The sequence below is a fragment of the Sabethes cyaneus genome, chromosome 1, assembly GCF_943734655.1.
Source record: "Sabethes cyaneus chromosome 1, idSabCyanKW18_F2, whole genome shotgun sequence".
NCBI lineage: Eukaryota > Metazoa > Arthropoda > Insecta > Diptera > Culicidae > Sabethes > Sabethes cyaneus.
The window spans coordinates 168,080,583-168,351,822 of record NC_071353.1 but is presented as its reverse complement, the minus strand read 5'-3'; the positions used below and the strand labels follow the sequence as shown (position 1 = coordinate 168,351,822).

At 39.8% G+C, this 271,240-nt stretch overlaps 2 protein-coding genes across 2 annotated transcripts; both read left to right on the top strand.

Moving 5' to 3' along the window:
- Positions 1–51,932: 51,932 nt before the first annotated feature.
- Positions 51,933–213,196, top strand: LOC128732418 (glutamate receptor ionotropic, kainate 2; the record flags this gene model as incomplete). The annotated part of the gene is made up of 19 exons (XM_053825665.1): positions 51,933–51,941; positions 53,852–53,885; positions 55,097–55,252; positions 55,389–55,483; positions 128,408–128,497; positions 129,895–130,052; positions 141,623–141,764; positions 141,890–142,048; positions 142,776–142,796; positions 159,460–159,612; positions 160,619–161,007; positions 161,073–161,333; positions 187,801–187,938; positions 211,134–211,332; positions 211,398–211,629; positions 211,685–211,800; positions 211,867–212,022; positions 212,897–212,899; positions 212,987–213,196. Coding segments are annotated over 19 exons (2,721 nt in total), but the record flags the coding sequence as incomplete, so codon positions are not given.
- An 11,962-nt stretch (positions 213,197–225,158) lies between these two features.
- Positions 225,159–267,149, top strand: LOC128732825 (glutamate receptor ionotropic, kainate 2-like). The gene is made up of 9 exons (XM_053826230.1): positions 225,159–225,270; positions 236,381–236,553; positions 255,028–256,053; positions 256,118–256,409; positions 256,472–256,748; positions 256,810–257,231; positions 257,294–257,409; positions 266,411–266,560; positions 266,919–267,149. The coding sequence occupies exons 1-9, from the start codon at positions 225,159–225,161 to the stop codon at positions 267,147–267,149; spliced, it is 2,799 nt and encodes a 932-aa protein (XP_053682205.1).
- Positions 267,150–271,240: the final 4,091 nt, after the last annotated feature.

Here is a 271,240-nt window from a genome sequence, read left to right as displayed (position 1 = left end):
AGCATATTCAAGCTTTAAATTTCCATAGCTTCACGAGCCCATGCGGTAAAATGGGGCAAGTGGATTTATGAAATCAGTGCTTCATCTTAAAGCTTAAGTCGAGTACTATAAACTTGTAAGGGTTCCGCTTGTCCCCAACCACCCAAATGAGAGTACGGCAAGCGTAGGTTTTATGTGTTTCGTAAATTCGTAAATAGACACATGGTTTTTTTCGGCAAAGTTATGGAAAATATGAAGACAAACAACTTTGCTAAAGAAATGACATTCGTATCTCTATAGAGTGCAGAGCTATAGAGCATTTTTCTTGAGAATTCTTTAAAAAATAGTTTTTCATACTTAGCTTATATTGGTTGCATTTTACAAGAATATATGGTTCTAGGCGATTAGTGTAGGACTCAAAACACACGTTTTTGCAGAAGATTGCAAAACTCTAGGACCTTTCCTTATAAAGTTATCGCTTTTGGCTCGTGAAGTTAAGGAAAAATAAAGCTTAAATAAGCGATAACTTTGTAAGGAAAGGTCTGAAAGATTTGCAACCTTCTGCAAAAAGATGTATTTTGAGTCCTTCAATAATCGCCTAGAACCTCATATTCTTGTAAAATGCAACCAACATACGATAAATATGAAAAACGTACGAACAAAAGTGTTGAGACCGTCAATAAAATGCTAAAATAAAAACAAAAAACATTAGGAAAAAGGTTCCACTTTTCACCCTTCTGGACTACTGTGGACCCAATTCGTGTCAAAATTTTTCGTCGAGTGTGCGGACGAAATCCATTTTTATAGGTATAGATTGTTGAAAAGTTGTGATGAATTTAATTTATTTCGCTGACCAACGTCCAATTATTTATTAACGCAGCTACAGTTTATCATGGCGAAGGCAGGTAATCAAAATAAGCTTGGCCTAGAATCTGGCCGAACCTCTGTCAAAAGGGATTTTAAACCCTGCTCGCATTTATGCGATATTTCTTAAGGAACTTTGAGAGCACATGAGAAAATCAATAGAATAGAATCAACATAGAAATCAACATAAAGCACGTTCTGATTTTCGAGTCCAGTCTTCACCGGCAAAATTATCAAAATTTTAGCTATTTAAACCTCACAGTAAAGGCACAAATGGAGCTCTAGATAATAATTACCAATTATTATTCAGCGGTATTAACATAAAATGCTAGCCAGCAAACATTACGAAGGCAGCTCAAATCGTTCCAGTAATCGTCCCAAACCAAAACGCTTTCCGAATCTCTCGCAGTCAAAATATTTCCAATAAATAATTTCCCACACCCACCCCTGGCGGGTGGCGGGTGTGTGATGATTTGTTTTGAACCTACTTTGGAATTTGAAGTTCGGAATTTACTAGTAGGTACCTTAAATACCTTTTCCTCGGACCTCCCGTTCTCTCCCAGGTCTATTTATACACACACACACACGCACATATTTTTCCCTGTCCTGCCCTAACGGCTGTTGTTGTCACCATCAAATTATGCAAATGTGACCAAAGTGGAATGAAATTCCCCAAAACGGTCACCAATTTCGACTTTGGTTCTACACAGTCCGTCAATAGATAGCAGGCAGGAGGCTTCCTGCCACCAATTCGATAACGGCAGGATTTTCAATTCCGGTATGAAGCAAAAATAATTCGTTCCAAATTTGCTAATATTTACTAACGGGCTAGTTAAAGACATTTGTGTGTTGGTTTTGGTGAGAGAAACGTCAGACGAACACTGAAAGCACAGCCTATTTTGATGAAAAGTTATTACTGTTACTGCCTAGCATCCTGTCTATTATGTGAGAAAGGTAAATCGCCAAATGTTTGCCCAAATCAACATCATTCGAAATGGTTGAACAAAAATTGGTAATAAAAGGAAAAGTTCAAAGCTTGGGGTGGTGGTGGTTGGTGGCAAAGTTTTTCCTCTTAATTCAATTACTCACTCCGAAGTTCGAACATGTCCGGCTCCGGTTTCGGCTCCATTCGGCTGACCCCTACTGGAACAGATTTCGGATGAACGAAACCGTACGTATGTACGTACGAATAAACCTAGAAATCGCTACTGGGGCCGTGGATTATAAGATTGCGAATTGAGCGCTTTGTGGAATTCGCAGCTTGAAGAAGCAGCCGCTGCTCTGGCACAGTCCGATGCCGGATGGATTGTTGGCGCGTCGCCGGACTTTCATAGTATTGGCAGCTGTGGTGCCGGCCGCCGCCGGTGTCCGAAGAATGTCTAAAGCGTAATAAAGCCGGTTCGATTGAACATTTCCTTAACGGTTATAAAGTTGCTGTGCAAAAAGTCGGTACAATGTGCAGATTTGCAATTTTCATTTTCTTAAATTATTTCTTGCACATTTTAAAACTACAATATAACAATTTGGAAGAAGTTTTTCCATAATAATTGCACAGCCAAGTGGCATTACGTGAAGCTAAAAGAAGCGAATTCAGCACAGAGCTACATAAATGGGACTAATGAAACTTCACGTTTCGTGATTATCGGCTGAAGCTTCGTAAAACATTCCATGTAGGTCGTACGTGCTGAAATTTTTCCTGTCAGTGATGTGTAAAATACTTCGGCATAAACTGGCGGCAAAGTGATGGAACTTTTTTTTTACGAAAAATAAAGTTTGTTTTATCAAATGAGAAATATTTCACATTCAGCTCAACTAACACGATTTGGTATGAATCACACGATTTTGCGAACTTTGGCTAATGGTCCATCCGGATCTCATTCCGTTAGTGCTATCGATGTCAAGCTCAACCTGCCGGGTGGTGTTTTTCATATCCACTCTCACTAGCGTGCCCAGACCTTGGTAGAATAGGTGGGGCATTTTTGTAGTACTACAGGGCACAGTACAGTGGAGTATAAAATTAATTTAGATTTGAATCAAATGTATTCCTAAGTGTTTTTTGACTGTGTTTTTTGACTGTGTTTTCTAAACCGTCAATTGGTGGTATTTTTGTATCATTTTTATATCTTTTTTAATTCATTTTTTATTTTTTTGCTGTCATCTCACATTTTTTATTTTTTGTTGTTTGTTTTGTTTTCCTGCTGTTTATGTGCCTGTTGGCATTTTTCCCGTTTCCGTTATTTTAATTATATTTTTGTTATTTGATTTGCATTTTTGATTTTTTTTTGTTATTTTCGTTCATTTTTTCGCTCCTTTTAGTGTCTATATCTGGGTTTGGTTTATCATGGCGTTATTTTAGTATTGTTTTTGTATCATTTTGGCCCTTTTTTGTTTGTTTTAGGTAATATTTTTTAATCATTTTTCACTTTTTGCACCATTTAGTATTTCTATGTCAGTTTTCAGTTTCTTGAAGAGCTTTCGTATGTTTTAATGTCATTTCGGATCACACAAAAGTGTGTCAATTTTATTGCTTTTTTGTGCCTTTTTGTGCTGTGTTCTTGATTATTGTTATTTATTTGTTGTTATTGTTATATTTCTCGTCCAATTTTGTGTCAATTCTGTATAGTTTGTGAACAGCAAAATACGCTGAAAAGTTGAGGAAAAAGCGACAAAAAGATGCCCTAATAGAAACAAAAGAACAAAAAGTCGATAAAAACTGCAAAAAAAAATCGTTTGAAAACGTCAAAAAAGTAACAAAACATGCAACAAGGACGAAAATAATAACGAAACAACGACAAGAAAATGACAAAATAGACGCCAAAACAACAGCAAAAGAGAAAAAAAAGTTTTGTATCATTATTCTCTTATTTTTGTAAGCTTCCAAGCCATTGTAATATCATTTTTTTTATGTGTAAATCATGCTTTATTTTGTTATGTCTTTTAGTGTTTATTTATTTGTTTATTTTTTTTATTAGAGTGGTTCTAACCCAGAGGATCATTCACCATTTAGTGTTTATATAATAATAATATATTACTGTTTTATTTTTGTATTATTTCTTATGATTACCATATTTGAACATTTTTCTGTTATATTTGTATCAATTTAAGGTCAAAAATAAGAACAAAAATGTGGTGAAAGATTGAAAAACGATAAATAAAATGAGCAAAATGAGAATAATTTAGAAAGGTTGATGCAGAACGGAGAAAAGGAGAGAAAAAACGGAGCAAAAAAAAGGGGGGGGATGCAAAGAAGGGAAAAACAGGAAAATCGAGAAACTAGAACAGAAAACGAGAAAAATGAAGAGTAAATTAGATAAACCTATGGGAAATAAGTTACACGGAATGTGATAAAAATAATAACAAAAGACAAACGGAATAAAACGAAAAACGGAACGTGGCTTAAAAGGAAGCAAAGTAGGACATAATAAAAGAAAGGGCGGACAAACAAAAAAATAGAAAAGGATTTAACGGGACAAAAAAACCAACAGAAAAACGAGCCTAAAAATTGAAGAAAAATACGAAAAACGGAACAGAATAGAGAAAAATAAAGCTAAAATCAGGACTGAAAAGGCCGAAGAACGGAACAAGAAGACGAAGAGGAAACAGACAGACAGACAGACAGACAGACAGACAGACAGACAGACAGACAGACAGACAGACAGACAGACAGACAGACAGACAGACAGACAGACAGACAGACAGACAGACAGACAGACAGACAGACAGACAGACAGACAGACAGACAGACAGACAGACAGACAGACAGACAGACAGACAGACAGACAGACAGACAGACAGACAGACAGACAGACAGACAGACAGACAGACAGACAGACAGACAGACAGACAGACAGACAGACAGACAGACAGACAGACAGACAGACAGACAGACAGACAGACAGACAGACAGACAGACAGACAGACAGACAGACAGACAGACAGACAGACAGACAGACAGACAGACAGACAGACAGACAGACAGACAGACAGACAGACAGACAGACAGACAGACAGACAGACAGACAGACAGACAGACAGACAGACAGACAGACAGACAGACAGACAGACAGACAGACAGACAGACAGACAGACAGACAGACAGACAGACAGACAGACAGACAGACAGACAGACAGACAGACAGACAGACAGACAGACAGACAGACAGACAGACAGACAGACAGACAGACAGACAGACAGACAGACAGACAGACAGACAGACAGACAGACAGACAGACAGACAGACAGACAGACAGACAGACAGACAGACAGACAGACAGACAGACAGACAGACAGACAGACAGACAGACAGACAGACAGACAGACAGACAGACAGACAGACAGACAGACAGACAGACAGACAGACAGACAGACAGACAGACAGACAGACAGACAGACAGACAGACAGACAGACAGACAGACAGACAGACAGACAGACAGACAGACAGACAGACAGACAGACAGACAGACAGACAGACAGACAGACAGACAGACAGACAGACAGACAGACAGACAGACAGACAGACAGACAGACAGACAGACAGACAGACAGACAGACAGACAGACAGACAGACAGACAGACAGACAGACAGACAGACAGACAGACAGACAGACAGACAGACAGACAGACAGACAGACAGACAGACAGACAGACAGACAGACAGACAGACAGACAGACAGACAGACAGACAGACAGACAGACAGACAGACAGACAGACAGACAGACAGACAGACAGACAGACAGACAGACAGACAGACAGACAGACAGACAGACAGACAGACAGACAGACAGACAGACAGACAGACAGACAGACAGACAGACAGACAGACAGACAGACAGACAGACAGACAGACAGACAGACAGACAGACAGACAGACAGACAGACAGACAGACAGACAGACAGACAGACAGACAGACAGACAGACAGACAGACAGACAGACAGACAGACAGACAGACAGACAGACAGACAGACAGACAGACAGACAGACAGACAGACAGACAGACAGACAGACAGACAGACAGACAGACAGACAGACAGACAGACAGACAGACAGACAGACAGACAGACAGACAGACAGACAGACAGACAGACAGACAGACAGACAGACAGACAGACAGACAGACAGACAGACAGACAGACAGACAGACAGACAGACAGACAGACAGACAGACAGACAGACAGACAGACAGACAGACAGACAGACAGACAGACAGACAGACAGACAGACAGACAGACAGACAGACAGACAGACAGACAGACAGACAGACAGACAGACAGACAGACAGACAGACAGACAGACAGACAGACAGACAGACAGACAGACAGACAGACAGACAGACAGACAGACAGACAGACAGACAGACAGACAGACAGACAGACAGACAGACAGACAGACAGACAGACAGACAGACAGACAGACAGACAGACAGACAGACAGACAGACAGACAGACAGACAGACAGACAGACAGACAGACAGACAGACAGACAGACAGACAGACAGACAGACAGACAGACAGACAGACAGACAGACAGACAGACAGACAGACAGACAGACAGACAGACAGACAGACAGACAGACAGACAGACAGACAGACAGACAGACAGACAGACAGACAGACAGACAGACAGACAGACAGACAGACAGACAGACAGACAGACAGACAGACAGACAGACAGACAGACAGACAGACAGACAGACAGACAGACAGACAGACAGACAGACAGACAGACAGACAGACAGACAGACAGACAGACAGACAGACAGACAGACAGACAGACAGACAGACAGACAGACAGACAGACAGACAGACAGACAGACAGACAGACAGACAGACAGACAGACAGACAGACAGACAGACAGACAGACAGACAGACAGACAGACAGACAGACAGACAGACAGACAGACAGACAGACAGACAGACAGACAGACAGACAGACAGACAGACAGACAGACAGACAGACAGACAGACAGACAGACAGACAGACAGACAGACAGACAGACAGACAGACAGACAGACAGACAGACAGACAGACAGACAGACAGACAGACAGACAGACAGACAGACAGACAGACAGACAGACAGACAGACAGACAGACAGACAGACAGACAGACAGACAGACAGACAGACAGACAGACAGACAGACAGACAGACAGACAGACAGACAGACAGACAGACAGACAGACAGACAGACAGACAGACAGACAGACAGACAGACAGACAGACAGACAGACAGACAGACAGACAGACAGACAGACAGACAGACAGACAGACAGACAGACAGACAGACAGACAGACAGACAGACAGACAGACAGACAGACAGACAGACAGACAGACAGACAGACAGACAGACAGACAGACAGACAGACAGACAGACAGACAGACAGACAGACAGACAGACAGACAGACAGACAGACAGACAGACAGACAGACAGACAGACAGACAGACAGACAGACAGACAGACAGACAGACAGACAGACAGACAGACAGACAGACAGACAGACAGACAGACAGACAGACAGACAGACAGACAGACAGACAGACAGACAGACAGACAGACAGACAGACAGACAGACAGACAGACAGACAGACAGACAGACAGACAGACAGACAGACAGACAGACAGACAGACAGACAGACAGACAGACAGACAGACAGACAGACAGACAGACAGACAGACAGACAGACAGACAGACAGACAGACAGACAGACAGACAGACAGACAGACAGACAGACAGACAGACAGACAGACAGACAGACAGACAGACAGACAGACAGACAGACAGACAGACAGACAGACAGACAGACAGACAGACAGACAGACAGACAGACAGACAGACAGACAGACAGACAGACAGACAGACAGACAGACAGACAGACAGACAGACAGACAGACAGACAGACAGACAGACAGACAGACAGACAGACAGACAGACAGACAGACAGACAGACAGACAGACAGACAGACAGACAGACAGACAGACAGACAGACAGACAGACAGACAGACAGACAGACAGACAGACAGACAGACAGACAGACAGACAGACAGACAGACAGACAGACAGACAGACAGACAGACAGACAGACAGACAGACAGACAGACAGACAGACAGACAGACAGACAGACAGACAGACAGACAGACAGACAGACAGACAGACAGACAGACAGACAGACAGACAGACAGACAGACAGACAGACAGACAGACAGACAGACAGACAGACAGACAGACAGACAGACAGACAGACAGACAGACAGACAGACAGACAGACAGACAGACAGACAGACAGACAGACAGACAGACAGACAGACAGACAGACAGACAGACAGACAGACAGACAGACAGACAGACAGACAGACAGACAGACAGACAGACAGACAGACAGACAGACAGACAGACAGACAGACAGACAGACAGACAGACAGACAGACAGACAGACAGACAGACAGACAGACAGACAGACAGACAGACAGACAGACAGACAGACAGACAGACAGACAGACAGACAGACAGACAGACAGACAGACAGACAGACAGACAGACAGACAGACAGACAGACAGACAGACAGACAGACAGACAGACAGACAGACAGACAGACAGACAGACAGACAGACAGACAGACAGACAGACAGACAGACAGACAGACAGACAGACAGACAGACAGACAGACAGACAGACAGACAGACAGACAGACAGACAGACAGACAGACAGACAGACAGACAGACAGACAGACAGACAGACAGACAGACAGACAGACAGACAGACAGACAGACAGACAGACAGACAGACAGACAGACAGACAGACAGACAGACAGACAGACAGACAGACAGACAGACAGACAGACAGACAGACAGACAGACAGACAGACAGACAGACAGACAGACAGACAGACAGACAGACAGACAGACAGACAGACAGACAGACAGACAGACAGACAGACAGACAGACAGACAGACAGACAGACAGACAGACAGACAGACAGACAGACAGACAGACAGACAGACAGACAGACAGACAGACAGACAGACAGACAGACAGACAGACAGACAGACAGACAGACAGACAGACAGACAGACAGACAGACAGACAGACAGACAGACAGACAGACAGACAGACAGACAGACAGACAGACAGACAGACAGACAGACAGACAGACAGACAGACAGACAGACAGACAGACAGACAGACAGACAGACAGACAGACAGACAGACAGACAGACAGACAGACAGACAGACAGACAGACAGACAGACAGACAGACAGACAGACAGACAGACAGACAGACAGACAGACAGACAGACAGACAGACAGACAGACAGACAGACAGACAGACAGACAGACAGACAGACAGACAGACAGACAGACAGACAGACAGACAGACAGACAGACAGACAGACAGACAGACAGACAGACAGACAGACAGACAGACAGACAGACAGACAGACAGACAGACAGACAGACAGACAGACAGACAGACAGACAGACAGACAGACAGACAGACAGACAGACAGACAGACAGACAGACAGACAGACAGACAGACAGACAGACAGACAGACAGACAGACAGACAGACAGACAGACAGACAGACAGACAGACAGACAGACAGACAGACAGACAGACAGACAGACAGACAGACAGACAGACAGACAGACAGACAGACAGACAGACAGACAGACAGACAGACAGACAGACAGACAGACAGACAGACAGACAGACAGACAGACAGACAGACAGACATTAAAGAACAGAAGGATAAAGATGGGACTAAATGGGAATGTGGGTGAAAATGATACTCAAATGACAGACAAAAGAAAGGTAAACTGCATTGAAAAAGACGAAAAACGGGAGATGAAAAAGGAAAACCGGAGAGCAAATGGAAAAAAGGGAGCCAAAAACAGAATAATTGTGATAGAAAGAAGAAATGACGGAGCATCTAAAAAGAAAAACCGAAATGGACGAAGACGAAAAAGGGAAGGAGACAAGTTACTAAAAGACTAAAAGTAGAAACGAAAAAAGGGAAAAGAAAAGACGGAAAATACGAAAGAAAATTAATTGCAAAAATGAGGGAAAAACAAGAGGAGAAGCAGGATAAGAAAAAATGGGAGCGAAGAAAAACAAAACAAAGAAACAGAAAACACGGAAACACGGACAGGAAATGAGAAAAACGAGTGAAAAAGAGGGAAAACGGAAGGAAAAAGAAGAAGAGTGGTAGCAAAAATTGAAATTCAAATTTAAAGTCTAGCTTCAAGTTCCATTTCTAGTAAAATCCAATTTTAGGTTTAATTTCAAACGTAATTCCAAGTCTAAATTCAAATTCAATTTATGTCAGATTTACAATTTAGTTTCAAGTCCAATTCCAACTTCAATTTTCAATTGAAAGTCCTATTTCAACTCTAATTCCAAGTAAAACTACCAGTTCAAATTATTCCATATTTGTGTTAAATTTAAAATCCAATTTCTAGTTTTATTTGAAATAAATGTGATAAAATTCTCAGATCTTTCGATCCAAACTGTTCTCTAATATTTAAAAATAGTCTCCAGTTCATAGGCTTTAGAAAAAGCCAGTCACCAGACATGAATAGACGACAGCCCACGTGCCCCAGCCTAGGCACGCCACAGTGTCCACACTAACAATATAGAATCAACCCAATTTGTGGCTCACCAAGCCATTATATAGCAAATGAAATATGAGAGAGAGAGAGAGAGAAAACACAGAAAACATACAATTTTATACCACTCGGCAACATAAATTATGGTGCCAATTAGTTTAAAGCACCGTAAATTCATCCAATTAAAATCCATTCACTAGACCCTGCCACGGGATATCCGTCCATGGAATTGAGCTTCTAGCAAATCAAGCGAAAAGGGCATGGCTACGGCCGGTCTTCGTAATTGTATGTAAAATCGCAACCCCTAATTAAAATAACTTTGCAGCAATGAGAAAAAAAATCATCGCAACTTTATTCAACATCATCAACTTTAATTAAAGTTTGCTAGATCCGATTATTTAATTAGTATCATGTAACTGTAATGTGCAGCTAACTTTTCACCCAACCGGCACTGCAGTTAGCTAGTTTCCAACACGCAGTCGGAACGGGAAAAAGCGGCAAAAACTCCCAACCAACTTCACTCACCTCCGGCGGGTAGTATTTTCTCAATCGAAAACCCATTCCATTCCATTCCATTCCAAAGGGGCGCGCGGGTGAAATTTCAATTGACGAGAACACGGTGACGACCACGTAGTCAACCTTTGCCGCACGTTCCCGAGAACTCCGAGAACACAGAACATTAAATTAATGTTTTCTCTTTCTCTCTCTCTCGGTCTGCACTCTGGACGATGGTCCAGAACGGGAACGGGAAAGTTTTCCCATGCACAAACATTTTTGCGGAAAATTCAACTCCAACAAACGTTGAGCAGTGATGCGTGACTTGTGGGTAGTTTAGTTTTTTTTTGCTGTTCTAATTTTTGGTTCCTGCTGTCCTGTGCGAGAACTCCGGGTTCGGGTTCAATTAGAACCGAACTGTGCTATGCACCTATAATGAAGTCATATACAGACAGGCCCCGCTTGGGATCCGGCAGGGATAAATGATGCTTGGCTAAACCATAAATGAATTCCCAGTTCCGTCACGTACCGAGCACAAGTTATGGAAATGATCGGTAATAAAATGCCATGGACTAGGGACCGGCAGCAGCAGCAGCAGGGAACCTAGATGATACCATCACAGGCAGAGGTGCAGTCCAGCAGTGTTATGCCATGCATGGAAAGCCGTTTAATTGGTTTAAATTATATTTGAAACAATGCAATGGAGTGTCGCAATTCATTGTGAAATAGACGACGACGATGGTTTCCCGTTCCTGAGGGTGCTGCCCAAGTAACTAGCGGGCAGCAACAAGCATAAAGTTAACGCTACATTTGAAGCTTCCACTAACCATAAAATTAGAATTTGGATGAATAAGATGCAACCGAAATGGAAAACTATTTCGAATTCGAATTAAAGCAACTGAAAAAACTACATTTTATCTCCTAGCAAAATCGCTTGTGAACAGCAAAAATTGTGAATTGCATCATTATTTGATAACTTTTCGTTTCACAAAGCGAAATCACGAATTTACATTTCAGTTTCAATCGTGACTGCTCCTTTGTTGCTAACAACTTAGGTAATGCTTATCCCCTGATGCGAGTTCCAAAAGTTTCTCACAGTAACTGCATTGTTAGCTTTTGAAATCGTGCTAAACAGAACCAATGACCAGCAGCCATAAAGTTCATCAAGTAGTATTCCTTGCTACCCCAAGTAGCAATCCAATAGTAAATTGGTTTTATTCATTTCTTATATTAGTTTTATCGGAGCATTACAAAGTCTTGGACATGATGTCCTGCCAGGGGTCTGGTTTAGGTTACAGAGAGAATAAGGCGCTTATATTTTGAATCATATGCGGGACTAGATTTCAAACAGCATTTTTATTTAGGTTTTGGATCAAATTATAAACTGGATTTTGGAACACATTTTTGATCAGATTATGGAAAACATTTTTAATCAGATTTTAAAACTGTAGCGACCAGATGTCGGATCGTATTTAGGAATAGATATGAACTAGATTGTGGACCATGTTTTGGGCCACTTTTTTAACAGATTTTGGACCCAACCCTTGTTTCTTAAATCAGTGTTCCTTTGAGGTTTATCATTTTTTACAATTAGACTGTCGTACGATTCCATTCATTTACGAATCTATAGTGTTGTATCGGAATCTTCATCAGTCTGAAGCCGTTCACTAATTTTTTACCACCAACACATTCTCGCAAAAAAATGATACAGAATTAAACCATAAATGGCCACCAAATTACAAGCCTAATTTGGCCAGGCCAGAAAATGACTAAATGCACCTTCTAAAGGCTTCTTCAAAGCTATCTCAGCGCACCTTAGCGGCTATTTCAGAGCAACTTTAGGGCTATCTCAGTGCCAGAGTTCTTCAGAGTTATTTCAGAGACACTTAAGGGATGTTTCAGAGCCATTTCAGAACCATTTCTGGATCATTGACGGGCCACTTCAGGACCATTCTCTAGCCGTTTCAGGTTTGTTTCAGAAACACTTTAGGGCTATTTCAACGCTATTTCAGGGTTATTTCAGTACCACTTCATGTTTACTTCAGAGTCACTTCAGGGCCATTTCAGGTTCATTTCAGGGCCACTTCGGAGTTTTTTCAGAGCTACTGCCGGACTATTTCAGTGCTACTTCAGAGCTATTTCAGAAGCACTTCTGGGCTATTTTAGTTCTACTTCAGGGTTATTTGAGTGCAACTTCAGGGTCACTTCAGGACAATTTCAGGGCCATTTTACGACCGTTTCAAAGCCACTTCAAGGCTGTTTCAGAGCGACTTCAGGGCCACTTCAGAGCTACCTCCAAACTGTTTCGGAACTACTTCTGGACTATTTCAGTGCCACTGCAGGGCCACTTTAGGGTCATTTTAGGGTCACTCTAGGGCCACTTCAGATCTATTCCAGGACCACTTCAGGGCTATTTTGGGGTTATTTCAGAGCTACTCCAGGGACATTGCATGACCACTTCAGGACCATTTCAAAACCACTTTAATACTATTTTAGTGCTACTTCAGGGCTATTTCAGAGCCACTTCAGGATTATTTCCAAATCACTTCAAGACTATTTCCGAACCACTTCAGGACCTGTTCCACGCCGCTTCAGGACCATTTCCAAGCCACTTGTGGACAATTTTTCAACCACTTTAGGACCATTCCCGATTCACTTCAGCACTACTGTAGGACCATTCCTGAATCGTTTCAGAGCTATTTTAGACACGCTTAGCGGTTGTTCAGGGTTATTTCAGTGTCACTTCATGTTTATTTTCAGGGCCATTTCAGCGTCACTTCAACCCACTTACTCACTTCAAAGTTATTTCAGAGCTACTATAGGACTATTTCAGGGCTACTTCAGGGCTGTTTAGAGATACTTCAGGGCAATTTCACGGCTACTTCAAAGCCATTTCCGAGCCACTTCAGGACCATTTGAGAACCACTTCAAGGCTATTCTAGTACTACTTCGGGGCTGTTTCAGAGCCACTTCATGATCACTTAAAGACTATTTCCGAATCTTTAAGACCACTTCCCAGCCACTTCAGAGCCGTTTCTGCGGGCCACTTCAGGGCCATTTCAGAATCTCCTCAGGGCTGTTTTAGTGCCACTTCAAAGCTATTCCGGAGCCCCTTCAGAGCTGTTTCAGAGCCACTTCATGACTATTTTCGAGCCACTTGAGGGTTATTCCAGAGCCACTTCAGGATCCTTTCCGAGCCATTCCAGGGCCATTTCCAAGCCATATCAGAACGATTTTCGTGCCATTCTAGAGTCACTTTAGTGCTATTTCTTTGCCACTTCAAGGCCACTAAAAATCAGAGGGGTTGTACACAAGACACGACCGCAAAGGTGACGTAGGACCACGTAAGTCTCTTTGTAGCGATAGTAGGATGTATCCATGTATGTAATAATACGATTCTTCATGTATACAACCTAGATACGTAACGTTTATCAAAGTAGTAACATTGTATAGGTTCAATCCTCAACCGATTTTGGAGTTATATCCATGAATTGATTGAATCTATTTTATTAAAACGAAACCAAGTCAGTAACTAAACCAAAAAGTAAATAAATTTTTATGATCTGTTTCTACGTTGAATAGTGCTTTTCCTCAGTTAATCGGTAAACGGTACACGAGTTTTCAAAAAGTTGAAAGTTTTGCGCAACTTTTCTGCGGCTTACAAAAGAACACTGATAATAAAGCATTAACAAGCTGCAAACGTGAAAAATTGAAGATAGAATTAACAAAAAGGCAAATGTCGCAAGCGTAAACAAACGGAGTGAGGGTTGATTTTCCTATACTGGTCCAGCAAAAAATAACTCTCACTCGTTTTGTTTACATTCGCGACATTCGCCCTTTTGTTAATTCTATCTAGAATTCAACTTTTCCCTCGTTGACTGTGTTAATTATGGTATTAACTGGGCAAGAAAATATAATAAACTCTTCAATCGTTGTGTGGCCCTTAAAAGGACTGATTCTTTGATTATCCTCCTGCTTGCAATAAACTTACACTAATGCACTTAACGTAATTCTCTGTTCGGTAAATTGGACTACCGATAACCGCTAACCAGGCACGGCTTATTACAACGGACCAACCGGAAAGCCTCAGCAGCTATGTGATCAACGAAGCCGTTCGTGCGTGGTCTTGAATCACGATGAAATACCACTCCAAGTGGTCAGCTGCAAGTGACGTGGGATGCTTCTGGTCGTTTCGTTATCGCGAGCAGCATATTTCCTGCCAATTCCGGAACTTCAGCAGCCAGATATTCCATCACGGCAGCGAAATGAGTGCTCCAGCTCTAACACACCCTCAACATCTGCTCAACAATTTTCGATCGGTTTCTATAGGGCGTAAATTAAATACAATCAATTGCAGAAAAATTATTCAAAAAACTGAAAACTAACGTAGAAATGCAAAACGGCGAAAGAAGTGAAAACAAAAGATACCTGAAAGAATCAAAACCGGCACAAATAACGCTATACTAATCCAGAGTCTGATACAGACACTAACAGAACCGCTAAATAAAACTGCACATTGCAGAAGTTTACCCAAGCAATAATGAGAGTTTTATTGTACTCTTATGGCGGTTTTCATTACCAATTTTGGTCTTAAATGCCATCATAAGAGTGTAATAAAACCCAAATTGTTACTTGGGTAGTGCTCCACCTATTCTATCAAGGTCTGGGCACGCTAGTGAGTGTGGATATGAAAAATACCACAACCCGGGAGGTTGAGCTGCACATCGATAGCACTATCGGAATGAGAACCGCCAGTCGCCAAAGTTCGCCAAATCGTGTTAGATGAGTTGAATGTAAAATATTTCTCGTTTGATGAAACGAACTTCATTCTCCGTAAAGGTGATTTCGTCACGTCAGTTTTATGCAGAATTATTTTGCACATCACCGACAGGAAACATTTCAGCACGTACTGCCTACATGGAATGTTTTACGCAGCTTCAGCCGGTAATCACGAAACGTGAAGTTTCATTAGTCCCATTTATGTAGCTCCGTGCTGAATTAACTTCTTTTAGCCTCACGCAATGCCACTTTGCTGTGCAATTATTATGGACAAACTCTTTTCAACTGGTTTTATTGTGATCCTAAAATATGCAAGAAATAATTCAGGGAAATGAAAATTGCGAATCTGCAACTTGCACTGACTTTTTGCACAAATTTGTGACAGCAACTTTATAACCGTTAAGGTTATGGGAATGTTCAATCGAACCGGCTTTATTTCGCTTGAGACATTCTTCGGACACCGCTCGGTGGCCGGCACCACAGCTGCCAATACTGTGAAAATCCGGCGACGCGCCAATAATCGGGTCTGTGCCAGAGCACCGTCTGGTTCTACAGGCTGCAAATTCCGCATAATCCACGGCCCCAGTAGCGCTTTCTTGATTTTTCCGTACGTACGTACGGTTTCGTTCTTCCTTCATCCGAAATCTGTTCCAGTAGGGGTCAGCCGAATGGAGCCGAATCCGGAGCCGGAGCCGGAGCGGTTCGAACTTCGGAGTGAGTAATTGAATTAAGAGGAAAAACTTTGCCGCGTACCACCACCACCACCACCACCACCACCCAAAGCTTTGAACTTTTCCTTTTATTCCCAATTTTTTCGCAACCACTTCGGATGATTTTCGGATGATTTGGGCAAAAATTTGGCGATTTACCTTTCGTACATAATAGACAGGATGCTAGCACAAACTATACAGACAACACGCGAACGATTTTTCCAGGTACCAGAAGGGACGTGAGAAAGTCACTCACGGTCCCTTCACAAGCGCTCATTTTTCTCACTATTTAATTGAGAGTTAGTTCATCGATATAGCAACACCAAACAAACATTTTTGGTAACCATGCAAAATAAAAATATTTGGCCTTACCAACCAATCAATAGTAATGGAAATGCTAAGAGATGCTTCTCTTGCATTTCTCTTTCCGTTTTTATATTTTGTAAAAATCGAAGTTGGATTTAATGCTCATCATTGCCGAACTCCTTCAAAAAGCAGAGGAACGATTGCATCCATTGATGAAGATATGATCAAGTGATAAAGGTTCTAGGCAAGATACGCAGCACACAAGGACGCCATTTGAACGCACATCAACAGGAGGAGTGCTCGAATGTTGTGCAAGATCGAAAATGACATATTACGTGGCTCGTTTTGGAGAATTTCGTCTGGTTGATGCTGCTACGGAATATCGCTGTGCGATCTAATAATTAATCGTTTGTTCAACGAATTAAGCATCATGTCACTGAAAACTAATAAACTAATCTTCAATCATGAAATAGAAATCCTTCGTTTGCACCAAGGTCCGTACCTAATTAAGCCAATCTGGACCTGACAAAACGAAAACGTGAATCGCGAGCAGTTGGCAGATATTTTTAAATGATTGTCTTTCGTCACACGTTATCAAACTTATGTCGCTTTGAATACATTGCTGTTTTTAAACTACTTTCTCATTACGAAAAATAAAACATATTTAAAACGTTCCAATGTTCTAATTTTAACTCGTGATTTTTGGCCTAATCTTGGTAATAAAGGGAGACGTCCTGATTTACCAGGACATGTCCTGTTTTCGCCTGAGTTGTTCTGGTGCCCTGATTTACAGTGAAAAATCCTGCTTTTCAAAATGAAATCCTGCTTTACTAAAGAAATTGAAACAGAAATGATTTTAAAGTATGTTTTTGTACGATATTGTCAGTCCCTCGGGTTATCTTGCCCTGATAGATATCTCGATGCTCGATTTTACATATTCAGTTTCGTAATTGTAGCATGCTTCTGTCTGTCTGACGGAGGTAGACCTGATGACGAGAAAGAAACCTTCTACGTGCAGCTGGAGGTGACAAGTTATTCGCCACGGGACATCAGGATTGTCATGGGAGATATAAACGTCCAGGTCGGTAGGGAACATTGGCGTAGCTAGACGGGGTACCCAGAGCCGACAAGTGCACACACGGCTAGAATAACCGCAGCAATGGGAACATTTCTCTGGCGGGGAATTCCAGCCCGCGTTCCGATACAACAACTAGCACGAAACAAAGAACAAGACGGACTCACCATAACAATTCTGTACTATATAAAATCGAACGAAAAGCATAAAAAAGAACCTAGATAGAGAGCTTCTATTTTCAATTTTCCGTGTTAAATCTATTACTCCTTTTTGTGATTTCGATCAAATTGGACCGAGGTTCAGCTACTGCTGTTGTTGCTTGTTGGACAATGCGAAATTTGCGTGTGTCGTCATAATCCATACTATTCGTTAGGCCATTTTGCATGTCCTGGTATCTTTCTATCACTGATGGATATCCTGATCCAGTCCGATCAAGCTTTGTCAATTGCCGAACCATGTCATAAAACGAAAAAAATTAGCAGTCCAAATGTTTATGCTGCTAATAGAAATTTATCGCTAAGGATTCACTGCTGCGATATTTTACATTGCTTGAAGCACTACGCCGTGTTTCTCTAGCTAAAAAGTAGCGAGAAAAACGTTTATCTTCAAAAACTTATTATTAATTATTTACCTTTTCATTTCTTAAATAATTTAATCAGCTTTGCAGACATTAACTGAAGAAAATCATATACAATATTATCAGGTTGCTTAGTTTTATCGTGAGTAAATTTGTAAATTTCTAGCAGAGTAAAAGAGAAAGATAGTCTTGAGTGCCACACGATACGTGAGCTATGCAAGGGACGAGATTCACTCACTTCAAATGAATTTATGGTACCTTAGATTTTGAGCTTTTTGTTCTACGCGTGGTGTCTGTATAGTTTGTGATGCTAGGGTCATTTCCACCAATTTTCATCAAAATAGGCTGTGCTTTCGGTGTTTGTCTGACGTTTCTCTCTCACCAAAAACCAAAAACAAATGTCTTCAACTAGGCCGTTAAAAACATTAGCAAATTAGGAACGAAATATTTTTGCTTCACACCGGAATTGAAAATCTAATCCCGTTATCGAATTGGCAGGAAGTCTCCTGCCTGCCTGCTATCTACCGACCGACCGTGCAGGACCAAACTCGAAATCGGTGACCGTTTTGGGGAATTTAATTCCACTTCGGTCACATTTGCATAATTTGATGGAGACAACAACAGCAGTTGTGGCAGCGGCGTTGATGTAGAACCGATACCGGGAGAGGGGGAAATATGTGTGTGTATGTGTATATGTAAATAGACCCAGGAGAGACCCGGCGGAGAGGTATTTAAGGTACCTACCTAGTAGATTCCGAACTTCAAATTCCGGAGTAGGCTCAAAACAAATCGTCACACACCCACCACCACCTCGGGGGTGGGCGTGGGAAATTATTTATTGGAAATATTTTAACTGTGGGACATTCGGAAAATGTTTTGGTTTGGGACGATTTGTGCCGGCTTCGTATCGTTTGCTGACTCGGGTTTTGTGTTAATACCTACTGAATAGTAATTGGAAATTATTATTTAGAGCTCCATTTATCTATGCTTTTACTGGGAGGTTTGAACAGCTAAAATGTTGATAATTTCACTCGTGAATACTAGACGGGAAATTTGGATGTACTTTATGTTGATTTCTATTTGTTTCCTGGAATACATTTCCTCTCATTAGTCTCAAAGTTCCATAAGAAATTCTTTTGACATAGAATCTCTTTTAATGATGGTACGGTCAACTGTACTGGTTAATTGTAACAGATGATCGATTAATCAAGAAGTAATCGAACGGGCCTAGAAAGGATTTTATAGGGTAAACCACACGCAACGGTAAAGAGTAAACCGTAAACCGGAGCATTTTATATTTTTTGTTACCGATAACTATGCCCATTAGGAATAATTTGATTTAATTTTCATCCTCGATAAGTACCATTGAAAACGATCACGCTACTTGCCCGCCCATTGTTAATTAATTCCAAATGAGTGCAGCAAAAACGGTCCTCGGGGAACACCACCGTAACACCACACCTAGGAGGCCTGGAACCTGATCCGGCAAAAATTCAATTACACGTAAAATTTAATCCCTCAATAATAGTCCAACCTGTGCGGCGCTGCCTGCGTAGGTCTTTTTTTGCCGCGGTGTTTGCTGCCGTGCGAACAATGCAATGCGAAGGGTTTTTCCCCAACGGCACAAAAACCCTTTTTGCGAAGCTCGCTCCCCCGAGCAGAACAGAGCAGTGTAGAGCAGTACGATGGAACAAAACAGGAATCAAATTTTGAAACTAATTAGACAATGCCTGATGGCGCGGTATGTATTCGTTTTCACCGAGGCTTACATATCTACCTCTGCCAGTTGGAGTCGTAGTCCCGATTCGTCCCGGCCGGCGCGGGATGAGCTTCAACATGAGGACGTTCATTTGCGCCCAACAAGTTTGCCATTTCTCGTTCGCTATTGTCCTAATGAATGGTTCGGGCGACCGTTCGGTTCGGTTGCACGCAGGGAAAAATTAATTGGTGAGCTTGCTCACCGACAGTTTCCCGTTAGGAACGGGAAAAGCTCAACCTCTAAACAAATTGGATGTGATGGATTGGCTATCGTTACTATTATTAGTTTTAATTATGCTTCTTTGATTTTTCGTTTTGGTTTTTACAATCCAAATTTATTTAAAATAATCAACAACATGGAATGAAACATGGAAAGACATTCAGCAGAAAAACTCTGTTCGCATTTGTTGTTCAGGATACTGAACAAACGCGAACGTTTCGAACCGAAATAAGTGGCACTTTACATTAGAAATGAGAGAGTCATTTCCTGTGAGATTTTTATTTTTCTTCCGCTCGCCGCTGTAAGGGGAAAGAGTGTGTTATCCAGACTGGGGAACACTAAGGCATGTGCCCACCGTTTTCTGTAAAATGTAATGTAAATCAAATTAATTTCTGTAACCCAGAAGTGCGCAGTTTTTAATTTAAGCAGCCACAATCTTTGCGATGAGCAAATTTTATAGTGCGTCAAAATAGTTCACAAAAATAGTCCATTTATAATTTGAATTTCTAGTTTGCTTCCAAGCCTAATTTAAGGTCGATTTCAAGATCAAATTCAATACCTATATGACCATTTTCAACACCGATTTCAAGTTCAATTTTAAGTATAGTTTCAACTCTAATTCCAAATACAGTTTGAAGTGCAATTTAAATCCAATTTTTGTCCAATTCGTCAAACAAACATTTGTTTTCATACTATAAAACATGCTTTGTTCTTAGTGTAACCGGTCTCCTCGCCAGAAAAAGAAGAAAAATAGAAAAAATGAGACAGAAGGAGAAAAAACGGAAAAGAGCACGAAGAAAATCGTGACAGAAACTGAACAAACGGAATACAAAAGGGAGAAAAAATAAGAAAGAGAGAAAGAAAGAAATCTGGTATAAAAAAGTAAAATGAAAGAAAAAATGTGACGGAATGGGCGGAAAATCGGGATATAAAAAGAACAAAGAAGAACAGGGAAAAATTAGGCAAAAAAGAGAAAACTTCACAGCGAAAGATAAGGAACATTAAAGGGACATAAAGACATAAAATAAAAAAGGGGGAAAAAGGAAACGGAAGAGGTAAAAGGAAAAACGGGGCGAAACTCGACGACACTTTAAAAAAATTAAAGCAAAAGATAAAGAACCGAAAAAGAAGAAAAAATGAGAGAAAAGAACCGGAAAACCGTAAAGAAAACGAGGAACGCGAAAGAAAATGAGGAAGAATGAAGAGAAAAAACGGGAAAGAAAAGGAAAAAAGGAAAATGGAGAAACGAGAACAGAAAAAAAAACATGACCGAAAAATAAATGAAAATGCAAAAAAAAGAAAACGGAAGATATAAAGGATTAAACGGAAAAGCAGAACAGAACGCAACAAAATGAAATAAAAGGCAAAAAAACGAAAAACGGAACAGGAAAAATGAAATGAAACAGACAGAAATAATGGAAAACGGAAGAAAAAAGACAAAACATGCAACAGGAATGGGACATGAAATTAAACAAAAATATAAAAAAGAAACAAGAAAGAAATACGGAAAAGAAAACAAGAAAAACCAAAAGGGAATAGAAGAATGGCGAGTGAGAAAAAATAGAACCGATAGATGAAACGGGAAAAGAGTTCAAACAGGATATAAAAGGAGAAAGATAAAACGGAAAAATGGAACTGGAAAAACTAAGGACTAAAGAAAAAGATGAATCTTAAGAGTAAAGAAGGAAAAACGAATGGAAATATGAAGGTGAGAAGTGGAAAGAAAAGAAAAATGGGATAGAAAAAGAGGAAAATAAAAGGATAAAAATCGGGAGCAAGATAATGGAGAAACAAGAACCAAAAATAAGTAATGGAGAGAAAAAATGAAAGCGCAAGACAAAATGGATAAAATAGAAAAGAAAACCAGAACGTGACAGAAAAGAATGCAAAGGACATAATAAGAGAAGAAACGGAATAGACGAAAATGAAAAGTGGGATAGAAAAGGAGTTTAAACGCGACAAGAGACAAAGAACGGGACCGATAAAAGTGAAACGGGACTTACAACACTTACGGGAACTTACAACACTTACGGGAACGGGACTTACGAGACAGGTAAAGAGAAAATACTGTCTGAAAACGAGGTTAAACGGGAACGACGAAAACGACAAACAGAAGGAAATCACAATACACCAAAAAGACGAAAAAACGGGATAGGAAAAGAAGAAGAAATGAATAAAGAAAGAGAAAACAATAGAGAACTAGGAAGAAAACGAGACAAGAAAGCGAATACGGAACAGAAAACTACAGAAAGCAAAGAGAAAAACGAAAACCGATTAAGGAAACGAGCGGTCAAACACGATATAAAAGGAGAAACATGGGGCAAACAAACAGGAAAAGGAAAAAGGAAAAGGAAGGAAGGAAAAAGTTAAAACGAAAATGAAACAACCGAAAAGTCGGAAAATAAAAAGGGAAAACCGAACCAACGTGACGTGAAGACAAAATGAGGTCGATGAGCATCAAAAAGAGGGAAAACGGAACAGACGAAGACGAAAAACGAGAATGAAATGAAGTAAAAGGAATTAGAAAAAGGTCAAAACTGGAAACAGAATAGGGCAAAAAAGAACAAAAATGTCGAAATACGAGAAAGACTGAAAATAAGAAAAAACTGGGCAGGAAATGAAGAAAAACTAGAGAAAAGAGGATAAAACGATAGCTAAACTAGAAAGAAAATGAGGACAACTTGAACAGAATAGGAGAAAATACGTGACAAAAAAGGATAATGGAGTAACGAGAACCGAGAATCGAGAACCGAAAAAGACAAAAAGGACAAAACGAAAAGAAACACAATACGTGACAGAGAAGGTTGAAAAGCAGGACATAATAAGAGGTAGAACGGAAAAGATGAAAACGAGAAACGGGATGGAAAAGTAGTTTAAAAGTAAAAGAAAACAGTCAGATAGGGACAGGAAATGACTAAAAACAAGACAGGCAAAGAGAAAAAACAGCCTGCTTGAAAACGAGGCAAAACGGAAGAAAAAAAATTAAAAAAATTAGGACACAGGAAAAGGGCGAAAAAACGGGAACAAGTAGTGAAGAAAAAGATATAGAGACAGTGGAACCAGCGGAAAAAGGAAAAATAAGAGAAAAAAAGGAAAATCAAACAAAAAAGGCAATACTGAACAGATAACAAGAGAAACCAGAAAGTAAATGAAAGAGAAAACGAGGAAATGGGTTATACGAGGTATAAAACGAAAACGATGGGACAAAAAACGGGAAAATGGGACGCAAAAAGAAATGAAGAAACAGGAAAAACAAAAAACAAATGTAAAATGGAAGAGACGAAGACGAAACCCAGGAAATAAAGGCAGCCAAAAATAGAATCAGCGTGACGTGAAGGTTAAACGAGGCATCAAAAAGAAGCAAAACGGGACTGGCGAAGACAAACAGCGAGAAGGAAACGTGATAAATGAGCTAGAAAAAGTCAAAAACTAGAAACGAAAAAAAGGGAGAAAGAAAATAAGAATGTCGGAATACGCGAAAGAAAACAGCAAAAACAGAGTATAAAGCATGAGGAAAAATAGGACTGAAAATAAGAAAAAATGAGACAGAAATGAAGAAACAGAATGAATGAAACAGGAAACACGGGAAGACAAAAAAAAAAAGAAAAACGAAACGAGAGTGAGAGTGAGAGCAAAAACCAAGCAAACGTTATCAAAAGGAGGTTAATCTCATGTTTTTAGTTGTGACCTTGAAATGCGGTCATACATATATATTAATTAAAGAACTAGACTCAGACATCATAATCACTCCATCATTTACCGAATTTGAACATGTATGGGCGAAAGCACGAATAGCTGGTGAGACACATGTCTTTGCGTCCGTCTATTTTCCTCCAAACAATGCACGTAAAGAAAACTATGAAAAGTTTTTTGAAGTCGCGGAAAATGTCTTATCTGAGCTCTCTCCTGAAATAAAGCTTCACATATACGGAGATTTCAACCAACGCAATCTTGACTTCATTACAGACATTGACAACGAGAGCATTCTTCTCCCAGTCGTTGGTGAAAACGAAACCTTGCAATTAATATTTGACAAATCTGCCAACTTGGGCCTTTATCAGATTAATAACATAAAGAATAGGCAAGATTGCTACTTAGCCTTATTGTTTACTAACATAGGCGAAGACTTCTGCGTAACTGAATCGCAAACTCCATTATGGAAAAACGAGGTATTTCACACCGCCATCGAATATTCGTTATTTATACATGAAAATCTGCGACCCTACGAGTGCGAATATGAAAAAGTATCGGACTTTCAGTCCGCAAATTATGGGAACATAAAACAAAGGCTTCACAATATTAATTGGCAACAGGTATTTCGAAATGAAAACAATGTAGAAATGGCTGTCGAAGCCTTCTATAAGCTCATATTTGAAATATTAAAAGACGAAGTGCCTATGAAACAAAGAAGACGTCAGGCTCATTCAAAGCATCCTATATGGTACAACAGTCAAATAAAAAATATAAAAAATCGCAAGCAAAAGGCATACAAAGCATACAAAAACTATAACAATGACAATAACTCTGCAAATTATCTTGATCTCTGTGATCAACTAAACCAAGCAATAAATGTTGCCTTTGAAGAGTATATACAAAAAACCGAACGTGAGTTAAAATCAAAACCAAAAAACTTTTTCAACTATGTATCAAAATTAAAATCAGAAAACTTTCCATCTAGAATGCATTTGGACGAAAAAACCACAGATAACATAGAAGAAATTTGCGACCTTTTTGCCACTTTCTTCCGAGATATCTATGCTACATTCACAGAAGAGGATCGCAAATTGTTAAATTTAAAGGAAAAACATCTAATCCCATTCAAGTCACTTCTGGAGTCCCTCAAGGGTCTCATTTAGGACCGCTATTGTTTATTTTATTCGTTAATGATATCTCATTCGTTCTCAAGAATATAAAAGTCCTTATTTACGCCGACGATATGAAATTATACTTAGAAATAAAAAATGAGACAGATGTCAACACATTTTGTAACGAAATTCAATTTTTTTATAATTGGTGTAAGAAGAGCTTACTTCAACTAAACGTGAACAAATGTAAATTAATTAAATTCAGTAGGAAACGAAATACACCTATAACCATCATCTCCCTTGGAGATCAAATGATAGAAAATTGTGAACGAATTAGAGATTTGGGAGTTATTCTAGACTCAAAATTAACGTTTATAGATCACTTTAATACAATTACTTGTAAAGCAAGCAACATGCTCTCTTTCATAAAACGCTTTAGCTTTAATTTTCGAGACCCATACACATTAAAAACACTTTACATTTACTACGTTCGTTCAATTCTTGAGTACTGTAGCGTGGTATGGTCTCCGTTTGCCAATGCACACATAAATAGAATAGAATCAATACAAAAACAATTCTTGTTGTACGCACTCCGTAATTTAAATTGGACGAGCCTTCCTCTTCCGTCATATGACGACCGCTGCAAGCTTATAAATATCGAAACATTAAAGGTGCGTCATGAATTTGCAATGGTCTCATTTGTTAATGACATAGTCTCACAACGTATTGACTCTGCCGAACTCTTATCTAAATTAAATTTTTACGCACCTACTAGAAATTTACGTGTTCGTACACTATTTGCCACGGATCATTATCGAACTAATTATGCTAAATTCGGGCCCATAAATCAAATGATGGTGCTATACAACCAACATTGTAATTTTATTGACTTCACAATTAAAAAAACCAAATTGAAGCAATATTTTAGGACAATAAGTAATTCAAACCAGTAACACCAGAAAACTAGCAGAAACGAGCAAAAATCGATTGATAACATTATGTTAAGCTTGTATCACGGTCTACACACGATTGACTGGAAATAAATAAATAATATTTTTTGAAGCGGTGGTTCTACAATTGATGAAGGAACGGTAGGGAAAGAAATGAAAAATTTATAGGAACGGGGCCTTTCCCCGAAAACCCGCGCTCAGAATCGCGGCTAACACGCTGACAGACGAACAACGCCACGTCTAGTACAGTACCTTGCAAGTCGTAAGGGTCTGCATAGTTTCGTCGTCCTGCCAGTAAAAACAAGTTAGATTTAAAACTTCTCGGTCGGTGGTTATCTACAGTAGACGGAGGAAGAAGCACAATTTGTGTCTAAAACTCAACCAGACGCGTCGCTATCGTAATAAGTGGGTTTTGCAGTCTCCTTTTGTCCAGCGCCTCTATGGTTCAAAGGTAGAAGTACCAGAGAGCCACATGCCCTGGTGGGTGTTGTGGGTTCGAATCCGGTTATAATCTCAGATTATAGCTTGGTTCGACCCTTGCACCTTCCAGCATTGGACAAAAGGTAGGAGTCAAAACGAAAACTGCGGAGTATAAAGCGGGGTACGCTGCTGAAAAGAAAACAGCTCAAGAAAAAATCTTGCTATTTACCGAATAAATTTTGACAACACCATTGCAAGCATCCACCTGTCATTTTTTCTTGTGGTAATAATTGTGCCGGATATTATTCCGTTAGGAAAAGTGACGTTTTAATTCACTTGCGTGTAAAACTGCGCCATCTGGACGTGAAATAATATTACTTCTGAGGTGCGTACTGCTTAAGAAATGATAAAAGAAATCGATTTCTTGATCATTTCTTGTCCTATCTTTTTATCCATCACTTTTCAGCAGCGTACCCCGCTTAAGATGGAAAATGTCAAGCAAAACTTCGTGTCTAATTTTCAAGATTAACTTAGTTCAAATTCAAGTCTAATTTAATGTCTTATTTTAAGTCCGATTTCAAGTGTTTTCCGGTGTTAAGTGTTAAGTACACTAGAATCTCTTTTTACGACCGATCTTTTTTACATCACCCCAACAGTGGACGTAAAACAAGATTTGAGTGTAATAATAGATTCGCCATCCTACGTTTATTCAGTTTTGCCAGGCTAAAACATTCTTGCGAAAGGTCGCGTGCTCCAGCTTTCGTTTATGTCTGGGGACGGTAGTGTCCATAGCAACAAAATAAAACTTAAAAACCAGGTTGCCAGCGGGAAGAGAAAAAACAAAACAAGTTAACGATTACGATTGGTGGTTGGTAGGTAATTGTTTTTTCACGGGCATCAACGTCAGATTTGCCGTGAAACGGTCCATTTCGGTTTTCACCGTTTTGCCGCTCCGATTTGGCAGTCAGTCAGTGTCTTTGCGAGCCTGGCGAAGATCTTTCGAGCGAATACTTACCTAATATTTACGTATAAGGAATGTACTTTTCGAGCCACACGTTCTCGTAGCAGTTTGCAATGAACGTAATTGGAGTTTTAGTGACGGGCAAAGAACAGCGCCAACAGCTGTGTACCGTTCCGATTACCGACCAACCGACCGACGACGATGCCATGGAGCCCCTCTGCCATTCCCCCGGTTTTCCGACCGAGCAGATTCTCCGGAGGAGTGCAAAGCAGCAATAAAAACGGCCCCATAGAAACGAGCAGTCAAGTGTACTTCTCGACATGTTGGCATGTTCGGTTCGGTGTGCACTCACTGACGGTGAACGCTGGCTGGCTGGCTGGCTGGCTGCTGCTTACCATAAACCGAGTGCCGGCACGCGTGTGTTCGGAAGACTGCCATGTAGGGGCGGGCAAATTTTACGTTAATCGTAAAATGCGATTCAAATAGCGTATAAAAGTTTTCAAAAGAGGTCCTTTCGCTTTTGCAAGTCGTTCTTGTTGAATCCGTTCAATCCAGGGACACAGCACGAGTCAGGCCATCATTTTCTAAACGCATTTCACAGATGCCGTGAAACCGTCCCACTTAGGAGAACCGTTAAGCCGTTTCGGTTGGTTGGTCCGAATTGTGGTTTTTTAAAGCCACTTTCCGGCTTGTGATTTGGAATAAATTCCTACTGCCAACAACCGTTGAAGAAGGAACTGTTTTTCCAACGTGATAACTTATCATTGATGCACGGGTTATGAATTATTTAAGATTACACACATTTGTGCTGGCTTTCCAAACTGCCCGAAGGTGTTAGGAGGAATTGAGAACAAATTATTTTAAACTGCTGCTGGCCCTCAGCATCCGGTAAGCGAAAACCCAGTCGACGCTTTCAGCATTCTGCTGAAAGTATTTATGCAAACAGTCTTACCTTTTACTGTTTACAGTGGAAATAATTATCGAAACATGAACGAAGTTCGTTCCTTACTGCGCTGCTGGCTGCTGGTCCTGCATGCAGCTGCTCCTCCTCGACATGCTTCGTAATTTCACTTCGAGCGAAACGTGGCTGTGATGGAAAAAGTTGGCTCTTTTGTTCGCTAAGATGGTCTGCAAATTGTTACGATTATTATCGCATTTTAAAGTATGCTCTTACTTAAACTTCCTGTTAGAGTGTGCTCACGGCACTACTGCTACTCTACGGGGTGCACCTGCTTTCGCCTGTGGATAATAGTTTTAATTTTCTTTTTGGACGGATTTCAATCAAAATTAAACACAACCTTCGTGTAACTTTTATAATTTTGCTAGCTTATCCGCTTTCCGGGACCAAAACGAGCAAACAGTTGGGAGAACCTGGACTGAATCCGTAAAATTAAATGTTCAACAGCAGGAAGAGAAATTGCTTGGGACAGTGGGAGAGTCCCAGTCCCAGTCCCAGTCCCAGTCCCAGTCCCAGTCCCAGTCCCAGTCCCAGTCCCAGTCCCAGTCCCAGTCCCAGTCCCAGTCCCAGTCCCAGTCCCAGTCCCAGTCCCAGTCCCAGTCCCAGTCCCAGTCCCAGTCCCAGTCCCAGTCCCAGTCCCAGTCCCAGTCCCAGTCCCAGTCCCAGTTCCAGTCCCAGTCCCAGTCCCAGTCCCAGTCCCAGTCCCAGTCCCAGTCCCAGTCCCAGTCCCAGTCCCAGTCCCAGTCCCAGTTCCCATTCTCATTGACTTTCGACATTTCAAGTCACTAAAATGCGCCTCGTTCGGCGAGATCCCGCACAAGAAGTGGTTCGGGCTAAGTGCTATTCTGCTAACTCCTGCGGAACGTAGACTAATGGCCTTTATCTTATGATATCCTCAGCACCAGTCACCGACGAGTGCAGAATTTCACCAGTGAACCGCTTTCCATCGTTAAGTGTGTTCAACGCCTTCTTAACCGATCTGTCTAACCGCTCCCAAACCTCACCTATATGGGGGTTAGCCGGTAGGTAAAAAGTCTCCCTCATACGAACGATCGCTGTTGATGTCCTTAACACGTTTTGTCAGTTTAGTGACGACCTAAAATAGAAAATACTACTTGCCATAAAATCTTCGATACGACACGCATAATGGACTTTTCATAACTCAATCGTAATATGCTTTGACCATGGACTTTCCGTCTCATTGGCATTTTCCCGGCTCACCTTTTAGGGGTTATAACGTATGCATTAAAAGAATGGACTTTTTTCAGATGGTGATAAATAAAACTAAGGCAGCTAATTGAGTTTAATAAATTTCCCATGGAAGGTTCATTATATTAGCTTACTTGCAAAAAATTCTTCGCTGTTGCGAGCGGCCTTCCTGCAATTGAGTTCTTTTTTCGTTTTATTTATCGATTCCTCTTCAGTTTTCGCGACAAAATTGTTGGAGTAGGTCTTACGCTCGATGGGATGCAGCTGGGGGACGTTGGGCGGGTTCGTCGACTTCGATATTCAGCCGCTCCATCTCCTCCTACGATCGCTTCGAGTAGACGCCTTGACCATCTTATTCACCCGCTACCGCTGCGTCAGTGGCTGCAGCTCCGAGACCAGTGGATGAGACTGCCGCTTCCTGACATGTATGTCCATGTTCCAGGTCTAGGTATTTGTTCACTTTTTGACCGGTTGCACCGACCTCCCGACCAAACGCAAGCAGCGATGTAGCCACTTTTCCCTCGGTCTTCCTCCTCGCAGTATCCTTTGGAGCTTCTTGTCGCTCAGGGTCGTCGACCGTCCCGAACCGGCACGATGTCTGTTTTCGACGCGCCGGGGTACCGTTCTTTGAACGCGCACACTTCTGAACGGAGTGGTTTCACTGTTTTCGCCATCACGGTTAGAGTTCGACTGATAGAGCTGTAAAATTTTTTCTGCAGGTTCATGGATTACTATGAGTGATGCTGCATGGGTAGTTTCGTCAGTGCGTGTGAAGGTAAACCCATGAAAAATCAGCAATTTTAGTCCATTTTTCTTTTTTAAGCAACCGTTACAGTTACAGTATTTTAACATATTTTGTGTTTGGAAAAGGTTATTGAAATAGCTGCTAGAGTTAATCTCCTAGAACTCTTCTGAAATAAGGCGTCTTGCAGTGAACAATATATCTATGGACTGAATCACAAGAAAACAAAAATCCAAAAAAGAATCGGTAATAAAATACATTTTCTATAGATTGATCGATGTAATTAGCAAAATAATCATTTTTGACAAAACGGCGGCTTCTTAAACATGAAAAATAGTTTTTCGGCAAGAATTTTACTTATAAATTGTCCATGAAATGAGAAATATTAATTGGCTAGGGAAAACCTTCGTTTAATCTCTAGAATATACCATTAGAATACTTATGTCAAAGTTTGGAGTGATTCGGTTCAGCCATTTCCGAGAAATCTTGCTTTGCCGACTTTGAAAACACGGTTTCGAGAAACACGCGTTCAAAGTTTCGCGTTCCTTCTTAAATCGCTCTGGCACGTCGTTCCAAAAATGCGTATAACTTCGTTAATATTTGACGGATTGGCATGAAATCTTCAGTGAGCATACTCAAATATATCGATTTTTTGAGAATTCTGACTGTATATAACCCTTTATTATGCGTTGGGGATGGCCTTTGGGGATGGCGAAAAATGGAACTTTTTTCTTTGTGTCTTTTGCGTATTTTATTTCATCATTTATTATTTTATGGTCTTCAGCACTTTTGTTCGTGTGAATATTCCCCTTGATCTAAACGCATCAAAAGTTAGTCATCGCTTACTATAATAAAAATGAAAAAATAACTTTCTTGTGTTAGGAAATATAAACATAGTTACTTCGGCAAAGTTGTAAATAATGTAAAACCAAGCAACTTTGCTGTTGAAATGAAATTTATATCCCTATCGGGTGATGAACTATATAGCATTTTCTTTGGAATTTCTTTAAAAATTAGTTTTTCATACTTAGCTTATGTTGATTGCATTTTACAAGAATACATGGTTCTATGCGATTATTGAAAAACTCAAAACACATATTTTTGCAGAAGGGTACAAATCTCTAGGACCTTTCCTTACAGAGTTATCGTTTATTTAAGCTTTATTTTTCCTTAACTTCACGAGCCAAGTGCGATAACTTTGTAAGATTGTGTGTTTTGAGTCTTTCAATAATCGCTTAGAACCATGTAATCTTGTAAAATACAACCAACATAATAAGCTAAGCACGCAAAACTAGTTTTTAAAGAATTTCCAAAGAAAATGCTCTATAGCTCTGCACTCGATAGAGAGAGAAATGTAATTTCTTTAGCAAAGTTGTTTGCCTTTATATTTTCTATAATGTTGCTGAAGAAACCATGTGTCTATCTACTAACACAAAAAAGTGGACGTATATCGAGCCCATCAGCGAACACGAAAAACACAAAACGTATGCTTGCCGTACTATCATTTGGATGGTTGGGGACAAGCGGCACATATTCAAGTTTATAGTACTCGACCGACCCACAGGATCGCGAAGTTATAGAAATTTAATGCTTGAACATGCGATAACTTAGCAAGTAAAGGTCCAAGAGATTTGCGGTCTTCTCCAAAAACGCGTGTTTTGAGTGCTTCAATAATTGTCTAATGTATGCTTGTAAGATGCAACTAACATAGGCTAAGAATGAAAAACTAATTTTTGAAGAAGTTTAAAAAAATATGCTCTATAGTTCATCACTCGATAAATATAGAAATTTTATTTCTTCAGCAAAGTTGCTTGTTTTTAAATTATTTACAACTTTGCCGAAGAAACTATGTCTATATTTCCTAACGCAAAAAAGTTATTTTTGAATTTTTATTATAGTAAGCGATGACTAACTTTTGACGCTTTTAGATTAAAGGGGATATTCATGCGAATAAAAGTGTTAAATACCATATATAATAAAATAAAAGCAAAAGACACTGAGAAAAAAGTTCCACTTTTCGCCCTTTCGGACCACTGTGCGCTGGCCATGGCCCTCTCGCAGGCTCAACTTTAACCTGAATTGGTCATCGGCTTTTCCCGGCTCTATCTTTATATACATTCAAATCTACCTAACGGTAATTTCCACTACAACCCAATAGAAATTTTGACAGGTATTGTTATACGCACCTACCGACGAAATAGAGCTAAATAAAATAAACTCATAGTGCGAACAACTTCGCTACACAAACGTCAGCCCAAGCATTCGGAATGTCCCATGAATAGCCAATATTGCGTTGCAAAATATATTCCATTTTTCTAATCTCATATTTTACCTCTAAAGTCACACCAAACGGTTCAATTTGGCCAAAAGATCGCCAATGTGATATCCTGTGGTTCACCACACGAAACAAACTAACTACTCATCCCATTTACGCAGGAAGCTGTCAACCGTCTGTGACACTTTCTCTCTATGCCAGTTACACGTTTCCGGCATCTACCTTAACAATGTGTAATACCAGGGTGCCGTATCCTCCCCCAGCTATAAAATAAACGATGTATTGAATATGCTATTATTTCAGTTTCCTTACATTGTTGGTGCAGTTTTCAAATTATTCTTCCTTGTTATATTGATATATGTTAACCATAATCATACTTTTGTAATGCGACGACTACGTTTTTATGACGTTTTACGTGAAAAAAAAGCTTGCAAGACATATATTTTGTCATGCGTCACGCGTACAAACGAGAGGTCAGTGAGTGACGCGCCGGTAACTATTTCCTTCACTTGCACGATGTTAATGACCGGTGGTGTGGTGAGAATAATCTCACCGTTGAGCCATTCTATAATATTCAGAAAAGCCATTCTTTAATAATTTATAATCTGGACATTGTCCAAATCAAGACCACTGCACTATGGGCCAGAAATTAAAATTTCGGCACAAAAATATTTGCGGTTAAACGGCATGTCTCAGCTTAATGTGGTCTTCGGAAACTTTTTGAATAAAAAATTCCGTTACTTAAGCGTTACTTGAACAACAATTCAAGTAATAACTTTTTGAGTAAACTTTTTTTGCCTTTATGGTTTCTAAATATTAAAGATAAACCAATTTCAAGTAATTTTTCTGAAGATATCAAACTTCTACCTTTTACCCATTTTCAGCAATAGACCTTTGTTTATAAACGACCCCTCAAATCACATGTCTTCTTGTAACATGTTTATTTCAACAGACAGCTCAATGTGGTGTTCTAGAAAATATTTTGCACATAAAAGAGGAATATTTGTGCTGAAGGCTGTTTTGCTTTATATGCATTAATTAATCAGACATAACTGATTTTAGGTTAAAAACCGTCTGATGAAAAATCGGAATATCTTAGCCATCTACTTCTGCAATTAGTTTGCATACCAATTTGTAGGCAATTGTTAAAGCTATCTGCCCAAATGTGTATTTCAGAGAATACCTGGGAATAGTGCGGATTTTTTTTCATACATTAAATAACTTAATAAATATGCGTCCTAGCGTCAAACCGTCTTCACAGAAAATATGTATTTCAACATACTGAATAACTTTGTAGAGCATTTCAAAGCAATAAAATAATTGTGTGCAAATTTATTGAATGTAATTGATTTTAGGTGCTCTTTTTTAACAAATCATTATATTTCGCAACCGGTAAGAGATAGATAGTTACTTTATTCAGCAAAATTGTTTATTTTAATATGTTCTGCAACTTTTGGACAAAATCTTTTTTTTGAAATTTTTTAATAAAATAAAAGTTTTTATCACCCTAATAGGTGAATTCATGGTCACCCTAATAGTGCAGGAAGATGCACTATATTTTATTGTTTCGAAGAAGTACGAAGACACCACCCTTGAAAAAATACACATTTTTCATCAGACGGTTTTTAACCTAAAATCAGTTATATCTTATTAATTAATGCAGAAAAAGCAAAACAGTCTTCAGCAAAAATATTCCTCTTTTATGTAAAAAATACTGTCTGGAATATCACTTTGAGCTGTCTGTTGAAATAAACATGTTACAAGAAGAAATGTGATTTGAGGGGTCGTTTATAAACAAAGGTCTATTGCTGAAAATGGGTTAAAGGTAGAAGTTTGATATCTTCAGAAAAAATACTTGACATTAGTTTATCTTTAATATTTAGAAACCGAAAAGGTGAAAAAAAGTTTACCCAAAAAGTTATTACTTAAATTGTTGTTTAAGTAACGTTTAAATATTGGACGACCCCTTCAAAATATGCATTAATTTTTTATTCAAAAAGTTGCCGCAGACCACGTTGAGCTGAGACATGCCGTTTAACTGCAAATTTATTTGTCCCGAAATTTTAATTTCGGACCCGTAGTGCACTGGATAAGTCCATGTAAACAAGCTTCCTGAACTATCAAATGTCGTCATCTTCCAAAAAACTATAAAAAATAGCCTACACTGCTGTTACAAATTAACGAGTGTCCCGACAGTCGACTATCCAAGGGAAAAGACATGATTGCCCCGAGTGTTCGAGTATAGAAACTGTTCCACGAAACCTGAATAACCACACCCTTATCAACAAATGACAAAGAAAAAAGAACTTTAACAAAAAAAAAACTAAAAAACAATGCTTGAAACTTTCCATCGCTTTGCCTTTTTCTGTCCCAAAAGTGTATGGAAGAGGAAAATTAATGCCTATTTTCTCGCAGAACAATTGCCACTTTCTTTTCTGCTTTTGTTTTCCCCAGAGTACAGTGTCACCTCACTAATGTGAACTTGGAGCTTTTATTTTCACCACGGGTTGGTTATGTTTTTAGAGCACCGCCAGGGGGATGGTTTCAATACAGTTTATAATTATAAACATTCTGGCTTACCAGCCAGCTGTTCGCAAGTTGCGGTTTCGTTTTGATTTCCGCAGGCAGAAACTGACAGAAATCTTTGTTCGCTCGCATGAAAAGGCGTACTTTGTTCACACAAAGCATAACCTCACGGGAACCTACACGTGCACGCTCCATGCCGGGTGTAGGCTTCGGAAAATTTGATGAAGTGAATTGTAAGACCACATCGAGGGTTTCGTTCGGTAGAAACTCCTTAACAAGTTCTATTTTGTTGCTTTACAGTCAGTGCTTGGTTGATACGTTTATTCATGCCCAGTTGAGCAGGCCGAAAGTGGAAACCAACTTTCGAAAAGAACGGGGGGTGCGAAGCAATCAGTCTAAATTTTCCAATTTGTCGGTGGGCTGCTTGCGAAAAAGCGTCACGTAGAATCGTTCCGCATTTCAACGCCTGCTTGTGGCGTCTCGCTCTTTTTTTTATGGCAAAAAGTTCGTGATAATCAGCCACCGAATAAATCCAATTATCCAAAATTCGTAATTTATTCCAGTAAAAAACACGGATTATCCGATTCATAATTTGAGAATGTGTTCGCGGAAAAAAATTATTTCAACCAACCGAAAAAAAAAACGAAACGGGATGGATAAATTTTGAATTCCACCAGAAAAAAAAAATCATATACACTTACTAAGCCCTAATGGGTTCAACAAAGACCGACACCAGCGCAGCGCAACGGCCGGTGGCCGTGTCGACTGGTTCTCCAAAATACGAAAAAAAGCACGAACCTTTTTTTTCAGCACTCCCAAAATTAAATATGAAAATTACTGCCGGCTACACGGGACGGGGAGGTCGCACCAACGACATCAGCAGCCCCTTTCGTTCCTTCCGTGCGCTGTGAAAAATATGTTTTTCAACGTTTTCATTTTTAACAGCCTTCGTCGAGTCCGGAGGAATTAGTTCGCGTAGACGACCGGTAGAGTGTGTTTAGATGAAAAAGCCTTTTTTCACAGCCATCACCGAGCGTGCACGGCAGCAGAAAGAAGTAAGAAAAAGCACTCACAGCACAGTAGGCTTTGCAAGAGAGCAGCAGAATGAGTGCCGGTGGTGGACTTTGTTGAAGTTCCGTTTCTACCGCGTGCAACCGCGTGTCAAAGTGAACTTGGTTTGCACACATTTACCACCGCCACCGAGTGCTGCCCGAGCGTTTATTAGCGAGACGTGTGTTATCATGCAAATTAAACGATGAAAGTGATGATGTTTAACGTGACACTCGGCACACTGACTGGCGTGAACTGTTTGCCTCCTGCGGAGTCAGTTTCCGGTTGTGCTCCACCCAGCGGGTTTCAGCACCCGTGCCGGGGGGGGGGGGGGAGGATGTAGAAGCCTCCGGTGCCTAATATGGTGCGAACGAGTTTAGCGTTTCTTGACTGACGACGATGATGACGTCGACGACGTAGCAAGAGAAGCTGAAAATATTCTGCATTTCGGATGAGGGCCTCGCGGAGAGCCATAAAAGCGGTTTTGGGAATGGAGGCTTTTTGAGGGATTTTTTTTCCACGCGGAAAGCGTGCAAAAAAACCGTTGACGGTTTTGATGTTATGGAACGAGAGCATCTAAACCATTAAGCTTGAAGAATCCATTTTCCATCCAAGCGAAAATGTGAATGAAATGTTACTGAATACTGAATGTTAATGATGATGGAAATATGTATTATTAATCTGTTTATTCAGGTTGAAACTCGTCTTAACTTGGTTGGAAACAGATCCAAACTTGCTACAAAGCAAGAACTTTAGCGTTCAACTCTTCATCAATAGCAACAGCAAATAGAAACAAAACATTTTATGTCTTCGCGACTGGCTGCTCAACAAAGCACCGAACAGCTTTTGTTTCTCTAGCATTTTCTTTTTCTGAGCGAAAGCAAAGACTCCCGTCCGACACACCATCCCCCTACCGGGGAAAACTTGCACCCAATGAACGAAATGACACCTCCGTCGGTTCGGTGTGAAAAGCTGCGGAAAATTGCAACCACTCTCTCTCTCTCCCCGGTCTTTTTCCGAACCTCAAAAGAAAAGCGGCACCCGCCTTTGATAGGTACCGTGGTCGATAGTTGGTTGGATGAAAAGATTCCTCCAATGAAGAAGAGCAAACCCAAACAATTTTCACTACCACCCGTCCACCCGGTTGAAAGTGGATAATAATACCTTTTATGAGTTGGGTAGCTTCCCAACTCATCCTCGTCCTTGTTTTGTCTGCTGGTCTGCCTCTGTTCCGAGCACAGCGGTTATCACCGGCGGACTAAGCACGAACAAATTAGAAGGACAACAAGAAGGTGCAAAATGGTTCGCTGCTCGTTTGGAAGGCCGACGACTTAAGTCAACGAATAATTGCAAAGCTTTTGTTTTAATTTTCTCTTGATTGGAAAGATTTATGTTTTTTTCTGTCCAAAGAATATTCGTGTCTTACTTGTCCAAAAAAGAGTTGCTTTTCGCAAGCACAAAATGTAAAATGTGTTTTTTGTAAATTCAATTCGAATTGCATCGATCTGGTGTTGACCGGCCAAAATGAAGGACAGGATAGGAGACGAAAAACGGAGAAACTTAATTTGTTCAACTGTTAATTCAATTCGATTGCTCCGTGTTTGCGGTTTACGAGTATGTAGGTTGTACCTGGATAGTCTGACCGGAGAAGGCAATAGGAGGACGAGGAGCCGGTTGACAGCAAAACATACCCACTTGCCAGAGTAATGCCTGCACCGGATGGAGATTTATTGTCCTGCTAGCCATGTTAGTAGTAGTGGTTTCCTCTTTCCGTTTCTCTGAAGAAGATTCGATTGTAAACCAATTGCCGGTACCATGTACCATGGTACTATGTACTAACATGTCTTTTTTTAGAATTCTTCAAGTAAAGTTACTTAGTACTGCACTGCTTTTGTTGTACTAAAGTCGGATTTCTGAAGCAAGCGTTCATTCGCAGGTGGAACAAATTATATGAGCGTCTCCATATTGTAACAGAGATTTCGTACAGAGAAAACCTTGTTCTGTCAGGTAATTTAACATTCGAGACTAACACCGTCATCAATGTCATAAGCATTTACTACCAGAACGTCAGAGGGCTCTGTTTGAAGATTGACGAGTTGTTCGTTTCTACGTCGGACGTAGACCTCGACGTTTTGGTTTTAATCGAATTAACCGAAAGCTGCCTGGATGTTCAGCTCGATTCATCAGAGTTGTTTAATAATGAATTCAGCTTTTGCCAAAATGTTCGCTTCTCAGCTGTATCCATTCATTTGAGTTCCTCCACATCTTCGGTAAATGTTGATGGCAGAATTCAATTGTTTTTAATCAGTATTGACAGCGGTTCATGAACTGTGTCTATCGATGTTGTCTATGTTTCTCCTGGCGTTTCTACGCCGTTATTATCACCTCCTGAAGAATCGGGCCACAAGCTCAAGTAATCTTATTACGCTCTACTAAAAGCAGCAATGAAACCATTGTCAGCTACCACCATAATTTAATGATACTTTTCGCTTTTAGTTAAAATATCCAATGGAATAAATAATACGTTTTGAGCAGCTTCCGTAGTTGTACAGCATATGCGCATTAAATTTTATCGTGCATGTTGGTATGATAGGTACCGTTTTGGTACAAATTTCGTATTATTTTTAGAGTACTTTTAGAGAACTTCTTTCAGATCTTTTTCAGACTTCTTTAAAATTTAATTTAGACTAGCTGACCCGACAAACTTCGTATTGCCACAAATTGAACTGTGTTGTACATAAATCGTAAATCTCGGATGACCTTTGTCACAATCTTGAGTTTTGCAAGTTTCTGGGGAGTTTCTGGGGTGTTTTAATATACAATTTTTCCTCACAGTAAAGTAGTAAATAACTCCCCCCATTGCTTAGCCTGATGAAATAAAGCGGATATCATTTAAATGTTCGCCATCATTACAAACCATTTCGCCGAATACCCTTTTGCGGAACACCAATTCTCGGTTGACCATAACGCGGAATAAAGTGTTTCGCAGAATACCATTTCGCGAAAAACCTTACGCGGGATATACCATTTCACGGAAAATCACCCACATGCCAAATATGGATCCATTTGATTAATTAATTCTCGAGTTATGAGGAAATTTGTATTTCATTTGTATAGGAGCCCCCCCCTCCTAAAGTAGGGAGAGGTTTCAATTCACCATAGAAAAAATTCTTGTTTCCAAAAACACCAACATGTCAAATTTTGTTCCGACAGACAGACAGACAGACAGACAGACAGACAGACAGACAGACAGACAGACAGACAGACAGACAGACAGACAGACAGACAGACAGACAGACAGACAGACAGACAGACAGACAGACAGACAGACAGACAGACAGACAGACAGACAGACAGACAGACAGACAGACAGACAGACAGACAGACAGACAGACAGACAGACAGACAGACAGACAGACAGACAGACAGACAGACAGACAGACAGACAGACAGACAGACAGACAGACAGACAGACAGACAGACAGACAGACAGACAGACAGACAGACAGACAGACAGACAGACAGACAGACAGACAGACAGACAGACAGACAGACAGACAGACAGACAGACAGACAGACAGACAGACAGACAGACAGACAGACAGACAGACAGACAGACAGACAGACAGACAGACAGACAGACAGACAGACAGACAGACAGACAGACAGACAGACAGACAGACAGACAGACAGACAGACAGACAGACAGACAGACAGACAGACAGACAGACAGACAGACAGACAGACAGACAGACAGACAGACAGACAGACAGACAGACAGACAGACAGACAGACAGACAGACAGACAGACAGACAGACAGACAGACAGACAGACAGACAGACAGACAGACAGACAGACAGACAGACAGACAGACAGACAGACAGACAGACAGACAGACAGACAGACAGACAGACAGACAGACAGACAGACAGACAGACAGACAGACAGACAGACAGACAGACAGACAGACAGACAGACAGACAGACAGACAGACAGACAGACAGACAGACAGACAGACAGACAGACAGACAGACAGACAGACAGACAGACAGACAGACAGACAGACAGACAGACAGACAGACAGACAGACAGACAGACAGACAGACAGACAGACAGACAGACAGACAGACAGACAGACAGACAGACAGACAGACAGACAGACAGACAGACAGACAGACAGACAGACAGACAGACAGACAGACAGACAGACAGACAGACAGACAGACAGACAGACAGACAGACAGACAGACAGACAGACAGACAGACAGACAGACAGACAGACAGACAGACAGACAGACAGACAGACAGACAGACAGACAGACAGACAGACAGACAGACAGACAGACAGACAGACAGACAGACAGACAGACAGACAGACAGACAGACAGACAGACAGACAGACAGACAGACAGACAGACAGACAGACAGACAGACAGACAGACAGACAGACAGACAGACAGACAGACAGACAGACAGACAGACAGACAGACAGACAGACAGACAGACAGACAGACAGACAGACAGACAGACAGACAGACAGACAGACAGACAGACAGACAGACAGACAGACAGACAGACAGACAGACAGACAGACAGACAGACAGACAGAACTTATTTAACCTTCCGTTAGATTTCTGCCAGACTTGTCTATGGCGCTCTTTTACGAGGTGTTTGAGACTTATTTTAGAATTATTTTAGTCTATTTTAAATCTCTGACCATTTTTAGAGTTCATTAAGATTTAGAAATTCCTTTAGACTTTTTTCTGATTTTTTCAAACTTGTTTTAGATTTCTTTCAGATGTTTTTCAGACTTGTTTTATATTTATTTTAGATTTTATTTAGAACTCTTTTAGATTTAATGGAAACTTTTTTGGCTTCGCAGTCGCAGCGACTGCGACTGCGAAGCCGAAAAAGTTTCCATTAAGTGAATCACCAGTCGGTAAAAGATTGTACTTTTAGATTTATATCAAACTTTTTAAAGCTTTTTAAAAAGTTCTTTTAGAGGCCTTCTAGACTTCTTTTGGAATTCATTTAGACTTTGTTTAGGTTTTTTCAGGCTTTTTTGGACTTTGTTTTACGCTTCTTTTGGAATTTATTCAGACTTCTTTTAGACTTCATTTAACACTCTTTCAGATTTCTGCCATATTTCTTTGAGACTATTGTCAGAATTCTTTTAGCCTTCTTTTAGTGTAGCGCCCGGTTTTGCAATAAACTTTGATGTGGGAAGTTTAACGAGGGAGTTCAATGTAAAAATGTAAAAATACAGGGTTTTATAATGAAGTATATCTGGAATGAAGCAACTAAGAACGAACAATGTACAATGTAAATATTATCAGTAAAGAAAAGGAATATTGCCGCGGGGGTTCGCTATGAGTTCTGTAAGAAGGGGGCGATGTAGCGCCCCTATTTCGCGCTTAACATAGATTTATCGCACCGTAGCATTGACATCATTTTTTGTCGCTGTTTCGAGTTAACAGCACATGGTCCGCGCGTTTCCAGAATGCTATGCCGAATGTAAGAAAAGATGCCTTTTCTTTCGTCTGTTGATTGCCCGAATTTTAATTATTAAGACCGTAGGCTTAATAATGTACCGAGCCCCGCGCAACCCTACATTAGGATTCTTATAAATTTTTTACACTACTTTTAAACTTAATTTAGACTTTATTCAGAACTCTTTGAGATTCCTGCCAGACTGATTTAAGACTATTTTATGTGCCTTTAGATAATCTTCCGGACTTCCTTATTTCTAGTTTTAGAGTTTTTTTTAGTCTTTTCAAGAGTTCAAGACTTCTACTGAATACCTGTTATACTTCTTTCAGACTTTTGTGGTCCACCAGCGCAAAACCAATCTCGGCGGATACAAATCGCTGGTGCGGTAGTCACAAAGCACACGCTAGGAACTAATTCCCAAAATTGGTTCTCTCTGTGCCATCTGTCAGCAGTGGGATCGGACTTCGTTCTTTCCTCTCGGTGCAAGTGATTGGTTGCTCCTAAATGGATTTATGTGATTGCCATGCTAATTCGCTTCTATCGAATTGTATTTCGTTCTACTAGGAAACGAAAATGTTTGGTTTGAGGGCGAAAAGCCATGATTCAATTGTGACTGATTGATGCGAAGTGATATGCATTGCCAGATAGGAAGAGCTTTTGTTAAACAGATATTATGACAAACTAAGCTTTCCAATCGTTTTCAGACGTCTGTCAATTTGGCTTTCATTCATCAAAGCAACCGGTTTTCTCCGCCCAGTTATCCTCTAACCTGAATGATGGTAGCTTTCGGAGTTTGCATCAAATTTTAGGTTAGATCACATAATACGAACGGAATGCACTGAACTATTTGGGTAAGAATTCACAACCGCCTGGCAAAAAAGCACTTAATCTTCTCGAAAGGTTACTTTTTTCTCTGTACTACAGGTTAACACGGACCAAACAATGCTGATGCTATAACAAGATAAACATTAACTTATTCCATCAGCAGTCATGCATAAAAGAAAACTAACCCAGCAATTCAGCAAAGTGGAGTCGATCCCGACAGTCAGTAGGTGGGAGGAACATCGTTGCTCCACCGACCGAAAGAAAAGAGAAATCGAAAGTGATGGCAGTACGACACCCACCAGAATTTCACGAACGTGAACCGGCTCTTGAATGAATCACTTCTCCAAAAAAAACGAAAAAAAACTTCGGTTCATCCTCCCCTACGGGGAGTCGATTGCGGCAGGGGCCAAAACAATTCACATAAAAAATCAATTTAAATAAAATTTTGCCAGTTGCCAGTGCTAAAGAACCTGCGTCAATGGGAAGAATATTAGATTTTCGTTATTGCTCCTCCATTCCTGCTCCGCCAGCAATCGTTTGCCAGACGGTTTTGTCGACGATTCACGACAAAAAAAAACATTAAAGCTGATCCAGGCAAACGCACCGTGCTCACGGTGCCAGGCTCAGGAGTGTTTCGCAAGTGGAATTTACACACGCACTGAGCTGAGCTTTTATCCGATTTATTTGCTATACGTTCGAATAAAACAACGTACCTACAGAGCCGGTCGGGCGGGCTTGGTAACGTGCCTTCCTTCGGCCACGATCATCGGCACCAGAGGTGCCGTTTGTCAAGCTGACGGTAAATACAAATTGGACTGACTGAATGACTGACCGGTTGACCGTCCGGGCCCGTCGGCTTCTGGGGACCACTTTTGTGCGAGAAAAATTTATGTTTCCCAGCGGGGCGGATCGACACGATGCCGATGGTAGGAGGTATGGTAGGGGGCTTTTGTCTTTGTCCTGTAGTAAGCTGGTACTGTTGCTCCTGAATACCGAAACTTGCCACGGTTCTCCGCCATTGTGCGAACGCGTGAATCATTCGCGATACAACGGTCATGCATAAATTAATTGGGAAAAAAATTACACAAATGGGACTGATATAATATAATTGTTGACGCTCAATTTATCACTGTTGTATACAAATGGAGTTGCAAATGAAAGCATACAAAATATATCAAAAAGGAACCGTTTTTTCACCTTTTCTGTAGCTTTTTGTTGGTTTTTGTTCACATTTTTCTTCCATTTTTCACTTTTCCTCTCGTTCATCGTTTTTCTACGCTTCCTGTCCATATTTTCCCTTATTTACAGTCCCGTTTTTCCTCACTTGTTTTGTTATTTTATTTTCAGTCTTTTCTCTTTTTTATCCCCCTTCTTTCTGCGCCAGTTTTTACCTTTTTCTAACTATTTTCATCTCCTTTCGTTCTCGTTTTTCGTCTTCATCTGATCTGTTTTTCCTCTCTTTGATGTCCCGTTTTTCCGTCTTTTCTGTCACTTTTATTTTGTCTTTGGCTCTTTTTTTCCCTTTTTTCTTCGATTTTCTTTTTACAACTCTTAATCCCGTTTTTCTTTTCTTCTTTTTCTGATCAAATTTCGAGTTTTTTGAACTATCATTCTCCTTTCAAATCCGGTTCGACCCCCTTTTGCCATTTTTCTCGTTTCCTGTATTAATTTTCGTTTCCCTCTCTGGTGTTCTTCTTTTCCCTTTTGATTTCTCTTGTTTTCTGTTCCATATTCCCTTTCTTGTTCCGTTTTCCCTCTTTTTCCACTCTGGTTTTTTGCCCGTTGTTTCCTCTTTCTCTAGTCCTTTTCTTGTTCCGTTTTTTGCCTTTTTCCTGAGTCTAGATTTTCCTGTGTTCGGTTTTTTTCGCTCCGTTTTCCGACGTTTTTTGTCATTTTCAATCCGTTTTTCCTTTTCGTCTGTTCCGTTCTTCCTCTTTTAATGGCTTGCTTTTCCTCCTTTTCTGTCACGTTCATTTTTTCCGTCTTATTACTTGTGTCTTCCTATTTCAAATTTTTTCTCCCTATTTGTTCTCGTTGCTACTTTTTTCTGCTCTCGAATATTTTCCTTTTGTTTTCCTCGGTTTCTATCCCGTTTTTTCCATCTTTTTACTTCGTTTTTTCCTCTTCTCCTGATTTTCTTTCTCGTTCTCTTCGGTTTCTTATAGGGTTTCCTTCTCTTCTCGCATTTTTCTTCATTTCTCTGCCGTTCTTCATTTTTGTTCTGTCTAATCTCCTCAGGTTTTGCCTAGCTTATCCCCTTCCCTCGTGTTTCCTCTTCCATTCTGTCGCGTTTTTTCTTTCCTTTTGTTTTGTCAGTAGTCGAAATTATACTTGAAGTTGAACCTAAAATCGACGGAGTTAAAAAGCGCAAAAGGACGAAAAGTGAGACCGAAAATGTCGAAATACGACAGAAAAAGGTCGAAATGGGACAGACAGAAAACTAACAGGCTGCTGTCGACGATGACGACAGGAATTAAAAAGAAAAGGGATAAAGAAAGGAGGAGGAGCGGATAAAGAAAAAAAAGGGAAAACAAAAAAGGGAATACGGAACAGAAAACAAGAGAAAAAATGAAAACTGGCCAGGAAATGTAGAAAAAGGGAGGAGATCAAACCTGCATACAAGAAAGGACAAACAGGATAGAAATGGGAGAAAAAAAAAACAAAAGAAAAAAAGGTAAAACAATAAAGAAAATGGAAAATACAAGAATGAAAAGAATTGGAAAGAAAAAGAGAAAAACGGGACAGAAAAGGAGGGAAAGATGGTGAGAAAATGCGGTGAGAAAATAAGTGGGATAATGGGCAAAACGAGATTAGAAAAAGAAAAAACTGAAAAAAATGAAAATGAAAGCAGAAGACAAAAGAGATAAGAGCATAAAAGGAACAGACGAAAACGAATACCGTGATAGAAAAAAAGCAAAAAAAGAAAAACGGGGCAGAAAATTATAATAAAAGAGACAAGAAAAGAGAAATAACAAGGTAAAAACGAGGTAGGAAAGAGATAAAAACGGAACAGAGGAAATCCGACCGCAGGAACCGGAAGAAAAACAATGGAGAACCGGAAACAACGGAAAAAGGCATAAGGAGAGAAAGAAAGGAGAAAAACGGGAGAAAAAGTCTTAATGGGACAGAAAAAGGTCGAAACGGGACAGACAGAAAATAAGTAGGCTGCTGATGAGCGAAAAATAGAGAAAACAGGAAAGGGAATACCGAAATAGAAAACAAGAAAAAAACAAAAGAGAAAAGAAGATAAAGGAAACGGAAAAAACAGAAAAAGACGTTAAACAGGATATAAACGAAAAAAAATGTGACAAGAAACGGAAAAATGGGACAGAAAAAAAGAAAATAGTGGAAAGAATTTTGCTTTTTTCTTTAAGAACATTAGAAAAAAACACGAACAACGGAAACTAAGAAGAAAGGCAACAAAACGAGGCAAAACGGAACAGACGAAGGAGCGAAAAAGACAAAAACTTTTCGAAACGTTCGTTTCCGTGGAAATTGGGAATTGGAAATGTCATATTACGAGAAAGAAAATAACGAAAAAGTGAAAAACATGAAGAAATACGGACTTAAAGAAGAAATATGGGACAGGAAATGACAAAAAATGGAACAATGAAACAGGAAACACGGAACAGACAGCAGAAAACTTTTCTGTTTTTGAATGGAAAATGGAAGAAGAAGAGCGAGAACAAAGACCAAGAAAACTATAAAGGAATGAGAAAAGGAGAAAAAATTTGAAAAACGGCCTAAAGAGAGAAGAGTAAAACAGAAAATACAGAACAAGAAACAAAAGAAACCAAAAGGAAAAAAACAGAAGAAGATAAAATGACAAAAGAAAAAAATGAGACAGAAAAGGTGGAAAAGCAGGACATAGCAAGAGGAGCAACAAAAAGAAGTTCAAAAGCAAAAGAAAATAGTCAGACAGGAACAGAAAATGACAAAACACGAGATAGGCAAAGAGGAAAAACGGCCTGCCTGACGATGTAAAACGTAAGAAAAACGAAACAGGAACACAGGAAAAAGGCGAAAAAAATAACGGGAATGAGTAATAAAGAGAAAAGGAATAGAGGGGTCAGGAAAAAAGGGAATAAAAATCGGGTGAAACGAATGAGGAAAAACAGGACTGGATATAAAAAAAATTGGACAGCAAAGGAAGAAACGGAACAATGAAACAGGAAATACGGGACAAACAACAAAATACAAGAAAAACGGAAGAAGAGTGAGATCAAAAACCAAGAAACGGTACAGGAAAGGAGGAACAACGGAACAAAAAGTAGAAAACGGACAAACGGAAAACGGACAGAACAGCGTGAGAGAAAAAAAACAAAAATATCAATTCTAATTTCAAGTAACACTTCGTGAAATTAGACTTGAAATTAAACTTAAAGCAGGAATTGAAATTTGATATAAATTGCACTTAAAATTGTATCTGCAATTGGGCTTAAAATCGATGTTAAAATCGGGCATGAAATTAGAGTTGAATTTGTACTTGAAACTGAGCATAAATTAGGCTTGAAACTAAACTTGAAATTTAATTTATAACTTGAAACTACAACTAATTTTAAGCAATTAATTTACGTGTCGCAAAAATAGTGGCCGATTAAATTAAAACCTGCGGACTTCCGGATTACAGAAATTATTTTGTTTTTCATGTTGCTGTTTTAAACGTTTACTTCAACCGTGCTTCAAACTTGTTAAAGAAGCTATAGTTCTTATCTGTCAAATGGTATTTGTGGATTTTATTGTTTTTCACAGTGAGCGGCGAAAGTTTTAAAAGGAGATAATTAACACTCGACAAACAGTATTATAGCGGCCCCTTCCATTATTGCTTGTAAAAGCAGAACATTGGAGATCACGATAAACGAAAACGTAACGACGAGTCATCTTTTCCACTGCCTACTATGTTGTTCAGTTGCTTGATACCTTGATTCGTAGGAAATTAATTACCCCTTAACACCAGGAGTAGAGTTCGGAAGATGTAATTTCTTTTAAGCGTGCCTGAAATATTGTCAGATTTATGGCATCGAAACAAAAGCAATTTGTTCGCTTAAGATTGGGTTATTATTCACTGTCATCGGAGAACGGAGCGCATGCAGATGCGACGTAGACATTCTTAGAATTTGTTAGGGTTATTTAGGAGGCTCCACAATCCATCCTACATTGTTTTGATAACAGTAAAAATCAAGTGAAAAATTGCAAGCAAAATTTACTACTAACCAGTTCAGCTCCTTTCATTTTGAGCTGAATTGTTCTGTTTGTCTGAACGTCAATTCTCAAAATTTTCAAACAAAGTCCTATAAAAAATAATTTTACTAGTGTTTTTCATATAGAATAGAAGATTACAAAAATTGCACACAAAAACATTGGAAGCCTAAGGATAGCATTACGATGATGATTACTGAGTTGTGTGCTTATTATCAGACCATTATTTCAATCTTACTCTTTATTGCGCTGTACCTGTTTTTTCTTCAGTTGTTTGGCAGCCAAATTTGGAATTCGATTGAACTACTTCCCACCGCTGGCAATCCTGCTTTTCTTCATCGGTTCACGTGGAGGTATTCGTCGGACTAAAGTGACGCTATTGTCGTTGTACCAATGTTTAGGCGAATTTTAAAAATGGTAATTTGCCAAGTTGAGCGTGAATTGAGGCCTTCAACCTGTTCTAAAGGCACAAAAAGCAAAGCAAAGCCTAGGTGCTACATTTTGTTATTGAAAGTTGATCTTCTGTTTTTATACGACAGACTTCGCAGCCAGTACAGAACATTTGCGGGGCTAGCGCTATGATCCTATTGATTCTAACAGATTCTCCCAGCCGAGATTCGAGCATTCAACGATTGGCTTGTTAAACCAGCGTCATAATTCGAGGCCAACTGGGAGGCAAAGGGACACTTTTTGAAAAAAAAACTGATTAATGGTTCCGTAAGCGCTGCTACAGATTGCTAGTCAAACGAGAAACATTTTTGAGGAATTCCACCTCGATTTTATTTTTTAGCCTTTCAAAACCTGAAATTTGTCTAAGGACGACCTTGCCGTATATTTCACCATCCATAACGATGCAATCGTATTTCGTCAACAAATTCTCGTAGAACTCCTGGATCGTTTGCATCGCGTTGCCGTCCGCTACAACTTGTGTCTCGAAATTTCCCGAATCCAAATGGCTTTCTGGGAAGAGGACCACGGAGACTTCTACCATTTTTTAGCCACATCGGTCGATTACAACTTTGGAAGATTCCCTTTGGAAAGAAACATCACTTCGAATGAGTTGTCTAGGATCTACTGCCTTTGCTTTTGTGCCACTTCTGTGTTTTCTATCGACAGTCAGTCCATAATGGATTTGTGCTAATTCAATTCATTCATTTGTGACAGTTCACCCATTTTCCGTGGCGTTTTTTCTCCGGCACGCCATGATGTAAACAAATAACGACAAATGCCTACTGTGATTCTATACACTCTCAATTTATGCGACTGGTAGGCCACATAATTACCTATCTTCAAAAAAAAATTTCAATTTCTGAGATTGCCTATTTTAGATAATCAAATTTTTGGAGTGCTTTTTTTCAGTGCAGAAATTAATTTTAATTTTTTTTTCAGTATTTTTTAGGAAAATTCAGAATAGTTTCTAAAAGTCACCCATCGATCATTTTTTTGTAAGTCCTATAGTATTCGAGATATTTTTTTTATACAAAAAAGATAACACATTGAGCTCTTTCCAGAAGTTAGCCTAGACCAATTTTGCAAAAACTTCGCATACTTATTCGCTTATTTACATGAACTCTTCACAAACGCACACAAAGTTTCATTGAAGTCTAAGAAGATCATGCCAACCTCTGGTCGGGTTGGCGTGATATCCGTCTTAATGAAGTCTGAAAGAAGTTTGAATCTAAAAAAATCCAAACGAATTCGAAAAGAAGCCTAAATGATCTCTAATACCATTCTGAAAATAAATCTTAAATAAATCTGGAATCTGGAATCTAAACGAATTCTAGATGAAGTCTAACAGAAGTTTAAAACAAATCTAATATAAGTCCTAGAGCGGTCCAAAAAAATCTGAAACTAAAAACTGAATCTGAACTCTAAAAATAATGTTTAAGAAGCCTGGTAGGAATTTAAAGGCATGCCAAATGAGTTCTAAATGAAGTATAACAGAAGTTCAATAGAAGTCTAAAAAACTACAAGGTATACAGCCCTAAGGGTTGTACGAAAGGGTGACGTAGGACTATATCAGATCATAAGATCAAAGACTAATGTAAACTGCATTTCTGGCACATGTATGTTTATAAGAATCTGTGAGTGCCATTGTTTAAGTGAATGTTTAAAAAAGAAGAACGAAATATTCAGATTCAATTCTTCATTGAATGCAATGGGACTTGTTTTGACTTGTTTTAATAATCTTACTTTTACTCGCTTGTGGCCTTTAAAGGGCCATTGGATTGGTTACAAATAACATTAAAGCCAAAGCACGTTCATCGCAAATATGACGTGCCATTCCATTGTCCTTCTCTTTTGATATGAATGGCAACAGGCACCAAAGTTAGCGGCGTCGATTCACAATCTTTTGCTCCGAGAAGGTTTTACTAGTTTACTTTCACAGCTTACCGCTTGTTACATAGCAAAAAATATGGCACATACGAAAAAATTTCTGCTTTATTTGGTGGAGAGTTTCTATCCTTCTACCACAGGGGTGAGGGGTCTCAAACCATCATAAAAAATGCATGCCGCCAAAAAACCCCATATGCCAAATTTGGTTCCTTTTGCTTGATCAATTCTAGAGTTATGAGGAAATCAGTATTTCATTTGTGGAATCCCCCCTTTTTAAAGAAGGTTAAGGTCCGAATTCACCTTAGCAAAAAATCCTGCTTCCAAAAACTTCCACATGCCAAAATTGGTTCCTTTTGCTTGATTAGTTCTCGAGTTATGAGGAAATTTGGTAGGTATGGTAGACTCCCCCCCCCCCCCCCTCGCAAAGAGGGGAGGGGTCTTAATTCTTCATAGAAAAAATTCTTGCCATGGGGGTTTCACATGCCAAATTTGGTTCCATTTGCTTGATTAGTTCCTGAGTTTTGGGGAAATTTGTGTTTCATTTGTATGGGAGCCCCCCCCCCCTCTTACGCCCTCCAGAAAATTGGTCTCTTGCCCCCTCTATAAAATTGCTGGTCATTTTATCTATCCAACGACAAATAAATTGTTCAATTTCGTTCAGTAGTTTAGTAGTTATTAGCATTTGAAATCTTTCATTTAAACGTTACACTTCCATTTTCGCTTTCACAAAGTGATACCCTGTCCCAGTATAGTAAACAAAGACGTAGTCCTACGTCAAAAAAGTCTAAAAAGGCCTACAAAAGTCTGAAAGAAATCTGAAAGAACGCGAGTTAAAAGAAGTCAAAAAGGCCAAAAATACATCTAAAAGAATTCTAAAGGAAAAAAGAATCTAAAGTCTAAAAGAATTCTAAAAGAAATTCAAAAGTATTTCAAAAGAAGTCTAAAAGGAGTCTGAAAAACAATCTGAAGGAAGTGCAAAAGAACTCCGGAAGTAGTCTTCAAGAAGTCTGGCAGGAATTAAACGGAGTTCTAAATGAAGTCATGAACAACGCTAAAAGAAGTCTACAAGAAACCCAAAAAAAAATCTAAAACAAATCTACAGGAACTCTAATAATTATCTTGAGATGTCTGGTAGGAATCTAAAAGAGTTCCAAATGAAGTCTAGAAGAATTTTGAAAGAAGCCTAAAAATAAAATTCAAAAAAAAGTCTTAAATGAATATTGAAAAACTATAAATAGAGTCTTAAAGAAGGGTGACAGGAGTCTAAATTAAGTCTAGAAGAAGCGTAAAAGAATTCTAAACGATGTGCAATAGAGTTATAAAAGAACTCTAAAAAGAGTCTTAAAGAAGTCTTGCCGGAGTCTGAGGCAAGGTTTAAATAGTAGAACTAATAGTAGCAGTAGAATAGTAGAATGAAGTTTAAACAAAGTTTAAAAGAAATTCAAAAAAAGTCTAAAAATAGTTTAAAAGGAGTCTCAAAATTGTCTAATAGAAGTCTGAAAAAGATCTGAGAGAAGTCTAAAAGAAGTCTAAAAATAGTCTAGCAGGCATCTAAAAGGGTTCTAAATGAAGTCTAAAAGAAGCCAAAAAGAAGTTAAAAAGAAGTTATGCAAAGCTACAAGAAGCCTAAAAAAGCCTAAATATATCTAAAAGAAGTTTAAAAGAAATCTGCGCTAGTTCCGTAATTATTATGTACTCCTAAAGCCAGCTGCGAAGTCTGTCGATAAAGAAAGGTCAAGTCTTAGAAAGAGGTTTAAGCCCAAGTAACAATTTGGGTTTTACAATACTCTTATAATGGCATTTAAGACCAAAATTGGTCTTGAAGACCACCACAAGACTACAAAGAAACTCACATTGTTGCTGGGGAGCCCAAGGCTTTGCTAAAAGTAATATAAAAGAACTCTGAAACTAATCTAAAAGGTGTCTAGTAGAAATCTAAAGGTGTTCTAAATGAAGTCTAAAAGAAGCCTAAAAATCCAAAAGAAGCGTAAAAGAATTCTAGCGGAAGTCCAAAACAATTTTGAAAGGGCTGTAAATGGGGTCTTAGAGAAGTCTGAAAGAAATCTAAATTAAGCCTAAAAGAATTCTAAACGAAGTGCAATAGAATTCTAAAAGAGCTCTAAAATAAGTCTTAAAGAAGCCTGGCAGGAATTTAAAAGAGATCCGAATGAAGCCTAAAACAAGGCCAAAATAAGTCTAAGAGGAAGCTCAAAAAAATCTGAAAGAAATCTAAAAGAATTCTAAACGAAGTCTAAAAGATCTCTATAAGAAATCTTAAAGAACTCTAAAAGGAGTGTTAAAGGCGTCTGGTCAAAATACTAATGATAGGCGAGAGGAGTTCTAAATGAAATCTAAAAGAGTTCTAAATGAAGTATAAAAGAAGTTCACAAGAAGTCTCAAAAAGTCTGAAAAAGCCTAAAAGGAGTCTAAAAGAAATCTAAAGATACTCTAAACGTAGTTTAAATGAAGTCTATCAGGAACCTAAAAGATTTCTACATGAAACAAAACAAATCTAAAAGTCTCAGAATGGCAAGAATTTAATTGAAGGTTAGAAGAGTTCTGAATGAAGTCCAAAATAACTCTAAAAATAGAGTTCAAGACGTCTGGAAGGAGTTTAAAAGACTCTTAAATGAAGTCCTAAACAATGCTAAAAAAATCTAAAAGAAAACTAAAAAAATCGTAATGGAGTCTAAGAGACAACTGAAAAAAATTGAAAGTTATCTAAACGAATTCTAAAAGAAGTCTGAAAATAGACTTAAAACAGTCTGGTAGAAATCTAAAGGTAGGCTTGAAGAGTATTGAATGGAGTCTATTAGAGTTCTAAAAGAAGTTTAAATGAAATCTAAAAGAAGTGTGCAAAAATCGAAAATAAGTCCTGTTGAAATCTTAAAAGAAGTATAAAAAAACTCTAAAAATAGTCTTGAAGAAGTCTTGAAGAAGTAAGCTGAAAGAGTTTTAAATAAACTTTAAAAAAATTCTAACAAATCCTAAAAGAAATCTGAAAAAAGCCCAAAAGAAACCTGGACGAGGTCTGCGTTAATTTTAAAGGAAGTCTAAAATTAATTATAAAGAACTATAAAGGGTTTTGAAAAAGTCTGACTGAAATCTAAAGCAAAAGCTAAAAGATTGCTTAACGAAGTCTAAAAAAAGTCCACAAGAGGTCTATAAGAAAGCGAAAAGAGGTCTAAAAGAAGTCAAATATAAGTCTGAAAGAGACTTAAAAAAGTCAAAAACAGACCCAAAAATAATATTAAAAAAGTCTAAAAGAAGACTTAAAATAATTTAAAAGAAATTTAAAAGAAATTTCAAGAAGTTTAAAAGACGTATAAAATTAGTCTTGAATGGATTTGTTAAAAGCCTAAAGGAAATATAAAAGTCTAAACAAAACAAAAGGCAGCCTAGAAGCGGCTCAAAACAAGTCTAAATGAAATCTGAAAGCGATTTAAATGCAGTCCAAAAGAAATTGAAAAGAAGTTAGCGTTACTTGTGTGTTATTTTATTATGACAGATTGAAAAGAAAAGCTCGTAAGAAAAATTTAAATCATTTCAAATTTCAAATTTTGAGTTTTTTGAATATTTTCGGCGGTTTTTGAAAATGTTTCAGTGTTTTTGAATATTTTTTTTGCATCAGTTTTGTGTTCTCCGAATCATTTTTAAATCATAATTTGTACAATGTGTGTGTTTATTTTTGTCTCAGTTTGGGTTTTGAATTAGTATCTCAGTTAGCTCATTCTTGTATCGTTTCTTTTTTCCATTTTTTGTGCCATTTTGTTGCTATACATCAGTTTAGTGCCATTTCTGCTTCATTTTTGTCATGAAATTATGATAATTTGAATAAATTTTTAAGTTGTTGTTTTTGTATTATTCCTTAGACTGTATTTTTGGAGTCCTTTTTGTTTTTTTTATTGCATTATTTTTGTATTATTTCATGTGTCATTTTGTGTCACTTTTGAACTATTTTGCTCTTGCTTTTCTATCTTTTTGGCCAGTTTTTGTATCATTTTCCTGTGTCAGTTATTTTGGTCGGAATTTTACCATGTTTTTATCTTATTGTTTTACTGTTTATTATTTCTTGCAACATTATGTATTATTTTCTTATTAATTTTCTATCATTTTTCTACTGTTTTTTATAATTTTGGTGCTATTTTTGATTCTGTTTTGATTTCTGTGTTAGTTTTTGGTGCCGTTTTGTGGTTATGTTGTGTTCTTCTTTTGTTTTATGATTGCGTTATTTTTGTATTGCTTCTTGTACCATTGTTGAACCATTTTCATGCTGTTTTTATATTTTTTGTTGCATTATTGTGTCAAACCTACGCCACTTATTTGTGTCAATTTCATTGTTTTGTATGTATTTTTGCATGAGTTCTAGGCTAGTTTGGTGTTAAGTTTGTAACATCACTAGATCACTAGATATGTATTTCAATTAAAAAAGCGCTATGATTGCTATGAACAGAGAACTGTGAACGACATTAAACTTAAATCAGAAGGTGGGACCCGTACCCCGTAGGCCACAGCCTAGCCACGCCAGTAAAAATGAAACTTACAGTAAGAACCAATTGGAATTTGTCTCCGCCGTCAATAATGTCGTCGTCATCGACATCATTATCGTCGTTACCGTCATCGTAGCACAATGATAATGGGATCCATTCTCAAGCGACATCAACTCCATTATTTACGCCGAATCCCTCGTTCGACAGGTTGACAAATAATGCCCCTCCTGCGCCCGAGTGCCAGCAAAGTTAATCGTCTGTCTGTCGAGAGAAAATTACCCAGAATCTATTACCAACTCACGTCATTTCGTTCAATCGAAGGAGGCGTTGATCTTTTCTGTCACTCGCTCCAGTAAAACTCAGTAAAAGTAATCGATTTTAATAAAGACGCACGACAACTTCTTCTAGCAGGGCCTACTTTTGTTTTGAAATTTTAATTTTCTAATTCTCCCCCGTTTCTCGTTTCCCTCCCGTTCGATAGGCGGTCTCTTTCATCCGGACGACGACCACCAGGAGATTGCGTTCCGGTATGCGGTGGATAAAATCAATTCCGATCGCACCATCCTGCCGCGGTCCAAGCTGCTGGCTCAGATCGAGCGCATCTCGCCGCAGGACAGTTTTCTGGCATCGAAGCGAGGTACGTTAGCCAGGGACAGAGATTAAAATTTCAATTAAATTGTAATCCTTCTTGTTTATCTTTTTTTTTTTGTTATGTTCTTCCACCGTTAATGCTCGACTGCTGCTCGACGGTGAACTTCGATTGCGGTTGACAGTTTGTCACTTGCTTCGAGTTGGGGTGGCGGCCATTTTCGGACCACAGTCATCCCATACTGCCAGCCACGTGCAGAGCATCTGCGACACGATGGAGGTAAGTGTTAGATTGCTCAGCTCACGGGAAAACATACACACTTTAACTTATTTTATTGGGAAGTAATCCTATCATGAACATCCTTCTGTGCAATCCAATGAAACTTATCAGATTAGTCGAGTTTTCATCGGAGAGAAAAAAAACCGATACACCGAGCAACAGGAGCCACAATAAAACCAATCAAAATGTACAAAGAATCGTGAAACAAACAGTGAAATCACATAAGACCGGTGTAGGAACTGTTTCCGGTTTGGTTCTTTCGAACCAAACCAATGATGTTCGGGAAGCAAATCCTGTCAGTTGTCGCGCGAAAAAAAAACAATCGAATCAGGATGGGGAAAAGCAGTAAACCAATAATAGCATTACTTGGAGAAAACCTTCTTCAAACACACCTTTTCATTCGTCGCTCCGTCGAGGCGACGAGCACCAGCAGCTGCCGTGTGCGGTCGTAAAAGAGCATCTGTGTCTTTGGCCGTCCGATGGAGCACTTCCATCGGTTCGAAATGTAAATTTAATTATCACTGTTTATGAAGCCATATTGCTGCTACGATAACAACTCTATTATTTTGTTCAACAACAAAAATTACCCATTTTCCGGTCAGCTGTTTGTGTGGGTTGGTAGGAACGGACGGCGAGAATTCCTGACTTGCCCCGGCCAGATCCAAACAGCCCTGGCAAAGAAAAATCCTTGTTGTGGCGGCATCCTCCTTCGCAGCTCGCTCAAAAAGGGACACGGGCGACAAGTTATGCTGCCCTTTGACATTCCAATGCGGCTCAGTGAGCGAGCGAGCGAGCACAACACGAGCACGTTCAACGCGATGATGATGATGCAGATATGCCAAGCTAAAGCCAAGCAGCCTGACTGCATCAGGAAATAGTTATGTCCTTTTGTGCTGCTGCTGCTGCTGCTGGTTTCCCCCTATTGCAGTTCTGGAAACGCTTAGTGCCTGAGTGCCACAATCGGTTGTATCGCACATACTCTCAGTGTAGCGTTTGTAGCGATTCGATTCTGGAACAAGAATTGAGATTTAAAGTACCTACGTGAAGTTGATTCTGGTTTTATGTTTAGATTGTGATCTTTTTGCTAGTTGAATTAGCGTGGTACAGCGAGGTTTTTGATCAATTTCTATTATGTGAGGAAAATGCAACGGACTGATTGCGAATGTTAAAAACCTGAATGCAATTGTAAAACATAAAATATATGAAAAATTTTAAACACGGCACTCGCCGATCAGCTGGGGTGTCTCCCGCAATTCTGACATATGATTTTGGTTTGCGCCGTACGCATCAGTGTAACTAGTTTCGTTGGAAAGTCCTGTCCTACCATTATCTGCAACAGCCCACTTCGGTGGACTGAATCGTACGCCGCCTTAATGTCCACAAACCGACGACGATGAGCCTGCAAGTGTACTCTCGGAATTTGTCGTGTTACTGACGCAGGGCAAAACATCCGTCGTGGAATGACCCTCACGAAAACCAGCTTGGTACTCGCCGACGATGGACTCCACTAACGGTCCCAGTTTAAAGAACAGGATACGGGAGAGTACCTTACAGGCAGAATTGAGCGATGTTATTTCTCGGTATTTCTTACACTCCAGTTGACGTTCTTTTTTTTAAAAAAATAGGGCAAATAAGGCCGACCAACCACTACTCTGGGATTTGCTTTTCCGCTCAGATCCTATCAATTATCCAAAGGATTGCTTCGTATCGCGCGTTAAGATATCTTGTTTAGCATATAAATTACGTCGGTTTAAATCAAATTATTTTAACTTGAAATGTGGTCTGACAAGTCTTGCTCATAGTTTTTAAATAAACGTCCAATTTGAAAGCAAATCAATAGTGATCTATGAGATTTGTTTAGTATATAAAATAGTGCGGGCGAAGAACCGAATTGATTTCTCACTACATGTAAATCTCTTTTGATCGATTAAGACGAGCAGTGATAACGGCAAAGAGTGCCGCAGCTTTTTTGTAGGCAAATTCGATCAGCATGATCAGTTTGTACAGTTATCTCTCGCACACCGATCGTGCCACATCGGAATAAAATACAGTCCACTTTATTGCACCTACATTGTGCTTGTTATACTTGCCCACTAATAACGAATTAGTGTTAAAATTACCATGTCTTTTCTTTTAGTGTTAAATTTCCATGTCCTTTCTTTAATTCGCCGACCAGTTTCCGTAATAAGTAGAAACAAGATTATTATCGAACCTAACTATCAAACAAGTAACTAAACATGGCTAATAGCGCATAAACCAGTTCGATCGTTTCTGAGAAACGTTCGAATAATTGACACCTAGTAAAAACGCTCTTTTAAGTATAACTTTTGAAGTGCTTGTTTCCAACAAAACTGCCTTAAAAATTTTGTGGCAATAAAACCTTTCCTTTGGTACTTGTTGACGATTATCGGAACGCTGGTAAATTACTACTAGGACAATATAATATAATCTAATATAGTTATAGCACCAATCATGGCAATACGTGAAGTTACCATCTTGCCGTATCAAGAATTGCTCTCCATTGTACTGGTTCCTGGGCTGCTCATCGCCAATTCGTTGCGCGTCTCGACACACGCAAGCCAGCTTCAACCTGGTCGAGCCATCTAGCACGTTGGGCCCCTCGTTTCCTGGTGCGGGTGGGGTTCTTGATGAGAACGGATTTCACTACACAATTGCGACGTGGCCGGCCCACCGCACCGTAGTCTCCCAAATTTCGCCAGGTATACGACGGGAATCTCTCCAAGTAGTGCCTACAGCTCGTGGTCCGTACACCTACGCCGCTCTCCGTTTGTACTCCGCCAAACATAGTCCGCAACACCTTTCGTTCAAATACAGCAAGTTCACGTATGTCTTTCGTAAGCAAAGTTATTGTCTCAAGTCCGTAGAAGACTACCGGCGTAGTGCGGCGGCGTGTTGTTCCGTCTTGTGGAGGGAAAAGTATGCTCGATTTCCAGTTTGAATGCGAATATACGAGCTCATCAACCACTGCCAGTTCATCGCCGTCAATATCCACTGTCTGTGAGAGGCAAACGCTGCTTTCTCTGGAGCCTTTTTCCGTCTCAAGGTTTCTAGTAATGATGTCGAGATCGTCTGCGAAGGCTAGTTGGCTACCCTTGCTGAAGATTTTTCCTCTCGTTTCAATGCCCGCTCGTCGGATCACACCTTCAATAGCGATGTTAAGTAACGCACGGGACTCGAAAGGACTCAAAAATGCCCCGGAACGCGCACGTAGCACATCACTTACTCCAGGGTAGCTTTGATCAGTCGCGTCAGTTTGTCCGGAAAATCGTACTCCTGCATTATCTGCCATAGCTGTTCGCAGTATCAACAGTATCGTACGCTGCCTTGAAATCCACAAAACTGTGTTGCATAGACACGTATTCCCGACATTTCTGGAGGAATTATCGGAGAGTAAGAGTTTGATCCGTGATACCACAGGCCCCACAAAGCCCGCCCGGTAGAGACTCTACGAATACTTTTGCTATTGGAGATAGCCGACGTTATCGAATTATCGTTTGTAGGCATTTCCTTCGTTCTATATATCCCTCTAAACCTGCTTCCACCTGTCGACTACCTCGCGCTCGTTTGTGATTAGATTGCATCCCTCGTTCCTACACATATCTGGTTCCGGTGTGCAGTCCTTAGCTGCAGTCCATTAGCCCGGAATAGTTGTTTTTGTTCTTCACGATCTCTGTCCTCCTTCTGGCGCTTTTTCCTCGTCAAGATCGTGACCAGCAAACGCTGTCGTACGGGATCGCCACTTCCGGCCTATATGCACCTCGAAATTGGCAACCAGCGGCCCTTGCCGCTTCTACTGCGTCGGATGAAGGGCCACTCGACCTTTGCCGATCCGCCAAAAGGTTTTTGGCTCCACGAAGGATAGCCCACGAACTCTGTCATCTGCGTGGCCCTCAATTGCATCCGTGTTAGGCTGCGTACATAAGCTAATTACTAGCTTTTTATTGGATGGTATTGGCTGGAACACAGAGAAAAACCATCTGCTATAATCAAACATTTCCTATTTTTCATACAAAAAGCAAAGTCGTGGGCTTAAACCATCATTAGACATTACCCTTCTTTATCGATAAACATCGCAGCCGGCTGTTTGTGTACAGGAAAATTACGGGGCCAGGATCCTACTAACTCTATCAAGCAAGCACCGCCTATCCGAGACTCGAACACTGGACGACTGGCTTGTTAGACTAGCATCGTACCTCGAAGCTAACTGGACGATTTTTCATACAATACGTAACATTTGAACGAATTGAAACAGGAAATCTCAAGAACCTTCTTAGCGGAGACTACAACGCTTACACTACTCTCAACGCATTTCTTCTAATAGGCCAGGATCGGCTGACATCGTAGCCGGCAAGGTTCCAGCAGTTTGCAGTCGCGGTCTCTGCCGATATAAAAGCCTTTCTCAAATGAAAATCCGAAAAACGCTTCGCCGGAAGTGTACGCAATGGACGTGACCGCCGTCGGGCCACCTGTTCGTCAGAATCGGCGCAGTATGTTGAAAATAAGAACGTCGTAGACTTTGTCGGAGAAAGCCAAGATCTGTCGAACGGATTACAGACAACCGTAATATTTAACGATTGGTGACTGCATAGGTGTTGTAAATTGGCATCCAAAATTGTATTCAAATTCTTCGTGTCGGTAATTAGCTGTAAATTAGCATTGTCAGCACTATAAGAAGGTTATCAGTAAAGTAGCTGTATATTTTGCCAAAATAGCATTTAAGTAGCATTTAAGACGACTTAAATGCTTACTGGCCTACATTTGAATAGCATTGGTGATGCTTATTGGTTACCTGGGATGCTTTCATAGTTACGTAACTGCCAAAATGAATCATCTAAGGTTGAACTCCTCAGAAACTTGCAAAACTCGAGATTGTGACAAAGATCATCCGAGATTCATGATTTATGTACAACACAGGTTAATTTGTGGCAATGCGAAGCTTGTCGGGTCAGCTAGTCTTTTAATAAAAACACAACGACTGAACTTTTTGGAGCGTCTTAGTAGAATACAAAACCTGGAAATTAAATAAAAAGAAAACTTATCCAATTTAATTCTATTATGTATATTTTATTCTTGACAGATACGTCTTTCGCCTACGACTTGCAGGCTTCGTCAGTGTTTTGTTTAATTTCCAGGAAAAATACAACGGTCTATTGTAATTATGGGAAAATAAGAGAAACTAAAAGGGAAAAGAAAAATAGCGTGCGAGAAGTGAGAGAGAGAGAGAGAGAGAGAGAGAGAGAGAGAGAGAGAGAGAGAGAGAGAGAGAGAGAGCTAGAAAGCAAGAGAAAATGGAGGAACTAAGGAAAATGGGACAGAAAAAGAAGAAAATAAAAACAAAAACGAAACGGAAACGGAAACGGAAAGAAAACGGTAGAGAAAAGTAAGTGAAATGATAACAAAAACCTAAAAAATAGGAGAAAAAGGAGGAAAGCAAAGGTAGAACATTTGGGAGCAGAAAATGCAAATGCAAGCCAAAAAGGAGCAAATGTAAGAGAGAAACAGACCGTGACAGAATAAGATGAAAAGTAGAGGTGTGCACCGGTCAGATTACACTAGTTAACAAAATAAAACAAAAAGCGTGAACTCAGTAAGCTGAAGGTGACTTTTTATGTAAAATTAGCCGCTGAATCCGAAAATGTAGTCAGAAAAATTTGAAGTAGGATACTTTTTGAGATATGCATTAGAGTTGAAATTTTGCTTAAAGAAAGAAAGTACATGCACATAAACACAAATTTCTCCGGCTTCGGTGCACCAATTACAAATCTCTTTTTTCCATATTAAAGAGGAGAAAATTTGCTATCGATTAGTTGAACTTCATTTTTTTGTAAGAATAATAGTACTGTAGATATTTGAGAATTTGTTCACAACAAAACAAAAAAGAACGCATTTTTTTGGAATAATTTCAGCTTTATCAATGGTTTTATACAAGATTAACGCATTTCAAAAATTTTATTTCATGTGGGTCTTAAAGGCCGATAAAAAACAAAGAAATCATAGGGTTGATGATAACAATCGGTTGAAAATTGTAGAAGTTATGACCGTTTTACTAAAATAGTAATATTTGCGCATGATATTCAAGCTCATGATCATGCCTGAAGAGTGATTAAATTCTTTATAGTAAGAATTGTAAAAAAAGTAAGAACAGTAAGAAAAATGAGCGTAACAAAGTATGAGTTTAAATGTGAAAATAATCCACAGAAACTCTGTTACGCCTGTGAAAACTATATTTCTACAACCCCACTGTTTATTTCACTGCTTCATTGCAAACTGCGTTTCCATTTGCGTGTCCATTTATTTAAATCATGACAGGCAATTCGATGAATGTTATGCAAATTAAGATAATGCTTGTTAGGGTACCGCCAGAGTGTAAGCGACATGCGACGCGACGCTACATTTCTTGCTGTAGTTATACGCGCAGCCTTTTTCGCCCGAAGCAGGACTGTGCATTTAAGAACATGAGAGCGAAGTCGTGTCGCGCCGCTGTCGCGTTTACTCTGTACGGGGCCTTAGTGTTTGGGTATAAAGGGGCTATTCGAAGTTACTGTTTGGATGTAAAGGGGCTATTGTTGAACCCGATGACCCAGCTGAATAGCGTTTGTTCATAGACAGCATTAAGCAGAGTTTGAAAACTGTATAGGATACTGTTTCTTTTGTGTTTACCGTTAAAGGCGGTATAACCTTTGACATTTGAACCAACAAATAGTTGGTAACTATTGTTTTTGTTTATCGTGTCCATGTCACGAAATTTAATTTCTTTGAATTGAAATGTCGCAAAAATATTCAGCTCCCGGCTCTCGCATGGTATCAAAATCATCTTCCCGGGCTCACGGAACAATGATAGCAAGATACAATGGAGAGGTATGGAAAAAGTTTTTTTGTTATTAAAGTTAGGCAGAAGTTATGAAAATTAAATAATATTAGATTAGGTATTGTTTAGGCAGGTAAACATAGATAACCGACAAATTTTGAGAAAACCGTCATCTCTTGAAAAGCAACGGTTCATCTGGTATCCTATTACTACATCATGGATACAAATAATCCTCGATTCCCGTAGTCCATGCTACATGTATGTGAATAAATAAATACTAAAAATACTAAGCATGAGTCAAATGGCTCTACATATAATAAAATACAGTTAAACATAATTGGAAAATTTGCTCCGACCTTAATATAGATAGACAGATAGATAGCTAGATAGAGAGAGAGAGAGAGAGAGAGAGATGTATATTTGTGGCATGTAGACAAGTAAGAGGGTAAAAGCTTAAAGTAAGGGGGTGTTTGCAAGAGCATGATATTTAAAATGCGCAAACATTACTGTTTCAGTAAAATGGTCATAACTTCTACAATTTTCAACCGATTGTTTTCATTAGTTTAAGCAAAATCTTTTTAAAAAACGAACTAAAGTTGACAAGTAACACAAATCTTAATAATGCTTATTTTGTGAATGATTTATAATTAAACAGTTTTCTGCCTATATATTTTTTAAATTTTAGGATATTACATGCATTGCGTATACTTAATAGACGGCGCCTAAAACTTGGCGGGTGAAATCGGCAATATTGGAAATCGAGCGAGAAGTAAAGTATGCCCAGACTCATGCGAGCGTGTATAAGCAGCATCCAGCGCTTACGATAAGCAACCGCCGATGCTGCGTGCATACATTCTGTTACCTACTTACTAGCGAGCGCACAGCCTTGAAGTGTCTTTCTGCACAGCCCGCTCACAAAGCCAACAACTTGTGAGTCACCAACAGCCCGTGTGGGCTAGCAGTATGGATACTTATTTTGCACTTTGACGTAGGGCTACGTCTTACTGTAATAGGGTGGCATGCTACGAAAGCAAAGATAATCATAACACGAAAAAGTGATAGATTTTGAACGCTTATAGCTCAGCCAATTCTGAATATATTTTTATGGTTCGCATACCATTCGAACCACAACAAATGTGCCTTTTGTATAGATTTCATCAAAAGATTGAATATAGCAAGTAAATCCTGGAATTTCTACTTAAAGTTGAACATTTTTTATAAATTCACTACAGTCTTCAGCACATCATTTCATTGTAAGTTTTCGTTGCTAAGTTGCTACAAGCAACACTCTCTAGCCGCCTCGTTGATAAAACGGAAGAAATTAGAAAAAAGGAAGGAATTTGAAAATTTGTTTGAATGAAGCCAAGACTACTACTAGCAACTCTTGATCACATCATCTGTTTCCATGCAGCATGTTGTACGTAAATTGCACCATCGCATTGTTTAAATGACACCAACAGGTTAATGACAAATTGACCAAAAAGGGTAAGGCAAATGAATAAGTCACGCCATAAGGATCCAAGTAACACACTTGGTTTTAAATAAGAATTGACAACAGATTTAAAATAAATCGAATTGCTGACCTTTCGTTTACCCTTACTTAGTTACGACCCGATTAAGACTGAAACAGTGCAAGAAACGAGCTAAAATGTAACATGTTTGTGAAACATTTCAAAGTGACGCCTATGCGTTGCATGGTTTTCGTACTACCAACAGAAAAGGTAAGCTGGTTGTCTCTGAAGCTACCAAGATTGTTACCAAGTACACTCATTCTAATTTAATGTTTTAGAATAAGCTCTATGAATCATCAGTCAGCCTTTTCAAGGGCAATACGGGACTTCAAATTATTTCATTTCTTCGTTTAGCAAAATAGTTTTTTAACCAGGATCCTTCCTTATTAAATTAACCAAAAACCCTTTCCCACAAATAAAGCAAAAGGTGATGCTAGCTACCGACTGCGGTTTCTTAGGAGTCCAAAACCTATCGGGTTTATTTTTTTGTAAGGCGCCAGTATTTATTATAACCTAGGCAATTATCAAAAATCTGCTAATTGGCCTGAAGATTATTGAGGGATCACAACGGGTGAACGGTGCCGCAGGCTTTTTGTGATCTGCCTGCACCAGCATTTTATTGCATCAACCTTTACGTAATCCTACGTCAAACAGGCGGTTGAGTCTTGAAAACAACCTTCCACTTTTTTTTCTTTTTTGTTCACCTTACGTCCTCACTTACACACGCGGATAAGGGAACCAAAAACAGAATCAACGTGAGGTGAAGGAAAAACGGAACAAACGAAGACGAAAAGCGAGAATGGAAGGAGATAAAAGAAGTTAGAAATAGACGAAAACTGGAAACGACAAAAAGGGAGAGAATAAAATGCTGGAATGTGGGAAAGAAAATAACACAAACCAGTGAAACACTTGAGGAGAATAGGACTGAAAATAATAAAATGGTACAGGAAACGTAGGAAAACGGATCAATGAAACGGGAAACACGAGATAGAAAAAAGAAACGAAAGAGAGAGGAAAAACCGAAGGAAAGTGAGAGGAAAAACCTAGAGAACTGTTCAGAAAAGAGAAAAAACAGAACAAAAAGCAGAAAAGAGAAAATGCCGAACACAAAAGCGGTAAAACGTATGAGAGACTAAAACGAAAAATATTTTCCACCTAATCGGCCAATATTTTTGTGATACGTGATGATAGATTTGCCATCCTACGATTACTCCGTTTTGCCATGCCAAAACATTCTTCTGAAAAGTTGGTTGCCCCACCTTTTGCTTATGTCTGGGTACGCTAGAGAGTAGGGCAGCGAATCAGCTGTTTTAATCTGGAACCACTCAGAGTGGCAGAGCTAGCAAAACAGGAAACAGTAAAATCTTCTAATCGCATTGCGGCAAAAAACAGCAACCAGTCACAAACCCATAAAGCAAAGTAGAAGGTAATAATCCTTTCCACATTGAACAAAAATCACCGATTCTCACAATACCTAATCTGTTCGCCACAGTCACCGTCACCGAACCGAAGTGGTGACAGCAACAACGACAAAAACTCATCCCGCACAGACATGCACCGACCGAGCCGCCAAGCCACCGTACCGTCGTCGTCGGCTCCATCTCCACCGGTTGCCATCAGTCCCGAAGCTGCTGTTCGACCAAAAAAAGTTCCCCATGCACTTGAAAACTCACCACCGTTGAGGCGCATTCCGGTCCTGGCGTAACACCGAACCAGAACCAGACGCTTGTGTATAGAGCGCGGTATCTCTAAAACAAACACGAAACACACCCGCCGAGCGCCGTCAAAACCGGTCTCGCTGCGTCTCCAGCTGCTGCTGTTATGCTGGGTTGGTTCCGCGGCGGAGTAGAAAATGATATAGAAATGTCAACACACGGAACAGCAGCGACAGCGACGATTATGCTCCTAGCATATTCATAGTCGTCATAGTAGGCTTAGGATTCGTTTTTTTTGTTTCGCTCTCGTTCAACGCGTTGTTCGAAAGCGCAAAAGATTGTTTCTCAAGTGTCTTTTAGAACACTAACTAGCGACCAAAAGCTAGGTACCGATGTACCTACCTACATACAGATAGTCGTCGCTACATACATACCTACCTGAACTGAAAGGGTGGGTCGAAATGTCGTAATGAAACGGGAACCGGCAGCAGAGAAAGCAGAGCAGATAAAAAAAACTTTAGTTACGGATGGTGAATTTTTCTGGTTTGTTTATGGACTCTAGGAAACTGGCAGAATGCCAGTCAGTGTCGGGAATAAAACAATGGAGAATTTTCCTGCGATGTTGGTCCTTTTGAAGGTGGCGCATGGTGTTTTATGCTTCACATAAATAATATAATGTAAAATGAAATTTTTCTAAGTCACAAATCTTACTTACTATTCTAACATAAGAGACATATTAAGCCCGAAATGTAAATCAACGATTTACCGCAACTCATGGTTATATATCAAAGTTCAACGATTTGCGTCAGCGAAATTTAAATAAAGTTCCCAACTTCTTCGGTGGCAGCAAAAGTTCAATTGCCACTGACTGGCTTCCTGTGCCTTTCTGAGCTACGCTACGACCTAAGCTGCGAGGAGGCTGACTCTGCTCTCGACAGACAGCAATAAAAACACATCCTAAGCGTATCGTTTGAGGACTGTCTTTCTGTGCTGTACGTACCTACTGCACTCGAACTCGATGACACTTTGTTCCGTGTGTTTTCTAGCTAGGAGGAAATTGCCCTTTTTGAAGTGAAACGCGGTGGAAAATATTACAAAAATCGCACTCAGACTGGATTGCGAAAACCGAAAAGGTATACCTACCTCCCAAATTCTCCACTCCGTGGGGCACGTACTTCAACTGCCAAACTCAAACAGTCAAGTAGTTGTGAATACACGCTTGAAATAAATCGTTTTTCGCAACGACCAAATGAAACAAATGAAGTGGCGTCTATGAAGTTTTGCACGGGCAAACCTAACCTCACTACTTTGACGTCGATCGGTGGTTTGTTTACATGGACTTAGGATGTAAGGTAAATCATAAAAGTGCATATCGTTAACGACAGGCCGAAAAAGTATAAAACCATCCGTTTCCCGTTGTTTGCATGGGAACACTGCTGGACAATACTCTCTTGAGTCATTTCACTCGAATTTATCTAAATCGCGTTCGCAAAATTCTACTAACTGGTAGTGGATGGATGAATGGATGTCAAACGTCCCAGATTAATGCGATTTTAAGATCCTTCTTCTTCTTCAGCAGCATAGAGCCGGGGTGGCTCGTGCTGTTTCAAGCACTCATCTCCATTTAACTCGGTCTTGGGCTACTCGTCGCCAATTTCCTAGTCGTCTCAGAAGTCGCAAATCGCTTTCGACCTGGTCGACCTGTTCCTGGTGCCGGTGGGGTTGTTGAAGAGCACTATTTTCGACGCACTGTCGTTCGGCATCCTTACGACGTGTCCGGCCCACGGTAGCTTGTTAACTTTTGCTAGATATACGATGGGAGTTTCCCCAAGCAGTGCCTGTAACTCGCGATTCATACGCCTCCGCCACTCTCCGCTTTCAGTTTGTACTTCGCCAAATATCGTTCGCAGCACTTTCCGCTCGAACACGGCAAGGGCGCGTATGTCCTCCGTAAGCAACGTCACGGCTTCAAGTCCATAAAGAACTACCGGTCTAATAATGGTTTTGTACATTGTTAGCTTCGTGCGGCGGCGTATGCTTCCTGATCGTAGCGTTTTACGAAGGGCAAAATAAGCCCGATTTCCCGCTTGGATGCGCCGCTGGATCTCCTTACTAGTGTTGTTCTCCGCGGTCACCAGCGATTCCAAATACACGAACACCTCTACCACTTCTAGTTCGTCGCCGTCAACGGTTACCGTCCGTGGGAGGCGCGCATTTGTTTCCTTTGAGCCTCTTCCTTTCATGTATTTGGTCTTCGACGCATTTATTTTTAGTCCAATTCTCCTAGACTCCGCTTTCAGTCTGGCGTAGATTGCCTCCGCCGTCGCAAAGTTCCTGGCAATGATATCGAAGTCATCTGCAAAGCCTAGAAGTTGGCTACCCTTGGTAAGTTGGTACCCTTGGTTGGCTACCTTGGTCTTTCGATTCTATGCCCGCTCATCGGATCACCCCCTCAAGAGCGATCTTGAACAGCATGCAAGATAAACCGTCACCTTGTCTCAGGCCTCGCCGCGTCTCGAAGGGACTCGAGAGTGTCCCAGAGATGCGTACGAAACACATTACTCGATCCAACGTAGCTCTGATCAGTCGCGTCAGTTTGTCCGGAAAACCGTATTCGTGCATTATCTGCCATAGCTTGTCTCGATCAACTGTATCGTATGCTGCTTTGAAATCAATAAAGATGTGATGCGTGGGCACGTAGTACTCCCGACATTTCTGCAAGATCTGTCGGATAGGAAAAATTTGGTCCGTAGTTGCGCGGGCCCCCATGAAACCCGCCTGATAATTCCCTACGAAACCTTGTGCTATCGGTGACAGCCGGCGTAACAGGATCTGGGAGAGTACCTTGTAGGCGGCGTTTACCAGCGTAATACCGCGATAGTTGCAGCAGTCTAGCCGATCACCCTTTTTGTAGATGAGACAAACCACTCCTTCCATCCATTCCTCCGGTAGCTTTTCCTCCTCCCAAATGCTCGAAATAACCCAGTGTAGAGCCTTTGCTAACGTTTCTCCGCCATGTTTATAAAGCTCTGCCGGTAGGCGGTCCTTCCCAGCGGTTTTATTGGTCTTCAGCAGCCTGATTTCTCGTTTGACTTCTTGGAGATCAGTTGCTAAGACATTAATATCTTCCATGGGCGCTCCTAGCTTAATTTCCGTTCCGCCTCCTTCTGTGACTTCGCCATTGAGGTGTTCATCGAAGAACTGCTTTCACTTGTCGACCACCTCGCGCTCGTTTGTGATTAGATTCCCTGCCTCGTCAACTGGTTCCTAGCTGGTCGGTATTTGGCCAGGTTCTCTCTAGTGGCAATACTTATGTCGAATTTGTTTATTCAATCCGGTTTGAAGAACCTAACTCCTCGAAAGAAGAACTTCTCGGCAGTGCCTCGTTCAGTTATGAATCCCACTGTTCGCAAATAGTGGCTAGGAGATCTATTTATTTTATCAATATATTACTCGAAATACTTGAAAAATATTCCAAATTCTTTCCTGGTAGCTCCTTTGATGCCAAGAATACTCAAAAAGCGCGAAGATCTCCATATTCTAATCAGGCCTGGCATCGTCGATACAAATAAATGAAGCTGACTTTCTCGTAGCTTCGCTTCATCCATGGAGCGACTTGTTTCATTTCTTGAATAGAACGTTTCAAGCAAACTTCAGTTGACTGTTTCAAATGACGACGATTGGCAAGCAGTCACGATTTGTCGATGTAGAGTAGGTTAATTATGTTAAATTGTACTAAATATTACTCAAATTCAATTCAACTGCCTTCAAAGTTGTCGGCCTTCTAGTGAATATTTGATATAAGAATACAAATGAAACTTTAAAACTGAAGCTTCATTACTTCATTGTTGAGTGACGATTTACTGTGGTAAGCGACGATGCCGGGCCGTGATCTTGTTTCCCAAATTTGTAATTTGAGCGCTTCGAATAATTTGGTGGATTTTAAATATCAAGTTGTTCGAAAATAAACTGAAACGTGACGTCTGGCTTATACAATGAAACATTTGCATGAAACTTACAGCAAGAGCTATAATTATTTCATTTTCTATGAGATTTACAATCTTCTATCAAACTTAGTTCTTCTTCGAATAAGGAAACTAAAAAAAACTACGATATTAAAAAATACAGGAAATACCGATTTTTTGGCTTTCCAAACCCGGTAATTCGGTATCCAAAAATTGGACGATAGTACCAGTTCCGAAACTACCGGCCCAAGTAGCACACTTTTCGCATTTTTGGGTGCAGAAACTTATTTATGACTGAAATTAGTCGTAAATCGGTTACCACAACTGGTTTGTAACAACCGTGCTAGTAGGGGGTACTACCGGTTAGACAGCCCTACTGTATACAGAAGAAGGGTGACAAGCGCAAAGTTAAAAACAATCGTCGAGGACCAGCTCTAAAGTGTTCGAGAAAATCGTCAACGACGCTTTGTTCATTAGCTTCTTAAGGTCTGCATGGCTGCACATATACCAATCGATAGGGTTCGACAAACTGAGCAATGTCTGTGTGTGTGCAGCTCATTTTCTATCGCCTGTTTCTCGGATATGGCTGAACCGATTTATGCGCTAATTAGTCTCATTTGAAAGGTAATATAGCCGAATAGATCACTATTGAATTGTTTTTTGATTGGTCTTTTAGTTTGAAAGTTATGAGCAATTGAAGTTACACGTTTAAATTTACAATACTTTATAGCGATTTTAACCAAGATAATCTATCTAGTTTCAATTGTTTTAGTATTAAACGAGAGGTCTTAACACTACAAATGTCTCTACCAAATTTCATAAGGATTGGTTCTACTGGTCAAAAGATATTTAAAAATAATTGATGAAATTTATTCAAGAAATCTTTAATGACAAAACCTTTAATGGGACCAAAACTCAAAAACAGAATAATAGAGTAAAAATGTGTAATTTTTCAACGGGTGTTTCTTTGGAGTAGTTAATTAATAAAATATAGCACATTTAATTACACTTTTAGGGTGACCGTTAACCCGCCTAATAGGGTGACACAAATTATTGTTTTTTAAACGCGTCCAAAAAATAGCGTCTTCACACAAATTGTAGAACACACTAAAATGAGCAACTTTGCTGCATATAGTAACTATATATCTCTTACTGGTTGCAAAATTTAATGATTTGTTTAGAGAAACCGCTTTAAAATCAAGCAAAGCAAAGCCATGGCACAGCCCAAGTAACAATGTGAGTTTTATTGTACTCTTATGGCGGTTTTCATGACCAATTTTGGTCTTAAATGCCATCATAAGAGTGTAATAAAACCCAAATTGTTACTTGGGAGTGGTCCAATCAGCAAAATACGTGATCGCATGATATTGCGCCAAAACGTGAAGTTTTTCGCGTATAGTGTCTTTAGGTACATTTCTTGGTATGATAAGCCCCTTCTTGTGAGAGAAGTTTTTGGGTGATTAATTCCCTTAAAACTGAGATAAGAAATTTATTTTCTCGTACACTCGAGATACAGGTTTGGTACTTTCGGCAAAGTTGTAGTAAATATCAATGCAAACAACTTTGTCAAAGACACCATATTTGTATCTCTTCATGGAAATTATCTGTGAAGCGTTATTCGTGGCCAAACCCTTTAAAACAGTTTTTTAACCCTGACTTATTCTGGTCAACTTTTACGTGTTCATAATGTTCTAGAAAGTTGCTCATCTTGCTAAAATCAACGTTTTTGTGGAACATTATTATAAGTAATTTTCTGCAGTTTCGGAGATTTTGAGCATTTTTGATGAAGAATAGTACTACTTTGAGCTTAAATATTTCCCAAGGTGGCAAATGGTGGCAAATCAAACAACTCGTACTAAAAAGTACAACAAAAAGATGTGTTGCATATTTTTGTTTGTTTGAGTAAAGTTAATTGTTAACTGCTTGTCGATTCGTGTTTTCTAATTAAATAGATATTTAGTCATTCCGAGAAAATTCGGTCTTCTGTGACTGTTGTTGAAATTCGGCCATTTGGATTTCAGCCATTCGTGATTCGACCATTTGTGTTTCGGCCATCTGGTACCAGCCCATTATGAGTGCGATCTTTTCAAGTACTATTTTTCATCAAACAAGCTCACTATCTCCGAAACTTCAGAAAATCACGTATAATAATGTTCCACAAAAACGTTCATTTTAGAAAGATAAACAACTTTCTAGAACACTAAGAACACGTAAAAGTTGACCAGAATAACTCAGGGTTTAAAAACTGTTTTGAAGGGTTTGTCCATAGACAATTTCCATGAAGAGATACAAGTATGGGGTCTTTGACAAAGTTGTTTGTATTGATATTTACTACAACTTTGCCGTAAGTACTAAACCTGTATCCCGAATATACGAGAAAATAAATTTTGTATCTCACTTTTAAGGGAATTAATCACCCAAAGATTTCTCTCACAAGAAGGAGCTTGTTATACCAAGAAATGTTTCTGAAGACACTATATGCGAAAAACTTCACGTTTCGGCGCTATATCAAACGATCACGTATTTCGCTGTTTGGACCACTGTGCATGGGTGTAAACGTATTTGAGAACTTGACCCTTCTTTATTGACAGACATCGCAGCCGGTTATTAGAGTACAGGAAAATTATGGGGCTAGGGCTCTGTAGCGGCACCGATCAGTCGAGATTCGAACATACGACGACTGGCTTGTTAGGCTAGCATTGTACCCCGAAGCTAACTGCCACTTTAAAATCAGTTCTGCTCAAAAATTCTGTACACGATGTTTTCATTGCTTTTCTATGTTCTATAAAGTTATTTAGTAGGTTAAAATACACTCTGAAGATTGTCTATCGCTAGGATGCATATGGATGCTAACTAGTACAGCGTTAACAAACAGTTGAATTAAGTTCCGAAGACGTGTCGATTTCTGTATGATCATTTCCAGCTCAAAACGCTTAAAAAAGTCATTTTTTACTCGACTATTTTCGAAAAACGGTTACTGGTGTTATTGGAAAGTTTATCCTTTGCGGTAATTGGTTTAAAATGTATTTATGCCGAATTTAAGATTTTTGCTTTCTGACCTAAAACGAACAATCTGACAAAATTTGGTTCAAATCCGTGAAGGTCGATTACTCGATTATCAGACACTTTGCGTGTGTTGACTCTAATAGATAATTTTTAGATTTCACATCTGAATAACTTGAGAACGGCTAGACCTAAGAAACAGTTTATATAAGAATTTAGTTCAAAGTTTTAGTTTTATGAAAACTACAAATTCAAATACAAATCAAAAATAATATTTTAGCTGGAAATGCCCATATCAAATGGTATATAAGATGGTAAAACAAAGGTTCCTTTCACCAATAGGTGGATTAATTCGGGGTTTTCCCCCCTCAAAACGCTCAATCCTTACGACTCTCGTTGTTTTCGTCTCGTTCTGCCTGCATTGCATGGTAAGGAGAAGGACGTGCAACCAGATGCAGTGTAACCTAAACCAGCGGAAAGCTGAAAGCAGCGTTTGATCGTGTGAATCACGGTATCCTCCATGCAACGTGAGAGAAGCTAACAGTTTTCGCACCGTTCTGCAAGTGGTTGCACTCTAAGCTAATGCTCCGTAGGCCGTAGGCTGAGTGCGAAGATCGGACCGGAGTTCTCCGATTCGTTCTGGAACATCTCTGGCCCACCACAGGAGAGCAACCTTGGATAATTACTCTTTCCTCTTCCGGTAAATTACCAGTTAGCTCTCCTGCCACCTGGCTGTCGGCCTTTTTGTATTATTTTTCATTTATGAGTCAGTTTTTGTTATTTTTGTGTCATTTTGGAGTTCGTTTTTTGTAGTATTTTTTGTATCATTAAATATCAGTCGTGTATCATTTGTGTATTATTTTTGAATTATTTTTCTCTTCTTTTAATGTCATTTTGGTGGCATTCCTGTGTTATTTTTGTACTGTTTATTTTATTATTTGTCTATATTCTTGATTTGCAAAGCAGTAGTACAAACAAAAATTCGTATAAAGTATTTCCTGCATTCCTGGTGACATCCCCAGAAAAACAGAGCAATATTCTTCAACTTCTTCGAATCATATTCTTGATTCGGTTTCGGTGCCAGTGCAAAGCATATCGATTGAGTCGAATCCATCACGCGTGGTAAAGATTTAATCAAAATATTTACTCGTACAAAGCTCCCTGCTATTTTTTTCTTCTTTGCTCCCCTTTCGGCACCAGTACTTTCTAGCAGCATCTGGATGGATTCAGGTAAAGTTCATAAATATGCATATGGTATTACCCGGTGCAGGAGCAGCAGCAGCAGCTGCTGCTGCTGCTGATGAACAAAACCAACGTGAAGGTCGACGGAAGCGGACAAAACCGGTTCTCTGCTTCGTCAGCTTGCCACATTCCTGGGAACAGTAGATCCCAGGTTGGCTGGAATGGAAGGAGAGCGAACGCGCAGCAAACGAAAGCACTTGACACGGGAGCTTCTTCCTTCAGGTGATGCCACATTTTCACCCATAATGTGAGTGTCTCTATCTGAGGAAATTTCTAAGCAAGCAGCCAGGCCAGCAGCTGTTGAGTTCGATCAAAACAGAAACAGATGTGCGGTACATAAACTGATTGAAGGATCTGCTCTGCTCTGCTCTGCCCTGGTTATGCTATAGGTAGAGTACAATCAGTCGGTCGAGCAAACTGGGTGAATGTCAAACATTAGCATTCACCGGAAGAAGGGCAAAGGCTGTAGGCGTTTTCATGTTTATGTGAACGCATTTCTTCTTAAATATGCTGGTCTATGTATCTGGGAATTCTATTCATTTCAACGCAGTAAACCATGCATGCTGGTTTCTACATCAATAAGAGTTTTGCACGCTGACGTCACGAATGAACGCGATTCACCCGTTTGACATCAAACAAGCAAGGTTAAGTTCAAGGCCTGTGCAACACTCTATAACAACAGAATTTTTCTAAAAAAAGTAACACTGTCAGTAAGGTAAAATATGACAAATCACGCTAGGGAAGGTATGTCTAGAGAAAAATATTTTTTATGCCAGTTGTTCCAGTATCATTTTCGACCATATTTAATACCACACGGGTCGAGTCGGTCGGGACCAATGAGGCCTGGAGGAGCTTCCGGATAGCGGTTATTCTAACTTCGAGTCGCTTCGAGTCGAAGGCCCAACAAGCACACAAAAAAAAAACAGAAACGTTTCTCTCTGGTGTGTGAGAAACATTTCTATGCCTGTTTCCAGCTCAACTTCCCGGACTGGGTTCGGCTTCGGCTGAGATTGCGACGAAATTTGCATATCAATGAATTTCATTTGCTATTCCTGGCCTGGCCTGCTGCGCACAGCGCAGCATGGCGGCCGTGCGGATGTGCGTTCTTCCCGAGAAAAGGCTCAACCAACCCTGATGGTTGGGGCTTTTGTTTGATATATTTGCTTCGCTTGCTTAAGGAATGGGTTTCATTCCGTTATATTTATAGAGGAATTTTCCGGCCGAATAGAAACGAAGACGATTCATCCGGCCTTATTTACGGTGAGTCAAGATGTTAGAGAGTTGGGTAATTTGTTTTGCCTCCTTTGATCAGTGGAGGTGAAAAGCTTGAACTCTGAGTGGGTTATTAATTTAATCTGTGAAAGATAACTCAAATGGTAAATTTTAGTAATCTTGGTTTAAAATTGCTTACATGTAACAATTCAACATATTAGTTAGTAAAATTAGTTTGTTTATCTGAATAGAGGGAAACCAACTTAGATTTGCACGAAAAACGATCTGTTTCATAATAGATGAACCACACTACAGGTCCAAAATGACAAAGTAGCATTTGCACAATCCAAAACTAAAAACAAAGGATGAGCCAGCTTTATGGTTTCAAAGTTTACCTAGCAACCTCATTTGATGATGGGACTGTGACTGGAAAGTAGACTCACTGATGGTTGTTGTTCAGTCAATACTTTTATCTTACCTCGTAAACAATGCATGAGCAAGTCAATCGCACAAATGTCTCTTTCAAGCTTTGTTCTCATTCACAAGATGGTGCCTTTCGATTGAGTTTTACGTAAGTCAGCAGAAGCGAAAAGCGTGTTACTTTGATCAATTTGCAAAGTGTTTGTTGTGTTTGGCCGGTGATCTTTGTTTGTATTTCTCAAGTCTATTTTTTAATAATCTACTCAGTTGATGTCATCTTTTGTATCAGCAACACAATTTGTGATAGTTTAAGCCTTTACCAAACAACGTTATCAATTACTTTACGGAGTCAGGTAACTCAAAGTGCTGAACACTTGAAAAATTTCGCTTGAAAAATGAATCAGAAAAGCAACTCGTGTTCGTGTTTACTTTTAACGATAGCTGTGAAGTGCTGTACAAATAAATGATAAGTTATGTAAATAGTATTGTATTGACTTTTGTTTTCTTTTCCTCAAAGCTGCTAAGCATATCGATCAACTCTATCATTGACTGAGAAGAAAAACATTCTTAAAGCCCCCATACACGTACGCACATGTTGGCCGAAAATGTTGGTGAATTCATGCTCGTCCAACACGCTCGCCGGTGTGTGAGTGCCACGAACCAAGCTGACAGAAGAAAATGTTCGGCTCGCCGCTCGACCGGAATGAACCTCCAACATTTTGTTCATTTCCAACCCAACATATGCGTACGTGTATGGGGGCCTTTACTTGACTTGCAATGTGAGTTCATTCTACACAAAACAAACGTACGTGAACCGGATTACTTCGATGCACGGCTGACAAGTGAGATGGTCACCGAGTTAACAATATTGAATTCATTTTTTACATTGATTCACGTAGTGGTGTTCACGTTCAAGTTTGTTCAAAAAGCAGAAAATATAAATTCACTGGTGATAAACACGTTGTGTTACGTTATCACATTTGTTTTCTAATTGTAACAATGTAATATTCCATAATCCTTTATGTGAATCCATTGCTATCATCTAGTCTAGAGAGAGGACAATAACTTTAGAGCATTAAACATTGTAGTACCACTTGTCGCCAGTCCGTACCAGCTTCCATCCGCCAACGCCAACAGGCTTAGACGGCTTACCACCAGGAACTATCAATTGCCGGCCTGGCTCGGACGGCAGCCATGAACTGACCTGTGTTCAATAGCTTTATAATACGGATGCCTAGCTAGAATGACGACAACGAAACGACCACCACGGCGAATGAGGATGATGAAGTTCAATGGGAGTCGAGCTCTAGAATGCACATTGGGTGCACTTTCCCAGAAACAAGTGGTCGCCGGTAGAAACCGGCCCAGCCGAGCCGGGCCCTTGATTATGTCGGTCAGACGGTTAACCTGATGCTCGGTTTAGTTCAGCTCCCAAGGACGGGGAAGGCTCACAAAGATTATAACGTTTCAATTGTCCGTCCGTCCGTCCTTCCGTCGTTGCCGTCGGGTGGAGGGGACAGAGGTCATAAATCATCAGAGTGCGGTAGCTGTATACCGTCGCCGTCGATCGGATTTGCATGCTAAGCTCGAACGGGAAGCGATCCCTGTTAATCAATGAAATTTGATACATAGTAAGAGAAAATTGCTGTCCGTTCCTTGCGGAAGGTAATTTCCAGAATTGAACGGTGTATTCAGAGCCTGATTGGGTCCATTAATGAGTTTATAAATCAAGCCAACTGCCGAACATCTTCGAACAATGGAGAATAATCTCATATATTGCCGCCGATTTCAGAGGATGAAAATGTCAGGTTAATACGAACTATTCGACTTAAATGATTAGCGGTTTTGTCTCTAGACATTGGCGTTGGTTTGAGTGATAATTAATATACACTTTATCGATATTAATTATGTGTACCGTGTCAGGACAGATTTTCAATTTTTTCTTACTGAGAATAGATACTATCAATCGTGGGCCGAAGCCATCGTAATTTCTGGTCCGTTGAGTTTATGAATACAAGACTGTGTTCGAATTTACAAAATCAATTAATGAGGCAGTATTTTGTGACTTCAGCAGGAAAACTTCATCTGTTTGTGTAGTGAAGCTCTTCCCGTAACCCTTAACCCTTCTATTCTGGGTCGCTGGAGAATTAAAGTGTGGCAAGTGTTCACTATTTAATCGAACCTGAGCTACCACATTTGCACAGTGAATTAGTAATGATCATTCAATTCGCCCTTAGTTTCGATGGCAAATTTGCCAAAAATTTATAAGGCGATAGGTAAGCGATCTTTTTTGTTCGTTTTCTTAAGGCCAAGTACGAAGATCGAAATTGTTTAAAGTCTTCATAACGGATTGTACTAGGCGCTCCCAACAGCCTCCAAAATGTGGAGCAAACGAAGTCATTGAATGTTCACTTTGTACTAGTTAGTTGTCAACCTGTTTCAACCTGGCTTCGCGCAACTCACGGAAGGCCCCGACGAGGCACGTTTCTCGGTCGCTCACAATCTCCAACAGCTACAGTGTTTTATTTTACCATGTAAGGAAGCCAGCCTCGTTGGCGACCAGACTATCTTAACAGTAAACATACCGACTGAACTCCACGAATATTTTCTGCTAACAGACCGAAATTGCCGCGGTTGTCGATAGATTTTTCTTTTTTTTCCCTGATCCATTTTTTTAATTTTCAGTCCGGTTATCCCAGTTGATTTTCACTGATTGTTGTTGTGAATTTCTTTCCCGTTTTTCGTCTCTTCTCTTGCCTTTTTCCGTTATTCGTTTTCTGTTTTAATCTCGGGTTTCGTCTTCCCTTGCTCCAATTTGCCTCTTTGCGATGTTTTCTTCTTTTCTGTCATGTTCGTTTCACGTTCTGTTTTTGGCTCGCTTTGCTCTCTGGTTTGTCTAGATTCCCGTTTTTCGTATTTCCAGTTTACCTGCTTCTTCGGACGCCTTTCCCCCGGTTTTCTTTTCTTTTTAGCTCTCCCACTTTCAGTCCCATCTCATTCTCATTTCCCTCTGTTCCATATTTCTGCTTTGTATTCCGTGCTCGTTTTGCTCGTCTCCTCTTTTTCTCTTGCGTTTTTTTCTCTTGCTACTCTACTTTTTCCATTAAGTTTCTCTTGTTTTCTGTTCCATTTTTCTTTCCTGACTCGTTTTACCTCGGTTTCTCTCTCGTTTTCCCACCTTTTCTGTCACGTTTCTTACTTTTTCTATCCCATTTTACAGCTATTTGTCTCGTTTTCTCCCATTTTTCTCTCACGTATTTCGTTTTTTTTGCCATTGTTTACTCTTTCTCTCCTTATCCCGTCCCGTTTTTACCCCTTTCAGCGCTGCTCTCCTTTTATCTCGTTTATCTCTTTTCTGTTTCTCTAGTTTTCGGGCCCGTGATTTCTCTTTTCTAACCGCGTTTGCTGTTTTCAGCTCCATTCACTTCTTTTCTATTTTTTGTTGTTGTCGTCAATACCGTTCTTCTTTTTATGTCCTGCTTATTATCGTTTTCTGTCACGTTCTGTTTGCCAATTTTATACCGTTTGTCTTACGTGTTCATTTTTTTCTGTTTCTTCTTTTCTTTTCGTTTTTTTCTGCTTTTCTGTCCAATTTGTCGTCATTTTCTTTTCCGTTTTCCTTGTTTCCTTTCTCGTTTTTTCATCTCATATTTCATTTTCTTCTGTTTTTTTCCATTCTTCCACTTTTTCTGTCCAGTCTCATCTTTTTTGCAGGTTTTCTTTTCTTCCCGCATTTTTGTTATCCATTTTTTTTCTCTTTTTATGTCAGTGTTTGTTAATGCCAGTTTAATTTCTTTTTCTCTTTTGCTTTTTTACTCTTTTTATATCCTGTTGGTCCAGGTTTTATTATGTTTTCTTCTAACTCGTTCGCTCCCCTATTTTCTGTCCCAACCTATTGCCATTTCCTTCTTTAACTCGTTTTCCTCTATCGGTATTCTATCGTTCCTTTCGTTCCTTCCTCTTCTCTTGTTTTCTTTCCCGTTTTCCCACCTTTTCTGTCACGTTTATTTTTCTTCTTCTGTCCCGTCTTCTCTCTATTTGTCTCGTTTTCCACCATTTTCTCTCTCGTTTTTATTCCTGTTCGTTTTTTACTCTTTCTCTTCTTATCCCGTTTTTCACCTGATTTTCCTCTTATTTTTCGTCGTTTTTCTTTAATATTTTTTTGAAATATTTATTTCTGTTTTTAAAAAAACCTCGAGGTTGATGTCTTTTTTCTATCTTTTCTCATTCTCAGGGCCGTTTTCCTTTTTTCGGACTCGTTCGTTAACTTCGTTTTGTTTTTTATTTTCGTTTATTCTGTTCTCCTCTTATTATGTCCGGCTTATCCTCCTTTTCTGTCTCATATTGTTTTTTGTTTTATTCCACTTATCTTCCGTTTTCATTTTTTCGCCATTTTCTAACCCGTCGTTTTTTTTGCTGTTCCATTTTTCCCTCCTGTTTTGTCCTGTTTGTCCTCATTTTCTTTCCCGTTTTTCTTCTTTAGTCTCGTTTTTCTTCTTTTTCTACCGTTCTCCCTCTTTCACTCTTTTCCAGACTCCTCTTTTTTGTATCATTTTCTCTTTTTTCCTGTTTTCTTCTTTTCAAGTTTCTTCCGCTTTTTGTATCCAATTTTTTAAAAGTTACTTGTTCTTCTTTTTCTCTCTTGCTGTTTTGTTTTTTTCGTCCCGTTTGTCCAGTTTTTGCTACGTTTTGAGCCGTGCTCTTTTCCGCTTCCGTTCTCCTGGAGCGGTTTGAAGCGGACTACCGCTAGGTTCATACCCAAGTAACAATTCTAAAGCCGCTTGGTTTTATTTGAATTTTATTAACGGTTTTATTGCGGTATGAATCATTATCTCTAGTTTTATCATGGTGTTGCGCAATACTAAGATAATATAAGTCGAATGTAACTTGTAGCTAGTTATAAAACCATAATAAAGCTGTTAATAAAGCAAATTTATTATGGTTGCTTATACAGAGTGTTAGGTAGCTCAGTGCAGATATTTCAGGGGATGATAGAAGACCACATTTCACGAAAAAAAATCCTTCTACGCATCGTCGCATGCGGTGATCTAGTGTGCTATGCGTGATGTATGAGTTCGAGTAGTTTTCAGAAACCAATTCAACACCCAAAACCATACGTTTAAAACGAAATTAAAAGAGATAGGCGTCTTACGTCAAAGAACCAAATTGTTAAACGATACCTGAGCTTCAAATTGATGAAAAAAAGCAATCAGTTTTATCACGCGTTTTATCCTAAAACGGAGAAATTCGATAAAAACGCTTAGAGAAACACTTATTTTAAAGTTTGTTGCTTTGAAAAGGTTGGTAAGTTTCATGTAGTAGACGGTTTAAGAGCAACTTTCAATCTAAACTTTTCTCAGCTTTCGAATAAATGCAACAGAATGGAGCTAGCTAGCATAGTTTTTGTACCAGAGCTAATTAGAGGCACACAGAACCGAAAACCAAACATGATTTTTTTCGCAAATGTGGACCTCTATCACCCCCTGAAATATCTGCACTAAGCTAGGTAACACCCTGTATTACTGCGACAAAGCTGGTTGACTGCGACATATCTGTTATAAACTTACTATAAGTAAGGCAAATGATAGTAAGTGGTTGCTTGTTAAACAGCAATAAAACTGTTAGTTTTATGGTAACAACTTCAGAAAACAGATTTATTGTTACTACTACTAAAGAAATATTAGAGTTCAACACCGAAATCATTTTTTATGGGAGCCCTTATTGCCATTTTTAGCAATTTTTTTGGTCGCCAATGCACAATGCACCATAACAAACTGTGAGTTGCAGAAAAGAAGTTATTCTTGATCGGTTTACATGTCGGAAGGCAACTAGAATGATTTTGCTTGAAGCTATGATAGATTAATCGAATACATTTATTTTGTTTATTACAACCGGTTTTCAAATATTGCAAAATTTCGATGGTGCGTTAATTTTAGCCGCTTATCATTCCAATATGTATGATATAATTTAACGCGCATATGCTGCACAACTACGAAAACCACTGAAAATTTATTGTATATTCTTTCGGATGTTTTATGATGGTTGCTGTAAATCAAATCGACCAGCAGAAAGCTCATGATTGTAAATTTTCAAGACAATAAATAAGCTGTCTGGCTGATTAAGTTTTTTTTACGCAGCAAGCTTTATGCTTTATAGCTTTGTCGAACAAAGCGAAAAACTTTATTAGATTAAGGCGGTGGCCGTCAAGCAGCGAAAAGCATGATCGGCTTTATTGCTGCTTTCAGCAGAGTGTAATAAATAAACATACCTGAGCCTTCTGAAGAGTGGTTCTCATGGTCGGAAGGAAGTTTTATAGCGGTCTTCGGAAGGTTCCAGTGGAGTGGATGAAATTAGTCATGAAAACTACTAGAAGAAGATATGAATTTTTAAAGTTCAAGCCCCAATCTTCGATTTTTGGGATTTTAAAAGCAGTTTTTATGCTCAAAATAAAAGTTAGTTTCACAAAAGTATATTCATTGTGCTCTGGTCGGTGCAAAAAATGAAGCGAAAACGATTTCATGAACATTACTAATTGTTTCGAGCATAAGAACTGCTTTTGAAATCCCAAAAATCAATGACACGTGCATGACTCTTAATTAGAAAACCGAATTTTTCAGACATAACTCAGGAACAACAAAAACGTTATCTTGGAAATTCATTTCATTGTAAGACTTACTTTATTTAAATGGCCAGTAATGGCACTGAAAGATTAGAAATTGACAAACGAAGAGTAGTTGGGGCACGTGCCCCAGTGTACCCCCTAGACTGGGCACTTGGATAATCATAAATTAAGGGATGAAACCTTCGTCAAAATAGGTTAATGATCTGAACCACTCACTTAATTTCAGTTACAAATTGGTCGGAAACCACAAATCAAATGCTAAAACAGTGTGTGCAATGATAACTTAAAAGTGAGTAACAATTAACTTTCCGACGACCGCCCCACAGTGGGACCATTCTTGAAAAAGGCGGTCAAAAGTCTTTTCTCGCTTTTCCTGACGCTGTCGAGCTTAGCTGTCTTAGGAGAAGTTTCATAAAAAAGTATTCTGCATCAAATGACATTTTCATATAATTAGATATTAAGGGGATAACCAATTTGAAAAAAATAATTTTTTATAGGAACTAGATAGCATGGTCATGGGTTCGGCAATGTTGTAGAACTTTGAATTTCATTAAACTTTTCCGAAGATGCTAAGTATCCGCATCGTATGATTTGCGAGATATAATTGACTTTCTGTCGTGACCCGCTTAAAATCAGTTTTTTTTTACTTTTCGTACATAAAACCTCATCTAACAGGTTCGACATGTTCTACAAACTATTTGATACTATCAAAATACGTAACTTTCTGGAAGGTGCAAATCATAGTTGAATAACAATTTACTATTGTAAGTGACGTTTCTGGGCCCTAATCTTGTTTCCTAAATTCGTTATTTGAGAGCTTCGAATAATTTTGCGGCTTTTGGAATTAAAACACTCAAAAAGTTTAATTTCTAGTTTTTCTGTACTTTATCAAAATTGGAAAGTTCTAAATGATGATGAAAACGTTCAGACATCATAAGATAGCAAGATGGTTGGATGCCCATCAAACCATTTACGAATTTTAATGCTTAACTGGTAGAATCAACCAGCTGTCCGTCTTACCCACAGTTCCCCTATAAGTGTGCCCAAAATCTCGGCCGGGTCTAGTCGGACATTTTGGTTATTTCCATTATAAATTACATACAATAGGTCGGACATTCAGCACATTGTGCCGCGGCACTCCAGAGCTATCAAGCGGCACACCTCCGGTTCAATTTTACATATGAACTGGGAGCACTGCCAGTTGTCAAAATCATCTCGCACGGTTGCCAGATTTACCAGATTATCACGAATTCAAAAAAAATCTCGTGGTTCGGCACTTTCGGTACAGCATCGGCACAGTTCGGCTCGTTTTAAGTCGCCTAACATAAAAACGGTTGTGCCGAGTGACCGACCCCTTGATTACGTACATGTACGCTGGTTTTAGTAAGTTATCAGGGTTTTATTATTCGTTTTACTGTTACTGACTTTTTCGCGGTCAAACGTAAACTCTATTTTGATTGAAGCAGCGGAGCGTTTGGTGCGAAAAATGTTAGACCGAATACTGGGAAAATTTCGATCTGCGGCTAAAAAAGCTGGGTTAGTTTGTGGCAGTGGGACTCCAACCCACAATTTCTCGATTAGTACTCGAGTGCTTTACGCATTTTCCCAGTATTCGGTCTAATATTTTTCGCACCAAACGCTCCTCTGCTTTAATCAAATTATTCGGATATGTTCATAATAATTTCACATTACTTTCGTTCTGGGACTTTTGTAAAAGTTTGTATGCTGCTGGTAACAACCGCATTGATATTTTTTTTACTGTTGGTCTTCTTAATGTTGAAATCAATGGATCCGGCGTCATTGACAATCTTCTGAAACAATCTTCGTTTGTAGATATTCGGTTCTGAAATCAGATTACTTAAATAATTACATACAATCATGATTCATTACTGTTAACATACCTTGAACCTTAACGTTCACGCTTTTCTCTAAAACGTTTTATGTCTTTGTTACGGCACTCTTACGGTTCTTCCGAAAGACGACCGACTGGTAGAACAGCTGCATCTATTATTTCTGCACCGTGAATTAAAATTCTATAAACCGATTGTGGCATATAATACCAACGGTATATTCGAACATATTTCGCAGCATTCTATACGATAACTCAATATTTTAGCGCCACTAACAACAATTTCAAACTTGTATTTTACTGGATTTAATGTAAACAGACGCGTTGACAGTCGTGTTTTTGGCACTTGCTGTATACTGAATGCAATAGGATATCCAAGCGAACTGAAAGCTCGGTGCAATGATATTTTCAAATAAATCCGATAAACTCATATGTAAATTCATAATTGAAATAACCAAAATGATTAAAGCAAAACCTTAATATGCCCGACCAGACCTGGCCGAGATTTTTGCCACACTTATACTGTATTCAATGGCGGTTCAAGCGATGCCAACTGTAGCTGCCAGTAGGTGCCTATTTACGGAAAAAATTACTTGTAAAAACGGTAAAATTTATGCTTCAAATCAATTTTTAAAGCAAATAAAGCAACATATGATATTTGCACCTTCTAGAAAGTTACGTATTTTGATAGTATCAAATAGTTTGTAGAACATGTCGAACCTGTTAGATGAGGTTTTGTGTACGAAAAGTTTAAAAAATTGATTTTAAGCGGGTCACGACAGAAAGTCAATTATATTTCGCAAACCATACGATGCAGATTCTTAGTGTCTTCGGCAAAGTTTAATGAAATTCAAAGTTCTCCAACTTTGCCGAACTCATGACCATGCTATCTAGTTCCTATAAAAAATTATTTTTTTCAAATTTGTTATCCCCTTAATATTTAATTATATGAAAATGTCATTTGATGCAACATACTTTTTTATGAAGCTTTTCCTAAGACAACTAAGTTCGAAAACGTCAAGAAAAGCGAGAAAAGAATTTTGACAGCCTTTTTCAAGGATGGTCCCACTGTGCGCCCATCTACGTCTGCGGAGCAAATGCCACAACTGATGACAGTCAAACAACCATTTTGCATGGCACACGTCTCGGGACGCAAAATTTCCATAAATGCTTAAATGAAAGCTTAGTAAACTTTTAATATACCGGTACCCGGTTGTTGGGCTAGCGTAGCGTCCCGTTCCCGTTGCCGTTGCGTTGTTGGTTGGCATTATGCCAAGCAATTACCCAGCAGCAGCTTACGCGTCCCACGGACCGCACGCGTGTGGCGTGTGTAATTAAAATGCACTCATCGCCGTCAGCCAGCTCCCGACCAAGAAAAGTTTAAGGGAAACTTCTTCGGTAATTTCTTCGGTTGCGCGATTGGTGGCACCACCGTGGCATTAACAGTTTGCCAACTGGCGCCGAAGTTCTAGCAAAGAGTTGAGCAGAAAAACGGTCTTTCGCGTACTCTATCTTTGTTTTTAAATTAAAACCGAAACAGGATGCATTAATGGTGAAACAAACGGCTCTAAGAAAAGTTTGTTGTTTGTATGGCAGTAATGTCAAAATCGTTCACATGTTAATATTCGGTTACCATACCAACCTAACCACAGTTGCCGCCAGGCAACCATGGGCTAAAATAAATGGTTACCCTAACAAGCGGAACTGGAAAATTTACCTCAAGTGGAAAACAAACTAACCCAACTCACGATCCACCTACGCTTATTTACACAGAAAGTTGAGTCACTTTCAACTGAACGGAACGGAACGGACGGGTCCTTCGAGTGTTGAATACACACACTTGATGATGGTTTTCTTCCGGTGCGGCGGTGAGAACGATGTAGTTTTAGCTAAAGTTTCACATTCGACGACACACTCCTGGCTGGAACCGAAAGACGGATGCTAGAAATTAATTAATGAATAACAAATGGAGCTTTGGAAGTTTAGCTTTTCTAAGCCTGCTGTTGCAGCAGGTGTGACTGTCTAGGCACATAATGCCGTTGTTCACGTATAAAGTTGGAGTGAAAGCCAAGCCAACTATGATAGTTGGGCAGCCAACAACTCACGATGCACTTAATCATAGCGACTGTGGAATTAACCCTATCAAAGCGAAGCGACGACAGTTATATTCACCGTCCTAAGTGAGGTCGAAAGTTTTCCATGCGAACCTCATTTCGTCACGCCCCGAGTAGTCGTCATATTGTGTCAGTAACACAGCACTGACTGACGGACGGAACGAATAAACACGTACCGCACATTCATCCCCAAATAGACGGGATCCGTAATGAGATTTTCGCGTGGATTATTCACCAGGTTGCGTTTGCGTTTCGCTCGCTACAGGATGCAAAGTCCTGCCCGCCTGTCTGACCTGATGTTTGACGCTCGTACAGCAGATGCGCCAGCATCAGCAGAATGGGGTTTTTGGTTGACTTTTCATCAGCACGGGGCCGCCCCCACCCGAGCAGGACTCACAGCAGGCGGAGAAAGTTAGATAATTTTGCAATTCCACAGAACCGAACGAACCGACGAACGTGCGAATCCCCCGATGACAATTGTGTTCAGACAGACGAGAGACGTTTTAATTACGGTTCCGATTAATTGCCGGGTCTTCCCTTAATGGCCCTTGCCTGACTGTGTGCGCAGCCGAGTTTCGAGAGTTGGAGGAATTTTGGAACGTCATGCCGGCAGGAGTTCAAGCCGTCACAATCGGGGATGTAAACCTGGAATTACCGTACGGAGGTTTGGTGTGATTTTGTCCCCGCTCTCTAGTAATTTGTTTACCTGTAAACTGGTTCAAAACAACTAGGTGTCCTCTTAAAGAGTACACAATCAAATTCTGAGTAGTTTGGAGCCTGCAAATCTACATGAGAGGTTTCTCATATAGATTTGTAGGCTCAAAACCTCACAGGATCAGAGTTTGTACAGATTCAGACACTTCTTTCAATAGTTTTAATACAGTCTTAGCTGGCAACCCAATCAATTTATAGGTGAAAATATTTAATAGCGAATTCAACCCGATTCAGGTTGTTTAGCATTTAGTTCTAATCCAACTGCTCTCAAAGTACAGACTACTATATAACTAGTGTGCGGGTGTGCGGTCTTAAAAATAATCGAGAGATCTTTCAGATTTAAACTGAAAGCTCTCATAATTTCATACCAGACAAGTGCAATAATTCCTATAACAAATCTTCGAACCAATTTCTATGATTTTTTTTTATTGGTGTAACAGAGTAGAACTTCGCAAAATCCTGGGCTAAGATATTATTTTTGCTTGAAAATGATAATCGGCCAATGGTTATTTCGGCAGCTTCAGAGGAAGTCGAATGTTCGAACATTTTTTCACCAATCGACGCCGAGTATGATAACATGCGTAGGTTGACATGCGTAGGTTGACATGCTGCGCCGTCTTGTTGAAACTGCAGCTACTCCACAGTAATGGCGCTCAATTGTGGTACAAAAAAGTGACCTCGAATTTCACGAACCTATACGTGGTGACAAGCGCCACCTATAGAAGTCTGGTTAGTACCTAACCTAAGTTTCAACGCCTAGAATAATGTATTTGTACACTGCAACAAACTAAAGTTAAGAATGAAAAAAATCAGAGGGGTTGTGCACAACACAGAACCGCATGGTTGACGTAGGACTACGTATGTCTCTTTGTTGCATGATTTCGAATATCTTACTAACTCTTCAGAGATAATTTGGTGGCCCTGAGCAGGACCGTTGATTGATGGTGATGTGAATTATTCTACTATCGACAGAACTGGTCGATGATTGAACAGGGATGCTTTATAACTCGTACACTCTAGTTTGATGTGCTGGGCAACAGTGAGATCGATGCAAGATCCTCCGAGGGTGGTAAAATGCGTGGAATTCGAGGCCAGCTCAAGTCGCAAGAATTTCTTGATGACATCCACAAACTCCAAGTTTACCGACTTTAACATCAACAAATTTCGCGTCAGGAAAAAATCCATCTATCCATCAGACAAGTCCAACTCGAAATCAATGGATTCGCAGACTTTGACAGACATTAATGTTGTCACGCTTGGCTTTTAAAACGCAAACGAAATCTGCTACTTACGGATCGGTCTGTTGCCATGTTTCACACAATCCCGATGCAATATCAGATGCATGCGTAGCAAGATTTTCAACATTTATACTGACCACCTTGCAGGCGGACTTGTGCTTTTCAATGATTTCAACAGTATTCGCGAAATCAAGTACCTCCTGGGGGAAGGAATCAGCGTCCAAAACATACGACCAATCAGACATGATGGTTTCACAGCTTCACGTTACACTTTGAGACGAATTCAAATTTTACATTTTGAGCAAACCAATGAATTGATAGGGAATCACGCAATGTCCAAATTATGTATTTTGTGAAATTTCTATAGAACTGCACGAATCTTGCATACTATCTTACGGTTTAACATAGGGATGTGTGAACGGCCCATGAACCTTTACACAGGAGAGTGTTAAAAGCAACGCTCCCAAAAGGAACCACGGTTCATCAAACTTGTCCGAAATTTACCCAACGTTTGGTTAGGTGAACTTAACGAACAAACAAGCCACTGATTCGATTTAGCGAAAGGGCAGTTTTACCTGTGTTGGTCCTGAAAACGACCTTGTGCACCTTTGCTTACAGCAACGAACACCCCGGACGAGTAGTAATCCGTGTTTTATTGAGCAAAGTATATCTTAGAAGTCCGTCCCATTTTTCAAATTCTGCCATTCCACGGCTTTCGTATCCGAACCTCGATAGAAATCCTCTATACGTGGCCCGGTATATAACAAGAGGTAGGTTAAAACCGGGTATCAGTTTGACGTTGTCTTTATTAACATAAAGTACAAACTACATTTCAACATGTCCAGACGTGGCAAAGGAGGCCAATCTAAGAGAAAGGCAAATAGGCTTGCTGATAGTTCCAGGAGTGGTATAAATACTACCACACGAAAAGAAGTGAGCTGCAGCAACACATCGGAGCGGAACGGATCGTCTCAACCTGAAAGACGGCGCGTTTGCTGGCCGGTCATCCGTCGCGTTGTTCGCTGCGGTAACAGCAAACGTAATAGAAGGAGGCAGAAAACTGTCTGGGTGATATGCACTGTTGAGCGTGGCATCATCATACGTCGCCAGATTTTCCCTGGAGAGTTCTAAACAGTATCATCACAATAAAAGGCCACTGAATTATCCGAAGAGTTGATATTTTGCTCACTTGCTAAATACTTTAAAGCGTCAGTTATCATTAAAGTTATATCGAAATTTGCAAACCGAAAACTTGGAAAGGTATTTTACGGAAGGAAAGGAGGAAAACAGTTCATTTCAGTCTCCATTCTATGGTCAGTTTGTAAATGCAATTCACAGACTAACCCAAATGAGTTTCGGTCAATTAACAATCGAAAGTAGCAACAATATTTCCTAATAAAGTAATTTAGAAGCTCTCTGGTCTAGTTTGTTATAACGAGCCAACCACGCCATCTCAGCAGCTACACTTTACGCGCCTTCGCTTCTTTTCTGTCTTGATGATATGCTTTGCCAAACCTCTGGCGGGTAGCTCACAACGCTTTATAAAATATTACTCGTTTAGTTGGAAACTTGCTGAAAACATTCAATTAAATCTTCAATTATTATGTTCCGGTCCATAAAAGGACCAATGGTTCGAATTATTATCATAACTCCAACCCTCTTGGCGGTTGCTCTGGCGCTGGCTTTACAGAAACTGATAACTTCGCCAAGCAGCAAGCCCTGTTTTATTCGAATTCGAAGTATATCTTCGAAGACCAGCCCTTTTTTCGAGGTTCGTCATTTCTGCTTTTCGTAGTTACCGCCTTTTTGGCCGCTCGTTACTTTAGTATACAACAAAGGGTAGTCGAAAATCGGTCGGGTTCATCTGCATCAGTTTGTTTGCCGTTTCAAACGTTTCGTATGACATCCATCTGGCAAAGCGGAGCGAAAGAGTCCCGCTGGTCTGCAGTTTGCTGAGAAAGCAAAATTACGTGCGCCCATGAACCAGCAGCAGTGGTTTCGCAGCCGAAATGTTGGATTTATCCGCACGCAGGCAGGCAGATTGTGTGGTGACGAGAAGAAATGAACAAACTTTTCTTCGGAGTTACTAGAGGTGTTTTGCCAAACGTTGTATTGTCCAAGAAAAGTGAGAAGAATGCCGATATTTCTAACAGTTGTATCAATTACCAGACACCGTACTTTTAAGGATGAAAACATGCTTATATGAAGACATAAAAGATTGTTGTTCTCCGTGAACATTTACCAGCCGAGAGCCAGGGTGGCCTCTTGCCGTATCAAGAATTCCTCTCCATTGTACTGGATCCTGGGCTACTCATCGCCAATTCGTTGCGCGTCTCGACACACGCAAGTCAGCTTCAACCTGGTCGAGCCATCTAGCACGTTGGGCCCCTCGTTTCCTGGTACTGGGGTAGTTCTTCACGAGAACGGATTTCACTACACAGTGGTCTAAAAGGGCGAAAAGTGGAACTTTTATTTTATCATTTTTGGTCTTCAGTACTTTTGTTCGTATGAATATCCCCCTTAATGTAAAACTGTCAAAAGTTTAGGGATGGGAAAACTATCATTAATTATTGATAGTTATCAGTAAGCAATAATATCATTAAGTATCAGTAAGGCTTCGCAGTTATTGATGCTTACTGATACAGTTACGTCGTCTCGTTAGAAAAATCAGTTGAATTAAAGTCAATGGTTGCTAGCTGCGTACGATAGACGAGAGTGACACAATATGTCGTCGTTGTCGTCAGCAGCCTAGAGCCGGGGTGGCTCGTCCTGTTTCAAGCAGTCGTCTCTATTCAACTCGATCTTGGGCCATTCATCGCAAATTTCCCAGTCGTATCAAAAGTCATAAATCACTTTCGACTTGGTTAAGCCATCTTGCATGTTTAATTTTTCGTGTTTCCGGTGCCGGTGGGGTTGTTGAAAAGAACTGTTGTCGTTGCTCTGTCGTCCGACATCCTTATGACTTGCCTGGCCCACCGTAACCTACCGAATTTCGTTAGATGTAGATGGGAGTCTCTGGGATTCTCAAGCAGTGAAAGTATGTCGTGATTCATATACTTCTACCCTCGATGAAAATCATGCCTCTCGTTTCGATACTCGCTGGTCGGAACACCGCCTGAAGAGTGATGTTGGACAGCATACTGGATAAGTTGTCACTTTGTTCCAACTCTCATCGAGTCTCGAAGGGACTCGAGTGTGTCCCGGAGACGTGCGAAACGCATCACTCGTTCCAATGTAGCTCTGATTAGTCAGGTCAGTTTATCCGGAAAACCGTTTTCGTGCATTATGTACCATAGCTGGTCTCGATGGACTGTATCGTATGTTGCTTTGAAATCAATGAAGATGTGATCCGAGGACACGATGTACCCTCAACATTTCTGCAAGATCCGTCGGATGGAAAAAATCTGGTCGGCAGTTGCGCGAGCCCCCATGAAGTCCACCTGATAAATTACAATGTAAAATTACAATGAATAATGCAGTTATTACAATTTCCTATCTTTTTGCTACAATGCCATGATGGGTAAAATTACTGATATTTACTGATAGTTATCAGTAACGTACTGAAACTACTGGTAGTTATCAGTAACGATTTTTAATGATAGTTCCCATCCCTACAAAAGTTAGTTATTGCTTACTATTATGAAAATAAAAAATAAATAAAAATAAAAAATTTCTATCGTTATCGAGTGCTTTAAATTTCTTTAAATTTCTTTAAAAATTAGTTTTTAATTCATAGCTTTTGTTAGTTGCATTTTACAAGAATACATTGTTGTAGGAATTTATCGAAGCACGCAAGACTGCAAATCTCTTGGACCTTTACTTGCTAAGTTATCGCATATTCAGGCTTTAAATTTCCATAGCTTCACGAGCCCATCGGGTAAAATGGGGCAAGAGGATTTATGAAATCAGTGCCTCATCTTAAAGCCTCAGTCAAGTACTATAAATTTGTATGATTTTCGCTTGTCCCCAACCACCCAAATGAGAGTACGGCAAGCGTACATTTTAGGGGAACTGTGGGTAAGACGGACAGGTGGTTGATTCTACTAGTTAAGCATTAAAATTCGTAAATGTTTTGATGGGCTTAATTAATGGGAAACTAAGCTTTTTGAGTGGTTCGATTCCAAAATGTTGCCCATAGCATGAGGTATTTCGATTTAATACCTTTTCAAGTAACGCTGCATTGAAATAATACGTAATTTCATTTGCGTATGAAAAATTGTGAACGCTTTAGAAAAAAAAATGTATAAGAATGGGGTGAAATGGACAACTGCTAGTGTGGGTAAGATGGTCAGTGAACATATTATAATCAAATTGTTGATTTTGCTTTTTAGTGATATTTCACGCATATAAATGAAAATTTAACCGGCAAACGTGAACTTCAAACAGATTAGCAGCGGCCAGGCATGAAACAGTTTTTGGAATGCTTGTTTATATTGCCGCTGCCAAACAATTTTCTATTGGCTGCCTCTAGTGGCAGGGGGTGGACTGCCCCCTTCATTTTTTGCACGCTACACCACCATGTTTTACGTATTCAATTTGTTAAGGGTCAAAAATAATAATATGCTCTTAGTTGGGGCGATTTACACATTTTTCAATTGATTTTTCTGAGGTTCCTTTGGAGATCTCCTGATGGAAATATTTTTTTTTTAAGATAAAATATAGTAGGGGAACTGGGGGGAAAACGAACACCCTTAGCAACTTCGCCATTTTCTTCCCCAGGAACCATCCAAATGCTGATCGCACTACATGAATTGAAAGCTAGATTCATATTCCACGTAGCAATATATAAAGATGTTTAAAAAAGGACTATTTATCATGAAAAAATCCTTTTTTTCGAAAGCGTCACATTCGAGCCTGATTTTTTGACGTAGGACTACGTCTTACGGCAAGTTTTGAGATAGGGTGTCATTCCAAAAAATCGAAAAATGCGAGCGTCACGAAAAATGAAAGGTTTTGAGCGCCAATAGCTCAGCGGTTTTCCGATCGATTTTCAATATTCTTACACCAATCGATTGGAAAATCTTCTAAGAATTGGTCCAAATGAAGAAAAGTATGGATTCTTGATGTTGAGCTATTGAAAAATTGAAAATGATGAACCTATGTTTTACCAGAATTCTCGCTTCGTGATTGGTTGGAAGATTCTTTACGATGATCTAAACCTATACCAATTTGATATCTGTGCTTGGGAAGTAAGCCAAAACAAGTGACCAAGTTTCCTCATTTCGACAAGATTTCTTAACACCGCGGTTCAACCTAGACCATTTTGATGTCCTTGCTTGGGAATTACGCCAGAGAGAGTAACAAAGCCCTCTCGTGCCAACAGATTTCTTACGAACGCGATTAAACCTAGTCCAATTTGATGTCTGTGTTAGTGAAGTGTGCCAGAAAAAATGACACAAGTTCGTTGTCCCAACAGATCGCAAATTCTTTACTGCGAGACGATTAAACCTCGGCGAACTTGATATCTGTGTTGGAAAAAAATCAGAGGGGTTGTGTACAAGACACGACCGCATATATAGGTGACGCAGGACTACGTAAGTCTCTTTGTATAGTGATAGTAGCATGTATTCATGCTTGTAATCATTCGATTCTTCATGTATACATGTTATATGTAACATATATACATGCTACATGCGTTGTATGTAACATTTATCAAAGTAGTAACATTGCATTCGTTCAATTCTCAAAAGATTGTGCATTTGAAAACAATTTAACAAAATCAAGAACACAAACTATTGCTTTCCTGCTACCTTACTGAAATTAAAGATTGTTTTTATTATCCATGGTTTCCCACGTTGAAGGGATTTAACAAATTCAATCCTATTTTATCAACAGCACATCTTTTCACTACACTTCTAATGAAACGGCAAGCATGCGTATTCATACAGAGTCATATTGTAACCGAACACTACAGCTGTAGCACATTTTTCCAACACAGATTTCAAAATCGCCTAGGTTTAATCGTCTCGCAGTAAAGAATTTTCGACCTATGGAGACAACGAACTTGTGCCATTTATTCTGGCACACTTCCCTAACACAGACATCAAATTGGACTAGGTTTGATCGCGTTCGTAAGAAATCTGTTGGCACGAAGGGGCTTTGTCACTCTCTCTGGCGTACTTCCCAAGCAAGGACATCAAAATGGTCTAGGTTGAACCGCGGTGTTAAGAAATCTTGTTGAAATGAGGAAGCTTTGTCTCTTGTTTTGGCTTACTTCCCAAGCACAGATATCAAATTGGTAGAGGTTTAGATCAGCGTATAGAATCTTCCAACCAATCACAAAGCGAGAATTCTGGTAAAACGTAGGTTCATTATTTTCAATTTTTCAATAGTTCAACATCAAGAATCCATACTTTTCTTCATTTGAGTCAATTCTTAGAAGATTTTCCGATCGATTGGTGTAAGAATATTTAAAATCGATCGAAAAACCGCTGAGCTATTAGCGCTCAAAACCTTTCATTTTTCGTGACGCTCGCATTTTTCGATTTTTTGGAATGACACCCTATCTCAAAACTTGCCGTAAGACGTAGTCCTACGTCAAAATGTGCTACAGCTGTACTGTTCGGTTATAATACGACTCTGTATGAATACGCATGCTTGCTGTTTCATTGGAAGTGTAGTGAAAAGATGTGCTATTGATAAAATAGGATTGAATTGGTAAAGTCCCTTCAACGTGGGAAACCATGGATAATAAAAATCTTTAATTTCTGTAAGGTAGCAGGAAAGCAATAGTTTGTGTTCTTGATTTTGTTAAATTGTTATTACATGCACTTTGAAATAACTCTGAAATCTTTCGAGGATTGAACGTATGCAATATTATATTATTTAGACTACCCCGATTTACACGATTATCACAGTCGAATCTTGCACACGATTTCGCTCAAAGAAAACGAAGTGAAAAAGAAAGGGGAAGAAGGAAAAAGAAGTCAAACTCATTAGTAGATCAAACTAAAAGCCACTCTAGTGTCAGATTAACAGTGCAAAATGCGGTACGTTGCATTAAATGATTATCACAGTAGTCTAAATAGTCATAAAAGGAGCAATACTACTTTGATAAATGTTACATACAACGCATGTAGCATGTATATATGTTTCATACAGCATATATACATGAAGAAACGAATGATTACAAGCATGGATACATGCTACTATCACTACCAAGAGGCTTACGTAGTCCTGCGTCACCTATATATGCGGTCGTGTCTTGTGCACAACCCCTCTGATTTTTTCATGTGGGTAAAATGAACATGTCATAGAAAACTAAAGTTAACATGCAGTTTGGATAAATTAAACATTATTTTACATTATCACAAGTTCTACATAAGCCGTAGGTATTCAACAAGGCTGTTGGAATTAAAATGGGAATCCACAAAGTTAACATAATGTATCTTCGCCACGTTCATACAATGCTTGACTTTTAGCTCGCAGGATTTTCCAGCACTCGGTAATTTTCCGTCATTTTTCGAGGGATTCGATCATTTTTGTTGCTTGAATTGTAATTATTTCGTAGCTGCTGATAAATGGAAAGTAAAACATCATGATACACACTGTTCATTTTGCCCCCATAGTGAGGTGTTCATTTTACCCGCAAAACACCAATTGTTTTCAAGTGTTTATTATAAACAAACAGTTGATAAAAATATTTGGAATTTTCGACAGATCCGTAGGATAGTGATAAGCAAACAACACTGAATGATACCAATAGTCGAAATTTAATTTGTTTCGCCAAAATAGCTTATTTACTAATAGTGGAAATTACCATCCGCGTCAGATTTCTGCAAATATTTTTTACTTTTTCCATTTTTTTCACATTGGAAAGCTTATGATCACCACATATTGTTTCAAACAGCTTGAAATACTTCTAGGAGAAGGTACCTATTGATCTGGAATAGATTTTAATTGGTTTACTGGGAATTTGGCTGCGTTTTCATTTTTCATTTTAACACATCATTATATTTCGCAACCGGTAAGAGATAGATAGTTAATGTATTCAGCAAAGTTGCTTATTTTAGTATGTTCTGCAACTTTTACATTACTTCGAGTGAAGATATTTCACTTTTTTGCAACAAAAATGTCTTCAAAATGAAGACATGTCTTCACTTCTGGCATCTCTGCTCATATCCTACAAATTATTTTTTAGCCGTTTTTCAAGCCAATTTCCAAGGGGGGGGGGGGGTGACAAAAACTTTAAATAGGATTTGCAATGGCCTAATTTTTACTATTTTCTCGTAAAGCATCAAGGCTATAACATTTACAATTTGCACTTGCCTGAATCGTAGAATAAATATCAAATTTTATATTCACTTTTTACCGATTCCAGTCGCCTTCCGGATATTCTCGATCAAATGTGCGTTGTAATCCTTGTGAACAAGTGATTTGATATCAACGGCGGTGATGTCGTCCCGGGGTTCACCAGAAAAATTATCCACCCTGGTTCGCAGCTTAAAATTGTAGCTATTGAATAGGATCGAGGATAGAATTTGCTCTGCGCTCTCCTTGTCCGCTTCGAAAGCTTCGCCAACCTCCCGAGAGGATTTGTTCAGCAGCCGTTCGGCTTGTTCGGCAAATACCGTAACCCAGCGTTCCGAAGTTCAGTCTCCGATCAAGATCTGATGGGGGAAACATTCATTTAGTAAAGATCTACAAACTTCTACGACAGATAAGTGTTAACTTTCAACAAAAGCCGGTACTCAAAATTCGGGTGGTCAACATTGCACTTGTTGCATCGATACGAGCCATTTTCCATGTCAACCACCTTCTTGAGACAGTTTGCCCCTGGACATGCCTTGTAGACAGCATTAGTTGATTTTACATCCTTAATCACAGCCTTTGTTTGATAGTAGTCTGCCTTGTCCCCGCGGCCGAGATTTTTTTCCTCAGCCGCACGGAATGTCAGCCATTCAGTGCAGTTCCCACTTGCGGTCGCTGCGTTTCGTGCCGAAACATTGTTTACGATATTATCGGCACCCCCCCTTGCTAAACCAACGATGCAGCTCGTGAGCCTCATCCATCGAGGGGTTGAGTTTCATCACACAACCACCGCATTTCGTCACCGACTTGCAGCCCTCGTATTCGGAAACACGAGCTCTCCTGAGCAGTACAACCGGATTCGACGAGGAGGGAAAATTCACCGCTTCCTCGGCCCACAGCGTGAGTTGCACAGCGGCATTGCTGCGATCGACGATCGTAACTTCACGCTTTGTGAGCTCCCGGCCCGAGCTTTTTGCGATAAATTGAGCCACTTCCTTAACCTCCTTGCACACACCGATCACATCAATTACCGTATCTGCCCCGATGAAAGCAATTTCCGAAATGGGCACAAAATTGTACCGAATCGTTGGCACATCGGTGTTTGCCTCTTCGCACTCCTCTATGATCGTATCGTAAGTCAATGTCATTTCGTAGTCATTTTGAAGCGTACAGTATCGTTTATTAGCCGGCTTTAAGCGAGCATTTGCAATCGTGTAAACACGATCGATCGTGATCATGTCGTAAAATTTGTCACACTCCTGCTGGAACGCGGTAACACGGATCTCACCCGATTCATCCATAATGTCCATAGAGAACAGTTTTCCCTCGCCCCGGGAATTGCTCCACGTGCGGATGGGCGTTTTCGCCGTGACACGAGCTTTGATCACCCATTTGCTCTGGTAGGGAGTAAGAAAACTGATTGGACGAAACGCTTTATTCTGGAGCATGGACGAGCTCGGCCTTGGATCGCCGGTACCTGTACTTGACCGGCTTTCCCGTCCAGAGCCATGACTAGAACTAGAAGTTAATTGAAAATATTTACAAAGCCTAACACCACAATCTACAGTTGCTTTACCCGGTACTTTCGAACGATTCGCTTCGGGGAAGCGAAGCCGATCCCGCAGTAAGCAGCTCCGGATTACCAATCTTGACACCAACGAATGATGCAGGTTTAATCACGGTCAGTTCCAGTATGATTATTACAAATTTACCGGCGCGTTCACTACGATTGATGGTCGAAGTGATGTAGCGATTGATGCGAATTACGGTATAATCTGCTAGCTGACCGTTTCGATGCAGGTCGTTCAGCTGCGTTGCCAGCATGGCAAAGTTGTACAGGTTCACTCCGTCGGAAATTAGAAGTCGAAATCGTTCGGATTGGTCTTCAGCACCAGCAATCCGTTTGGAAGCCAAAATTTGAACAACCGGTTGTTCCGGTTTCCTTTCACGAAGAATATCCTTTTGCGGAGTAGAACGGCAAATTGAAATTGAGGTTTTCCGTAGAATGTTAAAGTGACAAAACTTACAGCAATACAGCCCGCAGTTAGTAATCCGTCGTGTGCCATCGTAACGGAATCAGAAGTTTCTTCGAATTCGACTTTTTGCAAGAGCAAAGTTAATCATGCAAGCAGCTGCAGCTAACAACAGCGCAAAACAAACACTGCACGGTAAGCTTGATTAGCTTGATAACGTCGACCATAACGCCGCCACCACCCATTCCGAAATAATCTTATCTCGCTCATTCTTGGAAATCTATAAATCGACTGACATTATGCCGAGGGAAAGCAGCGATTAGATGTGATGCACCTGCCGACGGAAGATGCGACCATTCGAATCACAAAATATCAGCCTTTTGTATAGTTTTTATTAGAAGATTGTATTTTGTATGTAACTTCTGGAATTTCCACGTAAAGTTGAATAATTTTTCCAAATTCCCTACAGTATTCGTTCAATCGTCGCCATAGTTACCATATGAAATTGTTATTAATAACATACAATCAATTTAAGTGTGAAGTGAGTGATTTTGTGCATCTGATTCTACAATGTCTAAATTGCTTCAAGCAAAATATATGCGTAAATACCACAAGCGAGTCCGTGAGCAGGCATTATTAACTGGACCAGCTAAGAGGCCAGCGTTGACGGTGGCAGAGCGTTGTAAATTCTACCATTTGAGAAGAAAAGGAAATCGTAGTGATTCAATGTATTCTGAAGTGGGCAATACATCGTTAGATGGTGTATCGCACGAAATATCTGGTTCCTTCGACGTTGAAGTGTTGCATGAGGTGACCGCTCCGGCGCACGTGGAGGCCAGCGTATTGCCTAACGTAATAAGTGAGTTCTATAGAAGCCGAAAAGATGTAAAAATGTAGGGTACGGGATCAGTCATCAAACATTTTCGGCTTGTTTATGGATATACCATTCCATGCTTTCAACTTGCCGGATAGAATATTATAAAAAATAATGTAGGTTCAAAATATTAATATATGAAATACTCGCAACCTATGGTTTATTATCATTGCTTACATACAACTTCAAAAGTGTTACAATTTTCGGGTAAAGTATTGTGTTAATAAAAATACGATGTTTTCTACAAGGAATCCTAAGTAAAATTTACTTTGTTGAAAAAATAAATCGATAATCATACACAATATTTGATGGAGGCTGCATACAGCTAGATATTTACTGCCATATTCAGCATTACCACAATAAATTTCGAGCAAACAAAGTCATTAGATGTCTCTTTTATTGCTTGAACGATACTGTTCATCACGTTTATACGCATTTCTCTGTTACTTGATTTCTATAATCATAACACGTCCTGCTTGCGGCGGCATATGACATAAGTAATGCGTCAGACCAACGAACAATTTTCCGCTATTTTAACCAAAATTTGGAATAGAGAGCAACTCGATCCTGATGAAACTAAGCTCATAGAGGGAAGGTCCTGCTCAGCAGAATGGTGTAAGCAGAACCTACCAGGCGCAGTGCGTCTATTTAATCGAAACGTCGATATAAAGCGGTACAACTTGGAGACTTTAACTAATCGAACAGCAGTTGATTGTGAAGCGGAAGATATACATTCCGGATACAGAGACAACCAGCAGTTGGCGAGCGCGCGCTCGAAGGTTCTTAAAATGAGCGTTATAGAGACCGGTGGCTTACCATATTTGTTGTATTTTGCAGTAGGGACGCCGTATATGATAACAAGCAACGTAGACGTAGAAGATGGTATCGAAAATGACGCGATTGGTGAGTTAAAGTATGTTGAATACTGCGGAGATGATCCACGGTAACACATTGTCAAGATTTGGCTTAAATTTGAAAACGACTCCATTGGAAAGGTCTTGCGGGTTAAATCGAGGCCCGCTGTGTACTCTAAGCCTGACATTCTTCAGCCCGATTGGACACCTATTGAATAGCGATCTGCAAATATTAAGCTAAGTAGTAGCATTAAGCACAAACATATACAATTTCCTTTAGTAGGTGCGAATGCTCTTACTGTACACAAGAGTCAACGCGGCACATTTCCTGTAATCGTGTACGAGTATGGCAAGGGACAGGAACAGCAGTTGGTGAACGTGGGAATGTCAAGAGTTACATCGATTGAAGGATTGTACTTGACGAATAACAGAGGCATATTTAAGTTTTACCATGCCAAGGGAAATGCATCACCGAGAATCCAGGAATTACAGACGGAACTTAGGCGCCTGGAAAACCACAAATTGGTTACTTTAGGTACTGAACTTCTTGAATTTATATCTAACGCAAGCCATTTTGCTGTACTGCTGAGCCTGAATGTACAGTCTAAACGCACGCACATTCTGCAGATATTTCAACCGATGCGGTTCTCAGACAGGCAGATATCCTTGCGCTCAGCGAAACATGGATGGACAGTAATGAAGTTATTTCCATATCGACATTAGTGCCAGGAGCTTTTCCTTAGGATGACACCATATACCTGATTTTAACGGTTAGTAAGTTTCTGATTAGCCAAATCAATTTTTTAAATAATTATTACTCTGTATTGTTAATTCACCATTATCTTAACCAGAGACAATGTGATTTCTTCCCTTGAACCCTTTAAATAATCCAGTTGAAATATTCGGACAAGCGACATCAACTCGATAATGTTGCCACTGGAAATCGGATGTAAGAAAAAGAACGTCATTTATGATTATACCATACATTACTTTAACTCACAGTGTCAAACAGAAAACTTAAATTATCAGCATTATCATGATGTCTGATTTCGACCCACGCTGCTCTAAATAACGGTTTAGCATGTGCCAAATCTTCTATACCTATAAAAAAGGATTTCTGTCTGTCTGTCTGTCTGTCCGTATGTTCCTCATAGAATCGAAAACTACTGAACCAATCGGCATGAAAATTTGCATGTAGAGGTTTTTGGGTCCAGGAAAGGTTTTAGTGATGGTTAGAGACCCCTCCCCACACTAAGAAGGGGGGCTCCCATACAAATGAAACACAAATTTCTGCATAAAGCCTAGTATCGACCTGAAAAGAAATGGGCAAAAAGATAGGCCAAGAAATGCTAAAGAAAATATTTTCCGTTTGCGATTTCTTTACCAGTATGCACCTCACAAGAAATATTGTTTCACTTTCAGATAGCGCAGTTTTACATACAAGTGAATTGAAACGTCACTTTTCCGTACGGAATAATATCCGGCGCAATTATTACCACAAGAAAAAATGACAGATAATTGCTTGCCTTGCAGTTGTCAAAATTTCTTCGGTAAATAGCAGAATTTTTTCTTGAGCTGTTTTCTTTTCAGCTGGATACTAGGCTTAACTCGAGAACTAATCAAGCAAATAGAACAAAATTTGGCATGTGGTTGTTTCCGGTGACTAGAATTTATTCAATGGTAAATTGAGACCCCTCCCCTCTTTATAAGGGGAATTATAACTCCCCTCCCCTTTAAGAGGGGGGGCTTCCATACAAATTTCCTCATAACTCGAGACCTAATCAAGCAAATGGAACTAAATTTGGCATGTGAAGGTTTTCGAGGGCAAGAAAATTTTCTACGGTGAAATAGGACCCCTCCCGACTTTAAGAGGGGGGGCTCCTGTACAAATGAAATACAAATTTCCTCATAACTCCAGAACTAATCAAGCAAATGGATCCAAATTTAGCATGGGGGTGTTTTTGTAGGCAAGTTTTTTTCTATGGTGAATTGAGACCCCTCTCCTCTTTAGAAAGCGAGTTATGACCCATCTCCCCTTTAAGAGGGGGGCTCCCATACAAATGAAATACAAATTTCCTTATAATTTGTGTACTAATCAAGCCAGTGGAACCAAATATAGTATGTAGGAGAGTCTTTTTGAGTCTTGAATTTATTTTATGATAGTTAGAGACCTCTCACACCTGTGGTACGGGGATATGGACTCTCATGCAAATAAAACAGAAATTTTTGCGAAACTCAAAAACTAATCGAATTCGAGAAATTCGAGACTCTTGTCATTAATGTTTTATATTAATCAATAACAAGACCACAAAAACTATCTATACACTCGAGTCTTTTTTTACACGGTTTGTTTTTTTTTTTCGATTACTCTAGAACGGTGCAATTTAGGGACTATTTACAAAATACGTGACGAATGTCGGGCCTCTCCCAAACGTATTGAGAAATAAATGAATGGTCCCTAAATAGCCCCGTTCTCAATATTCGAAAAAACAAACCGTGTAAAAATAAGTACTTGAGTGGAGTAACACTAGATCATTCAGGACGAGACGGCCGCGAGTGTTATCGGCGACCTGCCGTCCGTCGGAAGCGCCGCCCACTGGGGGGAGGCAACTCCCCGCAGAAATCACTACTGTCTAGGTTTATTTGTTTTCCTAGGTCTACCTGGGTTTCCTGGAACGAGCGACAGCGAGTAAGGAGAGGATCGCGAAAGGTACTTTCCACCAAAAAGTTTTCCGTGAAATGGTACATTCCGCTTAAGGTTTTTCGCAAAATGATATTCGGCGAAATGTTGTACAATCTTGGCGAATATTACTATCCGCTTTCTGGCTATGCAATGAGGGGACAGGGGAGTTGTTTTCTACTTTAATGTGAGGAAAAATTGCAAATTTGTATATTAACCTACCCATTCCTGGTAACTAATAAGCCTTAACGTAAGCAGCAAATCAGCGTATCTGGCATTTTATACTGTACGTTATTGTATGTTAGCTTTTTGACTGCGTAGGTGTTGTAAATTGGCATCCATAATTGTATTCAAATTCTTCGTGTCGGTAATTAGCTGTAAATTAGCATTGTCAGCACTATAAGAAGGTTATCAGTAAAGTAGCTGTATATTTTGCCAAAATTGCCAAAATTGGTTACCTGGGATGCTTTCATAGTTACGCAACTGCCAAAATGAATCATCTAAAATTAAACTCCTCAGAAACTTGCAAAACTCGAGATTGTGACAAAGATCATCCGAGATTCATGATTTATGTACAACACAGGTTAATTTGTGGCAATACGAAGTTTGTCGGGTCAGCTAGTATACTTATAAAATTCACTGATATTAAAATTAACCGTAAACAACATTTTAGGTGATAGAATATTAGTGTCGGATCTAGTTCAACAACAAAAATAGATACGCGGTTCTATGTTTCATAATTGAGTGGGTCAGAAGGAAAGGGGTGTACGTGACAAAAAGTAAATTTCGAGAAAATCAGATCCAAAGTTGACATCGTCTAGAAAATTCGACAGATTATATAATAGAAAACTAATGACGCACTATAGTTGTGTTAGCTTTACCTTATTAAATTCTATCGAAATCTTGGAAAACCACTTTGATTTTCGGGATTTATAAGATAGTTTTGAAAATGTTATTTGCACTTACACCCCTTTCCTTCTCTGTTATGCACTTGTACCCCTTTCATTCCAAGCGATTATAGGGAATTACTACTTGGAGTGAACAGGGTGCAAGTGCAAATCTTGGAATCATATTACAATCGTCTTCATTGAAAGGTAGGTTAGCGGGCAGGCAGCAGTAGTTCAGGATTTGTTTGCTACGTGGCGCTAGTGCAGATGCAAAATTCTTGTATAGGCTGTATCTTACACTACTGAATATTTAGAAAGTTGCAGTTTTGGGAAGGTTGTTCAAATGACTGTCATCTCGGAAATGGCACTGAAAATAGTTCAGAATATTCTCAACGTGCAGCGCTAGTGTATATGCGAACTCGTTTTATTTGCTATAGCTTATAATCCATGTAACATAAGGTATTACTTTCTTAGGGAAAGTTGTTTGAGTAATAGCAGCCTTTTAGATGGTATAGAAAATAGTGCAGAATTGCCTCACTACGTGGCGCTACCGTATATGTAATATTACAGTATACGCTGTAACCACAGACTAACAGACGTAACACTGAAGCCTCATTCCATCGCCCATAAAAACGATCATTTCAAATTTTCACTTAAGTCAAGACTCAAACAACAGTCGCTGCGCGAGAACGCCGCTCGCTTGCGCTGGCGTTGTTGTCAGATAATATACAAGTAAATTTATAGCATTGCTAAATTTATAGCAAGCTGCTTTGCGTAGCGCGAAGACTGCACCAGGTGATGCTAGTGTTTTTTCCAAGTTTTAGGGGTGTCATTGAAACGATGTTTTGTTAGAAAATTTATTCGTAGTGTTACGTCTGTTAGTCTGTGCTGTAACTTACGCTACTGATTACCTAGAAAGTAGTGGTCTTCGAGAAGTTTATACAAGTGATTGTCACCTTCAAGATGGTATGAAAAATAGTTCAGAATTTTGTCATCAGCGAGGCTAGCGTATATGCGTATACGTTATATATCATAATATGAGTAACTAAAATTATTACTTTCTCCGAGAAAACGGTTTTAGTAATAGCAGCCATGCTGATAGCAGGGAAAATAGTACAGAAGTGTCTTACTGCGTGGCGACAGCGTACTTGTAATGTACTTGTGTGGGCTGTATCTTGCGCTACTCATAGCTCATGATCTTAGTAATCTAAGAAATCGCTTTTTTCGTAAATGGAAACATCGTAAGACATCGATTTTCCTAGAATTATAATTGTATATAATCCCTGATTTGCGTGATTAAAAAAATCTCATTGTTTGTTTCTCGCTCCCCCCGCCCCATCCTCTTCAGTGGCCTGACATCTTAAAATCAAAATCTTCATAAAATATTTGTAATGGCCTAACTCCAGAACGGCTGAACCTAAGAAATAAGTTTATATGACGTAATTTGTTCAATTATTCTCGGTCATAGTGATGGCCTGCTTAGAGTACTCTAAATTTTTCAATTTGTTATGCGAAGAATTTGATCTTTTTTTAATTTTACAAAAATAAGTAAAATTTAGAAATTTTTGAAAAATTTGTCAGAATAAAACAAAAAATTTGAAAGAGTGCCCATTAGTAGCTCTTCGCCAGATTTTAGAACATGTTTTAACTTATCATTAATAAAGATGAGACGAATCTGAGGGGACATGATTTGAGATAATTCACGTTTTTTGCTTTTTATTTTGATTTTGCAGTTTTTTCTTACAGCGCATTTTTTTCGAAAACACACTTAATTTCCTTCAACTTTTCCGTTGACGTCATTTTTAACAAATAAGTAGTTTTTAAGATATATTTTGAAAAAAAAAATCTTATTTATAAATACGCCTTTTTGAAAAGTTACTCCAGATGAAAATAATTATGTTTCATGGAAAATGAATCCTTGCGTAGCGTCCAACATATCAGCAAAATTTCATCCCAATAAAAAATATTCGAGACAACCCGTTTTGTTAGTTGAGCTGGCATTGCTCATATAGTGCACTTACACCCCTTTCCTTCCAAGTGAAAACCAACTTTTATTTTGCTGTTTTTTCATGATTCTAAAAAAAGTCATTAAACGGTAAAATTATGACGTGAATTTTCTAGCATGCATAAAACGATGCTCAAAGTATCATTTCCTCCAGCGCCTCTATGGTTCAAAGGTACAAGTACCAGCGAACCACATGCCCTGGCGGGTGTTGTGGGTTCGAATCCGGTTGTAACCTCAGATTACAGCTTGGTTCGACTCATGCACCTTCCAGTATTGGACAAAAGGTAGGAGTCAAAATGACTACTTGTCAAGCACAGCTACCAATACCCCCCCCCCCCCCCCCTTTCTTTCCGCTCTTCCCCACCTTCACCAAAAATTTTCATTTCTTTCCCTACCGTCCCTTCATCAATTGTAGAACCATCGTTTCAAAAAATATTAATATATATGTATGACCGCATTTCAAGGTCAAGACTAAAAACTTGAGATTAGTCTATCATTTCCTACCATTATCTCAATTTTTTCAATTTTGTCACTTACACCCTTTCCTTCTCACCCCCTCAATTGTTCATAACAGATTATTACCTACTACTAGCAACTCTATTCTCAACAAAACGATGGTGGCAACAAGTACTGAAATCAGTAAAACAGCAACTGGACTCTGACGACCTTCACCTTAAAAGCTCCTCAACGGCGAAGGTCGGACGTTTATTGTGGATGAAAGAACTTGGAAACAAAATTTTATGCGCCGTAAAAGAGAAATTCCCCCGAAGAAATAATGAGACTAAACGAGTTAAATACAGTTCAAGTATTAATTCTTACCAAAAACTGCAGTAACGTCATCGAAAACCACACTTCCCGTTGCATCGACAATTGCTTCCGGTGGCAGTGTGACACTTACAGCAGTGTAGGTACTTGCTCGAGCAGCAAAAGCTTCGTCGATCCATTAAAAGTTACTCCACTACTGCAAAGAAGGGACACACACAACATCGGTCAGCAGCTTGCACCGAAACAAGGCCAAGACTGCTTGGTCCGAACCTAAATGCAGTTGTTCCGCTCGAAAAAAAAAAAGAAAGTTTTGTCCTAAATGGTCGTGGAAAGTTTACTTCCTCTGAAAACGACAGGCAATAAATGTTGCGAAAAACCGGCTGAGACAGCGGAAAAAAGGTCCCTACTTCTGTACCGTCTTAACTTGGGACAGCTATGTCCATTCGAGCAAGAAAACTTATTTTAAAGAAAGTTTGGCAACCGATTATCTGGGTGCACTTTATAAATAACCAAATTAACAACAACTCGCACTGTTTTCGACTACATTAAAAAGTAAACTGCAATTTGTGACTGTACTAACCAAACCTGCTGGTGGTTTTCTATTTTTTTTTCATGTAAAGATGAAAAATGAACGCAAAGCCAAAGTAAAATAATGCTAAAAATAAGTACTGGTTACGCCTGGCCCACACAAAAGCAAACTACCTACCAAAGTAGCAGCTGGAATTTTCACGCAAACACCCAGCACCCAGACCCAAGACCAGACCAAACCAGCGCACACACAGTAGCCTATGGGTTTTTTAGCGAAGGTTGCCCTCTCGAGCATGTCAGATTTTTCCTCCATTATTTTTATCCTTTTTTTTTGCTCGTTCTTTCTCCTGTTCTTGTCTTCTGTGATACCGTCAAGCTGGATGCACCAAGTGGTTTGGGTCTTACCTTACCAATGTAGCAGCTATAGAGCTAGTGGGTAGTAGTTTTATGAACCGTTCGGAATTGCTTTTAATATAGATAAATTGTTGGGGAACTCGAGATAAGAGCATCATGGATGGAAGCACGTGCTGCGCTGCAGTAGCGCTGCGCGCCGTCCCCCTGGCTTTGTTTGCATTTGCTGTCCTGTCCTGTCCTGTCGGGGGGCGTCTGGCTGGATGGACTAACTGGCAACTACTTTCGCCCGGAAACGCGCTATCAGCGACCAAGCTCCAGCAGATAAGTAATACAGGGAGTTTTTTCTCGTTGAAGAATGCACGGGCAAATCAGAACACACGGAAGCACCTGATGAGAAACTTTTTTTGTTATTAACGAGAAAATAATAAGATGGTTACGCTGTACAAGTTATTATTTTGTGAGGTTGCTTGTGACAATAGGATTAAATAGAAGACTCTGGGTGTCTAACCATAGTGTTGGTATCAAGTTGCGCATAGTGTAAAGAAAGAAATTTGTTAAAGCATATTCTTTTTTGGAATCTTTTCTTTACAAAATGGCAAAGGAAACTAGTTTCTTGTTCCGTTAAAAAGCATACAAAACTTGGCTCGTAGATTTAAGAGTTCTGACAACAACGAACTCATTTTATTAAGACATTAAGACAGACAAGACAAGACAAGACATTAAGACGATCTTCGAATTAAATTTACAATTTTCTAATCTAACCTAACCTCCCACTAACGCAGCCATTTCTTGAAAGCATCCTGGAAAATGACGATTTGTTGAATCAATCATTTTTCTTATCGAAACGGCCAGGCCAACTGCGGAGCATGTAGGCCGCAGATAAAATTCCAAGGAATCAAGTGGAGCCAGAAATATTACCTAACTCCATTCAACTCTTTGAAATCAAGGGGAAGGAAGAAAGCGTGGACCTCCCGTACTGAGCGTGGACCTCCCGGAGTTTGCTTACTCCTGAACAATCGGGGTTTAGAGCCAAACATAGTACTACGACAGGTTTACTGAAAGTGCATGATGATATTCACAAGGTGATAGACAAAAAAGGAACAGCATTTCTACTACTAATTGATTTTTCAGAATCCTTCGATAAGGTATCTCATGTTAAGCTGCTAAAGAAACTTCAAATCAATTCGGGTTTTCTCGAGAAGCTGTACTGCCCATAAATGCATAACAGTCCCATCTGACTTTTCACCACTTTTGAGATAAACCTGGGAATCATCTTTAAATTAACTGTTCTTTCAATATTTTAAACAAGTTATGTTTGTTCCCAAGATGTTGAAAAAAATATCAAACTAAGTCAGTCCCATAATACAAATAAACGCATAACAATCACAGTAGTAAAAATATATCAATAAGTATTTGTTTTTTGGAAATGCCTGGACCGATTCGACTGCAGCAACTACCAAACGGAAGATTTTATGGCCTAGAAGAACACTATTGAGGAGAATTTGGATCGGATGTACGATTCCGAAGATACAGTGGGAACAAGTTCCGGAATATATGAGACTTGAACATAGAAGCACCTTGAATCACAACAAACCCATCTTGTGACACCTATAAGTACAAGGATTTGCAAATCTAGACTATTGGTAGTCGTATAAAGTGTTCAAGACGTCATTGGTCCCATCTAAACATGTCCGTGAATGTTCCAGATACCTCTACGGGGATCAGTTTCTGAATTTAACTAGTTTGAAATAGTGCATTTGTTGTCACATATAGTGTCCAGGATCACATTGGACACACTCGGACACGTTCTGGGAGTGTTTCGGACACACAGGAAAGCGACCAGCTTCTGAGTCAAACAAACCGCAACATGCGACCTCAGTATTAACTCAAGATAGGTATAGGTATTTTCTCGTGCGATACGTAGCTGTGAGTCTGTCTGTCTGTCTGTCTGTCTGTCTGTCTGTCTGTCTGTCTGTCTGTCTGTCTGTCTGTCTGTCTGTCTGTCTGTCTGTCTGTCTGTCTGTCTGTCTGTCTGTCTGTCTGTCTGTCTGTCTGTCTGTCTGTCTGTCTGTCTGTCTGTCTGTCTGTCTGTCTGTCTGTCTGTCTGTCTGTCTGTCTGTCTGTCTGTCTGTCTGTCTGTCTGTCTGTCTGTCTGTCTGTCTGTCTGTCTGTCTGTCTGTCTGTCTGTCTGTCTGTCTGTCTGTCTGTCTGTCTGTCTGTCTGTCTGTCTGTCTGTCTGTCTGTCTGTCTGTCTGTCTGTCTGTCTGTCTGTCTGTCTGTCTGTCTGTCTGTCTGTCTGTCTGTCTGTCTGTCTGTCTGTCTGTCTGTCTGTCTGTCTGTCTGTCTGTCTGTCTGTCTGTCTGTCTGTCTGTCTGTCTGTCTGTCTGTCTGTCTGTCTGTCTGTCTGTCTGTCTGTCTGTCTGTCTGTCTGTCTGTCTGTCTGTCTGTCTGTCTGTCTGTCTGTCTGTCTGTCTGTCTGTCTGTCTGTCTGTCTGTCTGTCTGTCTGTCTGTCTGTCTGTCTGTCTGTCTGTCTGTCTGTCTGTCTGTCTGTCTGTCTGTCTGTCTGTCTGTCTGTCTGTCTGTCTGTCTGTCTGTCTGTCTGTCTGTCTGTCTGTCTGTCTGTCTGTCTGTCTGTCTGTCTGTCTGTCTGTCTGTCTGTCTGTCTGTCTGTCTGTCTGTCTGTCTGTCTGTCTGTCTGTCTGTCTGTCTGTCTGTCTGTCTGTCTGTCTGTCTGTCTGTCTGTCTGTCTGTCTGTCTGTCTGTCTGTCTGTCTGTCTGTCTGTCTGTCTGTCTGTCTGTCTGTCTGTCTGTCTGTCTGTCTGTCTGTCTGTCTGTCTGTCTGTCTGTCTGTCTGTCTGTCTGTCTGTCTGTCTGTCTGTCTGTCTGTCTGTCTGTCTGTCTGTCTGTCTGTCTGTCTGTCTGTCTGTCTGTCTGTCTGTCTGTCTGTCTGTCTGTCTGTCTGTCTGTCTGTCTGTCTGTCTGTCTGTCTGTCTGTCTGTCTGTCTGTCTGTCTGTCTGTCTGTCTGTCTGTCTGTCTGTCTGTCTGTCTGTCTGTCTGTCTGTCTGTCTGTCTGTCTGTCTGTCTGTCTGTCTGTCTGTCTGTCTGTCTGTCTGTCTGTCTGTCTGTCTGTCTGTCTGTCTGTCTGTCTGTCTGTCTGTCTGTCTGTCTGTCTGTCTGTCTGTCTGTCTGTCTGTCTGTCTGTCTGTCTGTCTGTCTGTCTGTCTGTCTGTCTGTCTGTCTGTCTGTCTGTCTGTCTGTCTGTCTGTCTGTCTGTCTGTCTGTCTGTCTGTCTGTCTGTCTGTCTGTCTGTCTGTCTGTCTGTCTGTCTGTCTGTCTGTCTGTCTGTCTGTCTGTCTGTCTGTCTGTCTGTCTGTCTGTCTGTCTGTCTGTCTGTCTGTCTGTCTGTCTGTCTGTCTGTCTGTCTGTCTGTCTGTCTGTCTGTCTGTCTGTCTGTCTGTCTGTCTGTCTGTCTGTCTGTCTGTCTGTCTGTCTGTCTGTCTGTCTGTCTGTCTGTCTGTCTGTCTGTCTGTCTGTCTGTCTGTCTGTCTGTCTGTCTGTCTGTCTGTCTGTCTGTCTGTCTGTCTGTCTGTCTGTCTGTCTGTCTGTCTGTCTGTCTGTCTGTCTGTCTGTCTGTCTGTCTGTCTGTCTGTCTGTCTGTCTGTCTGTCTGTCTGTCTGTCTGTCTGTCTGTCTGTCTGTCTGTCTGTCTGTCTGTCTGTCTGTCTGTCTGTCTGTCTGTCTGTCTGTCTGTCTGTCTGTCTGTCTGTCTGTCTGTCTGTCTGTCTGTCTGTCTGTCTGTCTGTCTGTCTGTCTGTCTGTCTGTCTGTCTGTCTGTCTGTCTGTCTGTCTGTCTGTCTGTCTGTCTGTCTGTCTGTCTGTCTGTCTGTCTGTCTGTCTGTCTGTCTGTCTGTCTGTCTGTCTGTCTGTCTGTCTGTCTGTCTGTCTGTCTGTCTGTCTGTCTGTCTGTCTGTCTGTCTGTCTGTCTGTCTGTCTGTCTGTCTGTCTGTCTGTCTGTCTGTCTGTCTGTCTGTCTGTCTGTCTGTCTGTCTGTCTGTCTGTCTGTCTGTCTGTCTGTCTGTCTGTCTGTCTGTCTGTCTGTCTGTCTGTCTGTCTGTCTGTCTGTCTGTCTGTCTGTCTGTCTGTCTGTCTGTCTGTCTGTCTGTCTGTCTGTCTGTCTGTCTGTCTGTCTGTCTGTCTGTCTGTCTGTCTGTCTGTCTGTCTGTCTGTCTGTCTGTCTGTCTGTCTGTCTGTCTGTCTGTCTGTCTGTCTGTCTGTCTGTCTGTCTGTCTGTCTGTCTGTCTGTAGAATCGAAATCTACTGAGCCAATCGGAGCGAAAATTTGCATATAGGGATTTTTGGGGCCAGGGAAGGTTGTTATGATGGTGAGAGACCCCTCCCACCACTAAGAGGGGGGGATCCCATACAAATGAAACACAAATTTCTGCATAACGCGAGAACAAATCAAGCAAATGGAATAAAAATTTACATGTGGGTGTTTTTGTAGGCAATTTTTTTTCTATGGTGAGGGGGCTCCTATACAAATGAAATACGAATTTTCTCATAACTCTAGAAGTTGGGGGAGTTGTTTTCTACTTTATTGTGAGGAAAATTTGTATATTAAAACACCCATGAACTCTCCAGAAACTCCAGATTGTGACAAAGGTCATCCGAGATTCACGATGTATGTACACCACAGTTTAATTTGTGGCAATACGAAGTTTGTCGGGTCAGATAGTATACATATTAAAAGGCTAGCTGGGTAGCTATCGGTGCTTTCGGGGCTTCAAATTGGTCGTTTTATGCCGTAGTGTCCAAATATCTAGCCTATTTTGAATTTTCGAATGTCAGATTTTTATCTTCAATTTCGGACTTCCGATCTTCAACTACTAAATATTATATTTATTTGGGGATAAAAGTCGCCCTTGACATGCACCTGCTAAGCAAACGAAACCTTAAAGATGGCTCTTCCTGACGAAAGTGGGACAAAGTTTGTGTCAGAACGCCAGTCTGACGCAATTACCAGCACTTGCATTGTTCAAATCCTTTGCAATACCGAAATTCGTTTTAAATCTACACCATAAAGAGCGCAATTTACTGGTACCTGGTTAGGTGTACCTGACGAAAACGGACGGATGTCCTAGCGCTTTACTCTGAAGGCTCATACATATTTACATCCCGGCATACTGAATGCGGCGAAAAGAAAAAAAAATAGTTCGATGCCATTTATTAAATACATTAGTAATTTTCAGAAACCAATGCAGCATTAAAACCGCTTTAAAATGGATCAACCGGTTTTTTTGTCAATAATCTAAATAAATCAAGAGCTTAAACCAGTAAAACTACATCATAATCAAGTATCTTCGTCCTGAATAAAGTCTTGTTTTGGAGAATGATTACCGATCCATGTTCATTTAACTACCGAGCCGTGTACTTCCATCTATGGTCGTACCGAACCATACACTTTGATGAACAATGATCGTACCGAATCATTTCGGTTTATGACCTTACAAAACTGTTTTGATTACCATGAGTGGATAAATGGGTCGTACGGAACGCTTTCTTTTAATTCAGCTATGGTTGCATCGAAGCGTTCCCGTTATATTCTGAGTTCGGAGCATCTGAGTTTTTTCTTTTTCAATTATGTTGACCGTGTGTGGTGACCAAGTCTTTCATCGGAAGGCTCGAAACAAATGCAATCACACACTCACACTGTTGGCAGCCCACCTGCCACGGGACAGATAAAACGACACACTCCCCATTCAATCGCGGTGGAGACGCTGACGAAGGTCAGTGCCCGATTTCTGTTCTTCTAACTAGAAAAAACAAAACCCTACCTTACGTCGTATCAACGTAACACTTTTTCACGCGCAGTCCCGGCTTTCTTGGGCGATTCTTTCACGAAAACCTGAATAATGAATAGTGTGAAACCTATTTTACAGACCCAAAGAAACGCCCAAGTCTTACTTGTTAACCAACTGCAGACGACTGATTGTGATCAGCAGTAAGGTTGTTGAACGCGGCTTGAATCTAGACGATACCGATGATTGCCGATACAATGCAGCACCGAACTGTTCATCTCGTGACGGTAGCGCAACGTAACACTGCCGAGATAGTGTATTGCGCCAGACAGAACCTGCTGGGATTTCTTCACAGATTCATACGCTATGGATTGTCGAATCAGTCAACAATTAATCTTATTATAATTGCATCATGATTGAATCAAAACCTCATAAAAACTTCTTCACTTAATCAGAGCTTGACCTCTAGAAGTAAAGTTTTCTTCGAATTTATTGTCCGCACCATTAAGCCCAACGCTTCAAACAAATCAAAACTTCTAACCTTTCTGAAGGCCAAGATGAAAGACTTTTCATCTTACTAGCCAGCAGCAGTTGATTGCCGTGCTGAAAAGTCGGAAGCAATGCAAAAATTAGACACTTCCTCCAGTAGTTACTGATTAGCGCCGACACATTCCCTGCGGCGGCGGCCAGCACACAAAACTTCTCAACTGATTGATCGCTTCGGAAGCCGTGGGAGGACTTTGTTGAAACTGCCTCCGATAAAGGCTCCATAGGCTGGAGGTAAGTAGAGGTAAGGTACTCGCTTCGGTGAGCTAATCAAGCTATTAAGTCATTTCGTTTGATAAATATTGTACCGTTTTCCCCTGTGGTGGTGGGAACGAACAATCGGGATCGTGCGATAAACTTTGACTTTGGCAAATGAAAAGTTTTTTAAGTGAGCTGGAAGAAGCTGCTCAGGCTGAGGTTGGCGAAACTTTTGCTCCGTGTCTATGATTGAGTCAGTTTGGAAGTTTCTCCATCTATGTGTGCCATCAATCTGATGGCACCGGGCAGTTTGTACACAATGCAGTAGAAATCTGTGAAGAATGTCGATAAAGCAGTTTTGATAAAGACTGGTTGGTTGCGTATCCATTCAACGAAGTACAGTAGGCATTGATGTTCTTGAAAGGAACGTTTCCATGGCTTTCAAACTTCAGCTTAGAAAACCAGTCATAAATTAATTAGGTTCGTTCCATTATTAATAAAATATCACATTCGTATCCACTTCTACTTGCTCCTGGTTCTGGAAAACCAGCCCATCTGTGGCGCTGCTTGTGCATTCAACCTCCGTCCTTCGGTACGATTATGGGAAAGAATAGTCGTGCCGTTTTTCCTACAATTGCAGCTGCCCCCCACCAGCGGTGGAGCTTAGAATTAAGAACGCTTCCGATCTGTAATGGTCTCAACCAGATGCTGCTTGCTCCTCTCGAAAGGCCATGAAAACGGCCCTATGCCATAAAACTTACCACATGAAGCAGTACGAACGGAAATAATTGCATAAAATATTTCCTGTTTTATTTCAGCTCAGTACCATTCGAGGTTTGCAGCCGGAAGCGAATTCAGTTGACTTATTGTAAAAATGGTCTCATTCTAGTCCGGGTTCGAATCGAAACAGTTATTCAGCCGTAGCATATTGGAAATGTCCCACGTGTCTGTTGAAGGCATTCTGGTGGCTTTCCTTGAATTAAAAAGAATGACTAAAGATGCTTCGTAAATCTTGTTGTGCTATGAGGCACAATAAATCTTCCACTGTCATCATCAACGTCAAAAGAAGAACCGTTATAGCACTAAAAACTCTTCCACATTTAATTTGACACGAGTAAACACTCTATAAGTCAACTCAATTATTCTCTGCCTGCCTGACAATCTTTACGCCATCATCTTCATATATGAGTTTTGAGAAACTCAAAGCTTATTAGGACGAAACCGCCTGCTTTGTTTAACTAGCACGCACGAAACTGGTTGGGTTGGGTTTCGTACAGCTTGTGTTGGAAAACCGCAGCACATTTCGCAGAGAAAACTCATACATTATCATCAAAGTGCACCATGAACCCGTCCCGTCTTCCGTCTTGAGCGTGCAAAATGTGCAGCTGGCATTCTCCAGCATCATTATCTTCCACATAGCCATCATCACCGGTTCCCTCTTATTTGCCATTGTGCACTGGCACCTAACCACCTCCGGTGGATTGGTGGAAAATGCCAAATAGACCTACCTTTGCATACCTACCACCCACCGCCTGTCATGACTTTATTTCCATCCAATTTGTATCGCACATTTTTCGGGACTAACCAGAACGAGGCTAAAGCTGGCAAGCGATAGACTCCTATTGTTAGGTAGAAACCACCACTAGCGTGATCAGACATAAACAAAAGGTGGGACACCCGACCTTTCAGAAGAATGTTGTGGCCCGGAAAGCCGGAATAATCGTAGGGTTACGAGCCTATTTCTACTAGGTTGAAAACTCCCGTTGTCGTGACTGTTGTCGGATGCAATTGGATCTAAAATCGAGGTTGAAATTGGAGTAGAAATTAGAGGTGAAATTGGACTTCAAATCAGAGTTGGCATAGAACATTAAATTAAACTTGAATTTGGACTAATTTGGGCGTGAAGCTTTACTTCATATTGAACCAGCAATTGGATTTGGAGTAATTTGGACTAGACTTGGAATTGGATTTAAATTAGACTTCAAGTTGGACTTATTTGAACTAGAAGTTTTACTTCAAACCGGACAGAGAAACAAAGTTTTACTTGAAATTAGGATTGACAATTTTTGTTTTATTCTCTCACACTTTTTACTTCTTTTCAGTTCCGATTTTTCTCTTTTCCGGTCCCGCTTTTTTCACTTTTTGTTGCGAATTTTCTCCTTTTTTGTACCGCTTTCTTGGTTTGTGAGTGCACAAACTTTCTTTCCGGTGTTCCTCTTTTACTCACGTTTTCCATTTTCTGCCCCGTGTTTTCTGTTTCATTGTTCCTTTTTTCTTTGTCTCCTGTCCCATTTTTTTTTTATTTTCCATCCAGTTTTTTCTCATGTTCCTCACTCGTTCTAACTCCTTTTATCGCCTTTCATTCTCAATCTTCGTGCTCTACAGTTACTGTTACACTTTTACTTTTTTCAAGCCTTGTTTTTTCCTTTCTTTTGTTACGTTAATCTTGCGTTTGGCTTTTTCCTTTTTTCTATTTACTCTTCATTTTTCTTTTGTATTACTTGTTTTTGTCTTTTTCCCTTCCGTTTGTCCTGTTTCCCTTTTCATCGTTTTCTGTCCCATTTTCCGGTTTTTTGTCCCATCGTTCTTCTTTTATATCCCGTTAGACCTTTTCCCCTTTTCCTCGTTTCTTCTATCGGATTTTTTTTTTCATTTTGGGTTCTGTGGAGAGTGGATAGAATACCATGAAAAAGGCAGATGAAAAAGGATTAAAAATTTCAAGAAGGCCTGAAAGAAACCCAGACAGAAGATTAGATAAACGACCAGAGAGAAGTTCAAAGCGAAAATGATCAGAAAGAACGCCGTAGAGAAGGCAGAAAGAAAACCAGGAACAAGGCCAAGATAAGATTAAAAAGAAGGCTAGAAAGAAGTTTATATAGAAAGTCTGAAAATATGCCAGAAGAACACAAGAAAGAAGGCCACAGAGAAGGCCACAAAGGGAGAGCGCCATAAAGAAGGCAGAAAGAGGTCCAGAATGGAGCTCATAAAAGAGCTAATGAAAGCCAGATAGAAGGTCAGAGAGAAGATCACCCACCCAAAAGTCAAGGTAAGGCCATAAAAAAGACTCAAAAGAAGGCCCGAAAAAACCATACCGAAATCCAGAAGAACCAAACGGAAGGTCCCAAGGAAAGCCAGAAAGAAGGCTAGAAGAAGACCAGAATCACGACCACAAAGAAGGCAGAAAGGTGTCCAGAATGAACGCTATGAAGAAGTCTAGGCCTGAAAGAAGACTAGCAACAAGACTGCAAGAAAATCAGAAACAAAACCAGAAGAAGGCCTAAAAGAAGGCTAGAGAAAAGGCTAAAAAGGGCAACACCGGAAAAAGGGCAACAAGAAGACTAGAATGAAGGTCAAGCTTACTTTTGATTATCAAATGAAGGATAATCTAATGAACCTTCGCTAAAAAAATAATATGCTGAAGCTCATATTTTTTAAAAAACATTGAAAACATTTACGGTTTTTTGGGCAAAAGATACGTTAGACCTTTTTCCCCCTTTTCCTCGTTTCTTCTATCGGATTTTTTTTCATTTTGGGTTCTATGGTTTTCTGTTCCGCATTCGCTCTCTTATCTCAATTTATCTCTATTTCTCTTTCATTTCTCCTTTTTTTCTACTATATCCTCTTACTGTGTTTTCTTTCTCCTCATTTACCGGTCTTTGTTTCCCAATTTTCGTCTATTTTCGCTTTTAACTCCTTTTCTATTTCGTTTATCGTTGTCGTCTGTTCCGTTCTTCTTCTTGTTATGTCCTGCTTTTACACCTTTTCTGTCACGCGGTTTTTGGAATTTACGCGGTTTTCGGAATTTATGCGGTTTTTTCTACGCGGTTTTCGGAATTTGCGTGGTCTATTTTACGCGGTTTTCGGAATTTGCGCGGTTTTTTACGCGGTTTTCGGAATTTACGCGGTTTTTGAAATTCACGCGGTTTTGATTTACGAGGACGTATCCTTCGCGTAAAAAGCGACTTGAGTGTATTAGTATTTTAGTTTGTTCGAATCCGGTTATAATCTCAGATTATAGCTTGGTTCGACCCATGCACCTTCCAGCATTGGACAAAAGGCAGGAGTCACAACGACTACTTGTTAAGCGTAACTACTAATAACCCCCTCCCGCTTTTTCCGCTCTTTATCTTCCTTTTTATCGTTTTTCTTCTTTTATCTCATGTTCCTTCTTTAGCTTTCTCTGAGTAATTCTCGCTGAGACGGGGCCACTACGGACACGAGGTCTTCAAATATTCGTACTTTTGCGCCTAATTGGTTGAAAAAACCTCGAAATAGTGCACCCCTCGTCCGCCAAGGGGCCTAACAGTTTAAAAAAAAAGTTGAATTTTGAGCAAACCTTGAGTGGAGATCTATATCATGTGATATTTCATAAATTTGCCATGAAACAACTAACAAATGGCCCAGTTCTGTAAAGAAGAAGAACAGGGTTTGCAGAGGGAGTAAAAAATTTTTTGGCGGCCATCTTGGCTTTGGTCGCCATATTGGATTTTATCAAAAAATCGCCGTTTTCGCCATGAGCCCCCCAACTGATTTTCATTTTAAGTACACCATTGGAAAGCTGAGAAAAAATGCTACAAGAACATTCATAAAATTAGGTGTGCACTGGCATTAACTGAATAAAACAACCAGTTATTTGTAGCAAGGCTCACAATTTTCATATCATTTTATTGTGATATTTCCAAAATTTGCTATGAAACAGCTACAAACGACACGGTTTTGTAAAGAGGAGAGATAGGGTTTATAAACAAAGTGGAAAAAAATCAACGGCCATCTTGGGTTTGGCCACCATATTGGATTTTATCAAAATTAGCCGTTTTTATCATGATCCCCCCAACTGGTTTTAATTTTGAGACCACCCACGGAAAGCTGAGAAAAAATGCTATAAGGAACATTCACCAAATTACATGTGTAATGGCAATAAATAAACGAAACAATTAATTTTTACTCCATTTCAGAGCCCTGTTCTTCTTCTTTACAGAACCGGGCCATTTGTTTGTTGTTTCATGGCAAATTTATGAAATATCACATGCTATAGATCTCAAGGTTTGCTCCCAATTCAACTTTTCTTGAAACTCTTAGGCCCCTTGGCGATCGAGGGGTCCACTATTTCGAGGTACCGCCATCCGGGGTGAGATTGTGCCAAAAACCAAAAATGTTTATTTGTGAAAATTTATTATATCTATAGAAACTGGTGACCTAAATTCAAAATGATGATGAACATAACATATTTATTCATAACTTAGTATGGAACACAGATAATATTAGCAAACTATTTAGCCTAAACAGGGCTTCAAAGTTCGCGATTAAAAATACACGGAAATAAAGCTTGTAAAAAATGTCCCGCATAAACCGACCCAAACAAGAAATCGCATCAACTTGATATTTTAAAGGTATATAAACTAATCATTTACAATGTATTGAAAGGTTATTATGCGTTGGATAAGTTTTGATTACGAAAATAATGTTTTTCGAAACTTTGTACTTTTCGAGCTTCACGGGGGTGAGATTGTGCCAAGCCATAATGATCGATTCAATTTGTGGATTTCACATACACAACAAAAATGCGTCAGTATACACCAGTACACTTACATTCTTTACTATTGAACACAATTTTTTGACAGATTAGATTGCATCATCCATTTTGGAGCAAACAGTATCATAGGTCTGCTAAATAATTTAAACTAATTTTTACTTTTTCTCTGGAAATTTCAGATGCTTTGAATAAACACTCTAATATATAAGACGAATATATTATACCGTGTATAAACTGCCAGTTTTAAGGAGGGGGAGGGGGTGGGATAGGCCACATGTTCTGCGGCCGCAGGTTCTCGAACGAAGTAATGGTTACTTTTGTTAAATGATCAAATGGGTATGCCCCCTTAGGATACACCCTTTCATATATCTCCCCCTTGTTAACCCTAGAAACGCTACTGGCTATATAAAGGCTGTCCATTGACTACGAACTCATTTTTAGTTATTTCAGACCTCTCCGGGTTATTTCCGTCCATACTTTTTGTATGATGCGTTGGTTTTGGCCGACCCCCTGCCCCTAATAGTCCACTTAGTTCATGGATGGCCCCATGTGAACTACTTTATACTGATATTTAAGTGTATTGTTTATAAACATGCTAATGTTCACTGTTTAGGGTTTTAGCCTAACTTTATCTCACCCCTAGAAGGAGTGAGATTGTGCCAAAGTTCATGCACTTCCAGTAAAATTAGGTTTCATTGTAACTAAACCATCTCTACGGTAGTTGTTAATTGAACAATTTAGTATATGTTGACAGGTTTGAAATCAACTTAGTTCCTAAATTGTGTGTATACTGAGCTAAAGAACAAAAATATATGCTTTTTTGGCACAATCTCACCCCGGATGACGGTACTAATCATAAAAAAAACCGGCCGATTAGGTTGAAAACTCCTGGACCTTCTGGTGAAAAAACAAAGCCTTGGACTTAAACGTCCTTTTAAGACTTGACCCTTCTTTATCGACAGACTTCACAGCAGGCTATTAGAGTACAGAACAGTTACGGGGCTTGTGCATCAAGCCTACTGGCTCTATCTAGCAGCACCGCCTATCCGAGATTTGAACATACGACGACTGGCTAGTCAAACCAGCATCGTACCTCGAAACCAACTAAGTTGTGGTACAATTGGAATTTAAAACAACGTTAAAGTTGGACTAGCAATTAGAGTTGGAATTGGCCTTCAAATCGGATTTGATATAGGACATTAAATAATACTTGAATTTGGACTAATTTGAACTAGAAGATTTACTTCAAACCGAACATGGACACGAAATCAGACACGAAGTTTGACTTGAAATTAGGATTGACAGGTTTCGTTTTACTTTCTCATACGTTTTACTTGTCTTTCGAACCATTTTCTCTACTTTTCTGTACCATTTTCTCGGTTTTTGCGCTCACTTTCCTTCGGTTGTCCTTTTTTCATTTTCTTATTTTTCAGTCCCGTGTTTACTATTTCATTGTTTCACTGCAGGTAGAAATTTATTTATTTATTTATTTATTTATTTATTTATTTATTTATTTATTTATTTATTTATTTATTTATTTATTTATTTATTTATTTATTTATTTATTTATTTATTTATTTATTTATTTATTTATTTATTTATTTATTTATTTATTTATTTATTTATTTATTTATTTATTTATTTATTGATTAACTGATTGATAGGCTTCGCCCGTTATCATCATTAAAACTAATTAATTATCACATAAAATTTACATAAAACAATCTAAAACTAAACTTAATTTGCTGCTTTGTCATTTGAACATTAACAATATCTCGACAATTATTAAATATGGACATCATTCTGTATACTGGTTCGTTTCTAGCATAGTTTTGGACTCTATTTGTCAATTGGAAAGGCCTAACCCGTCTCCACGAAGAACGTCTATCGTACACGGTTATCTGACTCAACAGATATGGCGAGTTATACCTGCCGCTGAGTAGATCCTTTAGGAAAAGAGCATCTGTGGTACGTCGTCTGCTCTCTAAGCTTTCCGTTCCAATCAACATGCATAACGACTTGTAATCGGGCATCTCTCCAGACCATCCTAAATTCCGAAGGGCATAGCGTATAATTTTTTTCTGAATTCGTTCGACTCGTTTCTTATGCACTTCATAGCATGGTTGCCAAATTATGCTCGCGTATTCAATACCACTGCGTACTAAGGAATTGTATAGAGTAATGATAGTATACGGGTCATTCAGATCTCCACTAAGGCGTTTGATTAAACCGAACAGTGAATTTGCCTTTGCTGCTATCTTTTCCACATGACGAAAAAAGTTGAGCTCATTATCTATTTCTACTCCAAGATCACATACACAATCCTTTCTAGGAATTACGGCACCTTCTATTAGATACTCAGACAACAATTTGTTTGGTTTTCGAGTGAACGAAACCACGCTGCACTTCGTTGTATTCACTTTGAGACCAAACATTTCGCAAAAGCCGACGACCCGATCGACGCTATCTTGAAGTATGCGACAATCTTTCATGCATTTTACTGGGAGAAAAATCTTAACATCGTCGGCATAAATTAGGACGTAAGCATCGGGAAGTAGTTCCGGAAGCTCGTTCATGATAGTTACGAAAAGTAAAGGTCCCAGATGGCTCCCTTGGGGTACACCAGACCAAACGGGATACGACATTGATTTGCTTTTATCAATTTTGACATATTGCGATCGGTTTCTTAAATAATCGTCTATTCACTGCAGATTCTTTCCGCCTATTCCATATTTTGGTAACACAGCTGTAATCGCATCTATATTAGTTACATCAAACTCCTTCGACATATCCGTGTAGATTGTATCCACCTGATAACCATCCATCATCCATTGCGCAGTTCTCGAGACAAATTCTGCCAAATTCGTTACCGTTGAGCGTTTTTTAAGGAAACCATGATTAAATTGTGCTTTATTCATACGTTCTATTGTCTCAATTTTTTCTCGTCTTCTCTATGCTTTTTCCTTCTTCTCTTCCCATTTTCCCATTCTTTTTTCCGGTGTTCTCCATCTTTTGCCGTAAACTGTCCTTGTATTTTGTCTCGTTTTTCCTCTTTTCTCTTCATTTACTGTTTTGTTTTATATTCACCCTGTCCTGTCTGAGTATATCCGTTTTTTTGTCGTTTTTCTTTTTTTATGACAGATTTAGGAGAGAAAAACTCTCATATTTTTCATTTTTTTCTGACCGTTTGTTCAATTTTGATCACATTTTCCCTTTATGTCTCGCTTTCAGGGTTGCCACATGCACAGATTATTCTGTGTTTAACAGATATTTGAAAGATATCGCCTGTATAGAAACCGTATGCATAGAATGCATATTTTCGCCAAATTACACAGATTAAACAGATTTTTGAGCTTTTACATGAGAGTTTTTCTTTCGCTTTTCTTCTTTTCCCTTTTAGGTTCTGTTGTTTGCTGTTTCTCATTGCCTTTCTTGTCTCCTGTTACGTTTTTTCGCTCTTTTCTAACGTCATGATGTCCCTTTGTTCTGCCCCTATTTTACTTTTTTTCGGTCCCGGGTTTCGTCTCCTTTCCCGTTTTCCGTCTTCGTCTGTTTCTTTCTTCCGCTTTCCGAAACTTTTCATCCTTTTCTGTAACGTTCTGTTTTCTTTTCCATTTTATTCCTCTTGTCTGTTTCAATTTTTTTCACCATTTTTTTCTTTATCAGTTCTTATTTCTTCATTATCCTGCTCCTGTATTCTCCCTTTCTAACCCACTTTTTTGCTTTTCTATTTATTTTGTTCTCGTTTTCTTCGTTTCCTTCATGCTTTTGCCTTGTTTTCGGTTTCGCTTTGCTTTTTTCTTTAGTTTTTTCTTCGTTTTTCCTCTTTCTCTATCTCATTTCATTCTCATTCTCATCCGCTGTTCCCTTTTCTGTCTTGTAGTGCGTCCTTTTCCAGAGTCCCGATTCTCTGTTCCGCTTCCGTCTCATTCCTTCCTTTTTTCTTCGTTTTAAGGCTCGTGTTTTTCTATAACAGATCTGTTTTTTGGTCCCGTTACGCTTTTTGACAGTTTTTCTATCCCGTTTTTCGTTTTCGTAATTTGCTATCTTTGCTTCCATATGCCACACACCGTTCTTCCTGTAAAGTCCTATATGTAAGTTCCTTTTATAGTCCTTTTTTCTGTCACATTCTTTATTTCTTTTCCATTTTTCACTAATTCTGTCCTAATTTTTGTTCTTTTCTATCTCATTTTTCGTTTTCGCCAGCTCCTCTCCTTGAACTCTTTTTTCTTCCATTCCACCCCTCTCGGTTTTCGTTTTCGTCTGTTCCGTCTGTTCTTCTGTCAACGTCTGTGCCACTTTTTCTGTCACGTTCTGTTTTTGTTTGCCGTTTTCTCCCTTCTGTCTTCCGTTTTCATTTTCTCTCTTCATTATTTTAGTTTCCTAAGTTTGCTAAGAGAAAATACCGGAGCAAAAAAATGGTGAAACGAGAACGGAAAAAGGCTCAGGAAAAGCAAAGAAAAATTGAGAAACAAATGAAAACGGAACACAAAAGGGTGGAAAGAAAACTGGACACGTGACAGAATATCTTTACTCGTGTTCTTCACGAGCTTTCCTCCTTTTCTCTCTCTTCTCCAGTTGTTTTCCCTGGTTCTGTATGTTGTGTTTTCCTTTTCTTGTCTCCTTTTCCTTCTTTCTTTCTCTCGTTTTACTTTTTTTCTTCTCCCTGTTTCTTTTTTCTCTTCCTGTCCTATCCCATAGCGCGTCTAATTGTTCTTCGTTGTTCCGTTTTCTATCGTCTTCGGGTCCGTCTTTCCTGTTTTCCATTCTCGGTTTTCTGTCCCGTTTCGATTTTTTTCTTTTCTTTCGATGCCGTTTTTTGTTTGTTCGTTTTGTTGTTTTTCAACTCTTTTTCTAACCCTACCACATCCCCCCGCCCGGTTTTCATCTTCGTCTTTTGCGTTCTTCCTCTTCTATCAACTTCTGTGGTTTGCCGCCATTTCTGTTCCGTTCTGTTTTTGTTTGACGTTTTCTTTATTCATTATCGTCTTTTCCTGTTCTACGAGAATATACGGTAATGGAAAAACCGGAACAGCAAAATGGGTTTTACCTTTTTTCTGTCCGCTGTTTTCTCTTTCTATTTTTCTTTTCTCCTTTCCTTTCTCTTTGCCTTTCCCATAGTGCGCCTAATTTTTCTCTGTTCCGTTTTTCGCCTTATATCTTTCATTTTCCATCATCTTCAGGTCCGGTTTTCCTCTTTTTCAGACTCGTTTTTTTTCTTTTGTGGTTTTCGAACTCTTTTTCTACCTCTTCGTTTTTTGCTTTCGTCTGTTCCGTTCTCCCTCTTCTGTTAATGTCTGTTTTGTTGCTCATTACCTTCTATTCTTCTACGTCCTACGAGAAAATACGGGAGTTGAAAGCGAAATTATCGAAAGCCGCCACCATAAAAAAGGAAAAAGTCGGAACGGGACTGAAAAGAAAAAAGGTACTGGAAAATGAAGTAAAATGAATGGCGAAAAACGGGTCAGTAAAAAAGAGAAAAAGGAAAAACGAGAGAGAAAAAGAAGGACAAATGTGACAATCAAGGGAATGCGAAGGATATTACAGGAGAAATCAAACTTGAAAAGAAGAAAAGTAACGAAGAAAACAGGACAGAGAGGTCAAACGGGATATAGACGATGAAGAAAGATGGGCAAAAACAGAAAAAGGGGACAGAAAAAGACGAAAAAAGGTACAACGTGAGAGGAAAATACGAAAAATGGAGCATCGAAAAGGAAAAACGAGAAGTCGACAATTAAAAACAAAAAAAAGTGAAAAAAGTAAAGAAAAGACGGAAAACGAAAAAGAAAATAACAAAATGTGTGTGAAAAACATGTGAAAAATAGGACTGCAAATAAGAAAAAATGAAAAAGAGGGAAAACGGAAGGAATATTAGAGCGAAAACCAAGAAAATGGAACAGAAAAGGAGAAAAACGGAACAAAAGGTGGTTCATATCCGTTTTGAAGTAAACCTAAAGTACAAATTAGTCTACATTGCACTGTGGTCCAGAAAGCCAAATTAGGTGGAAAAAATTGTTTACTCAGTAGTCGTTGATTTTAGACTATTTACGTCTTAGCAACATCATCTTGATTTAGGATGGCGCTTTTTTTGGCATGAGCTATTTTAGGGTGACCCTTAAATTAACCAAGATCCAGAAATTATCTTCAAAACGAAACAAGATAGAGCGTTATTCACTGCAGCAATTTCATAGCTTGAAATATTTTGAGTAATATTGTAGAAGACGAAATCCTTCTATCTCGAACCGTTTCCATATTAGGGCGATTTTCCTGAGTCAAGTTAGGGTGACCCTGCTATTTTGCGATTTTTCTCCATAACTTTTTTATTTTGCATTTCTCGCAAAACACTTCTTCAGATGACTTTTGAAGCTCAATAAGACGCAACTTTTGGTGAAAAAAGAAATTGGCTATCTATTTTACTTCTACACTTATATTAAATTTTATGATAAAAATAGGTCGTTTTTAAATGTTAGTATCTCAGAAAGGTGCAAGCAGAATTAAAATCGGTTGATTGCGTTTGAAAGATCGTGATTTTTTGTGCATAATATCAAAAAATTGGAGAGTGGATTTTTGTCTATCTCAAATAAATCAACTTTGAATATGTGTGGTTTTAACATATTTAAGTATATAAAAGTAAACGAGTTGCGCCATAACTCCGGAAGGCCTTGACTGTTCTTGATTAAACTTAGCGTACATGTTTCTTGACATAAGTAAATCAGTACAGGGGGTTGACAAAAGCGGGGTGGTCGCTGAAAATGGGAGCAGGAGGTACAAATAAGTAAAAGTGGCTGCGATCATCTTGCATTAAGGGGCGAACCAGCCACAGGCTGAAAACCTCTCAAATATAGAATAATAATAATAATAATATCTTGCATTTGGTCTGTTAGAAGTTGTACAAGTGGCTGGGAGATAAGATGAAGAGCGTGTGAAAAGATGGGAGGGTCACAACTACGGAAGTAGAACAATATAAGGAAGACTTTGTGTCTCTTTCATTATCTTCGGAGAGACGTACACGTTGCTGTAGACAAAAGGGCCGCTGACCGAGAAGAGCTAATCAAGGGAAGGGGTAGATATGTCTAAATGAGGAAAAAAGCTTTGTTTTTTGTATTATAAGAATTTGCAAACTGAAACGTAGTGTTGTGAAGACCGCATTCGCGTGGTCCAATTTCTCTCACGATTTTCTTCTAACGAACACATATGCATGAGCATTTCTTTCGGATTTCTTTTCTGATATTCTCATGCACTGCGACAAGTTTTTGCCATAGTGTATTTAGTTATCACCTCCCAGTTGGCCTCGAGGTATGATGCTGGTCTAATAATCCAGTCGTCATATGTTCGAATCCCGACTGGGAGAGGCTGTTAGAGTTAACAGGATCGTAGCAACTGGCCCTGCAGTTGTCCTGCACTCTAACAGCTGGCTGCAAAGTCTGTCGTATAAAAAACAGAAGGTCAAGTTTCGATAACAGAATGTAGCACCTAGGCTTTGCAATGCTTTGCTATTTAGTTATCAGCTACGGTCGTTGCTTACGCTCGTCATTGCAACCCAGTAGTTGATACCTATCATCGCTCGCATTGGCCCGCACACTTACACGCATGTGTAAGCGAGGGTGTAAAATGAAGAAGAAAAGTAAAATCCGTATCCATACATCCTAGTGTGCCGCTCGTGCTTACGACCTATATACAGCTCGTGAGCTTTGGATTCGCTGGCGGGATGTGTAGAAAGTTAATATGAGGCTGTACACTCGCGAGTGTGCAGGTAGCAGAATGTATATCGGAGACGAATGAATCTAATGATTTAAAGTCTCCGTTAACAAATAAAAAACGAACGAACGCAGAATGTATGCACACAGTGCCAGCAGTTGTTTGGCGTAGGCTTGCGTCAGTGAAAAACGCTTTGGATGCTATATTTTTCACACACGCTCGCCTGTGATTTTCAACCTTATCGAAAACAAATGTCCAAGTGGCTGAAATACAAAAGAATGGTGGCCTCTGATAAAAGGGGAGGTGGGAATCACGGAAATCTTCGTCGCGGGTAGAAAACTATTTAAACGTCTCATTCGGTAGTTCCACTCCATGATACTATGAAACACATATGATTTCATTACTTTGTCTACCATTCCCTCTGTTTATTGGAAAGTCTACCGTTTTTAATGTCTAACCTCATTATAAAGTTCAAGTCAACAAACATGAGGTTAAGTTTATACATTCTCTGTTAGATTTGGACCACTAACACAACTTCTAACGGTTTAAATGCAATATAATTACTGCCACTTTTACTTATTTGTACCTCCCGCTCCCATTTTCAGCGACCACCCCGCTTTTGTCAACCCCCTGTACTGATTTACTTATGTCAAGAAACATGTACGCTAAGTTTAATCAAGAACAGTCAAGGCCTTCCGGAGTTATGGCGCAACTCGTTTACTTTTATATACTTAAATATGTTAAAACCACACATATTCAAAGTTGATTTATTTGAGATAGACAAAAATCCACTCTCCAATTTTTTGATATTATGCACAAAAAATCACGATCTTTCAAACGCAATCAACCGATTTTAATTCTGCTTGCACCTTTCTGAGATACTAACATTTAAAAACGACCTATTTTTATCATAAAATTTAATATAAGTGTAGAAGTAAAATAGATAGCCAATTTCTTTTTTCACCAAAAGTTGCGTCTTATTGAGCTTCAAAAGTCATCTGAAGAAGTGTTTTGCGAGAAATGCAAAATAAAAAAGTTATGGAGAAAAATCGCAAAATAGCAGGGTCACCCTAACTTGACTCAGGAAAATCGCCCTAATATGGAAACGGTTTGAGATAGAAGGATTTCGTCTTCTACAATATTACTCAAAATATTTCAAGCTATGAAATTGCTGCAGTGAATATCGCTCTATCTTGTTTCGTTTTGAAGATAATTTCTGGATCTTGGTTAATTTAAGGGTCACCCTAAAATAGCTCATGCCAAAAAAAGCGCCATCCTAAATCAAGAGTATGTTGCTAAGACTTAAATAGTCTAAAATCAACGACTACTGAGTAAACAATTTTTTCCACCTAATTTGGCTTTCTGGACCATAGTGCATTGTTAGACAGCATCATTTCAAACTGTAAAAGCTGGGAAACAGACGGGTCTGTTTCGTTTTAAACATTCTAAGGAAAAGCTATTTTGATTGAAACTTACACCGACTGAGTTATACTGTCCTGAACGATCGAAAACTCTTTATAAAATTAAACAACCCCCATCATCATCATACATGCTACTATCGGCAAATAACGACTTCCCTTGCTGTTGCTCTCCTTCTCACCCGCAGATTCCCCATCTGGAGACGCGCTGGGACTACCGGCTCAGACGGGAAAGTTGCCTGGTGAATCTGTACCCTCATCCGAGCACCCTTTCGAAGGTAAGTTAAGCTGACGGTTGCCTCGTAATCACTTGTCAAGTTCAGTGATTTGTGTTGCTTTCCAATCCAACCAATCGTTCATTCTGTTGTTGAGCAAACTACAGATATGGATGGGAAAGCTTGGGAAAACCCGTATGAAGTAGCGTAGTAGGTCATGAGAAAAAGGCATCAATCTTCCAGTTTCCAAAATAAACCTCATTTTCTGTGTTGGAAAATTTTGACAGTCAGGTTTCGGTTGCCATTAGTTACTCGAGGGTTGTTGTGTGCAAACAATGTGATTTTGGTGGGAGGTTGGCTATAAATCGATACTTTCCGAAAGTTTCCCTCCGGAGGAGGCAAGCCGGGATTCATATCATAAATCAATCCTCCTGAGTAAGTAATACGCTTCGTTAGAGCAAATCTTTGCTACATTTCGATGTGTAAAAGTCCGTAGCAAGTGCGGGAAAGCTCGGTGCCCGGGGGGGCACCGGAACAACCGAACTGAACTGCTTCTTCTTCTTCTTGTTCGTCTATCGGAACTCCCGCTTCACCGGTTGGTTCGGATTCGTATCGTTGCCAAAAGCCATCGGTTCTATTCGACGGAATAGAATACCGTAATTGAATTTATAGTTTTCTCGCTTGAACAATCGACTGGGAGGAAGCAAATAAACGAACGAACTTCACCAGCTCTCGCTCGAAGGTTGCAACATCGGTAAAGGTGTTCCGAACTTTTGCGGAATAGCAAATTGGCTCTAGCTAGGTACCTAGCTGATTTGGTTTATTTGGTTTCCGAATGTGTTGTTCGGTTCTGGGAAACCGGCATTTTCGTACGTTCGATCTACATCAGCAACGAGCGAGCGCACAGGATGATTAATGATAAAACCAATTTCTATCGAACGAGATTTCTCATCAATAAATCATAGTTTCAAAACTAGCTGCAGTAATCCGGTAAAAACAATCCCGATTGGCACTGGTCAATCGGAAAAAATTACTGGTACAAAAAACAACGATGCCTTAATGTACTTGTTTCCACAGATTCTCAGCTTAACCTCAAACTTTGCTATCCGATACCATCCGATAACTCCGAGCGGTTTGGTGGTAATCTGATTTTTCTCCCTGTCCGCCTTCTAGGGCATGATAAGCTTCCTTAATGCTGCCTCCGCATCATCAACAACAACAACAACAACGAGAAAAAAAACTCCCATCGGAAAATATTCCCCCATCATCCCACCCACCGCCCTTGATTGACCGGAATCGATGTAAACGCTATAAGCGGATAATATTTCTCGGGAGAGTCAAATTGCAAACAACAGTACAGTACAGTACAGTACAGTAGCTTACAAAACAATTATTTATTCTGCGAAAGCAAGCCTGACCAACTCCATTACTTGTTTTCGTTTTTGGAATTTCGTTTACAGGCCTACGTGGACCTGGTGGCGGCCTGGGGCTGGAAATCGTTCACCATCATCTACGAGACGAACGAAGGCCTCGTTCGGATGCAGGAACTGCTGAAGGCGCACGGACTGGCCGAGTATCCCATCACCGTCCGACAGCTGAGCGATTCCGGCGATTATCGGTAAGTATCTAGCTGGAAAGTCGACAGAAGAAAAAATCAAATCAAAGCCCCTTTGAAGTGAGCGTAATTCCCCCTGTTATTATTCATCAGCCGTGGGCTGCAGAAGCCTAAAAAGACGCGGCGCACCGTCTCCGACGGTGTGTTGCGGTTTTACTTCTACGGTAATAATAATAAACCTCACCTTTAACACTGTAGCTCAGAGCCTCGGAAAGTAAAAAGGGGTGCTTTTTCCCGTGAATATCTTCCGGTAATTCCCACCTGCCTGCGCTGACATCCGAGATTAACTTCGTGCACTTTAGGTTGGCTTTATTGGCTGATCCAGCGATCTCCTCCCTGTCGGTCTGTCTGAGTTGGGGTTTAGGCATAAATCTGCGCTTTCCCGATTCGAGCCTGCGGGGGCTCTGGAAATCGGCTTTCGGTTGATTTTAGCTCGGTCGCATTTCACATGGAGCCACAACCGACCGGCAGGAAATTTCCTATTCATTTCGGCCCAGATTTTATGGCTCCGTGATGATTTAGATCGTATCGGTTACCGGCTCGGAGAAAGGGAATTTTTGATGAAATGCTGCCTTGGCTTGTTGCTGTAGGGAGATAGTGACTGCGAGCGGGTCTGTTTTGTGTTGCGTCATAATCGTAAAAAGTAACCGGTATTTATACCGGTGAATGATGGATGGGAAGCTTGGACTCTTAAGTTTTACATGTAACATTTCCGATTCTTTAGCTTTTCTGTTCTAAAAACAGACAAATTCGCAAAAAAAATGTCAGCGAAGATTGCAAACTGAACTGAAACTGAACTAAAACTGAACTGAAACTAAACTAAAACTAAACTGAAACTGAACTGAAACTCAACTGAAACTCAACTGAAACTCAACTGAAACTCAACTGAAACTTAACTATAACCTAACTGAATCTGAACTGAAACTGAACTGAAACTGAACTGAAACTGAACTGAAACTGAACTGAAACTGAACTGAAACTGAACTGAAACTGAACTGAAACTGAACTGAAACTGAACTGAAACTGAACTGAAATTGAACTGAACTTGAACTGGAACAGTACTGAAACTGACCTAAAATTTAACAGAAACTGGACTGAAACTTAACTGAAACTTAACTGAAACTTAACTGAAACTGAACTGAAACTGAACTGAAACTGAACTGAAACTGAACTGAAACTGAACTGAAACTGAACTGAAACTGAACTGAAACTGAACTGAAACTGAACTGAAACTGAACTGAAACGGAACCGAAACTGAACTGAAACTGAACTGAAACTGAACTGAAACTGAACTGAAACTGAATTGGAACTGGACTGAAACTGAACTCAAAACTTAACTGATACTGAATAGAAGCCGAACTGAAACTAAATTGTAACTTATTTGAAACTGGACTAAAAGTTAATTGAAACTAAACTGAAACCGAACAGAAACTGAACTGAAACGAACTGAAACTAAATTAAAACTGAACTGAAACTGAACTCAAAACTAAACTGAAACTGAACTGGAACTGTAACTGAACCGAAACTGACCTAAGCTGAAACTGAACTGAATCCGAAGTGGTATTGAACTGAATCTGAACTGAAACTGAACTGAAACTGAACTGAAACTGAACTGAAACTGAACTGAAACTGAACTGAAACTAAACTGAAACGGAACTCAAACTGAACTAAAACTAAACTGAAATTGAACTGAACTTGAACTGGAACAGTACTGAAACTGAACTAAAATTTAACAGCAACTGAACTGAAACTGAATTGAAACTGAACTGAAACAGAACTGAACTGAAACTGAACTGAGACTGAACTGAAACTGAACTGAAACTGAACTGAAACTGAACTGAAACTGAACTGAAACTGAACTAAAACTGAACTGAAACTGAACTGAAACTGAACTGAAACTGAACTGAAACTGAGCTGGAACTGAGCTTCACGAGTACGGTTTTCCGGACAAACTGACGCTACCCAAGTAACAATTTGGGTTTTATTACACTCTTATGACGGAATTTAAGACCAAAATTGGTCATGAAAACCGCCATAAGAGTACAATAAAACTCACATTGTTACTTGGGTAAGCTACCCTGGAGCGAGTGATGTGCTACGTGCGTGTTTCGGGAGCACTCTCGAGTCGCTTCGGATTGCACAGAGAGTTGAGCCAGGAAACGTACTGTCCTGTATGTTATTCAATATCGCTACTGAAGGTGTGATCCGGCGAGCGGGCATCGAAACGAGAGGAACGATCTTCATCAAGAGTAGTCAACTCCTAGCCTTGGCAGACGACTGCGATGTCGTTACTAGAAACGTTAGGACAGCCGAGGTAATCTATGCCAGATAAAAAAAACGGAGGCTTGGGAAATTGTGCTACAAATCAATACGCCGAAAACCAAATCTATGGTAGGAAGAGGCTCCAGAGAAAGTAACGTCAGCCCTCCACGGACAGTGACTATTGACAGCGATGAACTGGAAGTGGTTGATGAATTCGTATATTTGGAATCTCTGGTCACCGCCGACAATAACACGAGTAAGGAGATTCAACGACGCATTCAAGTTGGAAGTTGAGCCTACTTTTCCTTCCGCAAGACGCTTCGATCAAGGAGCATACGCCGCCACACAAAGCTGACGATGTACGCTAACGCTAATCAGACCGGTAGACCTCTACAAACTTGAGACAGTAACTTTGCTTACAGAAGACGTACGTGCACTTGTCGTATTGGAACGAAAGGTGTTGCGAACTATTTTTGGCGGAGTACAAACGGAAAGCGGAGAGTGGCGGAGGTGTACGAACCATTCGAAATCAGCTTCTAACTCTGGCTGTTTGCAACATTTATATAGCCTGATTAGAGTAAAATGTTGCAAAGAAAATTCTTGATCGTTTGCTAACGTTAACTAATTTTTTTAAATTTTGCGACTTGGTCCGGTCTTATTTAACCTCGAGCATATGATATCTGGACAAGCAATCGAGTTGAACAGGCGAGTCGAGCAGTCGAATCAAGCAATCGAGTCAAGCAGTTGGATCGAGTAGTCGAGTCGAACAGTAAAGTCGAACAGTTAAATCGAGCAGTCTAGTCGAGCAGTTGGATCGAGTAGTCTAGTCGAGCACTTGAGTCGAGCAGTCGAATCGAATGGTTTAGTTAAGCAGTCGGGTCAAGCGGTTAAGTCGAGCAGTTGAGTCGAGCAGTTGAGTCGAGCAGTTGAGTCGAGCAGTTGAGTCGAGCAGCTGAGTCGAGAAGTCGAGTCGAGTAGTCCACTCGAGCAGTTCAATTGAGCAGTTAAGTCGAGCTGTCGAATCAAACAGTTAAGTCGAGCAGTCGGGTTGAATGGCTAAGTCGAGTAGTCTAGTCGAGCTGTGGAATCAAGCTGTCAGTTGAGTCGAGCATTCAAATCAAGTAGTCTAGTCGAGTAGTTGAATCGAGCAATCGGGTTGAGCAGTTGAGTCGAGCAGCCGATTCAAATAGTCCAATCGAGCAGTTGAGTGAAGCAGTTCATTCGAGCAGTCGAGTCGAGCGTCGAATCGAACAGTCAATTCGAGCAGTCTAGTTGAGCAGATGAATCATGCTGTACAGTGAAGCAGTCCAATCGAGCAGTCGAATCGAACAGTCCAGTCGAGCAGTTCAATCGTGCAGTTAAGACGAGCAGTCAGGTCGAGTAGTAAGTCAAGCAAATATGTCAAGCAGTCGAATCGAGAAGTTAAATCAAGTAGTCCTCTCGAGCAGTTAAATTGAGCTGTTCAGTCAAGCAGTCAAGTCGATCTGTCCAATCAAGCAGTTGAGTCGAGCAGTCGAATCGTACAGTTTAGCAGTCCAATCGAGCAATCAAATCGAGCATTCTAATCGACCGGTCCAGTCGAGCAGTTTAGTCAACCAGTTGAGTAATCGAGCGGTCCAGCAGTCGACCAGTGAGGTGACTGAGAATATAACCCATTGCTACGAAAGCATGACGTCCTATCAGGGACCTGTTTTTAGTAACCGATAAGCCTCTTATGACACTCTGTCAGAGACCTGGTTTTCGGTACAGACATAAGCCTTTTATATAAATAGAAGAAGAAGATTAAAGCACACAATTATCACTAATCATCTACGAATTCGTTGCTTGCGGATCGTTGCGCTTATATCAAAGCCAAATAGTGCTGCTAAAGTGTTGAAACTGGAGGAGTTTGAGCTGAGAGCTCGTAGGATGCGGACGTGCGGTCCGCATCGCCCGTTTTAGATGTGTAGTGAATCGCGAAGGCAAGGAATTGTGGCATGCCGAGTGTTCGCGACAACATAATCTGAAAATATCGCGCGTTCATTGTGTAATCGTGATGCGCTCCAAAATAGAATCAGAATTACCTGATTTCTATTAAACTATAGGTACCGCCATATGTGCGGAGCTTATATTGTGTTCTTAGTGTTTCCCTCAATTGCCGCAAGTCACAGTTTTTGTAGTGTTAGTGCCTCTCGCACATCTCTCAATCAAGTGATGAGGCTTAAAGCACAGAGAGTGCAAGTGAAGAAACCGAGGCAATTTTTTTTTTGTGCATAGGGTTTCTTTCTATTGGAGAAATCCAACCGTAGGGGCAAATTTATTTAGTGAATCGAAGATCGTGCTGGTGTAAATATATGGAACGGCGCGCCACAGCTGTAGTAAGTAGGTGGCACATCTGTTTACGTACACATCAGTGCGGATTCTCCGTTCACCCAGGGATAATTGCTCGGAACGGAAAGTCTTCCTAAATGGAAATAAACAGGGGCGAGGTTTATAAAATTATCGCAGGATAGTAAGTATATCTGCCCCTCCAAGGACCAAATCAGGTAAATTATTATCCGTCATGTTCCGACGGACATTCATCATAAATAAATTATGACATGTAAGTGATCGTTTTGTACTGTTTCTTGAACACCCCTATATGAGCCACTCAGGCGCATTTGCACTCAGTCTCATTGGGCTAGCAGAGAAATAAAAAACAATCTCATCGGCAAAGTTGCTGTTGTACCACGTATTAGTGGTGTGGTACGCACAAAGATAGATGCGCGATTCTCTCGGGCGACGCGAAGGCTCAGCTCAGCTACCGCTCTGGATTAGTGTGCATCTGTCTCCCGCTCCTTTCCCCTCTGGCAACGAAGCCTCCCGCTAAGAATTGTTCGGTCGGATGATTCTTATCGGGCAGTTTCTATCAGGGGGGAAAAGTGCTCTCACTGTTACTACTGCTCCATACCTTGGTATGGCGCTTCCTTGCGTCTACTAGTGGATGGGTGGTGAGACAACTCTCTTGTGTTCGTACTGTCTTGAGAACGATAACGCGTACGTTCTGGTTCGATAAAACTCAATACGTTTATACAATATGGCATTGAGTCATATGGGCAGCTTCACAAATAGCAGTGAGTGTGCCACTGCCCGGTAGGAGTTGTCGCACGAACGTTCGGTCGACACATGCGAAACATTTGTTTGCGTTTGTCCGATCCGACGTCGTGCGACAGATTCATGCTGGGTGATCTTCTCATATTTGTCAGCTGATCGATCAAAGTGAGCAGACTTGTTCTGTCCGCTGTGTCTTTTGGTGATTTCATATAGAGAAAGCGCAAATGCTGTTCTGTGGCGGTTACCACAATGCTTCGCCAATATGAGTATTCATATACAAGTTTGCCCGGTGATAATTTTTCCGTTGGAGGGAAGAGCGATTTAAGTTGAGTGTTTGAGTCGCCCTTGCATCCAACGAGAGGGTTGTTACTTGGTTCAAATTATACATCATTTCTCTCACACACTTCCACATTTTTGACCGTGTGAACAGTTTGATACTCGGTCTCCTAGTGGATTCGATGGGAGAAATGATCAAAAATTACTCGATAGTAACTGTTGCTTCTGTATTGCAAATACATGTAGGTACCTCATCACGTCTCCCTTGGGATGGAAATGAGGCTGTTCTTACAGCAAGTACAGAGGCAAGGGTGCCATTAGAGGACATCTATGGCACTAGAATACAGACATGCAAATCATATTGTTTTCATGTTCTGAAATCCTTTGCATGTATTCGAATTAATTCTATCACAAGTGTAGAATTATAAAGAACTACTACAGATTGTAAGCAAACTTTTTCTCTCGCTCAGGTGCTTTTTACATATACCACTATGATAAAAAGCACTGGGTTCAAATTGCTTTTGGCGGCTAGAATCTTTCTTTCTATTCCCGCACCTTCTGGAGAACAGACGACACTCAGAGTTGTAAGTTTCTTTTCAAAATGGCTTCGAACGTGGTTGCTAATCAAGAGGCTTTGGTGAGCCAGGATTCGACTTCTGCGAAAGCAGAAGGCGAGACCTTGTGCACCAAGGCCTTATTAGAAGCAGCTACTGGCTCAAAGCCAGCAAGCGTAAATTCCTCTGGAACTTGCGAAAACGCTTTTCCTACGGGTATTTTACCCAAAGGAAAGCAGCACGACAAGAACCAGAGGAAAAAGATAAACCGCATTAAGGCGGATGTAGCAGTAGGCTCTGGTAACAGAGCTACTGCTTCGGTTGCGCCATCGGCGCAAAACTTACGGTTTCAAGTCAGGATGGTAAACGGTCCGTTTACCGACATCCTGAGGGATTCACTGTTAAGAGATCTTAATGGTCTCTTATTTGCCCTACCCGCCGATTCGTTTATCCCGAGTTTTAAGGGCTTTGGGCTTAGATTCGGCGCGCTGTGGTTTGCTCCGGAAAACGAGCGCAGCTGCGTCTGGCTCAAGGCCCAACTTGCGGCTATAAGTGAAAAGGCGAGTGAGGCCTTTAAGTTCAAAATTGAGCCGTATAGTCTGAAACTCCACAAAGTTTCGGTGAATTTTCCTTGGGATCCCGAGGAGAATTTAACCGACGTTGCAGTTCAGCAACGTCTTGCGTTTCAAAACGCAAGAATTTCGGTGTCCTCTTGGAAGATTCTGAGGGGCATGGCAACAGCCAACGATCATCGTTTGATTTTCTTTGGTGTTGATTGTGCCTCTTTGAATCTTCTGAGAGTGCACAATTTTCGCTTGAACTATGGTTTCCAAAAGGTTCAAGCGAAACTAATAAGCAGCAAAGCTGCAACCTAGGTCAAATGCACACCCCCTAGGGGGTGTACTGCTGACTTTTTCGTTTTACTTTGGGGTTACAATACCCCCTAGGGGGTAAAGTAAATCCCTTGGTAATTCTTGTGTTTTGTCTAAACATCCCTAACTTCCTACCCTTCCTATTCCTTCTGTTTCCTCCCCTCCTTCATCAGGTAGATGATGTCAAGGGCTGGAAAGGTGAGGCACAAAGCTCCCTTTCAATGAGGAGAACGTGCTGCTCAAGCCACAAGTACTGATACCAGGTCGAGTAGTAAGTCAAGCAAATATGTCAAGCAGTCGAATCGAGAAGTTAAATCAAGTAGTCCTCTCGAGCAGTTAAATTGAGCTGTTCAGTCAAGCAGTCAAGTCGATCTGTCCAATCAAGCAGTTGAGTCGAGCAGTCGAATCGTACAGTTTAGCAGTCCAATCGAGCAATCAAATCGAGCATTCTAATCGACCGGTCCAGTCGAGCAGTTTAGTCAACCAGTTGAGTAATCGAGCGGTCCAGCAGTCGACCAGTGAGGTGACTGAGAATATAACCCATTGCTACGAAAGCATGACGTCCTATCAGGGACCTGTTTTTAGTAACCGATAAGCCTCTTATGACACTCTGTCAGAGACCTGGTTTTCGGTACAGACATAAGCCTCTTATATAAATAGAAGAAGAAGATTATAGCATACAATCATCACTAATCATCTACGAATTCGTTGCTTGAGAATGGTTGCGCTTATATAAAAACCAAATAGTGCTGAAACTAAAAACCAAAAGTGTTGAAACTGGACGACACAAAGTGTGAAAGATGCCAAAAAGGCCGTTATGACAAACTTTTTTTCTGCCTTATGTTTTTATGGCAAATGACATTATGCCAAATAGCATTATGCCAAATGAATTTGTGGTAAATGGGCGACCCCTGTTCTCATTACGTTGTAACGGAGCGATAATTGGCGCAAGCGCGTATTTATGGAAAAGTGAAGTTATCTAAATTATGCCTAGCGTCCATTATGTCTAACGTCACGCACCCATTTTTGCGTAGGACTCTGTCTTACCGCATGGTTTCAACCCAAAATTTAGTCACGGAATAATGTTAGATTTGAAATGGTAATAACTCTGCCAATTTTAACGACGACACAGACGACAATTCGATGCACTTTCTTTCACGATTTATTTCTTCCTATTCTGTTTGTGTTTGTTTTTCTCTGTTGTCCCATTTTCACTCATCCCCTGTTTTGCTCTGCCGATTCAAAAACAAATTGGAATGTTCTCTCTTGAGTTTTTGAAGCCTATTATTTCTGTTCTACTCACAATTTAATTTTAAGTTTTTTCGTACTTTTGTTTTTGACGTAGGACTACGTCTTTCAGGAAGGTAGCGTCACGAAAAATGATAGGTTTTGAGCGCTAATAGCTCAGCGGTTTTCCGATCGGTTTTCAATATTTTTGCACCAATCGATCGGAATTGATTTTTAAGTGCGCACTATTGAAAAATGGAATATAATGGAGCATTGTCCACGTCGAAATCCTCGCTTCGTGATTGATTGTTGGCAATGACGTTATCAAAGTGGCAACGCGTTTTCACGCTTCGACTTGTAATTCAGTTAATTTTCAATAAATTACGAAAATATTTACACCATTCGATCGGAAAATCGAATTGGAAATATAGAAAACTATTGATTTTCGATGCACGTCATTCAAAAATTGAAAATAACTCTAAGTCGGCCTAGAAATTGCTTAACTAGAAATTGTCGTTTCGTGGCTGGTTGAAATAATTTCCAATTATTTTCGAACAAGTCTTGGTACAATTACTAAACCCAATGTTTTGTTTTAATAATTATTGCTGGCCCAACAAGCTTTATTGTGTTCAGCGGAGAACAACATATCTTCATATAAGCAGTTTTAGTGACGTCTTTGGCATCTTCACATAAGAATTTGTTCGTTCTTAAAAGAACGGTTTTCGGTAATTGATGGAGTTTAGGAAACTTGAAACTTAGGGCTTTTCACTCGGTTTTCCTTAGCAGCACAAATCTGTCTATCACCAATGGTACAACAATACGTAGCGCAATTTTTCTTTGACGGCAAAAGGTGAACGGCTCACTGGTAACTTTGCTCGTTTGTTCAGACTGAAATTGAAATCCTCCAGTTTATTCAACGTAGATGATGGAATGACGGACCACGAAAATTAGGCGGAACCGATTCTTGTCGCTTGCTTTGGTATATAACAAGAAATACAAAGGGGGAAACATCAAGCGAAAGTCACGCTCGAGTCGTGCACGTCTGCAGTTCCCGGTCACCGGCTGCTGAGAAAAGGAAACTTTTGAAACTGGAGCTGGCTGCCGTGATGGAATAATTAGTGCTTGCGGAAGTGCTTGAGTTGGCAGGAAATGCTTCTCGCGACAGCAAAAAGACCAGAATTATCCACCGTCACTTGGAGCTGGCCACCTGGACTGGTATTTTAACGTGAGCGTAACGTTTGGTCATGAGACCAAACATGAACGGCTTCGTCGATTGCATGGCTGCGGAGGTTTTTCGGTTGGTTCGTTACAACAAGCCGTGCCTGGTTTGCGGTTATCGGTACTACAATTTACCGCAAAGAAAATCACGTTAAGTGCGTTAGTGCAAGTTTATTGCAAGCCGGAGTTATGATAATCAAACAATCGGTCCTTTTAAGGGCCACATAACGATTGAAGAGTTTATTATGTTTTCTTGCCCAGTTAATACGATAATTACACAGGCAACGAATGGTGGGAATAAGTTTTCTGGTCATGGGCGATATTTTCTGCCACTTCCAAAACGTCTGCAGCTTGTAAATGCTTTATTATCAGTGTTCTTCTTTTGTGAGGTGCAGAAAAGTTTTACCGAAAATTTTCAGATCATGAAAATTTATTTACTGTTTGGTTTAGTGTGACTTCGATTCGTTTTAATGAAATAGATTCAATCAATTCATGGAAATAACCCCGAAATCGGTTGAGGATTGGACGTATACAATGTTACTACTTTGATAAACGTTACGTATGTAGCTTGTATACGTGAAGAATCGTATTATTACATACATGGATACATCCTACCATCGCTACAAACAGACTTACGTAGTCCTACGTCACCTATGCGTCACCTAATAAACTCAAGAGAGCAGGTGAAGAAAATCTCTTATTGTTACATTAGACCTTTGGAAAGGTTATGCGAGATTTTTTTATTTTTTCAAAATTTTTGTTCGTTTGCTTTCTGTGAGTTGATTTTTGTCTGTTTTGTTTATATTTTTATAGATTTCGTTTTGTTTTAGTTCTTCAGTTTGACATTAATAGTCTTTTTTATGATATTTTTATAAATTTTTAAAATCCATTCTTGTGCTTGCCAAACTCAAACCTAAGTTCATAAGAGTCAACCAATGGAATCCCACTGCATCCACAAGAATTAACTCTAGAAAAAAAAATATTCGTTTCATATCGATCTATAGTGCGTTCCATCAGTTCACTGGATTTCACTCTACCAGTCGACATTCTCGCCGAAAGAAATATTTTACTTGCTGCTTACATTCTTCCACCCAAAACGGGTCCATCCACAGGAACGGGAAGTGTTCGAGTGGAAAAATGTTACACTTGCTCCATGCGAAAAGGCCAAAACACCATCCAGAGAGCAAGGGCAGCTAAAAGGCGAGATACTATTTTCCGTTCCGTCAACCAGGATTTATCGCTGGTAGGTACTCACTGATACTTCGTATACATTAGGTTGGTTACAAAATCGACGGAAGACGGCAGACCTCAGACTACTGACTAAGCGGGTGGGGGCGATCCGAGTGCTTAAAGGCTCCCAGAACATTCGCTGTCAATGTTCAAGTTCAAGCAAGAACGCGCGAAGCGCGTAAACACAGTCCCGTCAGTCAACACACTGTCGCTCATCCCAGTTGGCCGGTTCGCCAATTCCAACGTTAATGGTTCTGCATGGTTGCTACGCTACAGAATAAACACTTGTTTTGATTTTTTTTAGTGTAAACATCCCTTCGCTTCGTAGTAAATAATTAAAGTTAATATTGGTTAGTGTCTAATTGATGATAATCAGCAAATTAGCTGGAATCGGAAATTAGCGCTGCTGCTCCTCCTGCAGCTAATGTCGTAATTGCTCGATAACGGCCGGTCAAGGATAAAATAGTGCCGGCAGGTGCCGGCGTATTCATGTTTGTATAATTACTTAGCTGATACAACAAGTGTAAGGCAAACATCTTGATGTGATGTCCTCCGGTAAATATCATATTTACCTCACCATTCAAAGCTTTAATTCAACTGTCGTGAAGGCAGATTATGACACGTATTTAATGTAAATTTAATGTTTCAATTTGGAGCGAGAATGATTAAGCATTAACTTTTGCCTCTTGAAAATTCCATTGCATCACTAATCGCGTTCAATTTTCACACATTTTCTACCCCTCACCGTTCATTCCCTCACTCCTCACCATGGATGGTTCACGGTGGCTCATCGATTTCAACGAACTAACAACCTCAACTAACTACCCACTTCGGAAACGGAAACCCATCCCCCCCTCGGCAGCCCGCTACTGAAGCAGATCAAAAACTCAGCCGAATCGCACATCGTGCTCGATTGTACGACGGAAAAAATCTACGACGTGCTGAAGCAAGCCCAGCAGATCGGAATGATGAGCGATTATCACAGCTATCTGATAACATCGCTGGTAAGTTTCATCCTCATTGCCAACCATCGCATCGGATCGAAGTTGGCGTAGTTTTTCTGTCGACAAGGTTATGTTTGTTTTTATCGATAAAATTTTTCAAATCCGTTCTTTTTCAATCTATGCAGGATTTACACACCATTAGTTTGGACGAGTTCAAATACGGCGGAACGAACATCACCGCCTTCCGGTTGGTTGACCCGGAAAGTCCGGAAGTGGCTCAGGCCATCTACAATTGGACCCTCGGTGAGGCTCGCCTGGGCAAGAAGATTGACTTCAAAATGACGGTAAGTGAAACGATAATTTCCCTCAGCACTTACCAAAGCTAATCAGTATTCTTTCCTTTGCCTAACATAATAATGCCCAACATCAGCTCAGCCTTCTGCTTTCCGTCCGGTACGTGACGGACCGCTTTAATGGCCGAGAAATTTCTGTTAACCTTCTCCGGAAAAGTTCGACCAACTTTCAAAGTTTGAAGCTAAAAATCTAATTTTTTTCATAATTTTCATATATCAATGCAAACGAAAATCGTCACAACTTTTCGCTTCGGCGTGTGATTTATCGACCGACAACCAGAGTCCTTGTACGGACACTCACGTACCGCACACCCTCCATTATGGACTGAGGCACAAAAATTTTCGGCAAAGATGTGAATCAAGAACCGGCTCTGTTGCTCGGTTCCGCGACAGATCGTCGTATATCACACAGACGAATAAGCGAACGAACGAACGAACGAACGAACAAAATATTGTTCCTTCATTGAGCGCGCATTAGTCGGAATTCCATAAATCATTTATACGGACGGGCAGAACTACACCTCCTTCCGGCGGCGACTGCCGACTGCCTTCTTCTTCTTCTTCTTCTTTGTTGAAGGGGGAGGGGGAGGGGGGGGGCATAAAATATATACATTTTTCGTATAAATCACTCTAACTCTGGGATTTTCTGCTCGGTTCTTTTTTTCCTCCTCTCTCATTTTATTCTGTCATGCAATCAACCGGACGCTGACTACATCAGGAAAACGTGACCGTTATTAAGGTGAGTGTAGTTGCGTTGCCAGTTTGCTGGCTTTCATAATTTCGGAGTCGGATTTCCCCCGCCGCCCGCTCCTTTTTTTTTTGTTATGCTTTTCGTTCCTGATAGTACCTGTACCTGATACAAATTTTTCGGACTTAAATCGGAATCGCCGAGGGATACAAGCGATGTCACCGTGCAGATTTGGATTCATTCGACGACGACGACGACGACGGTGTTCACTCGAAAAGTGCCGGAATCGGTCGACGTGACATGAAATATAACTCTGCTAGTCCTTTAAATTAAATCGGACTGTCTATCATCCGGTAGTTGCGCTGAAAATCGTGCATCACATTGATTAGGTGCCTAATTGGTGAGACACTAAATGTGGATTTTTTGTTCAAGTTGAAGAAATCTCCTTCGAATTTCGTTTCTGTTAAATTTTGCTCAACTTAGTCTACAAATTTGAATTATTTCAGTGAAATTCATTCAAACCATACCGAGTTGGCCAATTCATAAAACATAAATTTAAAATAACTCAACCAAAATACGAAACAGACAGAAAGAGACTTGACTGGAAACAGCATTACAGAACTATAGAAATAGAACAACAGAAAAACACAAAGATAGTGTAATAGAAAAGCTTAAATATAGAAAGACACATGGATAGAAAGACAAGAAAACAGAAACTGAAGTACGGAAAAAAAACAATAAAACAATAGTAAACGACGCAATGATTAGAAAATTTAAAATTAAACCCAGAAGGAATAGAATTACAAAATTGTAAGGTATTGCGTTCAGCAGACAAAAGCGAAAAGTTAAAAATGGAAATAAAAAAATATTAATGTAATAAGAGTTTTCACAACAAACTAATACAAAACTAAAATTTCACGTACTGAAAACAAAAAAAAGACATGACAGAAAGCAATAGCAGTAAAACAGTAAAACAAAAAAAACAGTTAAACAGTAAAACACTGAAACAGCAAAACGTGGACCTTGAGCTGGACCTGAATTTTGGGACACCTCAATTTTAAGACACCTGAATTTTGGGACAACTGTATTTTGGGACACCTGAAATTTGGGACACCTGAATTTTGGGACACTTGAATTTTGGGACACCTGAATTTTGGGACATCTTAATTTTAGAACACCTGAATTTTGGGACACCTGAATTTTGGGACACCTGTATTTCGGGCCACCTGAATTTTGGCACACCTGAATTTTGGGACACCTGAATTTTTGGACACCTGAATTTTGGGACATCTGAATTTTGGGACACCTGAATTTCGGGACACCTGAATTTTGGGACACCTGAATTTTGGGACACATGAATTTTGGGACACCTGAATTTTGGGACACCTGAATTTAGGGCCGCCTGAATTTTGACACGCCTGAATTTTGGGACACCTGAATTTTTGGACACCTGAATTTTGGGACACCTGAATTTTAAGACACCTGGATTCTAAGACACCTGAATTTTGGGACACCTGAATTTTGGGACACCTAAATTTTGGAACACCTGAATTTTGGAGTCTCAGTATTGTGACTTTTAGAAGTATTGTGAGTTTTAGAACCTTCACATTTGGGAATTGAATTGTGGAACTTATATTTTGGAGCCTAAATTGTTGGGGCTAAATTTTTTGACCTGAATTTTGGGACCTTAATTTTGGGACTTGAATTTAGGAACCTGATTTTTTGGGACTTGAATTTTGAATTTTAATTTTTGGGATATTTTTGGAAACCAGAATTTTAGGTCAAAACTTTGAGACCTGAATTTTAGACTCTGAATTTTGGGACACGAACATCGTGACTTGAATTTTGGGACTCTTAAATTTTGGGATTGTAATATTGTATTTGAATGTTGGGACCAGAATTTCCGGATCTAATTTTTAGGACCTGAATTTTGTGACTTGAATTTTGGGATTTGATTTTTGGGACTAGAATTTTAGGATCTAGAATTTGGGACTTGAATTTTGAAATTTGAATTTTGGAACTTGAATTTTGTGACATTAATTTTGGGATTTGAAATTTACATTCTGAATTTTGCGACTTGAATTTTAGGATCTAAATTTTGGGACATCAATCTTGGACCCTGAACTTTGGAACCTAAATTTTGGGACTTAAATTTTGGTTAAAGTTAAGTTTTACCAGTTGAGTTTTGAAATTTGAACCATGAGACTTGAATATCAAGACTAGAATTTTGAAACTTGGATTTTAGGCCTTTAGTTTTCGGGCTAGGATCTTAGGGCTTGAAATTTTTGACTCGAATTTTGAGACTTGAATTTAGAACCTGAATTTGTGGACACTGAATTTTGGGACACTTGATGTTTGGGACATTTGAATTATGCGACACTTGAATCATGGGACACTTGAATTATAGAATTACTTTAATTACGGGACATTTGATTTATGGAACATACGGGATTTTGGAGCCTCAATTTTGGGAACTCAATTTTGAGATTTCAATTTTGGGAACCTAATTTTTTGGGAGCAAAATATTTTGACTTGAACTTTGGGACTCGAATTTCGGAACATGAATTTTCGGACATGAATTTTGGTACTTCAGTTTAGGACCCCGAGTTTTTGGGACTTCAATTTTGAAACTTAGTTTTTGGGACTTGAGAATTTGTGATTTGAATTTAGGATTAGAAATTTTAGGACATGAATTTAACACCCAGTATTTTGGGAATTGAATTTCGGGAGTTAAATTTCACGAGTTGAGTTATGGGAATTGAACTTTGGGACTTAAAATTAGGCATAAAAGATTTGGCACTTGAATATCAAGACTAGAATTTTCGGGCATGAATTCTCTTTAGTTTTGGGGTTTGGGCTTTTTTGTGACTCGAATTTTGAGACTTGAATTTTGGAACCTCAAATTTGAGTCGTGAATTATGCGACTTTGCTTTTGGAACTTGAATTTTGGGACGTGAATTTGCACTTTATTTTTCGTATAGCGTGCCTTCAAAACATTTGCAAAAATAATCTTGATTTGCTGCTTTTTAATAAATACTTATATGGTTCTTGAGTGATGAGATAATATAGTCTAATTTTCAGTTTTTTTATTCAGTTCAGTTGCGAGTAGTTTTGGGACTCTAGCTCTAATTTTGATACTTGAACTTTGGTAAGTTTGGAACATTTGTTTCAATTTTGGGACGTGATTTTATGACATAAATTTAGGACTTCAATTTTAGGGACATGAATTTTGGGATGTGAATTTTATGACTTGTATTTTGGGACATGAATTTCGAACATATAAATTTTGAGACATGCATTTTAGGACTTAAATTTCGGAATTTGAATTTTGGGACATTTTCGGACTGCAATTTTGGGACATGATTTTTGGGACATAAATTAGGAGATATGAATTTTATGACTTTAATTTTGGAACTAATATTTTGAGTCGGGACTTTCGGGACATGATTTTTGGAATATGAATTTCCTGACCTGAAGGACTTGTATTTTGGGATATGAATTTTGAGACATATATTTGAACGTATATTTTGGGTCATAAATTTCGGGACATGAATTCTCGGACTTAAATTTTGGGACATGAATTTTCGGACTTAAATTTGGGGCTATTAATTTTGGGACCTCAATTTTGTGACTACAATTTTGGGACCTAAATTTTGGGGCCTGTGTTTTGAGACTTGAGCTTTGGGACTAGGATTTCAGTACTTGAATTTTGAGAAACTTGAACTTTTTAAATCCCAAATTTTTGAACTCTTGAATTTTGAAACCTGGAAAATTTAGCACTTCAGTTTTAGGGTTTGAATTTCGGGAGCTAAATTCTGGTACCTGAATTTTGGATCCTGAGCTTTGGGACTAGAATATTGGAACTTGAATTTTGGTACATGAATTTTAGGGTTTGAATCTTGGCATTTGATTTTGCTGACCTGAATTTTAAGACTTGAATTTTGTGGTACATAAATGTCAAAAGTATGAATTTTGAAACTCAAATTTTGGGTCATAAATTTTGGCACTTGAATTTTAGGACATGAAGTTGTGGACACACATGTTGAGTCTTGAAGTTTACGGCTAGAATTTTAGGACGTGAATTTTTTAACTCGATTTTTGGGACTTGAATTTTGGCACAGTGTTGAATGAATGTTGAGTGTTGAATGACTTGAATTTTTGAACTAGAATTTTGGGACTTGGGTTTTGGGATTTGAATTTGAACTGCATTTTGAGATACGAATTTCGGGATATGAATTTTAGGATTTGAATTTTGAGACTTCAGCTTTGGGACTACAATTTCGGTATTAGAACTTTGGAAATCCCGAATTTTGGAACTCTTGAATTTTGGGACACTTAAATTATCGAAATTCAGAAATTATTAGTAAATTCGGGATTCGAGTTTTGGGACTTGTATTTTGAGAGCTAAATTTTGAGACCTTTTTTTGGCCCCTGGGTTTGCAACTAGAATTTTGGCATATGATTTTCTGACCTGAATTTTAAGACTTATATTTTGGGACATGAATTTCGAAAATATGAATTTTTAGACATGAATTTTGGAATTTAAATTTTGGATCATAAATTTCGGGACATGAATTATGAAACCTTTCTTTTTTTCTGTTGGGTACATTTTCCACTGCGACCAGTTATTTGATCTATTGTGGCAGGCCTCTGTTTATTGTACGCCCCATCAGGGTGAGACCTGAAATTCGGAACTTGAATTTTCGGACATGAATTTTGGGCCATGAGTTTTGGGAAATGAATTTTGTGACATCAATTTCAGGATGTGAATTTTGGAAATTGAATTTTAAGACGTGAATTTCCAAACTCGAATTTTGGGACATGAATGTTGGGACTTAAATTTGAGATATGAATTTGGGACATGAACTTTTGGAAATTGCATTTTAAGACGTGAATTTCCAAACTCGAATTTTAGGACATGAATTTGGGACACGAACTTTTGGAAAAGTTGACTTGAATTCGAAAACACAACTTTTGGGACGTGAATTTTAAGACACGAATTTTGGGCTATAAATTTTGAGAGTTGAGTTTTTTTACGTGAATTCTGGGAAATGAATTTTAAGACTTGAATTTCGGGACATAAATTTTAGGGCATAAGCTTTTAAAATTGAATTTGAATGCTTGAATTCCGTAACATAAATTTTGGGATGTGAATTTGGGACATGAATTTCGGGACATGAATTTTGGAGCGTGAATTTTCGGATTTGAATTTTAACACATGAGTTCCGGGATGCGAATTTTGGGACTTGAGTCTTGAGTCATTCATATTGGGTCCTAAGTTAAATTTTGAGACGTGAGTGTTGGGTTATGAATTTTGGGACTTGAATTGTGTGACATAAATTTTGAGTTTTGGGACGTAAAGTTTGGGAAATGAATTTTGGGACTTGAATTTTGGGTCGTGAATGTTGCGGCTTGAATTTGGGTTTGGATAACTTACTATGGCTTTCCCCTTTCTGCTTAGTTGATCTACTGGAATTTACTTTCATGTACTTTTTGCGAATAAAGAAAAAGCCATGAATGTTATTACTGATTGGAAACTTGTCTTCAAAACATTTGCAAAATTTGTCTCGATTCTTAAACTAGAAATTTCTCTTTTTGTGGTGAGTCCTCGTACTTTTTGGTAACACACTTGAGGTCTCAATATTGTTGCCTTAATTTTGAGACCTCAATCTTGGAACCTCAATCTTGGAACCTCAATTTTGAAATCTCAATTTTGGAACCTAAATTTTGGAACAGTTTTGAGACCTCGATTTTGCGACCTCGGTTTTGAGACCTCAATTTTGAAGCCTTAATGTTGAGACCTCCATTTTCGCACTTGAATTTCGGGACGACCATTATGGGACATCGATTTTAGTAACACAATTTTAAGACCTCACCGGCATCTTAAGCAATCTTCAATTCATTTAGTCCCTCCTGCTCTGCTACATTTCACAAATTTGTTCGGAAAACAAAATATAAAACAGTAAATAAGGCATGTTTCTTCACTCGTTTGACAGAATCGAATTTATTTCCCTTCATTTCCAAAAGGTAAACGTAAATTTATCCTTCAATGGTCAGTAAATCGTCTCTTTCATCCATTAAACCGACGACAAATGGTCACCAGGCAATATGCCCAAGAAGGGTTGTCTTTTCAAATCCAAACTGCTTTCAGCAGGTTTTATAAGGAGATGTCAACCTTTTTCCTCAAGAATGGAATGAATAGTGAAAAAATGGAAAGTATAATAGAACATGGTTGAAAACATCTTTCTATACTTGTAGTCGAAGAAAATTAGGCTAGTACTGCGGCGGGATTGAAATTCTGCGAAAGTTTTCAGCCATCTGTACCGTGGCAGCTGGAAGGACAGTTCTTTTCAACCCCTCCCCCCGCCGGCGTTGTTTGTGGCGTTCCATTCGCTCCATGCTGATCGCGGGCAGATGGCCTCTGGGGTTAGCCTCCGATGAAGGACATCACCGTGATTGACGGTTTTAGCGGCGAATCTTCTCACTGTCGGACCCGTTCAGTCCGTAGCAGCATTGCCCATGAGCGAGCAATAAAATAAAAATGCTAACTGGCTAGCCGAGCCGGGCTGACAGGGACCGGCTGCTGCCGACGACGACCGGTCATCCGGTTACTGTTACGGTTAAAGTAGCGGGAAAATTACGAAAGGGGGACCAATTGGCGGAACTCGTTGGACGACCATGAATGCGAATTGATTTCGTGAGTGGAAAACGAAAGCAATCGTTTCGTTCGATGCTTGTTTTTGGGGTTTTTAGGGCGGTTTTTTTTGTCGAATTGTCAATGTCAGGGATAAGCTTGTTGTCTTTTAAAAGTATTCGGTTTGGATTTCTTTTGTTGTTAATGCTTTCCCGAAATTGATTAGCTGTTAGTAATTATTCCTGAAATGAACTTAAGGAAATTACAGTTTACGATGATGGTTTGTTTTCCCATTGAACCCCTTGTATGATTGTGAATTAGAAAGGAAAGTTGGTGTAAAACGAATTTTCATTTCATGGCTTTCGAATCAGCACCATTCAAAGAGTAACAACTTACACCACATCCTTTCTCGGTGGCAGTAACAATGTAGCGGCCCCGGGGAAGTCATTTGTGTCCGCAATTTCCTGACACTGTTCTGTCTGTGGTCAGCAATCGAGAGCTGGAAAGTAGCCATCTGTCCCGTACGAGTCCTTCACCGAAAAACTGCAAACCGATTGGCGAAAGATTTCCCATTGAGAATGTAATGTGTTCTTCTCGGGTAACGGTCAGTCAACGATGGTCAGACAGAACACACAAAAAGTTCCCCCCGGATCGGATCGAATATCAGCGCGTGGGCAAACGGAACCATTACTCGCCGGGTTGATGGATAATCGTCTGTCATACGACCGTTTGATTACGGTTGTTTTCCATCATCGTCAACTGAACTGAAACGATTGACCGATTAATCAATGACCAGCGGAAGGCGGGAGAATCAACTTCTACTGGACACAATTTACGTCCGCCCCTCGTTGGGCTTCTGTCGATTGTGTTTTTAAATATCGTCCGGTCGGATAACTTTCTGCCGTAAAACCCATCTAGAATTGTGTGGCTATATTTCTACTGCATAAATTGACAAAACGAATTAGTTTTTGTTTGCTGACACTTGAACATACGCCCTTTTGGTGATTTATGCTAGCTTTGAACTAATCTGTCGCTCGTGACCAATTTTCCAGTCGGTTCGTGTCAAGCAAGATGCAGGTGATATCAAGTACGAATCGCACCAGGCAGCACGTGCGGGATCACTTCCGTTTGTTTCTGCAACAGAAGCAGCAATTAAAAATTAGAATTGCAAATCATCAGACGCCTCATGATGGCCAGCCAGGCCAAACACAAAAGCGACAGATTCATCTCCCACAACATTTTACGGCTGGCTGGCTGATTGACTGGTTGACAAACCGAGTGTTGTAAAGACACCATCTATTAGCAAACCATTTGGCTGCTATTGACACGTTTGCAGCGGCAGGGACGATCAGAAGAGCCCCGGACGAAATGTGGTTAACCTCATTCCGCAGTCCGCAACCGATTCGATAACGAACGCTGAAGTGAGCAACCAAATGACCCAAGTGGGGACAAAAGAAACCACAGAATTGTGTTGTCTACTAAGGCTGAGATTTCGGCAGACGTGCAGTCGGACCTGTTACGCTAATTTTGAACGAAAATTCTATCTATGCATCTGCTGAAGAAAGACAAGGATTAGACCTGAAAGAAGCATGCACACAAAGCAAACACCTTGAGGGTGGTTGTTTCTAGAGTAAATGATATAAGAATAATAAATTCATTTTATTCGGATGTTGAAAACATTCATTTTATTTACCACTTGAAATTGTGACTTGCAAACAAATCAAACAAATGTAGCAAAGCGTGAGGAAATAAAATTAAAATATAAACAAAATAATAAAACACACAGAAAACGACGTATAACTATTGGCAAAAAATGCTCAGCTTAACGTGTCAACAGCTCAACAACCGGGAATCAAACCTTGAAGCATTTTTTTGTGAAACCGAATTGAAGCTCATTCTGCAATGAGTGCATGTTCAAATACTTTCAGAAACTAAATTCAAGTGACGGTATAATATTTACTTACCGCGTAGGTTTACTTTAAGACGATCATGGACAAACCATTAAAGAATGATGACCGCCAGAGGTATAGTTTGCTTTTGCGTGCACAACGCGGAGTTATCTTCGACTGTTTGTAAATAAAACATCTTCGAAGCATGTCGGCCAAAAAACTGGAACCAAAGCCACTGAAGACACTCGAAATATTTCGGAATGCCGAGCGTGGAATAACAGCGTACTATTTCGAATAAAGCATGTTTGTTGAGATGTTCTTCCGTACTACAGCGACAAATGCCACCGAAAAACCACGAAGCCAATAAAAAGTAAGCCCGCCGGACTATAAAACACAAATTTCATCCTAACGCCAGCATCAGTACGCGTCTAAAATTCGCACAGTAATTAGCAGTGTTTTGTTCTATAAGTTTTCGTAAATTAACAGACGAAGATGGCAAAGTTTATTATGCTGCTGTTTATTGCGCTCCTGGTTGTAACTGTTGCGCTGGCCAGGGCCCAACATGGACATGGGCATCAAGGACATCAAGGACCAGTTGGTGGTAAACATGCTGGAAGTCACGGAGTCCAAGCTCATGGAGGTGGACATGGCCACGTTCAGAAAAGTCATGGCAGCAGTCACGGGCATGGACACGGACACGGACAAGGGCACGGGCACGGCAAGCATTAGATAAATATATCGAAAATGAATAAATGTGATTATAACGCCATTGGATGTTTTAACCGAATGAAGAAGTTCTTAGTAAAAGACACCTGAATTTCATAGTGAAAAGATTCATTTTTTCCAGCAGAATCGAGAGTTGTAATCAAAGTTTAGTCATGATAACGTTGCAATAAATTGTGTATAAAATGACCGAGTACGTTCATAACTCGGTTGTGGTTTGCAGTTGATTATGTTCAGGTCCAGGTCCAGTGCCGAAATTCATGTTCCAAAATTCAAACATCAAAATTTATATCCCAGAATTCAAGTCCTAAAATTCAAGTTCCAAAATGCAAATCCCAAAACTCAAGTCCGAAATTTCACATCCCAACATTCAACTCCCAAAATGCATGTTCTGAAATTCATGTCCACTGGTATGCCCAGACTGGGGCACAAACCTCGCCTTCTATTTCAAGGTAATAATTTCAAGGTAATTTCAAGGATATCTGTCACGTAGCATTAACGGATCCATTGATAAAAAATGAGGTTCATCACAATGCGATGTTATTAACCGTCAGTGCAATCGAACCGGCAGAGTGCAAACAAGGGGTGCTCAAAAATCATCTAAATCTGAACGCAATGGATCTTGAGCGAGCTCGGTTAGACATTGAAAATATTGCGTGAGACGATTTGTTCATATCAGAAAACGTTTTTCAAGGTTGTGAGGAATATTATCGACAAGCGGAAAAAATGTCCGACTTTCTACGTTCAATAGACATTTTAAATGTTGATTGCGAAAGTGATGTAGTTGTTGAAAATTCAGTGGATTTTAATTCACTGCTATTTTATTATACCATTTTCGGCATATTTTCTCGATATTCTCCAACGATAACGGAACGGCGAAGTTCTACAAATAGCTACCCCGAATGGTTTACACCAGCGCTGATCAATCTAATGAAAGAAAAGAGATCAGCTTTGAAACGGATGCGTCGTTCACCCTCAAGCGAAAACGTGGCAAACTACAAACAAATCCTAAGAGTATTTAAAGCGGTTCACAGAGAAGCGTATCAAGTTTACATCGCGGATATACAAACTCGCTTTAAGACTAACCCAAAATCATTCTGGAGATTTGTAAATGGCAGAAGAAAAGGATCTGGCGTTCCGGATTGTGTGAATTACAACGGTGTTACGTCTATTGATCTTCAATCGTCTTCAGAACTCTTCGCGGCGTATTTTAAAAGTGTGTTTACTGAGGTTACCGGTAATATCAGGGAATTGCTCAGCGATAATGATGAGGCGCCGTATCAACTGTCCGAAGCTTGTGTGGAACGCGGTATCTGCAAACTCGATGCCAATAAATCAGCAGGTCCAGATACGCTATCGAACAAAATTCTGAAAGAATTTCGGCAGGAATTTGTAACCCCTCTAAAAAGCTTGTTTAACGCGTCATTGGCTTCCGGTCACTTCCCAGGAATCTGGAAGATTTCGCACGTCATTCCGATACATAAAAAAGGGGCCAAAGGTGATGTAGAAAACTACCGTGGAGTTGCTATTCAATCGGCTATTCCGAAGCTTTTCGAGTCGCTGGTATATGGCCTTCTTTACGATAACGTAGCTAACCGTGTTTCTCCTGTACAGCACGGATTCTTGAAGAAGAAGTCAGTGGTCACGAATCTTTGCGAGTTCACCTCGGTGGTCACGGATTGCATCGCAAGTGGTTTACAAATGGATTGCATATACACCGATATGAGCAAAGCATTTGATGCTGTTAGTATTAATAGTATCTTAGAAGCAGTAGAAGACTTTGGCATCCGAGGCTCGCGATATAACTGGTTGAGGTCGTATCTTAAAAATAGAACTCAATTTGTAAAACTGCGCGGCAACAAATCCGGTTCGTTTACAGTGCAATCAGGAGTACCACAAGGTAGCCACTTAGGACCTTTATTATTTGTAATATTAATGAACAAATTACCTGAAGTTATTTCACACGCAACCGTTTTAACTTATGCCGATGACGTGAAAATCTTTTCTCCCATTAAGACCATGGATGACTGCCTGAAGTTGCAGCTTGATTTAGAGCATTTTGGGAGATTCTGTGAAAGTTGCGGATTAAAAGTTAATACGAACAAGTGTTCAGTGATGACATTCACTAGGAAAGTTAGCCCTGTGATCTTCGACTACGTTCACCGAGGTAGTACTATCCCGCGTGTAGAATATGTACGTGACCTAGGGGTAACATTCGATAGGTCGCTTTCTTTTGTTAGACACATCGACAACGTGATTAACGAAAGCCTGAAACTTTTTGCGCTTGTAAGGAAGTTCGGTCGTGACCTCGATGATCCGTATGCAATACTGGCACTCTACAAAGGCCTCGTCAGAAGCAAACTGGATTTCGCTAGCGTTATTTGGCGTCCGCAGTATGTAACGCATATTCAACGCATCGAGAGAATCCAGAAGAGATTTGTAAGGTTTGCTCTCAGGAATCTTGGATGGAACGGAGAAGAGCTAGCACCTTACCATGACCTCTGTTGTTTGGTGGACATTGACACGATACACTCGAGGCATAAGACAGCAGATATCGTGTTCTTCACGAACATACTCTCAGGACGAACAGCTAGCCAACCATTGACCATGAGATTGATTTTCAACAATAGCCCAGTGACACTTCGACGACGTAGAATCTTCGATCCGCCGTTTCGTTCTAGGAACTACTCACAGCATGAACCCGCTTCCCGTTTCATGAATGCCTTTAACGAGCTTCAGCAAATTATAACCACTGACATGAGCGCAAATACCATTAAACATAGGCTTAGGTTATACTACAGAGGACAACTGCTTTAGTGATTGTATTTTTATTTAATATTTAACTTGTTCCTATATGTAGAATTTTTCCAATAATTGTTCGTAAATTAGTCTTAAGAAAGGATAACGGGCTCATAGCCTATATTCAAATAGAAATACAAATACAAATACAATACAAATACAAAACAAAGTTATTCCTGTAACCCAGAGGTCCACAGTTTTCAATTTAATCTGCCACTATTTTTGCAATACAGTTTCAGTTACAGTTTCAAATTCAATTTCAAGTTTGGTTTTAAACCTAAATATTTAGTTAATTTCTTATTTTATAGGATGGTAAAATTTTCATGAAAACCTTTTCGTTGTTCCTACGGCTGCAAAACTCGGTTTTCCTGAACATTTACCCAACTCAAAATTTCATATACCAAACAGTAGCTGTACGAGCAAACAGCTTCCTGTGACAATGTAAGTGAACATTCTTAGGATATAGGATATTCACAGATGGTTTACCGATGAATCTAGAAGTAGTCCGTCTTTTGCTGCTCCTGAAGAAACAAAATGGAAAAGAGTACAAGGCAAAAACGTGAAAGAAACTGGATCAGCGGAAGGCCTAAAACAACGAGAAAAAAATAAGTAAACTGGCATGAAAAAAAGAAAATCGAAAGGAGAGAGAGAGAGAGAGAGAGAGAGAGAGAGAGAGAGAGAGAGAGAGAGAGAGAGAGAGGTCAAACGGGATATATCCCTGCGTTAAAAGTAATGTTCCGATTTTATCACTATTATGCAGCCATCGTTGTAATACAGCGAAAATTGCAATGGTTCGACGTTGCTGCCCTGAGGTACTCCGGAAGTCGCAAAACTCAGTGTTCCCCAATTGGGTATTTTAATTTTCCCAAAAAAGTTGCTTTTTTTACCTCATTTGATAGCCCGTCGTTTTCTGAATCTAACAGTTCTTTTTTTATTTCAATTAAGTGAATATTTGATGAAAAAATTAATAAAAATCAAAAATAGAATGATTTGCTGTTTGACAGATATCAACCAAGCCGATTGATTGAAATGATGTCAGAAGTTCTCTTCCTCTCTTTTATCTTTCTGATAGAGATTTTCATTTTGACCGAGCTTTTGACAGCTCCTATATGAAACCTGTATCGGCTGATGACCATAGTTTATCTATCCACTGTGTTGTCTAAGGCGAACTAAGAAGAAAAATGGTTTACTTATAAGCTATCGTCTTATCCCAAAAAAAAAATTTAAATGAAAAAAATGCTTTTTTATTACTTTCACTCGTCAAATTTGAAAAAGTCTTCATGTGACTTTACAGTGACATCATATATTATCATAATATGCGAGAATTTAAATACCGCTAAAATACCCAATTTCACAGGAAGACAGCGATTTTGAAAAAAGGATTTTAAGCACCGAACAAAAGCTGATAGAGGAAAGAGCAAAAGCAGTATGGTGTGGTCAACACAATCGAACGCAGCTTTGAAGTCGGTGTACCCAGTGTCGACTTGTGCTTCACCTTCCATATGTGTTGTGGGAAGACTACATCTCTTCAGACCAGCATGTGTTTTCCCCGAAACATTCAGTTGATTTCGACGTTCGACGAATGTCGTTAATTTCGATTCTGCCTGTGTAACATGAATGCAGAAGTCTACATTGATGTCGCGTACACGGACCTAAAGCAACACTTGATCGGGTTGATTACGGTATCCTGACATCATCCTGGGAGTCTCCTTGCGAGGAAGTTTCGTACCCGTACCCAACGCGCTTGATTCCTGAGTGTGAAGATCGGGTTTCAGTTTTCAGCTTCATTTTTACAACATGTCTGGCGTAACACAGAGGAGCAACCTGGGAGCACTTTTAGTTATGACATGGCGGGACATTTCATTTGTTACAAAACATCTATCATATTCATGACCCGTCTATCATGGTGACATTGCGAAATGTATCGCATAAACAAGTTCCCAACGAATGTCCTTCGGTGACTGAGGACCAGAAGGGAATGGCCAAGCAGATATTCTTGCCTTCGGAGCTTGCGGTCACGGGAAGATATCAATGTTGCGAATCGAGCGAGGAGCCAACGCTGTTTACTCCACGCGTGGACGCGAGTGAGTATGAGAAGCATAGCGTTCAACGCTTATGCCGCACTCAAAATAAAAAAACCAACAGCCGCCGTTGATATGTGCAGACATTCTGCTACCTGCACACTCACGCACGCACATCTTCACATCGTGTTCCTGAATACCTTATTCGCGAGTTAAATAGCTCCTGAGCAATCAGGCTGCCCGTGATGCATAGTGGCACACTGGGATACAGGTTTTGCATTACTTTTTGTTTTCTCGATTCTACTCACGGACGGGAGTGCAAACCCTCGCGAGTAATCGGTTTCTGCAGCTAGGGCTGCAACGAAGAACGAGAGTGACGACCGTAGCTGTTAGATAAACAGACACTTGCAAAAACGCGTCGCAATGCATGAATAAGTATGAGTCCGAAAGGGATGGTTAGGGCGGCGCGTTCGTTAGAATAAGAACGCGTGTGTGAGAAAATTAGACCACACGAGTGTGGGCTTCGCAGCACTAGAAGATATACAGTATGAAGTGCCTGCCGGAAGTTTAGACAATTTCAATTTACAGCCAAATCATTCTAGTTGCTTCCTGTGACACGAAAACTAATTGATAGTAACTTTCTTTCTGCAACTCACACTTTGCTTTGATGAATGCTTGCTTGCAGGCTAAAAAAATGCTAGAAAATGGCCATATGGCATTTAAGTTTAATATTCTTTACAATAGCAACAATAAATCTGTTTGGTCAGTGTATCACAATTTTAATAGGACTATAAAACTAACACGCGGTTTGAAAAGCATTCACAATAAGATCAGTTTTGTATGCATTGTATTGCTACGCCTTCTCGTAGAAACACTTATGGTAAGTTTATGAGAGATGTGGCGCAACAAACTAGTTTTATCGTGCTAATATAAGAAATCACATTTATTAACAATTTTTATTATGGTTTTATAGCTAGCTATAAAATTCTTATGACTTGAATCATCTTGGCATTCCGTAATACCATAATAAAGCCAGAGATAACAACCAGTACCGCAATAAAACCTTCATGAAGCTCAATTAAAAGCTAAGACGCTTAAGAACTGTTACTTGGGTTGGATAATCAATCAATGTCAACGACGACCTGCGGATCCGATAAAAGCTGTTCCAATCGTCCGTACAACTGATACAGTTTACTGATGACTTTTGGCACCAATTTCGGTAACTGCCCTCCAACGTTCTCCAATTCGGGGCCCTTTTAGACACTCCTGTAGTAGCCGAACAATATTTTCAATGTCTGAGAGCAAACACACACATAATTGCAAGCTCGAAAGTTTCCAGTGAATATAGGAAGCTTCACGCTGATTCCGCTGCTCCGAGTAGCTAATCGCACTTAAGATGGTCTCGCTGTCCTCGCCTTCAACTTTCTTTTCGTTCCCTTCATCGATAGACTCCTCCGAATCAAAGTCGCTTTCAGGTAGGGCTTCCATTTCCTCTTCGCTTCCATTATCGCTAGCAGGGTCCAACAAATCTTCCTTTTCTTCTTCCCCGTCTACTGAAATGGTACTCTTTCTTCTCTTCAGTCGCTCCTGGATGATTAATTCTGGTGTCTTCAACCTAAGAAGTTTCCTAATTGCTAACTCGAATGCTTCGCGGCCTTTCAAGTTTCCGTTTCTGCCTGAGTCTATTCGACTGAATGTCAGTTTCTTTAGCTCCTGATTCATTTTGCTATTGAATCTAAGCTTTTCCAGTAACGCTTTCTGCGGCAATGGTTCCTCTTGCTCTAGTGCCTTAACTCGAAACTCATTCTCTATTTGAATTTACTACTCTCGAAAGCTTCATCTATTTTCATCTACTTTTCCCGCAAAAAGCGATTGCTCTGCAATTCCAACTCCATGTTTTGCATTCCTGTTTTTTCTCGCTCCTACGACAACTATAGCCTTGGATTCGGATTTCATGCTTGATTTGTCCACGTTCTCGTCGATTGTTCTCTGCATCTTCTTTACGGCACCTTTCTTTGAGGCATCTTCTTGCAGTTTCCTCTAATTCTAACAGTCTGACCCTCTGGGTGGGCAGTATCACTTCGCTTCATTGTCAATCTCTTCTGTAACTCCCACGCAATTGGTAATGGTACCAACCGGATGAGAACATGATTGTTCCATTTCCACGCACGTCCCTTGTGGGATGTGAAAAAAATTACGGCGATGTGATCAACATTCAATGACAGACTAATTCAAAACACTTCATTATTCGAATTAATTTAAATTTGTATTAGTAATTATTGAAAAATAATGTTTTAGAACAGTTGGTTTATTTGAAACAAACGTGATTGCCATAAGTCCGTTGATGACGTTTATTTAATTATGAGTTGATTAGAGTTCAATAAAATTATCTTTGTTGTGATCAGTGTATGTAATTTAGTCACTTCAATCAAAGCAGGCTGATTCAAACGATGGAAAAATCGAATCAGCTGTCAATCGCCCGTCGTGCCTTCAAATACCAAACAACTGGTGGTGAATTAAAATGAAAATTATTGTATTAGGTACGGTCATTTTAATTTTCCACCTCATTCATCTCATGTACGATCCATAATTAAATTCTCCGCTTTTTTTAACCTTCTCTTCCACACCGACCAACACCGATGACGTAGGTGGAAACCGCCCTGATGTACGACGCCGTCCATTTGTTCGCGAAAGCACTGCACGATTTGGACACCAGCCAGCAGATTGACATCCACCCGTTATCCTGTGACGCCCAGGACACGTGGCCCCACGGCTACAGTTTGATAAATTATATGAAAATCGTACGTATCTATCTAGAGCTAGCTGTCTATCTATCTGTATCTAACCTAACCTGAATCACTACCAGTCGGTGATGGGGCAGCATCCACCAGCTGCCTCCTGCCTGTTGTTTGTGTGTGTATTGTTGTATGTAGATGATATGTCCGGCCCGAACAACAACAACACTTCCGCAGCAAGTCAACCCAACGGCACCGCAGGGCCTATATCGTGTGTTGTTTGGGGTTGGAGTGCTAATGGGTCGGCTTGTTCGGAATCCGTTTATATCATCGACAACATTACAATGTCCACTCCTATTCTACACACTGAACTGACTGAATCCGGTTGAAAGCGGGTGGCAGCATCAGCAGCAGCGGCAGTGGGTGGACATCATCCTCCCCTAAGCTGGGATTAGTTTTGGGTTTTTGTTTGTTTTTTGGTTGCTGGTGTGCACAAAATGTTTCGAATCTGTAATCAAATAACGTGCTCAACAAGCAATAAAAGCCAACGAGAAAAAAACGAGAGATTCATAGCTTTGAAAAGCGGTTTTCACCATCATGCGCTATTATGGAGCACACAATATTTGTCCCCGTTTCGTTTCGAGTGTGTGTGGCCTGGAGTCATGCTATCTGCCCGTACATTCTAAGCCCGCCACTCAATGGCCGGATAATAACCATCCGTGATTACCACCCACTTCTGCTGTGGTGCTTAATTTTACGCTATTCATTGCCGTTTGCCTCCCACCACCCGGTCGCCACCCGCTCGTTTCAGGGCTCAATGGACTAAAATTCTTTTCAGCCAGCACCAACCAACCCACCCACACAAGGTCGTTCGTGTGAAAGCGCATTTTTCTTTATGATTTGGAAAGTCTTTTGCCACAGTCCTACACCCGCGCACCGGTGCCGGTGCCGGGCGTTGGCACACTAAATTGCAACTGTGCCTTTTATGACAAAGTGCAATATTTCAGCAAAATTTGTCACCAAATTAGTGCAGCAGCAAAAGTGAATTAAATTCTCCCATGCTTGCCAACAGGTCGAGATGCGTGGCCTGACGGACGTCATCAAGTTCGACCACCAGGGCTTCCGGTCGGACTTTGTGCTGGACATCGTCGAGCTCGGCGGCCAGGGGCTGCGCAAGAGCGGCACCTGGAATTCGACGTCCGGTGTCAACTTCACGCGCAGCTACGGCGAACAGCAGAAGGAAATCGTGGAAATCCTGCAAAACAAAACGCTTATCCTGACGACCATCCTAAGCTCGCCGTACTGCATGCGGAAGGATTCGGCGGAAAAGCTGACCGGTAACTCGCAGTTCGAGGGCTACGCCATCGATTTGATTCATGAGATTTCCAAAATACTGGGATTTAACTACACGATCCGGTTGGCACCGGACGGGCGCTACGGCAGCCACAACAAGGAAACCGGGTAGGGGCAATGCTATTGAGGGGAGGAACGCCTTCGGACGACTAATGGTTATGTTTTCCCAACAGCGAGTGGGACGGCATGATCAAGGAGCTGCTGGAGCAGCGGGCGGACCTGGCCATCGCCGACCTGACCATCACTTTTGATCGGGAACAGGTGGTGGACTTTACCATGCCGTTCATGAATCTCGGCATATCCGTGCTCTACCGGAAACCGGTAAAGCAGCCGCCGAACCTGTTCTCCTTCCTTTCGCCGCTCTCGCTGGACGTTTGGATCTACATGGCAACTGCTTATCTCGGCGTTTCCGTGCTGCTGTTCATCCTGGCGCGGTGAGTATTTGCATGCCAAAAAAAACAGTATTTTTTTTTTGTTCCCTGCCTGCTTTTGCTACTAGAGCACCTTCCCTCCGGATTTGTTTGGTGTTGACAGCAGCAGAAGCTGTGCGCTGGAAGGGCTGGAATTAATGGGCTGTGGATAACACAGTGCCGCCATATTTCACGGTGATAAGAGCTTGAACAAAACCGTATTCTGTGAAGTGCTTTTGGGACGGGATGACAATGCAACGGGTCTGGTCGTCACGGTTTTATGATGAGCGGTAATGAACGGACGAGTTACTACTGTCTGTGGTCCAGTACCGGTGGCCGGTGATTGTTCAAAACTACTTCCGAAGGCGGGTGATTCGAAACAGAGTAGCCACTGCCACTGCTGTTCTTTGTTATGATTCGTTTCCATTGGTTTCCATCCATCCATTGAGAGCCATCATCAACAACAACTGCGCCAACTGCGATGGCATTTCAATGGATCGTGCTGGTTGCTACCTACACGTCATAAACGGGAAAATAATGGAGAAAAAATAACTTCGAATGGATGCAGTCAATTGGTCCACCCACCTATTCTCCTTCTCTGCATGAGTTCCCAAGTGAAATGCCAACCTCTAGCATCTGGCAGTCTGAAAATTGAAAAGAGCAAAATACTGTGTGGTTGAGAAAGCTTTGCTTTCCATTCGGAGATCCGGTCCCGACTCCGGTCCGGACTTCGGTCGGTGTGGAATCGTGGCCTATTCGAGTTATCATTATTGTGGCATTCGGGAGATAATAATTCATTCGAAACAGCAACAACAACAACAAAAAATAACAGAAGACACGCGTTCCCGTCGGAATCCCGTCGGCGGCGTGGTACAGAGCCATTTGATTCCGCTTTTTATTGCCTGTCTGATTGAAGATTAATAGTGAGCCGAGAGTGCGGGGTTGTGCCGGCTTGTGCTTCGGCCAAGCTGGCATTCAAGGGTGTTACGATCAAAATTTGGCGAAAAAAGCATGTAAATCGGTGTCATTTTCTAGTAAAAATCAAATTATTTTTGATTTCAAAGATCAATTGATTAAATTGATGGCCTTAAACTGCTTCTCGATTTCAACAACTTATTGGGTCATCTCGTTCTGCTTGACGATGACCCAATATTTCTCAGATTGGGCCGAGCTCTGGTGTGTTGGGACAGTTCTTATCTTTGCCGGCAAATCCATTCATGCTCTTTGTTCCGTAATGGAAGAATACTAAATCCGGCCAAAACAGTACGGAACAATCGTCTTGCTTTAGGAAATGCACTCATTCATCGTAAATTTCCTAGTTGATGGTCCCGGGTGCAATGAAAATGTTGATTTTCAAGCCGTGGTACTACGAAGAAGACGCATTCCAAAGCAAGAAGAAAAGATGACGCTTTAAGAAGCTTCCTATAACGAAAATAAAAAAAATAACTTTTTTGTGTTAGGAAATATAGACTTAGTTTCTTCGGCAAAGTTGTAAATATTGTAAAAACAAGCAACTTTGCTCAAGAAATAAAATTTCTATCTTTAACGTGTACTGAACTATAGGCCATAGTCTTTAAAACTTCTTTGAAAACTGGTTTTTCATACTTAGCTTTTGTTAGTTGCATTTTACAAGAATACAATGTTCTAAACAATTATCGAAGCTCTCAAAATACACGTTTCTGCAGAAGACCGCAAACCTCTTGGACCTTTACTTGCTGAGTTATCGCATATTCAAGCTTTAAATTTCCATAGCTTCACGAGCCCGGGGGGTAAAAGTTATTGAAAATATAAAGATAAACTATTTTACTGAAGAAATGACATTTCTATCTCTATCGAGTGCAGAGTTGTAGAGCATTTTCTTTGGAAATTCTTTAAAAATAAGTTTTTCATATTTAGCATATGTTGGTTGCATTTTACAAGAGTACAAGGTTCTAGGCGATTATTGAAGGACTCAAAACACATGTTTTTGCAGAGCGTTGCAAATCTCTAGGACCTTTCCTTACAAAGTTATCGGTTATTTAGGCTTTATTTTTCCTTAACTTTACGAGCCAAAAGCGATAACTTTGTGAGGAAAGGTCCTAGAGATTTAAAATCTTCTGCAAAAACGTGTATTTTGAGTCCTTCAATAATCACCTAGAACCATATATTCCTCCAAAATGCAACCAACATAAGCTAGGTATGAAAAACTGATTTTTAAAGAATCTGCAAGGAAAATGCTCTATAGCTCTATAGCCAAAAAGTGGACGTGTAACGAAACGCATAAAACGTATGCTTGCCGTACTCTCATTTGGGTGGTTGGGGATAAGCGGAACCCATACAAGTTTATAGTACTCGACATAAGCTTCAAGATGAAGTGCTGATTTCATACATCCGCTTGCCCCATTTTACCCCATGGGCTCGTGAAGCTATGGAAATTTAAAGCTTGAATATGCGATAACTCAGCAAGTAAAGATCCTAGAGATTTGCGGGCTTTTTCAAAAACGTGTATTTTGAGAGCTTCGATAATTACCTTGAACATTGTATTCAAGCTTTAAAAACCAGTTTTTAAAGAAGTTTTAAAGAATATGGCCTATAGTTCAGCACTCGATAAAGATAGAAATTTTATTTCTTCGGCAAAGTTGCTTGGTTTTACAATATTTACAACTTTCCGAAGAAACTATGTCCATATTTCCTTAAACAAAAAAGTTTTTTTTTTCTTTTCATTATAGTAAGCGGTGACTATTTTTTGACAGTTTTATATTAAGGGGGATATTCATACGAACAAAAGTACTGAAGATAAAATGAAAACAAGAGACACTAGGAAAAAAGTTCCACTTTTCGCCCTTTTGGGCTACTATGCGATGGGATATAGTAAACATTATGATGTATGTCTCTAAAAGACTGAGTTACACTTTTTGGATATGCAAATTAAATGATGAAGATACTAAAAGAGACAAATGACTTAACATGTTTTAAGATCAGTTTTGAAAGTGCTTTCACTATAATTATATCTCGGTTACCAGTTTTTCCAACTTTTTATTGTATAGCAGTACGAAACATGGCTTATTTTTACCTAAATAGTTCATTGACTCGTTCTGTAGAGAAGATACGTGTTCACTTTCTTCTGCAAAAATATATGATTTTAATAGATGCAAATGTTTGCGGAACATTATTTTGGTTTCTCTTATTTTCTGTTCCACTTTTACCCTTGTATCGTTTTACCTCTTTTTTTCTTTAGGTATTTTCTTTTTCTGTCCCATCTTCTTCCTTTTCTGCCAGTCTTTTTTTATTTCCTCTTTCTTTTCTGTCTTACCCGTTTCTTCCTTTTCTGTCACGTTCTGTTTTTCGTTATATCCTTATCCTTTTTTCCTTTCCATTTTTCTTTTTTATGTTCTTGATTCCCAGTTTTCCAGCTCGCGTCTTTTCCTTTTATGTTTCATTTTTTCTCCTATTCTGTTCTTTTCTGTGTCTTCGTTTTTTTTCTCTCATTTTTCTCTTTCGTTCCCCTTCTTTTTTATCCAGACTCCTCCACTTTATTTTCCCTTTTTTCTCCCATGTTGCTCTTTTCCACTTTTTTCTCTTTTTACGTCCCATTTCACGATATTTTCTTTCGTTTATCTTCTTTTGTCATGCCAGTTTTTCTTCTTTTTATTTCCTACGGTCCTCTTTTTTTAGTTTTTATTCATTTATTTGCTATGGAACCGCGGGAAGAACGGAAAAACGAAAGGGAAAAAAAGGAAAAAAAGAGAATACAGAGAAAGGGAACACGAAACAGAAAAAAAACCATGGAGAAAAATAAGAACCGTTAAAGGAGAAAACGGGAAAAAGTAGTCAAACGGGATATAAAAGGAAGAATATGGGACAAAAAAATGAGAAATTGGGACGGATAAAAAGAAAAACGGACTAAAAAAAATTGATAAAATACAGAAGGATAATGGAGAAACGAGTACCGGAAAATACGGAACACAAATGAGAGAAAACAGAAAAGAATAACAGAACATGACAGAAAAACTCTTCTCTTCCGTTCTCCCTCTTTTTCTATTAAGTCTCCTCATTTGTACTTCATTTTCCTTGTTTTCTCCCGTTTTTCATTTTTCTCACTTATTATGCTCGGTTTTCCCTCCCATTTTTCATATAAGTTTTTCTACTTTTTCTTTCTCTCGCGGTTTTCCTGTCTGTGGTTTCTTGTATGCCACGTTTCCCTCGTATTTTTTTCTGTTTTTTCTCAAAGAGACAAACTGTAAGAAAAAAAAATAAGAACAAATGAAAATAGAAATATGGAACAGCGTAAAAATAAAAAAAACTAGAAGGAAAACGAGACAATAAATAAGAATACCAAATAAATATCAAAAAAAAGAAAACATTAAAAACGGGAGGAGAAAGACAAAAAATGAGAAATTGGGACAGAAGAAACAGGCAAAACAGAAGAAACAAAGTAACGAGAACAGAAAAACAAGCAAAAAGAATGTAGAATCATCGTTTCAAAAAAATGAAAAAGGTGTTTAAAAGTTAAAAGTAAAAACCGCAAAACAAGAAAAAAGAAAAAGCGAAACGGAACAGAAAATGACAAAAATCGGATAAGGAAAGACAGGACAAGGACGAAAAACTGGACATGAATAGGAAATGAAGAGAAAAGAAATAAAAAAAGTGGAAACAGCGAAACAGCGGATAAAAAGTTGTCACGAGAGAGAAAACGAAGGATAACGAGACAATAAAAGGTATGCGGGACAGGAAACACGAGAAACCAAAAGAGAAAAGAACAAAGAAAGAGGAAGAAGAAAACTAATATGGGAAACGAGGAAAATGGGATAGAGAGGAGAAAATGGATATAAAAGGAGAAAGATGGGACAAACTGGACAGAAAAAAACGAAAAACGGGAGATAAAACAGGTAAACTGGACAAAAAGTACACTCAAGGCTCAAGCCTTTTTTTACACGGGGGATACGTGGCGTGTAAAAAAACCGTTTAAAACAACCGCGTTAATTAAAAAATACCCGAAAAAGCCAGTCGAATTTAAAAGTCGCTGAAAAAGGCCGCTTTAATTCGAGAAATGGAAAGACAGAAAACGGGGAAAAAAAACTACAAACAGTTATAACAATTATAAACAAGAGGAAAACAGGAGTGAAATCAGAATGTTTCATCTGACACTCTTACATATTTTACCTTTTTCTGTTCTTTTTCCAGTTTCAACTTTCCGCTTTTGGTTCCGTTTTTGTTCTTTTCTGGACAGTTTTCTTGGTTTTTGCTCGTTGCTGTTTTTCTGTTTCCGTTTTCTTCTTTTTTTATTTTCGGTCCTGTTTTTACTTTTGCTTTACAGTCATTTGTTACCAGTTCCATTGGTCCATTTTTTGGTTTTTATTTTCTTCCTTTTCTGTCCTAATTGCTCATTCCATTCCCATATTGTCTCAGCTTGCTCCTGTTATCTCCCGTTTGACCTCTTTTTTCCGTTTTCCTCATCTCTTCCATCGGTTCTTCTCTGCTCTTTCCTGTTTCCTGTACCATTTTCCCTTCTTGTATCGTTTTCCCTCTTTTTCTTTGCGTTTTTTCGTTTTCTGTCTCGACTTTCCTGTATTTGGTTTGAGCTTTTTTTGCTCTTGTTTTTCTTCAATCAATTTATCTTCTTTTTCTGTCCCGTTTTCAATCTTTATAGTCTTGATTTTCCTCATATTTTTCTTTTTTCTGTTACGTTATATTCGTGTTTACTTTCAGGCCCGTTTTTCCTCTTTACCAGACTCGTTCCTTTTCTATTTTTGTTTTGTTTTCGTCGATTCCGTTCTACCGCTTATTATGTTCTGCTTTACTTCCTTTTCTGTTACGTTCTGTTCTTCCTTCCGTCCTGTTTTTCCTCTATTACTTTTTTGTTCTGTTCTGCGTCCTGCTTTTCTTTCTCGTTATATTTATCATTTTCCCATCTTTTCTCTGATTTTTCCTCTGCTCTTCCGTTCTTCCTCTTTTTGTATTCGGTGTCCTCTACTTTAAAACGAGAAAAAGTGGGAAAACTAGACAAGAAAAGGAATACGTAACAGAAACCAAGAGAAACCATATAGGAAAAGAGAACCGGAGTAAAACAGGAAAAAGAGATCAAACGGATAACTAAACGGAGAAGGATGTAATGATAAATAAATGAAATAATAAATCAAAACTCAAGACAAAAGGGATAAAACGGAAAAGAAAAGCGAAACATGACGAAAAATAGGATGGAAAGTAGGACACAGGATAAAACAGGATAACAGGGAAGTTAAAAAGTGAAAAAAGACCGGGGCCAAAAACATCTAAACGGGGCCGAAACGGGACAAAAAATGAAAAAACCAGACAAATAACCAGACAGGAAAAGGGGAAAAACGGGCTTAAAAACAAGGAGAAACTGAAGAAAAAACACAAAAATTGGAACAAAGGAAAAGGTACAGAGAAAAAGGAAAAATGAGAAAAAGGGAAACAAAGAAAATTAAAAAAGAAAAACGGAACTGACGAAAACGAAAAACAGGATGGAGTTCAAAAGTGAAAAAATCAGGACTAAAAAAAAGGTGGAAACAGGACAAAAAATGACAAAAGTCCAGACAAGAAAAAAAAAGAAACGAGATTGGAAACGAGGTAAAAAAAGAAAAAAATCAAAACAGGACATGCAATGAAGAGAAGGAATAAAAAAGTTGAAGAATCGGAAGACGGTACAGAAAAAGAAGAAAACAAAAACGAACCAATAAAAATGGTAAAACGGAAAAGAGAAGAAGGAAACACGATAGAGAAAACGAAAAAGAAACTGAGAAACTAAACTGAAACGGGATAGTAAAGAAGCAAAAAAAACGAGAAAATATGGGAGCATTAGAATAGAGAAACGAGAACAGAAAAAGAAGCAAATGGAGAGAACAGAGGAAAATATAAGACTTAAAAAACGAGAAAACAAAGCGGATCGTGAAGCGGAACACAACAAGAAAGAACGGAACAGACGAAAACCGGAATGGAAAAGGAAGCGAAAGGTGGTAAAAACCAAGACCGAAAAAAAGAGATAAGTCGAAACGAAACAGAAAATGAAAACTTAGGCTGGAAATTGAGTCAAAACGGGCATGAAAATGAGGTAAAACCAAACAGCGAAAAATCAGGACAATGGCGAAGATATTGTACAGGAAATGAAGAGAAAAAAAGTTAAAACGACAGAGAAAAAGATGGAAAACGGAACAATACAGGGAATACGAAACAGAAAACAATGGAACCCAGAAGAAAGAGAAAAAGAAGAAAACCGAAAAAAATTGAACAAACGGGATATAACAGGATATAGGAAAACGAGTCAGAAAAAGAAGAAAAGGAAAATAGGCCCAAAAAGAAAGGCGAAACTGTACAAAAAATGATCAAAAATGGAAGATAAAAAGGTGAACTCTACCCCCAGAGTCGAGGGATAAAAGGGAACCAAAAACAGAATAATCGTTACAAAACAGAAAAAAAACATGGAAAAAAAGAAAAAAGAACGAAGGAAAAGAGTGAAGTAAAGAGACATGGACTAGAGGAAGAGTAAAAATGGAGCTAGGGACAGAAAACAACGAAAATAAAAATGGACTAAAGCATAAATAAAACGCAACAGAAAAAAAGGAAAAAAAAACTATAAAGAAAACAAAGATACTGAGGAAGAAAATAGGGACATACTGGACAAAAATGGAAAAACGGAATTTAAGAAAAAGGCAAGGAGAAAATGAGAGCGGGATAATGTATAATTAAAACACGGAAAAACAAATGGAACGATAAAACGGAAAAGAAAACAGAACGAGTCAAAAAAGGATGAAAACAGGAACATTCCTTAGAAAGGTCGAGTGCCCCTCTATGCGTTTAAGTCTGGGCATGCTAGTGTTGAAAACTGTTCAATTTCCGGGATGGGATCCAATCTAGTAGTGTTTGAGCCCAAACTCGTCCAACGGACAGGCACCCTCTAAAGCAAAGTTGTATAAAATTAGACACCTAAATAATTGACTCAAAATTCCTAATTAAATTTTGAATAATTTTGCCACCCACAAAGTTTTATCGGATTTTAGATCGGATTTAGTACTGCTAATGAAACCCACCAACTCGAACTGGAATTGCGGCAAAATCTGTCAATATTATCTTTAGGAAAACAAACACTAACCCGGCTCTGTAGAGTCCATCTTCTGAAGCAACCCATTTGGTGTTGGCGACGAAAAAAGAAACACTGAAGATTTAATGTAATTCAATTTTCTCCCGGTCGTCGGTAGGTACGTGACCGGGTTATTTATTACGTTGGCACCACTAGGAACCACTCTTCGGTGGTTCGGTTGGTTTGTTAAGCAAAACCTTAGTCTTAGGCCGACCGGGAGACTGGCTTTTCGGGTTGTAGCCATTTATGTTCATTAGCTTCCCAGTGCTTATGGGCAGTGGGCTTGTTTTATCATTTGGCAAATCCACGCGCGTATGGGAAATTTGTCATAAAATACACCACAAAGGCAATTGCCCTAGGTTGTCACTTCTTTTAACGGGTAACGTTAAAAGTTAACTGACCGAAGGTTGGGCATTTTTCTATCGCTCAGATTCAAGTTATGCAAAACTGTACACGGGAATCGGTAAGTTTACAAAGAAAAAACCAGCTGCTGTCCAGCAGCAGCTTCCCCGAGCATGAAATGGCCGGACAAAAAGCGTGCCATTATCGTTGCTTTGTGGCATTGGATAATCTTCGAAGCGTAAGGCGGTCCATTGGCCGGAAATGGCTGTTCAATAAGGCCGCTATTCGGCTGGATGAGTTTTCGATTTTGTCGTTTTATCATTACACCCATCAAAGCAAACCATGTGTGTCCGTCGGCTCTCGTTGAGAACACGTTAAATGGTGTTTTTCACGATTTTAGTAATAAACTATGCATCTTTCTACAATGGCAATTGGAAAAGTATGCCCGAAGTGAAAAGGAAAATTGGTTTGAAAGGTGATCCTTTCGCAGCAGGAAATCCAGATTCTCAAAAATGAATCGAGTGGAAATGTATTTTTCACCGGTGCCGTTGAGGCGTGAAACTGTGCCAATGTACAATAGTATGTTCGGTCGGTTTCGTGTACAAAATAGATAGCATTTAAAGAAATTTACAAAAAGTAGACCGTTTTCCCTCTAGCACGCTATAACTGTTTCTTTTCCCTGCAGTGTTACCATTTCCCTGCCCGTAACATCCGGCTGCTTCACCATGTCCACTGGAGTTACCGATTCACGAGGAAAATGGTTCGGAGCGATCGATTCGTCCTCAGCTGAGTCCTGCGGTAACGTCGTCGGACAAAATTCGTCCGTCGTCTAACGCCTTAATCGACTCCTAAACGGACCTCATCATCCGCTCCCATTTGCCGCCCACGTGAGGCGTCACCGGAGGATTGAATTTCCCTCTATAATTGCGCTCGTGACACTGGTTACAGTCGTTGTTGACTTTCTTGAGTACGTTGCGGTGTTAATATCCTAAAATATATCGTTTCTTCGTTCTTCGTCCAACCGTAATTACTATCGAACCTAGATCATCGCCTTCTGCAGTGTCTTCCGTCTCGAACACTGGACAACGTTAACCACGCGATGGAAATTCATTTGCCCGCTGGCCTCTTAGTATGTTCTCTCTTCGTACAAATCGTACTTAGTATGTCTTCGGGTTCGTACAAGTATAGAGGACCCATATGCCATACGATCCTAAGAAAAGATCGAAGAAGCCCATCAGGTAGCTTAATACTACCCGTTTCGTTGGCCGCATTTCTCTGCTGAGAATCTCATTATCTTTGCACGCTTAATTACCTACTTCACGGTATCGAAGCTGTCGAAATAATCCCCGACGTAATGACGCATGATTATTGCCATTTCGGTCTCAAGCGATGATGTTCATCGGAATCCAAGATTCTAAGCCATTGGGAATTGTGGTTCATCCGTCCCTCAAAATAGCCCGGTTTCGAACCGGTCACCGATTCGTTTGATAGCCTTCAGGAGAATCTCGCGAGTTCTTTTATTCTCGGCAGACTTCCGTGGAAAGCTAGCGACTGATTCTTCCCGCGCGTAATGAGTTTTCAATAACTTGTGATGGCTGGTCGTTCGTAACTTCATGGTGGAATCCCAGAAATCGCCCATTCGATTCGACGGCATTTGGTTATTTCGGTCCGTAGACTGTCCATCCGAGCGCACCACTATCGGATCTAGCACTGCTCCGATCTTGGCATCAAGCGGGGGCATTTAGTCCTATTATATTGACAAACGAAAAACGCAAAGGAAAAGAGGGGAAACTATACAAGAATGGAAAATAGTACAGGAAACAGGAAAGAGCAGAGAAGAAAGCGAGAGAAAAAAAGAAAACCGATGGAAGAGACGAGGAAAACGGAAAAAAAGAGGTCAAACGGGAGATAACAGGACAAGCTGAGACAATGTGGGAATGGAATGAGCAATTGGGACAAAAAAAAAAGCTTGAGTCTTGAGTGTACTTTTCCTCCAGCTTACCTGTTTTATCTCCCGTTTTTCATTTTTTTCTGTACAGTTTTACTTTTCATATTGGATCGATTTTCCTTTACTTCTTTTTCTGACCCGTTTTCCCGTTTTTTTGTCCCATCTTTCTCCCTTTATATCCCTTTTCTCCTCTCTATCCCACTTTCCTCGTTTCCTATATTATTTTTCTTCTTTCTCTTTCTCTTTCTCTGTTCTTGTCTCTTTTGGTTTCTCGTGTTTCCTGTCCCATATACCTTTTATTGCCTCGTTACCCTTCGTTTTCTCTCTCGTGTCAACTTTTTATCCGCTATTTCACTGTTTCTACTTTTTCTACTTTTTGTCCAGTTTTTCACCCTTGTCCGGTTTTTCCTTATCTGGGTTTTGTCATTTTCTTTTCCGTTTCACTTTTTTTTGCGGTTTTTACTTTCAACTTTTAAACACCTTTTTCATCCCATTTTCGCTTTCCGTTCTTCTTTGTTATGTCCTACTTTTCCACCTTTACTGTCGAGTTCTGACTCTCTTTTCCATTTCATCCTTTATGACTTCCAATTTCATTTCATTTATCTGTCCATTTTCTCATCATCCATTATCCTGCTCTCATATTCTTCTCTTATTCTCATATTCTTATTCCTCATTTTTCATCTCTTATTCTCTTCATTTTCTTTCTCGGCTTCTTCGATTTTATATCGATTTACCATCCTTTTTACCATTTTCGTTAGTTCATTTCCCGTTTTTTCACTTGCACTGTTTTTCTATTTATCACTTTGTTTCGCCCTTTTTAGCGTCCTGATTTTCCTCCGTTCCGTTTTTTGACATTTTTCTTTATTTTTTCCTGCTCTATAGACCCCATTTTTCCCCTTTTCCTGTTTATTTTTGTCGTTTTCTTTCTCATCTCGACTTTTTCGATCCCAGTCTTTTTTCGCTTTTTATCTCCCTTCCTCTTAGTATGTCCGACTTTTCATCCGTTTCCGTTTCTTTTTCTTTTCTCGTTTCTTTGTCTTGTCTTTGTCTTTGTCTTCGATTTTTCTTTCTTTCTCTTCAGTCTTACCTGTTTCTAAACCCGTTTTTTTCTTTTTTTCTGTCCCAATTGCACATTTTTTGTCCCATCTTACTCCCGTTTGACCTTTTTTTGCGGTTTCTTGCGTTTCCTCTATCGGTTCCCTTTTCTCTCTCGCTATTCTTCTTTTCTATGCTATGCTATGGTTTCTCTTGTTTTTTGTTCCGTATTCCCTTTCTTGTCGCCTGTTTCCTCTTTCGCGATGGCTTTTCGCTTTCTGTCTGACCCGTTTCCTTTCTTCGCTTTTTTTCCCGTTGTTCGTTTTCCTCTGTTTCGTTATTCCTTATCATGTCCTGTTTTTAATCTTATGTCTTTCAGTTCAGTTTTTTGCATCTTCTGTTTTACCTGTTTCTTCTGTCCTAATTTCTCGTTTTTTGTCCCATCTTTCTCCTCCCGTTTTTCATGTTTTCTTCTTTTTTGATATTGTACCTCGTTTTCCTTCTAGCTTTTTGTTTTTACGCTGTTCACTATTTCTATCTTCATTTCCTTTTATTTTCTTTTTCTTACAGTTTGTCTCTTAAAGAAAAAAAAACAGAAAAGAATACGGGGGAAACGTGGCAAATAAGAAACCATAGGACAGGAAAACCGTGAGAGAAAGAAAAAATAGAAAAACTAATATGAAAAAAAAGGAAAAATGGCAGGGAAAACCGAGCATAATAAGTGAGAAAAATGAAAGACGGGAGAACAAGAGGAAAATGAAGAACAAACGAAGAGACTTAATAGACAAAGAGGGAGAACGGAAGAGAAGAGTTAAGAAAAAAACTCCTTTTCTATCCTCTTATTATGTCTTACTTTTCATCTTTTTCTGTCATGTTCTGTTATTCTTTTCTGTTTTCTCTCACTTGTGTTCCGTTTTTTCTATTCTCGTTGCGTATTTTATCAATTTTTTTAGTCCGTTTTTATTTTTATCCGTCCCTCCTTTCTCATTTTTTGTCCCACCTTCTTCCTTTTATATCCCGTTTGACTACATTTTCCCGTTTTCCCCTTATTCGGTTCTTATTTTTCTCTGTGGTTTCTTTTTTTCTGTTTCGTGTTTCCTTTCTCTGTATTCTCTTTTTTCCTTTTTTTTCTCTTTCGTTTTTTTCCCGCGGTTCCATAACAAATAAGGCCATTGCACAGTGGTCCAGCAGCAAAAATTAAGTGGGAAGTTTTTGTGGTTCAAAATAGCACCCTACAATGTTCAGCAAAGTTGTTCAACTCCAAAAGACAATTAATGTGAAATCAACGACTACGAGTTCCAGTTTGGCTTGTAAACACATAATACATAATAACTTTTTACTGAAAAGAGATAGAAAGATAATTTCTTCGACAAAGTTGTTGCAAAAGATTATATAAGTAACTTTTCCAAAGACATAGTAGGCGTATTTTTTATAGTTTCTACCTCACAGGGCATTTTATATGAAGGCCTCTCAAAAATCACCTTTTCGCTAATTAATTCAAATTTAAAGGTTTTATTGCATCATAATGTTTTACAAAGTTGTTTCTCTTGTCAAAAGACAAATTTTTGTAGAACATTTTATGTTGGAAACTCATACGTATAACGAGTTCTAACGTTTTTCCTGTGTTTTTTTAGTCTTTTTCAGAATAGAATATCTCAAAAAGGGGCAAACGGAAAAAATAAAACTGCGGCTAAAAATATTGGGTAGTTTGTGGTAGTGGGACTCCAATTCATAATTTCTCGTTTGGTACCGGTTTCTCGGTTGGTTGGGTTTAAATGCATAAAGCACTCGAATGCCAATCGAGAACTTGTGGCTTGGAGTCCCACTACCACAAACTACCCAATACTTTTAGCCGCAGATCGAAATTTTCCCAGTATTCAGTTTCAGTGTAACATTTTTCGCACCAGACGCTGAGTTCTTGCGTGGTATCCAACACGTTAGGAAAATATCATTCTAATCAAAAGTAGTCGAGTCAAATCGTTTTGCTAGTTGAGCCTCCCAGTTGGCTTCGAAGTAAGACGCTGGGAGAGGCTGTTAGAGTCACTAGGATCGTAGCACTGACCCCGCACTGTAACCGCATTCTGACAGCTGGTTTCGAAGTCTGTTGTATAAAAACAGAAGGTCAAATTTCGATGACGGAATTGCTCTTACCATCCTTTTCTGTCATGTTCTATTCACATCACAATTTTTCATTTTTTGTTCCATCTTTCTTCTTCTATATACCGTTTAACATCTTTTTCCCGTTTTTCTCCTCAGCTGTTGCTCTTTTTTCACTCTCTCACTCGCTATTCTTCTTTTCCTATATGGTTTTTGTTTTATTCTGTTCTGTATTCCCATTCTTGACTTGTCTGCCCTCTTTGTCGCTCTCGTTTTAACTCTTCCGCTGTTTTGCTCTTTCCTCTTTCTCCTCTTTCCTTTTTCTCTTCATCTTTTATCTCATATGTTCAGCCTTGTTCTTACTTCCCTGTATTCCCTCTTCCGCTTTCATATTTTCTCCTTCTCTATTCCTTCTTCTTTTCTTCGTTTTCTTTGACGGTTTTCCTTCTTTTCTCTTCCGTTATACTATTTTCTTTAAGCTGTCTTTCTTTTCTTTGTGTTCTGTTTCTTTTTCCCACTTTTCCTCTTTCTCTATATTTTTCTCTTTAATTTTTATTTTATTTTTTTGTTTCAATTTTCGTCGTTTTCTCGTTTTCTTGCCTCGTTTTCCCCTACTTCTGTCTGTGATTTTGTTATTTTCTGTCCCGATCCCGTCTGCGGTCTCGGTCTTGTTTTACTTCCTCTTGTTATTATCCGTATTATCCTCTCTGTCCTACATTTCATCTTTTTCTGTCATGTTCTGTTATTCTTTTCTGTTTTCTTTCTTTTGTCTTCCTTTGTTCTGTTCCTGTTTGTTCATTATCCTGCTACCGTGTTTTATCCTTTACTATTTCCGTTATCCGTTTCTTTAGTCCGCTTTTCTATTCATTTGCCCTCATTTTTTGTCCCATGCCATTTATATGCCGTTTGGCCGCTTTTTCCCGTTTTTTTCTTTTTTTGGTTCTTATTTTTCTAAATGATTTCTATTGTTTTCCGTTTCATGTTACCTTTCTATGTATTCTCATTTTTCTCTCTCCCGTTTTCCCTTTTCCCGCGGTTACATAACAAATAAATAAATAAAAACTATAAAAAGAGGACCGCGGCAAATAAAAAGAAGAAAAACCGTCATAGAAAAACGTAAGAAGTTATCGTTGAACTTTCAAGTTCAATCCACGTAAAATCGGTTGATATTTTTATTATAAGTAAATCAAATAAGTTGTTATTTTTGTCTGATCGGCACTAGCTCATGCATCTATCCGTTTCAAAGCATTCACAGAAAATCGAAACAGTTCAAGCTCTTCAATTTATCCATTAATTAAAAATTCATTGTGAGTCACGTACATAACTGGGACTCAGATAAATATTCCGAATAGCAGCAAATAGATGGGTTCCGACATCCATCCGTTGTCCCCGATTTTGGAACTCACTAAATACACCGCGCTCTAAAATCGTCACTGACGCTGGCGGGACAAAAAGCGTCATCGAAAATTGATCAACTCAATAAATCAACGCAAATTCCCAATCAATATTCAAATCGAATCTCATAAATCTGCCCATCTAACGGAATGAATAATGAACGGGCAACTCGGCTGTCCTGTGTCCGCGCGTGACACGCGGCCAGGTCCACCACACCTGGCCCGGGGCATCAAAATGGAAAATCCTGCCGGACTTTTCCTAGAGTAATTTAGCATCCGGAACAGTTCGATTCCGCCGCGACTACGGACGGAGCCGTCCGCATTGTATTGACACGGAAATGTCACAGTGTTTTCTGTTCGCATAAATTTTATCCGATTGTTTTCTGCTTTCTATTTTCTATTTTCTCGCGCGCCCGCTCGGCGGCACAAAACAAACAGCTTCACACCGTACGAGTGGCCAACGCCGAATCCGTGCGATCCGCACCCGGAAAAGATGCAGTCCCAGTTTACGCTCATGAACTGCATGTGGTTCGCCATCGGCTCGCTGATGCAGCAGGGGTGCGACTTTCTGCCCAAGTAAGAAACAGTAGTGCCGGAACGGGAAAGAACGGGGGGAGGGGGCGTTGCATGGAAAGCATTTTCATTGAATAAATAAGTGAATTTTCAAGAGTAGTAGAGCCAGTTTGTACACAACGGCGAACGGCGAGTGTTTCAAACGGCTTTTTTTTTCCTGCTCACCCGTAAAAGCAATCTATTCAATCTATTCTGTCTGTTCGGGTGGGTGATGTTGCGACGAGCGCGTTCTTGCGTTCTGGCCGCTTTCAAAGAGCAGCGCACAGCAACAGATGTACTTCATTGAGGAGGGTTAGGGTTATCAGAGGCTACACAGACTCCGTTTTCCATTCAACGCCGCCACCGCCGCTGCTGCCGTCCTTGTTAGGCCCCCCGCGAGATAAGGATTCGAAACGTGCTCTTTCGACAACATGGTTTTAGCGTGTCGAACTTTTAACATCATCGTCGTCTTTGTCGTGCATGTTGTACTCGTACAACTGACTCTGATCCATGTTCTCCTACCCACGAGGGTCTCAAAAGATGTTCTAGCAGCACAGTACAGCACAGCACAACACATAGAAGAAAGGTTATTGTATCTTTCGTCAATAGAAAAGTGAAGTACCCCCACACTCCGAATATGGATTATACCTATTTGCACTCACTGAATCTAATCTTTCCGCACAGTCGGATGCATCCTTTCTGCTTTCGCAGAATTGAATTTCCACCGGGAAAGTTTTTTTAATTTTATTTGTTTTCTTTTCCTTTTGCGTTGGCTGCTTTCGAAGCGAAAGAGCGAAATAGCGTTGAGCGTTTCAGTTCACAGACTCGGTGAACTCCCGCCCATAAGTTTTTTCACAAAAATGCCCCGACTAAAAAAACGGCATTAAAATTGCACCAAACAAAACTAAACAGAGACAATATTAATAAACTGGTTTACTGGAATAAAGTGACGACATTATTGTGTAGGAACTCCGCTCAGTAACAGTTTGTCCGTGAAAATAGACTGTTCAAATTCAAGTCCAATTGGATGACGAACAAAATGGGAATGAAAGTTGATTCAAGGTTAGCTAAGAGAGGTTCTGATGTTCAAATTTGTGTATCACCCCCGCTGGGTTACCCTTGACGATCACCGAAATTTTCAAAGCGGAAATTGTTGAATGTGATAAACAACGTCGATGGTTGCTAACCAGCCGCTCCGCGCACTTCTGTTCTACAGGGTGCTGCACCTTTTATGTCGGTATGAAAACATTGAATAACAAAAAAACAACCGATTTCTATTAGTAATGCATTGTTATTTAGTTTGGTTCCTTAAAATTTTCTTGGTTTAGTTTTTGAATACAATATCAATTAAGTGACCACCTTTATTAGAAATTAAAATTGACTCCTTTTTTCCGCGTTTTCCATTATCTTTTTGAGCATCTCGGGTGTTATAACGTCGATTTCCGTTCGAATATTTGCCTTGAGCTCGTCAATAGTTTGTGGCTGGTTGGCGTAAACCTTGTTTTTCAGATAACCCCACAAAAAGAAGTTCGGGGGGAGGGGAGTTAAACCAGGTGATCTGGGTGGCCAGTCAATATCGCCTCTTTTTGACACCAGACAGACGTCCCGGAAATTTTCGTTGCAGAAATTGAATTGTTGAATTCGCAGTGTGGCATGGTGCACCGTCCTGTTGAAACTAGTAACCTTCTAGACCTTTTTCGCGCATTCTTGAGCAGACATCATGAGCCAACATCCACCGATATCGATTTCCATCGGCAGTTTCACTTTCTTCGAAAAAATATGGACCAATGATGATTTTGGCGCAAATTCCGGCCCACACAGTTATTTTCCGGTTATGCAAGGGCATTTCGTGAATCTCGTGAGGGTTCTCCGTTCCCCAAATGCGGCAATTTTGCTTATTAACACCGCCAGAGATGGTGCCTTTTTGCCGCGATATTTTTTCCGATATGCACGTTGAGTTAACATAATGGAACGACTATTTTCGATGTAAATTGTCACTACTTCAGCGCGTTCTTTCGGTGTGAAGGGATACATAGCGAAAATTGTACTGAAATGGCGTTTCCAAAACATATCTAATGAAAGCAATCGGCTGGTAAATGTGAAAGTTATACAGCGTTTACCGAGATGTGAGAGGTCACGAAAAATAGTGCCGCATGGAGCACCGTTTCGGAATTTATTTATTATCAACGACCGTATCTTAAACATGGTATGTGCACACCGAACGAGACACAATACGAAAATGAAACTACGTCATGTGAGACTTAAGTCATGATGATGCATACACATGGTCTTAGTTTGATTGTATTAATAGTATATACCGTTGCAAGCATAAAATGATTTTTGTTCGAATATATCTGTCACACTGCACTGTAGTCTACGTGTTACCGCAGGGTGTAATTCCATAGTTTAGATTCTAGTTACCGTCACGAAAATATGAAAGATTTTAAACGATAGTAGCACTACATATAATGAATGGATATTCATGGTTCATAGTTATACCGATCAACACATAACAGATGTACAGTACTGGACAAAATAAAGTACGCACTTACCACATCTTGAAACTTTCATGCTTTTCTCATTACTTATAGTAGATAACTATTCATAGTGATCGAACAAAAATTAGCTTTATAGATGTACTTTCAGAAGATGTTTTATACAGAGGCTTTATACTCCAAAGGTTTGTCGATATATTTTTGAGCAAATTTAAGACGTTTGATCCTACACAAATTAATATTACTTAAAATCAAATATTGAATATGAAATAAACAAACCTGTAACTTTTCGGATAAATGGCCTTCGTTGAGCAAATCCATTTTTAAATCCCATTTCCTTCAGTCTTCTACGAACAGTTCGTTCGGAAATATTTAAGTTCGTATTTTCTCGGATTACTCGGCTGGTAGAGAACGGATCTTTAGCCACTTTTCGACGAATCAGGCGATCATCACTGGTTGTAGTCCTCCACTTTCTTCCTCTTTCAGTCCGGTCTTTCACGCTTCCAAGTTCCTCATATTTTTTCAATGTTTTTCGTACTCATGCCTCACTAATTTCATATCTTCGAGCAATTTCTCTATTCGAGAAACCTTCCTTACGATTTTTAACGATAAGTTTACGGATATCTTCACAAATTTGCTTTTTTGCCATCGTATCAGATAAAAACGCGCACCAGTAATGAAAAATCAATCACAAACTATTTGTTTTGACACTTTGCTGCAATGTGATGGCGAAGAAACTATTCGTATGCAGTCGGCGGCGTTGTGCAGTCATTATATTAGTAGTGCGTACTTTATTATGACCAACTAAAAATTGACTTTTTCTAGAACTATACAATAGCTTGATCAAAATAGCTAATGTTTATATTTAACGACACATAAATCGTTTGAAGTATTGAAAATACTACAATTTGTGCAAATATACCGAGTTCATATGTTTGACAATAAAAAAGATACCGCGTGTTATATAGTATGAAAGCGGGAGCGTACTTTATATTGTCCAGTACTGTAGCAATTACGTGGTTTCTATTATAATTTTCCTTTTTCACTTTTTCCTCCTCACGAATGAGTGAAAATTAAAGGAAAGTTTCAAGTCAAATTTCCCCATGCACTTCCTTCATGATGAGTTTGCTTCACAGGCAGGGACCACAGTTAAACATACCATCTGTTTTCTGTGATTTCGATTACTTTATTTAAAAAAATGTGACAAGGCCCTCTAGTCCCAACAGGTCGAAGAATTTTTACGATGTTCAAACTTATACTAATTAGAAATCTGTGCTTGGCAAGTACGCCAAGTGATAGAGTCCTTGCATCCTAACAAGATTTTGGTTTGGTTTGGTTTTCATTATAGAGCCTTTAACCAGAAAGGTCATCCAGTTCTTTAGAAAGAAAATTAACATATTCATATCCTCTTACCAATGCCTACCGATTCCAAAAATTTCAGTACTTTGCCCTTTTTTTCTTCATTAAAACGTAGTATTTCGCAGGTATGTGGCACTCGGTCACACCGTAAACTGTGTTCCACAGTACTGGCACGCATTCTCCTCTCGTTTTTCAATCAGCCAGTCATGTGTTATTAGGGTATGCCTTATCCTCAACCGAGTCAGGAACCCATGCTCATTCCGATCCTTCCTTTTATGCCGTCGTTGACGGTTTAATCTTTCTAAGTTTCACATCCCGAGTTTCATACCACTTCGATTCCCATGTTTCTTCCAGAGCCATTGCGCACCATCGAATCCTGTCCTCTAATAGAATCTGCTTTTTCATTTTTTCTTCCTTTGTTGGCCGTGAAGATGACGCTTCTGTCCCGCCTCACACGTGAGTTTAGAGCAAGACCAATCGCTTAAGCATCCGCAGAAAAAAAGAGCAACTATTAGGAATTCATCGACATCGATTGTTGATTCCATCAACTATGGCAAAGCCCGCTCGACCATCATCTTCCAGAGAGCCGTCCGTGAACACATGGTAATATCCTTGTATTTTCTTCGTTCTTAAGCCGTGAAGAGCACCCCAGCTTTACTTGGTGCTTTGCCGACTTCGAATTGACATTTGACAGAGTTCCAGTTCCTCCTGATCGGCACTCAACCCATCTGGTTATCGGCCATGGTCCATCGAAATTGGATAGTACTTTCTTCTGCTTCAGCTTGAATGATTCAGCGACAAGTTTCTGGCAAGCCAACAGCTGGAAAGGAAGATCTCCGGATTCAGCAGCATTCAGTTATTTGCAGGATATTAACGTAAACTGGAATGTGAAGTAATGTAAACTGTAAACCCATCTCAGCCGCTCAAATGGATACACATTTCACAGCCTTTTGGAGCACCCTCCTAACAGCCTTGGAATTCAGTACGGTTCAATGTCAGAAAGACAGTTTTCACCTTGAACGACACCTGCCATAGGAGCGTAGGTTCAGCATAGCGTATCCCAACAGTTCTGGTCCAACGGAATTTCCGTTCAGAGTTGAACACTACTAGATTGTTATCAACGGCAAACGACAGGACCGCCTTTTCCTTATGGTCCGATTTGTACGATCCCCAAGCTTCGTGGTGAGCTTTCAAATCTCCTGTTAGAATTATGTGATCAGCGCTTGTATTGAATATAGTGTAGAGGGTGTTGGTCAGGTCTTCAATGTAACGATCAGGGAGCAAATAAAGCGACTGGAGATGGTGATCGAATTGTGGCGTCCAGTATGGATCAATCAAGCGGTATACGGAACTGAACTAGGTATAACGTTCATACCGTAAAATATCATTGTTCATACTCAGAAATAAACAACAAAAACGAAGAGCGGTAAACTGATTATTCTCTGCCTATAAAACAAACATACGTTGCAACGAGAATGTATTAAAATAAAAGGATAAACAAATGTTGCCTCACTGGTATGAGCAGGATAACTTTCAGTGAAAATGTATTTTAAAACACAATCGCTCTTACGATATGTTTTTGTCACAATTCGGCTGGTTAAAGACAATACTTTAACAGTAACTTGAACAAAAGGGATAAAAAGGAAAAAACTTAAGAAAATGACCAGCTTGCTTTGTCCCAAAGTTTGGCGTACAATGCTTACCACTGGCAAGTTTCCAACGTTACCTTGGTAACTACCAGCCGCTGCCGACACAGTGTGCCACGATTAGGTTTACTTTTGTTGCGTAAAATACGTATTGCATACAACAGTGTGTCTCTTTCGCAAGCAACAGCATGGTTGTCATGAAACATCTGTATCCATGATAAACAGCTATGATATTTTGTTGTTATCCTTACTTTCATGCAACTTCAACAAACTTTTAACGAACTTGGAGATTTGCGATTAATCATAGAGAGATCAGAGCCATTGATATTTCACTTGTGCTGGTCCATAATCAATTGAGTGCTGCGCTTTGGATTGCCTGCAGCACGAGGGTTGGTTGCATCGCTCCTCCGGGTTGATAGGACAGAAATTGTGATTCGAAGATTCACTTATTAGGGAGAACTCGAGAAACACGTTGATAGTACATTTTTTAACGAATTGTATGTTATTTGATTTGCTCGCATCACACTAACCGACCTTTGAAATACAATATGGCCGCTCTCTGTGAGGTAGATAAGAAACACTGCTTGGATACGAAAAAATGTACTTCTGAAAACCAGGCTTCGTTTTCGGTTTTATGCTCAGTAGATGCTCATTAGACTGCAGCGCCTCAACGAAACGGAATTTGAAAAAGTAGTGTAAGGAGCAATTGTAGAGTTTATTATTATCTACAATATTGTTGAAGAAATTATAGTTTTATCTTTTGTATTTACGGCGTTATGAGGCTGAGGCTACCAACGGGGGTAGCCAAATGAGCGCTCTTTTGACTACCAACGGGGTAGCAGCCCCATAGCGCCGTAAATACAATAGATAAAGCTGTACTTCCTCCAACAATATTGTAGACAATAACAAACTCTGCACTTGCCCATAACACTACTTTTTCAAATTGTGCTTCGTTGAGGCGCTATAGTCTAATGAGCATTTCCCTGATTGTTGTTTTAAAACTGTCAAGCGTACGTTAGCAAAGTTGCCAAAAGCATTTGAATATTTTCCAAAAGTTGTGCCCACTAGCCGCCATTAAGTACGCGAAAAGGTGGATAACTGATTTTGTTATCATATCATATGATGACCTTAAAATGGCATTCAATATATTTCATAAAATTTTATTTTTGAGGTAGGACTACGTCTTTGTTTACTATACCGGGACTGGGTAGCACTTTGTGAAAACGAAAATAGAAGTGGAACGTTTGAATGAGATTTCAAATGCTAATAACTACCAAACTACTGAACGAAACTGAACAATTTATTTGTCGTGTGATAGATAAAATGATCAGCAATGTTATGGAGGGGGTAAGAGAGCAATTTTATATAGGGCGTAAGAGGGGAAAGCTCCTGTACAAATGAAACTCAAATTTCCTCGAAACTCGAGAACTAATCAAGCAAATGGAACCTAATTTGGCATGTGGGGGTTTTTGGAGGCATGAATTTATTTTATGATGGTTTGAGACCCCTCACCCCTGTACTAGGAGGAAAAGGACTCTCATACAAATAAAACAGAAATTTTTGCGTATGTGCCAGATTTTCTGCTATGTAACAAGCGGTAAGGTGTGAAAGTAAGCTAGTTAAACCTTCTCGAAGCAAAGGATAGTGAATCGACGCCGCTAACTTACGTGCCTGTTGCCATTCATGTCAAAAGAGAAGGACATGCGAATGTCACGTCATATTTACGATGAACGTGCTTTGGCTTTAATGTTACTTGTAACCAATGGCCCTTTTAAAGGCCACAAGGGAGTTAAAGTAAGATTATTGGAACATGTCAAGCTACGCATAATCATATTTAATACAATAATCTGTGGGCTGTGCAATCATTACTATTTCAACCTTTACGATGCACACAAGTGATTTTTAAAAGAAATTTCTTTATCTCAATGGTTGCAGGCGTTGTACTTATGAACCCCCGTCCACGTATTGTCAAAGCCACCATTGCATTCAATGAAGAATTGAATCTGAATATTTCACTTTTTCTCTCAATGGCACTCACAGATTTTTATAAACATACATAGGCCTGAAATACAGTTTACATTAGTCTTTGATCTAATGATCTGATATAGTCCTACGTCACCCTTTCGCACAACTATTAGGGCTGTATACCTTGTAGTTTTTTCATATTCTGGTCTGTTGTGGTGTGTCCTCTGTTAATTCATGCCACGTTGTAGCAGTGTGCTATCAAAGTTTGATGAACTACCTCTACTTACTACTGCTGGCATTTATCCCAATCAGTTGGTATTTAAATCCAAATTCTAATCCAATGTCAAAGTCTATTTAAAATCTAGTTTCAAGACTCAGGTGGGGGCACGTCTCCCTATATAAATTTTAGGGTCAGAAAAACCCTCATGGTGTAGACCGGAATTTTTGGCTGGTATTTTTGCAATAAATAAAATCTAATCGCTAAAATGGATTTGCCATCCTATGATTACTTGATTTTTTGAGTCCAAAATATGCTTCTGAAAGGTCGGTGACCGACGTTTTGTTTGTGTCTGGACACACCAATGGTTATTATTCGATTATTTTCTGCATCAACTTAAGAAGCTGACAATACATCAGTGCTTCTAAAATCTTATGGCCTAAAAGCCTTGGTTTTGCCATTTTTACCTGCCGTATGCTTGAATACTACCGTGAGATTCCGTTAACTCTGCAAGATATGTCTTAAACTAAAACTGATTCAATTTTGTAACAATGATTTCACTGGAACAGATTCAGGCATGGCTGAACCGTGATAAATTTTAATTCGTTACGCTTTTGGAGAAAGGCATGAAACAACAGTAACTGAAGAGATGAATTCAATCAAACACATCAACGATATCCTAGAAACACAGAGAACAGATTAACAGGCTCGAAGGAAGTAATCGATTTTTTGTGTGTAAAATCTGTCGGCAGCGCCCTCCAGAAATAGTTTGCCAAACGCATCCTAAAATATCCATGTACCTTTATCAATATTTCTTTGTGCTGGAGTTACATAGCAGCGATGGCAGCGACATCAAGATTTAGTTTGCCACTTACTGCTCGAGGGGTGCTCTATTGAAGGATTACTCGTAGATTACATAAAAACCTTTTACACACTTTTTGTCAATTACCTGGTAGTCTGTTCTCTGTGCTAGAAAGTTATAAGTAGACTAAACACCTTGCTGAATCTTTTCGTGTCGTTTCAAGCTGAACATGAGATGTTTGATGATATTGAAGGATTGATTGGTACAAATATGACAATCAGCGTAGAAGTGCAATATTTCTCGTGCCGACTTCTGAATATCGATCTGGTCATTTTACTGACGGGACTTCAAGTGCATCAATGCTGTTGCTGCGCTCCCTCGTAAGAGGTGATGCCACTAAACTTTCACGATGTTTAAGTTATATCGCAGTAAAAAAAGCGAAAACCTTTGATTAATTGCTATTGTTAAGAGCTATTTTCCTGTGGCAACCTCAAGACGACGTTTCTCGCAAATATTAGATCAGCGATCGAAAGAGCCGCTCAGAGTTGCCGCTTGTTACGATGTAATTGCCCAATGCCCCAAAGTTCCGCTTTGGACTTCTTCGTCTGGGTATTATGATTCGACAAACCTACTTTTTCAATCAGCACGCATAACACATCAGCACTATTTCGCATATCATGTGCTGAATCAATTAATGATCTCTCTTGGTGATGTTGGATATCGTAGTCATTCGACGCCTTAATGGGTCACATATTTTCTCGTTCCTACTCTCAACGTCTTTTTAGTTTTACTCTTCCGTGATATTCTCCTCAAAATAAGATTCTCCTTCTGGTTGGACAACCCGTGGGGATCCATAACCGTCAACGAGGCCACTAACCTTTTCTTTATAAGTATCAGTATTCAATCATTTCAGACATGTTGTAGAAACACCAACCCAGTACCTGCGGAAAGTTACGAAATTTCAATCCAATTTCCTTTAATTTGGTCATTTCCTTGAAAAGTGACGTAAAATCCTAGGTTTGGTATTCTTCTGAAGCTTCATAAGATCGAGAATCAAACTGCTCACGTCAGGATTTGATTCGCTAATGTGTTCCGTAACACATGCAGCACATGAAAACTCCTCCAAAATAAACTGTAGGTCCATGTTGGAGCCCACCACTTCGGCAATTGTAACAGGTGAACGTATGCTTATCATAACTGAACTTACTTTATGCATACCATGCGTTAACGTCCTTCCAGTAGCTTCATAAGATCTCGATACAAACTGCTTATGCCACGATTTGGTTCGCTAATGTATTCCGTAGTACAGATATGTGCAGTACATGAAAACTCCTCTAGAATAAATTGTAGATCCCATGTTGGAATTCAACCAACACTGATGGACGGATCGAACAACGGATTATATTAGGATAGGAATACTCGAACTAAACGAGTAGGTACCTTGCAAGGTCTCTTGCAGTTTCTTACAGCACTAATATGTTACAACCAATAAAACCACCAGTTTCGTGGTGATTGACTAGGTGATGGTTGATCTGTCGACTGTCAGGTTGCCCGGCGCAGCTTACACGCCAAATCTGTGTGAACATGTAAGCATAAGCAGGTTAAAATAACCTAAAATAAATATACTGGAAATAACTGTCTATTTTAAGGGCTCAAATTATTCAAAAGTTAAAGTTTAAAAACTCAAATTATTGATTCAACTGAATCCAAAAAAAAACTCACTAAAACAAGTGCGTCTTCACCGTTTATAACTCTCTTGTGTGAGCAAACACAAAGAATCCGAACAAACATCATCAAAGGTAAACAAATGATCCAGCACGAATCATTTGTTTTACGTTCGCTCCATTTCCTCTTTCATCAACTTCTCACGATTATTCAAAGCTCATTTTACAATGTTGATACTGCACTCAACTACCTTTCCAACCAGGTTGCTCCCCTATCCAGATCCTATTTTCCCAAACAGCGGATCGCACCATGTTATACGACGGGACGGTGCGTTAGCAGGTTTCATTTATCCTTCCATCCCCTGCCCAACCACCCATTATTGAAATGTATAGAGCTTGTTCTTACCTGCTGCTCCGCTCCAGGAATTCCAGCTTCCAGGAAATCGAAAGAAGCTTTTACTTCTAGTTATTAATATTGGATGGATTAAATTTCGTTTCCCGGCTTGCTTCCTTTTTCTTCGTCCGCTCAAAAACATCAGGCAACGTCAGTAAACACAGCAGAAGAAACCAGCGAACCGAACGCGAAGCGAGTCAACATCAAGCAAAACTAGGGCTGCTGCGCTAACGAACCGGAAAAGGCAGATGGCTTCCGGTGTGCTGCAGCACTAGAAAATGCTGTTGCTGCTGGTCTGAACTAATGTGAACAACCGAAGAACGGTCACCGATTTCGGTGTGACTTTCTTAACTATACAAAACTCACCTGAAACGACGGGACGGGAGTAAACGATTTCAGTTTCCTCCCCGAATTACATCCTCCTGATCCAATCCTGCTGATCGGTTTCTGCTTTGTTTCGTTTTTTCTTTTCTTTTTGGATTTTTTTTGGCAAACGTGGAACAGCTTTACGCCGTACGAGTGGGAAAATCCTCATCCATGCAACTCGGAACCCCCCTTCCTGGAGAATAGTTTCACCCTGCTGAACTCCCTCTGGTTCACGATCGGTTCGCTGATGCAGCAGGGCTGCGACATTGCTCCCAAGTAAGTGCTTCCTCCCTGCCCTGCCGGGGTTGAGTTGGGTCCGATTGCTATCAACACACACCCTAACACCGTGCTTTAGTTTATAGTCTGTGCTTAGAAGCAAATTTAGAGCTATAGCCTGTTGTAAATACGAAACGCTTATTCTGTCTGCTTATCTACAAAAAAATTAGTAATAATTCAATCAATTTATCGTTCAATTTTACGCTTATCTTTCGTCCTATTTTTACCTTCAAGCTACGACGCGGTGTTAATTTATCTGCGAACTTAACTACCACCGAACTGCTGAACTGCTGAACTGCTTACTCGTTGAGGCGAAATTTATGTTGAGTATTTATTTTTTTTATTGCCGCAAAACTTTTGCTGTTAACCAATAAAAAAAACAAAGCAGGCCAACCATCAATTGGCTCTCTACATTAACAGCGAAACGAACGATCGGTAATGATCCATTATCTGGCTTCGAACTTTAGCCGGTGTTGTGGTTTCCGGTGAATTTTTACACGCTGAATTATGATTTGCTGCTAAGGGTGTATTTATTGGTGTTGTGCTTCTTCTGGGACTGGCTTATAGAAACTTTCCTCTGGGGAAGACCAGAGGCCTGCCAAAGCAACCAACGATGACAGACAGACGCACTGAAACATTTTATCGTTCTTTTATGGTGCCTATATAAAACAACATATGATACGAACGGGAACGGTTCACTCTCCTCTTGGTGTGGATCCTTTTCCTGGCGTTGGTTGTCGAAAACCGAAATCCGAGACTGAAATAAACCCAAATTTATTATTTATTAATAAATTCTAAAAAGGGTTTTTTTCATCATTCAAGCGATGAAATTTTTATGATCAACCGTGTTTTTTTTTGTTTTCGTTTAGTTTTCAAATCATGGCTTGCTGTGATGATGGGGTCTGTCAACTTTGCACGTTAGCTGACGAAAGTTAGAGAAAGAGGCATACGAACATAGAGTTGCAGAATTCAGTCACATTTAAATTATCGAATGGCTCCATTCTGTTTTTCAATTCGAAAAATTAATTAAGCTAAAACAATGAACGAACAGAGGAAAAACTAGCCGCTGGCTTGCTATTTTACGCGTGGAATGAAAGCTTCCCTAGCATCGTTCAATTTAGCTTTTCACTATCGCCGGCGCCGCCGGAATGATTTTCTACTTCTTTCATTTCTGTTCACGTTTTTGTCCTTGAAAAGTGTGTTCATTGCCAAACTAGTGGATGAAATTGGTAGGCGCCGGACAAATTAATGTCCGAAGATGGCTTTCGTTTCAGCCAACTTTAAACGGCCTTCATGTGACTAACAGACAACTTACAATTAACTTTTAGATTCTGTTTCTAAAGGGCTCCTGGGCCATCTGTTTGGCGCCTTCCAAATAGCTTTAAAGTGAGTTCTGAACGGCCTTTAGACGATATTCAGATGGCTTTCCGATGGTATTTGAACGATTCTAATGTCGAATTTGTTTAAACAATCCGGATTGGAACTGGATGAACTTTTTGTGTTCATTTGCTCCTATCTGACAGATAAAATTCATCCAGTTTCAACCTGGATTGAATAAACAAATTCGACATAAGTCATTCTCTAGGCGACCTCCAGATGACTTTCATGCGTAAAACTCTTGACTTTAAAAAGACGGACGGCCTTCCGACTACGTGGGGATGGATTTCAGACCAACCTTTAGACGTCTTTACTAAGTTAAACTTACTAAGTTATTTTCAGACAATTCTCGGATAACTTTCAGACAACCTTCCAATAACTTTTAGAACGACGCGATTTCAAACTGCTTTTAGACGACATTTGCATGGTTTCTGAAGGGCTTTCGCCTTTAGGCGCCTTTCAGACGGCATTCGGATGACTTTTAGGACTTTCAAACTACTCTCAAACGACTTTTGAACGGCTTTCAGTCGGTTTCTGAACTACCTACAGACGACATGTTTTTCAGACGATTTTTTATACACATTCAGGTGACTTTCAGATGGCTTTCAAACATTTTCCAATCGGCTTTTAGGCTTTTAGATTTTTAGATTTCAGGTAACTTTCAGACGGTTTCAGGCGGTTTTCAGACGACGTGCAGGTGAGGTCTTTTAGATGCCTTTCAGACAATTTTTAGACGCGCTAAGATGACTTTTAAGCGACTTTCAGACAATTTTCAAATCAAATGACTTGTAAAAGACTTTTAGGTGGCTATCAAGCATCTTGCAAACGCATTACAAAATCGCTTTTAGACGACTTCGAAGCGGGTTTTGGCAATATTCAGAAGACTTTCAGATAACTTTCAGATGACATTCAGGTGACCTTTACACAACTTTCATTTTCAAACGTCTCGCAAATACTAGTTTTGTGACTTTCAAGCCTTATTTTTGGATGTATTACAAAAAAAAAACTTTCAGATGACTGTCTAACGATTATCAGCCTACGTGCGGGTGGCTACTTTTCTGACGATTTTCAAGTGACTGTCAGACAATTTTCAAGCTAAGCTAATTTTCAAACTTTCAGATGACTTTTAAAGGGCTTTCAAGTGGCTCATCTCATCAATAGGAGAATTGCCAATAAAACAGTTTTTGGACCTCTTCGGAGCGGGTTTTGGCAAAATATAAATGATTTTCAGGCAACTTTCAGATAATTTTCAGACTACTTTCAGGTGACTTTTAAGGCTGTCAAACTACTCTCGAACTTTCAAACGACTTTCAAACCACTTCTGGACTACTTTTATACAACATTCAGTTGGCTTTCATACGACTTTCTGATGGTTTTCGAACGATGTTCGGGAGGCCTTCTGCTGACCTTCAACCGTACGACTTTTTAGATAACATTCAGACCATTTTCAAGTAATTTCCAGGCGACTATTTTTATATATATTAAAGTGGTTTTAACCCAGAGGGTCATTCACCATTCAGACGTCTTCTGAATGAGCTTGGAATGGCTCTCAGACGGGTTTCAGACGTCTCCAAACGGCTTTCTGGCGACTTTTAGTCAATATTTAGATGATTTTCAGATAACTTTCAGGTGACTTGCAGATAGCTTTCACAAGGCTTTCAGACGACTTTCAAACGACTTTCACTTTTAGGCTAACTTCAAATGACGCGCAGGTGACCTTTCAGATGGTTTTCAGATAACTTTTTTGACGCCCTTAGACGATTTTTATGTGACTTTCAGATAAATTGCGAAAAACTTTCAGATCACTATTCTTGTTTTACTTGACCATAGGTCACTAAACATTTACTCTTCCGGGAAAAACTTTCAGATTCAGACTTTCAGACGACCTTGGGCGACTTTTGGCAATATTAGGATGACCTTCTAGCGACTTTTAGGCGACTGTTAAACGACTTTCAACGGTTTCTGAAGCGTTTTTAGCTTCAAACGGTTTTTAGGCATCTTTCAGATGATTTTAAGGCCTCTAAAACGGCTCTCAAGCATCTTTCAAATGGTTTTCAATCGACTTTCAGATGACCTTTATATGCCGTTTATACGTGTGACTTTCAGATGACTTAGACGACTTTCAAACTCCTTCTAGATGATTTTCAGACGACGTTCAAGCCGTTTTCAGACGAGTTTGGGACAATTTTCATACCATAATGAGATGTATTTCAGATTTCTAGACGATTTTTAGATCATAATGACCGTCAGGTGACTTTCATAAGGTGTTTAGATGGGTTTCAGATGGCTTTCAGCGACTTTCAAACGACTTTTAAGCTGTATTCAAATGACTTTCAGGTAACATTCGGGCGGCTTTCGTGTAATTTTCTTTTTAGACGACTCTTACATCACTTTCAGATGATTTTAAGTTGACTTGCAGAGTTAACCCTCGAATGGCTTTCAAGCGGGTTTATGAGGGCTTTCAAATAACTTAGACTTTCAGATGACTTGTAGAACAATTTTAGCCAACTTTCACCACAGACGAATTTCAACTAGCTTTCAAATATTTTCGGGCGACCTTCAGATGATATTTCAGTTGACTGACTTTTCTGACGACTTTCAAGTAACTATCAAAAAAAATTCAGATGACTTTCAGTTGACATTTAAAAAACTTTCAGATGATATTCAAACAACTTTCAAGCGTTTTCCACACCACTTTCAGACGATTTCTGTACGACTTTTAGACGGCATCTAGCGAATTTGATGTACAACTTCTAGACGCCGTTTTACGGCTTCCAAAAAGCTTTCACCTACGGACGACTCTGCTTATCTGTGACTATTAGGCAATTTTAGGATAAACTTCAGCCCTCAGTCGGCTTTCCTTCAATTTAGAATAACTTAGAGGGATTTCAACTTTCGGCAATACTAGGATGACTTTCAGGCAAATTTTAGACGACGGTTTACGAAAGGCTTTCAGCTTTAGATGCTTTTCCGACCATTTTTTCAGATGACTTCCCTATATTAGCACGGCTGTTACAACATTGTTGTGGCAACCGAAATATGACTAGTTTCAGTCGTAATCCGGTTGTTTCAACTAAATGGGCTTAAAGTGTGCTACTTGGGCTAGATGACTTTAAAATTTTTCAAATGGCTCTCAAACAAGTTTTAACTGTCTTGCTGACAACTTTCAGAGGTCTTCCAAGAGGCTTACAGACAAGTTTGAGACAAGCTTCAGATGATATTTAAACGACTTTTAGATGATAGTCGACAGGTGATTTTCTAACGGCGATATTCGCATGACCTTGAGTTTCATACAGCGTTTAGATTTCAAACAGCTCTAAGACGACCTTCAGATGGCTTAAAAGTCAGACAACTTTCAGAAGACTTTTAGACTACATTCAGATGATGTTCAGGTGACTTTAACATGGCTTTTAGACAAATTTGAGACTACCTTCAGATGGCTTTAAGATGACTTGCATGCAACTTTAGAACGACTTTTAAATGACTTTCAACTGACTTTCAAACGGCTTTCTGAGGGCTTTCAAATAGCTGACCTACAAATGACTTTTGGAAAAAGTTTAAACAACATTCACAACGGACGGTCTTTGAATTACTTTCAAAAACTTTCGGGCGACTTTCAGACAATTTTCAGATGACTTCCAGACGATTCGACTTCAAACGACCTTCAGATGCCTTTTACAGAATATTCAAACAGCTATCAGACGCTTGCTAGTCAAAGTTTAAAGAACTTTTAGGTGATCGCCTTGCATACGAGTTTCAGATGACTCGTCCTTCAAACAACATTCAGGTGTCTCATAAAATATGACTCTCAGATGACTTTTAGAAGTCGTTCAAACGGCTTTCGTACAATTTTCAGACGGTCCTCAGACGACTCTCAAACGGCTTTCAGGCGACTTTTAGGCGATGTTAAGATGACCTTACAGATCACTTTCAGACGACTTTCTTTCGGCGTTCAGAAAACTTTCTCAGGTGACTTTTCGGGTGACTTTCCGGTGGCTTCCCGACGACTTTTGGCTGTTTTTTAGATGACATACAAAGGTTTTATAAGGCGTTCAGGCGATATTGAGATGGCTATCAAACGACTTTCTGATGACTATTAAGCGACCTTCAAATGACTCATGAGTCATCAGATTACATGTAGTCGCTTTTCAAAGGACTTTTAGACAATTCGTAGACGACTTTAGGATGACTTCTATTCGTTCAACTTTTACATCTTTTAGGTGACTTCCAAATGATTTTCAGTCAAGTTTTAGACGCTTTTCCTGTGACACAAAACACTTTCAGGTAGTTCTCGAACGGGTTTCAGAAGACGTCCAGACGAAGTTTAGATGACTTTCAGACAACTTTTAGATTACTTTTAGGTAACTTTTGTTACACTTTCAGATGGCTCTCAAACGGCTTTCATGCGTTTTCCAAATGACTTTCAGGAGAAATCTGAATGGCTTTTCGGCCATATTCCGATAATTTTCATACGATTTTCGGAAGGTTTTTAAACGACTTGCTAAATAGCGACCTTCAAACAACATTACAGCTGACTTAGAAGACTTTCAAACGGCTTTCAAAGAAAAGTTTCACACTATTAAGACTTTCTGATGGCACTCCAACAACTTTCAAACCATTTTTAGACGACTTCTGACCAACTTTTAGATGGTATCAGGTGAGTTTCATACGGGTTTAGACGACTTTAAAAGCTTGCAAGAGACAGTCAATTATAGATGACTACAATATTTAGTGACTTTTGCGCAATTTTCAGATAACTTTCAGATGGCTTTTAGATCGCTATCAGCCGACTGTCGTATAACTATTATCTAATCTACTAATCCCTAGTATGAAAGCCATTACTACTGTCAAATGACTTTCAAAGAATTTTAAAACGACTGTCAAATATTTTCGAACAATGTTTAGACGACTTTCAAAATGTTTTAAACCACTTTCAGACGACTGAGCGACTTTTATATGATGTTTAGATGACTTTCAGGTGATTTTATTCGACTCGGGTGACAACCCGAGACTAGTTTTTAACAAGTCTTTAAAGAATTTCGGACAACTTTCACATGACCATCAGGCGACGCGCTGAATTTCACACAAGCCTTTAAATACCTTTCAGGTGACCTTCAAATAAATTCCAGATGACTTTCAGAGTATTTTTATACGACTTTTAAACTACTTTCAGATGGCTTTTAAGCACAAATGGATTTCAGACATCTTCTGGATAATGTTTAAAAATCTTCATATGACATAGATAACATTAAAGAGCATTTCAGGCAGTTTTTAGGCGGAACTTTAGACGACTTCCAAAGAATATTCCAGCGACTTGTATCTGCTTTTCTGGTGACTTTCAAAGGTTTTCAGGCGACTTCTGAACAACTTTTAATGATATTCATATGGATTTTAGATGACTTCTCAGATGGCTTTCAGACAACTTTCAAATTTTAGACAATTTCAAGCGAATTTTATCCGGATTTCAGACGACATTTTAATGGTTTGCAATGGCTTTCACCTACGGATGACAATGATATTCGGTGATCAGCTTCAGATAGGCAGTTTTCAAATAACTTTTAGATAACTTTCGTGCCGCTTTCAGCCGGCTTTCGGAAGACTATCATAAAATTTACTAATGCCTCACAGGCGGCGTTCATACTACTTTTGAATGGCTTTCAGATGATTTTAATATGATTCCGACGATTTTCGAATAACGTTTAGACGACTTTCAAATGACTGTCAAGTGACGGTCAGGCGACCTTTGAACGACTTTTAGATAACTTTCGAACATACGACGGTTCGAACAAACGACGGTTGGCTTGTTAGACAGACCAGCATCGTACCTCGAAGCTGCGCGATTATACGCTCTTCAAACGGCTTTTAAATAAGTTTCAGTCGACCTTCGAACAATTTTTAGATAACTTTTAGATGAATTTCAAACGATTTTCAGGTGACTTTTAAAAGACCTTTAAACAACTTTTACAAGATGTCTTCTAGACAATGTTTACAGATACGGCTTTCAGACCAATTTTAAAACGATATTCAGATAACTTTTAGGCGACTTTCTGACGATTTTTAGATAACTTTTTATATAACTTTCCGACGACCTTCAGATGACTTTCAAACGACTTCCAGACGACCTTCAGATGACGTGCAGATAGCTTTCCAAATGGCTTCCAAACAGCTTTAAAGCTCTCTTAAAGGAAGTGATTTTGTACTTGTTTTCGTACAACTTTCAGAAGGCTTTCATACGGTAAACGCCTACCAAACAGCTTTCACACGACTTCGGGTTGACTTTTGGGTGGTATTCAGATGGCTTTTAGATGGTTTTTCGACGACTTTTAACGGCTTTTAAAGGGTTTTCACCTTTAAACACCTTTCGAGTGACCTTTACCTATCTTTCATGCGTATGACTTTCAGATGACAGACGATTTTTGCAAACGACTTTCAGGCCACTTTCAAATGATTTTCAAATGGCTTTCGAGAACGGATGTTCTGAGCCGACGATGCTGAGATAATTTTTAGACAACTTTTTAGGCGATCTTCAAAAAAGTTTTAGATTACTTTTAACAGATATTCTTCAGATGGCTCTCAGTTGACTTTCTGAAAACTTCTAGATTTTTCACTGGCAATATTCCTATGAACACGGCTTAGGGCTTTCACGTGCACTTAACCTTCCAGATGACCTATCAGATGACAGCTTTCCGGCGTCCTCCAGACGAATTTAGGACAATATTTGGATGACGTTCGGAAGACTTTCAGTGGCCACATACAACTTCAAACGACTTTCGCATGGCCTTCAGGAAGACTTTCCAGAAGTTTTTAAGATTACTTTCTCCCGATTTTCGGACAACTTTCAGATTCAGGCTTTAACTAACACGACGCTCAGTCTTCCAAAAAGCGCTTTGAACACTTTTTAGATAATATTCATACGATATTCATACGACTTTCCGGCGAACACGCTGACTTTAAATTTAAACACCTCACAGACGGTCTTTTGACGACTTCCATGTGACTTTCAGATGACTTTCAAAATGTTTTCAGACTACTCTGAAACGGCTCTCAAACGACAACTTTTAGCGATTACTTTCAGACGTCTCAAAAAACTTTCCAGCGACTTCTAGACTATTTTTGAATGACATTCATGTGACTTCCATATAACTTTCTGACGAATTTTAGATGAGTTTCAGACGACTTTCGGGTACGCTTTTTATGACTTTTAGATGACTTTATAAAGACCTTCAGGCAGCTCTAAGACGACTTCCAAAATCTTCCAAACAATGCGGTGGTGATCAGAAGACTCAGACAACTTTTAGATGATATTCACACACGACTGTCAGAAGGCTTTCCGCCGATCTTCACGATTTCAGATGATTTAAATAGATTTCAGACGACTTTTAAACGACTTTCGTGTGACTTCGAGATACTTTTCGGACAACTTTCAAAAGGTTTTCGGACGGCTCACAAACGAGATTTAAATGCTTTCCAAACAACGTTCAGCCGAACTCAAACCGACTTTTAGCGATATTCGGATAATTTTTAGCCAACTTTCAGATGGCTTTTAAACGATTTAGACTCCTCCAAACGCTATTCAGACAACTTTTAAACAAGTTTCAGATGACTTTTAAGGCTTTCGAAATAACTTTCAGACGATATCCGGATGACAAACTACTGGTAGACTTTTAGACGACGTTCGCATGATGTTCAGGCGACTTTCATACGGTACTTGGATGATTTTGGAACTGCTTTCAGGCGACCTTCGGACGATTTTTATGCGTGACTCGCATAGATGACTTTCAGACAATTTTCAAATGTTATTTTCAGATGATTATTATATGACTAAGAAGACCGATGACTTTCAGAACTGTTCCAAACGGCTCTTAGGTGGCTTTCAAATGATATTTAGGTGAATTTACAGGTAACTTTCAAACGATTTTCACACGAGGTTCAGAAGATTTTCAAACGACTTTTAAGACAACTTTCAGGAGACGTACACATGACTTTAAAACAGCTTTCTAAATGCCTTTAGACGACTTTCAAATGATTGTCAGGTAATTTTCAGAGGCTTTCAGACGGCTCTCAAACGACTGGCCAAACAGCTTTCAGACGACTTTTGGCAATATGTTGTCCGGTGACTTTCTGACTTACGGATGACTTTTAACAAGTTGCAAATTTCTTTCACATTTTGATGCTTTTCAAACAACTTGCAGATGGCCCAAGGCACCTTCAAACAACTCTTAGATGACCTTTAAAGGGTGTTCAAGCGAATTCTAGACTATTTTTAAACAACATTCCGACAAAGAAAAATTTAGCTACTGCTATTTTTCTATTGTTCACAATTTTGCCTTTGTTCTTGCCTAACTAATTATTACAGCCATTTTATGGACACCGAAAACAGAAGGAACAACAATTGCAAGCCTTTTCCACAATTAGATATAGTTTCTCATTTTCTACTCACCGGACGTCGTATGGTTTTGCCTCTGTTAGTTGGTTGCGTTTATTGCCGGTTTTCATCTTAATTGAGGCACCTCTGAAAAAGTCCTCTGAAAAAGAAAGGAGAAACCAAAACTGTAAATAATGACCATTACGATAAAGCCGAACGTAATTTTAGATTAATTCACTACTTTTTCCACCGCCATTTATTTTGTTGACTTTGGCCAGTCTCTAAAAAGCCAACTTAATTTTCTGCGAAAACTAGTAGGCTAGGTAGAGGCTCATTGTTTCCAGTTTCCTGGGCAACCACCAGCAGGTCCGGTCACAAAAGACTCTGCTGAAAGCAAACTGAAGACAGTGAAATGAAACGAAAAAGTTGCTTGAATAGGGAAATGTCAAGTGTCCAGCTAATTAGCTATACAGTTGATGAAAAGTTCAAGTCGAATGCCTATCATTAACTAAGATTGCACAACTAAATAAGCGTGGCGTGGAAGAGGGTAACAATGCCAATCAAAAAGCTCACAACTTCACTCACTAGCGCAACGCTAGGATGGGGGCATGACTGTTCCATTTCTTTTCTAGTTGGAAAAATTTCCTTCCAGTCCTCCGGCGATCATTGACTATGTATCATAACAATCAACATAATGCAATCATTAGTCCATTTTGTCGGAGTCAACAAGAAGCGTTACCGCCTCTCACGACCGCACCGCCTACTCCGCTACTCTCTTGCGCTTTTATGCTTTTTACTTCAATTTACTAGTGTTGTGTGTGAGCGGTTGACGGACCAAAGCCGACAACAAAGCAAAAGACTTTGTTGCTCGATTTTCCATCAGCTCAGCTCAGCCCAGCTCCGTTCAGCAGCAGTGGGACTTGTAACTTGCGGGGTGGAAAAACTGCCACTCATCATCGTGGTGGCATGCTTTGTTGCATCCCAGGCAACCTCTTTCCGATGCTGTGTCTAAGCTTATTTACATACCACATCCGCCGTTCACAATAATATTATTCACCGAGCAATGATACTTTGTGTGCCGAACAAAGTTTGCCATGATTTTCGGCAACAAGACTGCTCTCTAACTGCTGTCACCGGGAAATTTAGTGAAATGCGGATAAAGTTTGTTTTTCTCAGTACTCAGTTCTCAGTAGTTTGTTGAATAACCAACTAATTCCGTAATGAATGCAGCAGCAGCAGCATCAAGAAGTTTGTTGCGTTTGCGTTTGTGAGAATGAATAGTCGGATAAATGAATCGGTTGGTTTTGGCCTTTGCGACGGCCCGGCCTGGCCGTCGCCACCTCTCGAGAGGATTAGAAGTTTGGAGCCCAACCAAACCGTCAGCAACGTGCCAGGGCAGTCGAAGGACATAACTCATTCCTCGCTGTCGCAATGGAGAACAGTTTGTTTTGTTGGGGCTGCTTGCTTTGCTCCTGCATTCCGGTTGGTTATAATTCATACTTTTGTCTGACTTTGCTGCTGACTTTCGAAGTGGGAATGCTTCTTTCCAGAGCAGTTGCATGCTGTATACTCGGAGAGGGTAAAGCAGTAAATCGTCTCGAAACCATGACTGTCTAATGTCATGACAGGAGAGTGTTTTGAGTACAAAAAATTTCAGTTCTACTTTCTATTCTCCGTTTCAAATAATATTTAAACAGAATGGCAATTTTCCACTCCATCCGCCGGCCTGAAGCTTCTCGCCATCGAGAAGTTTGAATTGATGACCAATTTGAAAAGTCTGATTTCGACTTTGTTTATTTTATTGGCTTCCGGCTTCGGGCTAGCGTGGAAGTTGTTTGGAAATCCAACAATCATAATTTCACCCTTCCCCCTACCGATTGGTTGGAAAAATATTCAAAAAAAAAAAAATTAGTGACTCAGCACAGTTTTTTTTTCTACTCAACGGAAAGATTTTTCCGCTGCCAAGCCAAACCGTCATAAAAATACTTTCCCAGGAAAAAAAAACTTTCCGATGACTGCAAACAGAAAAAAAAACTTCCGACTCGAGTTCCGATTCCGAGCGAACTTCGACGGGGCGGTTCCAGTCGGTCGTTGGAAATCACACAATAAAATCAAACTTCGCAAAATTCTCTGCGTTGTCCGGGCCGTGCATTCCGCCGTCCGACCGTGCTTCCTGTTGACAATGGATTCCATTGAGGAAATGGAAATGGAATATTTATTTATGTTATGTACAGTGTTCAGTGTATAAACATCGCGGAATCGGAACGGATTACGGATTTTGGTCTCGGGAAAACCTCGTTTTTTCTTTTTTTTTGGGGGGGGGATGCAGGAATTATTCACCCGAACAATCGGGGGGGAAACGACCGATCGAACGCAGCAGCGCTGCTGCTGATGTGGAAAATATGAATTGCTTTTCCGGAGTTCTGGATGTCGGATGGGGAGCAAACCAAAGTAGGCTGCCATGCGGCAGCATTCGAAACCGTGTGCCGATGGAGACGCACGGTCATTAAAGAAAGCTTGTGTTGATTGGCTTATTGTGGACCTCGCGGAAAACTGCAATTAGCGCAGGGAAATGGAAAGAATGCAAGAGTGTTTCAATGAAAAAAAAGGAAAACCATTGCGGTCAGCCGTCGGGTGACCAACAACAGTTGGTGGGAATATTAATGTTTCCACATCTGCACCGGATACCGGGAGTGTTTTATTAAAAAATTGAACGAAAAAAAGGGCAATAATGTACCAACGGTCAAGCGTTTGTCAAGCGGTTTTTTTTTCTGTTTTCACCGACCACAACACGCCTCGAAAGTAGCGAACCATGAAATTTCATTATTTTTTAAGCGAGTAATTTTTTTTTTCGTTTTTCAATTGGCTCTGTTATTATCCGCCTCGGCCTGTGCTGTGTAATGTTCCTCTCTCCCTCTCACACACACACAAGCACGGTGTATTATGCATGTTGTTTGCCCTTTTTATGCTGTCTGTTTTTAATCGGATTAAAACCATTATAATCTCTCTACACTGGCGTGCCCAGGTTGGGGCACTCTGAGGCACGTGCCCTACCTTTTCTGTAAAATTCAATGTAAAACAGTAATTTCTGTAGCCCAGAAGTACGCAAGCATTAATTTCAGTTTGCGATAAGTTCATTACATGTATAAAAACAGTTCCAGTTTCAAGTCCAGTCATAAATTAAATTTCAAGTTTAGTTCCACGCCTAATTTACGATCAATTTTAAGTTTAAATACAATTCTAATTTTCCAAACGCCTAATGTCAAGATGTTGTACATAAAAGAGTCATAGCCGAGAACTGAAACAAATAGTTTTTATGGTCGTATTGGATTTTATTTAGCTGAATAAAGACTTCTGGCTGTTTGCAACATTTATGTAGTTTGATTAGAGTAAAATGTTGCTTAGAAAATTCTTGATCGTTTGCTATCATTACTCATTTTTTAAAACCTTGCGACTTGGTCCGGTCTGATTGAACACCGACCATATGATATCGAGACAAGCAATCGAGTTGAGCAGGCGAGTCGAGCAGTCGAATCAAACAATCGAGTCATGCAGTTGGGCCGAGCAGTCAAGTCGAGCAGTGCAGTCGAGCAGATGAATCGAGTAGTCTATCCAAGCACTTGAGTCGAGCAGTCGAATCGAATGGTTTAGTCAAGCAGTCGGGTCAAGCGGTAAAGTCGAACAGTTGAGTCGAGCAGTTCATTCGAGCAGTTGAGTCGAGTAGTCCAGTCGAACAGTTTATTCGAGCAGTTGAATCGAGTAGTTTAGTCGAGCAGTTAGATCGAGCTGTCCAGTCAAGCAGTCCAGCCAGCCGAGCAGTTGAGCCGAGAAGTCAAGTCGAGCAGTTGAATCGAGTGGTCGAGCAGTCCAGTCGAGTAGTTCAATCGAGCAGTTAAGTCGAGCAGTTGAATCGAGTAGTCTAGCTGAGCAGTTGAGTCAATCAGTCTAGTCGAGCAGGCGGGTCAAGCGGTTCAGTCAACCAGTTAAGTCAAACAGTTGAGTCGAGCAGTTCAGTTGAGTAGTCCAGTTGAATCGAGCAGTCGAATGAAATAGTTAAGTCAAGCAGTTGAGTCGAGTAGTCGGGTTGAGTGGCTAGCAATCGAGCAATCGGGTTGAGCAAATGAGTCGAGCAGTCGAATCGAACAGTTCAGTCGAGCAGTTCAGTTAAGCAGTCCAGTCGAGCAATCAAATCGTGCAGTCTAATCGACCAGTCCAGTCGAGCAGACTAGTCAACCAGTTGAGCAATCGAGCAGTCCAGCAGCCGACAAGTGAGGTGACTGAGAATACAACCCATTGCTACGAAAGTATGACGTCCTGTCCGGGACCTGTTTTTAGTTACCGATAAACCTCTTATGACGTCCTGTCAGAGACCTGGTTTTCGATACAGACATAAGCCTCTTGTATAAATAGAAGATTATATAAATAGATTTGAATTCCTAACTTTAAGTCCAAATTCAAGTCTAATTTGAAGTCCACTTTCAATATTGAATTTCATGTTCAATTTCAAATCCTAGAATAGACCATTTTAAATGCTCAATATAAAATTCCCAAAATTCAAGTCGTTCAGGTCCTAATATTGAGGTCTCAAAGTTTCAGTCAAATACGATGTTAGAAAATTAAAGTTTCAAAATTGAGGTCCCAAAAATAAGGTCGTAGATTGATCCCAAAACTGAGGTCCTAAAGTTGGAGTCTCAAATTTAAGGTCCCAAAATTAAGGTTCCAAAATTATAGTCACAAAATTTCAGTCCCAAAATTTACATCCCAGAATTGAGGTCATAAAATTGAGATCCTAAAATTTAAGTCCCATAATGGCGGTTACAAAATTTAAGTCTCAAAATTTAGGTCCTAAAATTCAAGTCAGCAAATTCCGATCCTCAAGGCGAGGTCTCAAAATTGAGGTCTAAAAATTTAGGTCCCAAAATCAAAGTCCCAAAATTTAGATCCTAGAATTGTGGTCTTAAAATTGAGATCCCAAAATTGAAGCCGCAAAATGGAGGTCCCAATACTGAGGTCTCTAAATTTTGATACCAAAATTTGGGTCTCAAAATTGAGGTCGCACAACTGAGGTACAAAAATTGAGGGCCCACAATTAAGGTCCCGAAATTGAAGTTCCAAAATTCAGGTCTGAAAATTGACGTCTCAAAATTGAGATTGCAAAAATGAGGTCCTAAAATTGAGGTCCCATAGTTTAAGTCCCAAAATTTAAATCTCGAAATATCGAAATTTAACTCCCTAAATAGAGGACCCAAATTAAAGTTCCAAAAATGATTCCCAAAATTAAGATCCCCTAATATAGGTCCTAAAATTCAGCTCACAAAATGCAGGTCCCAAAATTCAAGTTCCAAAATTGAAGACCCAAAGCCGGAGGCCACACAACTGAGGTGCAAAAATTGAGGTCCCAGAATTTAGGTACCGAAATTGAGGTTTCAAAATTTAGGCTCCAAATTGATCCCAAATTTGAGCACGCAAAATTGAGGTTTCAAAATTCAGGCCCAAAATTCCGGTACTAAAATTCAGGTTACAAAATTCAACCTATAAAAGTCAAGACCCAAACTACGAGCCACAAAATTCAGGTCCCGAAATGCCAATACTATAATTCAGGTCCCAAAATAGAGGGTCTAATATTGAGGTCTCAAAAATGAGATCTCAAAAATGTTCCAAAATTTAGGTTCCAAATTTGAGACCGCAAAAATGAAGTCCTAAAATTGAGGTTCCAAAGTCTGAGTCCCCAAATTTAGGTCTCGAAATTTAAGCCCCAAAATTGAAGACCCAAAGTTGAGGTCCTAAAACTGAGGCCGCAAAATTGAGGCCCAAGAATTAAAGTTTCAAAGTAGAGGCCTCAAATTATAGTTCCAAAAATGAGGTCCCAAAACTGAGACTTTAAAATTGTGATCCTAAAATATGGGTCCCAAAATTGAGCTCACAGAATCCGACGTCCAAAATTCAAGTCTCAAAATTGTATACCCAACGTTGGGGTCTCAAAATTGAGACCTCAGAATTAAAGTTTCAAAGTAGAGGCCTCAAAATTGAGGTCTAAAAATTAAAATTGAGGTATCAAAATTGTAATCAAAAAATTGAAGTCTCAAAATTCAGGTCCCAAAATTGCAGTCTCAAAATAGAAGTCACAAATTTAGGATTCAAAATTTGAGGTCCCAAAATCAAGGTTCTAAAATTGAGGTTCCAAAATTGAGGTCCCAAAATATAAGTCCCAAAATGGAGGTCTCAAAACTAAAGTCCCAAATTAAGGTTTTAAAATTTAGTCCTCAAAATTTAGGCACCAAAATTTAGAAACCAAAATAAACGTTCCAGAGTTGATGTCCCAAATGTGAGGTCCGAAAATTGCGGTTGCAAAATTGAAGTCCCACAATTGAGAGAGCAAAATTGAGGTCTCAAAAGTGGAGTTCCAAAATTGAAGTCACAAAGTTCAGATTCCAAAATTTAGGTCTCAAATTTGAGGTCTCCAAATTGAGGCCTCAAAAATTGAGATCCCACAATTAAGATCCCGAAATTGAGGTTTCAAAATTAAGGTTCCAAAATCAATCTCAAATTTAGGCATGCAAAATTGAGGTTCCAAAATTCAGGCCCAAAATTCAGGTTCCAGAATTAAGGTCCCTAAATTTAATTCCCAAGATTTAACTTTAAAACTCAAGACCCAAACTTCAAGCCACAAAATTCAGGTCCCGAAATTCCGATACCATAATTGAGGTACAAAATAGAGGTCCCAAAATAGAGGTTCTAAAATTGAAGTCTCAAAAATAAGGTCTCAAAAATAAGGTCCTAAAATTGAGGGCACAAAATTTAAGTCCCAAAATTTAGGTCTCGGAATTTAAGTCCCTAAATAGAGGTCCCAAATTAAAGATCCAAAAATGAGGTCCCATAATTGAAATTTCAAAATTGTGATCCCCAAATGTAGGTTCCAAAATTCAGGTCCCAAAATTGAAGACCCAAAGAAGGAGGTCCGAAACCTGAGGCCGCAAAATGGAGGCCCCAGAATTAAAGTCACAAAGAAGAGGTCTCAAAATTGAGGTCCAAAAATTAAGGTCCAAAAATTGAAGATCCAAAATTGAGGTCTCAAAACTGAGATCCCTCAGTTGAAATTCCAAAATTGAAATCACAAAATAGAGGTCCCAAAATTGAAGTCCAAAATTCAGGTCCCAAAATTTAGTCCTCAAAATATAGATACCAAAGTTTAGAAACCAAAATAAAGGTCCCAGAGTTGATGTCCCAAATATGAGATCCAAAAATTGAGAGAGCAAAATTGAGGTCACAAAAGTGGAGTTCCAAAATTGAGGGGCAAAGATTGAGACTACAGCACAAAAAGAGAAGTAAACGTAAAAGATTGAGGTCTCGAAGTTTTGGTCCAAAAATTGACGTCCCGAAATTTAGGTCCCAAAATTTAGATCTCAGAATTCAGTTCCCAAAATTGAGGTCACAAAATTCCGGTCCTCTGATTGAGGTCACAAAACAGAGGTCCTAAAATAGAGGTTCAAAAATTCAAATCCCAAAATTTAGGTTCCGAAATTCAATTCCCAAAATTGACATCCCAACTTGAGGTCCCAATACTTAGGTCGCAATATTTGAATCAAAAATTTAAGTTCCAAAAATTGAGCTTGCCAAATTGAGGTCCCAAAAATGAGATCCCAAAATTGAGGGTACAAAATTCAAGTCGCACAATTGATCCCAACATTGAGGTCGCAAAACTCAGGTCCCAAAAGTGAGGCCCCAAAATCGTGAACCTTAAATCAGGGTCCCGAAATTATGGTCATGGAATTGGAAGGTCAAAATTGAAGTCCCAAAATTGAAGTTTCAAAATTGAGATCCCAAAGTTTAGGTCCCAAAATTCAAGTCACACAATTCCCAAAATTTGAGTGTATAAATTCAGGTCCCAAAGAGACATGAGTAAGAGGAATGGAACAGCGGGCAGAAAAAAAACGACGAGAAAAAGAAGACACAAAATAGGATAAATTCAGGTCCCAAAATTGAGGTCTCAAAATTACATTCACAAAATTCAGGTTCCAAAATTCAAGTCTCAATCTTCCCAACTTTCCAATCCCTGCCCAAGCCCCAATTCCGGTCGTATGATTGGGGTCCCGAAATTGTGGTCGTAAAAAAGAGGTCCCAAATCACGGTCTCAAATTTGAGGTTATAAAATTGAGGTCCCAAAAATGAAGTCCCCAAATTGAGGACACAAAATTCAAGTCCCACAATTGATTCCAACATTGAGGTCGCAAAACTCAGGTTCCAAAAGTGAGGCCCGTGGCAAAGTGATTAGGGTACCGAAATTGAAGGACCAAAATGGAAGTCCCAAAATTGAGGTCTCAAAATTGAGATGCCAAAATTGAGATCCCAAAGCTGAGAATCCGAAGTTCAGGTCCCAAAATCGTTGTCACCAAATTGAAGTCAGAAAATACAGATACCAAAATTAGGCTCACAAAATTGTGGTTCCAAAATTAAGGTTCTCATGATTAAGGTCCGTCAAGGTCACAGGTAAGGTGGTCAAACCTGCCGACAAAAAAAGGTCCCGGAATTCAGGTCCAAAAATTCAAGTCACACAATGCAGATCCCAAAATTTAAGTCCCAAAATTCAGGTCCCAAAATTAAGGTCGCAAAATTGAAACCTCAAAATTGAGGTTCCAAAATTCCCGGTCAGGTTCAGGTTCAAGTCCAGATGCAGGTCCAGGTCCAGGATAATTTTTTTACTATTGTCTGTTTTTCTGCTTTTCCGTTTTTTTTTCTTTTCGGATTTTAAAGATGAGACAGAAAAAAGACAGGACTGGAAAGAAAAAATACGAAAAACGGAGCAGAAAAGAGAAAAGAGGAAAATCAAGAGGAGAAAAATGGGATAGGAAAACAAAGAACGGAACAGAGAAAGAGAAGAAAGGAATGCAGCAACGGGTAGGAAAAAACAAAATTTAAAAAGAGAAAGATAGGACACGAAATGAAAAAATGGGACAGAAAAAATGTACCAAGAGAAAGGGTAAAACGGGTGAGAAAAGGACTAAAAATGAGAGATGGAAAAGGACAACAGGAGAAACAAGGGAAACAGGGAACCAGAAACAAAAAAACCTTATTGGAAAAGAAGGAAAAATCAACCATCGAAAAGAGGGAAAACGGCACAGACAAAGATGAAAAACGAGGTGATAAAAAAAACAGAAACAAAAAACGGAAAGAGGAAAGACGGCAAACGGGAAAGAAAATAAAAAACAAGACGAAAACTAGAGGAAAACTGGACTGGAAAAAGGAAAAATAGGACAGGAAACGAAGAAAAGGAGTAGAAAAGAACAAGAAAAATGAAAATGAAAAAAAAAAGAAAATAGAATTAAAAGTTACGACATGATGGAAGGAACAGACAAAAAAAGGGAAACGAGCCAAAATAAAGGACGAGACAATAACAGAACAAATAACGAAAACGGAAGAGAAAACCAGAAATATGAGAGAGAAAAAAACGAAGAAAACATAAATGAAAATTTGAAAGAAGAAGAAACGAGAACACAAAAAGGAGAATACGAAAGAAAAAACTGAAACAGGATAAAAGGGAATGAAAAACAGAAGGGTCCACCCCAGGACAAAGCAAGGACATAATAAAAGGAAGAGCCAAACAGTTGAAAACGGAAAAATAGAAAAGGAGTCGTAAAACTTAACATAAAATAGACCAGGAAAAAGATAGCAGAATCGAGTAGAAAAAAAGAAACACCAAAGAAAAGGTGAGAAAACGGAAAACAAGTGGGGAAAGAGTAAGGAAAAGTAACATAGCAAGATAACAAAAGAAAAGAAGTAGGGTGCCAGTGAAAAATCGAAAGAACGAGCAAAAGAGGTCGAGCAAGATATAAAAAAAGGTGAGACACGAAACTGGAAAATGCGATAGAAGAAGGGGAAAACAGGAAAAAAGGAAAAGTAATACCGGCGAGGAAAAGACAAAAAATGAAAGATAAAAAAAGAAAAGCAAATGGCAAAAAGGACACCAAAAACAGAATAAACGTGACAGAAAAGAAGGAAAAGAGGCATGCGAAAGAGGGAAAACGATACAGACGAAGATGAAAAACGAGAAGGAAAGAAAGGGAAGGATGGAAAACGGAAAACAAAATAACAAAAAACGATCAGAAAACGAGACAGGAAACGAAAAACAAAGTGGCAAAGAAGAAGACTGGCAAGAAAAAAATGAAAATGAGAGGAAAAACAGAACGTAAAACGAATAAGAAGGGAAAAGGAAACAACGACGAACTTAGACAGCAAAGAAAAATGAAGAAAAAACGATAAAGAAAATGAAGAAAAGAAGAAAAATTATGAAACTGGGCCGAAATCGAAAAAAAATGGAACGGAACAAGTGAAAAACAGGAAAAAAGAACTGAAGTTTTTGGAGCGTCTTAGTAGAATACGAAACGAATTTAATTTTAGGAAGAAAGAAGAAAATACGGCAGCTGGAAAATGGGAAAACGGGAACAGAAAAAAGGAAATTGCGATAAAACGGAAAGAACAGAACGAGACAGAAAAAGAGGAATATTATTATGTCATAAAAGAACCGACAAAGACGGGAAAATAGAAAAGGAATTAAGGGAACAGAGAAAAAACACAAGAAGGAGAACAGAAAAAGAAAATCAAGCAACAAATATGGAAAGAAAGAGAAGAGTAAGAGTAAACAACAATTAGAAAAATGGGAAAATAAATCGAGAGGAAAGACGGAACAGAAAAGGAGAAAAATGTGACAACAAAGGTGGAAAAACGGGTGAGAAAAAGTAAGAAAACGAGTTAAAAAATGTCAGATAGCAAAATAAAGAAGAATAGCAAGGGGGTGGAAAAACCGATAGAGGACTAATGAAAGCGGGCCAAAGACAGTCACACGAGGCATAAAAAGAGATTAAGTACGAGCCACAAAACGGGAGAATAGTACAGAAAAACAGGAGAAATGATAACCAAATACCAAAGAAAAAGCTAAACCGCGAGAGACGAAACACTGGAGAGAACAGAGAAAAAAGGGAGCCTAAACAGAATAAACGTGACAGAAAAAAAGATAAAACGAGGCATTGAAAAGAGGGAAAACGGAAAAACTCGAACCTCTCGGGGGAAAGGGGAAAAGTAGATAAAACTAGAAACATAAAAAGTGAAAGGAAAGAGGAAAGTCGGATAACGGGAAAGGAATTAATAACAAACGACAGGAAAATAAGGTGAAAAGTTGAAGGAAAACAAGAATAGCAAAGCAAAACCGAAAATAAGAAAAAATGGAACAAGAAACCAAGTAAAACAGTGAAAAAGAATAAATTGGGAGAGAAGCAAAAAGAGGACAAAAAGAGAAGACGGAACCGAAGAGAATATATGGAATTTCCTGCTTCCAATATGCTGAAAAAACGCATGAGCATTACGTAACAAAAAAGCAGGAAAAAAGGGACAGATGAAAACGGAAAAATAGAAAACTAGTTGGCATGACCGAAAATAACTTCAAACAAGAAAGGAAAAAAGAAAAATCCGGCTTGAAAACGGAAAACAGAAGAAAAGAGACGAAAACCCGGATGAGAAAAGAGAAGAGAAAAGAGAAAACACAGGAGGAAAACCAGGATTAAAGAGGTCGAAAAATGGGTCAAAGAAAGGACTGAACGACAAACAGCAAGTGAAAACCGGAAATTAAATAAAACTTTACAATTATTTAATTTCAGGTTTCGTAATCTACTAAGACGCCCCAAAAACTTCAGCGAGTAAAAAGAAAAAAAATATAAAAGGGAGGGAAAACGAGACTCATAAAGAGAAGACGGGATGAAAAAACGTAACAGAAAAGGTGGAAAAATGAGAAAAAAGAGGCGAAACGAGAAAAGACAGGGGAAAATTGAACAGTTAACAAAAGAACCCTAAAGGGATAACAAAAATAGCGAAAAGGAAAAAAGAAAACCAATAGAGGAAACGAGGAAAATGGAAAACAAAGCTCAAACGCGATATAAAATAGGAATTGGACAGAAAAAGAAGGAAAGTAAAACAGAAAAAACGGGTCAAAGAAAAAGATAAAACGAAGGAGAAGACGAAAAAAGGAACACAGTTCAAATGAAGACGAAAAACGAGAAGGAAAAGAAATATAAAGATTGATAGAACGATACAAATTGGAACCGAAAAAAAGAGAAAAAAAAGGAAAAGAAAATGTGGATACATGTGGATGACAATACATAGAATAAGTGAAAAACAGGACTGAAAATAAAAAAGGGACAGAAATCTAAGGAAACCAGAACAATAAAGAAAGAAACATGCGACGGAAAAAAACGAGAGAATAAGAAAAAAAGTGGAATGAAATAAAAAAAGTGGGAGCAAACACCAAGCAAACAGTATCATAAAAGAAGATAAAAAACAGAACAAAAAGTGCTGGAAAAGGGCTGGAGAAAAAGAACAAACGGAAATGAAATGATGTAAAACTTGCGAAAAAGTTAGACGAAAAATGTCAATCCTAATTTTAAGTAAAACTTCATGTCCAATGTCAAGTCTGATTTAATTCCAGTTACAAGTTAAATTTTAGGTTAAATTTAAACTTTGGTTTCAAGTCCAATTTCTAGTACAATTTGCAGCCTAATTTCAAAAGTAATTCCAGGTCTAACCCCAAATCCAATTTGAATCCAATTTACATCCAATTTCAATTTAAAATTTGGGCTCAATTTCCAGCCGAACTTCCAATCCGATTTCATGTCCAATTTTAAGTTTAATTCCACATCTAATTCCAAGTCTAGTTCAAGTAAAATTTCATGTCTAATTCCATGTAAAACTTCGGATCTAAATTACTACAAATTTGAGTCCAATTTACAGTTCAATTTGAAGTAAAGCTTCAAACCTAAATTAGTCCAAATTCATGTCTAATTTAAAACACTATGTCAAGTTGGATTTCAAATACAATTTCAGCTCTAATTGCTAGTCCAATTCCATGTCTAAGTTTAAGTCCAAGTCCTTAGTTTTCAACCTAATCGGTTAGTATTTTTGTGTTAACTAGGTAATAACAGATCCATCATCCTACGACTTACTGGATTTTTTCAAACCAAATCATTCTTCTGAATGGGCGAGTGCCCCTCTTTTCGGTTATATCTGAGTACGCTAGTGTCCCTCTACCTTTCTTCTGTGTGACGTTCTGTGTTCTGCGCTGCTGCTGCTGCGAGTACAAATGCGTATAATCCTTTCGGAAGGGATAAATACGACTGTAAATCCAATAAAAATGAATTACGCCACGATCGATAGCGATGGCAATGGTCGGTTCGTTATGTTTACCGTGTTTGGCATTATCTTTTTCCGCTAAAAATGAGGTTCCGTATGAATTATTGGGCCATAAAAAACAGTCTTATTGTTGCACAATTCATTTCGCACGTTTCGAATTCTGACGTTTACCGCAACACTAGCGTTACCATGGCCCTATTCTAGCCTACTACTGTGATCAAACATTAATTTTGGTTTTTGTTTGTTTTCATTGCTCCTGCTCAAAACGTGCCGGAAAAAGGGCCGTCTCAACGCGGATGGTCGCCGGAATGTGGTGGTTCTTCACGCTGATCATGATCAGCTCGTACACTGCCAACCTGGCCGCGTTCCTGACGGTCGAACGGATGGACTCGCCGATCGAAAGTGCCGAAGATTTGGCCAAACAAACCAAAATCAAGTACGGCGCGCTGCGCGGAGGCAGCACCGCTGCCTTCTTCAGGGTACGTTCCCGTCAAGGCGTTTAAGTCAAAGTGTGTTTAACAAGTTTCTTTACTGTTTCGAACAGGATTCGAACTTTTCCACCTACCAGCGGATGTGGTCATTTATGGAATCGACCCGGCCGTCGGTTTTCACCGCGAGCAACATCGAGGGCGTGGAACGGGTCGTCAAGGGTAAGGGCAGCTATGCCTTCCTGATGGAGTCCACCTCGATCGAGTACGTGATCGAACGGAACTGCGAGCTAACCCAGGTCGGCGGAATGCTCGACTCGAAGGGATACGGAATTGCGATGCCGCCGAGTGAGTGTCGAGTTCCTTTCAAAGAGATGAATTGTTATTGTTTTTGTTCCGACAGATTCGCCATTTCGCACTGCCATTAGTGGAGCTGTTTTGAAGCTGCAGGAGGAAGGCAAGCTTCACATCCTGAAAACCCGTTGGTGGAAGGAGAAACGGGGTGGTGGCTCCTGTAGGGTAAGTTTCCATCTTAATGAGACTGTAGATTAGTATGTTTTTGTAATTTTGGTGCACATTTTACAGGATGAAACATCCAAATCTAGCTCAACCGCCAACGAACTTGGTCTCGCCAACGTTGGCGGAGTTTTCGTTGTACTGATGGGAGGAATGGGCGTCGCCTGTGTGATCGCTGTATGCGAGTTTGTGTGGAAATCGCGGAAAGTAGCCGTCGAAGAGCGGGTAAGTTTCAATCACTTGATGAAAGCCACGCTCGGCGGAACTAGCGAGTGACGACGACGATCATCTCATTGTGCTCTCTCTCTCTCTTCCTGTTCCCTTTTTTTCTCTTGTTATCTTTCATCCTTGCGCGTGTCCGTTCCGTTCGACGAACACTCTATTCCTTCTGTGAATAACCCCCGCATGGTCCTCCGCGGCAGGAACCCTACCAGAAAAAGCATCCCAAAGAGTGCCGATTCGACTGAACGCGCAAAACGTTAGGGTCCAACCAAATTTACTCGTCCGAGGCAAACCCATCAGAAATAATTGCACATTGAACATGCTCAGATTGTGAAAAAAAGAACAACAAAAAGTTTTGTTTTGTTTCATTTTTGATTTTTGATTGAAGCAAGCTTTGACTAATCATAAAGATGCCACGCAGCTGTCAGACGAATGATGACTGGCTCAATGATTACTTGGATCAGTTGACCATCAGTAGTAATCGTAGAAGCAATTTTTTCAACACATTTTCGGCGTAATTTCAAACATTTATGAAAAAATACTTTCATTAGAGTTGTGCCAAACATTTTACATCCATTTCAAAGTGAAGTTAAAGAAAAACCCGTCATATTTTAAGCTTATTTCTCGAATATCTTCCGCCAGAAACAGCAGCTATACTAGAAAACACCCAAAAAACAAAAACAAACCAAACAAACAATCCCCCCCGCAAAAGCCCTTCCGTCAACACGAAATCCAAAATGTATTGTGTGGCGATTTTTCTTCTCTTCTCACCATCATCACCAACATGACCACAACAATTGAAAACACAACATCAAAACACAATTCCTCGTGACGTGGGAAATTCAATTGCTGGACGGTTGACCTTGGTCATCGACAGGAGGTAAGTGTCAAATCAATCAAAACAACAACCTCAACATATTCTTACACTTCCATCTCATCACGCACGCATGGCATGGCGGACACGCAGGTTTCGCTCTGTTCGGAGATGGCCTCCGAGCTGCGTTTTGCGCTTAAACGCAACCGCTCGAAAGGACCAACGACCAACACTCTCAACTCCTCATCGATGAGTTCGCGTGCTTCGCCGAAGGACTCGGAACCGTCGTCCGAGCATCGGTTCCATCCGCTCGGGCCACCCTACGGCCAGTACGAGTTCGACGCGAAATCGATGGTTGGCTGAGCAAACTCGTCGTCACACAACAACATGCAACTTGCTTTTCAAACATAACCTCTAAACTGTTCACTAGCAAAAGTTGAACCAAAACCAGAGTTTCGGATTCGTTCTAAAATGTTACTTTATTTCGAAAGTCGAACGAAGGAAAAACGAATTGAAAAAAAAAACCATCAGGGCATTGATGTAATTTAAACCTTAAATGTAGCCCACATTAAACCAACAACAAAAAAAACGAAAAAACACCTTCTCCATTCCTCTTTAAGTAAATCATAACCATTTACGACAAGCATCTAAACTCAAAACAAAAAAAGACGAAACGGAACAGGCGAAAAAGTGATTCAAATTCAAAGCGAATACCTAAACGTGTTTTTTTCTCTCACACAATTTGTAAACAAAATAAAAATCTCAGCGCAGAGTGCTGTGTTTTTCCCCATTTCAAATATGGGTGCAATTGTGTCGTATGTTGCCCCGTATGTTTTCACCACCAACCACACCAACTGATGGCATTTGAACGGGCAATCGAATTGGAAACGAATATGAAACTAAAACGAAAACTATAACAAACCAAACAGACAAACAAGCAACCTTTGAGTCTTTGACCGGCGCTTGGTTCCGCTTTGGGTGGGTGGGTGGCTGGGTGGCGTTCGTTGGCTGGAAACTGGATCCATCCAACATCCAAGTATGCCACCACACGATGCCGATTGATGATGTAAACAATTGCGATGAGCTGAGCTGTCACAGCTACTTGCTCCCCTTCTCGACCGGAGCGGAGGGGCGATAAAATCGAATTCCCGTGGGTGTTGTTTGATGGTGGGCCGTCGGTCGGTCGGTGCACCGACCGCCCGCAAACGAAACGAGCGCGTCTCGTGCTGCTGATTGATGACGTACCCACGTCGGAAATCATCAAAGAAGATCAATCGGTGCTAGTTTTGACGTGTTGAGGTTATGCGACTTGCGAAGGTAAGTGCTGTTAATTATGAATGTTTTAATTGATTTTTATCTAGGGTAGCGCAAAAGTTGAAGAAATTGTATCTTCTGAATTAAAACCGTCATTCGACCATAGAATTGGATCCTTTACTTTACTTTACTTTACTTTACTTTACTTTACTTTACTTTACTTTACTTTACTTTACTTTACTTTACTTTACTTTACTTTACTTTACTTTACTTTACTTTACTTTACTTTACTTTACTTTACTTTACTTTACTTTACTTTACTTTACTTTACTTTACTTTACTTTACTTTACTTTACTTTACTTTACTTTACTTTACTTTTTTACTTGAAATTGAAGTTCACAAATAAATTTGAACTTGGATTCGCACTTGAACTTGGACATAAAAATCGTTATTGAAATTTTTGAAATTGGCATTCAATTAGACCTAAACTTGGGCCAATTTAGACATTAAATGCGACCTCGCATAAAACTGGACATTAGACCTTGGAATCAAACTCAAAATTGAACTTGAATTTCGGTTTCAAATCGGTCTAAAATTGGGCTGAATTGCCCGAAAAAAAATAACCATAGCACGAAGATAAAAATTATGGTAACAGTAGGATACTAAATACAGTAAATACAATAAATCTTATCGTCAGAAACGATAACCAAACCATCAAACATATTGCAGTCCACCATAACTTTCATGGTTTTTAGAAATTCTACCATAAAAATGACGGGTTGTTAAGTATCTCGACAATAAAAAAAATCTATTTTTTCGCGAACAAAAATTTTCATCTACAGTGAAAGTTATCGTCCTTTTAGGGTAATTTTTTTAAGCGAAAAAATAAAACATAATATGAAATAAAAGCAGTAGTTTTGTAATGAAATACGACCAATTCTATTGCATAAAATTAGAAGCAATAACATGAAAAAAATTTGAATTTGAGACATTTTTACAATAAATTTACCATAAGTTTCAATGTCTACAATAAAAACGGTTGGAAACGCATTGTTTATACTACGAAAGTTAATATAAATTTTGCTTGACTTTTGAAACTGGACGTGAAAATTAAGCTTAAAATTGAGCTTTAAAAAACGTTTAAAATTGACCTCGAAATTGAAATTAAATTAAAATTGAAATCGTACCTAAAATTGTACTTGTAGTTGGATTTGATATTAGTGACAAATTGGACTTGAAATTATACTTAGAATTAAACTCGAAATTATACTTAAAATTGGTCTTGAAATTGGCGCGATATTGAACTTCAGTGTGGACCAATTTAGACTTGAACTAACTTCAAATTGCTGCCGATTTACTTCGAATTGAGCTGAAAGTTGGACTTTAAATTGAACTCACATTTGGACTTCAAATTAAAAGTAAAATTGTACTTGGAATGCAAAATGAAATTGGAGTTCAATTATGGCTTAAATTTAACTTAAAACTGGAATTGAAATTGTGCTCTGAAAATGGGCTTAAAAATTGGACATGACATTGAACCTTAAATAATTTTAAGGTAATGAAATTTGATATGAAAATGAACTTAGTTTCCTAACATTTTAGACTAGAAGCTTTGCTTCATATTAAATTGTTAGTCTATCGTTGAATTTAAAATTAAACGCGAAGATGGACTGGAATATGGACTTCAAATTGAACTTGAAATTAGACTCAAAATGTGATTTAAATTGAACTTGAAATTTGTTACGAAATTTTACTGAAAATAATTAATTTTACTTGAAAGTAGCATGAAATTTGACTTAAAGACTGTACTCGAAAAAAAAAAACACTACAGACAAAAATGATCACCAAAAATTCATTTTAAGTCGAATATCTTCGAAACTCTTAGGGAATTAGCTAGTATTAGCTATGTTTTTACAAAGTTGGTTTATTCGACCTCCTCTCCTAGGCCAAATGCCCACATCTTGGACTTAAGGACAAGGTCGTCAGAGTCCATTTATGGCAGTCAGTATGGCACCGTATATCACCCTTCCCTTCCCTTCTTCAGTGTTCAACATGCTCCCATAGACTCGGGAAACTATCACAAAAAAAAATAAAATTAGTTCAACTAACCTGCTAGCCGTAATCAGATCTTGCAACTGGAAGCACTAAACATTGCATTCTATAAGTTCTATTACTTTTTGGGGCATAAATTACACAAAATACTGAGTTTTCGGCCCAATTAAAATTCATCACTATATTTTTACTTTTTCGCCGTCTATTTTTCTTTAATTTTTTTTCGGCCGTTCCATTCATCACAACACTCGCGAAACTTAACTTGAAACCCAGAAAACTTGAATTTACCACCCGAACAGTTATCTGGTAAGATAATATAATGATTTTGCCCAAACTGTTCACTTGAATTGATATGAAAAACTTTACCTCGTTTTGATTGCAATTCCGAATCCGCGACCGTCGTTGTTGATACGTTACCAAGGAAACGGGAGTGATGCCATATTTACGTTGCGCGCGAAATTGGCCAATAATTTTCACTATTAAATTAACGGTCGTAAAGTGTCGAAAATATACTTATAAAATTCCCTGATAATAAAATTCACCGTAAACAACATTTTATGTGATAGAATTACTGTCGGATCTAGTTCAACAGCAAAAATAGATACACGATTCTACGTTTCATAATTGTTCATAACAGATTATTACCTAGTAGTAGGCAACTTAGCATAAACAAAACGATAGTGAAAACAAGTACTGAAATCAGTAAAAAAGCAGCCGGCCTCTGACGACCTTCACCTTAAAGCTACCCATCAAAAACTGTGCAACACTTGCGCCATCTTTCTTCATCCACTCACTCTTTGTTTAAATCCTGGTCGTTCTTGTAGACCTTCCCTGTTTTCCGGAGCGTGCCCTTTATAGGTCACTGCCCAGAATTTTTCTATTGGGCGAAGTTCTGGCAAGTTTGGTGGGTTTATCTCTTTCGGCACTAAAATAACATCGTTGACTTCGTACCCTCCATCACCGGTTTCGCGTAATGGCACGATGCCAGATCCGGCTAAAACAGAGTGTCACCTTTGTGGTACCGAAGCAAGGGCAGTAGGCGCTTCTAGAGGTATTAATCTTTATACAGGGTGTTAGGTAGCTTAGCGCAGATATTTCAGGAGGTGCTAGAGGATCACATTTGACGAGAAAGCGTTTCTCAAGGCATTTTCATCAAATTTCTCCTAAAAAGGCGTGATAAAGTTAAATTTACTTTCCAATTTGAAGCTCTGGTACCGTTGTACAATTCTCTTTTAGGTTCATTGTAATTTAATTTTAAACGCAACGTGTTCAGTGTTTCTATCTGTTAGTATCTGAAAACTGCACGAATTTATACATCACGCATAGTACACTAGATCACCGCGCGCGACGGACGTGGTCTAACGCATATGGAAAACAATAACGAAACAAACTTCTCGGGTCTGTTTAGGACGTTTCAGAAAACGATTGCAGAATAAAAATATATTTTCCGAAAGACCTTTGCCATGGCTTCGCTAATTGTGTAGTAGCGACAGCCCTGCAGAAGTATGGTTGTACATTTTCCGACCATCGGCTACCTAATGCAAGTAAGTAAACACATATCCAGGACTGTTCGTTTTGTTACACAATGATTGTAATTCAGGGACATTTATGGCAACGCACCGTCGCTTCCGAGAAGGAGCGTTGTTTCCGACGGGGCTTCAAGGAGAGCAGTCTCCGATTCAGCATGAAATTTTGCGGAACGTGGTAACTGATCCCAAAACACGCATAACCTAAGTTGTGTCATAGTCCTGTGTTCTACTAAAAGGTGTAGAGCATGCTGAACCGGGTAAAAATGCTTCCTTCCATGCTGAACCGGGTAAAAATGCTTCCTTCCAAACTACAGATTCAGGAGGTGCTGCCTGCGAATATACCTAAGCGACTTGAGTTTTGCAGGATTATGCTAGCAATAGTGTATTTATATTTATAGCAATAGAGCAACAGAGTATTTATGGAAAACATGGTTATTGCTGTCCGTCGCACACGGTGATCTAGTCTGCTATGCGCTATGTATATGGATTCGCGCCGCACACTGTTACCGATTCAATTTAGGCTGAATACGCATCTGGCCTGGAGCGCACTGATTTAGGCAAATTGGAAGTCTCTAATCCGCTCACCAACGTCGTGCCACTGCAGCCAGCGCTCATCAGCCGTCGTCCCGGTCCTGTGTTTAAGTACGGAGATGGGATCTTTCAGCTTGCTAGCATGGGCAAATATATTTCTATCGATAGTAATTCGACATCTCATTTTCCTGCACCTTCCAGACATTCACGTGTCAACTTTCACAAACTTGACAATGACGGGACTTTTTTTTTCAAACCTGCTTATCTGGGGTGGGGGTTTTGGGGGCTGTGAGTTTTTGTATCGGGGCGCGCACGTTGATGCAAAGGAGTGGACGAGTGGCCGCGATTCAATGACACGTCACACTTTATAGCATCAAAGGCGGCGTCTTCAACAGGCTCCAATCCCTGTTGGCAGTGGACGCCGCATTGATGCGCGCCGGTATATGAAATATTATAGCTTCCATGGTTTTCATTTCTCCATGTCCAGGTTTTACGTGTTTTTTGAGAAGACCCAATAGATGTTTTGGGGTGGAGGAGGTCAAGAGGAGGACTTACTAGCTTTGGGAAAATTGCGATTGTTTGTAGGGATGCCTGTTTGACTGTTGACGGAGGTCGTGGTATAACAGTTTTGACAGCTTGTGGGATAATCCCGCGTGAGGGCTGTTTTTTATGTTGCGCAATATGTTTGCAGTCAGCATTTGGAAAATAGTGTTATTCTTGAATTTCCAGTAGTGGCGCCGAGATGGAGAAATGAGTTATTTTATTTTTATTTTTATTTTTTTGGTTTTTCTTTTGGCAAAAAAGCGTGAGGGGGTTTTGGCTGCGAATTTCCTGTGGAATAACCCATATATGATATGAATATTATAATAAATAAATTTATTCCAATTGTTACTTTGACGCTTCCGGACTTCGGATACCGTATCAAAATGTCCGTTGACTGCGGACCAAAATTGATGATTTCTTTTTGGCTGCAACCGAATGTGATTTCGTTGTACATGGCTTTTATACAAAACGCTCCTACAAATCTTGTACAGTTTACTGCAACGTGTATACAAAATATTGTTCTACACTAATACAAAGGCTTCGATCCGATCTTTTTAATCGAATGCCCTATGTAAAGGTAGAAAGTCAGCAGTCTGCATAGTTCTCGAAGTTCTCGTGTACCAGCAACCTACTAACCTACTAGCAGCCTACACCCAGAAATGCAATGTGACTTCGTTTCATAGAAAATCTAACCAGATCACGTTCAATTATACCATATTTGGTAAGATGATAAGTAGAGTAAACCAGGTCAAGCCACATAATAACGAAATAATTGCCAAGGTCAATCGACAGCTTAAACTTATATTCAAGATAGCTGAAGAATTTCATGAACCTATGTGCCTTCGATCAGTTTACTATTCCCTGGTGCGTTCCGTCCTTGAGACCAATTCGGTTGTTTGGTGCCCAGTCAATGCAAGTTGGACAGCATGAATTGAAGCCGTTCAGCGGAAATTCGTGCAAAATGCTCTACGGTTCCTTCCATGGTAGAATCAGCACCAGCGAGTTCTTTAGAGCGAAGACGATCCGAAGCTCAAGCTGTCTTTGTGGGAAAAATATTGTCTGGTGAGACCGATGCTACCTCAGCAGCTTAATATGTATGCACCGGAAAGGATTCTGGGCCCAGAGATCTGCTGTTCTTACCTCAGCGAAATACTATTGGGCTCGTGCTACTACGGATTCCAGTTATACTCTCCGAAAAATCCTCCAGAAACGTCGGGAGTATAACGTGCCCACGCATAATATTTTCATAAATTTCAGGGCAGCATACGATACTGTCGAGTGCAGTCAGCTATGGCAGATAATGCACGAGAACGGGTTACCGGACAAACTGACGCGGCTGATCAAAGCTACTCTGGTGCGAGTGATGTGATAACGTATGTATGTCGGGGGTACTCTCGAGCCCTTCCGAATCGCGCAGAGGGTTACGGCAAAGGGATGGACTGTCCTGTGTGTTATTTAACCTCACTATTGAATGTTTGATGCGGCGAGCGGCCATCTAAACGAGAGGAACGATCTTCAGCTAGAATAGCCAACCTCGACATCATTACCAGAAGGAATGGCGAAAATAATCTACGCCACACCTAAAACGAAGGCTAGGTGGACTAGCTTACAAATCAATGCGTCGAATACCAAATATATGGTAGCAAGAGGCTTCAGAGAAAACTACGTGCGCCTCCTACGGACAGTAACTATTATCGGTGATGAACTGGAAGTGGTTGATAAGTTTGTATATTTGGGAACTCTGGTCACCGCCAACAACAATACGAGTAAGGAGATTCAACGACGCATTCAAGCTGGAAGACGATCCTACTTTTCCCTTCGCATGTTGGCAAAAGGAAAGGATGACCGCTCACTTTTCTGGGACGTTTCACTTTCAGGACATCAAATTTGATGTCATGAGTTTAATGTTTATAGATAAAACCGATCGAAGAGGGGTGATTTTACCCTTTAACAAAAATGCTTACTTTCTGGACATCAAATTGAACTAGGTTAAATGTTCTAACGATAACATCGGCGCTAAAAAGGGGTGATTTTGCACTCTGGCGTACTTCCCAAGCACAGATATTAAATTGGTCCCACATAGCCCTAGCTGTGCTGGTGGCCGGCCAAATGGAATTAAATAAATATTAAATTGGTATAGAGTATGTTGCTGCTTCGTCGTAATTGCCTATTCCCGTCCTATCCAACACAAATTAATAAAACTATCAGCATTTTTATGACACACAATGCAAAACTAGTTATTCCCTAATATTTTAGTTTGTTGTCTATCATACGCGATCAATTAAAGTGAGCTAAGATCTATTTAAATGCTTTTTATCATTAAAGAAGTCCTACCAACCAAATTTCCTACATTTTTTCGTGCGACGAAGAAGAAAATGTCGACTAATCGTTTTAATTTCCGTCATTCATAAATCAAAATAACTCACGCAAGGCATTGTCGCTATTCTACAGCCAGGAAAACTGCAGAAATTATGCAGAATAACATTTGTCATGCCGTCCTACACAAATACATGCGCGTTAGCTTCGTAAACATTGTTGTGATTTTTAGTTCGGACGATGAAAAATTTTGATGGACGGATTTTAAAACGGTACGACGAATTTAAGAAGCAAAGTCAGTTGCGTAATTTCAATAATATGCTTTAATAATCGCTTTTCAGTGATTTCAAAGTTCACGGATCGGAAGGTAAGTGTGTTTTAGTCAAATCAACACAAGAACTTTTAAAGTATTCATTAAATCCATCCAACAAATGATGAAAATTGGCATGGCTTTACTTACTACGACGGGAATTTGGGCTAGGGCTAGGGCTAGGGCTAGGGCTAGGGCTAGGGCTAGGGCTAGGGCTAGGGCTAGGGCTAGGGCTAGGGCTAGGGCTAGGGCTAGGGCTAGGGCTAGGGCTAGGGCTAGGGCTAGGGCTAGGGCTAGGGCTAGGGCTAGGGCTAGGGCTAGGGCTAGGGCTAGGGCTAGGGCTAGGGCTAGGGCTAGGGCTAGGGCTAGGGCTAGGGCTAGGGCTAGGGCTAGGGCTAGGGCTAGGGCTAGGGCTAGGGCTAGGGCTAGGGCTAGGGCTAGGGCTAGGGCTAGGGCTAGGGCTAGGGCTAGGGCTAGGGCTAGGGCTAGGGCTAGGGCTAGGGCTAGGGCTAGGGCTAGGGCTAGGGCTAGGGCTAGGGCTAGGGCTAGGGCTAGGGCTAGGGCTAGGGCTAGGGCTAGGGCTAGGGCTAGGGCTAGGGCTAGGGCTAGGGCTAGGGCTAGGGCTAGGGCTAGGGCTAGGGCTAGGGCTAGGGCTAGGGCTAGGGCTAGGGCTAGGGCTAGGGCTAGGGCTAGGGCTAGGGCTAGGGCTAGGGCTAGGGCTAGGGCTAGGGCTAGGGCTAGGGCTAGGGCTAGGGCTAGGGCTAGGGCTAGGGCTAGGGCTAGGGCTAGGGCTAGGGCTAGGGCTAGGGCTAGGGCTAGGGCTAGGGCTAGGGCTAGGGCTAGGGCTAGGGCTAGGGCTAGGGCTAGGGCTAGGGCTAGGGCTAGGGCTAGGGCTAGGGCTAGGGCTAGGGCTAGGGCTAGGGCTAGGGCTAGGGCTAGGGCTAGGGCTAGGGCTAGGGCTAGGGCTAGGGCTAGGGCTAGGGCTAGGGCTAGGGCTAGGGCTAGGGCTAGGGCTAGGGCTAGGGCTAGGGCTAGGGCTAGGGCTAGGGCTAGGGCTAGGGCTAGGGCTAGGGCTAGGGCTAGGGCTAGGGCTAGGGCTAGGGCTAGGGCTAGGGCTAGGGCTAGGGCTAGGGCTAGGGCTAGGGCTAGGGCTAGGGCTAGGGCTAGGGCTAGGGCTAGGGCTAGGGCTAGGGCTAGGGCTAGGGCTAGGGCTAGGGCTAGGGCTAGGGCTAGGGCTAGGGCTAGGGCTAGGGCTAGGGCTAGGGCTAGGGCTAGGGCTAGGGCTAGGGCTAGGGCTAGGGCTAGGGCTAGGGCTAGGGCTAGGGCTAGGGCTAGGGCTAGGGCTAGGGCTAGGGCTAGGGCTAGGGCTAGGGCTAGGGCTAGGGCTAGGGCTAGGGCTAGGGCTAGGGCTAGGGCTAGGGCTAGGGCTACAGCCATTATGTAACGAGTCAGGTCTTCCCTCCACTGAAGGAACAAATATGCAAGATAAATGTGCACTCTTTCGCACGCAATTGAGCGAAGTCTTTACCAACGAAACTCTCAGCAATCAGTTAATCTGCAGTCATTGATGTGTCAAACAGGGCTGCTATAGAGCCTCACGCTGCAATCACTGACTAATCAGTGATGGATGCTTGCACTAAAATGAAACGTTCTACTAATCCTGGCCCGGATGGAATCCCCTCGTTTAGCTTCAAGGGCTATCAACCCTTGAACGGAATTTTTAACATCTCGCTACAATCTGGAGTCTAAGCTTTTTGAGCTTATCTCACAATTTGTCAAGTTACATCAGTTCCAGTCAGCAAGTCAGTATGGATTCGTACCTAATCGATCCACATGCACAAATTTGGTTTCTTACACATCGTTTATCGTACGATCATTACATAACCACTGACACACCGACGCAGTTTTCAGTCACTGATTTTTCAGCGGCATTTGATAAAATCAATCATCAAACAGCGATATTCAAACTCCATCGACTTGGTTTGTGTGGCAATACATAAAGCTGGTTTGAATCGTACCTAACAAGCCGTTAAATGTCCATCAAAATTGGTAATCATACTTCACCGCCCTTCGCAGTAACATTCGGTGCTCCTCAAGGAAGCCATCTTGGGCCGTATTTATTCTCGATCTACGTCAATGACGTCAACTTCAAACTTAGATGCTTAAAACTCCGTTATGCCGAAGTTGAATATTTACGCAGATTGGTGTGTTTTTTGTTTATTTATTAAAGACACTTTACACCTTTCGGTGCATTCGTGTCTGAACGCAGATTGGTGCTGTACTAACAGAACGATCCTTAATACAACTAAGTGCTGTTAAACATATTTTTTTTCACAAACACTCGCTCATCAACTACGAGTATACAATTTCGCAAACGAAAATCAAAAAAGAAACTACCGTTAATGATTTGAGAGATTTATTATCTCTTGTTTAAAGACCATATAGCCTTCATTTGCACTAAAGCTTCTATAAATCTTGGTTTTTTGTTTCGAGTCGCTAGTTCTTTGCACAGTATAGAATGTCTTAATTCGCTCTATTGTTCCCTGGTACGGTCCACATTGGAATATGCAAAATTAACTAGCGTTATATTCTAAAATGTTCGAAGCTTCAACTAACAGTAACGATGGAAAACAATCCGTGTACTAAACACATCGCGTCTCCATTGAAAATACAATCTTTAAGTCGGGCATGTACGATGAACTTTCGCAACAACATTTAAACTCAGTGTTGCCATTCTACATCACATCTCCGTAATGTAACCATTAAAAAAACCAAAAATTCATTTTCCTCTGAATCAGTCAAGCCCTACCTTATTGCACGGCGACATCTCCGACATCCGAGCCGAAGCGCGATGCGACGCCACAGGATGAGTAAATTTAGAAACTGACCAACAACGTGCGCGGTAGTGTGTCTGTCTCGATTAATGTGTTCGTGCGTGCGTGTGATGCCGTTCACCATTTGGCCATTAGCTTGGTAGCGCATCTCTAGAATCTCTCGCACTGTCCCCCATCGCAGGCTAAGCTGACAGCAAGCTGACGGGGGACGCAGCGCAGCTGCCCCGCACACTCTTCTCTTAGAGTGGACACGGCCAGACAGTCTCCGATGAGACATATGTTCAGTCAGTCCTCACCGAAGAACCGTGTCGTGTCGTGACGAGTGTCTACCTAGAGTTAGGGAAAAAGTGTGCTACGAAAATTCCTCACGGGTGCGAGCTGGAAAAATAAGGAATTACCGCCAAAAATGGACTTTTTCTGCTGCGAAAAGCGATAATTCAACCGCCGCCCGCAAGTGGAAACCGCGAGTGATGAAATAACTGTCCGGAAAACTGGGGAAAATGTCGCCCAAGTTGGCAGAAAGAAAAATTTAATTCAAGTACCCTCGGTGAAAAGAAAAAGTCTGAACAGTGAGCTCAGCGCGAGCTTGTAGCTTGATGGGAAAAGTTTTCTTGAAAAATTGAAAACAAGCCAGTGAGTGAGTGGCGCGCTGGCTGTTTGGCTTCTTTCAGCCTGTCTGCATTTTGTGCCACGCGACGCTGCCGCCGCCGCTATTAGACTGGGTTGCTTTGTGTTGTGAATTGTGAATTGCGTAACCACGTGCGTCTAGCAATAAAAGTGTCACCTGTCAGAACCGGTACTGTTATTTCCATCGGCGTCGTAGTTAGTAGCAACCGAAGCAAAAAGCACTGACGACGAAGTGACGTTTTCCGTTTTTTTTTCATTGGCTAGTTCTGCGGCAACTTGTCCGATCTATGCTAGAACCAGCAGCAGCCTTCCACTGCCGGCTGTCGGAATGATAAATAGAAAAAGAATGCTGCTGCTGGTGCTCATCCTGAGCACGAATTTCGGCACATTTCCTGCATACAACAGCGATGCGGACGAAACGGTGGAGCATATTAAAATTGGTGAGTTTTTTATTTTTCCGTTTTCGGGGTTTTTCACGACAAAAACGACGCGGACAGCGACAGATCGCGCCACAAACGGAGCACGGCCAGTCATTCGCCGAGGTTGTTTGTCACGACGCGCCGCCAAAAGCGTGAAATGCATCAACCGCAACCGCGCAAGCAAGCAAAAACAGAAGAGGGGACACCACAACGAAAGATCTGCATTGGGAATGTTGTTTACCGCCATTTGGGTGGGTTGAAGAAGGGGGGTAAATCCTTTTTTTTCACTTGCTCCGTCTCTCGCTCGATTCGAGCGATAGATTTCGGTGCAAACATTTCACTGCAACAGTGTGAAACATGCTGTTCGGTTGTTTGTTTGTTTGTTTTCGTTGAATATGCCACCCATGAGGCAATCAAGTGCAGGTTGTGTTTGCTGATGTGTAACCTCTCATGCTATATGCAAACAATAGATTGAATATTCATACGAGCAAAGGTGATACCGATTGTGATAGTTTTTCCAGATTGCAATCCTCCTATGGATGCTCATGAAAGGGACACTTTTTTGCTGCAGTTTGGCTGCAAAATTGCAAAGTCAAAGCTAGCTTTGATGTAACTTTACACCTACATAGTGTCAAACAACAAAATATTTTTAGCACTTGTTTAGAAAGTGTCCGAATAACTACTTGACTGCATAATAAAACTTTTGAAAAGAAACAAAACGAAGACTGGCCCCCACTAGCAGCAGGGGAAAGTGAGCAATTTTCTTCCGAAGTGGATAACACCATAAATTCCAGCACCATAAAGTTTCGCCAGCAGAAAATACTTTCCACTCTAGTTACTGCTACTAGCTACTGGTACTGGTTGCTGGTGGTAGCCACGGGATAATGGCTGAAAAGACAAACCAAACACGTTTTCATTCCGGGAAACACATCGCGCGCGCCGTAAAAAAGGGAAAAACGATTGCTGCCGGAAGTAGCGAAGAAAGTCAAAACCGTTGTCCCCTTTGTCCCCTTTGTTCCGGTACCGAAATTCGGGGCTTGATGATGAAGAAAGAAACAACACGACGGCGAGTGAGACAGATTCCCTGGAATCGCAGAAAATGCTTTCGTTTGCCAGGCGGAAGCTCTGCAATACGGCACGAAATTACGATTCCGCATGAATGCGTGAAACGCGGAGCGAAAAGCTATTTCAATTTGAAAAATAACAGTCAACCTCAAGTTTTAGGACTTAAAGAGCTTCTAGGGTTGACATAATTTTCATTGGTGCTGCCGGGTTGAGCTACAATGCAATTGTACTATGACTGCAGTTACAGCTAATAAGAATCTTGTCTTTATTTTCACTCCTCGCTTTCCATAGATGAGATTTGCTTCAGTTCACCCAACGCCACGCTATTCTGACTCATGATTTTGGCCTATTCAGTGTCACACCAATCAGCGTAATTAGTTTCGCCGGAAAACCATGTTCCAGCATTATCTCCCGCAGCTCTATTCGTTTGACTGAATAGTACGCCGCCTGAAAGTTCACAAACAGATGATGAGTCTGCAAATCGTACCCCTGAAACTTGTCTAGTAACTGACGCAGGCTAAACATCTGACCCGTCGTGAAGCGACCTTTACGAAAACCAGCTTGGTACTCACCAACGAAGAACTCCGCTAACAGTTTCAGTCTACGGGACAGAATACGGGAAGGCACCATCAAAATTGTGGGAATCCAGATAAACCGCTGCCTTTAGTGTATGTTTGTAAAAGGTGTAGATCTCGCCACTGCTACAGACATGGTTCAGCAACAGCACAGCAAACATGATGTAGGAATTGCCAGAAAGAAATCTACTATCTAAATTAGGGTCATTATGTCCAAATTCGGGGGAGGTATTTCCCATCCGAGAATTACTCTGGAATTCACGCGTTTCCGCCATACTTCATTTGCTTGTTCAACGTCCATGTTTCATGTCCGTAGAGGGCGTAGAGGAAGTATTAGTATTCTGTAGTGCGCTAATTTACTGCGAGTTAGCAAATCATGGGAGTTTTGCTGGTTAGTTAATCCGCCGGAAGCCCTATTCGTAGCTGCAATTCCGCGTTTTATTTCACGCCTCATGGCATTCTCACATTCAGGTGCATACCAAGACTAATTAATTCCCTTACTACTTCGAAGGGTTCCCAACCCTGCTCCACCACGGCACCAATGTCCTTTGGAATTCCTCGTTCTGGATTGCTATTATGTGAAATGACTCTGCGGTCGATCTCGAACAATTCGATATCATCCGCAAAACTAGGTAACATATGATCTCTCTCGTTACTTTTGCCCTTCGTTCTGCACCTTCAAAACCCAGCTTAAATAACAAATTTGATAGCGCATCCGCTGGCATTCCTTGCCATCCAATATCATGCAAGCATCTGAGATCTCACCCGCTGCTGTGGCGCCTTATTTGGAACCATCCAGCGGCCTTTGAATCAGCTTTGTCAGTACCTGCCACAGCTCACTTGACTGTATCGTACGCCGCCTTGAAATCCACAAACAGATGATGAGACTTCAGACTACCACCCCACAGTGGTCCAAAATCAAATGAAACGTGCGCATTAGAATTTTGAGTAGGAAAACTTGGTGTTAGGTTTATGAAACCTTTGGAAGAGCTCCTTGAAATTGTAAGTTTTATCGTCTGGTGGAATTTCAATTTTGATTATTCCGTCTAAAAGGGAAATAAAAAAATTATTGATCTTCAGTTTCAATATAGCTCAACGATATGTTCTGCAAAGCAGGGATACCAGACTTGCAGATTTGTCTGCAAATTCCAGATTTTTGGAATCGTCTTGCAGATCATTATAAATTTGCAGTTTTTATGACTTTTATTGCTTAGGTGCAGTTTTTTGTTCGAAGCTCTTTAAACTCTCACAGACTTCCTAAAAAAGTGAGCAGATTTTCGCAGATTATTTTTAAACCGGAAAATTTGAGTAGCCGGAAAACTGCTCGATTTTTTCGGTTTCCGAGCAGTTGCAGACATTTGTTTAGAAAATATTGCATCTCTGGTGCAAAGTTGTAGAGCACATTATTACAAGAAATTTGGCGAGAATTGAGAACTGCCGTATTGGTACAACGAAATTGATTATTACATGGAAGAACCCAAGTAACAATGGTAGCTGAATTGCAAGAGCAATGGCTGTTTACAAGTTGGTTTAAGGCAATCAAAGCTGCATAAAGTAAGCAATTAAATGGTGTTTAAATAAGCGATGTTTAAGCTACTTTAAGTTTTTTTAAACCAGTTCTCTCCCAAAAGCTGATAAACAAGCTTAATAGCGGATTTTTCTACTAAAAAATCTGCTTCTGAACTGCTAAACATCAAACCGTTTTACGGCTGCTTAAAAATATTAAAGTGTAGAGTGGAAGCTTTCATTAGGTTCACAGCTTTCAAACTACTTTAAGGCTGCTTAAGGGTGTTAAAGTGGCTTTACAAACTTCTACCAAGTTTTCTTTCGGCTCACAGCACACATACTGTCAGATCATAGAATTTCGCAATTCGGCTGACAGCAAAAGTTTGTCAGTTATCGACATTATCGACATTATCGACTGCTTCAAGCTAGGCGGGCTAGGCTTCAGGTGTAAAGATATTCTCACTATCTGTTCTGCAGATGCAAATGGGGCGAATCATACAGTGAGCGCTTATGGATCAAGAGATGGCGGGTTCAATTCCCGGAAAAAAGATATGCATTTTTAATTAGCTAGCTTAATTATACAAATTCAAGTTATTCAAAATTAAAAATATCGCGTTCGAAACATGTTCAGAGCAAAATGAAAAAGGCCGCGTTCCATTTTCATAAACTTAAAAATAGATTTTTTTTGCTGCATAAAAGTTGATGAGGCGTTGATTAAACGACTGGAAAAGCAGATTGCAAAACTATTTCTCGTTCTAAAAATAGAATTGACAGCATTGCGCAAATTGGCTATTTAAAAGCGCAAAAAAGTTTTTATTAAGCTTTATTGCAGCTTCGAAAGCAGCTATTAAATAGCCTGAAGCTTGATAAAATCACCAGATTTAGATATTTAAGAGCTGAAAAAAGGACTACTACTACTACTACTACTACTACTACTACTACTACTACTACTACTACTACTACTACTACTACTACTACTACTACTACTACTACTACTACTACTACTACTACTACTACTACTACTACTACTACTACTACTACTACTACTACTACTACTACTACTACTACTACTACTACTACTACTACTACTACTACTACTACTACTACTACTACTACTACTACTACTACTACTACTACTACTACTACTACTACTACTACTACTACTACTACTACTACTACTACTACTACTACTACTACTACTACTACTACTACTACTACTACTACTACTACTACTACTACTACTACTACTACTACTACTACTACTACTACTACTACTACTACTACTACTACTACTACTACTACTACTACTACTACTACTACTACTACTACTACTACTACTACTACTACTACTACTACTACTACTACTACTACTACTACTACTACTACTACTACTACTACTACTACTACTACTACTACTACTACTACTACTACTACTACTACTACTACTACTACTACTACTACTACTACTACTACTACTACTACTACTACTACTACTACTACTACTACTACTACTACTACTACTACTACTACTACTACTACTACTACTACTACTACTACTACTACTACTACTACTACTACTACTACTACTACTACTACTACTACTACTACTACTACTACTACTACTACTACTACTACTACTACTACTACTACTACTACTACTACTACTACTACTACTACTACTACTACTACTACTACTACTACTACTACTACTACTACTACTACTACTACTACTACTACTACTACTACTACTACTACTACTACTACTACTACTACTACTACTACTACTACTACTACTACTACTACTACTACTACTACTACTACTACTACTACTACTACTACTACTACTACTACTACTACTACTACTACTACTACTACTACTACTACTACTACTACTACTACTACTACTACTACTACTACTACTACTACTACTACTACTACTACTACTACTACTACTACTACTACTACTACTACTACTACTACTACTACTACTACTACTACTACTACTACTACTACTACTACTACTACTACTACTACTACTACTACTACTACTACTACTACTACTACTACTACTACTACTACTACTACTACTACTACTACTACTACTACTACTACTACTACTACTACTACTACTACTACTACTACTACTACTTATACAATAACTACAAAAAGAGCTAAAGAAGAAAATCTGGTTTTACCGATTCGAATATAAGAAATAGGACTTGCTGAACAGATAGAAGATTACTATCTTCAGCAAAGTTGCTTGTAATAATATGCTGTCAAACTTTGCAGAACACATCAATGTGTTATATTGAAACTGAAGAACACTTAACTTTTTATTTCACTTTTAAGGGGAATAATCAAAATTTGAATTCCACCAGACGGTTGAACTTTTAATTTTAAGAAACTCTTCCAAAGGTTCCATAAATCTAAAACGAAGTTTTTCCACTGAAAACTTTAATGTGCAGCTTTTTTTTTTGTTTTAGACCACTGTGCAAAGATATCAATGTCACTGTCAGTAAACAGGTTTGAGAGCGCATCCCCTTGATTTAGTCAATCCAACGCAACGTCACAAAAGCGACTGTGGTAAACCGTGATATTTTGACACTTGGTTTGGATCAAACCAGTGATTAAATCAGCTTCAGTATTTACCATAGCTTACACGCTTGATTGTATCTTACGCCGCCTTGAAATCTACAGACCGATAATAAATGAAGCTATAGTCCCAGAACTTATTTAGGGCCTCTGGCAGACAAACATTTTCTGCGACGTAGTGGTTCTCGAAAGCGGGCAAGATATTATCTGATAGAAATCCCAGTATTGCAGCTTCCAGCATAATGAATGCCCTGGTCTCCTACAGTCTCTTCACGAATTTTCCCTCTATCCCTAAACCGGAACTCTTGCATAGCATCAGTCTCTCCATCATCGTGCGCAGATACTTTCTCTTCTCTATTATCAATCCCACTGCAAATAGTGGCTTGGAGATGTCATCTCCTTGTTTAATTAATATATCACTCGAAAGACTTAAAAAATATTCCAAATTCTTTCCTGGTAGATCCTTTGATGTCAAGAATACTGAAAAAACGCGAAGATCTCTATATTCTCATTAGGGCCCGGCTTCGTCGAAACAAATGAATGAAGCTGACTGAAATATTACTCATATTCAATTCAATTGCACTCAAAGTTGTCGGTCTTCTAGTGAATATTTGATAGAAGAATACAAATGAAACTTTAAAACCGGTCATCATGGTGAAGTGAAAATCGTTTCCCGTTTGACGCTGATTGAAGCCAGTTTTGTTGTTTATTGTGTATTGTTTTCTCCATCGGATCTAGAGTCTAAATCAGTGGTTCCCAACCTATTTTGGTTTGCGAACCCCCTGGAGGATTTCCCTATACTATTCTGCAGCGAACTAAATTTTTGGCGTACCCCCGGGGGGTTCGCGAACCCCCATTTGGGAAAAGCTGGTCTAAATGAAGATTTCAAATGTGAACGGGAAAGACCGATCTGAGCTGAGCTTTTACCCATTCTCAAATCGGCATAAAAACCCATTATCTTTTCGGTTAATAATAATAATTTTGAAACGAATCGGCACTGCTTCAGTTGAAACTGAAGCTTCATTACTTCATTGTTAAGTGACGATTTACTATTCTAAGCGACGCTACCGGACCCTGATCTTGTTTCCTGAAATCGTCATTCGAGAGCTTCGAATAATTTAGTGGGTTTTAAAAATCAAGTTGGTCAAAAATAAAATGAAACGTGACGTCTGGCTTATACAATGAAACATTTGCATGAAACATTTAGCAAAGATGTTCTTCTGTGCCTTAAACGTGTTCAAGAGCTCTAATTATTTGACCCACAGTTTTACCCTCTTCATTACTAGTAGTCGAAGAATCTTGTCAACATTAACACGAAGTTGTTTTTCTGTGGGTAGGAATAAGGAAACTAAAAAACTAGGGTATTAGAAAATACCGGAAATACCGGTTTTTTGCCTTTCCAAAATCGGTATTTCGGTATTACCAAAAATTGGTCGGTATTACCGGTTTCGGTACTACCGGTACTACCGGTTAGAAAGCCCTAGTTTGGTTGGTGTTAAATCCATTTTGCTCCTGTTGTATTTTTTCCTCTTTTTCCGTTTTCCTCCTTTTCTATCCAGTTTATCCTGTTTTTCTACGTTTTCTGTATGGTTTTTCCTACTTTTATCTTGTTTTACTTTTTCTCTTCCGTTCTTCATCTTTTTTCTGTCCGTTGCCTCGTTTTCGAACCTGTTTTCCCCCATTTTCATTTTTTGTCCCGTTTTCCTTCCCATTCTGCAGGGTGTTTATGACTCTCTCTCTCTCTCACACACACTCTCGCATTTTTTCCTCCAGTTTTTGTTACATTTTCCCCCGTGCAGTTTTCCGTTTTTTATCTTTTTGTCTTTTTTACTTCGTTTTCTGGACGAGCAGCAGGAGACGGACTATCTTTAAATCCCTAACTTTCGTCTTTTTCTAATTCTTTTTATCTCCTTTCCTGCTCGTTCTTCCTCTTTGTTGCGTTTTTCCTCTTTCGGATGTCCCGTTTTTTCTTCTTCTCTGTCACGTTTATCCAGTTTGGTTCCCTTTTTTCACTTTGCTCTCCGGTTTTCCTTTTTTATCGCCCTCTTTTTGACTTTTTTTGGTCCATTTTTCTTGTTTTTCTCCTTAAGGACCATCTTTTTATATTCCTTGTATATCCTTTTGGACCTGTTTACATTATCCTTTAAACATTATTTGACCAGACTTCGACTGCTGGCAGGTTCAAAATATTCAGAATCTTTTTAAGGTATGCCTACGCCTAGGAATTTTCTACTAATTTATTATATTTGAAAATGATCCGTATACGTATACGTATTCTATAGAAACGACTCGTAAACTAAGGTTGTGTGTTTTAAAAATATTTTGAGTAGTTTTTGTCCAGTTTAGAGGTTGATACAATATATTTAGAATATGTAAGAAATTATTTACCAGCCCGGCTTGTCGTTCGACGATTAGAAACTAATTAGCATCAAGCATATTAAGATTTTTGTTGAGCGGTAGCAACAGCAAAGTTAAGCAAAGCCTAGTCAGAGCCGGCGTCACACCGGGCGAGGCCTTTTTTGTATGGCTCCGATTGCTCTACATAGTTTACAGACTGCTCATACCCATTGCTGGAGTTCAGCTAGATAGTTCTAATCCTGTGTCCCAATTCGGTACTACATGGTCAATAAATTACCGTTACTAAACAGTTCCCCAGCTCGCTGGTCAATTTAAGACATGAAAACAATCTCGAATAAGTCTGTATTTCTGCAATCATCAATGGAAATGAGGTTTTGCTTGCTGCAGTTTACATCCCACCCGACAAAAGTAAGGTGGGCAAGTTTATCGACGAGCAAACCCCCCCTGCCCCCCCCCAAATCGTGAATTACGTAATAAAGGGTTTTCAAACGAAAGAATTCTCATTTGCGGTGATTATAACCAACTGCAAATTTCTTGGTTTTATAAAGAGGATGGAGTACAGTACGACAATTGTTTTCATTTGCTATTTGCCTCGTACTTCAATGACAATGCTATTCTACTAGGTTCCACATGCGCTCCAATCGCTGATTGCAACCGATTGCAAGTGCTGTTGGACACCTTTATTGACTGATGTAATAGATTCAAGCTCACAATAAACATTGCCAAATATGTGGTTATAACATTTCATCGATGTAATGTAACCATCTCATTTGATTACCGGATAAACGGAGCCATTCTCGGACGCGTCAATCAGATCAGCGATTTTGGAGTTCCGTTGTATAGGGTAAGAACCCCACAATTCGCCCTCCCATTGGTATTCCCGGGAATTAACTCAATATATAGTTGAATTATAAGTTGATAGTTCAATTTATATTCAATTTAACTCAGTTTTCAGTTATTTGAATAGAATTCGTTGTGTTGTTTTATGTATTTTAATGATTTTATGTGGTTTGAAAAATAGGTATTGTATTTAAGACGCGATTTTTCCATTCTCAAGAACGAGCACGAAAAATAAAATTGAGGAAAAGTAATGGAAAATCGTATCTCCTTGCACTTTTTTCGCATCAATTTGGTTAGATCTGATTCAAATTTCATAATTGTGCTTTTATTTTAATATTTTATCGCAATTCTGCTGAAAATAGAACATAAATGCACTGGGCGAAAACTGGGTACTGTAAATCATATGAGTTCCAAAATTCGCCCGGGTCGAATCTGTATATACTTAACCGAAGTTACTGCGTGAACCAGTTTTCGCCCTCATCTTTCAAACATATACAAATATGCCACACATAAGCAAAAGCAAGTCACAATCGATTAGTTTGTTCGCTGATTTATGTTTATCAAAATGGTGAGTAAAAGTATCGAATAAATAATATTTTGATGCAGAAAGCACATCATATCTTCATTTGAATTCATCTAACAAAAGAATTACCTGCGAAACATGGGCTAATGGAGTTTCTACCAAACGAAATATTGAATTAGCAATAATCGACATCGAAATTGATAATAAGGTTAAAACCGCACGAATTAGTAAGATGCGCATAATATTCTCAAAAATCACAATTTTTCTTGTCATGAGAATAAATCTGACAACGTGGAAAACCACGCGAAAAATCCGTCTACTATTTTAAAGCATATAAGCGCAATAAAATTGTTGTCATGGATAAAACTTTGAAAAGTATTTAAAGTGCAATGCAGACAACAAAGAAATAATCGTGGTGATAAAATAGAATATTTCGGTAATATCATGAAAACTCTAATATCTTAGCATTACAAACCCGGTCTAGCCAAAAATGCTAGTTAAGAATGCCAAGTTATGTCAAAAAATATCCTAGTTGAGTAGGTAAGATGGGTATGCTTACCAGTTACCAGGAATATTTAATACAGTAAACCGGCATACCCATTTATAGACAGTGATTTACTAAACAATTTTTTTTTCTTCATCTTTTTATTGACAATATAGCAGTTAAGCTTAGTTATTTCTTGGGGAAGAGGTTAGGTTGTGGACTCGAGTCTCGCCTTCGATTAGTCAATATATATAGCCGAATATCAAGATCTTCCAGTTCATCTAATTTTTTATTGTTCACAGTAAACATTTACTCTTCCCCAAACAATTACTAAACAATGATATAAGTAATCATTATATAAGGTTTTTAAACTACTAAAATAAACATTGTACCATTCCGTATGCACTGAATTGTATTTATTCGCCCACATATCAATAGTGAAAATGAATTCAACAAATGACCAGAAAAAGAACCAACAGGACCATTCATTTTAAAAATCTTTGACGAGTATCAAAAGTCTTATTTTACAGCAATGAAAGTAAACATTTAGTAAAACCCCACTTTGTTTTACTGAATCAAGTATCAGGAGGTGAGCATGTTCAGTTTATTTCAATTTAGATTTACATATAACGAATTCCTGATACAAATTGATTGCCATATTAAGCACTGAATAATCTTAACGAAATCGAAAAATAATAGTAACAACAATTCTAACATAATAATTTTGGTTATTTGAGAAATTTGCAACAAATAACAAGTGGGCGAAATTTGAGTCACATGGGGGTCGAATTTTGGATCGCTGTGGGCGAAATGTGGTACTAGAGGTTCCTGCTCGAAATTGAGTCTTTTACTATCAAATTTCAATTTTCGCTATTCCGAATAGCCAAAATAGATAAAATATTAATATATAATCATACTTGTCTGAGTTCAGGGCTGATTTTATAATAAAATGGCGATTTATTCATTTTACAGCATAAAAAACCTGATAAAAGGGGCGAATTCTGGGGTCGTTACCCTAATAAGCTACTGCTATTTCCTGAGACTTCGAAATTCAATCTTCTATTTTTTCGACAGACTTTGTAGGCAGCAATCGACTCGAGCAGTTTCTTCCAGTAGAGATTCGAACCAACGAACTAACAGATAACCTATTGCAATTTAGCTAATTCAATGTTTTCCTCCTATTATCAGGTGGTCTCTTCGACGGAGACACCGACGATGCATCGCTCGCCTTTCAGTATGCCGTCGAAGCGGTAAACAACGAAAGACTGTCCTATTCCAACTACCGGCTGGAGGCCCATCCCGTCACCGTCAAATTTGGCGACCAATTTGACGTGTCGAAGAAACTGTGCAAACTGATGAGGGTGAGTATACTGTGCCGATATTCTATTCCAGTATCAATCATCATAGAGCTTGTACTTGTAGTCTAGAAGTAGAAGCTTAAGCCCTAAATTAGCTCTATTCAATTGAATGTTTTCCATTCCAAAAATTACTACCATAGATGTTAAATAAAATATATTTTGGAAAGCACCCAACTGAAAAAAGAAACGATCAATAGAATCGATTAACTCACGCGTGTGACTCTACTGCAACTACGTAGGTAAGTACTCTAAAAACAGTAAACATTTTCAATTAAATCCTGCTCGTACCTCATCCCCCCGAAGCGGTACCGCTGCTGAACGCCCGCCATTATATTGAACCGGAAAAATGAAGTGATTTCCCTCATTGATCCCATCTCGCATCGTATCGCATCGCATCGCATAAGAGTCCGGGGGTTCGGTTTTATAGACTGCCAAGTTAATTAAACTGATGGAACGCTTGATCTCACGCTTTTTCTTGCTTCCAGTCAGTGCCGGTGCCAGTGCCAGTGCGGGCGGTGCGAGGTCCGAGAGCTCGGGCATAAATAACCGATGGAAGCCGTCCCGGGAGTAGAACTTGTTCTACCTCCCCTCCCGTCGGATTCCGGTATGGCGGAAAGGGAGCGGAAATAGTTTGGCGAAATATGCCACGTTTTTAAGCTTTATTTATAAAATTGCAACTTTCATTCGGGTTGGCAAAAACAAAATCCACGGTAAAAAAGCGTATTCAGAATGTTTTACACTTCACAACGGTACCGAGGCGATCGAGGCGGAACGCAACCGGAATCAACCGGGGAGTGTGTTTTATGACTAAATCTATCTCCATTCATTCATTCATTCAGCAGTCGCTTCTGCCGTTTGCCGTCGCGTTCGGTTCCGAGTCCGTGTCCGTGTCCGTGTTGTGGCGTATTTCAATGCAAGTGGCATTGGATCAAGCGTCACTCTACTGTACTGTGCTTTACTGTACTTGTGCTGTGAAAGGATTTAGTTTAATTACTGCAAAACACATTCAATAATGTTTGAATGGATTGAATGTTTGTCACATGAGATAAAAGGGACTGCAAGTTTTACGAAGGCTGCACAGTTGATTTGTTTCGTTTTAAAGCTTGAAGTAACGACAGAAAAAACTGGGCATCGAATTAAGAGTATAAAAGTAGAATCTGTTTTTCATTTTTGGTTTCATTCGTAAATCGTTGTCAATTTGGGGTAAAATTACACAAAATTTACCCTTAAATTTTTCTACCTTCAGAGGGGTCTGTTGAAACCAGAATCCGTCAACCACTGACAAATTTCATAAATAGGAGAAAATTATTCCATCCATCTGGGAGTTGATTTTCGATTGCAACTCCAGCAACCAAAAAAGAAGGAGACGCACGGTTACCCTACCTTCTTTGGGCGAAAAAAAACGCACAAACCAATTCCCCCATCGAAAGTAAATTGTCCCTTTTTTCTATAGACTCCAATTTTCGCACACTTTATCGCTTCGCTAAACAATATCGGAACACATTTCACCTTCCGATATGAATCTCAAATGTAGGTTGGTAGGTACCTACATGCCGGTGTACACGTATCGCGTTTAAGTAGGTATCGAACCTATGCGCAAACAGGAGCGAGAAAAAAAAATGTTCACCACCGCACGCCCCCACACGAAGCAGGCACCAACCATTCATAATTGAATTGACTGTTCCGCCGATTCCAAACTCTCGTCGAATCGTGTTTGTTTATAATTTCTCCTATCACTTTCGATTCGATCGTCTATACTTCACCGTCTGTCATCGTTCGCACTTCCTCGGGCAGAGCGGTAGCGGAGCGGCAGTAGCAATTGAAGGTGCCGTCGTTTCGTTTGTTTGGTCAGACATTGACGTATCAAGGGTCGAATAACTGGGAAAGGTGTTTTGCCTACTTTAGATGCTGGCTAAAAGAGGAACTTTTAACTTTGAATTAAATGCCCAGCATTATTTTTTATTTTGTTTGTATATTTTTTTGTTTTCTCTTTTGTTTTGCTGTTTGTTTTTTCGTTTTTGTCTTTCCCAGTTTTTCCTATTTTAGGCCATTACGAATATTTTATAAAGTTCTTGTCCTTCGGGTGTTGGGCAACTATGTACTACGACAACTACAAAAATATATGTTTTGAGCATTTTTATTTAAAATTTTAATGTGGAAAACAAATCTATACTTGCTTTTCATATAGACGTTATTTTTTTCCTCGCAAAAACGTACAAAAAGAAAGACAAAAATTAAAGAAATTTTTGACGTAGGACTACCTTTTACGGCAAGTTTTGAGATAGGGTGTCATTCCAAAAAATCGAAAAATGCGAGCGTCACGAAAAACGATAGGTTTTGAGCGCTAATAGCTCAGCGGTTTTCCGATCGATTTTCAATATTCTTACACCAATCGATTGGAAAATCTTCTAAGAATTGCCCCAAATGAAGAGAAGTATGGATTCTTGATGTTGAACTATTGGAAAATTGAAAATGATGAACCTATGTTTTACCAGAATTCTCGCTTCGTGATTGGTTGGAAGATTCTTTAGGATGATCTTTACCAATTTGATATCTGTGCTTGGGAAGTAAGCCAAAACAAGTGACCAAGTTTCCTCATTTCAACAAGATTTCTTAACACCGCGGTTAAACCTAGACCAGTTTGATGTCCTTGCTTAGGAAGTACGCCAGAAAGAGTGACAAAACCCCCTTGTGCCAACAGATTTCTTACGAACGCGATTAAACCTAGTCCAATTTGATGTCTGTGTTAGGAAAGTGCCAGAAAAAATGACACAAGTTCGTTTTCCCAGCAAATCGCAAATTCTTTACTGCGAGACGATTAAACCTAGGTGAATTTGATATCTGTGTTGGAAAAATGCTGTACTACAGCTGTACTGTTCGGTTATAATATGACTCTGTATGAATACACATGCTTGCCGTTTCATTAGAAGTGTAGTGAACAGATGTGCTGTCGATAAAATAGGATTGAATTGGTAAAATCCCTTCAACGTGGGTAACCATGGGTAATAAAAACAATCTTCAATCTCTGTAAGGTAGTAGGAAAGCAATAGTTTGTGTTCTTGATTTTGTTAAATTGTTTCCACATGCACGTTGAAATAACTCTGAAATCTTTTGAGGATTGAACGTATGCAATGTTATTACTTTGATAAATGTTACATACAACGCATGTAACATGTATATATGTTGCATATAGCATGCATACATGAAGAAATGAATGATTACAAGCATGGATACATGCTACTATCACTAAAAAAAGACTCTCGTAGTCCTGCGTCACCTATATATGCGGTCGTGTCTCGTACACAACCGCTCTGATTGTTTTGCCGATTTTCAGAAATTTCTTTGTTTGAAGTTTCATTTCTGTTTCGTGTTGGAATCGGTAACTCCACTCGTACATCCATTTTTCGAATTTTTTAGGCTGTAGAGCCCACAGGCAATTGATTTCATGAGAAAAATTTAACGTATATCCTACAAATTAGTTTTTTGACCCCCCCCCCCCCCCACTATTTTTCAAACAAATTTCCAAGGGGGGGGGGGGGGGGGTGACAAAAACGTTAAAAATTATTTGCAATGGCCTCAATTATGTTTTATTTTGCAATCTTTTTCTGATTTTTGTTCTAAGGTTTTTTCTTCTGAACTTAGGATTTCCTATTTATTTTATTTTCTCTTTTGCCATTTGTATTTTTCTGTTTCTCTGATCCTTTGTTTATCCTGCTTTTCCATTTTTCTGTTTTTCTACTTTTGTTTTTCTGTTCTTCGGTTTTCTATTGGTATGCATTTCTGTTTTTCTGCTTTTCAGTTTTATTCTGTTTTTGTATTTTTTCCTGTTTCAATTTTTTCAGATTACAATAGTAACCAGAACTGTTTTTCTCATTTTCTGTTTATCTGCTCTTCCAGCTTTTCTGTTTAAGAATTTTTCAGTTTTTCGGTGCTTCTATTTTTCTGTTGTTTGTTTTACTGTTTTTCTCCTTTTCTGGTTTTCTCTTTTTCTGTTAAGGCCATTGCAAGTCATTTTCAAAGTTTTTGTCACCCCCCGCCCACCCCCTTGGAAATTGGCTTGAAAAATCGGGGGGCAAAAAAATAATTTGCAGGATAGGAGTTAAATTTTTTTATAAAATCAATTGTCTGTGGGCTCTACAGCTTGAAAAACTTGAAAAATGATTGTACGAGTTGTGTTAACGCTTCTAGCACGAAACAGAAATGGAAATTCAAACAATGGAATTTTCGAAAATTGTCCAAAAAATATTTCTTTTGTTTTTGTCTTTTTTCGTAGCTTTTGCATAGAAAATAATACTGTATATATTAAAAGCAAGAATAGATTTGGTTTTTACGTTTAAACTTTCAATAAAAATGCCTAAAACCCTTTTTTTTGCTCGATTAAAAAATTCTCTTTTTTTTCGCTCCCCCCCCCTTCAGTGTCCCAACACTGGAGGGACAAAAACATTTTTAAATACTTGTAATGGCCTTATTCTGTTTTCCTGTTTCTCCGGTTTTCCGGTTTTGCTGTTCGGTTTCGATTTTCTTTTTTTATGTTTTTCACCTTACCTGTTTTTATTTGTTTTTCTGTTTTCTGTTTTGTTTTTTGGTTTTGCTCTTGTTTTTTCTTTTTTCTGTTTTTTCAGTTTTCTGTTCTTTCATTCCTCTCTTCTTCTATGTATCTAGTTCTGTTTTTCTGTTCTACTGTTCTTCTGTTCTACTGTTCTTCTGTTCTTTTGTTCTTCAGTTCTTCAGTTCTTCTGTTCTTCTATTCTTCTATTCTTCTATTCTTCTGTTTTTCTGTTCGTGTATCCTTTTGTTCTTCTATTCTTATGTTTTTAAAGAATTTTTTTCCCTCTATTTTAGTTTTTCAGTTCTATTTTTTGTTTTGCCGTTATTCTGTTTTCCTGTTTCTCCGGTTTTTTGGTTTTGGTGCTCTTTTTCGCTTTACTCTTTCTCCGAGTGTCCCAGTGCCATGTAATCGACCTTCACGGATTTGAACCAACCTTTGTCAGATTGTTCGTTTTCGGTCAGACAGTAAAAATCCAAAATTTGGACATTCCATCGATTAACGGGAGCACCTCTAAAAAGCTAAAATAAAAGAAAAAAAGAACAGCAGCAGAACAGAAAAATAGAAGTTAAAATTTAACAAACTGAAAAGTGGAAAAACGAAAATTAAATTAAAAATTAAAAATTAAAACAGAAGAAAAACCTCTTCTGTTTTCAGGATTTCTGTTTTTCCGCTTTTCAGTTTGCTAAATTCCAACTTATATTTTTCTGTCTTACTGCTTTCTTTTTATTTTAGCTATCTTTTTTGCGCTTTTCTTTATTCCTGTTTTCTGTTATCCTGTTTTTCTGCTTTTCAATTTTTCAGATTTTTAGTCGAAAAACAACAAAAACCCATAAAACGGAAAAACAGAATTACAGAACAAAACACAGAAAAACAAATAAGCAGAGAAACTGGAAAACAGAGAAAGACAAGCAGAAAAGAAGCTAAACAGAACTTTTTTCTCTTCTGTTTTTGTGGTTTTCTCGTGTTGTTATTCTGTTTAGCTTCTTTTGTGTTTTTGTTTCTCTGTTTTCCGGTTTTCTTTAATTCAGTTTTTCGGTCTTATAAGTTTTTTAGTTTAGTTCGGTTTTTCTCTTTATGTAACTTTCTGTTTTGCGGATTTTTTTGTTTTTTTTACTTCTCTGTTTTCCTGTTTTTCTGAATTTTTGATTTCGTATTCTTCTTGTTTTTGTTTGCATTGTTTTTCTTTTCTTCTGATTTTTTGTTTTCCTGTTTATCAAATTTTCTGTTTTCTTGTTTTGCTTCTTTTCCCTCAAAAAATTCTTGTTTTTGTTACTCTGTTTATTCTGTTTTCTATTCTTCTATTTTTCTGCTCGTGTTGTTTTTTCTTAATGTTTTTTAAAAGATGGTTCTACAAATGATGGAGGGACGGTAGGGGAAAGTAATGAAATTTTTTTGGGAACGGAGGGGAAAGAGTGGAAAGGAAGGGGGGGATTAGGTAGCAACGCTTAACAAGTTGTCGTTGTGACTCCTACCTTTTGTCAATATTTATTTTTGAAACGATGGTTCTACAATTGATGGAGGGACGGTAAGGGAAAGTAATGAAGGATTTTTTGGGAATGGAGAGGAAAGAGTGGAAAGGAAGGGCGGGGGGGGGGGTAATAGGTAGCTACGCTTAACAAGTTGTCTTTGTGACTCCTACCTTTTGTCCAATGCTTGAAGGGCTTGAATGGTCGAACCAAGCTATAATATGAGATTATAACCGCATTTGAACCCGCAACACCCGCCAGGGCGTGTGGCTCGATGGTACCCGCGTACCTTTGAACTATAGAGGCGCTGGACTTCTATGCATAACAGAGCATTTTTCTGTTTTTTTTCTGATTTTTCATATTCGATCTCATCGATTGAATTAATCTCTGTTCTCTATTTTCTACTTATATAATTTTTAGGTTTCTGTTTTTTTTATTTTTTGTATTTTATTTTTCTCCTCTATTTTTTCTGTTTTTACCATTGTCTTTTTCTCTGTTTTTGACTTTTCGTTCCTTCTGTTTGTGTACTTCTGTACTATATTTTCTGATTTATATTTCTATTTTTCTGCTATATTTCTTGTTTTTTGCTTTTCTGTTTCCTGTTTTTTCTATCTTCTGTTTTTATATTTTGTATTGTTCAAATTGACTGGTTTTTATTTTACGGTTTTTCTTCTTGTATGTTTTTCTCTCCTTCTGTTCTTCTGTTTCTCGGTTTCTCCGTTATTACGATTTTCTGGTCTTCCTGCTTTAGTTTTTGTATTTTTTTGTTTTGTTTTTCTACTCTTTATTTCTTATTCTTACATTTGCAATTTTTTTCTTTTCTTGTTCTTCTAGTTAACCAATGTTACTCATTTTCTTTATTTAATATTTTGTTAAAGTCTGATTGTTTGTGTTTTTTTATTATTTCGTTCTATTCTCCTGTTTTTTCTTTCCCAATTTTTCTGTTTTAATGATTTTCTACTCTCTATTTTTTAATTTTTTCTGGCTATTTTCCCGTTTTCTTGATTTTCTCCAGTGTTTGAAATTTTCTTTTGTTTTTCCGTTTGTATTTTCCTGTTTTGCCTGCTCTTTTCTGTTTCTGTTTTCCTTCTTTTCAGTTTTTCTGTTTTTTTTTTTCTATTTCTCAAAATTCGTCCGTTTTTATTAATGTTTCCTGTTTTTCAGCTTTTTTTCCTTTTTCTGCTTTTTTGCTTCGTTTGCTTCTTCCTTCTTCCTTCTTCCTTCTTCCTTCTTCTTTCTTCCTTCTTCCTTCTTCCTTCTTCCTTCTTCCTTCTTCCTTCTTCCTTCTTCCTTCTTTTTTCTTCCTTCTTTTTTCCTCCTTCGTTTTTCTTCCTTTTTCCTTCTTCCTTTTTCCTTCTTCCTTTTTCCTTTTTTCTTCTTCGTTCTTCCTTCTTTCTTCCTTCTTTCTTCCTTCTTTCTTCCTTCTTTCTTCCTTCTTTCTTCCTTCTTTCTTCCTTCTTTCTTCCTTCTTTCTTCCTTCTTGCTTTCTTCTTTCTTCCTTCTTTCTTGCTTCTTCCTTCCTTATTTCTTTCTTCTTTCTTCCTTCTTTATCCCTTCTTTCTTCCTTCTTTCGATTTTCTTCCTTCTTTCTTTCTGCTTTTTTTACATTTTTCTTGGTAATTTTTCATTTTTTCAAATTTTACTATATTAATTATCATTTTCCTGACAGTTTTCTGCCTATATGTTCAATTTCTCTGAATCTGAACCAAGAACAGGCTTCGCTGAATTCTGAGCTTAGGCGAGTTAGCGCGAAATCCGTAACAATCCGGTAACAAAACGCGCTGTTCACTTTTTTGACAGCTTGAAATCGTCGCAAAAAGCAACCTGCTTGGCTGTGTGTAAATTATAAGTACCTACATATTTTGTTTATGTAGCACGTAAGCTATTGTTTTACTTGACAAATTAAACGATATTTGCCCTCGCGACGATTCTTTGGCGGTGGTTTCGACCACGACGATTAATATTCATCGCACTCGAAAGGGGGGAACGATTGACGATTTCGGTAACAATGAAAATGTCACTTTTTATGCAATATTTCATAGCGAATTTCAACAGTTTCCTATGCTCGAATATGTCTGACAGCTACTTAAATTTATTATTCATGAAAACGTGATTTTTCAAGATCTACATATTGTAAGATTATCCAAGGGGCAGTACCAAGTTGTGACGATACCTTTGTCACACCAAACCGCGGGTCAAACCGAAGATATGGATCTACCTAGTTCCTTGTGAGCACCAATCTTTTTCAGGAATTGCTGTGATCTTCTTTGTACGAAAAAGTTTTTGTCACTCAACGTGCTGACAGATGAAGGGGCCTGCTGGAGTCATAAAAAATCATTCTCATTGTGTCTGTGCAGCCAGTTCTGTTCGAGTTATTTTATTTTCTGTCAATATCTACTGCGAACGCTCTTCAGTCCTGTTGTACGAATCGGCACAGGAAAAAAGAAAAATACCTTTAATGCGCCCATCGCCAAGCCGGCAAAGCCCACTCGAGAATGAATAATTATTATTGCCTTTTTATTGTACTGCTCATAACAATAGCAACTAGCAATAAACACAATTGCTGATTAAAATTATTACCTACAAACAAACTGTGAAGGAGTTTCACTTCAAGTGCTTTTTAATTTACGACTTCCGAAGCACCCAATCGCCTGCCCCGGCCAGCAGACTATTGCCAGCGGACCGGTACAGAATTTAAGCTATAAACCGAAATTTTCCCGGAATCGCCATCGTTAATACTATACTATGTACAAAACAACTGAAAAAGATAATGATGCAAACAAACTGAACTGCAACACACTGGTTGGTTGTAGACCCCCCCCCATGCATCGATTTTATCCCACCATCATCGAGGGGGAGGATCGCGATCAACAAACGGGGTGGTACGGCGGCATGTGCCGCCGGAGAAAAACAATTAAAATTTTCAATTAAAATAAAAGCCAATAAACGTAAACCATCCGACCGGGATCGTTGGCCAGCGCAGCGCCGTGGTTGCTTTCCATCCAGCGCTTTAAACTAGCCGCTGGCTGCAGCGACCAGCGGAGGACTGTTGCTTACTTCGCTCTATCCCTCCTCCCGGCAGAAGTAATAAAATATCATCTTACAGTTAGACTGACTACCGGGAGAGCAGGAGTGGAAAGATTTACACGTTACAATTGACATTGGGAATTTATGTTCTTCGCGCGGCGGGGCTTGATAAGACGTTGCGAGAAAATTTAAATATTTGATTTGCCATAACACATTCATTCAAATCATCCTCATCATCACCATCATCATCATCATCATCAGCTAGCTAGCTAGCTAGCTAGCAGTCGCACACAGTTCGCAGTCTGGTGCGGTGTGAAAATCAACACTTTCGCATCAGCGCAACCCCCAAATAAACAAAAACACAAAACCGTGTAAGAGGACGCACGGACGAGCCGTGGTGAGAGATTTGATATATATCTTATACGTCAAGCATGGGCGTGGCCAGTTGTTGGAAGAAGATGCAGCCAATATGTTTTAGGATACCAAAGTTTGAACATTGTTGCAATGTTCTAAAGTTATATTATTGTTAAATTAAATTAAATCAATCGTAGTCTGAATTATAGAAAGTATTCATTTACAAAGCTTGCTTGGCGGAAGTTCTGACTAATTACCCACCTAACAGAGACAGGGAGCCGAAAGCCGTCATGAAAATAAATGTGGGGAGCAGATGAAGTATCGAAGAGACGAGGGGACAAGGTAATGAGGAGACGAGGAAACGATGTGACTAGACGAATAAACAAGGAGACGAGATGATGAGCAGACGAGACGACGAGGAGACAAAGTGAAGACGAGATGAGCTAACGAAGTGACGAGAAGACGAAGCGGAATGACGGCGTGACGAGGTGACCAGATGAGGTTGCGAGATGAAGTAACGAGGAAACGAGGTGACGAGGTGACAAAGAGACGATGACACGAGGTGATGAGGAAACGAGATGGCCAGAAGACAGAGTGATCTGAAGACGATGAAGAGGGGACGAGGAGGTGAGGTAACAAAGAAATAAAGTGGCGGGCTAACGAGTCGAGGGAGTAAGGACACAAGAAGATGAGATGAAAAGGAGATGAGATGATGTGGTTCACCAAAGATTCATCCCAGGGTCTGAGAAAAAAGTTGGTTTCGAATTCTATTACAACTGGCTCCCGTTACAGCTTGGTTTAAATCGTGGATCCTCCATCTTGGGTAAAGTGGAACGATCTACATTGCTTCAATGACCCTCCCTTGTCTGATTTCCTGCTCTTTTCCCTTCACGTCTCGTCCCACTCTGTTTGGATACCACATACACTTTGATTTCATTACTTGCTTCTATCGTTTACTTCGTCTATTGGAAAGAGTACCGTTTATTAAGGAGAAACCGAAAGTGACTAACGTTATTGTGTTAATGCAACAAACACTGTACTGTACATCTCATGTGTTCGTTAAAAACCGACTACGAACATCCCGAAATATGGTTTGTTTTCTTTATCAAGACATTCCGATTCATTTAAGATTTGCAGAAGCAACTGAATAATGCATAGGATCCAAAGGATGGTTAATTAATCCGTTTGCATTGAAGGCCAGTTTTTGATTCCTGGTCATCTGATCGTTTGTTTACTTCACTCTAGGCTTATCGATGCGGCAAAAGTTGAAAGCCCATTAAAAGCTCATTGATGTGGCGAAACCTTAAGACCGTGGTGCTGTTTTTTCGGAAATCGCTAGTGTAACGAAATATGGACGCAACCAAATATCTATTAACTAATTCCAAATTATACGTTTTATGAACACGTAATGATCTATATGATCAGTTAAATTTATTTTCCATTGGCAATTATGTTTTGCTGAGCGTTTGTTGATATATAGCGGATCGATAAATGGAATGATAAGTTATTGGAAATTATAACAGCACTGGAAGCACTGATTACGTGGCGAAAGCGTGCGCTGCCAATACAGATGCATTTTTAAGGCACAAAACAATACATGCATCGAACGGTAGCCATTTATCCAGCCATCTTCGAGCCATTTTCGATCGAGATATTGAGAAACCTGGGTTAAAATGAGTTTCATTCGGTTCGAAACAATCAATCAAAAAACAATCATAGCTGTACTACCAAGAGCAAACCAAAGAACGTCAAAGAACCTGTCTTTTAGGGTCCCTTAATCGAAAGAGGGAGGAAGAGGAAGAGAGAATGAGAAAATGGAGAGAATAAAAACAAAATAAAAGGGATTTGAGAGAGCGAGTGTGCGCGTGTGTGTGTGTGTGTGTGTGTGTGTGTGTGTGTGAGAGAGAGAGAGAGAGAGAGAGAGAGAGAGAGAGAGAATGACCCCAGGAAACTTGGAAAGCATGACCTGACCGAGGAGATAAGAAAAGAATATTCAAGGAGACGAGGAAACAGTAACCAAAACGAGGAAAAACGACCGGAATGAATGACTGAGGGGACGAGGGAAGAACAACCGACGCTATGAGGGAAGAATTAGCGAAGAGACGAAGGAAAAATTCCCGAGAAAACTACGGAAAAATGGTCAAGAAGCCGAGCGTAGGACGACCGAGGAGAAGAGGGAAGAATAACCGAGGAAAAGGGGGAGTAATGACTGAGGAACCAAAGGAAGCATGACCCACAGGACGAAGAAAGAATGGCCAAGGAGATGAGGGAAAATGACGTGACAAGAATGGTCGATGACAAGGCCGTGGTGGAGACGAAGGAATGACTGAGACGAGCGAGGAATGACCGAGGAGACAAGGGAATTGTGACTTGACCAAGAAGAAGAGAGAAGAATAACTGAGGGAATAACACAAGAATGACTGAGGAGACGAGGGAAAGACAAGTGAATACAAGTGAAGAATGATCGAGTATACGAGAGAAGAATGACCTGACCAAGGAGACGAAGGAAGAATGCCCGAGAAGACAACAAAAGAATGACCAAGACGAGGGAAAAATGATTGAGGAGAAGTGCGAAGAATGACCGAGGACACGAAGAATGAATGGCCGAAAAAACGAGGGAAGAATTACAGAGAAGAACGATCGAGACACGACGACGAAAGAATAGTCAAGGAAACGAGTAAAAAAGTACCGACGCAAGAATAGCCGAGGAGAAGATGAAAGATTGATCAAGAAGAAGACGGAAGAATGACTTGACTAAAGAGACGGAAGAACGACTGAGGTGAGGCAAGAATGACCGAGGAGACGAGGGAAGAGTGACTAGATCGAAAAGACAAGAGAAAAATTGATTGAGGAGACAACGCAAGAATCATTGACGAAACGAGGGAAAAGCGACCTTGGAGACGAGAGAAGAATGATGGAGGAAACGCAAGAAGACTGACCTGACCAAGGAGATAAACGAGCAATGCCCGAGGAGATGAGGGAATAATGAACGAGGGAGGACGGACCGACAGGACGAGAAAAGCCAAAACTGACGAGACGAGGGGAAAAGGACCGCGGAGACGAAAGAGTGACCTGACCGAGGAGACGAGGGATGAATAACCGAAGACTAAGAAAGAAGGACCGAAGAGACGAAGGATACATGACTAAGAAGAATACGGAAGAATGGCCGAAAAGACGAGAGAAGAATGACCGAGAGGATAAGGGAAGAACGACCAATAAGCAAGGGATGTACGACCGAGAAGGCGAGAGAAGAACGACAGATGGATGAGGGAAAAACAACTGATACGAGTGACAGAAGAAGGTAAAACGATCAAAGAGACCAAAGTAGAATGAGAAAGCGAGGGAATATCAAGAGGAGATGAGTGAATAGCGGCAGAGGGGAGAAACTAAGGTCAAGAATTTCTGCTAAATATGCTGTACCACCGAAAGCAAACCGATGAGCGCCAATTAAGACTTGACGCTTCTTTATCGACAGAATTAGCGGCCGGCTGTTAGAATATAGGACACTTACAGGGCTAGCGCAAATGTCCTACTGACTATCCTGCAAGTGCCGCCTAGCCGAGATTCGAATATACGGGCGACTTGCTTATTAGGTCAGCCTCGTACCTCAAAGCTAACTGGGAGGTGCCTTCTAATGTCCCTCACTAGGCAAAAGAGGGAGGACGAAAGAGAATGAGCGTTGGGAGAGAATAACCATACAGAGAGAGAAGACGAGGAAACAATGAATGAGGAGGAAAATGACAAATGACCCAAGAAACGAGGGAAGAATGACCGAGCAGACGCAGAGACGATAGAAAAATGGCCATGCAGATGAGGGATGACTAAGGAGACGAGAAAAAATTACCTAGGAAATAAGAGAATAATAGCCAGGGAGTCGAAACTAGAACGACCGTCGCGAAGGGAAGAACGATCGAGAAGACAAGAAAAGAACGATCAAGAAGATAAGGGAAGAAAGAGCGAGGAGACAAAGGAAGAATGGCCGAGGAGACGAGAGAAGAACGACCGAGGACGCAAAGATACAATGACCCAGGAAACAAGTGGAGAATGACCAAAAGGCCGACGAAATAATGACAAAGACGGCCGGCACCAGACTGCTAAGCTTGTACCACAATGCGTTCGATAATCGTCTATCTTCTCGATGATTCAGGAGAAGCAAAACGAGCAATTATTAGCAATTAACCGCCCACTTAGCTTCGAGGTATGATGCTGGTCTAACAAGCCAGCCGTCGCATGTTCGAGTCTCGGCTAGGCGGTACTTGCTTGATAGAGTCAGTAGGATCGTTACACTGGCCCCGTAATTTTCCTGAACTCTAAAACAGCCGGCTGCGAAGTCTGTCGATAAAGAAGGGTAATGTCTAATGACGGTTTAAGCCCACGACTTTGCTTTAAAAACGAGCAATTATACAAAAAAAGAATTGCCTTCGGCAGGTGGAGCGTATGTGAGTGCGTACGAATGGTTAGACTGGAGGGGCGGAAACTAGATGTGAGACTATCTAATATAGGGTGTTGTGCAGTGATAGTTTAATTGTCAAAAACACTCGGGCTCCAACCGAGAGAGTGTGGGTTAGAGTCGCACTTACCAATTGAACTACGCAATATATTTCGAAGTTTCGCAGTTTCGTTTAGTACGCCATTCTTCCCAACTGACAACGCAATAGTGAGCGAGACGAGGGAAAAGCGACCATGGAGACGAAAGAAGAATGATGAAGGAGACGAGACAAGAGTGACCTGACCATGGAGGGAAGCAGGATACCCGAGGAAACGAAGGAAGAATGACTGTAGAACGACCGAAGATGGATGGACGGGACGAGGGAAGAATAACCGCAGAGACGAGAGAAGAGTGACCTGACTGAGGAGACAAGAAAAGAATAATCGAGAAGACATAGGAACAATGACTGAGGAGAGGAGGGAAGAATGATCAAAAGGTCGAGGAAAGAATGACCAAGGAGACGGGAGAAAGATAACCGAAGGGAAGAGGCAAAAACGAGAATGGCTGATTAGACGAGGGAAGAATGACTGAGTTGAGGCAAGAATGATTGAGGAAACGAGTGAAGAATAACCGAGCAGACGATGAAAGAGCTACCTTTAAGTCGTGGGAAAGGCGACCATGGAAACGAGGTAAGAATAATCGAGGAGATGAGAGAAAAGTGAGCTGACCAACGCGAAGAACGAGGAATGGATGACGGAGAGGACGAGGGAAGAATGACCGTGAACACGAGTGAAGAATAACTGAGGAGACGAGGACAGAGTGACCTTGGAGTCGAAGGGAAAAGTAACTTCATTGTAAAGGTCAAGACAACAAAACAAGAGATTGATCTACTGGAATTGATCTAGCGGATTCCAAAGATATTGAGAAATTTACGCTAAATGTGCTGTACCACCGAAAGCAAACCGAAGAGCACCAATTGAGCTGCCTTAACATGACCATTCTTTATCGACAGACTTCGCAGCCGGCTGTTAGAGTACAAGACACTTACAGTGCTAGTGCAATTGTCCTACTAGCAAGGGCCACCTAGCCGACATTATTGGGCTTATTGGGTTTGCCTCGTACCTCAAAGCTAACTGGGCGGTGCCTTCTAGGGTCCGAAAGACGAAAGAGAGAGGAAGAAAAAGAATGATGGTTGGGAGAGAATAAACATAAGGTGAAAAGTATTTGAAAGAGAGAGGGGAAGAGAGAGAATGACGATAGAAAGAGAAAATGTAGAGAACAGGACTTATAAACGCTAACTGGTTGCGAAAAAGTCCTGTCGCAAAAGGTGTGGACAATCAATCCGATTGCTCAGTACAAAAAAAATCTAAAAAAAAGGTAAAAAATTCAATCCCATCAGTTGGCAGTAATATTTATGGTTCATTCCATGATAATCGTCCAAGAGAAAGTGGAGTGAAACAATGGAGAGGTAGGGAGGGGAAATGAGACCAGAGAGGGACACAACGGGGGGAGTAATAATAGAGCGCGATAGACGGCGTGATAGAGAGATAACCCAGGAGGGGGAGAGAGAGAAGACGAGGGAACAATAAATGGGGAGACAAATGATTCAGAAAACGAGGGAAGAATGACCGAGCAGACGAGGAGACGACAGAAGAATGGCCGTGCAGATGAGGGATGACCAAGGAGACAAGAAAAAAATACCTAAGAAACGAAAGAATAGTACCCGAGGAGACGAGGCAAGAACGACCGTGGCGAAGGGAAGAACGTGCGAAAAGTCAAGTAAAGAACGCCCAAGAAGACAAGGGAAGAAAGACCGAGGAGAGGAGTGGAGAATGGCTGAGGAGACAAGGGAAGAACGTCCGAGGACGCGAGGATACATTGACCGAGGAAACAAGATAAGAATGACCAAGAAGCCGAGAAAACAATGACCAAGTCGACGAGGGAAGCATAACCGAATTGCCGAGGAACCGAGTGAAGAATTACCGAGAAAAAACGAGGGAAGAGTGGCCTGAACGAGAAGACAAGAGTAGAATGGCCGACTAGACGAGGGAAGAATGACTTAGGAGACAACGCAATAATGACTGAGACGAGAACAACAGACTATGAAGACGGAGGAAGAATAATGAAGGAAACGAGACAAGAGTGCCCTACCCAAGGAGACGAGGGAAGGAAGCCCGAGGAAACGAGGGAAGAATAACCGCAGAGACGAAAGAAGAATGACCTGACCGAGGAGACAAGGAAAGAATAAGCGAGAAGTCAAAGGAAAAGTGACTGATGAGAAGAGGGAAGAATGATCAAAAGGCCGTGTAAAGAATAACCAAGGAGATGAGAGAAAGATAACCGAAGGGAAGAGGCAAAAATGAAGACGAGAAAAAAATGGCTGACTAGACGAGGGAAGAATGACTTAGAAGACGAGGAAAAGGAATGATCGAGGAGACGAGGCTAGAGTGACCTGATCAAGAAGGCGAGAGAAAAATGCCCTAAGAGACGAGAAAAGAATGCCCAAAGGACGGCAGAAGACGAACCAACGGGACGATGGAAGAATAACCGAGAGCACGAGGGAAGAATGACCACGGAGACGAGGAAAAACGACCGAAGGAAGAATACGAGGAAATAATAGTGTAAGTAACCGAGCAGCCGAGAGAAGAATGATCGAGAAAAATGGAAAAAATGAACGAGAAGACAAGGGACGAATGTCCGAAAAGACGATGCGAGAATGAACGAGAAGACGAGTCAAAAGCAATCTTGGAGTCGAAGGAAGAAAAACCGACTATGGAGATGAAGGAAAAGTGATCAAGGAGACGAAAAAGGAGTGACGTAACCAAGGAGACGAAACGAAACGAGGGAAGAACCAAGAAAACGAGAGGATAACCGGAAAGATAAAGAAAAAATGGCCGAGGAAACGGGGGAGGAATGGCCTAGAAAACGAGGGAAGAATAACCGAGAAGACACTGACCGCAGAAACGAAAGAATGGTTAAGAAGATGAGAGAAAAATGACCGAGGAAATCAAGGATAAATGAGTGAAAAATGACCGATAAAACAGAAGAAATGAGGAAAAAATGACCGAGGGAACAAGGGAAAAATGACCCGGTAAACGAGGAAAGAATGGCTGATTAAACGAAGAAGAATAACCGAGAAGACGATGGAAAAATGTCCGCAGAGGAGGGAAGAGTGTCCGAGGGGACAAGGGAAAAATAATCGAAAAGACGAGGAAAGAATGATTGAGGAGACAAGCGAAGAATGACCGAGGAGACGTGGAATAAATTTCTGAGAAAACGAGGGAAGAATGACCGAGAAAAAATAAGAGACAAGGGAAATACTTTTCCAACTAAGCGAAGGAACAAGGAAAGATCGACATAGGAAAGCAGGGAAGAACAAGCTGTGAGGCGAGGGAAACGTGACAGAAGAAAAATGACCAAGGAGACGACGGACGAATGATCGCGGAGACGAGAGAAAAATTACCGAAAAAAGGGAAAAAGGGAAAAAGGGCCGAGAAGTCCAAGAAAGAATAACGCAGAAGACGAGGAATGAATGATCGGGGAGACGATACAGAATGGCCGAGGAGACGAGTGCAACGCCACTCTCTCCCATAGTTGCCCAGCTATAAGTATATAATTAAAGAGAATGGATTTTCCTCCAGGATTTTGCTACCTTACTTGACAAGTGCAATAGCGGAGAGGAAAAACCCCAATGCATGAGCTATCGGCACGAAAGATCAAAGGTTAATTAAACACTCTTTGGGGGGAAATTCCAGAGATATCAATACCGGGGAAAACCCACAGCATAAGCCCATTCATCCTGAAAGAAAGCAAAGGATCGACTCCGCCTTTTCATCATCGCGCATTGGCGACGCAGTACAGCTATTGTTGTTGCCTTCTACCTGCCGAGGACAATTAGATCCAATGATCGATCCCACCGCTGTCACCATAAACGAGGACAGTATAACGAAGAGTAGATTTTCTCACTGGGCTTACAGTCCACCCGTAACCAAGCTACATTCCTATCGTCACTGTCTACTGGTCGGTATTTAGATTGTTCCACCGTGGAGGTCTTTAGTGTCATCGTTTCGTTGTGGTTTAACTATTAAAATTGTCCACGATCGAACAGGATACAATGGGAGATCGACAGAAGAGACGAGGGAAAATGGCAGAGAAGCCTTGGGGAGCACAACAGATCTACCTAGGAGACGAGGGAAGAACGATCAAGAACATTAGGAAATAATGATCAGGACGGCGTGATAAGAACGACCGAGAAGATGTGGGAAAAGCGACAGAGGAAATTATTGAAGAGCGACAGAGAAGACGAGGGAAGATTGATATAGGAAAGGAGAAACCGAAAAAACGAAAATGTATAAACATAATATAGGAGAAAAGAACACAGTGAAATAAAAAGGAGTGAAGGGATAAAAAGAGAAAGAATGTAATATCTATCTGTATGAGGACGTTCGTTATAGATAGTGAATTTCATGATTTTCCAGATATTTTCAAACCTGCCTTCAGTTCAGACTTCAGACTTTTAAACTTTTTGACTATTTTCGCATTTTTTCTACTTTACTGAGCAATCTGAAAATCAAGTAAATAAAGTACCAAGTAATGAAGTTAATCAAAAATTATTCAATTAAATCATTTTTCCCTTTCCTACCTTTCCACAGACCGGCGTAGCCGCCATCTTCGGCCCCAGCTCGCCGCGTTCGGCCGTCCACGTACACAGCATTTGCGACGAAAAGGAAATGCCCCACATCGAAACCCGCTGGAACGCGCACTCACAACTGCCAACGTTAAACATCCATCCCCACCCGCACATTATGGGTCGCGTCTTTCTCGATCTTATCGTAGCTTTCGAGTGGCAGGACTTCACCATCATCTACGAATCAACCCCTTGGTTACCGGGAACGGCGGAGCTGTTAAAAATGCACGATCCCAAGGGCTACACGGTAACCGTCCGCCAGCTGGACCTAAAACTGAACGGTAACTTCCGACCGGTGCTACGACGGGTGAAACTATCCGAGGACAAAAACATCATCTTCGCCTGTTCCATCGAAACAATGCCCGAAGTTCTGAAGCAAGCCCAGCAAGTCGGACTGCTAACCGATCACCATCAGATCATCATAACCACACCGGATCTGCACACGATCGACCTGGAACCCTACCAGTACAGTGGAACGAACATAACCGGCATCCGGATGGTCGATCCGGATGAGGAGAAAATTCATCAGGTGACCGAATTTCTGAATGCCTCGCAAATCGCCCGGACGCTGGAGCTAACCGACGGCCTTAACCCGGCTACGATGCGCGTTGAAACGGCTCTAATGTACGACGCGGTGCTGTTGTTTGCCGAAGCACTTCGGCATCTGATCGGAACGGATCCACCGCATCCGTTGGAACCGATTCAGCTCAAGTGCGAAGATGAAAACACCTGGAAGAGTGGGTACAGTGTCATTAACTATATGAAGACGTCCACCGTTCATGGCTTGACGCGGGCCATTAAGTTTGATCACGAGGGACGGCGGTCGGACTTTTTGCTCGACATTGTTGAGCTTGGTCCGGCCGGGTTGGAGAAGGTTGGCGTGTGGAATTCCAGTGAGGGGTTGAATTTTACCCGGAAAAAAGAGGGGGCCGCCCTTGCTATGGATGATGCGACGTTGCAGAACCGAACGTTTCGGGTTCTTACTGCGCTGGTTTGTGTTTCTAGTTTTCATAACTTAGAAGTGGAGTTATTTTTGATTGACGTTTAACTTACAGTCACCTCCGTACGGTATGCTGAAGGATTCACCGACGAAGCTTACCGGGAACGATCGCTTCGAGGGATTTGGAATAGATCTTATCAATGAACTGTCGCTGATGCTCGGCTTTAACTACACGTTCATACTGCAGGAGGACGGTGTTTATGGTTCGCTCAACCGGGAAACCGGCAAGTGGAACGGTATGGTACAGGAGCTGCTCGATTGGCGCGCTGATTTGGCCATCACCGATTTGACGATCACTTCCGATCGGGAAAGTGCTGTGGACTTCACCATGCCCTTCATGAATCTTGGTAATTGTTTCCCCATATTTTCATTTGAAGAATGTTAAAAACATGTTTCTTTTTCTCAACAGGAATTTCAATTCTGTTCCGTAAGCCAACCAAGGAACCTCCGTCGTTGTTCTCCTTCATGTCACCGTTCTCGAAGCAGGTTTGGCTGTATCTGGGCGGTGCCTACATGATGGTGTCCATGTCACTGTTCATCCTTGGGCGACTTTCGCCCAAAGAGTGGGACAATCCCTACCCGTGCATCGAAGAACCGGAAGAGCTGGAGAATCAATTTAGCTTCAGCAATTCCATGTGGTTTACGATAGGAGCCTTGCTGCAGCAAGGCTCCGAAATCGCACCCAAGTAGATTAGAACCGAATCCGTTGGTTTAACCGGTCTAATTTTTTATAATTTGTCTTTTTAGAGCATCCTCCACCCGAGCGGTGGCTTCCATCTGGTGGTTCTTCACGCTGATCATGGTTTCGTCCTACACCGCCAATCTGGCTGCCTTCTTGACGGTCGAACAGATTCACTCGCCGATTAGCAACGCCGAAGATTTGGCTGCCAGTGGCTCGATCAAGTACGGTGCCAAACGGGACGGCAGTACGATCAGCTTTTTCAAGGATGCCGAGTACAAAACGTACCAGCAAATGTACCAGTACATGATGCAGAATCCGGATCTGCTCACCTCGTCCAATCCGGAAGGGCTGAATCGAGTGAAAACCGAAAACTATGCCTTTTTAATGGAATCCACCTCGATCGAGTACATCGTTGAGCGCGAGTGCGATGTGACGCAGATCGGAGGATTGCTCGACGATAAAGGCTACGGAATAGCGATGAGAAAAAGTTCGCTTGTTCGTCGGGGTTCCACAGAAAAATTTACTTTTGTTTCCACTCTTATTTTTTAGATTCTGCATATCGCAGTGCCCTGAGTGAAGCTGTCCTACGACTGCAGGAACAGGGCGTGCTGACCTCCCTCAAACGCAAATGGTGGAAAGAAAAGCGTGGAGGTGGTGCTTGTGCGGTAAGTTAGCCGTTTTGATTTAATTCCGGCACTGGCGTGCCCAGACGTAAACTAAAGCTGGGGCACCCGACCTGACCTTTCGGAAGAATGTTTCGGAGTCCTACGATTGATGGCGAATCTATAAATTACGAAACTCCGGCCGATAAGGTTGAGAACTCCGGACTTTTGGGTTCAATTGGACTAGAAATTGGACTTGGAATAGGACAGGAAATTAGATTTGAAATTTAAATTGAAATCAGACTTGACAATTATACCTGAATTTGGACTAATTTGAACTTTCTTCATTTGAATTTTTTCTGTACCGTGTTTCCTGTTTCACTGTTCCATTTTTCTCCATTTTCTATCCCATATTTTATTTTCGATTTTAGTTTCTTTCGTTTTCTGGTTTTTCCGATTTTTTTTTTATTATTTTCATTCCAGTTTTTCATCTTCTCTTTTCCTCTTTGTTCTCGTTTCCAGTTTTTGTCTTTTACAAACTCTTTTAAGCTCGTTTTCTGTCTCCGCCTGTTCCGTTTTTCCTCTTATAAAAACCCCGTTTTTCCACTTTTTCTCTCCCGTTTATTTCTTTTTTATAGCCTTTTCCTTCCAGATTTCCCGTTTTTTCGTCTTTTTCTCTTCGGTGTTACCTTTCTATTTAGTTCGTTTTTCTATTCTTCTGCCCATTTAATGTCCTAGCTTTCTTTATTTATATTCCGTTTGACCACTTTTTCCCAGTTTACTCGTTTCCTCTATCGATTTTCTTACCTCTCTCGCTCTTCTTCTTTTCGTTTTTGATTTCTCTTGTTCTCTGCTCATTCTCTGTATTCCAACGTTCACTGGAATAGTGTTGTTCCCAGTGACTTTTTTTCCTTTTTACTGCACGTTGTTTCCTTTTGTTTTGTTCCTTTGTTTTCTCTCTTTTTCTGAGTCCTGATTTGATCCTCTGCTCCAGTTTAAGTGTTTTTTCTTCCTCTTTTTGATGCCCTGGTTTTGTTTTTGTCGTTTTTCTTTTCCGTTTTATCCTGTTTGTTTTTATTTTTATGTCCCTGTTTCCATGCTTTCGTTATTATTCGTTTCCTGACTCATTTTTATACTTTTTAGTTTTGTTTTTCACTCATCTTTCCGTCTTTTTCAAACTCTTTTTATCTCCTTCCCATCTCGTTTTTAAATTTTTGCTACATAGTTTTCCTTTCGCCTCTAGTTTTCCTATTTTATAATAGGGAGGGGTAAAAGTGCGATTCGATGATTTATCGGTGCAGATTCCGAGTGAATTGATTGCATTGGCATGAATGGGTGACTACTTTGACAGCTTGAATCTAACGTAAACGTTGAATGCTTACGAAGCATAGTTGCTGAGTTATGTGCAAATGTTATTTCAGGGCGGTTTTGATGTAATTTTTCATTATACGGCAAATACGATATCAACAGGAGGATATGACTTGTTGAAAATTTGTAGCAGCGTTTTACATCACACACATATCTTTTTTGAAAATACGATGAAAAGAATGTACAAAATATATTTCGCTTTTCTCCAATTTAATCAAACCCCGTCAAGCGCCTAGCGGGGTAAAAGTGCGGTTCACGGACGAGGCAAAATTGTATAGCTAATTTTATACAGCTTTAGGCACTATACTACGGATACCAGAAATGAAAGATCTGCAGAAAACTGCAGAAAACTGCGTGCTCTACAGATGTTGATGGGCGAAGGAAAACAATGTTTTTCCACTGATGAAACAAAAAACAAACGCTTGGAAAAGTTTCGACCTGACAGGGGCTGCAATACACCAGCGCAAAATAGGAAAGGTGCAAATTGAGAATTTTTTCTGTGCTGAATTCTGTGCTAAATTCATGGATTCGAGCTTCGCACTTTTGCCCCGCGGTAATCGCACTTTTGCCCCGCTAGTGGGGTAAAAGTGCGAATCGGCGCTTGATCAGAAGAATGAAAAACACTATTATTCCAGACGATTTACAGTTGAATGTGAAGACATTGAGTTACTGCATCACTATAAAATATTGTATTTGTTCTTCTTCTTTATATCTCAAGAAAATTGATGACAACTTTAAACATCGCACTTATGCCCCGCCCTACACTACTCGTTTTTTCGTTTTTTTTTCGCGTTACGTTTTTCCATAGTCCGTTTTTCTGTTCTTCTATTTCTTCCCATTTAATGTCCCAATTTTCTTCTTTTATATCCTTTTTATCTTTTATATTATTTTTTTTTTCTTTTCTTTTTATTCTTTCTCTTCTCTTCTTTTCGTAAGTCCTGATTTTCCTTTGCTCCGTTTTCTGTCCTTTTTCTTCCATTTTTCCTCATTTTCTGTCTGGTTTTTTGCCTGGTTTGTCTGGTTTTTTACTATCCAACTTCACACATTTTTATTTTAATCGACTCCAGATTTCGCTTCTAAATCCTTTCCTTTTCCGTTTTTTGTCTGTTTTTTTCTTGTCCCGTTTTTCCTCTTTTGTCACGTTCTTCTTTTCTTTTCCGTTTCATCCTTTTTGTCTTACGAGTTCAGTATTGCTCCATTTTTCACTTTTTCTGTTCGTTTTTCGTCTTTTTCTGTTCTCGTTTCACCATTTTCATGCATCCGTATCTACTCTTTTTCATCCTTCTTTTCTATCCCACATTTTCTCCTTTTTTGTCCCGTTTTTACTCCTTTTCTGTCCAATTTATCCTTATTTCTTTTCTTCTTCTTTTCTCTCATTTTAATTTTTTCCACTTCCGTACAAATCTGTTTTCTGTCCCGCTTTCACCCTTTTCCTGAACCGATTCTCCTCCGTTTCGTTTTCCGTCTTTTTCCTTCCGGTTTTCCGCTTGCAGTCTCAGTTTTTCCTCTTTTCGTTTTTGCTCATACCTTTTTCTTGATTTTCCTTCCTTCCCCCTCTCGATGCTCCATTTCTCCATGCTGTCCCATGTTTCATCCCGTTTCACCCTATCCTATTCCATTACTTCTGTCCTGTTTATCATTCGTTTTTTATTATATTCTTTCCCATTTCTTCTCTTTTTCTCCTTTACAAATTTTGTCATTTTGTAATTCTTTACATCTTTCTTCCGTCTTCGTCTGTACCGTTTTTCTTCTCTCCTCTTTTGCTCTTTTCTCTGTCCTGTTACACGGCCCATTTCCACCGTCTATCCCATTTCTATCCCATTTTTCCTCTATTTGCGTTTCGTTTTTTCATCACTTTCTATATGACTTTCAATTTTTTTTATTCAGTTCGGGGTTTCGCCTTTTTTCGCTTTTAACTTCTTATTATGTCCTGCCTTTCCCTCTTTTCTGTCATGTTCTGTTTTTATTTTCTGTTTCATGCTTTTTATCTTACGATTTCAATTCTTTTCTATTTTCTCTTGCATTTTTCTGTTGTCGTTTCTCCATATTCTGTATTTTTTTTCTTTTCTTTTCTCCCATTTATACTCCTTTTCTGTCTAGTTTATCTTCATTTTCTTTTCTACCTTTCTGCGCTTTTTCTCTTTTCTTTTCTATTTTTTCTGTCCAGTGTTTCTTGTTTCATTATTCTTATTACTCTCCGTTTTATCGTTTTTTGTTTTCGCTTTTTACACGTTTTCAGTTTTCATCTTTTTTTTTGATTCCTGGTTTTTCCATTCTTTCTGTCAAGTTAATTTTTTTTTCTTTCTCGCAATTTTCCTCATTTTTTGACCCTTTTTTCCTCCTTTCAATCCTTCAAGTTTTTCCTCTTTTTTCGTTTTTGCTCATTTTCGCTATTTTTTTCTTTTTTCTTTTCCTAACTACTGTCCTGTTTTTCATTCGTTTCTTGTTATATTCTTTCCCGATTCATGTCTTCTCTTTTTCTCGTTTCCATATTTTGTCTATTTCTAACTCTTTATATCTTCCTTTTCTATCCCGTTTTTTCTCCTTTTTTATCCCATTTATACTCCTTTTCCGTCCAGTTCCTAATCCTCATTTTCTTTTCTACCTTTCTGCGCTTTTTCTCGCTTCTTTCGTTTTGTATTTTTTTGTCCCGTGTTTCTTGTTTCATTGTTTTATTTTTCTCCGTTTTATATCCCAATTTTTCTTCTGTTAGTCATGTTATTCATTCTCTCTTTCGCTTTTTACTTGCTACCAGTTTTAATCTTTTTCTAGCTCTACTTCCTCCTTTTACTTATCATTTTCCGTCCTCGTCTGCGTCCGCTTTTTCTGCCCGTTTATCCATTTTTTTCTGTCTGCTTTATTCTGTTTTTTCTCTATCGGTTCTTTTCTCGCAATTCTATTAAGTAATCACTTTCTTGTCTCGTTTTCACCCTTTTCCTGATTCCTGATTTCCCTTTGTTTTCGTTTTTTTTCCTCTGTATTATCTCATTTTCAGGCCCGGTTCTAATCTTTTCTGTCTCGTTTTATTATCATTTTCTCTCTGACTTTCGACTTTTTTCTTTTTTTTTTTATTCGGTCCCGATTTTCGTCTTTTTGCACTTTTTGACTTCTTGGCTATCCCGGTTTTCGTTTTCGTTTGTTCCCTTCTGCCTCTTATTACGATCAGTTTCCCCATTTTATGGTAGGGTTCTGTTTTTTTCTTTCCGTTTTCATTTTCTTTATTTTGCTTTTACTTTTTCAGTTCCATTTTTCTTCTATTTGTTATTTTTGGTACCTTTTTCTTGATTTTTGCCCTCAGTTTGCTCCTGACTTTTCTTTTTTTCTCTCGTTTCTGTGCATTGTTCTGTTCCGGTTTTGATGCCCCGTTTTTCTGCCAAGTTTATTCCGTTTCTTGCTCCCTTTTTTCGTCTCCGGTGTTTTCCCCGTTTTTCTTTTCTTCTTTTTCTTCCTATTTTGTGTCCCGACCTTTATATTCTGTTTGGCCTTAGTTTCCGTTTTTCTCATTTTCTCTATCTTTGATCTTTTCTTTTTTCTATTTTCTTTTTTTCTTTCGCTGTTCCCTCTTTCTCTGTTCTTTCTCTGTCCTCTTTCCTGTTCCGTTTTTGCCCTTCTCCTAAGTCCCGATTTCTCTTTGTTTTCGTGTTTCTTTTCCCCTCGTGTTTTTCTTCATTTTTTGTCCCAATTTTCCTCTTTTTCTATCTCGTTTTTATTAATTTTCTGTCGCAATTTCGACTTTTTTTTTCCTATTCGGTTAGTTTTGAAAACTTCACTTCTCAACTCCTTTTTTTGTCCAGTTTTTTGTTTTCGTCGTTGTTCTATTTTTCTTATCTCTCCTTTTAAATTTTTTCTCCATTTTTTTTCTTTTTCTATTCCGTTTTTGCTTTTGCTTTTTTTCTTACTTTTGTTTTGTTACTTTTGTTCTTACTTTGTACCTTCTCTTGATTTTTGCTTACGCTTTCCTCCCGTTTTTTCTATTTTTTCACTCCTAATTTACGTTTTCTGACCTCCGTTTCCGCTTTCTCTGTATTTTTTCTCTTTTCTGTCTCATTTTCGCCGTTTTCCTAATTTTCTTCTGTTCCTATTTGATGTTTCTGATTTCCTGTTCTTCCTCCTTTTTTCGCATTTCTTCTGTCAAGTTTTTTCCTGTTCTTCCCAATTTTTTCGCATTTTTTCTGTCGATTTTTTTCCTGTTCTTTCCTATTTTTTCGCTCTGTTTTTCGGCTTTTTCTGTCTTGTTTCGACTTGTTCTTGTGCTCGTTTCTTCACATTCAAGTTTATCTTCATTTTATTTCTCGCTTTCTTCATTTTCTTTCCTTGTTTTCTCATTTTTCGTCTATCTTTTTCGTTTTTTATCTTTTTCTGTTCGGTCTTCCCGTTTTTGCTTCATTTTCCCTCGCTTCTCTCGCGTTTTCTTCGTTTCTCACCACTTTTTCTTTTTTTTATTCAGTTTCAATTTTTCTCTCAATGTTTTTCCTTTTTCTTTTCCATTTTTCTATTGTCGTTTCTCCATTTTCTGTATTTTTTTCTTTTCTTTTATCTCATTTATACTTTTTTTCTGTCCAGTTTATCCTCATTTTCTTTTCTACCTTTCTGCACTTTTTCTCTGTACTTTTCTATTTTTTCTGTCCCGTGTTTCTTGTTTCATTATTATTATTATTCTCCGTTTTATCGTTTCTCGTTTTCGCTTTTTTCACATTTTCAGTTTTCATCTTTTTTTGCTCCATTTGATTCCCCGTTTTTCCATTTTTTCTGTCAAGACAATTCTGTTTTTTGCTCCCTTTTAACCCTTTTTCTCGATTCTTTTTTCTTTCTCACAATTCAATTCCGTATTCGGTTTCTTGTCTCGTTGTCGCCCTTCTCCTGATTCCCGATTTTCGTCTCTTTACACTCTTTGACTGACTTCTTTTCTGTCCCGTTTTTCAATTTGTTTGTTTGTTCCGTCTGCCTCTTATTATAATCAGTTTCCCCGCTTTTCTGTCGGGTTCTGTGTTTCCTTTCCGTTTTCATTTTCTCTATTTTTTTCATTTTCTGCTCCATTTGCCCACTTTTTGCTATTTGCGGTACCTTTTTCTTAATTTTTGCTCTTACTTTGTGTCTTGCTTTTTTTCTTTTTTGCTCGTTTCTATCCATTTCATTGTCCCATTTTTCTTCGTTTCCTATCCCATTTGTTTCCTCTTTGCAGTCCTGTTTATTATTAGTTTTTTTTATTATTTTCTTTCCTATTTAAGGTCTTCTCTTCTTTCTTTTTTCGAATTCCTGTTACATCTTGTTTTCTGTCTTTGTCTGTTCCGATTTTGATGCCCCATTTTTCCGCCAAATTTATTCCGTTTTTTTGCTCCCTTTTTTCGTCTCCTGTGTTTTTCATTTCTTATTCTTCCAATTTGATGTCCCATCTTACATATTCCGTTTGACTTAAGTGTCCGTTTGTCTCATTTTCACTATCCTTTTTTCCTTTCTTTGTTTTTCTTTTATCCTTCTTTTTTCTCTCGATGTTTTCTCTTTATCTTTTCCTTCTCTGTTCTCTTTCCTGTTCCGTTTTTTGCCCTTTTCCTGAGTCCTGATTTCTGTTGGTTTTTAATCATTTTCTGTCACAATTTTGACTTTTTTCCCTATTCGGTCGCAATTTTCAATCCAGTTTTCACTCCTTTTCTATCCAGTTTTTCGTTTTCGTCTGTCCCGTTTTACCTCTTATTATGTCATTTCCATTCTATTTTGCTTGTCTTTCGTATTCATTTTTTTCTTTTTCTATCCCACTTTTGTTTTTTGTTTTTTTTCTCATTTTCAGTACCTTTTCATGATTTTTGCTCACGCTTTGCTCTCGTTTTTCTATTTTTCACTCTCCATTTTCCTTTTTTCTATCCTCCGTTTCCACTTTCTTTGTCCTTTTTCTCTTTTCTGGCTCATTTTCGCCCTTTTCCTGATTTCCTTCTGTTCTATTTTTCGTACTTCTTCTTGATTTTCCTTTGTTGTTATGTTTTTTCCTCATTTTCTTCTCTGTTTTTTGCCTTTTTTGTCTTGTTCTTTGCCATTTTTAGTCCAACTTTCGACTTTTTTCTTTCATTTCGGTCCTGGTATTCGTCTTTTTTGACTTTTCAACTCCTTTCCCTTACCCGTTTTTCATCTTCGTCTGTTCTGTTCTTCCTCTTATTATTTCCTGCTTTTCCTTTCTTTTCTGTCACGTTTTGTTCTTTTTTTCCGTTTTATTCTTTCTGTCTTCCGTTTTCATTTTTTCTCTACATCCTTTTTCTGTCCCGTTCTCGTTTCTTCATTTTGAAGTTTATCTCCATTTTCTTTCTCGTTTCCTTAATTTTCTTTTCTTCTTTTCTCATTTTCCTTCAGTCTTTTTTCGTTTTTCATCTTTTTCTGCTAGGTCTTCCCGTTTTTGTTTCGTTTTCCCCCACTTCTCTCCCGTTTTCTTCGTCTCTCTCCACTTTTTCTCTTGTTTTTTATTCCGTTTTCCCTCCCACTCTGTCATAATTTTTCTTTCGTGTTTCTTTTGTTTATGCCAGTTGCCACAGCAAATTATTTTAAAAGTTTTTGTCACCTCCCTTCTCCTTTGAAATTGATTTTAAAAATCGGTAGGCAAAGGAAAATTTTTTTTGGACATGGGTAAACAATTGTGGCGTAAAATTTATTGTCTGTCCGCTGTACAGCCTAAAAAACTCAAAAAATGAATGTATGGAGCTTCTAGCACGAAACAGAAGTGAAAATTCAAACAATGCAATGACCGAAAAACGGCAAAAATGTATTCTTTGCTTGTCTAAAAAAATCTTGTTTTAAGTTGAACTTCAAATCGGATTTGAAATTAGACTAGAAACTAGACTTAAAATTTGACTTCAAATAATTGAACACTTATTGGGCATGAAATTAGAACTAAATTTAAAGTGAACTGAGTTTAAATTAGGCTTGAAATTTATTTTGTAACTGGACTTGAAGTTGGACTTAGAACTGGAACTTTTTTTAACAATTAATTTACTACTGTGAACGTCTGGGTTACAGATATTATTTCGCTTTACATTAAATTTCACAACGAAGGTCGAACACGTGCCCCAGTCTGTGCACGCCAGTGCCCAATCCGAACTCCGTAATTGTCAAATGTGTCGAAAATAAACAACTGTCAAACACTTACCGTACAACCGCAGAACGCCATGGAGGAAAGTGGAGCGCTTGCTCTCGAGGTCGCGAACGTAGGAGGCGTCTTTGTGCTGCTAATCGTGGGCGTCGTTGTTGCCATGTTCATAAGCTTCTGCGAGATGCTGTGCGATGTCCACAGCCGCTCGCGGGAACTTAAGGTTCGAACACGACAGATGATTCTTCTCCTGCTGCAAGGGTGTTGTTTACTTTTAGGATTAGACAAAAAACCGGTTGCAAACCGATAGAATAGACGCTACCCAAATCCTTACTAGTGACGAAACGTCCTCACGTCCCTGCTACCTTGTGCTGCCTTTTCTCACCGTTTTTCTCCCCTTGATTGACCCACCGTTGCCCACCGCGGGAATCCACGCGTTTCGGCGTTGAAAAACTGCACGCATTCCGTTCTGTTTAATCGAATGAGGATGATCCCTTGTTAAGAAACCACAAAAAAAAACCTTGCTATGTTTTGCCATTTCCCCCTACGAGTAGATCGAAAATCACCGAATAATAATCGAACAGGCAAACTAACCCCTGCGCTTACCCGATCCAAACCCTTTTGCAGCAAAGCTCGGCCGACGACGGTGCCGAAGAACTCGGCATGGACAACGTGGGCGGTGTGTTCTTTGTGCTGTGCGTTGGCTGCTCCACCGCCATGTTTATCGGCTGTTGCGATCTGGTTTGCCATAATCTGAACACCGCACGCCGCGAAAAGGTAAATGCCTCCACCGAAAAGCTTTCGAACTTCTACGTTTGTGCCCGCCACTAATAGGTACATGAGTCTAATAATTAATTACTTACTAAACGATAAGGTGCTGTTTCACTAAATCTAACTGTCACTTCGTACTCGTAACACAACAAATGCTTACTTTGATGTTTTTCACCCATTTTTGCGCGGCGACCTGAGCAAGTGAGTAGAGTCAACTGCGAACGAGTAAGTATGTAGCCTGCTGCGTGTTCTTCTGTTCTATCTTATAAAATGCTTGTTGGACTGAAATGCTTACCAGTTTCAAATGAGTTTTTCTCCCGCTAATAATACATCCTCTTTTTCCTGGTCCTCCTCGTTTCGATAGGTTCCCTTCCGTGAGGAGCTGATGTCCGAGCTGCGGTTCGTGGCGAAATGTTCCGGCAATACGAAACCGGTCCGCCATCGGAAGAGTTCGTCCGGATCGCGCAATTCCGTCGAATCCGGCCTAACCGAGCACTCGACCAGTCCGAAGCTAACGGTGACGGAGGGTAACGGAAAGGTGACGCTTAATCTGAAGCCCAACAACGGCCGGAAGCCGGTCGCGTTGGACGATTGAAACCATCAACCGATGGTGTCATTTTTTCCAGCGAATTTGTTAGCGATTGTAGATAATTCAGCATGTTGGAAAATACATAGATGCTATTTGATAATGAAGGAAATTTTGCACGATATTTTGTGATAGTAATAGCAACTTTGTAAACGCAATTAAATATGGACTGTTGTTTGTTCTTTTGGAAGCGCCTTTTATCTCTTCAAATTAGACCTAAAGTCCAGGGGCGTAAACCACGTTTTACGTTGATCGATTCAATCCCCCACCATCAGGGACCTTTCCAAATAAAGCCCATACCTACGTAGACCGTAGTCACAACACAAACTTGAGGCTACTTGAGAGCAATCAATTTGCGGTATTCCCGGAAGACACCGAAAGCGACAATACCGTTATCAAGTCGTCAAAATACCCAACATGGAAGTCATCGAACGGAAGCCAAGAATAGCAAACACACTAATCGCAGGCCTCCTGCCTTCACACAGCTCCGCTGTCTCTCAACATCCAACTAATCGCCGTCGTGAATCTACTAAATCTAAATTCTGCACCCACGGTTGGGCTCTCGTATACTAGTGTCGCCTGTGGTGCGCCGGCCGTTTTACCCTTTTTACGACAGGAGAGCTCGTCCAACTTATCTCAGAGGTTATCGCTATAAAGTGTTCCTGTAAGACCTTAGCTGAGCAGCTCCAAACAGTAATCTCGTGAATAGATTTGGACCGTGCAGCTCTCTCCATAGATATTTAATTAGAACGCTTGCTCTCTAAGGAGCAACTATATTGAGTTGCTCGATTTTCTCAACGTGAAGGAGGTTGACACACAACACCGCAAACTGGAGGTTAGCGTCAACCTTCCGAACTTTTGACTCTTGAGACTCGACTGAACTAGTGCAGTTGAAGAGGCTGTGGCTATTGCTGTGAGACGCAACGCTAAATGCCACCAACTGCCGAGCTTCAACCTGGAAGTCAACAAGGTCATAGCTCATAGGGCCCAATAAACATCATAGTGGCCTACTGTCCTAAACAAACCAGAACCCAGGACAGTCCTACCGCTCGTTTATGATTCGACTTGGCCAAAATGAAGTACTGCGGGCGAAGTACATCATTGCCAGTGAGCTCAATGCTTGGCATGAATTGTGGGGCAATCACAAGGAGAAGAAGCCAGAACGGGACCGTCCTGGTGAAGACTTCGAGACCGACCACTACACCATCTGACCATCTCCGCAGTCCGCAGTACCGGAGATGTTCTACAAACTGTCTTACGAGCACTACTCTGTGGTACTGAAGTTTGCTGCCTCTGCCAATACTGTCAATCGGAATGTCGGACCAATAGAAAAGATTTGTGACAAACAGTAATCTCAGGGGTTATCCAGAAGCGAATTTGAGAACTACGAAACAAAGAATTCCAGCGACATGCTCCAACAAATTCTACACCATTCAAAACCATTCTGGTCCATGACCAAGATCCTCAAGGAGAGGCCAACGCCAATCCATTCTCTTGTCACTTCTGGGGGTTCAAGTGAAAGAGATCTACTGATAACTCTAAGTGAAAAGCCGACGCGCCTGGGTAGCAGTTTGTTTCGAGTAATGTCTCGCATTCTGGAACAGAATATCGTTAATCCACACGAATATTCTTAGAAAGATCTGGGGTGCCTTCGCAGGTCTGCGTCTGCGTGACGCTCAAACCGGATTAAACTACATACCAAAACCCGAATTTTCAACTCGTACGTTAAATCCATATTACTGTACGCCTATGAAACGTAGTGCGTCCGCAGAGAAGCGCTCGATTGGAATCCGGAAGGACAGCGTAGAAGAGGCAGACCCAGAGGCTCATGGCGACGCAGCTTAGCCAACGACATCCAGGCTGTATACGGGTAACCGTCGGCAGTGGAGATCTCTGTTTTCATCCCTTTCTTCTGTCGGGCCGGTGAGCATGGTTCAATAAGTAAGTACCGCCATCCGGGGTGAGATTGTGCCAAAAACCAAAAATGTTTATTTGTGAAAATTTATTATATCTATAGAAACTGGTGACCTAAATTCAAAATGATGATGAACATAACATATTTATTCATAACTTAGGATGGAACACAGATAATATTAGCAAACTATTCAGCCTAAACAGGGTTTCAAAGTTCGCGATCAAAAATATGCGGAAATAACGCTTGTAAAAAATGTCCCGCATAAACCAACCCAAACAAGAAATCGCATCAACTTGCTATCTAGACTAATCATATAATATATAGTATATAAACTAATCATTTACAATGTATTGAAAGGTTATTATGCATTGGATAAGTTTTGATTACGAAAATAATATTTTTCGAGACTTTGTACTTTTCGAGCTTCACGGGGGTGAGATTGTGCCAAGCCACAATGATCGATCCAATTTGTGGATTTCACATACACAACAAAAATACGTCAGTATACACCAGCACACTCACATTCTTTACTATTGAGCACAATATTTTGACAGATTAGATTGCATCATCCATTTTGCAGCAAACAGCATCATAGGTCTGCTAAATAATTTGAACTAATTTTTACTTTTTCTCTGGCAATTTCAGATACTTTGAATAAACACTCTAATATAAGACATATATATTATACCGTGTATAAACTGCCAGTTTTAAGGAGGGGAGAGGGGGGTGGGATAGGCCACATGTTCTGCGGCCGCGGGTTCTCGAACGAAGTAATGGCACAGAGAACAGACATTCATCTTAAACCTGCCACGTGTGTAAAAGCTCAGCCACCATTTTGAAAATAAGTGGTAATGCTCCCGTTACGTGGCGCTCACATCACTAACAGAATGGGCTTTTCTTGTTAATGTCTGTCAACGCATATCAAAGCTTACGTTGTATTTTCACCAAAGCATTTAATAGTTGCTACAGCAACTAACGTATTGTTTATCCAAATCATCGCACTTAAAATAAAGGTAAACATTAATCAAAAATAGCAATATTTGACTACTTCCTTTTGATTCCTTGATTTCGATTACGAATTTGAAAAGTGATGGAGCCATTGGCATACAGGCCACGATTTTAGCGGCCGCCATCTCCGTGATCAATGAATCAAAGGCAAACGCGCTACCACCGGCGAATTTCTATGAAATGGTAGAGGTTTTTCGGTGTTCAAAGATTCAAAAGTCCACTTCTGGTTCAAAGAAGAATAGTCCACTGCTTATACCACCGCGGTGGGGTTTTGCTGCATGTAATGATGAAATGGTACAATACAATATGGAAAAACACTAAATACGATGCATATTTGCCTTATTAAAATAACAGTAAATTGAAATACGATTTCGTTCCTGTTTTCAATGTTTAGCCGTGTTCAACAAATAACATAAACAAAATCGATCCGTTGCTACAACCGTTACTGAGTTGCTACAGTAACTAACATAAGAGTTGCCAGTATTCCGAATATGTAGACTATGACGAGAATATGTAATAAATTTGGCAACATGAATATCGGGCAACTGGTGCACCCTAAGAGAGATGTCGCTAGCGTCTTGTTTAAAAGCTTACACATCATTTGCGTGATATTTTATATGAACATAATTGTCTGTTCTCTGTGGTAATGGTTACTATTGTTAAATTATCAAATAGGTATGCCCCCTTAGGATACACCCCTTCATATATCTCCCCCTTGTTAACCCTAGAAACGCTACTGGCTATATAAAGGCTATCCAATGACTAAGAACTCATTTTTAGTTATTTCAGACCTCTCCGGGTTATTTTCGTTCATACTCTTTGTATGATGCGTTGTTTTTGGCCGACCCCCTGCCCCTAATAGTCCACTTAGTTCATGGACGGCCCCATGTGAACTACTTTATATTGATATTTATGTGTATTGTTTATAAACATGCTAATGTTCACTGTTTAGGTTTTTAGCCTAACTTTATGTTTTTGGCACAATGTCACCCCCTAGAAGGGGTGAGATTGTGCCAAAGTTCATGCACTTCCAGTAAAATTAGGTTTCATTGTAACTAAACCATCTCTACGGTAGTTGTTAATTGAACAATTTAGTATATATTGACAGGTTTGAAATCAACTTAGTTCCTAAATTGTGTGTATACTGAGCTAAAGAACAAAAATATATCTCGCCCCA

What these genes read in the sequence shown, in the direction of transcription:
- LOC128732825 (XM_053826230.1), top strand. Translation starts at nt 225,159, where the DNA reads ATGATAAATAGAAAAAGAATGCTGCTGCTGGTGCTCATCCTGAGCACG. An exon ending in GGTGGAGCATATTAAAATTG is followed by an intron (nt 225,271 to 236,380) that starts GTGAGTTTTTTA and finishes TCCTATTATCAG; the next exon opens with GTGGTCTCTTCGACGGAGAC. An exon ending in CGGAATAGCGATGAGAAAAA is followed by an intron (nt 257,232 to 257,293) that starts GTTCGCTTGTTC and finishes CTTATTTTTTAG; the next exon opens with ATTCTGCATATCGCAGTGCC.